This window comes from Camelus dromedarius, chromosome 2, assembly GCF_036321535.1.
Source record: "Camelus dromedarius isolate mCamDro1 chromosome 2, mCamDro1.pat, whole genome shotgun sequence".
Lineage (NCBI taxonomy): Eukaryota > Metazoa > Chordata > Mammalia > Artiodactyla > Camelidae > Camelus > Camelus dromedarius.
The window spans coordinates 111440934-111729291 of record NC_087437.1 but is presented as its reverse complement, the minus strand read 5'-3'; the positions used below and the strand labels follow the sequence as shown (position 1 = coordinate 111729291).

The following is a 288358-nucleotide window of genomic DNA, read 5'->3' as shown; positions in this document are numbered from 1 at the left end:
CACAAAGCTTGTGCTGCACCAAGTGCCAGGAGGACAGAGCCCTCAGGGCTGGGCCACCAGGGCCGTGTGCCGGTCCCCAAGGGGGTGAGCAGAGGCGGGAGTAGGTGGTACCTGAGTCCCACGTTTCTGTGCCTGTGACTTTGATCCGATTACAGCCTTGGCTGTTAATGAAATATCCGCTTTCATTACGGTGAGCTGGGCGTGTGTCTCTGGGGCTGATTTAAGGCAGTAGCTTGGCCTTGCCCAGCAGAACTGTCTGCACTGTCGAAGGCAGTAGCTGCTGGCCGCGTGGCCACCGAGCACTAAACGTGTGCCTAGCGCGACTGCGGAGCTGACTTCTAAATGTTATTAACTGAGTTAAAAGTTTAGCGAACCACGTGTGGCTGGTGGCTCCGTACTGGACAGCACAGTCCTGGATTATCAGCATCACGGCTAGATATTGTCTCATTCACTCTCCAGGGAGCCTAGCGCCGCCCCCGCAGGGAAGGGCCCGCCGATTTGAAACTCCCACAAAGAATGTAATGGCCTTGGATAGTGATTAGCTGGCTTCCTGAATTCTCCCTTATCTGGTTGATGTTATCATGGTTCTTTCTTGCCTTATTTCCAGCTATAGACCAGTATGGCTTCCAGTCGGCAGGGCATTTGGTTGGAGTATTTATTTAGGATTTAATCTCTGAGGCTACCGTCCAGTCATGGGATGGAGTTTGGCCAAATCCGCATTGGTGGTCAGGCTTACAATGGGCTTCTTAAAACCAAGTGACCATGGTTCCGGGTTTGTAATTCTCCTGCCAAAACGGGGCCTGGCCTTTTAAGCCCAAGTGTGGGAGACTTCACAATGGACTTGGCCGAAGAATCCAAGGAAGGTCAGGCCTTGACACTCTCCTTGGAGCCCTGCAGACAGAGGCATTCCTCCTCCAAACTCCCCTCTGAGGCAGAACCGCAGGGGCTGCCTTGTTCTCCCCAATGGCAGCCTGTTCTTATTTTGCCCTTGAGTTCTGTCAGCTGCCCCGAGTGCAGCACGACTGGTGCAGGATTGGCCGGGCTGGATGCTGACCCTCATGAAGAAGAAATAATTGATGGGAAAAGCTTACATTTATGCTGGTTCTTATTAAAGTGTGAGGCACAGTCACTCTCAACACCACTAGGAAGGAGGTACTATTATTATGCCCCTTTTACAGATGAGGAAACTGAGGCACAGACAGGTCAATCTGAGACCAAGCCAGGACGAAAGTCAGACAGCAGCTGGGAGACAAGAGGGCAACACAGCATGAGGGCCCCTGCACCTGGGTTGGGACAGAGTCATGTCTAGTCTGGTTGACGTCTGCGTTCCAGAGTCTGGGTGAGGGCAGGGAGTGGGGTGAAAGCTTCAGAGCAGTGGTGCTTTCCAGGAGGCCCCCACTGGACCGTACGGGCTGCTGAGAGTAGACCAGCCCCAGGGAGAGTGGATGAGAACACTCTCTCAGCTCCCCTGCCTGCCAGGGAGGACTCAGCGTCAGGCCGTGGTTCCCCAGGTGACCTGGCCCAGGAACAGGCGCCTCCCCCCCCCACGAAGAACGGCAGGAGCAGATTGAATGAGGGCCCTTGTGGGCGCCGCCTTCTGAGACTCACCAGATGCCAGGTGTGTGAACGGCTGGCTGCTCCCTGACATCACTTGCTAGTGGGGAGGGGCCCCGATGTTCCGTCCACTCTGGCTCCTGCTGAGGCTGCGGGTGACAGTGTGCCAGCAGTGTGGCCTGACAGGGATGGATATGCCCCCAGGCCCCTCACACTGGATGTCTTAGGTCAGCTTCCCGAGATCCTCGAATGAGTGGGTTATTGAAGCAGGGCTCTCAGGAGAAATACTTATAAGAAAGTTGCTATGGTCTGAATGTTTGCGTCACCCCCACCCCAAATTCATATGTTAACATCTTAACCCCCAAAGGTGATGGTATTTCGGAAGGCTTTTAGGCCACAAAGGTGGCGCCCTCATGAATGGGATTAGTGCCCTTATAAAAGAGGCCCCCTTGTCCCTTCCACCATGTGAAGACACAGCGGAAAGTCTGCATCCAAGAAGAGGGCCCCCACCCGCCCCTGCTGCCACCCTGCGCTCAGACTGCCTGACTCCAGACTGTGAGAAATAAGCTTCTGTTTCTCATGGGCTACTGTTTTTCATAGTCTGTGGTATTTTTGTTAGACAAAAATGGCGAAGGGGCAATTCTCTGCAGAAGAGGGCACCTGTGGGCTGTTCACGGGCCCCTCATAGTCCCCGGGGGCCGCCAGGCCCGACGCACGGAGCTGCGCAGGTCAGCGTCACACACTGTCCACTTGTGGGATCTGCTTACAGGGCCTCCCAAGAACTGCTTGGTCCTTGGATGTGTTCTGCTTCTCCTTGAAGCGGCAGCAGCTGGTCCAGCATTGACCGAGCAGGAGCAGCCCCGCTGGCAAGCTCTGTGTACCCAGAAGGGCTGAATTTTACAGCAGGCAGCTCACATCTTGAAAGTCAGCACTGGCAGCAAGTAACTGAAGTAGGGACATGTGCAAACCTCCCACCGAGAACTGGCCTCTTTTCACAGGACTTCCGGGACCGCACAGCTTGGAAACAGCAGGGTGTCGGTTGCCCAGAGATGCACAAAGCTGAGGAGCAGCAGCCCAGGTGTGCCCCACACTCGGGGTGGAGTTCCCTGCGGCGCCTTCTGCCAGCCACCACGCTCCACCAGCAACCCCTCATCCAAATCTGGTTCGGTCCTTTTCCTCCAGGCTTGGTGCCCATCCAAACACATTCTCAGCAGGACCCTGCAGCTCCTTCCATGAGAAGAACATAGCATTCTTCTCTTGGCCTCAGAAAATACAAATAACTCACTCACTGCATTTGCACAGGCCAAAGAGCGACCCTCGCCTTGGCCAGCCTGTCTTCCAGCACCTTCTTGGGCGACCTGGGAAGGGTGTGCCTGTGTGGGGGGGCTGGGGGGAGACTCAGATAAGGGAAAACCCATTGTGGTGTTCAGCAAGAGCTTTGAGACTGAGGTCAGTGGGGGCATAGCTCTTTTTCCAACTGGAAAAGTGGACATCTTCAGCTGCCATGTTCTCTTTAGCCACAGGAAGTCACCAGATGGACAGTAGTTATGTTCTTGGAGCCAGAGAAGATGCTGCTTGGGAGCTAGAAACTGAGACCACGGGGACAGGCTGCCTGGGAGCTGGGACGGTACCAAAGTGGTTTTTGCTGAGCTCAGGAAATCAGAGGATGAGGATGCTCTTTGTTTAGAACAAAATCCTCACAAAGAAATTAGACAAAGGAGCCATATGTTCATTCTCTCATTCATTAGATTCATCTTCGTCTCTAACGACAGACTGAAAATGAGTCATCCTCACCCAGTCAACTTCTCCCATTCCCCTACATTATGGATGGAGGACTCAGGGACGTGAAGTCCTGAGAAGTTTCAGCCTCTGCCCAGCCCCACCCACCCACCCCCAGCCTGTCCGTATGACACCTATCTCAACCAGTCTCTACCCTCTCACCTTCACAGGTGAGTGTAAGGGAGGCACAGTCTGACACTGGCAGAGGGGTTGAGAGATGGGGTGTCACCCTGCCTCACTGTCACTCCCCCTTCCCTCTGTTGAGTGGAATCCACGAGATTTCTCATCAACTTTATCTGTGGCTGCCATGTTTATATGTTATTTCACTGCTGTTAAAGTACCACACATGAGGTGGGGGAGGGTATAGCTCAGTGGTAGAGTGTGTGCTTAGCACGCTCAAGGTCCTGGGTTCAATCCCCAGTAACTCCATTAAAATAAAAAATAAATAAACCTAATTCCCCCCCAAATTTAAAAAAAAAAAACCACACATGAATGTTTACGGGGGCACTATTCACAATAGCTAATGGTGGAAACAACCAGATGTCTACCAATGGATGAATTAATGCCTGAATGCGGCATGTCAACACAAAGAAATGTGATTCATGGTAAAAAAAAAGAGGAAGTACTGATTCCTGCTACAACAGGAATGAACTTGAAGACATTATGCTAAATGAAAGAAGTCACTCACAAAAGACTGCATCCTGTGTGATTCCACTTACATAAACTAACCAGAATAGGAAAACGCATAGAAACTGAAGGCAGAGGCTGGAGGGAGAGGGGCGTGGGCAGTGACTGCTTAATGGGGAGGGGGTTTTATTTTCTGGTGCTGAAAATGTTTTGGAACTAGACAGAAGTGGTGGTCTCACAAGATTGTGAATATACTAAAAGCCACTGGACTGTGTGCTTTAAATGGTTAATTCTGCTTCATGTGAATTTCAACTCTAGTGTCAATTAAAAATTTGTGTCTCCCCAAAACTCATGTTAAACCCTAATACTCAATGTGATGGTATTTGGAGGCGGGGCCTTTGGGAGGTGGTTAGGTCATGAGGGTGGAGCCTTCATGGATAAAGTTAATACCCTTTTATAAGGATGAGGAGGAGACCCCACAGTGCTCCCAGGCCCCTCTGCCATGTGGGGATGACCAACTATGAACCAGGAATCCAGGCTCTCACCAGATACTGAATTTGCTGGCCCCTTGATCTTGGACTTCCTAGCCTCCAAAACTGTAAGAAATAAATTTCTGTTGTTTTTAAGTCACACAGTCTATGGTATTTTTGTTATAGCAGCTCAAATGAACTAAGACACACTGAATTCACAAAAAACAAACAAAACTGCAGCCCTTCCCCAATCTGGGCAGCAGGGCTGGTTGACAAGAGACAGACTGTTTCCTCTACACCCACCCTCCTCTCTGTTCCTCGGATGGGCCCTTCACCCCCAGGATCTGGGAACTGAAAGAAATGCCTTCTGTCGTAAGTGTTATCTCTCGGGTTCCTAAGGGAACAGCTAGTATTTCCTGATCACCTGGTGACTGTGTTGGCTCCAGCACTGTGCACCATGTAACTTGGCCCCAATACTTCATCTGTCAGCCTTCAGTTTCCTCATTTACATATGCCTGCTTGCACAGTTGATGTGATAAAGCAGAGAGACCTCGTTGAGAGTAGGCGTATGAGATAGATATAACACCATCATTTTTATGCTTTAAGCCCCACTGGGACAAGACAGAAAAAAAAAAATCTTATTGTCCGTCATAATTATAAGCCTCCTGTCCACCAGGGGGAGCCTTTTAAAGGAAACCATCACCAGTTCTTTCACCAGGAATCTGTTTCCTTAACTCCTTTTTCTTCTGCTCCTTCATGGACCCCTCCCTCTAATATGGTAGGACACTTTTTTTTTTTTTTTTTTGGCAATAATTTGAATGGTAACTCCACTTGCTCTTTGCCCACAGGACTGCTGGGGAATCTGGTTGATTGTTTTTACCACTAGAAGCTCTGCAGTTTTAAACTCTAAGCCAGGAGTCAGCCAGCTTTTTCTGTACAGGTCAAGAGAGTAAATATTTTAGGCTTTTCAAAACCATACTATATTTACAAAATCAAGTGGCAGGCCAAATCCAGCCTACTAACTATCTTTGTACAGACCATGAGCTAAGAATGGCTTTTACATTTTTAAATAATTGATTAAAAAAAAAAGAGGAATATGTGACATTCTTATGAATGTGAAACAATTTCAAATTACAGTTTCCATAAATAAAGTTATTGAAACACAGCCATGTTCATTCATTACGAAGTAGTGGCTGCTTCTGAGCTACAGTGGCAGAGGTGAGTAGTTGTGGCAGAGGTTATATGACTTGCAATGCCTAAAATATTTATTATCTTTCCCTTAAAAATTTTTTGCCAACCACTTCTCTAAACAAATTATGTTAGTGATTAAAATCTACCACCAGTGAACACGTAGTGACTGAACTCATACTTGCCATCCTGAATATTAGTATAATTCTTTTGTGGATAGATAAGGATCTCCTGTTTACTCATCTATAAAATGAGAATGACAGCACTATATCACAAAGCCGTCCTGAGCATTCAATGACTTAATACATGAAAGCAGTTAGAACGATGCCTGGTCTTCTAAGTGCTCAATAAATGTGAACTCTGTTAGCCCACAGACATGAATTTAAATAAATCCAGAAAACAAAGACTTCTTCCCTCCTAATTTATTTTGAAATGTGCTGTAAACAGTTTGAAATGTCCCTTTAAGAGCTTTCTGGCTTCCCCAGTATTGAATGACATGACAAATTCTCCTTCATAGAAGGTACAAGTGAAACAGAACCGGAGGGGCATTTTGGATCTCCTTCCCTCTTCAGGAAGTGTGGTAGCATCAAGATGCGTCTAGTTTTCAGTAGAACTGGCTCATGTTTCTTGGGAGTGAAGTGTCCAAACCACTGTTCATCCATATTTCCTGGATGATTTGCTCCCTGCGCTCAATCCGTTCTGCCAGCTCTGCAGCCTCTATAGAACTGTAGACAGGATATGTAGTCCTACAGAATCCTGACCGTTCCCCTGGAAAATCAGAGTCAGAGGAGTCCTCCTCCCCGTCTTCATCCTGGCTGTCCTCCTCGGCCTTGTCACTTCCTGGCACCAGGTGCTCCCTCGCCAGCTGCAGCTCCCGGAAGTCCTTGGTGCAGGACACTCTGAAGACCAAGGCACACAACGTGAGTGCCAGCCCGATGCAGACACTGGACATGAACAGCAGGGCGGCTCTCTCAGGGTGGGCTGTGGGGAAAAGAAAACATATCAGGACCTGGAGGAACTGTCAGTCTTCATAAGGCCAGAGTCCCATAGAAACAGGTATGTGCCCAGGCAGGCGGTTAATGTAGAATGCCAGCCCTGGAGAGCATCTTTGAGACCATCCACACCTAACTGATCATATGCCTCCACTAATTAAAAAAGAAAAGGTTTGGAGCATATATAGTCAATATATGTATATTTATAAGAGGACACATAGCAGAGGAGTAGAGGGACTGAGAGGCAGACCCCCGTATTCAAATACAGATCTGCCACTTACTAGTTGTGTGTAACCTCCCTGTGTCTCAGTTCCCTCATCTGTAAAATGGAGCTAAAAGCCCCTCTCTTTTCATTTCTGTGAAGCTCTCAGAGCACTCAATGACACATAGTAAATGTTCAACAAACTGTTAGCTATTATTAACAGTAGTAAATTTTGAAAAATTAATTTATATGTAAAGTATACATACAAATGTAAGAACTAATACAGTAAATGTTACAAAGCGTAATTTCTTTTAGATTAAAAAATAAATATAGATACAGGGTCTGGTAGTTCTTTCTACATCCAAATCATTGTATAATAATAATAGAAATAGAACTAATGCTAATTTGTACTATGGAATCTGGTCTAAAGCCTTACGTGTGGCTAATTGTTACACTAACCCGATGTGGAAAGGACTACTACTCTTCAGTTGCGTACCCCTTGTGGAGTTAGTACGCCCATTTTGGGAAGTAATGATCCAGCTAATGCCCTCATAATGTAGATCAGGAGTTGACAGATTTTTCCTGTAAAGGATCAGATAATACATATTTCAAGGCTTTGTGGGCCACACAATGTGTGTTGAAGACTATTCAACTGTGCTGTCGTAACATGAAAGCAGCCACAGATGATACAGGTGTGGCAGTGTTCTAATAAAACTTTATTTACAAAATCAGCCAGGGGGCCATACTTTGTGGATCCCTGATATAGAGGCTCAAGCTGAGGCCCAGAAGGGGAGCTACTGTCCAGCTCAGTTGGCCTCTTTAGGTGGCGTCAGGATGGGAACCCAGGTCTGGAGATTCAAGCTGCTAACGTGCATGGAGAACCACTGGCATTTGCTCCAAATTCTCAACACAACCATCCTCCTCCAGGCACACAGCCTCCCGTCTCACTACACTCGAATACTGCAGACTGCTATCTTTGCTGCTGCGTCTGTCCTTCCCCAGAGGTGCAGACTGGAGGTTCAGAACTCGAGGGTTGTTAAGTTTCCCGTCAAGGGATCCAGCCACTGTGATCTGACGGGAGAGATCTAAGTGGGACACGTTATCTTCTTGAAACTTGAAACTTCCCCATTCGGCTTCCTTCACTCACCGCTCAAGTCACTGGCGGAGTCACTGGACTCAAATGTCCTTTGCTGCCATTGGCCCTGCAAGCACAATCTCATCACTCCCTTTAAGACATAGAAGTCTAAGCTCAAAATTGATTTTGGCTGGGGGAAGGGCAGTGAGCTGCGTCTGTAGTGCTGTTAATAACAATGTATTTTTTCCTAATGGTCATGATATTTTGAAGATGTGGTCAAATACAGACACATATCCTTTGTGCTATGTTCATTTCTGGGAGTGGTGGTAGAATGGGGGTTGGGAGACACTGGCATTTGGGGCACAGTCATTAAACCATAATACACAAAATGATGCTAAGACCCGAGGCCCTGATCTGATGGGGTAAATCCTTTCTCCTTCTCCCCTGCACATCAAAGCCTCTGCCAGGAGTGGACTCCTCACTCCCGACCTCACTCTCACCTTCCTTTTCCTTTCCATCCTTCTCCTTTCCTGTCTTGCTGCGTCCTATCCCCACCCACCCAAGCCTCCCAGCCACTGTCCTCTCCAGTCCCTTCTGTTCTCATGCTACTCTGATGTGGGCTTTCAACTCAGCCACAATTCATCCCCTCCTTCTCCTGGGAAAGCATAAGCCTTGAACCCCATCCCAGCATGCTTGGGGCCATCATTTCTTGCAGTGCCTGTAAGGAGTGCTGTGGATGGGGAAACTGAGTCCCACCCTTTTGTAACCTTTTCCAGACATCCCAGTTGAGGGAAAGGTCAGCTCCAGGCAGAAAGAATCCTGTGCTGGTCAAGCTTCTGGGAAACAATGACCACCCACAGTCCTCTCCTCTCCTCGTCCCAGAAGCCATCATTCCCAGCGGTGGTGTCGCAGGCAAACGAGGTGCTCAGGCCAGGACAGAGGAGGGGCCAAGGTCTCGCTCCACCCCCAGACAGGTGGGTAACTGCGGGCTAATTACTGTCCTTCTCTCTCTCCCTCTCTCTCCCTTCCTGTCCCTGTTTCTTCTTAAGGTCTCCAGGCAGACGGAATCAAAAGAATCATAATTCCCAGGATGCAACATGTTCCCTTTGTCAGTCAATGCGTGGCCTTCCTTTATGTTTATTTATTTGATTAATTACTTGAAATTCTGTAATCAGTACCTGCTCTGTGAATAAGCCCCCCCCCCCAAAATGGGAGCTCGGGCTTTGACAATACCTGTGTCTACCCTGTGGGTTCCCCTCTCCCCTGCCCCACCTCCCCCATCAAGGTAACCAACACCTGAATTCCACGGTCATTCCTTCCCTGCTTGCCCTTTTATATAGTTTATTGCATCTCTGTGTATTCCTAAAAACTTTATGAAAAGGGTGTAACACTACAGATACAGTTTGGTGCTTGGCATTTGTTTTGTTTTTTACTTAACGTCATATTGCAGCATGCTGTTCTGTTGTCTTGACCATAGTTTATTCACTCACTCGCCTGCTGGTGGGCATCTGGGTTGCTGTGGGGTTTCTGCTCTTTTGTAGCCGTGCTCATTCCTGTAACTGTAGCTGGTGGACAAGGGCAAGGGTTTCTCTCGGGTCCTGCCCTGGGAGGGATTTGGAAGAGCTGTAAGGTATGTCCATTTGGGGAAATACTGCCAAAGTGGTTTCCAAAGTGGTTGCACCGAGTGACGAATCCTGGGAATCCTCAGCTTCTCCGGCACCAGCTACGGACAGGCTTCTTGTTCATTCCCCACCACATGGGAATCAAATTGCATTTCACTATGGCTTGATTTGTATTTCCCTGATCCCCAGTTATGCGTACATCTCTTCAGATGCTCACCCATTCCCTCTTCTCAAAATGCTGCCTCATGTCGTGGTCCCACTTTTTTAAACTGGGTTTTTTGTGCTTTCCCTCTTACATATAAAGAATATATATATATGTATATATGTAATTGAATCACTATGCTATACACCAGAAACTAACACAACATTGTAAATCAGCTATACTTCAATTAAAAAAAACCCTGCACACTTAAAAAATCAGAAAAAAGAATATATATAGGAACTATATATATTCTTTTTTTATTGACATATAGTCCATTTACAATGTTGTGTCAATTTCTGGTGTGCAGCATAATGTTTCAGTCATACATGTACATACATATATTCCTTTTCATATTCTTTTTCATTATGGGTTACTGTAAGAGATTGAATATAGCTCCCTGGGCTATACAGTAAAAACTTGTTATTTTATATATAGTAGTTACAGAGGAACATGTTTCTATATATTCTTGATAATAATCATTTGACAGCACATATACTGTGAATATCTCCTGGTGACTGGCTTGTATTTTCATGTTCACAAAGGTGTCCTTGGAGCTAGTGAATTTATCTGGAAAACAGGAATGATAAAACTTCTTCCCTGCCTCCAGTTGGTCCCCTCTCTCCTCTCTTCCCTTCTCATCCATCTTTCCCACTGTAGCCATTGTAATCTTTTTTAAAAATGCACAGCAGATCACATTACTGCCCTACTTAAAACCTGTAAATGGTCCCCCTCCTTCTGTAAGAAAAAATCGAATCCTGACCACCGCCAATGATGCTTACTAGGGCCTGGCCTGTTCAAACACCCTCTCCAAGTTCAAATCCCAAGACCCACCCTCTGCTCTCTGCTTTCCTGCCCATCGGCCTCTCTCCAGCCCTCATGGGGCCAGACAGCTTCACACATCTGTGCTTTTGCGCGTGCTGTTCCTTCTGCCTGGAATGTTCTGTCTCCCCTTTTCATCCAGCCCTCTGTGTCCCCAGCCCCAGTCTGGACCAGGTCCCCAGTCATTAGGTCTCATAGCCTCTCGAATATCACTCTGTTGCTGTGTTTGTCCTTTATTGCCCCATAGAAGGCAAGTTCCATGAAAGCTGGGGCCAAACTGCCTTGTTCTTCACCAAATCCCCAGTGTCCGGTGCATAGCAGGGGTGACACAGTCATCTGCTGAGTGCGTGATGGGAGGGGTCCTAGGTCTACAGCACTAGGCTTGGAGCCCTGTGTAGGGGGCTCCATCGTGTTAGCTGCCTTTCTTCCTCTCCCTCTGTTCCTAGGGAGTAAGGGTCTGAATTCTATTTCCAGGAGAGCTTCTCAACCATCAGATCCTCAGTGTCTCTTGGCTCAGGTAAGCCTCCTGCCCAGTGATCACTCTCCAGGCCACGTTTACAACAAGTCTGCTGAGATCCTGCCATCTTAGCAAGCCCATTGGAAACGAGGCTTCCAAGTCACCTGAACCAACTAGTTTGAAGTCGCAGAACCACCAGATGTTGCTTAGATGGAGCCCTGGCAGGGAGCTGGCCCAGCTCCTCCTGTTTCAGCCCCTTTTTGTGTCCAAAGCTGCCACTTGGCTGGAACCCCAAGCTCGGGCCAGCGCTCCCTCCACGGCCCCAGGCTTTACACTAAGGGCAATAATTGGACCACTTTAGGCTTTTGTGACCTCTTTTCCTAGTACAGACTCTAGAAAAATAAAGGCATTAGTCTCCTTATTAAACAGAATCTTCACACTGTACTCCTGTTGGTATGAGTCTCGTTTTAGCCTCGGTTCATTCCAGGCTCAAGTGAATGCTGTGCATTTCATCAGCTGCAGCAAGCCCTCGGGACTCTCCCAGTGGCGGCCCGTGGCCTCTTAGGTGCCTGGACCCTCAGATCTGGAGCCAACACAAGCTCCAGCTCAAACTTATAAGACACCGAGAGGCCAGGGCGAGGGTTCCACCCGTGGGGCCCTGCTACTGTCGGGTGAAAGCACAAAGCGTATGGGGCCTGGTCTGACAGCACTCAGGGATGTGATAATAACTTTCTGTCGTGGAAGCCAAGATTGGAGGCCGTGGGAACACTTCAGAGTCCACACGTATGTGACAAGGTGATGCTGATTTCCAGTCGTCCTCCCTGACAGGGGATCATGTAACTCCAACTTTGGAACGTGTTATTATGTTTCTGTTTTGATGTGGGTTTGTCTGATATCCCGGAGTCCCTTTCATCTGGAACAATGATACCTTCCCAACTCAGGAGACGTGCTGCTTTCGCACCCGTGCACCCTGGGAGTCCACAGAGAGCTCTGCCGGAGGCTGAAGACACACACAGCCCCAGCCCAAGGCAGGGACAGAAACATTAGGCCACGGAGGGCGCGCAGTGACACACCAGCTAGGTGGGATGGCAGACATCAAGTCCCGAGCAAGTCCATCTACAGAAGTCTCCTTCCGCACAAGCTGCAGGGGTGCGATGTCTGAGCAGCTAACAAACTGCCTTCCCCAAGCCTCCAGCACACACACACACACACACACATACACACATGTACGCACGCACGCTCCTTTCCATTTCCCTAATTTCAGAAATCTTCTATGAGCTTCAGACCATGATCTAAATTCAAGAATGAATTCAAGGAGTGGGTCTCTATTATTGACAGGAGGGTACATTCAAAAGCTCCTAAGAAGACATTTCACAGACCACTTAAATGGCCCAAAGAGAAATCATTTATCCAGGACCCTTGGACATTTTCGTGTCTGTTCTGCCAGCCTCTGTGTCTCGCCTTCCTGGGACAAGCCCCTCAGCTCTGTTTCTAGTCTTCTTGTCCCCTATGTGCACTTGGCTGCACTAATGCAGCAAAGCTACCTGCAGCCTGACCTGGGGAAACACGCTTTTGGATTCGCTCAATCTACTGTTTATTTGGCTGATTTTGCCAGAATCTTCCCAGCTCACTTTTGACTACTCTGGCCGAGGCCTCTCCTGTAGAAAGGCCTCCTCCCCTGGGTGGGTGCCCAGGGACCCCAGTCCGGTCTTCAGATCACATCCCTACATGGGGACGAGGATGCGTCTGAGAGTTGGCTGGGGCGATGCTTTCTAGCGACCATGAGGGTGGTGCTCGTGTTGAGATGGCTCAGCCTGGCATCCTGCCCTTCACTGCAGTGGGCTGACCTGCTGGGAGACGAGGAGCAGTGGGCTGGGGACCAAATCCAGAGTGACCACCCACTTCTAGTAGTGACTCCATTTCACTAATACCTGACAGTGTGTTCAGAGCCTCTTTCCTTTGACGTGAAATTCAGGCTTGGTCGTGCCTTGCTGAGATGAATGTGTCTAAACATCCCTCAATAAAACCAAATAACCCATTGAGTCCTTTTATTTCTTTAAAATTGAATACCTATAAATAGCAAATGTGGGGTGACAATCAGCTGCAGGATGGCTCATGACACCAGAGGATTCACCATCCAGTCACTTATTAAGTCCTTAATAAGTGCCAGCTCTGTCCCAGGCACCGGAAAATGACAATGACTAAGATGACAAACATCTGCCCTTGAGACGCTTAATGTCTAGCGGAGACATGGGCACTTAACCAGTAAATCTCTCCAACGACTTCTGGGAGTGATGAACGTGTAGAAGGACAGACAAGGATGGAGCGAAGTTAACTGGGATCACTCCAGCTCGTGAGGTTTCCATCTCTCAAAATTCTGCAGGGTATCCTCTCTTGGAGAAGCTGAGTCTGAACCCTGCCTTGCCACTGGCCACTCGGTATCTTCAAGCAAATAGCTCAGCTCCTCTGAGCCTTGGCTTCCCTGTGTGCAGAATAAGGGATCCCAGTCCCTCTCTCACAGTCATTGCTATAGTCTGAACTGTGTCTCCCCAAACTCATGTGTTGAAGCCTTTACCCACAATGTGACTGTATGTGGAGACAGAACCTATAAGGATGTAATTGAGGTTAAATGGGGACATACAGGTGGGGCCCTGATCCAATAGGATTGGTGTCCTTACAAGAAGAGACACCAAGAACTCTCTTTCTCTCTTGCTCTCCCTGCTGTGTGATGACTCAGGTCTACCAGCCATGAAGAGAGCTCTCACTAGAAACCAAACCCACTGGCACCTTGATCATGGCTTTCCAGCCTAGAAGAAAATTAATTTCTGTTGTTTAAGCCACTCAATCCATGGTATCTTGTTATGGCCGCCTGAGCTGACCAGGGCGGTAGTTGAGGGGAGCTGACGTGGCCCGGAACGGCCGCAGCACAGTAAGCAGCCTCCTCATTGTGCCCTGCGTGCGGTGTTCTCATGGTATCTTTCCCCAAGGGGCTCTCCAGGCACTTGGAAATACAGGGATACTTTCGACAATAAAAATTGTTACATCTCTTAACTTCGACAATTATTGGGAGCAGCAAGAAATGGAAATGGGAGGGTGGTTAGAAAAGAGAAGATTCTCAGAGAAGATTCTCAGCAACCACACCACAGCCACACAAGAGGGATGCTGGCAGAGGACCCCAACACTGTTCCACCTCCTGTGCTGAGATGTTTCCTCAGGCCTTTATTTTCCTCTGAGGAAGGCTCACCCCAAACAGCCCCGCTTCAGCAGGCCTTGAGTAAGGAATGCTGCCATGCATCATATTACCATGTATTTGACAAAAGGCCTCAGAGCTTTTGGCTCCCTGAGCAGAGCCAGGCAGGCATTGCCGAAACTTGCAGAGGCAATATTCCAAAATACAGTCTGTCCAGAGGTGAGCGGAGAGGCTGGTGAGGAGGGATGGCAGGCACCCTGCTCGCTGACGAGCAATCTTGGCTCCCCTACTTAAGGAGGGCCGAGTCTGATTGATCCTCGAGGCTAAGATTATCAAGGGAAACCTTGGCAACCGACAGACGTAACATCGGTGACTCAGAAAGGGGCTCTGCCTTCGCAGGGCATGACCTGTTTTATTCACTAAGTCAGCTTTTGGCTCAATTTTCTTCCAGCCAAGGGTGGAATTCAATAATCTGATGCCCTTCCCAAATTTTAGAGCTGGAAAGTGCATTCCTCTGGTTCCTACTCCGCAAAGCAGAAAATTCCCAGGCAGCCCAGCTCCTACGTCGCGTGACTTTTGCATCTGCTACCTTCCTATGTGGTTCTCTTGTTGGTCGCCCTGTGGGAACTGTGCCTGAATTCAGGGGCCTCTGTGTTCTGGATTGTAGAAGATAGCAGCTGCTGTGTCAAACTCAAAGTCATTTTTCTTTAGCTATCCAAGTGTTATAACTAAACAGATCATTTGTGTGAAGACTTCAGCAAATCCATGAGCATCTAGGAAGGTTCAGTTCACTGACCTACCTCTAATGTAGGCAAATGCCGCCAGGGAGTGGCTGACAATAACTCCATCCTTCCTCAGAACCCTCGGTTCACTTGGGTCAAAGTTTATACCTGTTTCACACACAAAAAAATGCAAGACTGATTAACTCCAGCTGTTCACAGTATGCATTTTGTTCCTAACCCAGGACTGCGACGACAAATAAAAAGTCATAGAAATCCAATAAGTGGGCTTCTAACTAAATTACAGACGACTAAGCCAGGAAGAGCATTTGGTAAGCAGGCTCTGAAAATATCAAGTGATAAAAGAGATTTAGAAATTCTAAAATGTGTTGGTTCCAACTTCAGGTACCACTTACCTTCTCTACTGCAGAAGGGAGCACATTTGTTCTCCCATCCTAAAGGCAACGGCATTCATCATGCCTCTGGGAGATTTAACAGTGTCCTACATAACCGCAGCTGGCCGCAGCTGGTAAGAAGGCCTTGGATTATGCAGGGAGGCTGTGTTGGGCTACATTTTTGGAAATGACAGCAAAATGCAGGGCAGATCTGGTTTCAGTTGCCTGGTTAAGCTGCCATGATGGGGCTCTGTGGACCCCTGGGAATGTCAGAGCTCTCAGGCCTCTGGGCAGAGGGTCGGGGATATTCATAGGATCGAGGCGGGAGCCCTGTTAAAAGGAGCAGTGGGGCTGGGAGATGCAGAGCTGGGGGAGAGCTGGAGGAGCACCATGAGGAGAGTGTAGGATATTAATACTGGTTATCTTTAAGCTTGTTCTAAAGTTTTATTTTGGGGGGGGGATTAGGTTTATTTATTTTAATTTCTTTTTAATGGAGGTACTGGGGATTGAACCCAGGACCTTGTGCGTGCTAAGCATGTGCTCTACCACTGAGCTATACCCGCTCCCCTATCCCTAAGCTTTGAGACTAGGGGAGAGTTGTTTCCTGGTGCTTTCCTCCATGTTCCACATCAAGCACACTTTTCTACTTAGTGGGACGAGACCTCATAAATATAATTAAACTAACACCAGATCAACTCTCAACCCGCAACGCACAATCTCTTAGATAGAATGTCTTGAAGGCCTCTGTAGTTCCTATCAGGAGCCCTAAGGGTCTGAATTCCACTCTAGATTTGATAAGAAAACCAAAACGTTCATCCCCTTATTTACACAAGTCCCATGAAAACCTCAGGAAGATGGTGATATGTATGTGGATGGAGGCCCGCGGGCCCAGCCTGGGTCTGGCCCACTCAGGTACCCAATGGGACTGTGTTTCCATCATATGATCCAGGAACCCCAGATTTATTTCTGAGCAGATCTCTCTTTTTCTTTTAGGAAACAAGAGAGGGAGTGGAAGGAGGATTTATCCTACTTATCATTTAAAACACGAAACAAAATGTTGGCCACCATCTGCAACCATCTGCCACAGCACCACCACCCTCGGCGCTGGCAGCTCCCACACCTCCTGATGTCCCCTTCCATCCCGGCCCGTGTGCACCCACCTGCGCTCACATGGGCTGTTTACCCCTACTTAAAGGAAAATGCTGGGAGTAAGCCATAAAAATTACCATATTCACCATCTTTCTGCTTCAAAGTCGGTTTTAGATTGGCAACGGCTGGATCAATCGCTGAGAGGATGTTCTTGGGGACTAAAAACCAAAAAGAAACACTGTAAATACTTTATACGCTTAATGTATCTTTAAAATGCAATGCAGGTAAGATTAAAAGAAATCAGTTTTCAAATCAGTACATAAATCACTCACTCTGCTTGTCAGATTCACTCATACACAGACACCAGCGGTACCCACGTGATCATCAAATGTTCCAGAAGGGTTAAATTTTAGGCCTCTCTTGCAGTATTAAAAAACCAAAATGAGGGCAAATAAACAAGATATGGTAGATCTATGCAACAGAATAATATTTAGAAATAAAAAGGAATGAAGTACAACCATCCCCCGGGATCCTCAGGGGACTGATTCCAGGACCCCTGGGGATATTAAAATCCATGGATGCTTTAGTCCCTCATATAAAATGACGTATGACTTGCACATAACCTATGCACATCCTCTGGTATGCTTTAAATCATCTCTAGATTACTGATAATACCTAATACAATGTAAATGCTGTGTAAATAGTTGTCAGTGTGCGGCAAATTCAAGTTTTGCTTTTTTGAATTTTCTGGAATTTTTTTTTTTTTTTAATATTTTCAATGCGTGGTGGGTTGAATCCATGGATGCGGGACCCGCAGGCACAGAGGGCGGACTGTGCTAGTACACGCTACAATGTGGATGCCCCTCAAAAACATTACACTGCGGGAAGGAAGCCAGACACAAAAGACCATCTATGGTACGATTCCATTCATATGAAATCTCCAGAAGAGGTAAATTTACAGAGACAGAAAGTAAATGAGTGGTTACCGAGGACAGGGATGGGAATGGGGACTGACTGCAAACCGGCAGGAGGGGACTTTGGGGGATCATGGAAATGCTTTAACACTGGAGTGTGGTGTGCAGCTGTGGGGCTCTCTCAGTGTACCAGAAATCACTGAATTGTTTTTACTGAAAACGGGAGAATTTTAAGGTATGTAAATCACACCGCAATAATGCTGTTAACTTTGAACATGAACTTCTCTGAGATACAGTGAAACCAAATGAGTGCAACCCCCTCAGAACCCACCTCTGACCTCTCCCAGCTGCAGCTCTGCTTTCTGTCCACAGCGCTCTAACTCATTGCTTCTATAATAAGCCTGCAGAGAATTCTAGGGCTCCGTGCTAGAATGAACCTCTCAGTACTATTAAACAAAACAAAACAAAACATCGGAAAGATGAGGAGAGAGGGCGGTGTAACAGACTCTTTTGGAAGGTGGTTAAAGATTCTACTGAACTGACCTTAAGAATAAGCCATCAGGATCTCAAAGACCCCCCCCCCACCATCCCAGGCAAAGCAGACAAGATGGGAGCAGGAGCCAAATGGGGGGAAAAGCGAGAATTCTGAAGACCCAGTGCCCTGCAGCCGGCTGGGAGGAGGGAGAGGAAACCAAATGTTTTTGCTGCAGAAAACTGCTTATTTTTGTTTGTTCTTTAGCTCAGCTGGTATCTGGGAGAAGTGGCAACAGGAAATAGAAGTGAAGCCAATACAAACCCTGCAAGTTCAAGTGTACTGATTTTTGAAACAGAGCTGGTAAGACATCTTCAGCGGCAAGAAAATCTCATTTCCTTTCTCATAGTGCTTCACTGAAGACTTTTGGGGATGTCCCAGGATCAGCAACCAAGAGGACATTCCTAAATTGTGAATTTTCCCCATGCAGGAGGCCCTGGCGCCTTTGTGGTCATCAGCAGCGGGGGTCAATTTCCAGGGCCGCCTGGTGACGGTGGTGGAGGCAGCGGAAGCTGTCCAGGGCCCCCCAGGAATGCCCTCTGGGACCTGCTGATCCTGGGACACCGGCAGTGCCCCAGAGAGCTGAGCTGTGGGGCCCCAAGATGCTTTCTGATGAGACAGCCTCTCCATCACTTCTGCACCCTGAGAAGGACTCCCTTGGTTCCTCAGCGGGAGTAAGTCCTCTCTGCCAGGAGGGGCACTTCCTTCTCACATTCATCTCTTGGCTTGTTCTCAAGATACGGCCCGAGGAGAGCTGGGCTCTTGGCAAGTGCCAGAGGCTTGACAGCGCGAGAAAGAGGAATTGCTCAGAGAGGAAGGGCATTGCAGGATGAACTTGGCAGAATAAAACATTAAATTGCCCGTGTACGGTACAGGCTCGTGTCAGGGAACTTGCCCATTTACTACGTGAAAATGGCTCTGATAGAGGGAGAATCTTTCAGGACCTTTGAAATCACAACAGGTGTCAACACACCTGTCAGATTCTCGTAGCTGCTGTTTCAATGTGATTCAGAATGAAGCCGGGGACTGGGTATGATTTATTACTGCCTCTCAAGACCACCCCTCTCCACCTGAGGTACATTTGTGAGGACACTAGCAAACCATTTTTCGCAGAGTGCCTGCCACATGCCAACCCTGTGCTTTTAAAGGGTGTTTAGAGGGTGCCTCTTGTGTAGTCCTCATAGTGACCCCATGAAGATGCGTATCATTCCCATCCCTGCAGATGGGAAAACTAAGGCTCAGAGATGGACCAGCTACAAAGGTAAAAGGCAAAGCTTCAACTCCTGGTCTCGCTCATGCATGCCCTGGCTCTTTTCTGTGATGCTATACTGTCCGTGGGACGCTCAGCCCCTGGGAACTGGACAGAGGATTATTTTAAAGGATTATAAAGGTGGCAAAGTGGTTCCCAACCAGACAGTCCCTCTCAAGTCTGTTAGGTGAAACTAGAGATGACCAGAGATTCAAATGGGCTTGAATGGCTCACTAAATTTAGGTAGGGCCCCTTCCAGAATTTTTTTTTTTTTTTTTGCTGAATAAATCTATGTCAAGCTTGGATGAGGGCAAACTTTAAGAAAGAAGCCTCAGGGGGAGGGTATAGCTCAGTGGCAGAGTGTTTGCTTAGCAGGCACGAGGTTCTGGGTTCAATCCCTAGTACCTCCACAAAAAAAAAAAAAAAAAATCCAAGAAAGAAGCCTCCACAGGTTGAACTTAGGGCCCAAAATAATTTCCCATATCTGGGACAAAAAAAGATCTCAGCTTTACTATTTCCCTCAATAGGTACCCAGATTGCACGAGCACCTCCGAATCCTGTCACCCCTCCATCCTGACTGTCCCAAACCTGCACCACGTATTCCTCCATCCCCAGGGCTTGCACCTCCTATTCTACCTGTCCCCAAATCCTGGCACACTCAGCCCTCATGTCCCGCTATCCCAGCACCTAGGGAGAAGAGGTACCCAAATCCAGGTACCACCATCCTTCTTGTCTCCAAATCCTGGCACCCATCACTTTTACCCCCAGATTCTGTTACCAGCATCCCTCCTGCTCCCAAATCTTGGCATCCATCTGCCTGCCCATCTCCTGGGAGGAGCTGCGGGCCCCAGGCTGAGATCCACACATTTCCCGTCCCTCTCAGGAACTGTCAGAAGCTGTGCCTCTGTCTTCGTGACCCTCAGGGACCAGTGGCCGTGGCTCCTGGGGAGAAGCCCTCCCTGCAGAGGTGAGGGGGAGAGCTGGCCAAGTTCTCCAGGTCTGCCTCCTCCTATTAGGAGGTAAGTCTAAAATCTATCCTGTCGAAGAAGTATGGCTAATAATGAAACTTGGATAAAAAACTGAGAGAGAAAACTTTATCTAGCCATGCATTAAAGAAGAGTGCTGGAGCGAGGCAGCTCCCTGACCAGTTAATGACCAAGTGCTCTGCGCTCCCAGTGGTTTGACTTCGGCCACATGAAGATACCCTGCCTACAGCTCTAAAAGCAAAAGGCCCACAGCTCGAAACATTCCCTGAGAGCACACAAAGATGCTGAAATTCTCCATCCAGCCTAAAAGCTGTGTGGTAGGGAGAGGTAGGATTAAAAGAAGCTATAAAATAGGGAAGAGTGTTCCTATTAAAATGCGAATTGCTTCTGTCCCCTGAGAAAACCCTCCAATGGCTCCTCCCTGTCCTTATGCACCAGCCAAGCGTTAATCTCCCATCCCACAAGGTCCGTCCAGTCCTGCTCCTGCGCTCACCTCCCAGCCTTCACCTGCCCTTCACCTTGCTGACTCCTACACATCCGGTCTCATTTCCCTCAGGCGGCACCTCCCCTAGGAAGCCCTCCTGGTCTCCCAAGTCACCAGGGCCTGAAATTCACATTCAATCCTACAGCCCATGAGGGCAGGAACCCTAGTGCCCACTGATGCACCCTCCCCCTACCCAAGGGGTGAGGTGTCTCCTGGCTAGGCACCCAGGATTGCCGGGCAGGACAGCAAAGCCTGGATGGACACTGCAGTTAGAAGCAGGGCATTGGAAGAGATTTCTATTTGGGGTGGATCTTCCCTGAACCTTTTGTGTAAGAGCATCCTGACTTGGGTTGGGGGCTGCCTGGGCCCCTCTCTGACAGCCATGTTCATAATCACATCATGTAGTCTCTGATCTAGGTGGATCACAGCGGGGGCTACCTGACCCCGGCTCAGCCAATTAAATATCTTTCTGTTAGAAATTGCGGATTAAGGTTGCCAGACTGCCAGTCTTCATATTGTTAGAACATAAAAATCTGACATAGGAATCACTTAGGCTGTGCAGATAGCGGTATGCCATCCAGCCCAGGCTCAGCGGAAGGCGGTCTGCAGGGGAGGGAGAGAGACAGAGACAGAGACGGAGAGAGACAGAGAGAGAGGACTAGGAAGCAGAGAAGAGAGACGCGAGGGATGGCTGCCACCCCCTTGGAGTTTCTGGCTTCAGCCCCATCCTGAGACCTTGCTTTCCTGCGCTAGCTTCTGAAGATGGTCTTAGGCTGCCTCTGAATTACCTTTTGGCTTAAACCAGCTAAAACTGGTTTTTCACTCGTATCCAAAGAGTCTCAAGTAAGACAGATTCGCTTAGAAATTAATTCCTGACATCCTCTGTTTTTGTATCAACTTCCACATTAACTGAAATAATTTTTTTAAGTATAAAATCTTTAATGCCCATTTGGTGATCTAAAAGATAATGCAGACATTGCAAATCCTCTGTTAATGATTCCGGTTTCACAGTGAAGAGCCATCTGTCAGGGGAGAAATACTTGTAAAATGTCAAACACTTAGAAGGTGATTAGAAGGAGTCTGTTTGGACACTAAGTCACCTCCTAGTGAGAGTCACTCTCTCCCTTTGGAATAACTCCTGGGGGACCACAGCGATGGTCCATGACAAAGGGGCACTGTCCATGGTTCCACATCTTAAACCAAGATGCAAAGTCCCGTCTTTGACCTCAGCCTCCTGTCCTAAGTGGACTCCCTCCCTCTGCAATCCTCCACACTCATCCAGACCCTCCCATGCTGACCAGTGAGCCTGGAGGGGCCCTCTTCTCCAGGCCGGATCTCGAGCAGCTGGCCTGAAGGAGGGAGCCACGGCCAGGCAGACTAGGGTCCTGGAGCATTTTGACTGCTAAGCTCCCCCAGGCCCTCAACACTCTCAGCGCCGTTGCTGCTGATCTTTCTGAAGTCAGTCTGCCCTCCGGCCCTCACAGCCCCTACTTCCTGTCTTCTCTCATCTCCTCAAACCCCTCCCGCTCGCTCCCCGTTCTCAGCGCTGGTGACCTCATCTCACACTTATTTTGAGAATCTTGCAATAGGAACACGAAGCCCTCCCTCCACCCATTCCCAGAGCCTCTTCCCCCTGTTAAGACAAGGGACACACCCTTCCTGCCCTTGTCACCTTCTTTGGACCCCAATCTGTACAATTGGCCAGATGTCTTTAGCATCTTGAATGTCTTCCTACTTCCCCAAGCCTCTCAAATCCACCCAGTTTTTACCACGTCCTCCGGCACCATTCCGGTCTGAGTCACTGCCTGCTGCTGTCTGACTGGTCTCCGCTTCCACCCCACTCCAGCCCATCGTCCACCCTACAGCCGAGTGGTATTTTAAGAGTCTGATCATCATTACCGAGTGACCCCCCGGACTTAAACCCTGCAGTGGCATCTCCTCCCAGGACCCCGCCGGATCCAGTCCTGGCCCTCCTGTATCACCCCACGCTACCTGCCTCCTCACCCACTCCTCTCCTCTCTCCCAATTTGGTTTACACAGGCGTCAGGTTCTTCTTATGATGCCCTTGGCTCTCCCTTTGCTTCTACACTTATTTAAAAAAAAACCAAAAACCAGTCCACATGTCAGGATTACCAACCAGAAATCCACAGCACCCTGAGAGAGTAATTAATACCTGATTTTTTTTAAGGTAGCTTCATAAAATTGGAATCAAATGAACTGGGAATTCCATTTTATTATTTGAAGATACTGGGAGAACAGAGTTGTGCCATCACGTGCCATATTTAATGGTTGTAGGTAAGCATCTGACCTGCTGGCTCGACCCTGGGGGTCTGTAGATGAAACGGCTCTTGGCAGCATAGAGAATTAGTCATGTTAGGGCCTAAACACAGGACTGAAAGCTTAGCTTGCAGCCAAACAATACTCAGTGAACTTGCATCACATAAATTGCACACCCATAAATCTTACAGCCTCCTAAGAACCCAGATTAAAATCCTTCTTCTCAGGGACATGGATTTGATCCCATTTGCTGTTTTTTCCTACCCTCCCTGCTTGCTGCCAATCTGATTGCTAAAAGTGCTTTTAAAACCAGTTTTGACCAGAGGAAATTCTATTGCTTATCTGACATGAATGTCGTAAAGAAGAATAAAGCATTGGAGGAAGGGCTCTTAAATATGGAGGACAACTGGTTTCCGGGGTGGGGTGGGTGCAATGGCTTGTTGCCGGAAAACACCTTCTGTTCATGTGATCACCGCCTTCCCAAGAGGCCAGGTCCTGAAGCAGCTCGTAAAGGGTGTATTTCTCCTCCCCACCCTCTTCCCCGCAGGGCGAACCGAGGGCTTCACTAAACCATCCAATTGTACTAGTGACGGGCGGTGTGTACAAAGCGCAGGGACTTAACTGACACAAGCTTATGGCCCGCGCTTACTGGGAATTCTTCGTTCATGGGGAACAACTGAAATCCCTGATCCCCATCACGAAAGCGGCTCGAGGGGTTACCCGCGCCGGCCGGTGCAGGGCAGGCGCACGCCGAGCCAGCCAGCGTAGCCCGTGGGCAGCCCCGGACGTCTAAGGGCATCACGGACCTGGTACCGCTCAGTCTCGGGCGGCGGAATGCCACTCGCCCCATTACGAAGTAGGGAGGGTGCGTTCTTACCGCACGCGTAGGTGACGGTGAGGTATTTTTTCACTCCCGGCAGACAGGGGCTTCTGAAATGGTGATTGTTGACAAGGATTCTGCACCTCTGTTTCCCGTAGCACCTCCTGGATAAGACTTGCAAAGCCGAGTAAGACAAGCAATCTGAGAGGCAAGAAACACCACGGAGGACTTTGTGTTAGAGTCACATAACGCCACCACGTAGCTGAGGGTGTTTTCTGTAAGTAAGTATGCTGGGCTGGATTTCACACCTCAGATCGTGTCTCTGATTATGCTCTGTCTCATTAAAGCACCCAACTTAAAGCTAAGTTCCACACAGGCAGAGCTGGCTAGAAGGACTTAATCAGCTTACTCTAATACTCTGCTGTCATTGTCTAGAAGTCCTTATATAGTTTTGAACAAGGGGCTCTGTATTTGCATTTTGTACTAGGACACCCCCCCTACCCTGCCAGTTAGGTAACTGGCCCCGCATATAGAACAGATAAAATACATAGAACATTGATGAAGATTCTTATTTCTTTTCTGTCCTTTAGCACTCTTTGAAACATTTTATTGATTGGTTTATTCTGAGAATCCCTCACCCGATAAGCTCCACCAGGACAGAGACTATTTGTATTTTGTTCATCACCTAGTCCCGTAGCTGGTCCACTGTGGAAACTCAGCAATAACTGATGAGTAAAAGGATTCATAAACACGAGGCTGTGTTTTTCAGCATCCTGGCACAACGTCATCACAATCGGTAAATATTAATTGAACACGTACCGAGGATGCGGCTCTGTACTGTCAGGAAAACAAGTCAGAAGAAGCCTGCCTTGCGTTCGCAGGACTAGGGCTGGACAGACAAAACCACACGTGTGACCCGTTGTCTAATAGTGTGAAACAGGGAGTGAGTGGTCCAGACAAGAGGGGCTGGGGTCAGAGGCAGGAGAGATTGCTGGGAACCGGGTTGGTCAAGACAAGCTTTATGGAGGAGTGGGGTTTGGAGGAGTGGGGGAGGAGCGTGCACTACGGAGAGGCAGGCAAGAGAGAGGTATAAACACCACGGCAAGGGGCCCAGAAGCACTGAGCGGGAGTCTAGCAGCTGAGTGTCAGCTGGAGCAGCAGGCGTGGGCAGGGCAGACACAGTGAATAAGCTGGAAACGGAAAATGGAGCAAAACCGAGACATCTCTGAATGCTGAGCTAAAGATTGAATTTTATTATTCTGCCAGCAAATGGGAGCCTAAAATGCCCTGATGCTACTGTCCTTTGGGGACAATATGAGATGCCCTGGGGGAAAAAAGGAACCAAAGGCAAGGAGACCAATTAGGAAGTGATTTTAATAATATACACTGGGAAAAGCTAAGGACTTAAAGAGCAGAAGGAGAAATTTTAGAGAATTTGCAAACTTCAGTTCACTGAGAATGACAGTTAACATTATGCCAGGCTCTGTCCTCAGCCCTTGTATGTTAACTGATTTAATGTTCCAACAACCTTATGAGATAGATTGTTTATTTTATATCATATATAGAATATATATGGAATACTACATACCATTATATAAGTTGTATAATCTATAATGTGATTTAAGACAGAATAGGTTCCTTATATTACATGTGCTTATAGACATATATGTAGAGATACTGTGTGTATATGTGTATATAAAACATCAATTTTGTGGATGAGGATGCAGACCCAGAGAGGTGACATGACCTCATACAGCTAGAGAATTAGAAGACAGCATGGTCTGGACGTGAGCACAGCAGCAAGGCTCCCTAGGCCACAGGTTGAACCCGTTAACCTCTGAGCTCTACCCTCCGAGCTCTACCCTCCTGGCCTCCAGTGGAGGTTGGAGTGGGTGAGGGCCCCATCGAGGATGATTCAGATCTTCAGCCTGGGCACGAAGGGGATGGTGGCGCCGTTGCCAGGGACAGCGGAAATCAGTCAGAGGAGGCAGTTTGGAGGATGAGTCAGTAAATTCATTAAAACAGAACAAAACCAAAAACTAGTCTGCATTTCAGAAGGGAGGGGTCATTAAAGAGCATTTTCAGATCAGGAGATGCCCATGGGAGGTTCGTGCCTGCAGAGCCAGGAAGCCTGTCTCAGGAAAAGCGCAGGGCCCAGCGGCGGGGGCCGCAGCCACAGGACTTCTCTTGCGCTGTCTGCTCACGTCTTACAGATGACAAACTCCTCTAGTTGCTAAAAACAAAACCCTGCGCTCCCTCTACCCCAGAAGCTCTCTCCAGCCTTATCTCTTTCCTTCACTGTCAGGTCTGGAAGGGTCCTCTTGGCCCCCACCTCCACGGCATCTTCCCTACCTATGTCCCAGCCATCCCTCCATGGGCCTCTATCCAACACACACCCTGGCACGGACTCCTTCCCTCAGGTCACAGGGACCTGCTGCTGCCCTAGCCAAGAGGCGGAGCTGGTCCTAATCCTGCCCGTCTCTGGAACACTCTTGTTGGACGGTTCTGCACCCTGACCCTGGCTGCCTGGTACCCGTCTCCCCCATTTGTCTCTGACTGCTTCACCCCGTCCCGCCCAACGTGAGCTCCTTCCGGAGCCTGGGCTCTTGCTCTCCACCTGCACATTCTCTCTGGGCCCACCTCCACCTGGACTGTCAGAGAGCCTTGAACTGGGCTGCTCTTTTCAGCTCCTGTCATGGGTTTTGCCTTTACTATCTTCCAGGAGCCTCTCCGCCCTCATGTCTAGACCTCATTCCTCACATCCTCCACCCGCCCCACCCTGGACACCCAGGCAGCCCAACCAAAGCCTACTCTTCTCCCACATCCAGCTCTCCGTGACGGCCACCACATCCCCTGGGAGCCCAGCCAGCAGCCCCGGCTCCCTCCTTCTCCGAGCATCCTCCCGGTCTGACGCTCATTCCTCCTCAGTCTGAATCATCCCTTCTCAGTCCCCAGCCAGAGCCTCAGCTGCAACCCTGTCACTTTTACAGGATGTCTCCCTCCCTCATTTTCTTCCTCTCCCACTGCTCCTCCCCTTTGCCCTCAGAATGCTCTTTCCAGTCATATCATTCCCCAGCTTAAGATCTGGCTCCCACTCACCTGACCCATAAGATCAAGTTCAGCTCCTAAGAATCATGCACAGAAACCCCGATGTGACTCACTTCCTCTCCCCTGGCTGCCGTTCTTCCGTCCCAGCCCATGTCCCCAGCCTGCAGAGCCCTGCGTGTCCAGAGAGCCATGCTGTGAACCTCCAGGTCTCTGAACCTTTGTGTGTGCCCTCTTGCCTGCTTGCAACACCCCATGGTCCCTTCTCCATCACTCCCACCCCTTGGGCTGCAGCTCGCAGTTTTCTTCTCTTTGTTTCTACGGATCCTTGTATGGCTTGTATCTCACAGCTCCACTTATCTGCTCCTTTTTCTGCCTCCAGACTAGATGGGGACCTCTTGTTCCGGCACCTTATATGAGGCCTAATGCTCAATAAATAGTCAAAGAATTACAGAAGAAAAGAACGAAGGTAAGGTTCCAACCTCCATCCCTTCTGAATCTCCACCCAGGCTCTGGAGACCTGCTTCTGATGCCCTTATCACCAGGTGTTTGAATACTGCCCAGAGGAAGAAAGTCTTGAAATAGATTACTCAGGGAGAGGGGGGAGGGGGTAAATCAGCAGTAGGGTACAGGGGGTGCATGACAACCAGTGTGAGTGGGGTGCGAGAAGGACTCAAATGGGACCAGAAGCAAGAGAAACACCACGGCTTCACCCCCGTGCTCCTGGCAGCATTATTCACAATAGACAAGACGTGGGTGGACAGACACACAAGATGTGGTCTGTACATGCAATGGAATATTATTCAGCATTAAACAGGAAGGAAATTCTGGAATACGTTACAATGTAGATGAATCTTAAGGATATTATGCCTGCTGAAACAAGCCAGTCACAAAAGGACAAATACTATATGATTACCTATATGATTATATGAGGTAGCTACAAGAGTCAAATTCATAGACACAAAAAGTAGAATGGGGGCTGCTGGGGGCAGGAGAGAAAGGGGAATGGGGGTTATTGATTAATGGGTACAGAGTTTCAGTTTTAAAATATGGAAAGAGTTTTGGAGATTGGTGGTACAATGTGACCACACTTCATATCACTGAACGGTACACACAGAAATGATGGTAAATTGTTTAAGTTGTTTCAACCACAATTTTTTTAAAAAATTGTATTTTTAAATACCCTGGCTTAATTGTGAAGCTTAAATGAATTTTTCATAAAGTGCTTAGAACACTGCCTGGCACACAGCAAACATGCAGTAAGTGTTAGCTCTTATTAATAAAGGGGAAGGAGAAAGGATGAGGGAATTAAGAATGTGGTGGAAGAGGAGAGGCTTTGCAGATGAATGAAGAAAATGGGATGGATGGAGGAGGACACTCAAGCGGTATTCAGGGAAAGGGTCAACATCATGCAGATACCAGTTCTTCCCAGATGGATCCAGAGAGACCCAACTTAATTCCAACCCAAATCCCCACCGGTTATTCATGGAATACAAGCTGATTCTAATATTTATACAGAAAAAAAGGCCAAGAAGAGTCAGGACTCTTCTGCGGAAGACAAATGAGGTGAGGGCACGTGCCTCCCCAGATACTAAGACTTGTCATGAGTCTGTAGACGTTAAGACAGTGCAGTGCCCCAGGATACAGATATAACTGATGGACCGAAAGAGAGGACCTAGAGATTGAGCTGGGTGTGTGTGGGACTGTGGTATGGATGAGGGTGGCGTGGCAGAGAGGTGGGCAGTAAAGGGAGGGTGACGTATATGCATTGATGGCACATCTGGTTATCCAGAGGGAAAAAGCAGGATTGCATCGCCATACAAAGATCAATTCCGGATGGACTGAAGATCTCCATGTGAAAAGCAAAACTTTAAGAAAAAAAATAGGATAACAGTTTTCTGATCTTGAGATAAGAAAAGATTTCATAAATAAAATACAAAAGCACTAACTAAAAAAAAAAAAAGAATACTGATACGTTTGATTGTGTTAAAATTAAGAACTACTGTTCATTGAAATACTTCATAAAGAAAGTAAAAGACAAACCACGATGACCAGAGGCAGGGGATTGGGGTGGGGGGGAACGGGATGAAGGCAGTAAAGCTACAAACTTCCAGTTATAAGATAAATAAGTCCCAGGGATGTAATGTACAACATGATAAATATAATTAACTCTGTTGTATGTTATATATGAAAGTTGTTAAAAGAGTAAATCCTAAGAGTTCTCGTCACACACAAAAATTTTTTTCTATTTCTTTCATTTTGTGTCTATATGGGATGATAGCTGTTCACTTATTATGACAATCATTTCATGATGCATGTAAGTCAAACCATTATTCTGTACACCTTAAACTGATACAGCAATGTATATAAATTATACCTCGATAAAGCTGGAAGAAAAAAATTAGAGATGGTAAGAAAAAAAAAAAGACATAAGCCACAAAGGGAAAGATGTTTTCAATCAAAAGATTCAGTGCTTCTACAAACAAATGCAAAATAGATAATCCAATTTTTTTAAATGGCCAAAAATTATAAGCGGGCAGTTCGCAGAAGAGGAAACATCTGACACATGTATGAAAACACTTAATCTTATTAGTAATCAGAAAAATGCATGTTAAGACCACAGTGATGGCACTTTATGCCTTCCAGATGGGCAAAAATGAAGAGCCTGACAGTGCCAGATGCAACTCACTGGAAACTCTTGAACGTGGCTGGTGGTTGTGTCCCTGGCCATACACGGGCATCTTTAAATTTGAACATTTTTATATCCTAAGACTCAGCAGATTGACTCCTAAGAGACCACCATGTGCCTTTCCTGAAACCCTTCAGGATTTACAATTCTTCTGATTTTAGGGAGGTAATCCTACACACGGGGCAGCGGCCCATAGTCAAATACACTGTTATCTCTCCCGTGAAATACACAAGTATGCACGTTAAGTGAGATCAGTGAGGACCAACGAAAACCTCACATTCATCCTGGTTCCATCAGGTTTCTCTGCCACATGAATTTTAAAAAAAATTCTTGTTTTTTTCAGAGTTTTGGACTTTCAGAATTGTGATAAGGGGCTGCAGACCTGTACCTGAGAGGAAGTGTGACACGCATGCTCACAAGGAAACATACACAAGAGTGTTCAGGGCAGCACAGTGCTTACCAGCAAAAACCTGGAAACAGCCCAAATATCCATCGTTATGAGAATGAAAAAAGTATGCAATGTCATTCATCAGCGCAAATGATTGGACCATAGTTACACACACACAGTATGGATGAAACAATGTTAACTGAAAAAGGCTAGTCCCAGAAAATGACATGCAGTTAGACACCATCAGTATCAGACAAAAAAAGAAAGAAACAAAGACTTAAAAAAAAGTATGTAACATACATACTTATGAAATAAAACAGGTGTGACAAAGGGGAAGAAATAAACACAAATCTCAAAATAACTGTTGCCACTTGGCGGGACGGGGGCTGGTGCAGCGGAGTAGAGGCAAGTTATCTGTAGGCTTCTAGTTGTTTGTGGTGTAAAACATGATATTATTGTGCTTTACAACTTGCATAAGTGTTATATATATTGTTTTGTGTATATCAATTGTATTAGATAATTTAAAATTTAAAAATGGACTATTAAAGCCTTTTTCAAGAAGACCTTTCTCTCAGAAATCTTTTAGACAAAGTGGGGACCAGAGACGGTGGAGGCAGAGTCAGGTAATAACAATGCCAAAGGAAATAAAAATAAAACTATTTATTTGTTGGCATATTGAGCCAGAAATGTCTCACAGAGGCACAGAGAAAGCAGTAACATCTGGTAAAAATTTGAACAAAGGGAAAGAGAGAGGAAGTTAGGTGAACAGAACAGCAGTTCCACATCCGTTCTTTCTCCCTTTAGTCTCCTTAAGCTGTCAATTCAAACGATGCTGCTAGAGTCAACTTCTAAAAGTGCAACTCTGGTGACGTTCCTTCCCTGTTCATGCTGAAGCCCCATGAGGTGGGAGAAGCCTGGATCCGAGTCACTGCCTGGAGAGTCACCCAGAAGAACCACCCACACTCCAAGGACAGTGATGTGAGCAAGAAATAAATCTTCACCGGGTTAAGCACTGAGTTGTTTGTGATGACAGCTAGTGCTAAGTACCTTGACTAATGCTTAGCAGGATGGGTAACTTGCCCAAAGCCTCAGTGTCTGGGGGAAGTGTGGGCCCTAGATCCCTGCCTGGTTGACATTAAATATGTGCCCTTAAATATGAGTGTTCTACTTAGGCAAGCCCAGGAAAACATACTGGGGGAATCATGGGCTCAAACTATTTGGTAGGAGACAGATGGTACAAGGGTGGGCTATGGCGATGAAGAAATGAGGGGCTCTGGACCCTGAGAGTCAGCTCAAGAAGGCAGAGGCGTTTCCTAATGGACAGTATAAGTGATTAAGGTATAAGTGAGTGTGAGGAAAAAAGGCAGGTGTCAGGTATGCAAGAATGATTGGCACATGTCAAAGATGCGGCCCAGCTGGAGGAAACCAAGGAGGAGGCAGCTTAGGGGAGGAGAAAGTCAACAACGGGACAAAGCATGTATCCATAAGTCATGGTTTCAGAATGGGCCACGGGAAAACGTACTCTGGATGGATCTGGAAGGGAGGAGGTGCGACCAGTAAGGTTAGTAGAGTAAAAAGATCACCAAGGAGGGCAAGAGCCAGCCCCTCGCTGAGGGGTGAGTGGGAATTCAGCGGGTCTGGAGGTGGCAGGGGCCCTGTGGTTGGCTGCTTATGGACAGAGGCACACGTGGGGGGTGACAATGGGTCAGGAGATGCTCAGGGGGCCCAGCAGAAGGGGAATGAGGATCAAGGATGCTTTCACAGAAATAGATTGGGGGCCAAAACCATAGACTGATGAGTCCCCTAGAAAAAAGGGTCAGAAAAAGAGAAGCAAGAGCCTCTAAGAAAGAGATGAGTTCATGGCCCAGGTAACTTAACAGGCTGCGCATGGAGACCAGGGCTAAACATGTGAGTCAAACAGGGGAGCACAGCATCTGACCCGACCAGCCCTTGATGGGTAGTTCCTCTTCCGAGAGCACTGGTACTCAAACTGTGTTCCAGGGAACCCTGTTTCCTGAGGAGGCACCTCAGGGACGCGTAGCCAGAGCAAGGTGGGAAGCTCACTTCTAGGGGACACTCCACCTTTATCTCTTATATTAACTGGAAATCTGTGAAAAGGTCCAGCTGAAAGGAAGGATCGGTGGCTAAACACTAAAAAGTTGGAAAGGATGTTCTGAAGAAAAAGAATTAAGTATATATATAAATGATATCTTTTTGTCTATATAATGTGTATATATATTCATATATATAATTATATGGAGCATGTATAAATGTACCATGCATATATATATGTATATGTCTGTATAAATATATGTATACATTTTGTTACAAATCTAAATGTATAAATGTTTTATATATATATATATACACACACACACATATCTAAACAGGCAAATGGTGAGAAACAGTACTATAAAAACACTTGATCTGAATTGAATGTATTCATGACAGTTCTGTTTTATTTTGCTAAGTGCAGTTCCTTAATACCTGATCACTGGAGTGCTGGGCATACAGTAGGCACCTAAATAATGTATAAATTAGTGGACTGACATGGACACCACCTAATGCAAACATGCCATATATCTGGCTTTAGAATCTGTGTGTGTGTTGGGGGTGGGGGGCTGACCTGTGAGTTCAAACCTATGCTGAGAAAAGCTGCCTCGAGGGGCCTCAGGAAGCTGTCATCCTTCTGTTGTCCCCAGGTCAGCTCTTCTGGGCAATTCGCTCTGGCTTGGAATAGACCCATCGTTACTCTGACTGCTCCTGAATACACCAGTCCAAAGGATGCATCCTGCTGAACCTAATTTGGCAGGTCCTCATGAATGAAAGGAAAGAGGACGGAGCAAGTCAAGCAGCCAATGAAGATGGAAGGAAATGTTTTAGGTGCCAGAAGCATCAAATACGTCTCTGTGAAGAGTAAAGAGTGTCAGAAAGAGCAGTGGGCATTGTCCGGGTCCCAGCAGACCACCCATGGCTTAAATCAGACACTCTAAAGTGGGCTTGATGAGGAGGCTTTACAGAAGTGTGGATGGGATGTGAATGCCTTGCAGGATGGTGCGGGACCCTGGGGCAAAGAAGGGCAGAGAGATGCTAGCACTCCCAAGCCTGAGTGGCAAGGGCCGTGGTTTCCAGAACCCAGAGGGGGACATCCCCCGGGGAGAGGGCTGCTGCACGGAGCGGATGCCGGCCACGGGCAGTTGTGGTGCTTATGGTGTGCTGTGTTATGTTAGCTGTTTTTTGTGCCTGGATCTCTCATTGGACCGAGAGCCCCCAGAGGGCAAGGGGGCACGCTCTTCTCTGCGGTTTGCCCAGCACCTGGTATCTGTTCAATACATTCAGACTCTTCCATGTAGCATGAGGAATGCCTTTGTCACTGTCTTTCTGTGAGGTTCGTACAAAGCCACTGCAGAAGTCAAAGCCCGCATAAACATGAATGGTTCTCAGCTTGAATGAAACACCTCCTGTGGTTAAGATTCCAGAAGACCCTCTGCCCGTGGCAGCTGTGAGGAGGATGGAGCAGTGGACGTGTCATTCCCCTTGCTAAGCCAGTTTCCTCGGTTGGATCATGAAGATCTGAGGAGATGACTCCTTGGTTGGCATGACTACTGAATAAATGCTACATTTAAAGGGTCCAATGCCAGCACCCAATGTACGTCAGTTACCATTACTGACATCGGGCCACTTACGTTAGATGGGAAAGTGGTACTTCTGAAAAAGGCCTTTGGGACTTAGATAACTGATAGTCTAAATTACATGCCTTCTTTGAATCCTGTTAAGTCAAAACAAGCATATATAGTTTGGTATGAGCAGACCTAAATATTAAAGCTGAACCTGGGAATAGGAAAAGAAATAAAAATAAAAATGGAAGGAGAATCGCCAGGATGGTAGCAGGGCATGTGTTTGGTTGATGGGAAAGAGATGGGGGATTTTTTTCTCTATAGATTTTAAGATACTTCCCAAGCTTTTACGAGTTTACACTGCTTTGAAATGAAAGCGTACACAATGAACTTCTTACAAAGAAAGATAAAATTCATGTCTGGAGAGACGACAGCTTTTGAATATGAGGGTCTCTGAGGCGATTTTTTCAGAAATGTAAATTTTTCTGCAAATGTAATAATAAACTGTTCTTTTGTAGAACTCAACTTGCCCCAGAAACCGTGACGTTTATCTAGAAGTAAAGAGATATTCTTTGAATTTTCTTCCTGTTTTTTTTTTTTTTTTATTGCTTTCAGAGGCACAGAGTTGATTGTGGATATTTTTTTTTTGTCTTCAGGAGTCTCATTATTATTTGGGGTTCTTAGCTAAGCACATTTATCCATTGAAAAAAACCCTAAAAACTCAAGAGATTTGAGAATGAGATGTATGATTTCTGTATAAACTTCCTACACTGGGAAGAAGCAACAGTCTGAATTATGAAGTTACTCTTAGAAGTCTGATAAACTTAATTTTTTCTGTAAACTATTGTTTTTTTCCTGTTTCAAAATAAATACATGTTTGTAGTTAAAAAACTTGAAAATCACAAATAATGCCAAAACCAGGAAATTAAAAATCCCCAGCAAATCTCACTATTAAGGAGGAAACAGTTAATCTTCAAAGAACATCCTTCTAGTCACTTTTCTACGTGTAAATGGGATTATACACATATTACTTTGTAAGCTACTTTTTTCCATTCTTAACATATTTGTAAAAATTTTAATATAAGCATCATTTTAAAGAGCTGCGCAGTTTCTCATGGTGTAGATATACCAGATCTACCGGCAGTATGTTCTTGGTAGACATTCAGATGATTTCTGTTGTTTGTTATTATAAAGAATTCTACGTGGAACATCCTTAGAGCCAGGTATTTGCATACACATGTGGTAGTTTCCAATTCTTGGAAGTCGATCGCTTTGTCAACAGGTATTCAAAATATTAAGGCTTTGGATACACGCTGCCAAACTGTTATGCAGAAAACTTGTACCAACGGGTGCTCCTGCGGAATTGTGTGTAAGTCCTAGAAACTTAATATTTTCTTAGGAGGTGTGCCTGATCATATTCTTTAAGGCTAACAGAGGAAGCGGGGGCCAAAAAGACTCCCATTTATAAGATCACAATCCTCTTGGACCCAGGAGGTCTTGTGACTAGTGTGATTTACAGAGGCAAGCTTTTGCACTCATAGTTACCCTGGGAGTGAAAGAATTTATCTTGGTGAAAGAATCCACAGTGTGTTTTCAGGAAGAGGCCCGAGGTAATTCAGGCCCCACGCGGGTATGACCATTTCCTTGTTGACGCTGAGCTCTGAACCACTGGCAGGATTCTTTGCTTTTCTTTTTTTTTTTTTTTTAAATGGTTATTTCCCTCCCAGACTGATTTTGTTTGCATCCTCTCTTCCTGGCAAACTACCCTCCACCCCAATACATGTGATAACAAGATACTCAACCATTTAATTTGTATTTTTTTGGCGACCGTTTAACACTGAAACTGAAGTTAATCGCTCTTTACAACCTGTGTTTATTTAGATAATTAGGTTGGTTGCTCTTAAGAGAGTCTGCCTTGGCAGTGGGAGCCCCTGGCACCTTGATCTTGAGCTGAAAAGTCCAGGCCTGCCCACACTTGGCCTTGGGGCGGCCTCAGCCCAGCCTTTGAGGTGCATCATGTGGTTTTCTCACTCTCTTATTAAGGAAATAGAACCCCTGGAGCCCACCCAGAAAATGTATCTGCAGCAGGAAATGACGTGCCATGGTGGACGCCCCCCCAAGGGACCTTCCTGAAGGCCGGCTTTCCGAAGTTCACGCCCAGGTCTGTGGCAAGGCTCACTCCCCTCTCGTGCTAGGATGCTGTTTCGCTGGTGCTTATCTGGAATCGATGCCATCCATTATTTTCATACCTTTCTTTCAGTTTCTTTCTCTTCCACTAGATGAGGCGTAAGTTCTGATGGATCTGGTTGCTCCTTGGCAGCCAGAGCGGTCACCAGCCTTGCTGGTCTTCTCTTTGGCTTGACAGCGCTGATGGTCAGCCTTCATATCCCAAGGGCTGTGGTAACAAGGACCACAAACTGGGTGACTTAAAAGACAGAATTTTGTTTCCTTTCAGTTCTGGAGGCTGGACGTCCAACATATGAGGAGGGTTGGCTCCTTCTGAGGCATCTGTCCTTAGCTTGCAAATGGCCGACCTCTCCCTGTGTCCTTGCGGGGTCTTCCCTCCACAGGTGTCTGTGTCCTCCTTCCCTCTTCTTGTAAGGACTGCAGTCATGCTGGGTTAGGGCCCTCCCATACGACCTCAACTTAACTGAGTCACCGCTTTAAAGGCCCCATCTCCCCCAAACATTCTGAGGTACTAGGGGTTAGGACTTCAACAAAGGAATTTTAGGCGGGACACAATTCAGCCCTGAACAGCCCCAAGACCGCCTCTGATGGTCTCCACTTCCTGGAATTCACATCCTGTGTAGCCTCCTCCCTCAACAAATGAGCTGGTCGGTGTGACCCAGAGTCTGGTGGAAGGGAAGGTGTGTGGCTTCCTTTTATTCTTCCACCTCACAGGCCCTGGGAGAGGCCAGCTGCTGTGTCGCGAGGACACTCAAGAGGCCCCGGTGGGGAGAACCAAGGCCTCCCACTGACAACCAGCACCCGCTTGGCCGCCACAGGAGTGAGTCACCTTGGACGTCCAGCCCTCAGATGACCGCAGCCCAAGACGACGTCTGAGCTGCAACTTCACAAGACCCCACGAGACCCCAAGCAAGAACTTCCCAGCTAGGCTACCCCCAGGAGCCCTACGCCACAGAAACTGTGAGGTAATACATGTTCATTTGTGTTTTAAGCCATTAAATTTGGGAGTATTTCATTACATAGCAATAGAAAACAAATACACATTTTGAAATGTGGAAGTGGGTTGTCAGGGTAAAAAAAACCCTAAAAGTATGGAAGTAGCTTTGGGACTGGGCAGTGGGCTTGGGTTGGGAGGACCCTGAGGAGACTGTTGGTGAAAGTCTAACGGCCTTAGAGACAAGCCCAGCACCCGTAACCTCTGTCCCCCGAGGCCAAGCGCATCTTCAGGGCAGAGCTCCCCAGCTTCAATGGTGGACGCACACAGGCACGCTGAGTGTTCCTGCTCCAGGCTTCCCTCGGGCTCTTGACTTTGGCACTGGGCAGTGCCCCCCTCCCTGTACCACACAGATATAATTTCCTGTGTGTGATGACGTGGGAAGGCTGGGAAGCACTGTTCAAGTCCAGGGTGTGGCATGTGACCAGCGCCTGACCATGGCTGTGCCTGCCCTGATGCATTCCAGACGGGGCCAGCTTAGAGCATCACGCATGGTACATGGAGGCTCTGCCCACCCTCCTCCAGGCCCAGACTCGGAGAGGGGGGCCTTGCTGAGGAAGCGTGAACACCCTTATGTCCCTGGGAAAGTCCAATAGGAGCTTGGGTCCCACTAGGGGAGGTGCTGACAGCCAGGCCTCGGGCAGCCCTGAGGATGCTTGTGGGAGCATGATGGTGTCATACCATGACTTGCGAGCCCCAGGCACATGCCCCGACTTCCACAGCAGCGTCTCTCTCACCACCACCACTCAGGCCTTCCTCCTGAACTTATCCTATGAAGTACACAGAAGCAACCAGCCCTTTATAACAAACCCAGACTACGACTACGAGTTCAGAAAAAACACAGGGTGGGGTTAGGACACTTACAGCAGAAAAAGTATGTAAAGGGCTAATGTCTCCACTCTGCTGCAAGCTCATACAAGTTTATGAAAAAAATTAAGACCTCAACAACAATAAAAAAAGGACAAGGGCTAGAGATACAATGTGCATAATCACAAATATAATAACCACAAAAACATGGGGAAATGCTCAAAGTCATTGATAATAAAAAAAAAAGCAACTAAAAATATATAGAAAGACCATTTTAGACCTATTAACTTGGAAACGTGAAGTAAAAATAATACACAATGTTGCCAAGTTTGCAGGGAGACCTGCAGCTCCATGCGGATGTTTACACATATAAATTGGTATGAAAAGGTTTTGGAAAGGCCTCTGGCGGTACAGATGAAGACTGTACACATGCCCTCTTTTGGTATAAAACTTCTGGGAATTTATCCCAAGGAAATAATCCAGAAGGAAGAAAGAGCTATAAGCACAAGTTCATTATACATTGTTTATGATATTTGAAAATCAGGAACAATGAAAACAAACAACCCAATTAAAAAAATGGACAGAAGACCTAAATAGACATTTCTCTAAAGAAGACATACAGACAGCCAACAGGCACATGAAAGGATGCTCAAGATCACTAATTAGCAGAGAGATGCAAATCAAAACTACACTGAGGTACCGCCTCACACCAGTCAGAATGGCCGTCATTCAAAAGTCCACAAACAATAAATACTGCAGCGGGTGTGGAGAAAAGGGCACCCTCCTACACTGTGGGTGGGAATGTAATTTAGTGCAGCCGCTATGGAAAGTAGTACGGAGGTTCCTTAAAAAACTAAAAATAGACTTACCAGATAATCCAGCAATCCCACTCCTGGGTATATGTTGAGAGAAAACTCTAATTTGACAATATACATGCACCCCGATGTTCATAGCAGCACTATTTACAACAGCCAAGACATGGAAGCAGCCTAAATGTCCATGGACGGACGACTAGATAAAGAAGTTGTGGTATATATATAGACAATGGGATACTACTCAGCCAAAAAAAAGGAATGAAATAAGGCCATTTACAGCAACATGGATGGACCTAAGGATTATTATACTAAGTGAAGCAAGTCAGACAGAGTAAGACAAATATCATACAATATCACTCATATGTGAAATCTAAAAAAAATTTATACAAATGAGCTTATTTACAAAACAGAAAGAGACTTAGAGACATAGAAAACAAATTTATGGCTAGCAAAGGGGAAAGAGGGAGGGAGAGAGGGATAAATTAAGAGTTTGGGATTAGCAGATACAAACTACTGTCTATAAAATAGATAAACAACAAAGTCCTAATGTAGAGCACAGGGAACTACATTCAGTATCTTGTGATAACCTATAATGAAAAAGAATATATATATATATGTGTGTGTATGTATAACTGAATCACTATGCTGTATGTCAGCAACTAACACATAACTCAACCAAATTTCAATAAAACTAAAAATTTTTTTTTTTAATTTTAAAAATCAGGAACAATAGAATAATCTAGCCACTAGGGAATGATTAAGTAAATTATACACTGCATCCCTTTAAAGTGAGTAATTGACATTGTTAGGATTTTGTTGGCCTCTTGGAAAACCACGCATGATACGAAGTTAAATTTGAGAACAGAATTCAAATGTATCTGCTTTAGAATTGCCATTATGTAAACACTGTTCTCTGCTCACACACTGGGACTTGGAGGAGCTCTTGAAAAGAAAAGTCTTTTCATTTGATGGGTAACATTTGTGGCTGAATCTTTTTCTTATTTCTAGTCAATATCATTACAGTGCTTGTGCAGATCCACAACAACCGTGATAACAGTCATCTTTTAGGAAGAACTGGAAATGTTCGCTCACAGCTGGTGCCTGAGGGCTGAAGCCACACTTCGCTCCTCTTCCTGACTCTGTACTGAGAGCTTCACCACGTGTCCTCCCAGCGGGGTACCTCTGAGCATGTGGGGTTTCACCAGACTTTAGCTTACACACAAGAGGAAAAGGACAAATATCACCCCTCAAAGGCTCACGGTGGCTTTCAGGAGCCAACTCCCTTGGCTTTTAGGCAATCATCCTATCAAGCTCATGTCAGGCTCCAGGGTTAAAAATAAACAGCCCTTTCTCCTTCTTCAAAGCCTGAGGCCGAGCTGCAGTAATAACTAGGAACACAGAGCAGAGAGCACACACTGGCAGCCCGGGGACCGGATGTAGCCTGTAGGCATGTTTTATTTGGCTCACACAGTGTTTTAAAAGTCAGAAATTTTCACATTAAAAAAAAAAATTGGATTTCCAGCATCTCATGAGAGGCTGGAAGCTGTGACGACACCAGGCCCACATTCCAGGCCAGCAACCATCTGCTCGCAGGGTGCCTCACTTGGGCGGGGCTCTGATCCATTCATGGGGCTCAAATTCACATGGGCACCTACTCTGAGCCAGGCCCTGCTCTGGTTGCAAGAAAGGGACAGACATCACCCCTGCAGTGCTCACCTTCTCCCGGGGAGAGAGACCATATGCACATAAGTACCTATTTCCATGTTATAAAGACAATCACACAGATGGTGGGGGTTCGGGGGGACAGCTCTAGAGGGACGTTAGAGACAAGGTAATGTGCTGGAAGGGTGCCTTGGAAGACCTCTCTGAGATGATGTCTGAGTTGATTCTTGAATGACAAGATGGCGCTGGCCAAGCAAAGATGTGGGGTGAGAACATTCCAAAGGAAGAACTTGTGCAAAGGCCCTGGGGTATAAATGAGTGTGGAGTGCTCTAGAGGTAGTGAAGGAAGGAGAGAGAGAGGCAGGACCACAGCTGGGAGAGTGGATTTATTCTAATTACAGTGGGCAGAGTGGAGGGCTTTAAGTGGGGTGGGGGGGATGTGATCTCATTTGATTTAAATAAAACCCCTCTGACTGCTAAGTGAAGAAGAGACTAAGTAGGGGGGAGGAAACCAGGGGTTTGGGAGGCCAGAGACTAGTCAGCAGGCAGCCCAGATGGTCCAGGTGAGAGAAGCTCAGAGCGGGCTGGGAGCAAATAGGCTGGATTCAAGATGCAAAGTGCAGGGAGAGCCCACAGGACTTGCAGAGGCAGTGGGTGGGAGACGGGATCAAAAGAGGGTGCTTTTTAAAGGGAGTGACGTTGATGTGTGTATACAGGAGGGAAAACTGATGATTGTGGGGGGCAAATATGCCAAGTGCAATTTGGAACCCTCATGTACAGTCTACCTGGGCCAAGGAGGGGACAATTTCTTAGCACGTGGTTAAATCAAGAAAATGTGTCAGCGCAAGCAGCCAATGGTTCACATTTTTGCACACATGCGCAGTTCTACTTAACCTGGGAGGTAAGAACAGAGTCAAGGCTTCTGAGTGAGGCTGGGGGTTGAGATGAACGGGCATTCAAGATGGTAAGATGGATGGGGATTCAAGATGGTGAGATGGATGGGGATTCAAGATGGTAAGATGGATGGGGATTCAAAACGGTGAGATAGATGGGTACTCAAGATAGCGAGATGAACAGGCATTCTCAAGGACCCTTTCATTTTCCCTTGAAGCCCCTTCTCACTGCAGAGCTCAGGGCCAGCAGGTCTCTGGCATTTGGGCAGCAGTTCATAAATGCAGTGAAGAGTGTGATCCTCTCTAAAGAAGGTATTTCACACCAGTGGAGAAAAGGAGGATTAGTCATTAAATAGAGCTGAGACAAAAAGTTGTCATCTGGAATAAAAATTGGATCCATAAAAAAAAAAAAAAGGAGAATGTGATCCTCTGCCTCACAGGTACCCAAGGGGCAGTGGGCAGAAGCTCTCAACTGTGAGGGGTGGGAGGGGAGGGGCAGAGGAACAAGCAGGCTGTTTTTGCCCTACAACTTGGCCAGGGCTCAAGCTTTCAAAACTGAACAGCAAAGCCAAGAGCAGTCTTCCATTCACAGACCTTCCTCGAGTCAACAAGGCTTACTCATGGCATCAGAACAGCTGGCTGACCTGAGGATTCCTCAAACTCTCTACGGAAACCTGTCTTCTAGCCATGGTGTCTGCTAACACTTCCTTTGGCCGATGACTTTCCCCTTTAAACCTAACTCCCATCCATCTTCCCAGGAACCTAAGGCAGCGATTCACAGAACATAAATCATTCAGCCTGCGTACAGATCTGCCTACTTGGTTGACCACCTTCTGCTCAAAAGAACTGCTGAAATAGATGTTACTGACTGCTGTCTCCCAAACACATGTGGCTAAGCTAGACTTAGAAGGCTCAAGAAATGGGGGGCCCACACCGATATTAAGAATTAGAGTTCCTTTTTGTAGAAAGAGGTCAGATTACCTTGTCCACCTAAGCAAACCAGATAATTCACGGAGCCCTAGCAGCGTGTTCAGAAAGGCGGAGATCAGATTTGCTTGTTAGAAGGCTGCCTCCAGCCACCCTGGGGAAAAACCATGCCTAGGACTGGAGGGACTCCTGTGATGGCCAGGCAATGGTCCCTTGACCTAATGGAGTAGCAGGAACAAGAGCGGAGGGGGTGGAGACACTCTGAACACATGGAGATTTATATGAGAGGGAGAATGGAGTTTCCAAACCAACGGGTCACTTGCTGGGGCACGGGGCACGGACAGACAGCAGGAGCCACCCTCACAAGTGCCTCTCTGCCCATGTGGCAGCCAAGCCTGTTAAGACAGAAGCTAATTAAGAGTGACTGGATGCCCAGATAGAAGGACCTTTCCTCCTGAACACTGGATGAGGGACCTGGGGATACACGTGACACAAGTTCCTTGTGAATCATGTTTTGCCTGAGAGTTTGACTGTGTAGATAGGGCACTTTATGTTCTTTTTTGTTTTTTCTTCAGAGCCAAGATATTACTTATACATGAATGTCTTTTTTAAATTAATGTTTAATTTCACATGTGATCCATGAATCAATTGGAGCAATTTAACACATTAAAGAGCTCATTTTAGATTTGATGAATAAAGTGAAACTTTCTTGGGAGGTTTCATTCACAACAGGGTCTGTTCTCTCTGGTTATAGGGTGGGTGAAGATCATGGTTAATCTCTTGTGTCATTCTGGTGAGGCTATTTGCCCAGCGGTTTGGTCAAACATCAGTCTAGATGCTACCGTGTAGGTATTTTTAAGATATGAGTAACATTCAATCAGCAGAGTTTGAGTAAAGCAGATCACCCTCCACAACATGGGTGGACTTCAACCAATCTACGGGAGGCCATAAGAGTAAAGACTGAGGTTTTCCAAAAAAGGAATTTTTTTCCAGGCTGCAACACAAAAATTCTGCCAGGATTTCCAGCCTGCTGTCCTGTGGAATTCACATTCAAGACTGAACATCAACTCTTACCTGAGTTTTCAGACTGCCCGTCTGCCCTGCAGATTTCAAACTTGCCAGCCCCCACAACTGTGTCAGTCAATTCTTTAAAAACCAGTCTCTTTCCATCTATAGATCTCCTCTTGGCTCTGTTTCTCTGGAGAATCCTGACTAATAATAACACAGAGTGACTTTGAAGGCTGGAGTTTCCAGGCATATCCTGGCCATCACCTCTCAGCTCCAAGCTCAGACTCCTAAGAAGGATGACTTGTTGAGCTCTTCTTGACCCTGGACACAGCCTCAGGGCCTTGTACAAGCCCTTCCTTCCACCTGGACACCTTCCCCAGGTGTCTGCAGCCTCATCTCCTCTGCTCTGCATGCTCATCACCCCAGAAAATGGAGCTTCCCTGCAGCACCCACCCAGCTTCCCTCCTTCCCTTCCCCACACGCGGTTCCCTCAGTGCCTATCCACACCTGAAATACAACATGTCAGCTTGTTTGTTTTCTGTTTTCTCATTGCCTCCCCATCTGCTGCTGGAAGGTCAGCTCCATGTAGACTCTGTATTTATCACTGATGACTCTTCCATGCCTAGAACAGGCCCTGCATACAGCAGGCACTCAATGACTCCTTGGTGTAGACTAAATGAACCACAGATGGATTCAGGCAGGTGGGGCAGAAAGAGGCAGGACCCTGGTGGGTGGTTTCCCCCTGCCCTTGACCTTCCCTCTAATCCAGGTGCCAGCCACTGTGTGGCCTCCTTCCCTAGGGAGACAGAGACGTAACCTACTCAGACAGCACCCTAATAACAGTCACATAGAAACACCTACCAAAAGGGGGGAGCCGCTCGGCTTCCGAGGAGCAGACATCCCTCTCCTGGGTCCTCCTGCCGTAGGTCGCAGAGTAGATGTTGAGAAACTTGGATTCGTGGCAGTGCAGTTTCAGCTCGTGGTCTTCACACACGGTTTTGTTTTTTAATTCATCTGAAGCAGAAACAAAAATTGGCGGCACCATCACCTTCTTGCAGAAGGAATCGGTGAGCACCTCCCACATCCCGCCGTGCCCTGTCTGCTGTGGGGCTGCACCCCAAGAAGCAGACAGTCGCTATGGCCCTGCCTGCCTTGGGGTCTCTGACCCTGAAATCTCTTTGCAGGAAGAGGGTGGGCGGCAGCCTGTCGGCAAGTGCAAAGCCCCAGGAGTTAAACTACGGAGCAAACGGAGGAGGAGAGATGCCTGGACGAAGACCTCGCCGGGCTAGGTTCCGGGTCAGGCGTGGCCGTAAAGGAAGTTTCTCTCTCTCTCCACTTGAGGTCACACATTCCTTAACTGAAGGGAGCCTTTTCTCAAATGCTGTCTTGAGACCCATGCAGGTAAAGACCAGGAATTACCTGATAGAAAATTAATTTCAGGAGGGAGTCCGGCTAAGCCTCACCACCCAACTTCACAGTGTTCTAGCATCCCATTTGTGTATTCACAAAGAGAGAGAAAAGTGACAGAAAAGCGTAGTATTTCCTTTCCTTGGACAAGACAAAAACCAAGGCACAGGGTCTGGGAAGAACCCCTTCACGGAGGAGTGTGAGTAGCCGGCCCCAAGTCTGGTGGTGCAGGAGCAACGGGCACCCGGGCTGGCGTGTGCCTTGGGGGAGGCTCATTCCAACCAGCTCACAGTTCCCAGAGAATTTAGGAAAAGTCTGTTTATTTGTTTAATCCACGTACCGCAGTAAAAATTTCCCTTTGTAACATCACACAGAGTTGACATTATAAATGCACCCTGAAGAAAATATAGTTTATTGGTTTTTAAAAAAAGAGTGTATCGAGAAACATTCAATGACTTAAAGTGCTTAACAATGATTTGATTTTTAAAGTAATAACAGTTAACGTTCCAGACACAAAAAGACTACCTAACGTATGATTCTATTTCTATAAAGTATCCAGAAAAGGCCAACCTAGAGAGACAGAACAAAGATCAGTGGTTTCCTGAGGCTGAGGGTTGGGACCATGGAGTGAGGATGGCAAACGGACACAAGGACATTTTTTGAGATGATGAAAATGTTCTATAGCTGGTCTGTCGTGGTGGCCGCACAACTCAGCACGTTTACTGAAAATTACTGAATTGTACACTTAAAACAAGTGCATTTTGTGCTATGTAAATTATACCTCAACAAAAATTTTTTTTTTTTAATTTTTGAAGGGGGAAATAATTAGGTTTGTTTGTTTACTTACTTATTTATTTATTTAATGGAGGTGCTGGGGATTGAACCCAGGACCTCATGTGCGCTAGGCATGCACTCTACCACTGAGCTACACCCTCCCTCCTTAAATTTTTTTTTTAAAATAACGAATAGCTAATGTTTACTGAGCACTTCCTCTGAACTAGGCCTTGTTCTAGAATCTTTACGTGTATCGGTGAGTTTACTCAGAACGGCTCTTCTGTGAACCTCCTCTTCATATCCTTTGCATATTGTGCTTTGGAGTTTTAGACATTGTCTGGAGAAGGGAATCATAAATTCTGGATGCTAACTTCTGAACTTTTGTCTCCTATGTGTTATAAATATCTTTTTCTAGCCTCCCCCTTCTCTTGAACTTGGCAAAAGCAAAGCAGAGCAAAACATAGAGGAGACCACGGTCATGAGTTTGCACCCTCTCCCACCCCAATGTTTATGAGAAAAATCATCAAAACAATGCTAGTCCCACTTGCTCATGCCCTGTCCTAGTTTTTCCTACTTTGAAATGGCACCCAGGGGCACCTCGTTTAGCCAGAGAAGCATTGGAGTCAACAGCAAACAAGAGTGAAATTCCAGGAGCTGCTCCCGGTGTCATGAGCTGCCTGGGATGGAGAGGAAGAGTCCGTCAAGAGGAAGGAGAACTAGTCCGCACCCCCAGTAACCCCGACACCCCCGTCTTTCACGTCTCTCACCCACTCAAGTTTCTGTTCCACTTTTCTTTCCTGGATTGGAGGTACAGGCTGATCCCAAGACCCAAAAACACTTTAAACCAAAGTTTTCCAATTGTCACTTGAGGCCCATTAATAAGCCATGAAGTCAATTTAGTGGATTGTGACCAGCAATTAAAAAGAAAAATAAAGAATAGTTTGGAAAACATCAAAGTACATCCCACAAAGTAAGGATAAACATTGTTCCATAACGTAAAAGCTTTTTTTCAGTTGTGCGTGTGTCGTGTTGGATCTAAATGTAAAATGTTTTTCTTGCTCTGGGTTGCAATCAAACCAATCCGAAAGGCCCTGAAGAAGGAGGGAGTGGTAAACATCAGGGCAACGGGGGCCAGTGGGAACTCTGTACCCTGGCATGGATGATGCGTAAGTCCCAAACTTAAAATATAGAAAAAAATAATTTCCAAGTAGAAATTCCACCTTTCTGTGACTTGTAAGTTCCCATGCCTTTCTGCTCAAAACAGAGAAGCAGCAGTGCGGCCAAACTTTTGAACTGCACGAAGGAAAATGTTTAGGCTCTCAAGATTAACATCAGCTCCGGTGCTGGTAAACCTTGGCAACAATTCTTCAAAACAAGATGATGGGAAGATTCATTAATGAAAAGCGCAGAGCAGACACCGGCTTACAGATGCTCACAAAATCCCCATCCCCTCTAGTATCTGAGCACACCTGAGGAACCATCAGAGGAGGGAAGAGTTAGGAGGTGACTAAGCGAGTGTGTAGGATGCCCTTTACCCACTAACTGGAATCTTCATATCTCAGTTTAAACTTAGAGCCAAGAAAAGTTCTGTTTTCTTTTTCTAAATAAAAAGAACACTGAGTCTGACCTTGACTTTGGAGGGTTTGATTTCGGTGAGTCATATCCGCACTGGCATGAGTTTTTCGGTGCTTTTGATGAGTAAACACTAAATCTCACCAACACCGAAATATTGCCTGACTTTAAAGGTCCGGAGTGAACGAGGGCCTTTGATGCAGAACAGAGGGCAATGGGTAGACACACCAAAAGAGCTCACGCACCCTTCCAAAGAGAAGAATACCAAAAATGTGGAGAATGCCTGCCATCGGCAGAACTTGCCAAAAAGGAGGAGGGAAGACAAAAGCCAAGCCTTATCTCAGTCAGCCGGAAACTTTTTAACAGGAATGGTTTCTTTCTTTCCTTTTCTCTCTCTCTGTCTTACTAGAATTTTTAAAATTAGAAGTTTTTTTTAAGGCATGTCATGAAATGCATTTAGTAGCCACCATCTCTCTGATTCATTAAGATGTATTCAATGAAACGTGGCCTCAGTACCAGCCAAACTCACCCGGAGTAACACAGCACCCCTCAAGTAAGGCTTCCAGCGATCGCTGTCCCCAGATTATGGGCAAATCATCTCCTGGAATGGAAGGGCCTGTGAGTATCACATGACATGCTTGGAGTTCCCTTTGTACGGTGTGGAATCACCTCGTTCCTTGGGAATGTATTAATTCACTGTCGCCTAAAAGTGACATTTCTGGGTTCTAAAAGCAAAGTGACTACTAACATAATTGCTGCTTTTCTTAGAGAATTAGAATCTGTTTTAGATCAGGGTTAGAGGCGGGAGGGTATAGGTCGGTGGTAGAGTGTGTGCCTAGCATGCATGAGGTCCTGGGTTCAACCACCAGCACCTCCATTAAAAAGATCAATAAATAAACCCAATTACATCCCCTACAACAAAAATTAAAAACATAAAAAAGAAGAACTGAGTTAGAGTGCTTAATGGCATCAGATTTAGAAAAGGTGTGGGCCGCTTTCCAGAAACGGGTCACCAACATCCCCATGGGTTTGGATGGGGAGAGTGACAGGAGTCTGGGTGAAGGCAGAACCATGACTCTGCTTAAAGGACGACAGCAACCAATTCTCCCTCCCAATTAGAGGGTGATGTGAGTGACTCATTCCTCCTTAATAACACATAGACACATGCGCACAGCAGCCAGGGCCTTCCAAAGACGGGCAGGGGGAGGATCTGCCTTGATGGGGATATGTTATCAATGATGTTACTTACAGCTGCCAGAGCATGGCAATGGTCACGTGCAGACAGATATTTAGTCCCTTTTATTGTGTTCTTAAATTCTCAACAGACAGTGCACCCTACTATGGCCTACACCCAGGGCAGAACACACCCCCTCACCCCCAACCAATGGTACATCACTGCCTTTCAGTCATTCACATCTTTAGCAAGAATTACTTTAACCTACCTCTTGGAAGAAGAGCTACCAATTACTGAGCTCAACTCTATGCTAGGCCCTGTGCTAAGCATTCTACACACAGCACTGTATTTTCACAGTCTTGCAACGACTCTATGCAGAAGGTACTTTGTCTTCATTTTGCAATTGAGTTAGGGGGCCTCAGAAAGTTTCCCTCCCTTGCCAAAGGTCACACAGCAGCTACACAGGAGACAGAAATATGAACCCAGAGCTGCCTAAATTCAAAGACTCACTGGAACCAAAATTCTCTGAGGGGATGAGATTCAGGAAGGAGGTGATGAACTTTAGGGAGGAGGTGAAATGGGAAAAGAAGGTTCTAGTAAGGATTCCTGGTAAAATATTCTCCAAAAGTAAACATATAAACGAGCCCTGTTTTGTAGCCTTTGCCGATCCCCCTGGTGTAAATACTGCCATCGTGGCAGATTTTGCTGTACACGGGCAAGGCTAGGAAGAGATGGGTACAACTGGCTCCTGTGGTAACAGCTGGCTTCATGCACTCCTGGGTGCATCAGGGGAGCCTCTGGACAATCAGAGTGTTATTATGCAGGGGCTGGACCTGGGACCATGGAGAAGAGCTGCCAGAAATGAGAGGGGCTGCAGAAAAAGAGGAAGGTGTGGGGACCACCTCCTTCCTCCTCTATCTCACAGCAGCAACAGGAGCTGCCTCCCCAGCTGCAGTGCCTCTAGGTCACATGAGGTGCTCTGGTCTGAATGTTTGTGTCCCCCTAAAATGCATATGCTGAAATCCTAATGCCCATGTGGTACTGTTAGGAGGTGGGGCCCTCACGAATGGGATTAGTGCCCTTATAAAAGAGACCCCACAGAGATTCCTCCTCCCTCTGCCCAGCGAGGTTACAGGAAGCAGGACAGCTGTCTGTGAGGAAGCAGCCCCCTTGGCAGATACTGCTGGCACCTTGACCCTGGCCTTCTCAGCCTCCAGAACTGAGAGAAATACATTTCTGTTGATTACAAGCCACCTAATTAATGGCATTTTGTTACAGTAGCTCAAATCGACTAAAATATAAAGGCTCTGCCCCTCTCATTTGTACACACGGGGCAGCCAGAGGGGGTCCCAACCCCATCGAGGACCCACCCTGCAGAAATGCTGCCCTCGAGAGAGACTCCACCTCCTTCCCTGGCTGTCAGGACCCTGCGTCCTGCTCCAGCCTCTGCCTGGTGCTCCTTTTGCTCCCTCCAGCCCCCTGCACCCTCTGGTCACAGGCTTCTGTAAGGAGTGGTCTTCCTGTGCCCTGACCCCACCCCAGGAGTTCAACACCACTTGCCAGGAAAGTCTTGCCTGAAGGTCAAGTCCTCCTCTGAGCTTCTTGCACAGGACCAAGGGCACAGGGGTCTTATTCAGATGTTTTTTGGACAGTTATGATTTTTCTGGAGAAAGGTGATACTTGGCCTAGAATCTAAAGGTTGAGAAGCAACCAGCTATGTGAAGCTTTGAGTAAATGCTAACTGGATGAAAGGACATTGGAAACCACCCAAGACAGAACCACCATCCAGGAATCCTTTGCGAGATGTGAGTTCTCTTCAGAGCCAACACCTGGCCACCCCTGTGCATAGCAGGTGCTTCATAAGTGTTTGCTACGATGAGATTAGCAAACAGACCTAACTGCCCGCTGTACAAACAAGGCTGTGTCCCAGCACTGGCTTATCTGGGGTTCTGCTAATTCACAAAGGCCTTTCACTTCTTCAAGAGGCTGGTCTTGCTTAATTTTTTATTGTGAACGGTTTCCAACACATAGAAAGCATGAGAGAATATCCCAATAAACAGGTGGAAGAGAAAAAGAAGGCAAAGCTAAGGCAGTCAAGGGCGTGGCCAAGGGCGTGGCCAAAGGCAGGGCAGGGTGTGGTCACTTTTAAGAGTCAGCAGTGGAAGGATGCCACTAAGAACATGGGCATCTGGAAGTGATTTTCCTGAGTCTACTGAGGGGGGCAGGACTTAGTGAGAATTCCCAGAGGGGAGGGGAGGGAGTTAGGCTGCTCTGCAAAGTTTGGGCCAGCTTGTGGGAGTCTGAGATTGTGTGAACTTGCAAGTGTGTGTATGTGTGACTATGCGTGTGACTACGTGTGTGACAGTGCGTCTGTGTGTAACAGTGTATACAGGTGTGACAGTGTGCATGTTTGAGTGTCTGTGCGTGTGCACTGAGTGTGTGATAGGTGTATGAGGGTGTACGTCTGAATATGAGTGAGTCTGAGTGTGTCTGAATGCACAACATGGGAGCTGAGCCACCGCGTGGGTCTGAGGTATCTGGGCCCTAGCGAGGAAAGGGTTTGAGACAGAAGCCTGGATGTTTGCCTAAAGGATCCAGGGTTTTCTCCACAGCGGTGTGCCCGAGACCACTGCATGAGCGTGGCTGATGCCTCACCCACCACGGGAACCCAGGCCACCCAGGGTCTTGGGAGATGCTGGGCTGCCGAAGCAGAAACCAACAGAGAACATAATGCAAAACAAAACAAAACAAAAAAAAACCCCCCAAAAAAAACGAGGACCATTACATTGGAGTGGCAGTGCAGAATTTTTAAAATATCATCCTTTATGTTTGGCTAAATGTTGTTGCTGTCTTCTCAATAAGTTTTTCAAGTATTACTTGGAAACTGTGATTACCTACGGCTTGTCTCAGGCTGACCCTCCATGCCTGGAGGTGTGACCTACTCACTGAAGGGCAGCTATTTCTGGCCTGCAGTGGGTTAACTACAAAACCCATATGCGTTAGAAATGGCGAAAGTCAGTGAACAAAAGTGCAAGAATCAGACAGAAGAGGTTGCTCCCGCCAATTCCTCTTCCTCTTTCTTCCTCTTTCTTTCTCCTTGGGAAAGGACGCTGTTTCAGGAGCCCCCAACAAAGACAAAAGTGGGAAGGGGCTGGTCTGTAAAGATCTGGAACCGTGAGCTGGGCTGGGAGCTGTGCCCCCGGCCCCCTTGGAGGAGCAAGTCGCCCTTCAGCTGGCGGGGACCCTCACAACACGCCTTCCTCAAAAGGAGGACGGGGTCCTCACATTGGGGACGAGCAGCTGCAGTCTCCTGCCACCCGGATGCCCCGACATCTTTGGCATCAGTACAACTGAGTTTTACATATTAGGGAGAATTTTTAGAAATTCAGGGATTTGCAAGAACATACACAGGTAAGCGTGCACACACACAGAAAAACACACGAACTAAAAGGCCAAATGGGATGAGCCCCAACATTCCTATTAACAAGAGCTGCAAAGTTAAACGAATGCCAACTAGCAGAGAATTTTGGTCCAAGGTGTGAATGAAACGGGGCGCCCACACCACACCCTCCCCCGTTGTCCCCCTCGGAAGTTACTTACTAGGTTGGCATTTAAAGGAGACCAGGAGGTATTTACTGCTTCCTGGACAAAGGTCAGGTCCAAAAACACGGCTATTGACCAAGAGGTGGCAGGCCCGCTGGTTCTGGCATTCGTCCAGCACCTTCTAAAATGAGGGGGTAGAAAAGGGACAGGCTTGAAAACCACACGCAGTGTCTGCGAGACCCCGCACCTGGGCTGCTCCGCGCCCTGAGGAGGGAGGGGCACCTGCCCGCCTGGCGGGGGGCTCACACAGAAAACCTCTGAGCGGGACGAGCTGCGTCTCAGACAGAAGCGCACACACGTGGCTGGTGGGGTTGGTGCCCCACCTCTCCCAAAGGGACACGTCTGCTCCAACAGCGCCAGGCTGTCAGAAAAGCAGCCTCCCGTGCGCCTCGCCTGGCACTCCTGCTGATGGTTCTGGCAAACTGATTTGGAGGCTGCTGGGGACGGAGGCAAGATCAGGGCACCGCAGAGTGTGGACTGGAAGCGATGTGGGGGCCCCCTCCTGGGAGGGTACCCTGGCTGTAAAGCTGAGAGGGCGCTCTGGGGATGCGGACCTTCACTGCAGCTCCTCAGCCTTAGAGACGGCCCCACGCCGGCCGCAGGGACACTCAGCTTTCCGGGGACGCCTCGGAAGCCCAGACCCAAACCCAGGTCAACAAGGGAAAACTAAAAATGCTGTTTCCCACCCTCGCCAACCTCAAGGGCGCGGCGCCCACTTGACTTAGAAGCTTTCCCTGCGTCTCCCCTGACTTTCTCCAGGCCGACCTCCCCTGCTCTGCGGAAGCGTGTGGAGCCTCAACGCGGGGTCGCAGACAGGCCCAGCGTCCCAGTGCTGCCCTCCCAGCTCCCAATCGGACCAGGCCCTGCCCGTGACAAACACAGAGTTTCTTCACTTGGTTCTGGTAGAAAGGACATCAAAAACAGTACACATGTTCCCAAGAATCTACTGATGACTGTTGGACTGAATTTAGCACAGAGTCACCAACCTGTCTGAGTCGCCAAGTTCTCACAGCAGCTCAGGGAATATCTCTGTAAAGGACGCTGGTCCTACCTGGACTCACGTGTCACCTCAAGGGCCCCACAGATGTGTATGAAACCAGGGTCAGTGTCCGGGGAAACCCTGAGCATCCCTAGATGACGGTGCACATCCTTGTGGCTGAGGGTGAGCCCTGGGATGGCTCCTTGGGTTACAACCACAGAATGGGACCCGAGGCAGGGCGGCTTCCAAACAGGATGACAGCTGAAAAATGCACACAGGCCACTTCCCGCGGCCGTTTAGTCACAGGCTAGATCAGGGGAGGTCCTCCTGTGCGATGTCAACCTGTTCTCGCCCACGTGACGCAACAGCTCTCTGAGGAGGCACCTTGCCTCAGCTCCCAAACGCGCTTAAAAGACACAAAGTAAAAGATCCTTTGATCTCTGGATGAAAGGGCAGCACACAGAGAGGTTTCTGGCAAACAAAGCCTCCGAACAACATCAGAATTGTGTTCACAAACGCTGACTTGTCTGCCTGGTGACGGGAACATCCTCGTCCCGGGGGCTGCCTGGCAGAGGCAGGCGCCCTATTGAAGGACGAGGTTGGTGCCCAGACTTTGGAACTGCAGGGTGCCAGGAGCTCGTACTTGCACAAAGTAGGTGGAAGTGTGAACTTCCGCCCTGGCGGCTCTTGCCAACGTTCTTTTTATGCACCGAGGAGGGCAGCAGACAGCCTAGGCGCCAGGGACGGGTGGGCAGGACTGCTGGGGTGAGGAAGTGGGCATTTTGGGGATACAGGGAAGGATTGGGCACATAAGGAAAGTCACTGCTCGCCTCCAGAAGACATGTTGTCTCTCCTCAGGGTGTAGGAACCAGGGGATTCATTCAAGCACATCCCTTTTGGCTCCTCAGTTATCTTTACCAATCAGATGACTACCGAGATGCTACAGTGCTTGGAAGGGAAGCAAGACGTACTACACAAATAGAAAACTCCTTCCATTACCACATTACGTTTGCTTCTCCGCCGCGGGTCTCAGGGAGCGCTGCATAGCGTTAAAGCGAAGTCCATTTCTCCTCAGTCCTCCGAGGGGTTTACCTTCACCCACACTTCCCACAACTGACAATATCAAGCTGACATCCAGTTGCTACCTGCTCTAACCACCCTGACTTCAGCGGATTCATATGGAAATTTGTAGGCATTAAAAAAAATCGAAAGCCAAGTGACTCCGTAATCTGGGCCAATGACTTATCAATGTTGAGGGGCTGGGGACAGCAGAGTAGAGTTTGCTTGGATAACTAAAAGCCACAGTAGTCTAACATCATCACTTTTGTATTAGTTTTGACCTCCTCATAGACAAAATATTTCCCTATCACCAACCGAAAAAAAGAATGAGTCAACCCCCCACCTCTAATTCCTGGTACCATCCAGAAGGCAGAGACTGCCCAAAGTTTCCCAAATGAGATTACCTACAAGTGGAGAAGCAAAGCATAAATAAACAAAACAAAAAAACCCAAAAAAGATAATTATCGATGTTTGGCTTCCCTGAGTGCATTGTCTAAGAATTTGATGTGACCTCCGATGTCTGCCTTGTGGTTTCCACTAAAGCATCCGCAGCCTTGTCTCACTCCTGGGGTGCTGACGAGAGATACAGGCTTGGAGGCTGACGCCCCACATGGCTGTACTCTGCTTTCCTGCAGGGAGCACTATGGCTATGAAAAAATTCACCTGGCACGTGTATTAAGGGAGCTCTCCGATAAGTAGGAATTCTATTTAGACCTGTTTGGTAAGGAATCCTTTTGAGAAGCAAAGAATAGCTCACCTGCAAAATTGGTGATTCGTAGAAAGTGGGATTTTCATGGACTAGGTTTGCTTTGAGTGAACTATATAATCACAAATATATACACAGAGAGAGACAGAGACAGAGAGGGAGAGAGAAAATCATTTTGTCATCTTGAAACAGCTACAGAAGGCAATACCTGCAGCGTGGTGGGCGCCACACAGGTTAAGCTGTCTTCCCGCTGGGAGGCAGGCGGCTGTGTGCTACACGTTTGGTAATCTTGCCCATAAAATGCCGACTGGACACTTATCGTAGAATGCCGAGGGCACTGAAGCTTCAGGTGGTCCCCGTCGCAGGCATAGGCCGTGTGGTTTTGCAGGAGCTTGGTTAGGTAACCTGGAAAATATTCAGCCGGGTTACAAGAGGCCCAGGAACGCTCTGTTCCTTCAGGGGTTTCAGAGCAGGAGGACCTCGGCTCCCCCCGGGGAAGGGGCTGGTCAGTGAGGAAGGTGTGGATCGGAGCTTCCTCTGCTGCTCCCCGGAGAGGACACTAGGCAGGCCCGGAGCTGGGGCAGAGGGAGCAGGTGCCAGTTTTCACGTCTGGGCTGGAAACCTCAGTCTGGGATGGCCCGCTGCAAGGCTCCGAGAGATCTTTCCTTCCAGGAAGTGCTAAGGGACTGGTCAGGGGCCAAGAAGTCCCAAAGTGTCTCTATAAAGCAGGAAAAAATTGCGAGTGGGTGTCCCTGGGGCATGTGGATGCCTGTCCTGAGGGAGATGGAGTTCTCTCATCTCCTACTAGCTAGACTAGGCCTCCCTGGAGAAAGGGGGTGATATTTTATCTTAGGAAACCACTCCTGGCCCTGCCCTCAGTCCTGCAGGCACCTTGCACAGAATGAAAGGAGGGGAAGGGGTGGATGGCAGGGCTCTGTTATGGGTCGAACAGTGTCTCCCCCAAATTCACATTCACTTGGAACCTCGGGATGGGGTCATCGCAGATGTAATTAGCTAAGACGAAGTCACACTGGAGTAAGACAGGCCCTTAATCCTTGATGACAGGAGTCTTGATAAGAAGAGACGCAGAGGGAGACTGCCTCTTAAAGACCAGAGCGATGTCCCGACAAGCCAGGAAACCAAGGACTGCCAGGAGCCACCAAATGCTGGAAGAGGCAAGGAAAGATTCTTCCTTAGAACCTTCCGAGACAGCATGGCCCTGGTGACACCTTGATCTCTAACTTCTGGCCTCCAGAACCGTGAGAGAGGACATTACTGTTGTTTTCGGTCACCCGAGCTGGTGGGCATTTGTTCCAGCAGCCCCCGCAAACTCACACAGGCCCCCGATCCCTGCAGCTCCAGCGGGCGGGGGGAGCTGAGCGGGCCCTGAGTTCTGATGTGCTACGCAGATGGCCTGGCAGGCGCCGGTGGCCCGGACCGTGGCTCAGAAAGGAAGAAGGAAGGTTCATCTGAAATGTAGATTCCTTTCCTCCTTCTCACACCTCACGAGGTCAAGTGCAAGGCGGCTGGGAGGGGAGCCAGGGACTTTCTGGTGAGGTGTGTGGGAGACGGGCTTGGCAGCCCTCGGCCTCCGAGCGGGAGGAGTGGGTGTGGAGGAAGGCCGTGTCACGGCTCCCCAGTTCCCACACAGATGGGCTGTGCTCGAGCTATTCCTGCTTAGGTTTCAAAATCCTCTGGACAGCAATGCTCCGCCAAAGGCACCCCGTCCAGCTCCCTGGGCGTCCCTGACGGTCAGAGAAAAGGCACTGAGATGCTTTGCTGTAGGTGGGCAGCCGTGCCCATCCACACTTGCCCATCTGAAGATGGAGACTGGGCACCCACCCAGCACACTTCATCCAGACCTTAGGTCTCTCGCTGCAACTTGTTTTTTTTTTTTTTTTCTTGCCCTTAAAAACCATCATAAGAATGGCCAAGAAATCAGCTACCCTGATTTAACTTCACTTCGAGAAGCAGAATCTAACTGGAGCAGCAAAACTGCCCTCAGGCAGCAGGCAAGTGAGTCAGGGTCCTGCTTGTTGGAATGTCGTCATTCATACGGTGAACCCCACCAAGCACTGAGAAAGGTCAGGCAGAGACCCTCTGGGGGCCCAGGTCAGCATCCTCCTGCAGGACACACAGGTAGGTCCTGATAAAGCCACTATTTGTGAGAGTTGCAGCCTCCTTTGTGGGATTTCAGCATCCTGTTATGAGCCAAACCAGGGAACTCAGGGTGGCCCTGATGCTGCTCCCCAGCCGGTACCCATGTGGAAACTCCTCTGGCTGGTACCCCCTTTCTTGAGTCTTTTCATCTTTGTCATTAAAACTTTCTTGTCCATCACCCCATCACTCACCAGGACCATAAAGGATGATCAGCTGACTGAGATGTTAAATTAATTATAGGACCGTGACTTCAGCTTCATGTTTATGGTTCGTCCACAAGACCATGTGTTACTCTGGCTAAATGAAGGTAATGATAAGGCCCTGGGGCTGGTAGAGCCACAAGATGGAAGGGGGCTGGGTCCCGGATTCATGGAGGGAATTGCTGCCTGTTCCACAGACTATTACAAGAATGAGAAACTTCCTCTGTGTTCGGGCCATCACCTTTCTTTCCTCCATCTGTCATGTGGTCTGTCCTCCATCCCCAGTAAACGAACTTGAGCTCTGTGGGACCATTTACATCAGAACACAACACAAGTACAGTGCAGTGGCCCGAGCCCTGCTGTGTACCATATTCGTCTTGTAAGAGTGATCTTTGGGAGGCAGAAACTCACTGCACAGAATTGACAGACTCGAGGTCTTTCGAGCCCTTCTGTACTTTGAGGCAAGAGCGGGGAGCCTCCCTCCCAGGATACCAGCCTTAACACTGCACAAGGACAAAGAAGGTACTGTAGCAGTAAAACCTGCTCCAGACTCAGTCCACTTCTTTCTTTGAAAACCTATGCCTAGGTCCAACAACGGAATATTATTCAGCACTAAAACGAAGTGAGCTATGAAGCCGCAACAGACATAGAAAACATGTAAACACATAGTATTACTAAGTGAAAGAAGCCAGCATGAAAAGCTTCCATACTGCATGATCCCAACTATATGATGTTCTGGAAAAGGCAAAACCATGGAGACATGGTAAAAACATTCGTGGTTGCCGGAGGTTTGGGGGAGAGAGGGACGAAGAGGTGGAGCACAGAGGAACTATGTGATACTCCAGTGGGGGATGCGTGTCATTACTCATTTGTCAACACCCGTAGAATGTACCAGACAAAGGACGAATCCCAGTGGAAACTATGGACTCTGTGAGAATCAGGCGTCAAAGCAGGTTCACTGTGGTGTTGACAGTGGGGGAGGCTGTGCATGTGTGGGGACAGGGGTATACGGGAAATTTCGGAACTTTCTCTCAATTTTGCAAAGAAAGTCTATTTAAAAAAGAAAAAGTTTAAAGACCACCCATGCCTTCCCAGGATAGCACTACTTTGGGGAGGACAGGGGTTAGTGACAGGGGAGGGGTTTGAGGGGGAGTTCACGCGGACTGGCAAAGTTCTGCTTCTTAACCTGAAGGGTGGATACATGTTTTATTTTGTGAAAGTTCACCCAGCTACACACTTAGGATCTATGCACTTTGGTGTTGGTAGATACTTTAAAATGTTTGTTTAAAAAAACCTTTACCTGTAGGGGGCGGGAAGGGATAAATTGGGAATTTGAAATTTGCACCTCTTGGGGAGTGATGGGAATGTGAGCTATCTTGATTCTGGTGGTGGTTTCATGGGTGCACACATCTATCAAAAGTCATCAAATCGTACATATGAAATATGCGTAGTTTACTGTACCAGGATTACACCACAACAAAAGTGTTTTTAAAAAACCAACCTTTATCTGCAGTTATGTGACCAAAACTTTATACTAATAAAGAAAGTCTAGACACTATGGAGTCTGTGGCTGATTTATGGGGGAAGGGGAGTCACGGATCACTCTCTTCTGCAGCCGACCCCATCCACACCAGACCCTTCTCTACATTGACAGCAGGAAACGCTCATGAGGATGGGCTCTGTCAGCCCTCACAGGTGCCTTCCTGTACCCCATTCTGATCGGTCGCAAGCTGCTAAGAGGTCAGGAAGGACAATCAGAACTTCCCGCTGCTTTCAGCACCACGGAGACCATCAAGGACCATTTAGAGAGGCATTTGGGGCGGTGAGCAGGAAACAGAAGCTTCTTTAGAAAAGGTTGAAAAATGAGTGGAAGTTAAGGAAATTGAAGATGGTTCACGTGACAGACAGAATAATGCTCCACTCCTAAAATGTCCACAGGTACCAAGCCACAGAACCTGTGAATATGTGGCTTTACATTGTAAATGGGACTTTGCAGTTATGATTAAGATCTTGAGATGGCGAGATGATCCTGGATGATCTGGGAGGGACAAACATAAAGACAAAGGTCCTTATAAGAGGGAGGCGAGAATGTCAAAGTCAGAAAAAGGAGATGTGGCAACAGAACCAGAGGCTGGCATGGTGCAGCCATGAGCCAAAAACGTAGCTGGTTTCTAGAAACTGGAAAAGGCAAGGAAACAGACTGTGCCCTGAAGCCTCCAGAAGGAATGCAGCCCTGCCAACACCTTGATTTTAGACTTCTGACCTCCAGAACTGTACGAGAATAAGCCTGTGCTGTTTCAAGCCACTAAGTGTGGGGTAATTTGTTACAGCAGCCGTAAGAAACCAGCAGTTTACACAGATGGCCCTTGCAACCACTTGGTGAAGATGAGGAGAGAAATAAGGCTATGGTCATAAGAACTGATGCCCAGGGAGAGATTTTTAAATAATTATGACTGGGTTGGGTTTGGGAAAGGTCTATGCATGTATGTATGTGTGTGTGTGTATAAATACATACGCAAATGTCCTGGGTCATATGTACATTATATTTCTTCCTGTGAGTTAAGGTCAAACAAAATTGAAAGTAGGTATTAGCAAGAAACAGCTTGATTTGATGGACTGTGGGCTCCAAGCTAAACAAAGAGAAGGAAACGAGCACGGACAGGCCCGGGGGAACAGAGGTCCTGCTGAGGTCCAGAGGTCAGAGCGGGGCCAGTCACACCAGCCAGCTGGAGAGAACTCTGCAGACCCAGAGCTTGTGCCCAAAAGCTGTCTGAAAAGATTTCAAAGTGGAGCAGTTGCAGGTGATGAATGTCCGTGGACGTGGCCATGGAAGACGGTATACGAGGTGGGTGGAGGAGGTTATTGGAAGTGAGATGCCAGGAGCTGGAAAGATGCGCTCTGGATCCTGCATCTCCCAGGATGCAGGTAGGAGCTGGAGGAAGCAAAAGCCTGCTGCCAAGGTTAATCTTGAACAAGGGGCAGATGACACATGACCTGCTCCCAGTCTAAAGCCCCTTCCAGTGTGCTGTCCGGCTTCCCCAATGAACACATGCCCTCTTTCCAATGTGTTGGGTAGAGTCAACACATTACTTGGTGTCTTCGTCCATACTGACTGCTGTGACAAAACAGCACGGAGAGTGTGGCTGACAAAAAACAGAAAGCCATTTCTCACAGGTCTGGGGGCTGGAAGTCTAAGGTCAAGGCACCAGCATGGCCACATTGTGGTGGGAACCCTCTTCCTGGTTCAGCGCTGGCCCCTTCTCACTGCATCCTCACATGGTAGAAGGGACAGAGGAACTCTGTAGGGTCCCTTTTGTAAGAGATTAATGGGATTCATGAATCTCATTCATGAAGGCTCCACCCTCATGACTTGAGCATCTCCCAAAGGCCCCACCTCTTAGTTAGAGTTTTAATACATAAATTTGGGGGAAGGGGGTAGACACAAACATTCGGGCCGGAACACTCAGCTTCCCCACACCTTAGTTTCTTGGCTGGTTCAAATGAGATCCTTTCTAAAGACACAGCTTTTTGTTAACAGTTCTCTCTGTAGCAAATGCCCCACCACGCTGGGTCGGTCAGAAATATTTACTGTGTTAATATTCTCAGCCAGCGTTTTCACAACTGAACTGTGTATTTGTGGGCAAATATTTACCACCCTGAAAGAAGGCAGAAGTGTACACTCTGTTAAGAAATCACTCCTCAGAGTCTGGTATGGCCTGGAAATGCTCCGTTGATCCTTGTTTAAACCAGGGGAGAGGGAAGGATGGGAGGGTGTCGACTTTTCGTCAGTTCCACATGACCCAGAGGCCTTGGAGCAGCTTCTGTTTAACTTAAGAAGCTTTCTGGACTGGTGAACCCTCCATCGTGTATCAGCAGAAACTCCTACAGCCCGGGCCACAGAAAGGCTTGGTTTGGGCCAGTCTTAGAGTAGTTTAGATAAAGGCTTTTAAGTTTCCTTTTTTTAAAAGGTAGGTGAATAGTTCATGGCATGTGAACCCCTAAGAGTGGCAGAAGTTCTTCTCTGTCTTCAGAAAGACACGGGGAAATCATTCCTGGGATCATCACCCCACCAGCATTCACAAGGAAAACCCATTTATACACAAACAATCCGGGGATCACTGAATGACGAGAATGATGGATTTTCAAAAAATGGGGGAGGGAGGAAGGCAAGGTGTTCCATGGGAGGAATGGGTGTTACGCAGGGAAAAAGGATGTTCTATGCAAAATAAGCTTGGAACGTTTGGGCTAAACCCAGGCAAACACAACTCCCGCCCTTCAGTTCTTCATAGAGACACAGATGTGCCACCGTGCCCTGGGGCGAGGGGAGGGACGCAGTGGACAGAATCTCACACACGTATCTGACCAGCCCCCCAGCACCCCCTTTTTTGCATGAAGCATCTGAGGGCGATTGTTAAGCACATTATTCTGAAGGGAACATGCACTGGGTTCCGTCAAACACAGTCAGTGCTAAGAGCCGCAACTAACTTGGACGATTTCTGAAGGCATTTCAGAATCCCTGACGGCTGGAGAATCCTCATCCCAAGGTGGGTGATGGAGAGGGAAGAAGTGGGAAGCAGTGCATCAAAGGCTCCGAGATCAGAGTTCAACTTGGAATTTTTTTAACATTTTTTTTATTGCATTATAGTCATTTTACAATGTTGTGTCAAATTCCAGCGTAGAGCACAATTTTTCAGTTATACATGAACATCCATATATTCATTGTCACATTTTCTTTTCGCTGTGAGCCACCACAAGATCTTGTATATATTTCCCTGTGCTATACAGTATAATCTTGTTATTAAGGTGTGTGACTGTGACCATCACCTCTCAGAACTAGTGTCCTCATGTTTTCCTGTGAGGGTCAAATACTAGTGTGGGCATATAGCATCTTCCATCCACCATAAACCACTGCACAACACTAAGCTATTGCTTTTATATTGTTAAATGAATAGATCTTAATAAATAATAAATAAATTATTAATAACAAATAAATTAATTAGGAGAATAAATACGTTAAATCTTGAAGAACATGAATTTACTCAGAGCTCTCATTGATGCAATGCAATCACACTCCGAGTCAGCCTCCTTTGCTCTGAGCATCAGTCATCAGAGAGTCTGCTCAGAGACAAGCTCACGGCCCAGCAGCCACACTCACGGTCCAGAGAAGCCATTGCTGAGCTTGGAGGGAAAGGAAATTTTGCCTTCCCTCCCTCCCTCCCCTCCTTTCTTCCCTTCTTTCCTTCTCTCTCTCTTTCCTTCTTTTAAATAAATGAGGTCTTAAAAGTTACTAATATTTAAAAGAGGCCAAATAGGCTGCAAATTCTTCTTTCTCTGAAGCCAGACACTCTCCACTAAACTCCAAGTTTCCCAAGGGCTGATGTTGCTTGAGTCACTCCAAGCGCAGGATACAAGCGCACCAGCCACTGGCCCCACATCCGTGCGCTCAAGTCCCCTAATCACCAGCGGCCAATTTCACAGCCTTACTTCTGGGAACAGAATGGAATTCAACTGTATTGTCCTTACCCCCAAACCCCGTTTTTTTTTTTTTTTTCCAAATAAAGCAGCACCGCCTCTCGGTTCATACTTTCGATAAGAGACTACACCCTTTTATTCACAAATACTCAAAGATGTTTCTACATGTTTCAAGTTCTTTACCAGAAAAGGGCATTTCTGTCTTTTGTGTTTGTCAGTGTGTTTAGAAAACTGGCTAACGCACGAGGAAGTGCAGCCCACGTGGCTTTAGGGCAGTGAGTCAGGGATTCTCAGGACGCAGGAAAGGCCCCCACAGTGGATAAAGGGCTCATGACTGGGCCCCACGCTCCCAAGAGCGTTAAGATCAAAAAGTGAATTTAGACTTTAAGTCCCTTCTCTAGTCTCCAGTTTGGCACACAAAAAAATGGAATCTGGAGGTTAATTCTGAGGAGAACCAGAACCCTCAGACTGTTTCTTCCATGTCTGCGGGAAATCATGGGGACAGGGACGAGCAACGTGGTTGTGCTGCTCTTAAGGGATGAGCTCAGACTCTGGTCCCCAAACAAGCCAGAGGAGGACAGAGGCAAACTGAGAGACTAAACGGGGCAGAGACAACACATTTCTTGCTAAGAACACGGGAGGAGCAAGCTTTCCCGGCTTCCTTACAATATGGGGACCAGTGGAAAGTGCTGGCCGATGGAAAGAGGGCAGAAGTGATGTTTGGCCACCTGCAGGTCTGGCCCTCGAGACCCCCGTGTTACTCTCTATGCCCTTTCTCTCTTCATCTGCTGTCACACATGGAAGACAGAAGGACAAGGACAGACTCCGAGGTCCTAGAAAATGGGGGAAGCATGATATGGAAGGACCCTGGGTCCCTGAATGACGACACACAGCACAGCCTCCCACCTCGTCCAAGCCCACTGGACCAGGGCACGAACAAGAAGTAATGTTCTATCCCCATTATTCCTCCGAGGTCTGGGAGTTGCTGGTTTCAGCAGCTGGCCTCCCCCGACTAACACTCCAGCATTCTGTCAACTGGTACTTGTGTTAAGTCAGAAGCCAGTAGGTCTTTGAGGAGATCCAAAAAGTTTCACCAAACACATCTCACTGGTTTGCGGTGGGTGTTGACACCGTTCCACGTGACCTTCAGTTCTCCCTGGGGGACTCATTTCTTTGACCTTGCTACTGAAAGGCTACAACTGAAGGGAGTTAAATTACTAAGAAGACAAAAGGGATAAGAAGTCTCATTAATTAGCCTATGAGTCCCCATTCTTCATTATGCCACTGACTTTTAAAAACTGCATTAGCACAAGTGGAAAGCAGAGATGAAGTGGGCTTTTATGGAATGCTCACAGGCAGGCAAGTTTCCACGTGCTGGTGTGTGTGGGAGAGGGGACGGGGCTGTGGGCAGACTGGTGTGATGCTCCAAAGAGTTCTGCGCTGGGTAAGACGTCCCAAGCACAGAGAGGGGGCCACAGGCTATGATGGAGGGAATTTGGGCTTTGAAACCCCTCAGCTCAGATGCTTATTCGGGCATGTTAAACATAACTGCTTTAGATTACAGTTTTCTCACTTACACCAACTTTACAGGGTTGGTGTCCAGGTGATAAGAAATAGCGTTGGTAGGGCATCTTACACAGCAGGTGGGCTCATCGATTTCATCCCTAGGACAGTATGGGAGAACCAGGAGGAAAAGAGATTGGGAGTCCAAGTTCTATGGAAAAGGGAGCCCCCAAACAGGCAAGGACAAGCAGCCCCAAATCCACTGCTTCCCAGCTGAGCCTTGCTTTGGATTTAAGACTAAGACATCTGGAAAAAAAGAATATGATGCTTGCCTTCACATTCTATGAAACTACCCCAAGGACCGGCTCATCTTCACGATGGGGACTATACCATTAATCATTTGTCCCCAAGTTTGAGGGTACCATGGAAGCGTTTTTTACAGAAATGAGCACAACACCTCCCGAGAAGAACCAGCGGAGTGCTAATCTGGATCAGTTTCCTGGCTTCTGATACGTTACTTCTAAATCTACAAATTTCTGATCCCTGGGGGCCTGTGCCATCTGGTCCCTGGCGTGGAGTGCCATGTCTTCCTCCTGTAGGACCTGTGAGTGTAATCGATCCTTCAATTTCACATGCCTCTCTGAGTGTAATTTCCATGGCTCTGTTGGAGTGACATTTAAAGAGCCCACAGGGAGGAATTACTGCCCTATTCACAACACAGTATTGTAAGGCGTATATGTGTGTATGTATACCATACACAGATGAATATCTATATACAAATATAGACAGAAAGAGAAAGATATGAATCAACTGATTAAAAATTATTATTGATTTATTTACAGAGGAGGTACTGGGGATTGAACCTAGGACCTCGTGTATGCTAAGCATGCACTCTATCACTTGAGCTATACCCTCCCCCCTAAAAATTACTATAAATGCACTACGTTGGACCTGAATTACAATCATGTGATTACACTCACTATTTTGGACGGTCTAGTAGAAGTTCCTTTGTGTCTTTTCAACCAAAGATTTCACATCCTCTAAAAATGAACACCTTATTCGGTAACCAGGTACCCACCCCAGAAAGTTATTCAGCGAACACCATCTGGATTAGGTTAGTTTAAAAGTAACTGGATCAATCCCCACTTGCCCAAAGCATTTACACGGAATAATTTTTCTTTTCTTTGGGGTGCAGAGTAACCCCCAAACTGCAGAGCACACTTGGCGATGAAGGCGGGCTCGAGGGGCATGTGGTAACTTAATGCAACTTCTTACCAGCACTTAAAACTCAGATATGAAATCTACACTTGATCTTTTCTACTTGGAATTGGCCAAATTAGTGGCTCTATCCCCATGGACAACAAAAGGCCTTCAGAAACACTCAGGGAAGCCGCCCAACCAGAGGGTCCAACACAGCCCAACAGATGGATGCGGGGGCGGACACGTGCTGTCTCCGCGACCAGCCCCTGCAAGAGCCTTTCAACGCCAGGCTGTTTCATTTCACTTCGGCCCGCTCTCAGGATGTGTAGGATGATCAAGGTAGCTGTGATACGCTCAGGGTAGAAGTAAAGACTTCAGGGCATGCATTTTGAGCTTATTCAGTTAATTGGAAAATTATAGTGTGATTTCACTGCTCATAATAATAAAACATTTTCTTTTAACTTTAAAGATGATGGCTGGCCGGCAGCATTATAAACCTAAAAAAAAAAAAAAAAACCTATTTGGAAGGTTAAAAAAATTGGATTTAGGGGCGGGAGAGATTTGCTGGAGTTTTGACCGAACATGCTTTGTTCCCTAAGCAGTGAACAAAACCAGGGCAGGGAAGTTCCTAAAACTTGCAACAGATATAAACCTCATATCCAGAAGGCTGTGCTTAGGGAACACGGTGACCGACTGTATCTATTACAGCCTCCTCGCTGGTTTAACAGAGGATTTGGGCAGGTCATTTTGCGTCTCCCTTCTTTGGTTTCACCTTAGAATTAGGGGAAGTAACAGCATTTCTTCCTTTGTATTTCACAGAAACGGGAGGCTGGCAAACGTAAAGAAATACGGGCACCTGCACGGTAATCAGGCTGGCCTGGCCTCAGTCTTTACATTCAACCTTAATTGAGCCCCTGGCACACTCACCCCCGCGGCCTGGTGTAAACCTTCTCCAGTGGGCTGAGCATCACTCAATGGCCCCGGGGACCCACATTCTCTTCCTTCTCCTCTGAGGTCTGTATTTACTCTGCTGTATCCTTCCTTTGCCAACACCTGTTACTTCTGACGGCCCTCATCTTACACCTGCTATTCTGAGTCTGCTGCTTTCTTTAATATACATCCATTTGGGTGACAGTTGAGTGATTACATCCCCTTATGTCTACTCTCATCACCACCATGCTGGAGTCTCTTTCTACCGGTTGGCTCCTGGCCATCTATCTTCTGGATGGTGAAGTGGAGGAAAATTTGACCCTGGCTCATTGGTTGATACAGCTAATCCTCATGATTCACAGACTCCGTGTTTGCAAACCCACCTACTCACTAACAGTTATTTGTAACCCCAAAGTCAATTCTCCTGGGTCTTTCCCACCCATTCCCAGGAAAATTGGAGTCACCCAACGTGCATGGTTTCTGCTGAAGTGGAACCAGTCGACACTCTGCCTTCTGGTTTCAACCCTCATACCGTGAACAAGTGTCCTTTTCATGGTCTGTCAAGTGCCCTGTGGTTCACATTTTCATGGTGATCCCCAAGCTTGGGGGTGCAGCACTGTCTCGTGTTCCTAAGCACAAGAAGGGATGGGCCTTATGGAGAAAATATGTGTGTTAGAGAGGTTTCATCCAGGCATGAATCAGTGTTGTTGGCCACGAGTTCTATGTAATGAATCAACAGTACATATTAAATAAGGGGTCTCAAAGCAGAAACATGCATAAAACAAGGTTGTATATTCCCCTAGGAGCAATGGCTCAGTATTTGCTAACTCAGTGCCGTACAGCAGGGACTTTGTAGAACATACCACCTGGAATCATGAGGATCCAGTGTACTTACGAATTAGGGATAGAGTGGGATTTATCCAGCCACATGAGTGAGAGCTTTTATATAGAATTCAAACAAGCAGAACTGCTTTCAGGGACTGCCTTCAGATCAAGTCTCCATGTGAAAGAACTCTGTCTTTGATTTTTAAAAAATAGATGATTATTCATTCCTCCTCTTTTTATAAAATTTTTTGAGCCTTACTAAAAGCCTTGCCATCTTTAGCTCATGAGTATCCTCATGGCAGCTCTCTGGGACGTCAGGGAAGTATTCTACTTTCAATGGCACAAAAGACCCCACGACCCACTAGTGATGGGACCGGGGCGAGTCCTGGCTCCGACTCTGGGCCTAAGTTCCAACTCCAATTTCAAGGCTCCTCACTACGCCTAAGCCCAGGACACCGAATAAAAGAGGACCTGCTTGCGACTTCTCTCTCTACACTTTGTCACAACAGTATGCTTAGAGTGATTTTAAATCCTATGGCAGAGGAAGCACGGGAGGTGTCTGGTGGGTAGGGGACAATGACAAGAAACACCTGACGCATCTGAGGGGGAGGCCTGGAGGGCTTCCGGGTGGGAAGGGACGCCTGAAGAATGAGCAGGGGGCAACCAGGTGCAACTGAGGCTCGTGCAGCAGGGGCAGAGGTGCAAAGGCTCAAAGGGAGCTTCTGGACATTTGGCACAGCTGGGGTAGCGGGTGTGAAGTCAGGAGCAAAGGCTGGAGAAGGTAGCCGTGTCTTCCTATGGAGTTTGAATTTAACCTTAAGTCAGATGGGAGCGACTGGAGGCTTGAAAACAGCCATGCGATGCTGGTCAGATTTGCGATTCCAAGAAATCCTGAATCTGGCTGCCTGTGTTGGCTGGACGGGAGGGACCCATGAAAAAGTTAGGGTGGTCACAGTCCTGCAGAGGGCCAAGGAAGAAGGCCTGAGCAAAGCGGCAGCGGGGGGATGGAGAGGCAGGGATGGAGGTCAGAGGCGACGTCATGGGTGCACTTCCTGTGCTGTTGCGCACAGCCACCCCCGTGCTCAGGAGGGTCTGGCTCTCGCTTTAATGTTCTGCTGTGACCACCTTGAAATTCTTAGCAATTTAATCTTTGAACTTGTGTCTTATAAACAAAGCCCAGTGCGACAGTGGGGCAGGTGCGTGGGCAGAGGAGACACCCACAATGTGAGTCCCTGCGGTTCCTGGCCACCACTTTGCCATGTTGCGTTTGAGATGCCCTGAGCGTAGGATTCTGGCGGGAGTGCAAACCTCAGCAAAACTCAAAGTGAGCATCGGGAAAGCACGCTACATCTCCAACTGGGTAAGCAGAGATGCTGACGGCACCGGGACCACACTCTCCGTCAGACCAGGAATGAGCTTTGAATGAGGAAAGATGGCAAGGGCATCATAAGAAATAGGAACAACCTAGAAACCCATCATATCTTTCCTTACTCGTGTTACATCCCTGCAGTAACCAGATACTTATGCTGAAAATGATGAAACAGAAGGAAAGGGAAAGATAGACAAAGCTTCTTTTCCTTCCTTACACATCAGTAAGCCAAGGTAGAGCATGGCAGCAGTATATATGCAAAATTATGTGTCATTTCTGTCATTCCACACACCCGTTCAGTGCTCTTACATTTGCATATTTAAAACCAGCATAGCATAACAAATGATAAATACTGGAGAGGGTGTGGAGAAAAGGGAACCCTCCTACACTGTGGGTGGGAATGTAATTTGGTGCAGTCATTATGGAAAACAGTATGGAGTTCCCTTAAAAAGCTAAAAATAGACTTACCATATGATCCAGCAATCCCTGGGCATATATCCAGAGGAAACTCTAATTTGAAAAGATACATGCACCCCAATATTCATAGCAGCATCATTTATAATAGCCAAGACATGGAAGCAACCTTAATGTCCATCAACAGATGACTGGATAAAGAAGATGCGGTATGTATTACAATGGAATACTACTCAGCCATAAAAAAGAATGAAATAATGCCATTTTCAGCAACATGGATTGGACCTAGAGATCATCATACTAAGTAAACTAAGCCAGAAAGAGAAAGACAAATACCATATGATATCATTTATATGTGGAATCTAAAAACATGACATAAATGAACTTATTTATAAAACAGAAGCAGACTCATAGACATTGAAAACAAACGTATGGTTCCTGGGGGGGTAAGCAGAAGGAGGGATAAACTGGGAGTTTGGGATTTGCAGATACTAACTTCTATATAAAACAGATAAACAACAAGGTTCTACTGTATAGCACAGGGAACTATATTCAGTATCTTGTAGTGACCTCTAATGAAAAAGAATATGGAAAGGAATATATATATATTTGTGAGTATAACTGAGTCACCATGCTGCACACCAGAAACTAACACAACATTATAAATCGACTATACTTCAGTGAAAAAAAACTGGCACAGCTTAATATGAAGATGAACAGTAAAATCTATGCTAATAATTTAAAGTGTTGCTTTTTAAAATTTAGAACAACACTGAAGAGCAAATAAAAAACACAATGACAAGAACTTGGTATTTTAATGCCTTTAACAGCTCCTTCCGCCCCTGATTTCGGAACAAGGGGCCCCCATTTTCATTTTTCACCAGGCCCTGCCAAGGACAGCGGGTCCAGTTAGAAACGACAGGAATTTAGCCCAAGCATCAGTGGGGATGGGTGATGGGAACGAGGGGCACAGGGACAGGGAGGCTCAGTGATCCCTCCTGGGGTTTTAAACTGGTGGTGCCGTCCTTGTGGGAAATGTGGCATCAAAAACGGGGTTTGTGATTCTGTTCCGAGTGCCTGTGGGGCGTCCCAACAGTGTCCAGCGTCAGGAGAGGGGCTTTGGAGGAGGGAAGCCGGCAAGTCATCAGCACATAGGTGGTGGCTGAAACCTGAGGGCACGGCCAGGGGGAGAAGAACTGTGGACAGGGACGCCGGAGAATGCACACCTTTAAGGGACAGGACAGCAAAGAAGGCCCCTTAGAGGGGGTAGAGAGGGAGGGAGGACAGGAGGAAGGACTAGGCACAGGGTGGCTGTGAAGGAGAGGCAAGAAATAAGATGACAGCCAGAGGTCAGTATTACAGGGTTGAGCAAAGTGGGGTGTTATCAGCTCAAGGGACCTTGAGCAAACTGCCTGACCTCTGAGCCTCAGACAGGCACCCACAAAATGAAGAAAATAAGAGCAACACATACCTCAGGGGATTATTGTCAAGATTAAATGAGTGTGCTGCTCAGAACTCTGTTGCATTAACTTCCTGTGGCTTCTGTAACAAGGTACCACAAACTGGATGGCTTAGAAGGGTAGAAATGTGTTGCCTCACAGTCCTGGAGGCCAGAAGTCCAAAATCGAGGTGTCAGTAGGACCAGGCTCCCTCTGCAGGACCCAGGGAAGGCTGTGTCCCAGGCCTCCCCCAGCTTCTGGGAGCGCCTCGGGTTGTGAAGGCATAACTGTAAGCTTCACATGGCTTTCTCCCTGTGCGTGCATGTTCAAGTTTCCCCTTTTTATACAGACACCAGTCATATCAGATCAGGGGCCACTGTAATGACCTCATCTTCTTAACATGATCACTTCTGTGAAGACTCTATCTCCAAAGAAAGTCACAGGAACCAGGTAAAGACTCCAATGTACCTTTTTTGGGGGGACACCCAGAGTCAGCTGTGTATAAACATTCACCTTTGTTATCATTACCTCCATTAGTTGCTGTTTGGTTCAAAGGTATGAGGAAGAAATCGAGGGACAACTTGAGTTTGGGGAACCTAAGTTTGTTGTGGTCACAATCTCCACAACAAAGTGACATTTCTGCAACAGCCCAGATGAAGGTAAATATATGAAGTAAGGAGAGGAAACAAAGAAGAGGGAATGACACATTCTGATAATGAGCCAAAGACAACCATGAGCAGAAATACCGACAGCCATGCAAGAAAGAAGCCACTGGGGGGCCCTCAGGAGGCCTGGTACATCAGATGGACAGAAATGAACAGCATCCCCTGTTCAGCCTTAGCCAATATGCTGTTCCCTACATGCTCACAGAAGGAATAGCAAGTTTTGCTAATTGATCAAAACAAATAATAGGTTTCATCAGTGGAGTAAGAAGGCCTTCTGAGCCAGAAGCAAAATGGATGCCTTCCACCAACTGAAGCTCTAACGCTCTTTGAAGTGGTAAGAACCACAGCTGATCTGGAGATAAGCTACAGTTAATAAACAGGCTGTTACCAGGAGTGTCAAACTGGTCATCATCTTAGCAGGAAGTATGTCTGAGGCTAACCTGAAAACCATCATTCCCCAAGGAAAAGACAGGGAGCTGTGAGGTGCACCAAAGCTTAGAAGAGAGTTGCTCTGTTTTAGAGGATTGAAAAGCCATGGATCAGAATCTCTCTTCCCTGCCTCTCTCCCAAATCCAAAGCCCTTTCCAGAACAAATGCTCTCCTGCCATTTCATCCGACACCAGGAGCAAACATTGGCAGTGCCTTCCCTGGGCCAGCCCCCCTCGCCAAAGCTCCACATTCCAGAACCGTTTTTTCTTTCCCTTCTTTTGCTTTAAGAGTTGCGTCCCCTGAGTTCAAGGCCTTGACAACTTTGCTAGATAAACTGCTGACTACACTGATGACTCAGTCTGTGCAAGGATGGCTGATGATGGCATCTGTCATCTAAAAGTCACCTTCACCAAACATCAAAGTTCACCTCAGTAACGGGGTGATGGACTTCCCATTCCTCTCCATGCAAAGCTCCAAGAAGAACACAGCTTCACTACTATGATGTCCTGCACAAATGCATAAGGATAAAACCATGAAAAAACGTCAGACAAATCCAAACTAAGGGACATTCTATAAAACGGCCACCTCGTACTCTTCAAAAATGCCAGTGTCATGAAAGATACAGACCGGGGAGCCGTTCTTGGTTGGAAGGAGACTAAAGAGATGTGACAACTGAAACTGCATGAGCTGGGATTTTCTTTTGCTCTTAAAGCACATTATTGGGACAACTGGTGAAATCTGGATGAGGTCTGTAGATTAGAAAACAGTATTGTAGCAGGTTAATTTCCTGATTTTGATCATTGTTTTTGGTTATGTAAGAGAGTGTCCTTGCTCTTAAGAAAGATACAGAATATAAAATAGATAAACAACAAAGTCCTACTGTACAGCACAGGGAACTATATTCAATATCTTGTAATAACCTATAGTGAAAAGGAATACACACACACACACACACACACACACACACACACACACATATATAACTGAATCACTATGCTGTACACCAGAAACTAACACAACATTGTAAATTGGCTATACTTCAATTAAAATATTTAAAAAGAAAAAAAAACTCATGAAAGTGCTTGAGAGTAAGGGATGGACATCTTACCCGTAACTTAGAAAAGAACAAGGCAAATGTGATACAGTGGTAACATTTGGGAAGCTGGATGATGGGTATCAAGGCAGTCTTTGTATTAGTGTTACAAATTTTCTGTGTCCAGAAAAATAATAGAAAATATTTAATATTTAATAAATATACAGACAGATAAAAAAAATGCTCAGTGCTTTCCAGCAGGTCTCAACCTTGAGTGTGCATCAAAATCACCTCTGGAGATTTAAAAATATCAATGCCCAGGCCCCCGCCCAGAGATTCCGATTCAAGTAGCCTGGGCTAGAGCTCCAGCCATGGTACGTTTGAAAGCACCCCAAGGTGATTCTAGCATGGGCCCAGAGGAATGATAAACAGCCAGTTCAGCCCATAGTACTGTCAGGTGAGGGGAGAGTTCTGGGCTGGGGTCTTTCTGAGCCTGGGACATCGGCTTCTTTTGAGAACCGATCCTGAGGGCAGCAGAGTGGCTCCAAACAGGAGCAGAGTCCTGGGTCCAACCATGGTCTTGGTCTAATGATCTGGAAGACAGCCTGGCAAGCCCCTCACTGGCGCCCAGCCCGGGTTCTCTCTGCTGTGGGGTGAGGTTAACCAAAAGCGGCCTCCGGGTGAAGTGGGCTTTCCGGGAGGAGGATGCGTGGTCCTTGCATCCCCGGAGCCCAATGCCCCGCAGTGGGTTTGCACAGGACGACAGTCTGAAATCCTCGTGATGTCAGGTGGCAGAAAGGGATTAAGGCTTGACCAATTTCTGGTTCTGTTGGAAGGTTCTGTCACAGTTTGGTGATACCCAGCAGCCCTCTCCCTTCCCAAGGACCAAAGTCTAGATGGGTTCTTGGGAAAGGGGCTGGAGGAGGCAGGAGGACATCAGTCCTCTTCCAAGCGGCAAGGAAGCAAGCTGGGGGGGTAGGAGGGGCAAGCTCCCTGCGGTGGGGGTAAAATGGGGCAGCTGCTACTGGCCTCTTCATGAAGCAGGCCTGATGAGGGCTCTGTGGGAGGAAGGTGCCCCCACCAAGAGCTGAGGCCTGAGGCTCCGTCCTGATTTGAGACCTCAACTCTGCTCTGGTCTAGACTTCTAAAGACTTCTATGCCCTGCTCAACTTCTAAAACCGTGCTGCTCCGAATGTGGCCCCAGGCCACATGTGGCTACTGAGCCCCTGAGATGCGGCCAGTTTGAACTGAGATGTGCTGTAAGTGTGAAATACACACTAGGTGGGGAGGGTACAGCTCAGTGGTAGAATGCATGCCTAGCATGCATGGGGTAGGTCCTAAGTTCCATCCCCAGTACCGCCATTAAAAATAAATGAATAAATGAATAAATAAATAAGTAAACCTAATTACCTCCTGCCCCCCTAAAAATTAAAATAAAATACACACTTGATTTCCAAGTCTTATAAGAAAAAAGAACATAAACTAGCTCAATAATTTTAAAAACACTGATTAATGTGGAGACGTTAATACTTTGGGAATATTGGATTAAATAAAATTTTCTATGGGAATCCATTTCACCTCTTTTACTTTTTCTAATGCAGCTACTGGAATATTTAATATAGCTTCTGTGGATTACATCATAATTCCATTGGACAGCCTTGTTCTAAAGTCTGCATATTGTCCTTTTGTGACTTAATTCCCTGGTGATAATTTTATTAAAATCCAATCAAGGAAGGATTTAGCATGCAAAGACATCAGCCCTGGGCCCCGAATGCCCTGCCGTGAGAAATGCTTAACCCTCTCCCCTGTGGTTCTCAGGCTTCTGTGATTCCAGCAAACTCACTCTTCCCCTACAGCCCAGGGAAGTGCAGATACGGTCAGGTAATGTCCCTTCCTTGAAGCTTGCTGGAGTAATAATCATAATAACGATATTAATTCACAGCCTAACACTTGGCACTGCAATTTTAACCCAATTGGTGAAACAATCACAAATGTCTGATATTCTTAAAATAAAACTCTAAGTAAGTCAGACTGCGTATACTCCACCTAATAATGTACTTTGCCATGGGAAGAGAATACGTAAGTGGGTAATGAGGATAAATGGTGCAGAGTAGACGCTCATCAAAGATGCTACGGCAGCAGCAAGTCACATTCCAGAAGGTTCCAGAAGCGTCCATGAAGTCTGTAGTCTGGATTTCACTTGCACGTCACTGTGTGACTGCCTCCTAAGGATGAAAGGCCTCTCATGTGTGTGTGTGTGACAGTAGGAAATAACTAAGCCATTCCCTTTGGTCAGGCCTTCCTCACAACAACCTGGGACCATGGAGAGTCAAGATGGGTTTATCTGTGTTCTGTTTCCAGAGACCGATCTTGACCATGGTCTGATTTTATTTTGGACCCCAGCCTGGTGCAATCTATGTTGTAACGAGGTCTCCATGTTAAGTTTCCCATTATTTTAAAAAAAACAACACCTTAAATTCAGTGACTGTCCAGGACTTTAAGGGAGTTTTCTAGAAACCAGGAAGAAGGAAATAGAGGTTATTTTGCCGAGGACCAGTGGTGTTGGATGTAGGGCCCAAAAGACTGGTTTGGGCAGAAAGTCACTCCCATAATGTGGACTGGTGCTTGGCAACACTGTGAGAAATTTCCCCGGCCCAGAAGCTTACACTCTACTCACAGTTTAGCTGAACCCAAGGGCTAAACACGGTGCTTCGGTTCTTGTTTGTAAAACACAGTATATAATCTTTATTAACACAGAGGCATAGAGTATAAGTGTGTACTCTGCATTAAACTACATAGGTGATGAGAAAAATCTCTGTTCATGGTTTAATATCCTGGGAAGAAAACACCTAGGAAAGAGCATCTTCATAAAAAGTTTTTTCTGCTTATTTTTATAACGTCTATACCCAGAAGTAAATGCCAAATGCATGAAGCATTTGGGAAAATCAATAATGTCTCTAGGCTACATTTTCAAAAGTATATTAAAAAAAGATCTTGCAAGAAGATGCTCTATACATATATATATACACACATAGAGAGATGGTCAAATAATCAAATATACTATATACATATGTGTGCATAAATATATATCAATAGTAGAAAAATGTTTTTACTTTTATTGCAGGAAGTCATATTCATTTTAAAGACATACTGTACTTTGCTTAGGGACATGATGCCTTTTCATTAAAAAAAGGTGTCAAGGAAAGATGCTCTGATTTCTTCCTGTGAACAGATTCTGAAAACTCAAGTTACTCTCATACCAAAATGGGCAGAAATGAGAAAAAGCAGCCAAGCCCCCTTCATTGGGCAGCATTCTTACATCACCCACTTTAAAATTAAATCTGAAACAGAGTTCTGACAGGCCTGCTATTTTCTTCAGTGCCAAGAGCCACACAATAGACCTTTTTTTTTTTTTTTTTTTTTTTTGGACAAAGCTCTTAAAATGCTTGGAGATTCAGATGTACTGAGTCACGAAACTGTACAAATACTGCACACCCATTCCTGCTGGTGCCCCTGCTTGCTCTTTTGGAAACAATACTATATTTTCTCCGTGTTTGGCAGAAGGAAAGAAATATTTTAATTAGAGTTGCAACCTGTTTGAAAGAAGGGTGACCCAAGAAGGCAAGCTCTGACAGTGGGGGGCTGTCCTCCGGGCTGGTGGCCTCTGAGCAGTGCTGGTGGTTATCATTTCAGAAGAATCCATTTGATTCGCCTTCTGCTAAGTGTGGGCCTACAATGCTGCCCAGTCCCATGACCATAGACGCTTCAAATGTGACCTGATAAGGTTATAACATTCGGCAAAGAGGGGTGAGTGAAGTTGCACCAAAACTGCGGACACGATTCATCCATGTAATTAGCACTCTTAGAACCATCTTGCAAGGGGCGGGTATAGCTCAGGGGTAGAGCGCGTGCTTAGCAAGCACGACGTCCTGGGTTCAATCCTCAGTACCTCTGTTAAAAAAAAAAAGTTAAAAAAAAGAACCATCTCTGCGCAGGTCTCTTTAGAGAGTGTATAACATGCAGCACAGAGAGGTGGACACGACATTGCACAGAAGTACTGCAGGTATATGTGCTGTCTGTGGGTGCAGAGGTCTGGAGGGGGTGCAGCTAGAGAGGGCACCGGAGAAACAGAAGCAGAAACTGAGGAGGCGGAAAGTAGGGGGAGACAGTGGGAGGAGCCAAAGGAAAGCAGATCTATGCACGGTTTTCAACACTTTCGCTCTCTCCCCTTTAAAAATTCAAATCAAATTGCTCCCCCCACCCCTTCAGCCAAAAGGACTGTTTGGCTGAAGTCGTGAAATAATTGAGAGGTGTTGCAAATGCATCTTCGCACTGCAAGCGAACAACCGACTTCAAGTCTGAACACCTCTCCATCCAGAGGGATATTTTAGGTTGACTTTAATGATGGCAAGTATTTGAGCTTGAAATGAGGAGGACAAAAGGGCCAAAGACATAGGCAAGTTCCAAAGAGGAAGGTACAGGCAGGGGGAGCCTGAATAAAACCCTCCTGGATGAGAAAGTGTGGAGATGTACAACAGCGCCTGGGTTGCCATGCCCTTGGCTTTGAGGAACTGAAGACTTCTTCGTGGCTGCAGAAGGCAAGCTAGCCTTGAAACGCACCAAAGAACCATCTCTGGGTTTTCTGGACACAACTTTCGTTTTTAAAAAATTTCCCACCTTCTTCAGATTCCAAACATGTAGAAAATAAAGTGAGGACACATCAGCCGGTCTAGCCCAGTATTCCTCGACCTCAGATGAGGATTGAGGACCAATCATTCCCTGCTGCAGGGGCTGTCCTGTGCATTGAAAGATGTCCAATAGCATCCTGGGCTTCTACTCACTAGGTGCCAATAGCGCCCCTAGTTGTGACAAAACAAATTGCCTCCAGACATTGCCAAATACTCCTGGGGGGACAAAATCTCCCTGGGTTGAGAATCATTGTTTTTTTTAATTGAAGTATAGTTGATTTACAATATTCTGTTAGTTTCAGGTGTGCAGCACAGTGACTCAGTATAGCTGCAGATTGTATTCCATTGTAAGTTATTATAAGATAACAGGTATAATTCCCAGTGCTGTACAGTAAATCTTTATTGCTTATTCATTTCATATCATAGTTTGCATCTGTCATCCCCACATCTCTAATTTATCCCTCCCCCCTCCCCCCTTCCCTTCGGTAACCACTAGTTTATTTTCAGTGTCTGTGAGTCTGTTTCTGCTTGCATTTACATTCGTGTTACTTTTTAGATTTCACGTCAGTGATATCACATAGTATTTGTCTTTGTCTGACTTATTTCACTAAGTGTGATACTGAGAATCATTGGTTTAGACTAAACTGTAGAACAAGCTAAATTTTCAATAGGTGAAGACAGCCACTTTAAGGACCAGATGGCATTTTTGGTGACGGTTGACAACCCCAAATAACCTGCCTTGAACAGCCAGAGATAAACATAAATGTCTGAGAGAGAGGTAGACCTTTTCCCTCAAAGTGCTGGTTTATGGCTTTAGGGAACCACAACACTATTCACAGATAATCCTGGGGGGAAAAATCCTAGGACACTTTTCTTACAAAAAAAAAAAAAAAGGTAAATTAGAAGAGAAAGACCATCCACTTAAACACTGGGGTTTGAAGAGGCAGAGCAGGGAAGACAAGAAAGAAACTCTGCTCTGCGGATTTCTGCACAGCCTGCAGGACTGATTCCACCGGGCCTTCGACACCCCTTTTCATCCCGAGGCTGTGGACGGGGCTGAGTCTTTGCATCTGGTCTGACCTGCCCACAAAGCTTCTGGCATTGTTAGTTTGCACCTCACAGAATAGAAGAAGGTGTTGAAAAGTGACTGTCCCTTAATTTCACCATCAAATGAACAAAAAAGAGGTGTGTAAACCTGAACTTGGGTCAGTGTACATTTTTTTAATGGGAAAGGGACTATAAAATTGTGTGCACGCCTTAAAGCATATCCCTCAAAAGCTGTACAAATTGGCCTTTGAGATAAGATCGTGCATTCTCATTTCCACCTGTCTCCCGTCGAACAAGCAGAGAGGAGAAAGGGCTCGGTGACCCCCGTCTCTCTCGTGCCAGAGTACAGTTCGATGATTTATGATTTCTAAGCCTGAGAATTTTGGGAGCTGCTGAACATGAAAAGAGTGGAAAATCTTCTAAGTCAAGAGAAAGAAAGGAAGGACGTGGTAGCAGAACGCTCTTCTCGGACTCTGAAACACTACTCTGAAAGCTGTCACGAGTAGGCATCGCCCGGGCCCTCGCAGACAAAAAGGGTTATTTTATCCAGATTATTCCCCCACATTGCAAGGGAAAAGGGACTCATTTGTAATCATCAAAGGAATGCTGACAGACTTGAAACGGGATTACATTCTATTATCCTCATCCGAATTAAAGATTTGTTTTGGAGATCATTCTTAGGTTTCTTCCTCTCTGCTCCTCCCACCCCAAATGAGGTGATTTGTATTCACGGGACATCCGAGGCAGGCATGAAATCAGACAGTTTGCAAACATACATTTCAGATTCAGTGGCTTGAGTTCTGAATTTTAATGTTGCCTGGTTCTCTGTGCATGGAGAACTTGGCTCCTGGGTCAAAACTATCCCCAAGCATCACTTCATTCTCTAACTTGTTAACACAGGAGAAATTCAACTTCAGGAGCTTGAGTGAGCAAGGAATACAGGTGTCCAGAAATACAGGTGTGGAAATGTAAAATCTATGCATGAGTGGTATTGTCTAGTAGGTCTATGGAAATTCTACCAAACCCTCAACTCCAAGCTCTGTGGTTTGGGTACCATTTGGAGAATATGACCTGCCAAGTCTAGTCTTCATCCCCCAAAGTGCTTTGTTACATATGTGACCATGAACCTACTGAGAAGGAAGCCTCCCCAGGACAGAACGGAGTCTTTAGAGTAGGCCTGGGTGATAACTAGCACAGCATCTGATACGTGAAAGACTTGAGAACACTTCCTGTTCTGTCATACAGACCTCCCACAGTGTGGCCACAGTGGAGCTGATGCCCATCTGGGGAAGTACCTCGGCTGAAAGTCATAAATCAGTGGAAGAGTTCAACTGGGTCAAAAACTACCTCTTGACTTTAGTTGCCAAAAGGACAAGATACCTTAGGGAACATCTCTGTCAAGTCAAGGAGATGGGACTCTCTAAGCAGGAAGACAGCAAGGAACGTAGGTAAAGTACGTTAGAAGTTGTACCATTTTTTTTCTTTATCTCTTAATCCTTCCTTCTAGACACAGTGTCCTTCGGGGTCCTTTGGCAGGTCTTTCAGTCAGGCTTTATTAGTGGTAAACATGCCCTTATTTTACACTCACACATGAAGATAGTTTAGCTGGGTATATAGCTCTGCAGTGACAGGTTTTTGGGTTTTTTTTTTGTTTTCTTCCAGAATCTGGGAAATGTTTTACTGGCTTCTAGCTCTTGTTGATATGGCAAAGTCCTTACAGATGAAATTATTTTTTCCTCTCTGATTGTTTTAAGACTATCACTTTGCTTTAGTATTTTATAGTTTTAATATGATAGGTATAAATTTATTTTTATTTATCTTGCTTGGGATGCTTGAATGTGAATCTTTCATCGACTCTTGAAATTTGATCCTAAGTTATTATCACTTTGAGTATTGCCTCCTCCTCATTTTTCCTATTCTATCTTTCTGGAATGCTGATCTAATATATGTTGAACCGTCATTTGATCCTCCATGTCTTATAAACTTTGTTCCATGTCTTTATATCTTTTGCCACATTCTGGATGACTTCTCCAGCTTTATTTTCCAGTTCACTATTTCTCTCTTCACCTCTATCTAATCTATCCATCAAGCTTCTAACTTCGATGAATGTATTTTTCATGTTAGTAGATATACTTGGTTCTTTTAAGAATATGTCTGGTCTTTCTTGACAGCCTTTCATTCCTTCCTCATGTTTTAGATTCCCTCTTTTATTTATTTAAAAACTCTGTTGTTTTTGCTGCTGACTGTTGTTCATATAACGTAACTTTGGACTGTGTGTTCATAATCAGCAGAATTTTATCTATTGGAATCCTGTGGGGCCTGTGTTGATGTTTCTATGCAAGGAGTATTAGTGTATTTTTCCCAGGTACCCTGGGAACCTGGGACAACTTTTTTAGTTTCTCAGCTTGGGTTTCCTGGTAAAGGACATGTGAATTCAAAACCCGGACTCTTGAAAAGGCAGACCTGTGGTTACATGTTCTTAAGGGAGATAATTTTTTTTCCCTCCAACCCCAAACCCAGGCTGAGATGTTTCTTTGTCATCTTTCTTTTCTCCTCCATCTTTTTATGAATGTTTAGCCCTTTCAGGTCCCAGCCTTATGCAGAGAGCTTTATTCCAATTCCTCACTTGACATTGGTCTAATGCGTAGTCTCTTGCCCTCGATCACCTATTAAATCTGGTTGTAAAGACCATCAAAGGCCCCCGTGTAGTCATAGGGTCAGTGCCAGCTAACTTCTTTGGTTCTCTGATGTCCCCCTTCATTTTTGTTCCCTACAAGGCTATTCCTTGCATTTAGTCACTCACTCGTGCATTTAAACGATGTTTATTATATTTCATTCAGCAGCTCTAGGTATTTTGTTAGGGAAATAATTTCAGAACACCAGTTTCACCATATTTCCAGAAATGGATTATAGATCCTACACTGTAATCAGTTATTTGGGGCTAAATGGTGCTATCGTGAGACACGATGTGGAATGGACAATACCTGTATGTCCTGGGAAAGATTTGGGTCTGGTAGATTAAGAGCTAAAACTTACAGGAGGGGCACTGCTTTAAAGTACTTGTAATTTATGTGTTTTGGTATTAGAGATGCTGTCTGTGTTCAACTCCCCAATAGTTACTTAACCTCTCTTGCCTCAGTTTTTTCCACTTATTGTAATGCCATCCCCTTTGCAGTGATGTGAGGATTCAATGAGTTAATGAACATGACATTCTTAGAACACTGTCTGGCACAGAGTGCTTTATGTGCTTGATCCACCACAGCATTTTTAACTCACTAATTTCTCTCACTTGTGCTGAGGGAACCAAGTAGAGAAGTTACCCCTATGCTGGGTCAGAGTTTTAACTGAGAGGGTGCACACACAGGGGCCGGCCAAAGGGTAGCAGAATTAGGAAAGAAGCTTAGAGAAAACAGATCAGAATCTCTTGGTTAGCCTCCCTCCCATCTGAGAGTCTCCTTCCAGTACTAAAATCTCAGTGACCCTAGGACTGATGTTATTGAGGGAAGCTAGTCCCTGCCAGAAAGATACAAACACACCAGCCTCATTCAGATAGTGGCCGAGTATCACAAAAGTTCAGAGTGCCTCACCCCTGGCTCCCAGAACCATTACTTAGCTTGAATGACAAAAGGATGGATTTTTGCAGTAAGACAGTTACTAGATTCACATCCTGCCCCTAATTTTTACTAGCAGTTGTGGAACTGGGGTGGTGGGCAAGGTGGGAATAGGGCTGGATAATAGGGGAGCAGTTGTCTCTCAGTGTATGGTACCCCCAAACTGGTGCTTTTTCAAGAATTTTTAAGGTGCTGACAGGATGGCTGAAAAAATCAGTAACTTTCAAATTTTTAAAATCATGAACCCCAGCAGTAAAAACTTTTTAAGAATGCATCTCCTAAATATATGTACATTTAGAAATTACATACTCTTCTACTATCAACTTATATGTTAATTATAAGCAAGACATAACTCCTTTTTTTTTTTAAGATAGAAAAGAAACAAATAGAAAAGAACAGAAGTTCTAACATTTTCCTCCTGTATCGACTGGTCGCCTTGTGCGTGAACCCACTCTGCATGGACCATGATGAGAAGACGCTGAAGGAAGGAGTGAGAAAAGGTCAGTCTTCTCAGAGGGCAGGCGAAACCACCGTGGTCAACCCATGAACTATCTAGAAAGGTTAAGCCAATTGTGGCACCTTTTTTTCCTGGCCTTGCTCCCCACTCAGCACCTATAAGCCGAGTCCCTCAGGCTGGCCCCACCCCTGGGCTCACCCTAGGGTCTGCCTCTGCTCTGCTTCCTAGCTGGGGAGGGGGGAGGCGGGGCTTGGGTTAGTTAGCTAACCCCTCTGAGGATGGGTACTCATCTGTAAAGTGAGATTAATACTTAGCTCAAAGGGTTGCCATGAGGATGAAATCAGATAACACTCTGCTCAATTAATTTTTACTCCTTTCCTTACTATTCCTTCCTTGAAACGGCTGCTAGGCTGCCCTTTCCAATAGAGCACCTGGGAGACCAAAGCCATCAATAACGGACCACTCGCTTGCTCAGACTCCTCTTCTCTGCCTCAGAAAGAGCCGGCAGAACACTTTTCAAATGCAGTTACTTTCCATGGAAACAGACCAGCCGTTTGAGACACTAGCTCTTCATCCCTCTTCTTCTGTGACAGCTGGACAACTCCTTCGGACATTCGCTTTGTTTTTCTTTGGTTACAAGCTGGCTGTAAATGCCACAAAAGTTTTGAAAGTGAAGACAATCCTGAGGAAAAGGGTGATGTGACGAAGGCATAGATAAAATGCAGAGCTGTGTGTGCACATAGGCACACATGCATGTATGTGTAAGTGTGTGTGCGCACCTGTGTGTTGGAACGCAGTGGCAACCTGAGAGCTGGGAAGATACATCCTGGAGTCTCCCTGGCGGTGAGAGGGTGGAGGGAGATCCAGTCCGCCCGTGTGCCCTCGGATGAACTGACACACAGGCAGGAGGCAGCCCTGCCCTCTGAACACCAGAGCAGTGGTTCTCAACTCTGGCTGCGCGCTAGAATTGCCTGGGGAGCTTTGAAAAAGAGCCCAATGTCCCGGTCTCCCAGATCAATTAAATCAGAAGCCCTGGGGTTGCTGCTAGAGCATCCAGACATTTGTTGAGACTCTAAAGATTCTAGTGTGAAGCCAGGGTTGAGACCCACCACTGCTCTGAGCAGAACAGGAAGGTTCAAATCCTCCTAAAGGGGCACCTCCATCAGGACCTTGTTCCCACCCCGAGCCCCCAAGAACAACTGAATGACTATTTTTCTTTTATTTTAAATTTTTTTGTTTTTAAATTTAAGGGTGGGTAATTAGGTTTATTTACTTACTTTTGATGGAGATACTGGGGATTGAACCCAGGACCTCACGCATGCTAAGCATGCGCTCTATCACTGAACTATACCCTCCCCCTCGAATGACCATTTTTCTACATTCAGAAATTCTTGGCCAATGAAATAAGGAGCCAGAGTCAGGCTTATTTGCTGGTCTGTGAATGATCTGATAACAAGCACCACTTCTTGTTTGCTTGGGCTGCTGATGGAGGGGGGAAGACATCAGCCCGGAGACCCCCTCCCATCATGTGGTGCCATTTCTCTGAGGTCTGGGGACACTTTGGTACAAGGAAGGCCTTAAAAGCTGCCTCTCTCCCCATGTTTCTCATTTCCTTTCTCTTCTGCTTCCCACATTCACCACTACATGCCCTAGGGTAAAACCAAACGTGTAAACATATGGTCATGACTACTTTGTCAAAAGTCAGGAGTTTTCTAGGAATCTGAGTGAGGCCTTGATGAATTTTCCATCCTTTCCTTCCCTCCCTCCCCCCCATCAGCCCATCAATCACTTTGAACTTCTTTGAGAAGAAAGAAAAAACACACACAAGAGTGAGAAAGGAAAGAGAGGAGAGAGACAGCAGAGAGTAAAACCATAAAAAAAAAAAAAAAGAACAAGACCTGAGGGACATGGGAAATTCAGTTCAGAGACACACTGAAACATCACTCTCAAGCGGGACCAAGTGTAGAGGATCCTTAGCTTTTTATGGCTGGAACCCAAAATGGGACCCCTCCCGCTCCTCTGCCCTCACCCCCTCCTTGTTCTTTGAACAAAGATGATGCTGACATTATACTTCTATTAAAAAAAAAATCAATGATCAGTTTGGACCTCTCAGGCCAAATCCTCAATCTGGGAATGCAGTCAAAAGAACAGAAGACTATCCCAAAGAGGAAGATGGATGAAAGCCAGGCACATTTGCACACGGGATTAAGGATCAGAGGCACTAATTTTGCATGAACTGTTCTTGCCTTCCTGGGATGCGTTTTTAATGCAGTGATGATAGCCTTTCAGTGGCCGCTGGCAGCATCTCAATATCTTCAGGGATGAGAGGGAAGGGGGTGCCTGGGGAGCCTGTTTCCTAGTGGGCTGGGAGGTGATTAGCACAAGTCACGAGCCGTGGGGGGAGGAGGCCCTGATGCAGGCTCTGGCTTATTAAGAGTGAGATCCGATGCTGGAATCTCCGGGGGCAAAAAAAATCAATGACCCAGGAAAACTACACCAGCTGACAGCCTCAGGAAAAAACTCAAGGAAGAGGTGCAAAGAAGAGAAAGGCTGAAGTAACTTTCCAAAACCCTGCACTGCTAATCTCCTCGGAGCCCCCAGTCTGTACAGACAGTGGCTGGGACCCCTTTCATTCCAGCACTTTCTTTCACCTGGATGCACCATCCTTCCTCCATTCCCTTCTTCATGAAGGTTAAAGGGGTCCCAAGTTCCCTCCATCCTCCCTCTGTTTTGGTTTTTGATGTTTTCTTGTTTAGAAAAACAAGCAACTAAGGGCATTGTCAAATGCTGCTCTCCTGAGCTCAGCTACTGTAAGGCTCTTCGGGGGAGGGTACACTGTCTCTTTACAAGCACTACATTCTGCATATCCCTCCAAGTTCATAAAAAGGAACAAGACTGCCTGTCCCCAGGAAAGCAGGCATCAGGCTTTGAGGCCAGGATGGGGTGATGGGTGTGTGTGTGAAGGATGGAGGGGGAAAGATGTTGGAGTCACATGATCAGGATCCACTGCTTCAACTAAAACATTCAGCTCATCTGAACCCTCAGACTCATCTTTGGAGCTTAGGAATTTCCCTCGATGCTATATGTCACATGTTTAGGGGATCCCTAAAGGTTCATCAAGTTTCAAGTCAAATTCATCAACTTTGGAAGACTTCCTCTTTCTCCCTGAGCCTTTTCTAATATTTCCCCAATGCCCCACAAGATAGATTTTAGATCTCAGTGTGAGTGTCTGTGGTTTAAGAGGAGGTTATTTTTCTTTTCTTCTCCCCAAAAGGCTCCCTGACACTTTCTCCCTGGTTTTCAGATCTCACACTGAGCAAGGCTGACCAGAGGCAACACAGAGTCTCCCTGTGGATGGACCTGGCAAAATCACTACCGACCGACCACTGGCTCAGGGAGTTTTAAACCCCGGAATTCAGGTTCCCACCGAGAAGAGAAGAAAATCCCTCTTGACATTTATGTCATTTAAAAGAGTGTATCTGTTATAATGGAGAAGACTCTGAAAAAAAAACTATATAGGTGTATGTATATGTATAACTGATTCACTTTGCTGTACACCCGAACCTAACATTGTAAGTCAGCTATGCTTCAATAAAAAACAAAATTTTTTTTAAAAAGTAAATAAATAAAGAACACGTATGAAAACATCCATTTCCCAGGGTAGAGCGGCCCAGTTTGATAAATCAAGTTCACCCTCTGTAACTGCTGCTACATACAGACAATTCCAAACTTGGGTGGTAACCTATAGACTGCTTCAAGGATTGCAACCGCTGCACTAAAGAAACAAACTCTTAAGTGTCTATAATCTGTGAAAACAATCTAATGGTTACACCGCAATTTACCTAAAGCAATATTTGTTCAGTTACAATGATGTCACAAAAGAAGGGCTTGTCAGCTTTCAGTTCTTTCCTTAACAATATTCAGACCCAGACTGTGGCTGAATTCAGAACTGTTTTCCATAGCTTAAATCAGCAAAGACAAAACTTTTCTAGCAGCCAAGAAAGTTCTATTGCAGAAAAAAAAAGTCGATAGCACTTGAAATTCAGCATTTTCCTAGCACATTTACCACAGCGCTCTGACCCTGTGGTGCACGATTTTAAGGACCACAGTTTCCTTGCCAAATAGGCATATCTTGGCTTCCTTTGCTAGGTAGAAACGCTGCCTTGATATTAAATATTCAAAGCAAAGAACCTCTGACCCAAGGGCTTTCAGCTAACAATGACATTCTCTGTAAGTAAACTAGAAACCCAACTCAGCTTCTGATTTGCCAGTGTTCCCTGCCATGTACTAGTCTACTGCACAAACAGGGCTGAGGAGTGACTCCCGTTTACCGTGATTATATTGCAAAAGACCCTCAGGCAGGGATACGGGAAGCCTGGACTTGGCAGAAGATGCTGGAGAAGCGGGGGGTGCGGGGAAAGAGTAGGGTTCAGAGCTGCTTCCTGGGCTGGGCAGGGGCGAGGAAAGGGTGAAAGGCCTCCAGCCTCGCCAGAGGGAGACCCGGGTCTGATATAATGGCAGAGACGTTGTTACTCTCAGCAAGCGCAACCAGTAACAGAAGAATGCAGCTCCTGTAGCCCTCATCAACCTAGAAACTTCTCTCTCTTTGCGGCGCCACGCCTACAACCCCAGAACTATCTGAGATCAGCAGCGGGAGCCTTGGTCCCAGTCCCCTAAAAAAAAAAAAAGCCTCAACGTTTACTGGATGGGGGAAGTCATCAATTTTTAAGGCGGTTGGGTCTGGAGGGGGCAGATGCTGGTAACTTTGGGCGGTGAAGTCCTACCCCTGAGTCTCCGCTCTGCTCCATAAGCTTCTTCTCATTTCTCATTGCATCTCGACCAGACCTCCCATCCACTTGGGCTTCCCTCTGCTGTCGGCGCAGACTTCAGGTCAAGTGTCCCTCTGGGTTGGTCTCCTTACATGGGCACCCTAGAGGCTGGCTGGGGCACACCCGGACTAGGCGGATAGCAAACCAAGTGCAACTCCTTGGACCACAACACGTGTACCAACAGCGCTGAGCGCCGCACAGAGCTCAGCTTAAGGTGCTTCAAGCGGACACGCAACCGTGGGAGCAGGGTTCCTGACACTGCGAATTGACGAGGTCAACTCACGGGGAGAGAAACTCCAAATACCCTACCCACTCTTCCTTCTAGAAGGACTTCCCTGCCACCAGTCCACACGCACCTACTTCTCTGTTAAAGGCTCACGCCAGGCAAGAAAACTGGCTCTGAGCGCGACCCAAGTTTAATCCAGTCCGACTGTGCCCTCTCGGGTGCCTGCCCCCAACCGAGGGCTCACCTGGGCGCACCGCGGTACCGGGGGCGCACAGCGAGGGAGGTCGCTTCTTACCCGAGAAGTCCGTGAGCGCTGCGATCTCCCTGGAGCAGACCAGGACAGTGCAGTAGAAGAGGCGCAGGAGCTGCCCAGGAGGCTCTACCTGCCTGCGGAGGCCGGGATGCTGTGCCGGCTGGGGCACGGGCAGCGGGGGCGCCTGTCCTGGCAGGAGCATGGTGCGCAGCCCGACCGAGCTCGGGCGCGGGCCCGGGACGCGCAGGGGGTCGCTGGGCGGCGGGCGGCGTCACATGGCGGGGCGGGGCGGTAGCCAGCGGCTCCACGGCCCCCTGCCACCTCCTGGCCCAGGCTGCCAGAGCCTCCTCCCCGGCGTGGGCCAGCACCGGCTCCCCAGCAAAGAGGAGGGGGCGGGGAACTGGGGCGGGGCGAGGAGCCCCGGGAAGGATCCGCGTAGTTTCCCCGAGAGGAAATCTCCGCTGCGGCCGCGCGGGAGGAAACGAGGTGGGGGCGAAGGGAAAGTGTAGCCTCTCGCGCCCAGAGACTGCGGAGGCCGACCCCTGGCGCGCTGCCGGCCACGGAGGGCGCCCCCAACAGCGCGCCGAGGGCAGCGCAACCTGAGCGTCTTCCACGCCCGGGTCCCCGCCCCCGAGTCGGCTGGGCACCCCTGGCCCGGCCCGCGCTGGCCCCGTGCCAGCCTCGCCCTGGCCGCCGGAGGAACGCGGCCGGTGCCCGTGACGCACTTTGGAGCCAGCGCCGCTGGTTGAGCCCGGGAGCTCCGGGGTGGGGCCGAGGCCGGGGTGGGGGCCGCAGGAAGGTGGGTCCTGGAGGCGTGGGACTGCATCATTGACCCACCGCGCTCCACTTGCAGAATCATGGAGCACGCACAGTTATCCCCATTTCACAGGAGAGGAGACTGAGACCCAGAGCATCGCCCAACGCCGAAGCTAACTGAGCCAGGACCTGAACGGCTGCGGGGGCCGGGGAGGAGAAGGGGACGTTCTGCTCAAAACGGGTCAGATGGCTCCAGAGCCGATTTCTCTTCGCTGCGACTACTTTTCTTCTGGATACTGGTTGTCCATGGCGCTCAAAGGATCTGACACTGGACCCGCACAAACAGCCTCCGAACGCTAATAATTAGGCTTTGTTTTAAAATGGGCCACAGCATCTTTCTGAACCTCTCGATTACGCGCGCTATGACCCACGTTTGGACGCCCAGCCCATGGGCGAGGAGCGGACTGCACGGCCCGGGCTCGGGGAAACTGGGACATGGGCGTGGGGGCTCCCTGGCTGTGCGCCGAGGGGTGCGGTACCTGGGGTCCAGCGACCCAGACCCGGCGGACTGCGCGCGGCGGCCGGGCCAGGCGGCGCCGGCGGGCGGGAGGAGGGCCGGCCGGGCGCTCGGCACAAAGTGTTCCCGAACACCGCGGGAGGGCCTGCCAAGTTCGCGGCGGGCCTGACGCGGAAACGTAGATGATGAGGCCCAAGGGCGGGACCGGGCGCACTGGGTCCGCGGGCTGTGAACCGCACGACAAACGCCGCAGAGTGCCGTGGGGAGGCCTGGAGCCCGAAAAACCTAGACTCGCTGTGGGACCCTCTTAGACGTGGGTCGCCAGGATCCCGGAGGGCTGGACGTCATGCGTCCCACACGGTGCTCCAGCAGGGGCAGGGTCAGGGGAATTGCGATTCGGGCCACTTCCTCCCTCTCTTGGGGTTGGAGGAGGGGGCCCGGGTGGCAAATGCAAGGATCAGTATTTGTTAGTGGGACCCAATCTGACAGGCACAATGATTTCTAAACTCTTACTAAAATATTCAACCTTCTCAATAACCCTTGGACATAAGTATTCTTACGCATTTTCTAGGTTGAGGAAACTGAGGCAGGGAGGGTGGGTAAGGATGCCTAGCACTTAGGAGCCATTCAGTAAGTAACTCAAAATGCAGTTCCCTCATGTAGTTCCATTCTATTCATCCATCTACTTTAGATGTGAATTAGGTACCTATGTGTCCAATCCTCTGCTGGGAGCTGGGGACAGTGGCACAGGAAGGGAACCATGCTCCCTCAGGGCTGGGGGCTGCCACCACTGTCCCGTAGGAATGTGCTGCCTTCCAGATAACCGTGTGGGCACTGTTACTAACTGTGACAGCACCACCAGGCCTCCCTATCTGTAGTCATCAGGCTTACTGTGACGATTTGATGAGTTGGTACAGGTGACATGGGTAGATCTGAGTCTGGAACTAGTTAGTAGGTGCTCAGTCAATATTAGTCATTGTTACAGCAAGAAAGACGGACACTGAGCAGGTAATGCCACGTAAAGGACAAGGGGCCGTGGGAGAGACCAGATGGAGGGAAGGAGGTGTTAGGCATCTTTTTAAGAGAAGATGGGTGGTAGAGTGTGTTCTTAGCACGAGGTCCTGGGTTCAATCCCAGTATCTCCATTTAAAAAAAAAAAGAATATAAAGTTGGGGGGAAAAAGACAAGATAGGTGACAAAGATCATAAGAGTTGGCCAAACAAAAGCTAGGTGTTTGGGGAGGATGAGCATCTTAGGAAAAGGGACCAGCCTACATGAAATCCAAAAGAAGCATGGCTCCTAGAGAAGCCTGGAGGAGATGGAGCAAAGAGAAAGGGGGCAGGGCAAGGGGACGTTGAGAGGTCAGCTGCCAGAGCTCAGGGACCCAGACACCTTAGTGAGCACTTTCATCTTTATCCTTAGCCCTTGTGAGCATTTCCATGTTAAGCCAGCAGAGGGTTGTAAACAGACAAGTAACGCAGTCAGCAGTATGCTGGTAAAAGATGACTGGCTGCTCAGGGCATCTGGACTGGGGCGGTCAACAGTGGGTCTGGGGGTTATACACCCAAAAGAATTGAAAGTGGGGATTCAAAGAGATATTTGTGCACTCATGTTCACAGGGGCATTATTCACAGTAGTCAAAAGATGGAAGCAACCCAAATGTCCATTGACGGATGAATGGATAAACAAAATGTGGACTATTATCCAGTCTTAAAAAGGAGTGAACTTCTGATACATGGTACAACATGGATGAACCTTAAAAACATTATGCTAGGTGGAATAAGCCAGAGACAGATGATAAATACTGTATAATTCCACTTACATGAAATAGCTAAAATAGACAAATTTATAGATAGGGCTTCTGTTTAGGGTGATGAAAAAGTTCTGGAAATAGATGGTGATGATGGCTGCATAACCCTGTGGATGTAATAACACCACTGAATTATGCACTTCAAATGGCAATTTTTATATTATTTACCATGACTTCAAAAAAAATGTAATATGCCAAAAACCACTGGACTCTATGCTTCAAATGGGTGAGTTGTGTGGTATGTGAACTATATCTCTATAAAGCCTTTTTTTTTTTTTAAGATCAAGCAATGACAACAAATTGGGTCCAGGGAGATGGTCAGGAGGGGAGGGTAGCCTGGAGGCTATGACTGTGCATTGGGCTGGGCTTTACAGGACCAGAGAGAAGGGGAATGTGGCCAAATTGGAACAATGTCTGGGAAGGCGGGAGAGCGTGGTGTGACTGGCTGAGTGAGGAGCCTGGAGGACAAGCCCCTGCTTGCTGTCTGCTTTGCCCCTCAGCTGCTCCCTGTTAAATCAGATCTTAGTCCTAATCTGATCTCTTCAAGAATTTTGGAATCTTGCAAGAAAAATGTAAAAATTCCATTTATTTTCCTCTCTGGTCCTCATACTTTCAAGTCTTTTTGTGCCCCCAACAAATGGAAGCCAATTACTCCCCACTTCCATTTCCATCTCTGAAAATATGATACAATCAAATACTTAAACTCTGGGGTTCTAACCGGGACCAGCTATATAATTCACAGGCCCAACACAAAGCGAAAATGCGTGGCTCCTTGTTCAAAAATGATTAAGAATTTTAAGATAGTGACTGCAGGACATTGAACCAAGCATGCGCTTTTTGAGCACAGGGCCCTGAGCAACTGCAGAGGCCACACGCCCATGAAGCTGGCAAGGCACTACCAGTACCTCCATGTCTCAGGTGCGGAAACCAACAACCCAACTCACACAGATCGTCTGCGGCAGGATTTGAAGCCCTCTTAAACTGCAAAGGCACAGCGATTAGGGGATGAATGCCAAGAATGAGTCAAATTAAAGTGTTCTTCCTTTCTTTATGATGGCAGCATTGGCAATCTGGGCCCTTCCTGCACACGAGTTTGAGACGTATCTCTGTACCTGGAACACGCATCCTTCGTGTGAGAGGCATCCTTGTAGCACATTGTAAATTACATACCTAAGTTTCTGCCTTTTGTTTTTCTCTACTTTTGAAGCAACTTTGTTCCTTCTTTCCAGCTCCAAATTACATCCCTGTTTTTCTTCTTCCTGGCCACTTCCCTTCCCACATAGCCAAACCTGCTGTGGACGATGTTTGTGTGCTGTGCATTTAAACCCAGCCCCAACCCTGTCCTCTCACCTGGGCCATCCAGGTAAGGCTCTGGGGCTTTCAACAAAGATGGGCTGCAGCTGCTCCAAGAAGACATAAGTCACCATTTGTCAGCTGCAAAGAAACCAATCTTTCAACTCAGGACAGTGAGGCAGAATGGTGTCCAGAGCTAAAAAGGCTTATTTTTAGAAAGCAACAAATGGTGGTTTGTTTATAGAGGTGGCACCAAAGAGCCACATCAATAGCAAAGAGTCTGCTTACTGAGGACGGTGAAAGCTGGGAAGGGGAGGGCACTAGAAAGGCCATGTGGGGAATGTTTGGCCCAGAAGCAGATGGAAGGAGGTCTTTAAGAATATGGGCTCAAAACTGGTGTCTGTATAGCAGACCAGCCAAGGTCAAAGGCATCAAGTGCAAGAGTCTGTATCCTGCTCCCGACAGACAGCCACCCACAGAGGTGTTTACCTCCCTGCCTCTCCTTTTTCTCGAGTCTGCAAAGTGAAAATGCTGCAGGCTGAAGTCCACTTTGACTCTAAAGCTCATAACCTATTTACATGAGATGTAGGATTTCAGGATATTGAGTTCAGCCTATACTGGTTCCTTGACATTCTTTAATGTTTTCTTAAATACGTGTTTTAATTAATTAATTTTTTTGCTCTCAGTTTGTTTCCCTGTTATTCATATTTTTCTCTTTATGAAAGAAGAATGCAGCATGAGAAAATTTGGGGGTGGGGTGGGGGTTCTTGGAGCATTGTGAATGATTGAATTCTGCTCCGTGGGAGTTCTCAGTGTGAAAATTTCCAAGTATCCAAAGCAATAAACTCAGTTTCTGAAGGAGGGCAGACACCATTTTCCCTTCTAAGGTTGGAGAGTGCTGGGTTCCCACAGAAGCCCCGAGGCTGCTCTCTGCTGCCGCCTTCAATAAATGCTGCAGGGAACCCAGCCACCTGGGCCCTACCTGAGAGCAGGCTAGTTTGTTTCAGAGACCCCGGTCCCCGTCTCCACCCCCTGGCCTTCTCCTCCCTTCCCTCTCAGGACAGGCACTCTTCCTACCTGGTCCTCTGCCATCAGAAAGGGAAGTATGCTGATGGAAGGGAGCTCCGTAGTAGGTTGGAAAGAAGCACATCCAGCTCTGCACGGACCGGGCTTGCCCTGCAGGCAGACACAGCGGGGGGCAGTGGGTCCTTGTACGGGCTCCACGTTCAGAGCTCACAGGTTCGACTCCCAGCTCTGCCACTACTGGTATCTGTGTTGTGGATGGTGGTACAGCTTAGAGCAAATGTAGCTGAAAGGCTACTCATAGCAGAAGCCCCTGCAGGGTAAGAAACATAACCATTTTGTAGACTTAGTGTATTGTTGTTGCTTGAGCATAAGACAGTGTTTGGTTTCCATTCAAACCCCTAGGAATGTCTTTGTGATCAAATACCATTTGCCTTGTTAGGCAACAATGGAAATAATTTCCAGCTTGCTTACCTGGATGATAGTGGCCCTTGTCCCAGGTGGGCTTTTCCACCAGAATTAAAAAAAAAAAATTTTTTTTTAAGTGAAGGTACTGGGGATTCAGCCCAGGACCTCGTGCATGCTAAGCATACATTCTACCACTGAGCTATATACCCTTCCCACCTCCACTAGAATTTTTCTTTCTGTGAACTGGCTGAGACACTCTCCCCTGCCCTGCTTTCTGAATATCCCCTTGTCTCCCCACCTCCAGCCCACTCTGTTGGCCTCCTCAGGCCTGGCTCGCCTCCTCACCTTCTTCCCCTGCCCAGAAGCATCCCTGTCCCCAGCCCTCTGTGACATGCCCGAGCTCTTGGAATCTTGCTTCCTTCCAAAATGCCAGCCGAATCTGACATCAGCTCTTCCAATCCTCAAAGTCCTGACACTATATAATCTTTCTTTTCCTACATAATTTTTTACTGTGGTAAAATACGCATAACATAAAATGTAGCATCTTAACCATTTTTAAGTACATAGACCACATTGGTCCCTCTAGTAACTTTGTCTCTTGGAGAAGGAAGGAAAAAGAAGGATGGTCACATATGAGCCCAGTCTGCTTCCCTTTGGTCAACAGAAGTAAAAATCTTTTAGCAGAAGTCTCAGAAGGGTGAGGGAGAGTCTGGGAGGCCAAGGACTGTGGTGCTGCGGAAAGAGGTGACTGCAGGTTCAGAAGGTACAGTTCCTGCAACCCAGCAAGGGAATGTACTAGGAACTGACAAGGGCGCCCTCTGTAGGTGAGAATCTTAACTTACACCTTAGAAATGGTAACGGTGGCCCATGAATTTCCTAAATAATTTTTTTATCGTAAAACACACATAATATAAAATTTACCATTTTAACCAATTAAAGTGTACAGTTCAGCGACATTGAGTACATTCACGTTGTTGTGCAATTATTGCTCCCATCCATCTCCAGAACGTTTTCCTCTTCAAAAATGGAAACTCTGTACCCATTAAACTATAACTCCCCATTCTTTTGTCTCCTGGCAACCACCAGTCTATTTTCTGTCTCTATAAATCTAGCTACCGTAGATCCCTCATATAAATGGGCTCATACAGTATTTGTCCTTTTGTACTGGTTTCTTTCACTGAGCATAACGTCTTCAAGTTTCATCCATGTTGTCAGAATTTCCTTCCTTTTTAAGGCTGAATAATATTCCATTGTATGGATACACCACATTTGGTTTATCCATTTATCTTTTGATGGACACTTGGGTTTCATCCACCTCTTGGTGCTTGTGAATAACGAACATGGCTGAAGAAAAAAAAGTTTTTTTTTAATTTAAATGATCATTCCCAAGGGGAAGTTTCAGGCTACTAAGAAGAAAACAAATCAAAGTCCATTGACAGGAATTCAGAATCAATGAAAGTAAGTTCCAATTAAGGGTATAGAGCAGAAGTTTCCAAACTTTCTAAGTTCTTGGCACCCTTAGTGTCTCAATGATATTTCACAGGACTATTAAGCCAAAAAACCAAACCAAAACAAAACAAAACTGAACTGTTACAAATTTATTAAATAGCTAGATCCAAACAACAAGTATTTATGTTCTAACAATTAGGTAGCTATTTGGGGGAAAAAGTATATATTATTTAAAGGAAAAATATTTTTTATTTTACTCTTAAATAACTGATTTATTAAGGAGGTGTGTGCACCCGTTAGGCATGTCACTGTCTATCCGATCTTGAAATCTGATTGGACACCGTCACCCTCACTTTCTGTTTCATGTATATTTTTCTTGGTCCTTGCTTTTATCACAGTAACCACTGAAATCCCAGTTTTATGGAACTGTGACAGCTCTGACAGAAAAGTAGCTCAATCTAATGTTGAAATTGAACTACCCTGAGTTAGTAGTTTGCAACAGAAGTCAGGAGTTGCTGTATTTCCTTCAACTTATAAAAATATTCCAATCTGTGAGTTTCTTGCAGCGCTCTGGGCAGTTTGGAGCCAAGTTTGGCAGCTGCAAATCTAGATAATTCAAATACTATGGAGACCTTACTTTGTCAACAAGAATTGCATAAACTGTGTCCGGCTCACTCTCCAACTGACTTCATTTTTACCACTCTAGCCCTCCCTCCCTCGCAGACACGCTGGCCCTTTTGCTGTTTCCTGACCGCTCTGATTACATTGCTACCTCAGTGCCTTTGCATTTGCTGTAGCTTCTCCCTGGATGCTCTTCCCCCATGGATTGCCACAGCTCTCCTCCATCACTCGTTCGGGGATGTCTGCCAGTCCCTGTGTATGCTAGTCACCACCACCCCCACCATTTTCTCATCTCCAGAGCTCTCAAGTTGGCCTACCTGCCATTCTATTGGTCTTCCTGCACTTCCAGGGGTGATTTGTCCCAAACAAACCTCTTTGAAATGAGTGATCTCCAATGACTTCAATAGCAACAAAGTCAGATTGCGGCGTTGATGTAATTAAAATGTTAATGGGCACCAAAAAAAGTAAATGGAACTAATAAAGACCAAAGAAAGGAAAGGAAATAATACAAATGCACAGAACTGTCACAATTTAAACTAGCAAGCCAGGAGTACTCTGAGAAGGACATCACATGAGGAGAAGATGGCAGCATGGTGGCCGTGGCACTCGGCTGCTAAGACCCCTAAATCCAAATGGCTCCTGGGCAGGTGAAGAAATGCTGCTCCCACCTGAGGGAGGAACTGCAAAGTCTTGTTGCCAAGAGCCCTGAACACCAGGCTGGGAGGGGTTTGTGGACATGCTTTGCAATCTATCAAACCATGCTTTTCCCATTGATCTTAGGTGCCATCTTTTTTCCCTCATTATTCTCCTCATTAAACTTAGTTTTAAGGGATCTCAAAATTCTGTCCCAGATTTTTGGTCAAGTTGTTTCTATTAAAAAGTGCTAACTCACAGACATAGAAAACAAACTCTGGTTACCACAGGGAATAGGGCTGGGTGGGATGGATAAATTAGGAGTTTGGGATTTAAAGATACACACTACTATATATATAAAACAGATAAACAGCAAGGCTCTACTGTATAACACAGGGAACTATATTCAATATCTTGTAATAACCTATAATAGAAAAGAATCTGAAAAAGTATATATGAATATGCATAACTGAATCACTTTGCTGTACACCTGAAACTAACACAACATTGTAAATCAACTCTACTTCAATCAAAAAAAGCAGCAACTGTTGGCAAGAATTTGGAGCAACCGGAACTCTTATACGCTGCTGGTGGGGGTGTGCAATGGTACAAGCATTTTGGAAAAGTTTGACAGTTTCTTAAAAAGGTAAAAATACACTTACCATGTAACCCAATATTTCCATTTTTGAATATTTATCTAATAGAAATAAAAAAATATATCCACACAATAAAAAAGTGCTGATTTTAGAAACTAAAACTTAAAACTGCCACCCACCCACCCACCCACACACACACACAAATGGCTCACAAAACTTTCCTTTCCTTCTGAAGGTTTTCATGATACATTGGTATCATTAACCAGTCTTTTACTATTAAACCTAAATGGCCAATTGAGACAAACAGTTCTGAGGTCATTCTTTCACCACTGATTAATATGATCTTGACATTTTTTAATGAGAGGTGGCAGGTAGTGGGGATAATATTAATTTAGCCTCCCAAGCTTTCTGGGCAGACCTTGCCCACTGCAGCAGCCTCCTTGGCCACTGCTTTGATGATACCCACAGCAACTGTCACAAACAGCAAAATGACCCAGAGGATGATCATCAGAGAAGCTCTCAACATACATGGGCTTATAGGAACTATATCAACCATGGCAGCATCACCAGATTTCAAGAACTTGGGGTCACCTTCTAGCTTCTTCCCAGAACAGCAATCAATGTCCTCCAGCTCAGCAAATTTGCAAGCAATGTGAGCTGGGTGACCATCTCACACAGGTGTGTAGCCAGTGCTGATTTGGCCTGGATAGTTCAGAATAGTCAGGAAGTCAGCTTCTTCCACTGGTGGATCATTTTTGCCATCACCAGCCATGTTGCTGTGGTGAACATCTTTGACAGACACCTTCTTAACATTGAAGCACACGTAGTCCCAAGGAAGAGCTTTACTTGAAGCTTCATGGAGCATTTCAACAAACTTGACTTCATTGTAATGTTGACTGGAGCCAAGGTGACCACCATGCTGGGTTTAAGAATACCAGTCCCCTTGGGGACAGTACCAATTCCATCAATGTTGTAAATGTCCTGGAGGGACAGACAAAAGGGCTTGTCAGCTGGATGAGTTGGTGGCAGGATGCCATCCAGGGCTTCAGGCACTGTGGTTCCACTGGCATTGCCATCTTTATGAATGACTTTCCATGGCTCCAGCATGTTGTCACCATTCCAACCAGAACTGGCACAAATGCTCTTGTGTCAGGGTTATGGCCAATTTTCTTAATGTAGGTGCTGACTTCCTTAATCATTTCTTTATATCTCTTTCTAGCTGTAGGAATCCCTTTTGTTAACCTGAAAAATTAGTTGTTTCACACCCAGCGTGTAAGCCAGAAGGGCATGCTCATAGGTCTGCTTGTTCTTGGAGACACTTGCTTCAAATTCGCCAACATCATCAGCAACAAGCTGGACAGCACAGTCTGGCTGAGCTGTGCCTGTGATTGTGGTTTTGACAAAGTCTCTGGGTCCTGGAGCATCAACCATGGTCACATGTGTTGGTCTTGAATTTCCACAGGGAGTTATCAATGGTGATACCTCCTATCAGTGGTGATACTGCACTCACGTTCATCTTTCAGTTCATCCAAGACCCAGGCATCCTTGAAAGGAGCACTTTCCCATCTCAGCAGCCTCCTTCTCAGATTTTTCAGTGCTTCTTTTGTCAGTCCTACCACCCTTGTGGATCATATGGCCGTCAGTGGTAGACTTGCCTGAATCTACATGTCAAGTGATGACAGTGTTGATGTGAATCTTTTTCTTTCCCATTCTGGCTTAGATTCAGTGGGGGTTTTCACAGCACCTATGTTCTGGTGGAAAATTCACTGTTGTCTTTACCACATACCAAGATCCTATGTATGCATGGGTCTTTGTTTCCTTTTGAATAAACTTTTAGTTTTGGAATAATTCTAGATTTACAGAAAAGTTGAAGAGAGAAGGATTCTGTACACCTTCACCCAGTTTCATCTCATGTCCATTTTTTCATGCTTCTATGGTACATTGGTTAAAACTAAGAAACCAGCTTTTGCACATTGCTATTAACTAAACTCCAGACTTTATTTGTATTTCGTCAACTTTCCCCCTAGAGTTCTTTTCCCATCCCAGGATCCAGTCCAGGGTATCACAGTGCATTCTGTTGTCATGTCTCCCCAGTCTCATCTGATCTTTGACAGTTTCCCAGTTTTTCCTTGTTTTTTTTTTTCATGATCTTGACAGTTTTTAAAAGTAGCAGTGATATATTTTTTAGACTGTCCCTCAGTTTAGATTTGTCTGACGTCTTTCTGGGGTTATGGATTTTGGGGAAGGATGCTATCAATGTGAATGCTATAAACTTTCTCATCACATCACATCAAGGGTCCATGATAGCAACACAATTTGTCACTGATGATGTTAACCGTGATCCCTTGGTTAAGGCAGTGTTGCCATGTTTCTCCACTATAAAGTTACCATTTTTCTTTTTCCATGCTTGAATCTTTGGAAGTTGGTCACTAAGCCTGCACTAGAGGAGGGAGGAGGAACTGTTGTGAACTAAGCTCCATTTCTTGGAGCAGGGAGTATCTACATATTACTTGGATTATTTGTATAGGAAAAATTTGTAAGGACTCTCACTTTGTAAGGAAGATCTTCTCCCCCATTTAATATTTTTTGTAACAGCACAGACTTTGTATATTTATTTTATACCTGAAATTATGATCCAATTATTTGGATTTTTGTCACTCAGATTGTTAATTATCATGTCACACAAATTGTTCCATTGGGAACTACTTCAGGTTGGTTCCTATGTCCCTTTCACATACCACCCCCCCCCCTTTTTTTTAAAGGGTTCTTGTTTTCTAGTACTACAAGGTACTCCAGGCTCATTTTATATGTGCCCGGTCACAGCCTTATATTTAGCCATTTCTCCAAGGATCACTGGTCCCTTTTATTTGATAATGGTATTAGAACTCAAGATCTGGGCACTGGGTGTGCTCATTGTTAACCGGGGTGTTGCTGCTTCTAGACCCTGTCAATGAACAGAGCTAGGAAATGTATGCATGTGTATAAACTCAGGTAGAATACATATCTATACTTATTTCTGTATCCATCCACTTCTGTTAAGCTAAACATAAGATCATAATGTCTCCAACTCTTATCCAGTCCCACAGGGTTCATTCTGGACTTACCTTCTTGCTTACAAGTAACTTATCTCTTTAACAGTGAAAAAGCTAGTGGCACCCCCATCATCCTCCATTCACTTACTTATTCGTTCAATTCCAGGATACATGAAAGTAATTTCAGAATTGTTAACTTATATCTCAATGACATAGGTCTGTTTTTGAGTCTGTATTCTGTTCTGCTGGGCTATTTGTCTATTCTTTTGCATTCTAATTTGCCATTCTAATTTGAGTATTATAACTTTTTGACTTAGCCACTCATAGTCCTTTATTTTTCCATACAAATTTATCATGATTTTTTGAGTTTCTTAATTTTCACTGAAATGGCGTAGTTTTATAGTCTGAACTTCTTTTACAATTTTTTCCTTAAAGGTGCCGTGCAGTCTTTTCTAGCTCAGTTCTGAAATAATTTACAGGGTTTTTTTTCCTTTGTGAATGGTGTCTTTTTTTCTATTACATTTTTAAATTAATTATTGCTAGTGTAGAGGTAATGGTACTGATTTTGGTAACTTGATCTTATATCTGACAACCTTGCTAAACTCTTATTAAGCTCGTATTTCTGGTGAATTTTCTAAGTAGATGAGCATTGTATCTCTTATAATTCTTTCATATCTTATTTCTTTGTCTTACCTTATCTCATTAGCCAGGACCTCTAGTAATAGATAGAAGTGTAAATAGTGTACATCCATCTCTACCTTCCTATTGTACCAGACATAATTCAAATGCATCTGAAATCTTTCCATTATGCATACTAGTTGCTGCAGGTTTTTGGTACATATAGTCTTTATTAAAGAATGAAAGTGCCTTCTATTCCTAGTTTTGTGTGAATTTAAAAAATCATAAATAGGTATTTTTTCAAATGCCTTTTCCCATCTATTGAGATAATTGATTTTCTCCTTGAATCCATTAATATAAAAATGATATAAAAGCATCCTTGTATTTCTTGTTTTTTTTGAAGTGCAGTGTTGGATTAGGTGAGCTAATACTTTATTTACACTCATCTATGTCTGTAGCGAAATAAGCCCATCATTTTCTTACTGTGTATTATCCACAGTTAGTTTTGTATCTGAGGTTTTATTAGTTTCATAAAAGAAGTTGGGGTGCTTTCTTTCTTTTCTGTTTTATGAAGCAAACTGAATAAAATAGGAAGTATCTGTTTCTTAAAAGATTGCAAGAACTTACCTGAAAAATCATCTGCACCTCAGGGTAAAGTTTGATTATCATATTGTTTTAAGAATTATTGATCAATTAAAATTTCCTAGGTTTTTTTTTTTTTTTTTTGGTCAGCCTTGGGATTTTTACCTTTTCCCAGAAATGTATTCATTTCTTTTAGCTTTGAAAGTTTTGTGAATTGTTGTTTCTAATATTCTTTATTATTTAAAAATCTAAGTTTGTGTGTTGATTTCTCCCTTTACTCCTGTATTTTGCTGTTTTGCAGCTTTTCTTTTTTCTTCCTCATTAAGCTTGCAACAGGTTTGATGATTTAATCTGAAAACAAAAAACAGTCAACTTTTGATCTGTGAATACTTTTTAGTGTTTTTTTATTCTCTTTGTAATTGATTTCTCTCCTTACCTTTGCTTGTTTTTACTTCTTATTTTTTGGGTTGGTTCTATTGTACTTTTTCCAGTTTTTTGATTTGAATATATATTAGTTCATTTGTTATCAACTTTTCTTCATTAATGTGCTTAAAACTATACATTTTCCTCTAAGACTTGTGTCTCACAGGTTAAACAACATAAAGTGTTCATTTTATTGTATTTCAAGTCTTTCATAATTTCCCTAATGTTTTCTGAGGATTACTTAGAAGGTTTTTTTTTTTCCCTTTCCAAGGCTTATGGGATTTTTAAAAGCCTATCTTCTTATTATCAAGGTCAAATTTTATTGCCTGATGGTCAGAGAACACGGTCTGTATGATGTTGATTTTTTTAGACTTTACTGGGGCCTCCTTTGTGGCCTAGAAGGTAGTCAGTTTTTATGATTGTTCCATGTTATTTTAAAAGAACATACATTTTGCTTGTGGGTATAAAATTTTCATACCATCTATTAATTTGAATACATTGTTATCCACATTTTTAATATTTTCTCTTATTTCTGTTCAATGATTAAGATGTTAGACCAGTTTTCACAATAGCTTTGAAATTTATCATTGATATTTTAATTTCTAAATTGGGTATGGATTTTGCTACATCCTGCTGTGCAAAGAATAGGGCTATGAACTCAATAACCTAGTATTTTTTTAATTGACTAAAAAAAATTTTAGGGGAGGAGGAGGTAATTAGACTTTTGATTTTTTAATTTATTTTTTTAATGGAGGTACTGGGGATTGAACCCAGGTCCCCGTGCATACTAAGCACACACTGTACCACTGAACTATATCCTCTCCCTTAATAACCTAGAATTTTTGAGTAGTCTGATCTGAGACCCTGGTCAACATAATACATATTTATTGAGGATATGGCTCTTGTGGGAATTGTCCCAGCAGGATCTGTGCATAATTTCCTGAATGGATTTGAAAGTATATTTTTAAACATGGAGGCATGCCCCTAATTATAAAACGTAACCTATGGGATAATGGCCAGAATTCAGAGGCAGCTTCCTGCACAATGTTCAGAAGTTCTTCTTCTCCTGGTCCATGACCTGCCTGTCCGTAACCCCACTCCCCAGTGCCCATTCAATGCCGTAGTGACTAAAATGCAACTACTAAACATTCACTTGCAGAGTTGTGATCTCCAAATGTCCTCTTTTAAAGTGTAAAAATATTCATGGACTGGCTGTAAATTGGTATTATTCTCCAACACCTTGTGGTAAATTTACCAAATTTCTCTACTTTCTGATGGCTAGCTAAAAACACTTTTGTAAGGAAAGAGGTTAAGGGGAAAGGGTGGGAAAGAAGGGAGACATAGCATGGGGAGGAAGGCAGCAAAAGGCATTTTCCAGGGAGATGATTTCCGGGAAAGCTGCAACTGTTGGGGTTTTGGAAGATGGGGGCAGCAAGAAGGTATATGTTTGTGGGGAGGTGGATGAGCAGACAGTGGACCTGGGGATATTTATGAAGTCAAACATCATCTATGTTATGATTTTTATCAGCTGGCCTCATACATATGGCTAGCTTCTTCCCTATTAGACAAGAGGCACATTTTCTACTCTTCTTCTGTGTTGCCTCAGAGAAATAAAAAAGGCAAATTTGATGTTTCTGTTTTCTTCTCTGCTTTATTATCATTTCAATAAGAATCTCACAACGACCTAACCTGGATCATACTAATGTGATATATCTATTGCTCAAATAATTCATTTGATAGTTATTATATGGCCTTGTAGCATCTCATATCTTCTTGGGTTCTTGGTTAAGTTCTTTATTGTGACTGAACTTAACAGGTGTGTCATAGTCTCAGTGATACTGTAAGTCTCTTGAGGGTAAGTCCACTGGGTAATATTTTTTTGAATCTGTGATGGCTGGTTATATAATGCAATGCACATAGCAAACATTGCTGTAGGTTTATTTATCTTTTTAGCCTATGGACACTGTGTCCTTCACTAGAGTTCATAGTGACTGCCTTTGAAGGAATGCTTCAGTCTTACTGATAACCAAGCAGATAACATTCTTGATCTCAGATAAAAGTCGTACTAAAACATTCATCACCAGAGATTAAAACTTGTATCAGAATAGAGAAAGAAATTCCATATCTCTCCTCTTTATCGTGTAATTGCATTAATTAGCTTTTAACTAGATGAAATAATGCAGGGTAACCTGTCAGGACGACTTCATCTTGTGTACAGTAATGCATACTTCTCAGATCCTGAGAGTCCATGATAAACATGCTCTAATATGAACTTGACATGATTGAGCCTCTCTTTTTTACCCCTTTCCAGAAGTTGAATTTAACCCTGTTAGATTGAAATGGGAATAAATAAACACACTTACTTAAAGGTGTGAATGAGAAATATGGCCACTGGAGATGAATTGATTGGCTATTAAAGGCCGGACTCTTGCGTTGGTTAATTCACCACAGTTCAGGGGCCAGTTCACAAGGTTGTAGACTCGAAAACTTGCATTCTGAGGCTTTTTGACAGCATTCCTGGTCAACCTGCCCTTTAGGATGGATTAACATTAACCAAGCCCAAGACCCAGGTCTTTGTATCCAATTATATCAACATTTATTTATTCAACACGTATTTATTGAGCCCTACAAGGTGACAAGCCCTGTTCTAGGCACTGAGAATGGAGCACTGAACTTTGTTTTGTGCCATTATAGAGTGCACATTTTAATGAAGGAGTTTGACAAACAAATGAATATCTAATATCACCAGTAGGTGATAAAGGCAATAAAGGAAAATAGAGGAGGGTAAGAAGATAGTGAGAGATAGACAGGAAGAGCCCACATGAAATGAGAATATGAGCCATGTGAGGTCTGGGCAGTTTCAGAGGGAGGGAACAGCAAGTGCAAAGGCCCTAAAGTGGATACCAGCTTAGAATGTCCCAGGAACAGTAATGCCTACCTTCAATAGACCAGAATGTTTTGGGGGCAAATAAAGTCCTTTCTCTCCGTGCAGGTCTTTTACCTAGAAAGCCATGTCACTATCCAGAGGCTAACTGGTGAGCTTGGTATCTGAACAAGTGGGGTTAAAGACCCAGTATCAAGGATCCCCTGCATTGGGCTGACTTGGTCTGAAGCATCGATCTGTACTTCTGCTTCACACCTCATCTCCTATGTCTCTGGCTAAAGATGGGATAGGCACTGGCAACTTCTGTTCCTTTGTTTTTAAATCAGGCTTAAGATACACTGATGAGTGGCTCCACCACTTAACAGCTGAGTAATACTGGCAAGTTCTCCCATTCTCTCTGTCTTTGCAAAGAGACATGATAATTTGCCCAAGGACACACAGGCAGAAACTGAATAGAGTTTTTGACTGTTTCCTACCTCTCCCTGCGGTCTCTCAGGTCAGGTCCACTCTGGTTGAAAACAAACTTGGTGGTTGCAATTAACCACAGAAAAGAAAATAATCTGTGTGAACAATTAGAATTCAATCTGCCTTTACTAACACGAGTATTGCCCTTTACAGCCTGAATTTTGAGCACACCCTTGTCTCTTAATACTGTTCCATCAGTTCACAACTGCTCAGGGTGCTCCCCCTGGCCTGCCCACAACTAGTCTTTTCCACAGGCATAGCAGGCTTGCCAGACCAGGGGCTCAGGGTCAACACCATGGGCTTTTCCTATTAGAGACTCTAAATCCCCAGTAAGCCATAAAAGGCCATGTCCTCACGTGCTCACCACAGATCTCCTAACAGAACACAGAGCAGTATTTCCTCAGACTAGAAGACAAGCTGATAGAAATTCCAGGAATCACCAAATTACTCATCTAATGACCTGATTCATGATTTATTTGACATATAACCAAGTATTGATGAAATTTTATTTAAAAATGCACCAGCCTATTTTCACTTATTTATTTATACCTCCATTTTATTTCAGAACACTTAATGCGGCTCTCAACAACTTAAAAAAACACAGTATTTTTTTTTTCCTTTCAAAGCAGTATTTCGTACATTGCATCATTTTACCCGCTCAGAACAGCTGGCTTTGCTGTCTCAATTTTAATGACGGGGACTTAGATGTGAAGGCCGCTGAGCTGTCCACGAGGAGTTTTCACAGACGTTACTTCACTCGATCACCCCCTCCCGCCCTGCACGGCCGAAAGGGCATGCGTCCTCCCTTGAGTCTGGGGAACTGGAGGTCAGTCGGGTGCCACATCCCATCAGACAAGCCAGTCTGGTTCAGGATATGAAAGAAGCTAGGGGTCAGGGTTAGGGGCACCCTTTGGAGCAAGGACCTCCCCACAGAAGCCCCCCTGGCATCTAGCCAGGGGCATCCACCCTCCCGGCAGATCCGCAGGACCACGAATAGGCAAAGCATCGAATCCCGCTGCAAGTCAATCAAGTTCAAGAGGCACCATTAGGGCGCCCTCAGGTCAAGAACTGATCTGACTGCGCAACTACCAAGCGTCTGGGCTCCTGCCCTCCGGGAGTGGCGGTTCTGGGGGTTCTTCGCCAAGAACCCTCGAGGCCCGATGGGCCTCTCCCAGCTGAAAACAGAGCTGACAGCCACGGTAGCAGAAAACCGGCTCACTGAACAGCCCCGAGCTGACTCACATTTGGGACTCGATAAATACTTGTTGTGTGCATGAGCAGTACACTTATTTACTTTCTTGAAATTTCAATAAAGAGGTAAGTGTCGGTCGCCTCCGGCCGCGAGCGAGCCAGCTGCGACCGCAGCATCAAGGCGGAACCGGGGACTCCGAGTTCCCGCATCTTCACTACCTGCTTCGCGACGGACCGCCCTTCCCACAGGCCCCGCCCCTTCCGCCGACCTCCCTCACGAGTCCCCGCCTCTTCCGCCAGCCCCGCCCCTTTCAGCCCACGTGTGGGTCCGAGACGTGCGTACGCTGTCTCTGCGTGTCCTCCAGCCAAGTCTCCAGTGAGTGGATCTCGGCGCGCCCCCTCCCTCTCGGCCATGGGGGTCCCCAAGAGGAAGGCCCCAGGCGGCCAGGACGGCGCGACTCCCCGCGCGGGCGCAGCCAAACGGGCCCGCACCGAAGAGCTTACTGGCGTCCGCTTCAAGGCTCAGCTGAGGGACCCGCAGGGCGCGGGGCCAGGTGAGTGCGGGGGCCCGGGGCAGCGAACGCTTGCGGGCGAGGCGGCCTCTCGGCCTCTATCTGAATGGCTTCCGTGTGCAGACACAGCCGCTTCTTTCTGCAGCTTTTCTTACTGAGCGTCAGAGCCTAGCCTCCCGATTTGCTGTCGGGAAACCGAGGCCCGGGTGCTTGGGAGTCCAGGGCCCCGACTTGCTGGATTGTGACAGCTCTATGCGAACACACACCTCCTTTGCCCGCGCAGCAACCCTCAGCAAGCTCTAAAACCTCTTTATTGCAATTTCAAGAGAATAAATAAGGGTACTACACATGCACACAACAAATATTTATCGAGTCCCAACTGTGAGTCAGCTCGGGGCTGCTGAGTGAGCCGGTTTGCTGCTACCGAGGCTGTCAGCTCTGTTTTCACTAGCTTTAATCCTCCTTCCAGTAGTCACCCTGACCTGGTAACATGTAATAAGCTACCACACGAAGCCACCACGGGACTTGTCAGTTGACCAAGATTAGTTGACTGATACGGAGAAGATTTTATAATTTCACTTTTTGAAAAGTGTGACCATCCTTCACAACTCCTTGTAACCCATTAAAAAGTATAAAGGTTATGAAGACAAAACACAATTGAATATACCAGTATGTGGAAACACTAGCACTGTGTCAAAGTTAAAAAAAAAACAATGAATGTTTACTCTCAAGTGAAAAGTTAAGTTAATGGTCAGAATATCCTCAATTTCTAGGTTGTCTTCCACAGATTTTGTTTTTATTTCTGTTAATTCTTAAATTTTTAATTAATTAATTAATATTAAATGGAAGCACAGCCACAATGTGTCAATTTTTGGTGTACAACAGATTTTGTTTTTAAACATTTGATACCTGCAACTGTCTGCAACTGCCAGCTAGTGCTGGGAAGATAGTATCTGCATTAGCACAGAACTATACATTTCATTCATTCATTCATTCATTCGTTTATTATTTACAAGGGGCTGTTATTTGCTAGAGTAGGGATAAAATGGTAAGAATCAGATACAGGCCTGCCATTGTGAGCTTATGAATAGTCAGTTGAGAAGGCAGATGTAAATCAGTAAAGTTGCACACAAACTGTTTTCAGCACAAATCCTCTGAAAGATAGGAATAGGAATCTTTCTGGTAGAAGAAAGAGTATATTTAATTATTTGAAAGGTTGTATCCATAGGCATATTCATGGTTTTGCCCAGAGAGTTCCATTTCTTTTGGGCCCTGCATTTGAACAGGTTTCAGAAGAAAACCAGGGCTGATGGGTAGTGGGCGCAGGTGAAGGAGCTGGGAGATGAGGTGGAGCTGAAGTTAGTGGGTCAAAGTGGGAATCCCTTTAGGAGGCTCTGTTGGATTTGTGTTTGAATCTGGTCTCTATCTTGGATTCTCTCTCCATTTTGTTTCGTTCTCATAACTCTGTGTGGTAGACTCACCTGACTGAAGATCGGGGAAGTGGAATTGGTAAGTGTTAGGGGGTTTCGTTTTCATCTAGATATTTGGGAAGGTTTTTTTTCTGTTGTGTTTTGTTTGTCCAGCTTTATTGAGATATTATTGACATATAATATATGTAAGTTTAAGATGTACAGTGTGATGACGTGATACATATAGATAGTATGAAACAATTACAATAAGGTTAGTTAACGCTGCCATCCCCTTATATAACTACCACTTTTTTTTGTGGTGATAATGTTTAAGATCTACTCTCTTAATAACTTTCAAGTATATGATACAGTATTGTAACTGTAGTCACCATGCTGTACATTAGATCCTCAGAACTTACACATCTTAGAGCTGTATGTTTACACCCTTTGACCAACATCTCCCTATATCACCGCCCCCCCCCCCCCCAGCCCCAGGCAACCTCCACTCCACTCTCTGTTTCAATGAGTTCGGAGTTTTTAGATTCTACATGTGAGTGAGAACGTGCAGTATTTGTCTTTCCCTGTCGCACTTTTTTCACTTAATGCCCTCAAGATCCACATATGTTGTCGCAAGAAGCAAGGTTTCCTTCTTTTTTAAGGCTGAATATTTTATTGTGTAGATTTCTGAATATAGATATAGATATACCACATTTTCTTTATCAGTTCTCTGATTATACCCCCTTTGTGGTAGGGGTGGGGGGCAGGTAAGCAGGGTTAGATTGATAAAGACCCAGAGGGTGCTCGGGGGTGGATCAGCGTCAGCACCGGGGAGGACCCCTGTATCAAGAACGGTTCTGCTCTGGGCCAGTTCCTTTTAAAATTGTTGCCCATGACTTAACTGGTGACAGAGAAGAAGCCGTGTCCTAACCCTCGGTCTCCCCGTCTTCACACTGCTGCTCTTTTCTCCAGCTCAGAAAGTGGCAAGTCCCATCACCTGGACGTTCCTGCCAGGACTGTCACTCTGTGACAGTAGCAGCTGGGTTTTTTTTTTTTTTTTTTAAAGAGACTGTCTTTGTTAACATGTGATCATAACTCTTCTTTCAGCCTTGGAAGCATTTGTTTCTGCTGCCAAGAAGCTACCACGAGAAGACGTGTACGACGTCGTGGAGGGGTACATAAAGATTTCTGTTGAGTGTGCGGAGATCTTCCAGCTCCTGAGTGGGGACAAGCGCCCTGAAAGTGAAGTATGTTACTCCTTACCTGGCCTGACAGAGAGAAGAACATGCCAATGCCACTGTTGTGTTAGGTTGATGAAGAGAAATGTGATACACATTTCTAAGACGTTACCCCCTTCCTACAGAAAGTGATGCCTTGTCCCTGTGCTGTAGGAATACATTCATTTTGACATCATGACCTTTGAAAGCATTTTAGTGAGAAGTCCTAACTTCTTATTGGTGAATAATACTGGATGGAATGATTATAGATTCTTAATCTAAACGCACTTGTTTCACTGCGGTTTGCTCTGACAAAAGGGAAAAAGGTAAAAACTGTCACACAGTTTTTATGTCAACCAATGCAGACTTATATTGAGTTGACATATATATTACTGTTTTCTGGTTCCAAAGAGGTTCAGAATTTGGGACATTTATGAACCTGTTGAAGTCTCAGGATTATTGCTGTAAGGCTGTAGACCTGCGCATGCCCCAAAGTAGTGAGGCCCAAGCATTCATATAAATTTCTCTTTTCATTTCACTTTGTTTAATTGTCAAGCAAGCTGTTCTCTGTTTAGCTAAACTGTGGGCACAGGACTAAGCTGTCAGCTTCCTGCGTTTGGCTCAGAATGTGGGTAGGCCCAGGCCTGCCAGTGGAAGGTTTGACACCTGCGAGTGACTGCGGCTAAGACAAGAGGATGACGTATGTAGAGGAGGGAAAGAAATGAGATGACTCGTCAGCCTTTCCATTCTCTTTACAGATGCTTTCAATATTTCAAGTTTTCGAGGCCATATTGTTGCGGACAGCCGGTGATCTTTCCCATTTTCACGTTGTGGGAACCAACATTGTGAAAAAGCTAATGAACAATCACATGAAGCTCATCTGTGAGTCCCTGTATGCCTCGGGTTACAAGTAAGTTGCCTGCCTTTACGTGGCAGGACTGGCCTTGGGCTTGGTCTGCGCTCAGCTCCCCACGAGCGCACTTGCCCTTTCCTCCACCTGCAGATAGAGCGGAGCCAGTTCCAAGGCCTTGACTGTGGCTCTAACCCCCCCTTCCTCTGTTGACCGGCCCGTCACTGTCACTGACTCCTCTCCTCCCACGTGTCCCTCTGCTCCCATCTGCTGCTCTCCTCACTGTCTTGGGAACACTCCAGACTTCCTTTATGCCGCCTGTCCTTTTGCCCCAAGGGCTCTTCTCCTTCAGGGCTTTGCAGAGGTGTCATCTCAAGGAGGCCTCCTCTGACCACCCCATCCATCTACAGTTTTATGTGTGATGTGACAGTCCATGTCAGTCTGTTGACTCTGTCTCCCTCCTCTTGAGTGCAAGGTGCATGTGGGTGGGGGCCTTGACCATCTTATAAAATGCTGTCTTCCCAGCTTCTAAATAGTGTCTAGTACGTAGTAGGTGCTCAGCAACCACAGATTCTGAGTACTTGCAGGATGGAAAGGCAGCCCAGAGCTTGCTTTTGGAGATGCCCACCACGCGGAAGTCTTCTTCTGTGCCGTATAAAGGCAGGGGTGATGGGGGTCTCCCAGCTATGTGAGGACTTCCTGGAGACGGAAATTGCCATCTTCTTTGTGTCTTGTGTCTTGTGTTCTTGGATCCTCCTCAGACTCAGTTTTTTAGCTTTCGTTGAAGATCTTGTTAGGATATTTTAAAGAAAGCGTGTCTTCATGTCTCCTCCATTCTGTTTTCTGCTTTGGGGATAGCAGAGCACACAGCCAGGTGTGCAGTTGGCTCGTGGTGAGGTGGCTGTGTGCTCCTGCTGTCCTGACGTGCCTGATTTCCCTGTTGTCCCTGAACAGGATGGCCCGAGCCTGCCTGAACCTGATGGCCGCCATGGTGACCCAGGGTCCGGAGGCTGCCAGAGACGTCTGCAGCCATTTTGATTTGAATAAAAAGACCTTGTACACCCTGGTGACCAAGAGGGATTCAAAGGTGAGAGGCCAAGTGTCTTGTACCCCTTGAGTGTTTCCGTTGCCTTTGTGTGTCCTCTTCCCTCTGGCCTCGGTCCTCATGTGGATGGAAGGGAGGCTTCCCCGTGGAGAGTCCGGGGCCTTGGCAGCCTCTGGGGTCCATGAGGAAGGGAGGCCTCTCTCGTGGCCGGTGGTGGGGCCCGGCTGCCTACAGAGCCTGAGTGACAGGGTCACCCGAGGACGGCTCTCTCGGGGCTCAGCATCGCCGGGCCTTCCTGGCCCGTGAGGACGGCTGAGCTTGTGAGATGGCCTCCAGGTGCCTCGTGGTGTGAACCTCGTAGTGTCCTGGCCGCCTGCGCGGGTTCCATCCACTCTGCAGAAATCTGCTGCAAGGCTCAGCCAGTGACATCACCAAAGAGGACACTTACTGGCTTTTTAATATATTTCTTGCGCCTTCCAATTATAAGTCTTCTAATGAGTAGGGGCTGCTTTGTGCCAAAGAGAATGGAAGTGTGAATGGCTGGTTTTCAGAAGAACTGTCGGAAAAAGAAAAGTTTCCTGGTGGCTCCAGAAGTTTCACTTGGGTTTGGTTCTTGAGGAAGAAGCACAAGCTTCAGGACTCCTGAGCTGGTGGAGGGGTGGCCTCCCGCCCGCGTGCTGGCTGCAGGCTGTCCAGGCCTCTTTCCACGGGCCGGGCCGGGCCGGCCCTCCCTGCCGTCGCCCCGGTGCTATGGCAGCCCTGGCCTCATCCTCCACACCCTCCTCCTGAGCAGAAGGACCAGGCCGCCCGATGGCCGCCTGTCCGCCCAGGCAGAGAGCCATGTTGGAGTGGTGGACTTCTGCAGCCACGTGACCTTGCTCTCTGACTCTTCCTGGGAGTTGAGAGCTTCTGCGTGGCAGGGAGGGTATAGCTCAGTGGTAGAGCTTAGCATACACAAAGTCCTGGATTCAATCCCTGGTCCTGCCTCTAAAAATAAATAAACAAGTAAACCTAATTACATCCTCCCCCGAAAAAATTAATTAATTAAAAAAAAAGTTTCTATGTTGCCGGGTTGTAGACTAAGTTAATCATCCAGGTAACAGCAGGTAATCTTACAGCCCAGTGTTGAGAGTTTTCCTGGAATTACGAATAAGGTTTTCTCTGAGGAGGACATTTCCAGGTCCTAGTGTTTCATGGATACCGTTCTTTATTAATGTGTCAAAGGTTCCGTTCAATGAGTAACGGCTCCTGGCATTTAAATGCGTTATCTAACGAAAAGAATGTGCGTGCTGTTTGCACACTAGGGCCAGTATCTTGGCTCTTTGGTCTCACCTGGCTGTCAGCCTAGCAGTAATGACCTATCAGAATCCCTTCTCCTTCCCCCTGTCTCACCCCCAACCGGCCCCCAGCCAGTAAGTAAAACATCCGGCAGTAGATAGGCCACCCGCCAGGGCACAGCCAAGGCACAGCGTGGGAAAGCCCGGCCTGGACCCCGGCCCGGCCCCGGCTGCCGCTTCCTCTCATTATTTTACATCTTTCTTGATCTGTCAAACAGGGGTCATGGTCAAAATGAAAGCGCTTTTATTTTCTTTCATTCATCGTTTGTATCAAGTATCTTAAATACTCTGTAGACTGTAGGAAATGGTTTCTAGATGTTATAAAACAATTTTTTTTGCATATAGGAAATGTGAGGGACCTTGAGAAATAGCAGCACAATGAATCCCCACGTACCTGACATCCAGCTTCACAGGCTGTCAGCTCTCCCACATTTTGGTTTGTTGTGGGGCAGCCAGCCTAGCACAGCATATCCCACATGTGTATCGTATTTCACTGTGAATGTTTCCATGTGCATCTCTGATAGTGCCATCATTGTACCTAACACCTTGAATAGTTTCTCAGTACCACCTAGTGCCCAGCTCAGGCTCTGCTTTTCCCCGACTGTCTCAAAAATGTCTTTATACCTCCTGGTTCACATCAAGATCCAAATATGGGCCCCACATTGCCTTTGATTGATACCCTTCTTAAATCTCTTCTTATCTTTGAGTCTTCTGCCGCTCCCTCACCTTTTTTTTTTTATTAATGCCATTTAGTTATCCAAGAAGCTGGGAGATATGGTTTTTTTTTTTTTATGAGTGTGTTTTTCACATTTTGAAAGGAGTTATTAAAGCCTCATGAAGAAAGAGGATTATGGATATTTTTTCATCCAAAGAAAGCATTGTTAAAAGTCTTGTGTCCAAGAGCAGTTTTACCAAATATGTTTTGGTCTATTTTAGACAGTGTTTTGCAGAACAAGCCATAGAGATCAGGACACTTTCTTCCTGGGATAATAACCCTGTGTCGTAACAGGGTAGGAATGAGGAGTAGGCGTGCAGCCTTCTTGCCTTTGATGGAGTTGCTGCAGCCGGGGGCGGAGGGTCGAGGGTAGTGAGGGACTGTGGTCAGGTGGCTGAGGCCTGGCGGTGGCTGCGTGAAGGAGGAGCAAAGGCTGTGTCTTGGGGGTTTTGTTCTCTACAATGTCAGGAGCCAGAAATTCGGGCTTCTCTGGGATACAAGATGGATGCTAGGAGGGGAGAACTAAATTCCACTTCAATTCAAAATTTGTTGCTAGAGGCAGTTTTAAGAGGATCTGATCCAACCCTGCTGTGTGCACACAGGATAGAAAGACCCGGAATGGCAGGTCGGGACCAGCATCCCAGGGGCCTGACCCCCAGTACTTCAATGAAACCAAAAAAAAACCAAAACTGTGGAGCCTTTCCAACTCACTGGGAAAGGATAAAACGTAATTTAATTTTACTAGGCAAGTTTTAGCATTTTGCCAGAATTCTTTTGCAGTACAGAGACCAAGGTAACAAGCTAACTGTGCTTGAATTAGGTGGCACATTTATCTGAAAGATGAGGTGTCTGGATAGTCTGGGAGCAGTGGTTACTCGAAGCTTCCTGAGGACAGGGACAATGTAGTAGTCATCTTTTGCATCCTCTCTATCTGGGGTTATGGCGTCTTGAGTGTAATTGCTGTTTTATTAACATTAAGTTGGTGCATGACGGCACCAGAGCACTGCTGAAAGTGCAGCTCATTTTCAAGACTTGAGCGATCGTTGTCCCTAAACTCCATAGTGTGAAGAGGACCACAGGCTGGTCCCCAGACAAGAGGATAGTGTGCAGCTCTTAGCGTATCTGGAGTAAAGCAGCGTCAGTCTCACAAGGTCTTGCTGAAGGGCCCGTGGTTTGGCTGGAAGGAGACTCAGAAAGTACAATGAATGTGCAAGGCCCCACCAGGTGTTACAGAGCATGGGTCAGGTGTTCGTTCTCTTCTCCAGAAGAAACATACTCAAAACAAGACAGAACTAAAGACTCATGTAGATGCCTAAATGGTGCCAAGTGTGGTCCTTGCACCCTGAGAAGTGGTGGAGTGAAGATGCCGTGGGAGCCCTGAGAGGAAGGAGCTACTCTCTAGGCAGACATGTGGTCCAGAGTGAAGCAGTGTGTTTGTACAGTGACTTCTTACGTCCCAATCCCAGTGCTTACTCACTTAGTAGTTGTGTAACCTTAAGCCTAGAGTTTTCTAAACCTCGGTTTCCTCATCTGTAAAATGGGTATGGTGGGCATCTGTACCTCAGGTTGCTGTAAGGAGTAGCCGAGATAACAAATGTGCAGCATTTGACAGTGTCTGGCACGTGGTAAGTGCTCAATGAATGCTTTTAATGTCATCGTCACTCCTGCCACCATCTCTGCTGCTCCTCCTGAGTGGAGTGGGACTCTCTGGAAGACAGAGTCTCCTTCATCTTTTCAGGCATTCAGGGCAATAGTTCTCCGTAGTATCAACTTATTTCTTGTCAGAAAATTAAAGTGTCTTCGGAATGACTGTGACATAGGAAGTTTTCGGTTTAAGCAGTGGAAGATCGAAGTGTATGTGCTGGTTCTGGTCCAGCTGACAAGAGACCTGCATGACCAAATGCCATGGGTTCTTTGGGTGGAAAACAGGAATGTTGAAGACACAGGTTTGTCTTAAAGTTACTGGGAGGGGAAACTGATCAGGTGGCCCAGGTGGCTTCCCCTGAAGTGTTGGCTGCTGGTCATGGCCTTTGGGCCCTGGTTGAGGATGCCCGCTGTCCTGGGTCACGGCTGATGCCTGTGGGACAGCGCAGACTGCAGCCCTGGGAGGGCTATGCCAGCTTTGTCACATGACAGCGTCTGTGCGTTGGTGTCAGGTGTAGATTTAGAATATCTAACAAAGACCAGACATCACGTCATTGGTGTTTCATCAAAAGCAGCACTAGACTTTCCATTATCTCTGGATTTTATAAAAGACAGATACATTGTTTCATTAAGTGAGAGTACATGGTATCTAGACAGGTATTAGGCACTTTACAGAAGTGGTCTGTGAGCTAAAAATGTGTATTACTACAGTTGGTAGAGGGGACACCTCTACTTATGTATTTAGAAAGAGCTTGAAAGAGAAGGAGAAATAGAGCAGGAGACTGAGGGGGAAGGAGCAAAGGAGAAACCCCTTTGTTTCTGTAAAGAGCTGAGAGTGGTGTTAGACTTAGACCCTCCAGTGGCACAAGCCCGGGAGGCCTCTGTGACGTTGGGATGGGACGGGTGTGCCTTCCCCCATGGTCCTGCTTCCTCGGGTTGTGTTTGGATACATCTGTGACACGTGTCTCCTTCGTCCCCCAGGGAGTGCCCGACGTCCGGCTGGCCTACATTCAGTTTGCCCTTTCCTTTTTGATCGCCGGCGATGACAGCACAGTTGGGCAAGTGCTGGAGTTGAAAGGTAGGTGTGCCTCTTTGTCTCGGGGTGAAGCCAGCTCATGGTTTTGAAAAACCTACTGCAAAGCATTTTGCAGGTTAAAAGAAGCCTGCAGCCTTGGTGGCTGCAGAGTGCGCCAGGACCAGGGGTGCGTGTGCGGCGGGCCGTGGTCAGTGTGGTCTTGATACCGCCGCTCAGCGTGGACGCAGGTGTCCCTGCTCTGCTCTCTGCGGTGCTGAGCCGCATCCTCACCGAGGAGAAACCCAAACCTCAGGGACTCATGCAAACACAGGAGGCTTTGTGTCTCCAGAACATACATGGATTCCTAGCCTGGCTACCTGGCTTTCCTTAGTAGTTGTGTTTTTAAAAAATAAAGTTTAACAACTTTGATGGCTTTGCCCAGTGTTACGAGAATGTCAGTAGTAGAGCTTCAAAGGTTTCCAACTGGACCGCCTCCTGGTGCCTGTCTCACTAGGGCAAGCTGGGCATGGCGTGGTTTAATCTGTTGGGGCCGCTTGCATTTTAGCAAGAAATTCAGGATGACAGTAAGTGGCAGCGCATAGACGGTGCTTAGCATGTGCAGTCATTCACTGAGGTCCCCCAGGGTCATACCCTGTCTGCAGGTGGGGAGGGGCTGGTGTCCTGGCTGTGCTCTGGGCCTCATGGGAGGAGGAACAACGTGGTGCTGCGATTCGGTCTCCAGCCTCCCCTTGCCTCCCCCAGCGTGGGAGACCCAAGCCCCCTCCACAGCCAGCTGCCAAGACCCTTTATGAGCAGGTGCGGGTGGCAGTTCCCCACATGTTGTCGGTCCTGATCCGCACAGGTTGCCCTGTTGCTGTCGGGGCGATGCTGCCTTTGCAGGTGCAGCTGACAGGTCTTCCCTGATGGTTGCCTGGTCGGGGTGCCCTCTGCTGCCAGGGCTGGGTCTTTCTGCAGAATCCCCTTGGGTCTTCTCAGCATCTGGCCTTTTATTCAAGGAGAGTGGTTTGGGGTTTTCCGTCCACCCTGCTGCAGGGCAGGGATGCACTTCAGTCAGTGTTCCTGCCAGGCAGTTTGGCCAAAGGCATCTAAACATGTACAGTGTCTGATCCAGCCACTCCGCGCCTAGTCATTTATCCTAAGGAAATAATTAAGGATGTGAATAGAGGTTTTGTTAGGGGATATTTTTTCATATTAGCTGAAAATTGGACTCCTAACTACCCACCAGCAAGGGATTGATTAAGTAAATTGAGTGCTGGTCATAAGGAGCGATGCAGTTCTTAAAAATGATGTAGAAATGTACTTACTGATATCAGATTTTTAAAGGATGTATGATTGGGTGTAAACTCACTTATAAAACTGTAAAGTATGACCCCATTTTACTAAAAGTTAAATTTAGCAGAATATGGATCTATCAGAAGGTTGATGGTCAGCCGGTAACCCAGATAGTAACAGTGTTAACCTCCAGGTAGTGGAGGAATGGTTTATTTTAAGTTTCTTTCTTTCTTTCTTTTTTTTCTTTGATATTTTCTCATTTTTCTTTTTCTTTCTTTCTTTTCTTTTTTTTTTTTTAAGAATAATGAACTTGCTTTTATAGAAATTACGTGTGCCTGTTAAGCACGTGTGGAGCAAGAGAAATTGTAATTGCTATGACGCTGTTGACCAGTGTCACCAGCACATTAGTAGTGACGCAGTGCCAAGCCATGGTGACCGACTCCCCCGGGGTTGGGAGGTGAAAGCTAAGCAAACAAATCAGCCCAGATTCTCCTGCCGATCAATAAAGTGAAAACCATCCTTTTAAATACATCTCTGAGCAGGTCTAAGCAGAGAGAGAAACATGAGAAAACTGTAACCATACCATACATTCTCTTTCACACCGTGAATGTTATATTAATTTTACTTAAGTTAGTGTGAAAACAGGAAAGTAAAACAGAACTAAATCACTGTTGAACTTTAATAATAGTTCAGTCATTGTTTTGCCTTTAAATATTGACTTCCTGTGTCACAGAAAACATTTTTCCTACTGTGAACTTGTATAATTAAAAAGAAAAAAACTTAAAAAAAAAGCAAGTAAATGGCATTGTTTGCTGTACTGTTGTACTGTTTAAAAAGTGATGTTCTCTTGTCTGTTCTCATATTTGAAGTAATGTTGAGTTTAATGCTTTGAAACTTTTACTTTCAGAATTTATTCCTTGCATTTTTAGTTCAGGCATAAAGGAGGACAGGATCTCTACCATCAATATTTTGTTATCCACACTGAAAACAAAGGTACGTGTGTGGTGATGAAGGCTCCTCTCATTTGTTTGCTCTGACGTTTTGCAGGACTGTAGAGCCATGGGTTATGCAGGTTGCTTGGGAAGCCGGTCTGGCAGTGTGTGTCAGAGGTCTTAAAAATGTTAGTACACCCAGGTGGAGGGTGGGAGGTTGCCTCAGAATCCCCAGGGAACGTACTTGAAATACATAAACCCTCTCAGAGGTTCGGAGTTTGAGGGGTAAGTTTGGGTGGAGCTGAGAATTTGTGCCGTAATTCTGAGTCCATAGTCAGGGATGCAGTGTGGACTTTGTATAAGGATTCTGTCATAGCCAGAGTTTGGAAGGCACCTAACTGTACACACCCAGGGAATAATGGTTAAATAAGTTATGGTCACTCATAGGCTGAAGGATATCCAGCCACCGAATGAGGCTCTAAAGGAATTTTAATGATGTGGAGACAGCTCATGCTGTAAGTAAAAATAGGCACAAAACTATATGAAAGTATAATCCCAAAGAGACCAAAAAAAACCCACCCCAGCAAAAACTTAATACTACACACACATGTGTATTTTATGTGTGGTTAGGGGACAGGGAGGCTGAAAGGAAATATACCAAAAGGTGAACTGTGGGTGTTTTAGGATGGTGGTAATATTGGTGAGTTTTATTTTCCTTTTTATGTTTTATTTTGTTTTTGGCTAAGTATTTTGCCATAGAGCTATGTTATTTTTATAATGGCCAAAAAAATAAACACTATTTGAAAAATCAAATTCCTTGCAATTCATTTTTTTTTCCTGTTATTTTCAGGTAGTTCACAATAAAAACATCACAAAAACCCAGAAGGTGCGTTTCTTTTCCGGGCAAGTGCTGAACCACATAGCATCTCTCTACAGCTGGAACGGGATTGTCGACGTGAGCCTGGAAAGTATCGAGGTACGGTCGCCTCTGGTTTCACTTGGCCTCGCTGTTAGTGTGTGGTACCCACAGCTGGGAGACTGAAGAATCTGAACATACACCTGCCTTTAAAAAAGTCTCCGCATTTGATCTGTTTCTTTTTGGCTTGTGGTTACATTAATTCTCTGCCTAGATGCAATATGATTTTCAAATTTTGTTTTTTTACAGTAAGATTTTTTTTTCTATCTCTGAGGTTTCATGATAGTAAATTTTTTTCTTTTTTCTAAATGAGAACACTGTTATTCCCTTTGGCTGAGTGATGTCTTAATTTTCCCTGCCAGCGTGCCCAGTAGACTGACAGGGGTGATCCTGTCTCCCTCCTCCTCCTCGCTTTCCTCTTCTCCTCCTCACTTTCCTCTCCTCCTCCTTCCATTCTTTTCACATCCAGCCGTTGGCATTTCAAGGCCTGTTGCTTTTGTTTCAGGATCCTAGGGAACCTCAATTTCCTCACCTACTGACATGTGTAGTTTGTTTTGTAACAAGTGCTAAATTGTGACAGTTGCTCTCACATTGACCCAAAGCCAGTGTACCTTTTAATTCTCCTTGTTTTGATTTTCCTCGGGTGTTTCTCAACATGGACTTGGCCGGAGTTGTGAAGGCTCAGACTTCTTGCTGATTTCATAGTAATTCACCTCTCAAGAGCTCACTATTTTACTCCCTTTTATCTTCATGCCTTGCCCACGTCCTCTTGTTTTGAACACATTTTGTTCGTTCTATAACCAGGAGGCCTCAGGGGCTTAATAAAAACACTCCCAAAGGTGGAATTTTATTCAAAAGAGCAAGAGAAATTAAGTCATTCATAAGCTTGTTTAAAAATACAGGTTTAAACCTGTTTAAAAATACAGGTTTAAACCTGCCCCTCTTAGGAGTATTTTTTTAATCTTTATTTTTTAATGATTCTATTTAATAGGTGATGACATTCAGATTCAGGGGGTTAAGTGATGCTCTCATTCCTGGTTACGTTGTGATGCCCAGACCCCATCCTGAAGCTCTGCAGGAGCCCCTTTAGAGTTGCCTCATTAGAACGAAAGATACTTGTGTCATCTGGGAAATCCCGAGGGATTTAGAGCTCCGTGTGAGACATGACTCTCATCCCATCACTCAGAAAATTATAAGGGTTTTAAGAGCTCTGTGCCAGGAACTGGGGACAACAACCAAATATTTATTTTTTAATTATGTCACAGTATCACAATGCAAAAGCAAGAAAAAGCTTAGAAAAACATTTTCTATTTAACGCATATGCTGTGGCCACTAATACTGATCTGCTCTGTACTTCCTAGCGCAGTGATGACTTAGCTGCCTGATCCAGTTTGCTCATATGTAAAATGGGTGTAATCGTGTCTGCGCTGCCAGACTCACAGGGCTGCCGTAAGACTTAAATGAGAACCCTTATTGTGAAGTGCTGGGAAACAAGAAATGACATAAAATCTCAAGTTACCTGTAGTTTCTTGTTGTTCCAGCAACTCCCTCTTTATTCAACTTTAAAAAGAAAAAAATTTTAATTAAGTTTGTTTGAACTAAAAAAGAAATAAACAAATAATCAAAAAACCCCAGTTGACTCATTCCCCTGCCCCTCTGACCCCCACCTCTGACAACCACCAATCTTCTCTCTGTATCTCTGAGCTTTTTTAAAAAAATTATTATTTTATTTATTTATTTGTTTCAGATTCCACATATAAGGGAGTGTTTTTTAAGTTTGATTGGTGTTTCTCTTTTGGCAGGTGGTGGGGAGTTGTTTGGTTTTGAATTAGAGCAAGTGTTTAAAATGTTGTCTGAGTTGCCATTAGGTGTGTGATTTTGTCTAGTTTTTACTCTGGATCTGTTGCTAAGGCTTATGAACTTGGGGTTTTCATTGAATTTTTTTTTTAACCCTCATAGACTTCTGCTGAAGACGCAGGGAAAGCCATGGTGCGGGAGCTCGTGCATAACTTCCTGACAGACCTCTGCTGTTCACTCAAGCACGGGATTAACTTCTATGACGCGTCTCTCGGTACCTTCGGCAGGTAAGTCCTGAGTGTGTGTTCCTTCTAGGGGAAATCTGTCAGATGATGGATTTGAAGTGGGTTAGAACTAGAATTTTAGACAGTAAGTCTAGTGAACCTTTGGGGACCCAGAGGACTGCTGTTCACTTTGTGCCCTCAGGGCAGAGTCTCAGGGTAGCAGCTGACTTAGACACACAGTATGTGGTGTGTCACCCAGGGAGGTGCTGTGTGTGTTCACCTGGGGACAGTGGCGTCCACTGGATCTGCGAATAAGTCTGTTATGTCCACCTTCCCAGAGACGGTGGGCCCCACCATGGGCCTCACCGCAGTCCTGAGGTGGGAACCACTGTTACCCCAGTTTTGCAGATGAGGGAACTGGGCACAGAGTAGTCAGGTCACTCTCCCTGTAGGTGGCAGAGCTCAGACTGGAACCTAAGAAATCTGGTTCCAAGTCCATGTTCATGATAGCTAGTCAGTCCTCCCTGTCCCCAGGGATGGCTGCTGAAGAATTAGAATTTCAAAGTTTTGTTTTTACATTTTGTTTCATACTTTACCATTATGGTAACATTTCGTCAGTAAGGAAACATTAAGTCTACAGCTAATGGTTTAGATTCTGTTCTTCCAGGCTTTCTCTTTAGAGCCATAGATCTATAATACATACCGTGTCATTATCTTTTAAACCAAAAAGGCCTCCAGTTGGATATATTGTTCATCAGCCTGCTTTTTTCCATTTGACAATAAGAAATATTGGACTTATTTCCTGGTCATTGTAAATGACCCTTAGTTTTAACCCCTTGACATTTTAAGGACAGAGATGGTTTGATTTCAGCCAGTCAGGAACCGGCTGATTCCTTCATCGTGGGGTTAATGTGGTGGGAACTTTTCTCTTTGCTTTTGTGGCTTTGAACTTGGTTCTGTGACTGTTGTGAATTAACTTGCCTCATCACTTCTTTTTCTTGTAACTTTGTTTTGGTCATAGTGTAGCTTTTCTCCCAGTAAGAGTAAGCTCATTTTCTTGCTAAAATGAATCCGCAGGCTTTGACGGTCTAGTGTACTGTAACACCATGCTTCAAACACATTTTTCCTGTTAAATAAACCCATATTGAATCAACTTGTGGGTGTGGGTCGTTGGAAATAAGCTGTGGTTTATGTAAAATTTTTCAGCCATGGGCAAAAAACAAATGTTTGTGCTGATGGGGGACGGAGGGCATTTTGTTTGTGGAGTGTTAATGGAAAGCTTTGAGAGGATTGAAATGCGTGGTTTCCCAGCGGTTGTAAAGCTCCTTCCTTTCCTTCAGGTTTCTAGGTAAATGTCGCCTTCCCTGGCAGCCCTCTTTGGAGATAGTCCTTCCACTGTCACTGTCCTTTGGCCTGGCCCTTGCTTCTGTGACAGGGACTTACCACCGCCTTGCGTATTTGTTCGTCCTTTCGTTCATTACCCAATAGGCAGGAGTCGGTGAGAACAAAGGCTGGTCTGTTTTGAATCCGCAGTGCATAGGACAGTGCTTGGCACATAGTAGGTGTTGAAAGTGAGGCATTAGTGTGTGGGCAAGGGTTGGCAAACCTTTTCCGTTTGGGGCCAGATGGTAAGTATTTTAGTCATGGTGAGCCATGTGGTCCCTGCTGTGACCACCCAACTGGGCCACTGTAGGACCAAAGCAGCCGTGACATAAGTGAGTGATGTAACTGGTTCCAGAGAAGCTGTATTGACAGAGGCGGCTGGTGGCCAGAGCTTGCAGCCCGCCGTTTGGAGGTTCAGAGAGCAGTTTTTGGAGTGGCTGTGAGACCTTAGCAGGTTACTCCTCTCTGGCAGTGTCGCCTGTCTGTAAAGTGGAAGTACGGTTACTGCCCACCCTAGAGAGAGGTAGTGTGTGCTCGCTGCCTCGAGCAGCGTCTGGCATGTGCTGCAAACTCTGTGGGTATAAATGCTGTTCATTTTATTAAATCATTTATTAAAATCGTGTGTGTGTATGTGATATTTTGGGCACTCTTTGCAGATTCAACATTCCATTTATTTGAAAGCAACAGGTATGTTTTGCTTATGAAATTTTCCTATTAAGAATTTTAAGCTTATTATAGAATAGCTTTCCGATCAAAATTGTGCTTTTTCTAATTCAGTTGTTGAAAACGTTTCTTATCTGTAAAGTGTCATACTGCATTTATATGAGACTACAAAACAGTGATTATCCTAGAAACCAGCAACATGACACGCCAGTGAGGCACGTTCTGAGGCTTTTCTGGATGTTACGATTTTCCAGGGACCAGCAGACAGGAAAAGGGACCTTTTCTTAAAAGGTAGCTGCGGGTAGAACCCAGAGTCCTGGGGGTTTGACCACGTAGATCCTCGGCTAGGTGCTCACTTTCTTTAAGTTGTAGTATCTGCAGGTTTTCCTGTTGTTATCATCTTATGTCTTTGAAAACTGCTCACTTTGGGACAAATTTTGACTATTTACATACAGTAGATCCCGCGTGCCTCCCTCCCATATTAGCTTCCTTCAGTGTCTAAGTGAAGGTGTAGAAATTTGAAATAAGCTAGAAACAGAGGAGGCAGAAGACCTGTGGAAAAACTGTGTGCCTTCTGGCTGAGTTCTAGAAATAATTTTGAGGCGCTCTGGACCGTGGCAATTCATCAGTACTTCATGGGAAAGAAAAACAATGTAATCTTTTCAAAAGCAAAATACATTTCTCTATTTTTTTATACTTAACGCGCACATCTTTACATACTTGCTTTTTCATGTGTGGTTGGAGGAACGAGGTCAGGAAAATCACAAAAAGAAATTTTAAAATTCACGCTCGCCTTGACTTGTAGCAGACTGAAGGTGGCTGGGGAGAAGGGAGGCTGGATTTATTCCTCTTCTTTAAAAGTCAGGTGGAACTCGAGGTGGGGAAAGAGAGATGGGGAACAGGACAAAGTAGAGACTTTTCTAGCCACTCCGAGGTAGAGGAGTGAAGTTGAGGCTTTGGGGTGGAGAGCGAGAACCCCACAGACCACGAGAACATCCCACTTTCGTGCCACGAGGGAAATTCACCGGAAATGAAACTTGCCCATCGCTGTGTTACAGCCGTGTTCACTGAGGCCAGTTCCTCAGGATGGAGCTGCCTGGCACCCTGAGCTCTCCGTGGGCCGTGAAAGCTCTCTACTCACCCTTTCTCTGCTCTCTCTCTGACAGAGGAGGGAACCTGACCCTCCTGCACTTCCTGTTGGGTTTGAAAACCGCCGCAGATGATGAGCTGGTGGCTGAGCTGGTGGTCAGCATCCTGAAGGTGTGCCCTGACCTCCTGAACAAGTATTTCAAGGAAGTGACATTTTCCTTTCTCCCAAGAGTGAAGTCTACTTGGTTAAATAATATCAAACTGCTAAACAAGGTGAAGCCCATGGGTGTTTTGAAGTCTCCTAGATGGGGTCGTGGGCGGGGTGTGTGGAGTTGGGGGTACAAGCTGGTGTGGGGGGTGACGTTCTGATAAACTCTGCAGGACGAAGACCTGGCTTCAGCCGTTCTTCAGGGGATGTGTTAGATGACACCTTTATCCTCCGAGAGCGACTTGCTTTTCACTGAGCTGAATTTCGAGGTTTATGCTTTTGAGTCTGTTGAGCCAATTTCATCGTCTTCATCCAGACTTTGCTTGGAGTGAGATCTGGATGGGTTCCAGCAGTGAGGCTGGAATTAGTGAAACATCTGAACTGTAGGATGGTTTTTAAAGATTGCTATTTCAGGTACTTGCAACAGCCTGAAATAAGCTGTGAATCATTTCACAGTCTGTTTGACTGTGGTCTGTTTGTTTAAGTGGTTGTGAATTCATTTCCTTCTGATCACAGATGTCAGCCTCCCCTCATCTACCAGCTACACAAATTCTTTGGCAATACTGCCTCGATCAGTTCACACCTCTCTCTCTCTGCTCCTCTCTCTCGCCCGTTGGAGGGCTGGATGTGAGTCCTTCCACCTCTGCCTTCCAGCCTTCAGGCCCCAGGGAAATCTCTCACTCTCACTGAGGTCTAGTTTTGTCATCTGTAAACACTGTTTATTTTGAAATAAAGTTTCCCTACCCCAGAGCGTTGTCATGAAGTGTTAAAAGATGACATAATTTGTCAGGTGCCTGTCAGGGGCAGCAGCTGATGAGGGAGTAATCCGTTTGTCAGTTGTAGCGGTGACTCATTTGCCAGCAGAGGTTTTAAGAGGCTCCCGAGACCTCAGGCCAAGCTCTGCTTTGCAAGTCCTTGGGAATGCCAATCCTGTGACCTGACTTGATTTTAACAAGTGGGTTTTGGGGTTGATCTTCTGGATCCTGTTCCTTGTGGCGAGCCTTGGTCCTTTATTACTATCATTGTTTCTTCGGAGCAGCTCACTGTTGGGTGCCTACAGTTAGACTCGGGTCTGAAAGTTCACTTCCAGTGCCAACTCATTGTCTGTTCCCCTCTCCGTAGATCTATGATGCCCAGCCGGACATTTCCCGGGCATTTCAGACCAAAGAGTTCATCCCCTTGCCTCGGCTTTTGACGATGGTGATGGTGACCACCGCGCCCGTCGTGTGCAATAAGATCATGTTCACCCAGGCATTGAATGTGAGTGGGTACCCTGCTTCCAGACTCCCTCCCGCCCACCCACTGGCCGTGCTAGGGGGTGGTTCTGAAAATACCAGCCTGGATGTAATGGATCGTGTTTAGTGAGCCTCTGAGACTTTCCACATGTCCATTCATCTAAGAAAGGGGTCCGGGGGCCCGAGGCACATTCCTGCTGTGGGATGGGGGGTTAAGGGGTGTCTGCACAGCTCCAGCACGGAGCAGGACCGCTGGATCCCTGCACCTCGGCTCTGGGCCTTTCCGAGGGTAGGAGGGAGTCAGAGGAAATGTGTCCAGCTCCAGCCCAGTGTCATGTGTTAAAGTCTCATTAGAATTTCTGGACAGGATGGGACTGAAATTTACCTAGCAAATCCTTTCTTTTGTGGTTTAAATGAATAGTGTTAAGTTTTCTGGGGAACATTTACTTTGAAGACCAGCTGTGTTAGGAGTTTGAGGAAGGATGTGTTTGTGGAAAAAATGGATACCTGCATTCCATATCACTGTTTATTATAAAGGTCCCCAGGTCCCATCAGAAGGCCACTGTGAGGGACTCATGCATTTTTCACCATAGCATCCTGGCCTTAGGTGAACGGCTGTGAGGTGGGTCCTGGCCCTGCCAGCCCCTCCTAAACCCAGGTTGCCTCACTACCTACCTGGGGGAGGCCAGGTGTGCAGAGGGATGCAGGGCCTGGGGTTTCCATGGGGTGGGTGGAGACCCCATCCTGTGTTATGTGAACACAGCAGGACCAGGGTCTGCCGTGGTGGGTTGACCTTGTAGGCCCTGGTGGCGATGGGGCCGTTTCTGCAAAGTGGTGCACACTCCTCGGATTGTGCGGTGGGATGGAGCATTTTTTGATACCTGTCCAGGGTTTGTGCTGAGAGCAGCTGGTGAGGGGGTGCAGGGTCAAGAGAAGGAGGCCTGGGTGGGACCAGGCAGGAAGGCCTTTTGTTCTGTTGCCAAACCCTAATAACCAAAGTTAGGTCCCAGGTGGCTGGCCCAGCTGTTTTGTGAGAGACACCAAATATTTTATCTCAAGGGACCTGCAAGGAAGTGGAATTGAGAGGAGGTTGTCTGGTGCTGCCTCCTCCTGGGAGGAAGATAACTCCCCTGGCTGCATTCAGGGTCCCCTTCGAGCTGACGCCGGGCAGTCTGGGCTAGAGAGGCTGTCTCGCCCCCTTGCACACTCCTGTTCCACGGGAGAGGGGTTGTGCCCCTAGGATGTGCTCCGTCCTCTGGGTAGAGGACACAGCCTTCTGTCCTGCGGATGCTACCATCCTGTGCAGGCCCGTGTGTGGCCATCAGAGGGGAAGCCGCAGCTCTGCCTTCCCGTCGGCGGCCCTTTCTGTGCTGACAGTGTGTTCATATGAGTGACACCAGTGACAGGTGTGTCTGGGGGTGGAGTTACGAGTGTGTGGGGTTTTTTTCTAATGACATTTTTCTTTTATTCTTTATGGTATTATCTGCAAAATTTTAATAGCATACATTTTAGAATCGGAAAGAAAAGAGTGAAGTTATTTTAGAAACAGGAAACAAGAAACTGTTTGGAGACAGGGTCTCAGGCTGTTGGGTGAGCCTTGTGCTCTAAGCCGGTGGGTGTATGTGTGAACACCTGTTTGGGTCCTGCCTTTGAAGTGGTGATGGGTTGGGAGTCATTCCTGGTTTAGGACATTTAGCATAGTGCTTCTTTAGTGTACAGTGAACATGTGAAATGAGCCCCCAGCTAACTGGACGGCTGGGGGGATGGGTGTTATTAAACTAAAAGTACATCAGAAAACCTTATTGTTTCTACCTGGCTTTGAAGGTCCAGTATCCCAGCCGGTGCTCCCAGGACTTCCCTGCCCTAGGGAATCACCTGGAGCTGATGGTGTCGGTCTGGTTGGACCCTGAGATTGAACGTGTCTCCAAATGCCCAGGAGATGCCCTCACTGCTGCTGGCCCAGGACACACTGCAACCAGCTGGGCCCAGCCTTCCCCCCTTTTGGTAGCAGCACGGGTTCTTGAACCTTATTCAGACTCTGCAGTGAGTTCAGACCTTGAAGGCCCGCCTGGCTGTCGTTCTGAATCCAGGTAGAGAGTCTGGATGTGGGAGGCCTGTGATGGGGCTGCGCTCCGAGCCTGGAGGCAGCTGTTCCTGCTCCGGTTCCTGGAGCCTCTGCCTGTCACCCTCCACCTGGTGTGAAGTGCTTCTCACAGGCTGGTCGGCTTCTGGTGGGCTCTGAATTGTTGCTGCTGCGTCGGGATAATCCGTGTGAGCTGAGCGGTTGTCAGAGGAGACTTCCCAAAACAAGCAGTGAAACAAAACTTAAGGCTGACTACTAGACTCCTGCTTTATTTAGTAACCGCCTTCAGGGTGACTGCTGAGGTCAAATCTGTAGGTCAAGGGGACAGGGTCCCCGGGCCATGTCTGCACAGTGCACAGTCCGCTGGGCTCCTGTGGCCTTCCCTGTGTGCGACCCGGGGAGGGCCAGGGCCCTGGCGACCTGTGTCCACCAGCGCGGCCGCAAGACATTGGTGGATTTAACTCTTTTTCTTCCAGTTGGACAGCAAGGCAGTGAAACACACAGCTTTATCCCTCATTTCCGTCATTTTGAAGAGAGCATTGAAAACTATTGACCACTGTTTGAATAAAGAGGCCTGGGAGTCGGGAGTGTACACAGCCGCGATGATGGAGGACTTCGTGCAGCTCTTCAGAGAAGCCCTGAGCAAGGTGGGCACGGAAGCCGGGCTTCCAGGGCTTTCCTTCCAGGGGTCCCAGCACACCAGGTGGGAAAGGTGTGCTTGGGGGCACAGAGGGTGGGTGCAAAGTGAGGTGAAGGGGTTGGGGTGCTCCTGGGACCCCGTCTCATCAGGAGCTGTTGTGCCCCTTGCTTCCCCCTACAGCTGCACACACGCGGGGCTGGGGCCGCGGTGATGGGGTGGCCTGCTCCCTCCTCCCCGGGCTCAGTCTGGTGAGCAGGAGAGGCTGGTTGTCTGCAGACTGGCTGGCTCCCCTGAAAGAGCCGAGGGCTTGCTGGCCAGGGTCCCTGTAGCCTGTCATAAGGATGAGTTTATTGGTTCCCAGTGTCTTGCTCAGGTAAACAAATGTTAAGGCATTTGTTTTAATAATCAATCCTTGTATTTTCACCAAATCTTACTGTGGTTAGTTCTAGGATTACACCCCAAACCGAGCTCCCAGAGGACCTGGGCCTCTCTCACGCCCCCACTGGCCCGCCCTTCTCCCTGTTCTGTGCTCCTCGTTCGTAGGTTCAGTCCATTTGTTTCTCTTCCTTTTAACGTGACTGATTTTCTGTTTGTTTTCCCTTTTAGATTTTACCAGACCTAAACACCATCGTCTGGGTCTGGCAGTCATTTAGAAAGCAGGAAACGAAACAGGACGACGAGAAAGGAAAGAAAAGGGACAGTGGGACCCCTGCCACCTGCGTAGCTCCCCAGAGCGGTGAGGGCTCTGCACGGCCTCTGCGGTTTGCAGACGGGGCTGACCCAGGCCGCCTGGGACGACTCTTGTCCGGAGGGGCCTGTCTAGAGGGACTTTTGAGGGCCTCACCGGCTGTGGTTGAATTTTGTGTCCTTTTTTGCTTGGCATGGCATTGTGATAGAATTTTAACATCTGTTAGGAGTGTGCCCAAGCTTTATGCAAGCACTGTGTCTCTCTAGAAACTTGTATGATGGGTGCCATGTGCTCTGGCCTTTCAAGGAGGGTGGAGGTGGGAGGGAGGGCTCTCTGGTTCTGCAGAGAGAGGTACAGATCGAGGTGGGGTACGCGGTCTCCTCTGGTAACAAGGTGTATTGGCTCCGACCTTGTCATTGGCAAGGCACTGGGCTTTCTATCTTGTGTCTCTGTCCTACTTAATTTTTACAGCAGTCCTATGGGGGTAGGCACTGCTGTGTGTCCCCATTGTTCAGATGAGGACACTAAAGCATAGAGAGACAGAGTAGCTTTAACCTGTCCAAGGTCACAGCAGTGAAATGGGGAGTTAAACCCAGCCTGTTTGAACAGTCTTGACTTTTTCACCACGTCAACTCCTTAACTGTAGTCCCGTGGAGATCGGCCTGCAGCCCCAGTGTCCGGCACGCAGCTGACTCTGGTGGGTCATGGGTGGCTCAGCTGCCACTGATTGCTGATTGTGGCAAAGAAAACGCATGTTTCCTAATTCCGGCAGTTTTATTTTGGTTCAGATGATGCCGAAACCATCCTTCTGAAAGCTGTCCTGCTCCAGGTCATCTGCCTCTACCAGAAGGTGGTCCCGCATGTGGTCATGCAGTATAACTTTGACTTCAGCAAGCTCCTGAAAGGTGCAACTCCAGGGTTTGGTGGGCGCCCCTCTGCCGTTCCCGACAGTGGGGGTGAGGGAAACGCGGGGAAACCAGAGCAGAGTCCCTGGAGCCAAGGACTGGGAAGGCAGACGGGCAGTTTGTCTGACGTGTGTGACCCGCTAGCAGACTGATGTTCTTAAGTTGCTGCGTCCAGCGCAGTTCAGGACCATATCTGAGGACGGGCGACGCAAGACTTAAGAAACAAAGAGACAAAGTGAAGAGCCAAGATGGGACCAGGGGACTCAAGATCTCATGGATCAAGTGTCCCGAAAGCCTGGTCGACATCATATTTATTAGGAGGGTACAGCTCAGAAAAAAATGCGATCAAAGAGGTGGGGCTTTAGAAATTCCACGCCATAAGCACTAAGTTCTGCTTGCTGGTTAACTGATTAATTTCAGGCTCATCCCTTCCAGGAACAATCACCCTCCTCGGGGTATGCGAAATTTCTGTCTATTCCTGTTACTGCCTCCGGTACATCTTGAGATAGATACTTCCCTCCGGTTAAACAGCATGCTTTCATGCCAGAACAAAGTTCTGTTAATGGATGATCTGGCTTTCCAGGACCTTCCATTGTTTTACCCTAAGGAAATATCTGCCCTCCTTCATGCCCTTATGGTCAATCTCAGGATTTCTCCTTACATATTTTCTTTAGCATAATACATGTTATAGGTCATCTACTGCGTAAAACGTTAAAACAAAGCAAGCATGTGCATTTTGAGCAAGTAAGTGTGAATGTAATATTTTAGGCTCATGGAAATTTAGGTGTGTCTTATTTTCTAGTTGCTTGTTTTCCAGCAGCTTGTTTCCCAGCATTAAGTAGCCTGTCTTCCTTAAGGAAGTAATCTGATGATCACTGAACAGCATGAGGAGAGAAGGGAGAAGCCAGCCAGCTGAGTTGCCTGCCATAGGGGATCAACAAATAAGATTTTGTGACATAAATGCTAAAGCCTCTTTTTAAAGGAGGAGGGTGCAGAGGGGTGCAGAGTGAGAGGCTCTTGGAAGGATGTCGTGTTCACACAGAGGCTCTTCTGACGTAGTTGCTCATATTTCACCCAGTGAGTCAAGTGCAAACCACATCTTGTAAAAGTAACATTATGCTTGTCTGGCCATGTTTCCTTGATGGAAAAATTTGTCTAATAAAATTGACTTTATAATTGGGCCTACGGAGGAAGACTTGCAGAAATATCATTCTTGGGACTTATGTAAGCCATTGAAATAATCCTATTCAAAAGATATAATTAACTTTTTGATTGTTTGGAGGCAAAAAGTTCTCTTGCTCTGAGAATATGAAATCTACTAGAATGTGGCCATTTAATATTTAGTTCTGTGTCCTTCCCAAGCAAAGGAGAAGCCTGGAAATCAGGCCAGAGGCTAAGGACCCAGTCTTGGGCTTGGGTGGCCACAGCCGCCCACCAAGTGCCTGCAGTCTGGGAACAAGGTCTGCACCCCCTCCCGGGGACAACAGTAATGAGGGGCGGTACCTGGAGGGCAGCATGTGGTGAGGGGTCAGGGTGGGCCGAGTGCAGGCCAGGCTTCCTTGGGCAAGTGCAATCCCAGCTCTCTGTTGAAGGATTTGGACAGATCTTGGGAGGGGAGGATGTGTCGGGTAAGATGGGTGGGCAGAAGAGCGGGCACAGCTCGTGACCAGGGACCACAGGTCAAGGGTGGACTGAACTCCGTGTCCTTCCTGCCTATTTCCACAGACAGTTTCTTGTTCAGACCTTGTGGCAGGGGCAGCAGTAGCTGGGCTGCCTCCTCGTAACTTCTTATCTGTTTTCCTCTTTCTTGCCCCCAGGGGTCATCTCAGAGGAGGGCCTTCGAGAGGAGGTGCCTCCAATCCTGCAGCACCACATTCTGAAGGTGGCCCTGGAACTGCCTGCCAGCAAGTTTCTGTGGCTAAAGGCACAGGTAGGAGGCCGAGATGCCGCCTTCTGTCATTAACCACCCTGCTGGCTTGTCAGCTTCTGGGCCCGGGAGTTCCTAACTGGATTAGAACCCTGACAGTTATGAAGGAAGACATTAACAGTTCTCCTTTTAGAGAGGAGCCTTTAGAGCAGAGGCCAGGTCCTGATTTATGAGCCAGGAATCTCTTTGCTTTTGCAAAGTATGGTACTTAACTGTCCCTACTGAAAATACATTATTGCTGGTTATTGGGGGTTTTAATTTTTTTTTAATCTTGATTATTTTAAGTTATTCTTATCCTTTTTCAACCTTTTTGAAAATAAACAAACTACATTCCTTTTTCTTTGTCCTCATCCTTGGAGAATTTAAGACAGAGAGGGGAATAGACATCAACCCAGGAGAGGGTCAAGGCTGGTGGAAAAATTAGTTAAAGTTGCTGGCATCGTTTTCTATGTTTCTGATAATGTCTTCTAGGACTTTCTGGAGAACATAATGCTTAATCATAAAGGGAACTCATGATGAGACAAGTATTTACCTGTGTATTTAAACACAGGATGCCACATTACTTCTGTCCAAAGAGGGAAAATGACCAGGCAAAACCATGTTGTCTAAGCGTGTTTCTCCGTAGCTCAGATGGCTTATTTTCATGACTTGAAGCATATGTGAGATCTTGTATGAAACCAGCAGTGTGGAGATGTACGTTGGCACTTTTGCAGGTGGTGTTTCCAGAAACATACAAGCATGCTGTGGCACTGGGATCTGTGTGCCACGTGAGTCCTCCCTCTAAGGTTCACCTACATCGTAGTTGCAGATAATTCTCATCAAGAACTTAACTGCGCACCAGGTTTAACACAAGTGTGCTAAGTGCCATCTCATTTACCAACACGTAAGGGTGAGACAGCTGGAGGGGAGAGTGGTTAGAAGGCGTCTGCAGGGTCCCAGCCACAAGTGGAGGGTCCAGGATTGGACCCAGGCTGTGTTACCCAGGGCCCTGCTCTCACCCTTTACATATCCCGTGAGGTCGCTCCCAGGATCCCAGAGAGATGACGAGTCTGAGGTGTTTGGTGTGTCACTCCAGCTGAACTGAGCCATTGGGACCTTGATGATTTGGTTGGAGAATGAACAGAGGCCTCTTACTTTGAAAGAACTGCTGTTAAAATATTAATTGATACCCCTTGTCTCACCTTCTGCTTATAAGATGGGTCTGCTGGCTTTGTGAACGCCAGCCCTTCACATGTTGGGGTCAGGGCTTTGGGGAGACACAGACACAGCGGGGTCTGGGCTGGGAATCTGGAGCTTCACACATTCTAAGCCCAGAAGCCTTTGTTAAGAGGCTTAATTACGTATAAGGGACTGATTATATCAGCAGCGGCCTCCTGCTGAAATGTGGCGAGTGCTGTGTTTGACGGAGTCAGGCCACCCTGGGGTGGTCTGTTTCCCCACAGCCACCAGCCTGGCCCCGTCTGCACCAGGACTCCTGCGGCTTGAGTCCCACCTCAGCTGTTGAACAGCCTGTTGCCTCCTTGTGCCTCAGCGTCCACACGTGTGAAATGGGGTAACAGCGCCCCCCTCAGGCTGGTTGGGAAGATAGAGAAAATGTGTGAGAAGCACCTGAGGAGGCCTGTGCTTCCTGCTGGTACTCTGTTATCACTCCAGCTGCTGTCGGGGTGCTGGGTGGGCTCCCTAACTTCTGGGGTTCCTCAGTAAAATCCTGGCAGCCTTGCTGAGTTGTGGTTAAAATGAGATGAGACAGGAGGCTGGGAAGGATACCGGGCCTGCAGGACCTGTTTGCTCACCAAACAACGGCCTCTGTTACATTTATAATAAATATCCTATCATTCAAACTCCAGGAAGGCCCAGATGCAGAAATTATTGGAGGAAAACGATCCGTGTTTTACTTACTGATGAAAATGTTTGTGACCAGTAGCCATTCACAACTCAAGTCATCGACCAAACTCCTGATCGTGAAGGTGAGCACTTTCTTCCAGTTCCTTGTTCTGAGAAGCGTTTGGCACAGTCTTCCTTATAGTGGGTGCTTAGTCAGTCACCAGTTGTTGAATTCAGGGATGGATTAGGACTGTTACAATTTAAAAATAGAAGGTTTTATGGTAATTATTACTTTTTCTGTCTTAACCTGGCTGTGTTCCCAGAGGCAGCCTGGTGAAATGGGAAAAGCATGCCCGTTGAAGTCCTGTCCCTAAGTTTGAGTCCTGGTTCTGCCACTTCTGGGTGGCACTGAACAAGTTGCTTGGCCTCTCTGAGTTTAGTTTTCTCGTGGTCAGTGGGAACAATAAAGCCGCAGGATTACAGAGGAGATTACACGTGATCAAGTAGTAGGCCACGCCTGGCGCATTCGGGGCTCAGTAAGCAGATTTCGGCCCTCGGGGAGCTGTTCTGATAGGCGGCGCCCCTTCCCTCGGCCCCAGACTCAGCCTTCTCCAGGCGTCGGCCTCTTGACCTTGCCCATCACCCACCGCACGGGTGCCACTGAAGTCAGCAGGAGGGAACGAGGACCTTGACTGTTGGCTTCGCTTCCTTCTTGCTCTTGAACTCGTTCCAGGGCTGCGTCAGTTCTTGCTGCAGCAGCAGGAAATCCAGTTCCTTGGTCTGCTGTGCAGCAGGCACCTTGGGGATGCTGCAGAAATCACATTCACCGGTTTTAAGGTGCAGACATTTTACCTCTCTTTGAGGTGCTGATAATCTTGCTACCCTTTAGCCTCACCTGACCTGTGTGGAGGATGTGAACGTCTCGGTCTTGACCTCTCTGAGTTGCCGTTTCCTTACAGGTTGTGGGTGTGAACTTGACCCCAGCCGGGCTTCGTGGTCACGTGCTACATGGGGGTGGAGTGGCACGGTCGGCTTCCCCTCGGTGCGCTCGGTGCGGGGCTCATGCCATGGGGCTGCTTGGACCCCGAGTTCTGTCATCAGGCCATTTGGGGGTGTCACTTAACCACCCCTGCCAGTGCAGGTCCAGCCTCGTAACAAGTCCTGTTCCTCTAGAGATGGCGGTGCTTCTTGCCCGAGGCTGGAGTCCTGAGGGGCCACGTTGAGATGGTGCAACGTGACCTGTTCCCTGTCTCAGACACTTTCACACTGGCCGGGGATTGAGTAGCTATGAGGAGTGAGTCATGCACATTTACCTGGGTCTTTGTGGAAATCAGACTTCTAAGCAGCAGCTGGATTCTTTCCCTTTTTATTATTTAGGGAAGTGGAAGGAAAGGGATCAGCGGCTGCAGAACAAGGGATTCTGTTCTCCTTGATCGAGCCCCGAGTGACCGCTTTTCCTTGTGTTCTCGGCCATGGCAGTGTGGTTTTGAAGCCGAGCTTTAAAATTGGTTGGAACTTCGCGCCCCTCTGAGCCCCTGGGGTCTCTGCGTTGTGCTGCGGCTCCCCCAGAAGGCAGGTTCCACACTCACTTTTCACCGGTGTCTGCCTCCCGACAGATCCTGCGGGACACGGGGGTGTTTGAACACACCTGGAAGGAGCTGGAGCTGTGGCTGGAGCACTTAGATGACACCGCAGAGGAGAGAAAAGAAGCCGTGATTCAATTTTTGGAACGTGTAAGCGCGTATTTCCCTATAAAGGAGCACGTTCAGGACAGCGTACTAAGTGATCCGCAGTATAACTAAGGCATTTTTCATGCACCGGAGCCAAAAGGCCTCTCTTTCTGGCTCACTTCCTAATTTTTGCTGAGATGTCAGAACCTACTTAGTTTTAGAATCTGTAAAATGGGAATATATTACTGTGTGCTGTTTAATTCCCTTTTGGGAATTTGTCTTTGCAGGCAGGAATAGTGATATGCTAAAAGTGGAATTAAAAGCAGTGGTTTAAATGAAAAAGGTATTTTTATAAATTCTACGACAAAACGTTAAAAAAAAAAGACTTTGCAGAAGAAGTATTGTACTTATGCAGGCCTGTTAAGATTTTAGCTCTTCCCTTTATTTTACCAGTGACATTGTAGGGCATTTTTCATTTCACGTGCAACTATCCAAGTATTTCCCACTTGGCTCTTTAATGCTCAGGTTCTCCTGACGCTGGTGGCGAATCCCTATTCATACACAGACAAGGCTTCCGACTTTGTGCAGGAAGCCAGCACCCTGCAGGCCACCATGACGAAGCAGGACGCCGATGATGTCAGCATTCCCGTCTCCCACATTGACGGTGGGTGCCACTCCCTGCCCCTCCTTGGCTTCTGAAGAGCCAGCCAAGGTGGCATATTAGAGACAAAACAAGAATCACGCTGAAGCCTTGTGCAGAGTGCAGACATCCCATTTCTTTGTGTCAGAGATCAGCTTCCCCTGGAAACGAAAACCTTATTTGTTTATGTAACAGGAAGTGTGTGCTGGGCTTGTTGGCTGGGTTTTTATTTGTCTAGTGTTTGACCTTGCTCTGGGTGCTGGTCTAAGCCCTACAAATCTTAACTCATGTGACCTCATAAACAACCCTAAGTGGGGGGTATGTCCTCATTTTATATGTCAACAAGGCAGCTGAGGCACAGAGAGGTTAAGCAATCTGCTCAACCTCACACAGCTAGTATGTAGTGAAGTCAGGATTTGACTCCAGACGCTCTGGTCCTAGTCTGCACATTAACCCTTATGCTCTTCTGCTTCTCAGATTTTGGCTCATTCCCTTGAATATCCAGGTTAAAGTTCCTGGGCTTCTCAGTGTCATCTGAGGAAACTTCAGCCTGTTATCACCTGAACTGGATAAACCTGCATTTTGTTTGGCAAAGAATATGATTTTATAGGCCATGCTCTTATCTGTTTAGAATCAAACATTACATTAAGCATTTTCCCCCAAGGGAAGTTTAGCTTTTATTTTTTCCTCTTTGGACAAGTATTCTCTTGCTCATCCTTTCCTGGGGTTCCTTCTTGCTCATCCTTCTCTGGGGGTCCTTCTTGCTCATGGGGGTCCCTGGGCAGCTTTTTCCTTGGCTGGATCCCCCCTTTCTGTCTCAGATGTTCTCGACATGGTGGACGTCCTGGTGGAGGGCAGCGAAGGCTTGGACGAGGAAATTGGATTCTCACTGAGTGAAGACATGATCCTGCTCACGTTCCCGTTCAGTGCTGTGGTCCCTGCAGCCCTGGAGGCCAGGAATAAGTTGCTCCTGGGGACAGAAAATGAAGCAGGTACCTGTGTTCAGTCAGGATGTGCTGGGTGCATCAGGCCAGCAGGGTCTCTGTGGGGTAGGAGGTGGGATTCCAGGGGCTCTGGAAATAATTGCTGGAAAACCAAGGTATCAAGGGTTCAGACTCACCCAAGTGATGGCTACACAGCTGGTGGAACTAAGTGTTTAGGGGTAGGAATCTAGAGGCAGGCCAGGCTGTTGGGAAGTGGGTCATTTGACAGATGAGTCTGAAATACTGTGTTTGCGTGGCTGCACAGATACCTGCTGTAACACTGATGTTTTCTCTTCAGTATTTATTCTTGATGTCTTAATGCTAAGGTATGAGTCCTTCATCCTTACTGGGTATCCAAGCAACGCAGACCCAAGGAAGCACTCACAGATCACAGTGGTGTAATTAGTCAGGATTGCTCAGGCTTTGCTGCAGTAACAGATAAGCCCCAAAACATTGGGGGTTTAATAAGTAAAGGTCTCTTTCTTGATCTTGTCGGAGTTCCGGACAGGTTAGGTTGCTCTCCTGGGTGGCTGTCCTCCAGAAGGTAGCTCAGAGATCCAGGCTGCTCGTGTCTTGTAGCTGTGCCATCTCAACATATGGCTCGAGGGTCACTGTGGAAGGGTTGATAGTGGACAGTCAAGCAGGGTGTTCTGTCCGGGCCTGGGAGTTGCTAAACCAGTCCTGTGGTCCCAGCGTGACTGCTTGTGTTCCAAGGAAGAGGAAATAGATTGGTTGGCACTAAGCAGGTTGCAGTCCTGGGTGGCTTTGGCCTCACCTCTTCTATACCTGGGTCTCTACTTATGGGCCTCAGCATCTGAAGTCTGACTGTGTGCTGTATGTTTAATAAAATGAAGCCTGGTATGGTCTACAGTGGTCAGACCTGCCTTTCGGTGTGGTTATGTGATCCCTTGTGGAGTTAGTTGTTGGGGGTTTTTCTGGGTCTGGAATGTATGTGGGAGTTGTTACTGATGGATCACAGAAGGGCGGTCCCAGCAAGCATCTCCCCGCCATGCCTCCCTCCCCTGCAGGAGACAGCATCGTGGCGTATCTGACGGGGGTGCTGACGGATCTCCTCCACACCCAGAGAGACCCGCTGGCTCTGTGTCTTCTGCTTCAGTCTTACGACAGATTGGAGCCTCCAGTCCCACCTTGCTGCCGCCAGCTGTCCTGGTTCAGCCGATATTACAGCCGCTGGATCCCAGAGCCGGCCCGAGAGGCCTTGGTGAGCTGGGGCAGCCACCGCTTCTGGGAAAACCAGGCCTTTCTTTCCCTGGAAAACCCAGAGGTCTCTCCCTGCGGGCTGCAGCGGTGTGTGGAAACCTCCCCGATTCAGTGCCCTCACGTGAACACACACTAGGAAAATGTGTGTCACTGAAAATGTTGGGACTTGAATAAAATGCCGCAGGGTCACATATTTTTCAGCATCAGTAGGAGGTTTCTGTGAACTAGGCCTCTGTGTGTCGCCCGTCCCTGTTTCAGTGCACTGGGCCCCTTTGCCCTCTCTGCTGATCTGTTTTTCCTCTTCTCGGCCTCTGCTGTCTCCCCCAGCCGCTGCAGACGTCTGGCAGCCCTGCCCCGCCAGGCCCCCCGGACCCCTCCTTTGCCGCCCTGCTGCAGGCGGCCTACATGGGTGAGGAATCGGGCCCGCTCCAGCTCCTGGACGAGGTGGTTCAGGCGCAGCTGCAGGCCGCCCTCCTGCGCCTCCCAATGCACCAGGCCCTGCGCTCGGCCAAACACCTACTGCTCTACGTCGGGAGCACCGTGGAGAACTTCGGCCAGGTCAGCGCTGCCCCCGCTCCCCTGCGGCCCCCACGTGCTCCCCTGTCCCTGCCTACAGAGAACATGGCCTCTTGCAAGCGGCGGTGTTGATGGAGTCCAGGGACCCCATTGTCACCCCATTTGTTCCACATGTGGGGAGGGCGGTGGCCTGCTGCGTGGGTCCCCGGGCAGGCCTGCAGTGTAGGGGCTTGGCCACTCTGCTGGTCCAGCGCCCTTCCTTCCTGAAGCAGAAGCAGGCTGTGCACCTGCTTTCTCCAGGCCTTAGGTGCAGACCCGGCGGACCTCAGACTGGGAGTCAGGTGCGGCCGAACTCTGTCACTGGGGCAGCCGAGTCAGGATGGGGCCCTTCCCCTCTCTCCTGCAAGTTTTAATTCAGAAGTTCATTGCTGAGTCTTCTGTCCCTGGTGTGGTTTACAGAATTTTAGTTTAGGTCTTCAGGTGGGCCTTTTTCCCTTTTCCTCATTTTGGTCAAAATACACCTGTGTGTTTCATCAAGAGGACATGTCTTATTAAGAAATGACTTTGAGGTTGTTGGCATTTATGGGGAGTGGCCACTTCAGCCTATCTCCCTCCTTGATTCTCGTTTCTGGCACCTTCTGGCCCCGAGGAACCTGCTATCACTGTTCTGGTGACTGTCAGCTCTTCCGTCTCGTCCTCACAGCTGGGCAAAAGCACAGGGCCTCCCCTGCTGCAGTTCCTCCTGGATCTCCTCAGGCGCCTGGTTGTCCACTGTGAGCAGCTGGACGCCCAGAACCAGCAGAAGTGCCAGGCGGCCCAGGCCGAGTCCGACCTCTTTTTGGACATGGAGTCCATGGCCTTGCTGGAGTTGGCCAATGACAAGGTAGGGCCACCCTTCTTCTCCAGGTCTCCTTCCTGGTGGCCTTTTCCTGCAAGGTCACAGACACAGGCTTTCCCTCCATCCTGGTTAAAAACAAATGCATGTTCGTTGCAGGAAAATAGGGAGATGCAGAGAACTCTAGAGGAGACACTGAAAACCACCTGTGACTCCCCACCCCGAGATAAGCACGGTTGCCTTTGGGCATCCGTATTTGCAGGCACTTCTCTCCGCTCACACTTGCCCTCCTGCGAGCACTTCTCCCTCCCACTGTGTACTGTGAGCATCTCGAGAACTCGGCCTGCGTGTTTTCCTTTTAAAGAGTTGCAGCCTGAGTGGAGTAAAGGCCGGGCAGTGGATGGGGCCCTCGGTTGTAAACACACACAGTGAGTGCACTGCGCGGAGAGGCGTGAGCCCTCCTCTCTGCTGTTAGTCTTGTGAGGCAGGCTCTTCAGTTGGGGCCAGGCCGAACCTTTCCCACCACTTGCCATCTGACCTGTTGTACTGGGTCCAGGAGGCAGGCATGCCCCGCATTTCACAGTGCAGTGCACGCCTCCCTCCTTTGATCTCCATGGGGGCTCCGGGGGTGTTGCTGGGGCAGGACCACCTTAACGTCGTCTGTCAGCGTGCTCCTAATGTGCGCTTTTCTGTTTTTATTTGACGAAGCTCAATTGGAAAGTGTGATATGCTTCTCTTTCCTTCCCTCGAGAGTAAACGAGGAAAGGATGGTTATTCCCATCCCTGGAGCTGGGGTGACCTCGTGGGCTAGGTGTCATGTTCAGTGAGGCTGCATCAAGTCGTTCTGATCCAGCAAGGGCTCTCAGCCCTTTTCTGCTCAGTGGTTTAAACTAGTCTCAGGGTCAGAGCTAGTTCCTGGGGAGGGTCACTCGGTGGGGGTCACTCGGTGGGGGTCGCTCGCAGCCCAGTCTTCTTCTGAAAGTGGATGCAGGATGAGCTTCAGTTCTGGATAGTGGGCATTCATAGCAGTTTAACTCCTACCCGTCTTCCCCAGCCACGGGGTCTCCTAAGCCGAGGCCGCCCTGTCCAAGTTGCCAGGTGATACCCACAACCCTCCACCAGATCTATTTAGGCTGGTAGGCCTGCTGGGGAGAAACCAGGAGATGACTGATCTTAATCCCATGTTGGTGTTTCTGCATGGCTGGAGCCTTGAATGAGTGATGGTGGAGAGCAGTTTTGCTGCACAGCAAATTCATTTGGGCTCCATTTATCAGATACCTGCTGGTCTGGGTGGGGCACTGACCAAGTCACAGTTCAGCCCTTGTGGTCATCCAGGGGAGGAGGTGCATTACAGTTGGGTAACGGCTCTGACTGGGCTCGGGTGCCTCGTGCACCCCTAAGAGAGGCATGGAAACATGGGCTTGAGGATGCACCGGCTTAGGAAAGTTGTCTTCTGCTCTTCGTCCTGCCGCTGCCTGCTCTTAGCTGGCTGGGGCCGTGGGTGAAGTCCGGGCTTTGTCACTGTGTTTCAGACTCTGGAGGAGGTGCTCGGGGCCATCCTCAGACATCCCACACTGGAGGGCTGGTACCTGGCCCTGGAGCGGCAGGCCCTCCCTCCGCACACCCTCAGCCCCATCCTCGTGAAGCTCCTGGCAGCCCATCTCAGCAGAGGAGTCCTTCAGCTGCTGGTGGCCAGTGCCCCAATCCTCCAGGGCATTGGTCAGCTGGGCCTCCTGGCCAGGTACTCGGAAGCCATCACCCAGAGCGTCCTCAGAGAGCTGCGAAACCGGAGGGCGGGCTCAGCCTCAATGACGCCAAAGACCCTTCCTCAGCTTGAAGCCCTGCAGGGGCTGCATCCGTACATGGAGGGTGCCCAGCTCCGGGAGGTCACCCTGGCCCTGCTGAGCCTGCCGGTGGCCCACCTGGTGGCCCAGCGACCTGCCAAGTCCCCCAAGGAGAGACGGCTGAGCACTCTTGGGAGGGCGCTGGTCCAGCTGTTGACCAGCAGCCCCCGGGATCAGCTGCAGAGCAGCGAGCTCCTCTGGGCCTCCGAGTACGTGAGGGGCCTAGGGGCCCTGCTTCCCACGCTGGCCGTGGACGAGCTGGACGCCGTGCTCCTCCACGCACTGCAGAGAGAGCCCATGCTGGCCTCTGTGGTTGGAGTCGACCTGCTGGACTACTGCCTGGCCCGGCGGACGCAGGCGGCCCTGGGCACGGCGGCCCTGCTCCTGCAGCGGAGCTGCACCCACCTGCTGCGGTTTGAGCGCTGGTGCGGGCAGCCCGGTGTGGGGCGCTGCCTGCGGGAGGCCCCGGATGACCTCCTCCCCGTCGTCAACGTGTACCTCCAGTGCCGGGCTCGGGGACCCTTCACGCGCCCCGCAGGAGGTATGGGAAGGGATGGCCGGGCGGGCAGCCGGGGGACGTGAGAGCACGGGTCCAGTCTTAAGCCCGGGAACCTCACGTTCCTCACCGTGCTTTTGTTCTGTTTCCCCTCTGGTGTCTGACTCGGCTCTGGAGGTGGGGAAGGATGGGGAAATTTCAACATCCTTCCCCAGACCCCAGACTCCTGACCCTCTGGCCTGAGGTGTTGCCCCGTGCTGCTGTCTACTTGGAGTTACCCACAGGGAGCTGGGGTGGGTGGGGGGCAGGAGATGAGGGGGCAGTAGCTGCAGCCACTGGGGGCCAAGGAGGGAGCCGCCCGGGGCTGGGTCTCGTCAGGTTGAGGAGTCATTGGGTGACGGTCCTTTGAAGCGGTGGTGAGGTGGTGCTGAGCCAAGGCAGCCTGGGCCATGCTCTCTTCTCTCCCTACCAGTCAGGTTTCAGATCGGAGGCACTTTGTGATCACCTTGAACTTGAATTGTCTTGTGTATGAATGAGTTCTCACTCACTGCTTTGTCTCTGTGCGGCCTAGCTTTGCATGGATGACAGATGTTAAATTTTAAAAAATAAGAGCCCCCACAGAAGCAAGCCTTCCAGTGGGTTGTTCTCGGTGCCCCCTCCTGTTCCCAAGTGAGCTCAGGACTAGAAGGCTCACCGTCTGGTCATGACCTTGAGCTAGGGGCCCACTGGGTCGAACCGTCCCTGTCAGGGTTGAGTGACGAGAGGTATCAGTGGCGTGCTGGTGAATGTTCTAAGACCTGGCTCTTAGGGGAGAAAGATTTGTAGCATTTACCAATTTCCATGGTGTTATTACGCCTGTCATGGCCAATTTCAAGCTACTAGTGTGACATCACCCACGTGACAAGACCCCTGAAATCCAGCCACCAGCTCACATGAGCGGGTTCTAGCGCTCCGCAGTGATGGACTTCCCCTCCTGTTTGTCTCCGCCCCAGTGTCCTCTGCTGTCATTCCTGTCTTGAGGAAGGCCCTGTGGCGGCAGCTGCAGACCAGGCTGCTGAGTGCTGATGGGCCCCCAGAGTCTGGGCTGCATCAGGAGATCCTGGCCCAGCTGGTCCCATTTGCAAGAGCCAAGGACCTCCGTGTTCTCATGGACCATTTGCCCAGCTTGCTTCGGGCTCCAGGCAGTCACAAGAGGTATGAAGGCTTCGATGGTCTGGCTTTCCCATCTCAGAGTCACTTCCCCCTGTCGTGTTTATAAAGCAGTGAAAATTGCAGTGTTGCTGTTGCCTTAGTTGGTGAGAACAGTTCTGTAAGAACTCTTCCAGCATCCTGGCTAGAGTGAGTTCATCTCCGCAGGTGGATGGCTCCAATTCCCTTAGAGCCGTGATTCTCAACCAGGGGTGATTTTGCCCACTCCAGGGGACAGTTGGCAATGTCTGAAATTTTTTGTCATGATTTGGACGTAGGGGGAGGGTGTTGCTTCTGGCTTCTAGAGGGTAGAGGCCAGGGTGCGTCTAAATATCCTGTAATGCGGAGGACAGCCCTTGTCCCCCTCAAGAAAGAATCATTTGGCTCCAAATGTCAGTAGGGCCGAGGTTGTGATTGCCTGATTTAGACCAAGTTGTATCCTTTTTCTGGTGTGCTGATCGTGTTTCCCCTAGTCGTAAAAATTCTGGTACATCTTTGATGTTTGAGGAAAAGGCAGAGGAGGCCTGTGATTTCTGTGCTTGGGTAGCGTCGGTACCAGGACTCAGGGCACCTGTCTTATGTGGCCCATTGCAATGCTGGGTTATATTTCAAGCTAGAGGGGTTGAGGCCATGCCTGCCTCTAACTGTGACTGCTGTCTTCTGCTACAGTTGGATGGTGGCCGACTCCATCTCAGCCGTCCTGGAAGAGTCAGCAGAAGAGCTGTGTGCCTGGAAAAAGACTCTGCTGGAGGCCTGTGTGCAGTGGCTGGTCGAGGCCTTCGGTGGCGGCCAGCAAGACGACGGCACCCAGGACCAAGAGAAGCAGATGCTGCTGAGATTAAACGAGCTATTGGTAGGTGTCTCTTATCAGAGGCCCTAGTTGGATTTTTAAGGGGAAGAGTGTGCTAGAAAAACCGAGGTTTACAGGTACATTCCAAGCCAGGTGGCATGACTTGGACCTGGCGGCCAGTGGGAGGGGCTGTGTCCAGGAGGCGGAGCCGCAGGTGGAGGGCGAACTCTGAACTGACAGGCCATCGTTACCAGGGACAGATGTAGGAATTTGTCAGGACGCCTTTTGTTGCCTCTCCTGAGATGGTTGTAGAGTTTTGGTTTTGTTCAGACTGTTAATGAGGTGAATTATATTAATCGATCTTTGAATGTCAAACCACCCTTGCTTTCCCTGGTTAAACCTATGTGGTCTTGATATATTATCATCTTTATATATTGTTGGATTTGATATGCTGATGTTTTATTAAGAATTTTTGTGTCTGTGTGCATGAGGGATATGAGTTTATAATTTTATATTCTTGAAATGTCCTAGTCTGGCTTTAGGACCAGGTTATACTGGCCTCAGAATAAGTTAAGAAGAGTTTCACTGGGTGTAAAATTCCAGGTTAACAGTGGTGGTTTTCTTTCGGGACCTTAAAGACATTGCTTTACTGTCTCCTGGGGCACATTGTTTCTGATAGAAATCTCTCGTTCTTACCTGTTTCTCTGTACATCACGTCTTTTTTCTCTGGCTGCTTCCAGGGCTGTTTTTCTTTACATTGCTTAGAACAGTTGGACTGTGATGTGCCTCAGGGTGGCTTTCTTAAGGTTTCCCGTGCTTTGGGTTCAGTGAGCTTCCTGGCTCTGTGAGTTTAGTGTTTTCATAGAATTCGGAAATTATTAGCTGTTTTTGGCCTTTATTCCCTTTTATTGATGCATCCTTTTTTTTTTATGTACAAAATACTCATGTGTTTATGAATTAATGACCAAGTTAAATATGCAACTGCATATAAAAAGGGGCGTGTGTGTGTGTGTTTCTCTCCCCCATCTGCTCGCTCTCCTCTGGAGCAGCTGGGTGACGCTGGTGCAGGGGTGGGTGCCCTTGCTGGGTGACCCGCTCCTTCCTTCTCCCCTTTATGCCTGACGCATCCTTTTTTTTTTAATGTTGTATTTTTTCATGGAAATAACGAACCTCTTGAAGGCTAGAGTGCGAGTTTTTCCTCAATGCACGGTGTAAAATTGTGTTAAGAGTCATAGAGTCTGTGACTTGTATGTAAAGAAACACTGAACCCAAGACTTAAAAGGGAATCCTGAGGAAAAGGACCCCAGGTACAAGTTAATAAACGTGCGACAAATACATTTGGGTTCTAGGTCAGTTGTAGTGCCCACGTAGTTGTGTTTAGAGACTTTATAACCAGTATTTCAGACTGAATTTGTTGTGTTACAGGTTTGTGAATTTCAGGCCTGTAGGCACCCAACGCGCCAGGACCAGGGAAAAGGAGGGACAGCCCCGAGATGTGGGGAAGCCGCGCTGTGGACGAGCGGTGCCGGGCCCGGCCGGCGGGCTTGAGGGCTGGGGCGAAGGCTGTGCTGTGCTAGGCATTTGTGTTCTCAGGGCCTGCCTCCCTCCTTACCCCACTTTTCTTTTTTCTTTCTCTCTCTCTCTCTCGCTTCTTTTCCCTCCTTTTTAACAGTCAGTTTTTAGAGCAGGTTTGGGTTCATGGCAGAATTGAGCAGAAAGTCCCAAGCTCACATAGGCCCCCGGCCCCCATCCGTGCATAGCCTCCCCACTGCCAGCATCCCAGCAGCCCTTTTCTTCAACTAAGGTGTAATTTTCATCTTGTGAAGTGCAGGGTCTTGAGTGTATAGTTTCGTGTTGATGAATACCCCTGTGCCCACACCCCTGTCCAGGAAGATTTTCATCATCCCAGGAAGTTCTCTCATGCTTTTTCCTTGTCACCCCTTCCCTCCAGAGCAGCCCCTCTTCTGATGTAACGTATCCTGTGTTTGGAGATTCTCTCCTCATCAGAGGCTGTGGACCTCTGTCGGCCCTGTTGGTGGTGCGGTGGTCTTGCCCTGGGTAGACATGCTCTTGTGAATTTAAACAGTCATGTGTGGCTGCACATGTGTGTGTTGTAAATCAGTCAGTGTTGCTCAAAATGGTGGGCAACAAAGAAAGTTACAGGACAATTTGGAACTTCTCTTTTGGTCATTTGAGGATCGTAGGTGTGCTAACAAAATGACAGAGCTATTAGTGGAAATAAAACAATTTAAAAAATCAAAGAAACCACCACGTGTTTTTGTGAATTGCTTAGGTAACTGTATTCCATGTTTACTGAGGGACATTAATTTAAATTGTATGTTTTAAGCTAATTGGGATATTCCACATACACTTCTCATTTTATTCATAGAATTCACTTAATGAAGTTGATCCTGGGGCTTGGCAGAAATTTGTGAAGACCGGACTCAAGTAAGTGGAATTTATTTTCTTGGTGTGATTCAGGCAGGCGGTGAATGCCTTCGCTGGTGCAGAGCCGGCGGGGTAGCTTGTTACTAGTGTAAAGGACGTGGTGAGCAGGTGCCACTGCTGTGTTAGAGACACTGATACTGGGGAGGTTAAATGATACCTGCCCATTGATACGTGTGTGCTTTTAACAATGATGAGGGGGCAGCCTTTAAAAAATGAAATATTTTTTAAAAGCAGAATTGTGCAGAAAATCGTATCAGCACCCAGATTTAATACATGCTGACAGTTTTCTGTTTGTCGAAATCAATTCTCTTCCCTCTTTTCGCCCAAAAGCGTCACCTTTCTGAGCCTGAGCTTTGTCATGGCCCTGTGTGTTCTCATACTTTGGGTGCTTGTTAGTATGTCTCTAAGCAATAAATAACATTGTTTAGTGTGTTTGACGTTGTATACAGATGTGCTACTTTGTGGTCTTTGCTTTGCATTCAAATGTTTTTGAGTTACCCGTGTTGATACTGGAGATCTAAGTCACTCCTTTATGCTGTCTGATGACTGTACCAGAGTTGGTTTAGCCAGCCCCCTGCTGATGGACCGCCCCTCCCATTTCTCCCGCCCTCCTCCCGCCCTTCCACTCCTGCCATGAATGGTGCAGGTCTCTCCGGGCCCACATGCCAGGTTTTCAGTTTACTCTCCAAGGTGTTGTAGCTCACGTGACACAGTGTGGAAGATCATTTGTTAATTCATGCTCACTAGCAGTTGATATAGTCAGACCTTTTGGCAATCAGATAGTCATGAAACATTTCATTGTGCCTCTGATATTCGTTTCTCTGATTATTCATCCATTTGAGACAGAAAAATACTCAAGAAGACGAATAACTGAAGGCGGGTCAGAGGTTAATGGCAACCAAGTATTACCATCGTGAAATGATGGCATTTCTTTCAGTCTCTGGTTAATGCGTGTTTCTAGAATGTCTGCTCTCTGCTAAGTGATTCTTAACATCGTTCGCATGTGATTAAAAACTTGTTTCCTAGAGCAGGATGCTTTCATTTCTTCAGTGGGTTCTGAAGGGAGTTAAGATGAGAAAGCTTTTGAACCATTTGATGGGAGTGGCTTTTTTTTTTCCAAATTTTTTTTGTTTGTTTATTTTGGTTTTTCTGTTGTGTTCTGGGGCAGTGGTAATTAAGTTTATTTATTTATTTTAGCGGAGGTACTGGGGATTGAACCAGGACCTCGTGCGTGCTAAGCGTGCACTCTACCACTGAGCTGTACCCTCCCTGCTTGATGGGAGCTTTGAGTAGCTGAAAGGAAGGAGGGAGGGAGGCTGGCCAGCAGGGTGGGCTGGGGGCAGTGAGCGTTGTCTTTATTTAGACTTGGCTGTTATGCTGCCCCCTGGCACTTCAGAGGGCTGGAAAGTTGGTGTGGCATTTGCACTGTCGAGAACAGAAGCGGGCTGCATGCAGCCCTTGCTGTGCGAAGCGCCCCCTGTGCTGGGGGTGGCTGATGGGGGGGTGGCGGCGGGTGAGGTGCAGTGTTGGGTGGAGTCGGGATGCGGGGTGGATAAGTGTGCACTGTAAAACCCTCGCCTGGGTGGCATGTTGGAAGTCTTCCTCAATAAAACGCTGAGAAAAAGGTTTTTTATCTTTTATGATAAGCCGTTTCCCCCTTGGGTTCTTGCCTCCCAGATACCGGTATCAGGACCACGCATTTTTAAAGGCCCTCTGTGCTGCCATAGAGATCCTATACCTTCCAGAAAACTCCATGTGCTCAAAGCTCACCCAGCTTCCGGTGGTCCACACGATGCTTACCCAGCACTCGCTGTTCCTGCCGACCCTGCTGGAGTCCGGTGAAGAGGGAAACCCAGACAGCCACGTGAAAGGTGAGCCCTTACCCCACCTCCCATCTCAGATCTAGATTTTGTTTCCTGGTTTCATTGAGCTTGCTGTGCACCTAAGCTTAGCACCCACATGTTTTCAGAGCTAAGGAAGCATTGCACAAACGGTATTCAAATATTTCACTTTTGTCAAATCAAAGCTCAGATTTAAGTGTTTCCTCTAACTTAGGGTCAAACAGCAAGTGCGGACCTCTCTTCAGAGCCTGTCCTGGCTCACAGACGTCATATTTAATGTCCTCTTGCCAAATTATGGGCAAGTCTTAAAACTGGAAGTTAGGAGAAAGTAGGAGCGGGGTCTGACCTGAGAGAAATTGTTCAGTTACATGAAACGTCTTAACGGGGTGGGTGAAACTTATCAAGGGTGAAGTGTTCGGAGGTCCCTGTGGATGGTTCACTGCCGGGGACTCTTTTAAAGCCCAGGCCTCAGCTACATCCCTAGTTAGTTCAATAAGCTTGTGCTTAGGGGTGGGGGAAGGCCACGGAGACATCAGAGGTCTGAAGGGTCCCGCCTTCTGAAGCCATGCTCTGTTAGAAACAAAATTAACACCCTGCACTGTTGGAAATCACTGCGGAGCTGGTCTGTAACAAACTGCTGAACTGGAGAGAGCCATGACCCACATTCCTGGTCCGGGCAGTAGAAGTAAGAAGGCCTCACCGTTTCAGGCGGGAGGAGATGCTAGATTTTAGCAACACAATCGTGGGGGGAAATGCTTTGGTTTTAAACTCTTTGTTGGTTTAAAATTTGGGAGGGGGCTGGAAGAGGCTGACCGCAGTTTTGACAAAGACCTAGGAAGAGAGACGACTGTGAAGACATGTTTATTTTTAAAAAGGAAAAAGTAGGGAAGGGATTAAGACCAGTATTAGTCCAGTCCCAAGACCAGTATCATTCAGAGAGGGTATTTCAAGCATTTACGTTCCCTGAAATGCTTCCTCCTTTATTCTGAACGTGCACACCCCCCGCACTGTTGTGCATTTCAGTGTGCTTTTCTTCCAGAAGCCCTGGTGGACCTGATGTCGGTGGTGGTGAGGATGTGCCCCTCTGTTTGCAAGAACAGCCACTTTGCAGTGCTCCTCGGGGCCTACGGCGCCACGCTCAGCATCCTGGGTGAGGGTGTGGGGACCGGGTGGTGGGAGCTGGTGGTGTGGAGACTGGGCGGTGGGACCGGGGACGGTGTGGGGACCGGGTGGAGGGACCACAAATGTGTATAAGGAATAGGATGCTGCCACCAAGAGGTTTTCTAAACTGACTCCCAACTGACTTCTAGACCAGAAGATTTTACTTCTCCTCCGGGCGTATGAGCAGAACAACCTCAGCCTCATTGACTTCAGGTGAGTGTTGGGCCTGGCGGTGTGAGCGGCAGAATTGGCCTGTGGCTCACACTCCGCACAGCGAGCGCCACACCCGGGATTGTCTCTCAGGGAAGGGTGTGCGGGGCGGACCCCTCAGCTCACACTCCAGCTCTGGCATGGGCTGCTCTGGCCTCCCACCTGAGGGTGCTCTCTGGTGGTCCGGGGCCACGCCACTGAAGGACAGGTGTGTGTCTGTTGTCAGTATGCCCCCAGACTTACTCCTGGTTCAGGTGTCATTTAGTGGGTTTTTCTGAAAACCTTTCCTTCAAGCTTTGCTTTAGGTGGGAATGACTTGTGTGGGGACATGGGAGAAGGGTGAGGAGTGCTGACCGGGTGTTAACCCACTCTTCCCCATCTGTGTGTGTGTGTGCAGTGTCTGTCCCTGGATTTGTCTCTTTCCTGTCTGTGTGTCTTTCTCTCTGTGTTCATCTTGTCTGCCTTTCTCTGTCTCTGCTGGGTTTCCAGGGCTGCTTGCTGGCCTCTGTGGCGAGCGCAGCCCTGGGCTCCACGGGCGGGCGATTCCTCTCTCCAGGGCCCTGCCCCAGCTCTGCAAGGGCCGGGGCTAAGCTGTCTGTAGACAGCATCTGAGAATCTCTTTGCTGCCCTGGTTTCTTTTCTCCTTACCCTTTGGGACCAGCACCCTAGCATTATGAGGCGCTTTGTGTGCTAAGACAGGAAGTAGCTTTCTGGGCCAAGGAAAATAGTTCAAGAGAACTCTTCTGGGAAGAGAAAAAAAATTTCCCTTGTAGAATATTTGGGGAAAAAAAAAGATTAAAGATGTATTAACTAGAACCCACTCCCCACCCCCCAAAACAATAGCAAAAGCAATTAAAAGAAGTCATTTTCTACCTCTTAAGAGTGCCCAGGTCATGCATGAACATTCTCCTTCCCTTCCCCTCATGGCCTCACCCTTTGGCTGCCTTGGAGCTGGTGCCACGGCCGCTGTGCCCTTTCTGGAATAAACAGCCCTGTGTGCACACGAGAGAGCAGAGGACACAGAAGCAGTTTCCCTCACGGCAAAGAGTGCACCGTCCTCCCCATCCACCTCGGCAGCAGAACGCCCTCTTGGGGTAGACAAAAGTCCCACGAGGTGGCCCCTTGCGCACAAGGGTGAGGTTGGGCCCAGCTCCCGGGAGAAGAGGGTGTGAGCAGAGGACGGGCAGCTCACGGCACCCCATGCTGCTCAGGAACAGACTCAGGGTGGATGTCGCAGCCGCACTGTTAGGCGGGGGCACAGGCCTGAGTCAGAGGCTGTGCGGGGACCACTGGGCGCTCAGGACTGTGCCAGCAGGGTGGGCTTGTCCCGCTCCCTGCCTGTTCGAAGCCAAGGCCACCAGACCCCCTAAAGAAGGGTCTTCGCTTTCTAACTTGAGTGTCGGCTGTTGACTGTTATGGAAATGAGTCTATTTAAAAGAATTCCGTTTAGAAGTAGTTAACTCAATAGATGCTTGCTGAGTACCTGCTGTTTACAAGGCCCAGTGCCCGGCACTGGTGGGAATACCAGGAGGAGTAAAACATGGTCTCGCTGTCTGTTAGGGGATCAGACTGTCCTAAACGTGACTCTTTAAATTGGCTTCTGATTCACACACATGCTGTCACCCAGCTGTTCCAGGGCACACGGGAGCATGCTGTCCCCTTGGGAGTCAGGGAAGACTCCAAGACTAGGTTGACACGGGAAGGGCAGGGAGGGACTTGACTGAGATGAGGCTGGTGGAGGAGCCTGGGGGCACTGGGTGGAGGGAGTGGCATCTTGACAGGTGGGAGGTGGGGAAGTCAGAACATCCCCGGGAATGGTGAGCAGGTCAGCTTGTCCGAATCATGGGTATGTCCTGTCTTCCCTAGAAAAGGTGGTGGGAAGGCCAGACAGGTTGGTTGGGAAGAATTTTGAGTACCAGCCTGAAATGTTCCTGTTTCCATCCAGGGGACGCCAGAGAGCTGATAGACATCTGGGGGCAGAGAAGTGGCCCTCAGCACAGCTGGGCTTTCTGGGAGCACCTCCAGTGGTGGGGAGGTCGATGAGCGGAGAGCAGGGACAGGGGTAGGGAGGAGGAGGGAGGCCTGTGTCATTTCCCAGGAGGAAGGCAAGATGGCCTCTCCAGGCAGCTGCCTTGGGGGCTGGTGGTGTGAAAGGCAGTGGTGTATACGTGGGGGACTCTGGAGGTGGAGACAGCTCAAGGCCGTGCAGGCAGACCTGATCTGCTCGTGGCCACATGTTGAATGGGGAGAGGTTTGTATCAGTAAAGCATCATCGAGCTGCCAGGGTTCTGGCACAGTGGTCCAGCACAGACTCAGGAACTAGATGCCCCAGATTTGAATTCCTGCTCTGCCGCTTACCAGCTGGGCAGCTGACCAGCTGAGCTATACCTTCCAGATCCTTTCTGTGCCTCTTTTCCTGTTTTGCAAAAAGGGGATGATAATAGCACCTACTTTATGAGATTGTTGTGCAGATTAAGTGAATTATTACATCTAAAAGGCTTAGTGTCCGTACATCATAAACTCTTCTTAAGCGTTGGCTCTGTCATCATCCTCTGCGCCATCACCGCACCCTCATCGTTGTCAGCCTCTCCATCACCCCTCCTTCCCCCTAAATGGCGGATTAAATGACAGAACACATGAACTGCCCTTGGTACCTGTCACGTGCTAACTGCTCAGCAAAGCTGCTGACAGTGGTCATGCCGTCGTCTCCATCATGACCTCTGCTCCTGGCGGGGCCTGTGACCAGCCTGCTCTCCCCTCCGGCTCTAGGGTGCTGCTCTGGGGCCCAGCCGCTGTGGAGCATCACAAGACGTGCCGGAGCCTGGGCAAGTCGCTGTGGCAGCAGCCGAGCGTCGGGGACATCCTCCGCCTGCTGGACCGGGACCGCGTGATGAAGACTATCCTGCACTTCCCCCAGACCCGGAGGCTGCTGCCCCGTGAGGTGCGGGGGCTCGGGGCGAGGCCATGAGGGAGCCATCACGTCCCGTGGGTGCTATTCTGCCCGCCCCTCCGAGGGCTCCGATTACACCCTCCGCGTCAGCCGCTGTGAAATCCAAGCACTGTTTTTCTTGTACTTTGGTAACTTAGAAGTAAAATTCCAACCATATGCAGAGGTGCAGAGACAGGACCCCACCACCCAACCTCAGCAGTTGTCAGCACTGGCCACGCTTGTTTCATTTATAACTTCTTCCCCCAAAAGCAAATCCCAAAGACATCATTTAATGTACAAGCGCTGTTTTTTACAACATTCACGTATTACGTTTCTGAGGTTGAGCTGCACGTTCTGTTTGTTTTGGGCTATTTCAGGATGCACAGGAACTGATATTTAAAGACAAGAGCACAGCCGATCTCGATGGCCTTTATGACCCCTGCTTTCTCCTTCATCTCTTCAGTGAATTGACCCGGCCAGGTAATTGCAGCCTTGGGGGTGGGGGTTACTATTACCATAATTACCACATTAGGACCTTGATCGTGAAAATAATTCTTGAAGGAACGCAGCTGCCTTCTCACTTTTCCATTCCAGTGATTTTCAGCAAAGTGATAATTCATGTTTTGAACGTACAGTAATTTTTTTTAAGGGCATGTATAATTTTAAAATCCAGAGCATCCCTATGTCTTCGATGTTTTCCTAACCCTTAATGCCAAGAGCTGTTTCTGAATTTTTGCTGGATAGTGGTCATCTACCAGCAGAAATGAGAGATTTTGTCCTTGAGAATCAGTGAGAGCCTGCCGAGGTTGGCTTTTTCTTGGTTTAAGTATATTTTTGAAATTGCATTTTGTGTCTACTAGCCTGAGGGTGGAAGTCCTTGCGGGTGAACAGATGGAGGAGAGACAGAAAGAAGAAAAAGCATTGTGTGTACCAACTGGTGAAGACCAGGGTCTGACTCCCATGCTGGTGGGATCTGTTGGTTTGGGGCATTTTGTCATCATTGGTGGGTAGTGATGTCTCAGTGTGGTTTGAATTTGCATTTTCCTCAGGGCTAATGATGTTGAAGATCTTTGGTAAAAATGTCAGTTTGTGTCTTTTGCCCATTTATCCTAATGGACTTGTTTCTTTGTTTTGTTCTTACTGTTGAGTTTTGAGGGTTCTTTATATATGGTAGATAGTAGTCCGTTGATACGTAGTTTGCAGGTGTTTTCTCCCAGTGTGTGGCTTATTTTTTTACCCTCTTAACAGACTTTTTCTAAGAGCAAAAGTTTTTGATTTTGATGAAGCTGAGTTTATCAGTTTTTCCTTTTATGGGTCGCATTTATGGTGTCAAGTCTTAAGAAATCTTTGCCTATCCCTCGATCCCAAAGATTTTCTCCTATCTTTATTTCTGAAAGTTTTATAGTTGTAGGTTTTACATTTACATCTGTGATCTGTTTTGAATTAATTTTTGTACAAGGTGTGACCTTTAGGCCCAGTTTCATTTCTCGGCCTGTGGATGTTCTGTTCCAGCCCCATTTGTCTATCTGCCATCTCCTCATCCTTCCTCCCAGTTACAGCCGGGCGGGGCAGAGTCCCAGCTCCCTGCGCTGACACCTCCTCCTGGGAGGGCAGGAGCAGCCCATCACTGCTCCTCATGTGGCCTCCACGGGCACCAAGCCAGGAGCCCTGTCCTTCCTCTGTACTAGGTGCCCAGTGGGGACCAGCAGAGCTGTCACTACAGGCAGGGTGCGGTGAGAGAGGCCAAGGCCTGTACTCTGCCTGTCTGCTCGTTGAATGGCCAGCGTGATGCCGGAGGAGCTCCCCGACTCCTTCCTCCCGGACGTAATGGCCGCGTGGGTTAGGCACTCCGGGAGACTGCGCCACTGATCTCCTGTTTTCTCCCTCTTTAGACGTGAAGTTGTCTTTTTATACTCAAATGCTCCTCCTTTGAACAGATTTGCTGATCCTCCACCACTGCCCTTTAGTTCCCAACAGGAAGACGAGAGGGCTGTGTTCCCAGAGGCTGCCCATCAGTAGCCCCTCCACAAACGCTGGGTCCTATGGCTGAGCTAGATTTTCTTTGCAGGAGAGCAGGGGCATTTCATTTCGGGCAGATGTCAGAGGATGGTAACGGCAAGCGGATCGGATCTCTTAATAGCCTGGCGACTGTTAGCAGCGACTAAGTGAGGCACATCTCTAAGCTCTCTGACCCCTCCATGCCTTGGCGGTGCTGGCGAAGTCTGTTTCTCATCAAACATGAAAATAGATTTCCCACAGCCTAAAAATATGCAACTTCAGTCAGTTACAACAAATCATTTAGTCTGTTGATCTATCTCTCAGTAGAGCTTTTAGGAGACAGAAGGCCAAGGTTTGGAAAACTCTTAATAGAAAAATAGAATCAAGGCAGTGTTTTTCTGAGTCTTGAATATTGCCCTTTTGGGCGGCGGTAGCGAGAGGGCAGGCAGGCTCTGGAAGGCCTTTTGTGAGGAGAGGTAAGTGGTAAATGCTCTTGCAAGTTAGGGAAATCTCTAAATACAGCCTGCTTTACGTTTTACTGGTCTAATATAGATCAGAGTTCATCATCTGATAAAAAGAAGCCCACCAGCTCACCAAGAGAGGAAGACCCGAGCAGGAAAATGAGACGTTGAACAGACCAGAGATCTGTGAACAGCTGAATGTCCAGTGTAGACCAGGTTTACTGTAGTTGAATTAAGCCACAAATCTTTTTTTATATTATTATTTTTTAAAGTTACTCCATTTACTTTTGCCCTGGTGCATGAGTAAGCATGAACAATGTCTAAAATAAACTTTTATCAAAGTGTGATAAGTAGGAACCCACACAAGTCGTATACGTGTGGCTCGAGTTTTGGCCAAACCTCCAGCAGATAAAGGAACGGAACCTAATAACAGTTCTTCAGGCCCCTCCCTGGTCAGTACTCCTTCCTTCCCAGTGGGAGCCAGTGTCGTGTATTTGAACTTTATGTAAATGGCATTAAACACTATATATTTTTTGTATCAGTTCCATTTATCCACATTATATTTATGAGATTCATCCTTGCTGTGTGTAGCAGAAGTTCTCTGTGGCATGTTTTTACTTCCTGCAGTGGCACCTGGGTCCAAGTGTTGCTAAACATTTTGCAGTCCTAAATTGAGTGTGTGATTAGTTTTTATGTGTAGAGGCCAGGCTTCGGAGAAGCTAGTCTTACTGCTCCATTTCAGCCCTTTGCTGAAAATGGGAACCTGTTTTCTTAACCCCACTGCTACCCTTCTTTGAGTCCTTGGCTGAGAGGCAGGGCCAGCCAAGGCTGGTAGCAATGGCAGTGACAGATGCTTTTCCCACAGCAGATTCTTGCCCTCAAGAGACCCGGGCTGAGAGCTTGAGCTCCTAATTCACATATGCCACGGAACAGGGAGGCCTGTGTGCGGCTCTCCGAGCCTCGTCACCAGGCCACTGGACACAGGCTCTGAGGGCCCCTCCTTGTGACGAGCCTTCTGGCCAGGCCGCCCCTTGGGAGGTTGTGTGAGAGGAGGCGTGAGGGAGAGCTCTTCATCCTCCCACGGGATCTGCACTAAAGCCCATAAAGCATGGGGTGCTTTTCATTTTAATCCTTGTAGTTGTCCTGGTTAAGCCATTTTGATCTGAAGATCTGTTATCACAAGGCCACACTGCTGTTTATGAGGCTCTTGAGACAAAGAGAATGGCATTTATAACTATTTTTAAATAGCACAATATATTTTCAATGCCTGGAGGCAGTTCTTTTCCATACGTGTTACAAAGCCAAGCCTTCCGGAGAATAACAGAAATGAGCACAAAACATGAAACTGCCTTTTCCCCATGGACATGTGGAAAACCCTTTTCTCTTAGAGAATGTCAGTGATTACTAAAAATATCCCTACCAGCTGAGTACTAGCTATTTTTAGTGAATGTGATATTAAATGTTCAGAGTTCTCTTTCTCGAATATATTCTATTTGTATGTTTTTTGTTATGTAAGTATGTAGGTGTATCTTAAACACATTTCATCTTTTCCAAAACAATACAATTTTATGCCACAGTTTGATGCTTTGTAAAGTGTTCAGGTTTTTTCCTGCCCTTATCAAAGTAGTCACTTGTTAGAAATGAGAAAATTCAGTCCATAAGCTGTTAGAGCCCAGGAGTCTTCTGATTGTTCTTTTTCCATCCTTTTACTTTTTTTTCCTTCCAGTTTTATTGAACTATAGTTGGCGTACAATTAAGGTGTGCAGCATAATGATTTGACTTACATACAGCATGACATGTTCACCACAGTAAGTTTAGTGAGCATCCATTATCTCATATAAATAGAAAGTAAAAGAAAGAAAAATTTTTTTTTTCTTTGTGAAGAACTCTTCGGATTTACTTTCTTAACAACTTTAACATAGAACATAAAGCAGGGTTGATTAAATTATGTTGTACGTTACATCCTTAATATTTATTTATCTTATAACTAGAAGATTATACCTTTTGACTGCCTTCATCCAATTCGCCCTCCTTCTACCCCTTGCCTCTGGTAACCACAAATCTGGTTTCTTTTTCTGTGGGTTTGTTTGTTTGTCATTTTTAAAGTATAATGGACCTAAAACACTTTGTTAGGTCCTGGTACACAAAATAGTGATTCAGTATTTCTGTATATTTCAAAATGATCACCACTTTATCCTTTTACTTAAAGTTTGCATTTGATATTAAAAGTGGTTTCTTGTAGACAGGATATGCTTGGGTTTTGCTTTTTTATCCAGTCTGACCATCTCTGCCTTTTAGTCAGAATGTGTACACCATTTACATTTAATGTGATAATTGATCTGATTCCACCTTATTGTCTTTATTGGCTTTTAGCTATAATTTGTGTGTGTGCTTGTGAGTGTGTGCATTGGTTGCTTTGGGGTTTATAGTATACATCTTCAATTTATTGTGGCTTACTTTCAAGTGAGTTTATACCACCTGATGGATAATAGAAGCACCTTACAGTAGTATCGCTCTATCTCTCCCCTCCTGGCTTTGTGCTGTAATTACCATACGTTTTCCGTCTACATGCTATAAAAAGTCCATAATATGTGGTCACTTTTGCTTCAGATTGCCAGTTACCTCTTGAAGGGATTTAAATATTTTATTTTCACTCCATAGTTATCATTCCTTGTTTTCTTCATTCCTTCGTGTAGATCCAGATTTCCATCTTCTATAATTTTCCTTCTCCCCAAAATACATCGTTTAAGAATTCTTGTAGTTCAAAGCTGCTGGTGATAAATTCTTTCAGGTTTTTTATATCTGTAAAATCCTTTTTTCTCTCTGTGTTTCAGTTTGGATAGTTTCTGTGGCTGTCTTTAGGTTCATTGATCTTTTTTTCTGCAATGTCTAATCTGCTGATAATTCCATTCAGTGCCTTTTTCGTCTTAGACATCTTAACTTTCATCTCTAGAAGCTTGATTTGAGTTTTCATATCTTCCATGTCTCTGCTTAACATGCCCAGTCTTTCCTCTGAAAATGTAGAATTCAGTGATAATAACTGTTTAAATGTCTTTCTGTACTAATTCTGTTACCTGTATTATATCTGGGTCATTTTCAAATGGTCAATTTTTTTCTTTATAATGGGCCATATTCCTGCTTTTTTGAATGCCTGGTAATTTTTATTGGAAGCAAGACATCGTGAATTTTACTTTGTTTGGTGCTGGTTATTTTTATATCCCTGTGAGTGCTTGTAAGCTTTTTTTTTTTTTAATTTATTTATTTTTATTATTATTATTATTATTTTCGTGAGCTTTGTTCTAGGGCACACTCAGGTTACTTGGACATGGTTTCATCCTTTCCAGTGTTAAACGTCTAAGCTTGGTTAGGTGGGACCAAAGCAACATTGAATCTGGGACGAACTTTGCCCCACAACTGAGGTGAAATCCTCTGAGCACTCTGCCCTAGCCCGTGAGGATTCCGCCCTGGCTGGTGGGAACAGGAGCTATTTCTGGGCATGTGTGAGCCCAGGGTTGTCTCCGCCCATCCCTTTGGGTGCTTCTTTCCCAGCCTTGGGTGGCTTCCTCTTGCGCCCTTGCTGACTGGCACTCACTCAGCTGAAGACTGACACTCTCTCAGTGGCACGCTCTTCTCCAGGACTCTGCCTTGTCACTTCTGCCCCCTCGACCTCCCAGGTTCCCACCTCATCCACTCAGAGTTCCCCAGTCTCTGCCTCGTTTGCCTCCCAGTGCAACTCTCCAGCTGGGATGCTCAGAAGGTCGCCTTGTTTCCCATCTCGCAGGGACCGCTGTCCTTTGTTGCTTCGTGTCCAGTGTCTTGAAAGTCCTGGGTTCATTCCTTCAGTCATTTTTTCGTTGCTTGAGGTAGACAGCTGAATCTGGTTCCTATCACTCTCTCCTGGCTGGAAGTAGAAATCCTGGTTATTCTTTGATATGGTGTAAAAATTGAAAGACAGAGGAGGGGAGCTGTATGTAAGCGGCCCGCCCCCACCAGTCTGCCCTGGGTGGGATGCTGGCAGAGCTCCGAGGACCCTGCTGCTTCTGAGGGAGGGCAAACAGAGCTCGCCCAGCGGGTAGGTCCCGGTCCCCTGGCGTGCCTCAGCCTCTCAGACCTCATCACCCCCAAGCAGAGCTGCAGGCATGGCCACAGGTCTCCGCTTCATGGTTTCTAGTGACTTCTACACTTTGGGACAACCACCTATTTGGAGACCATTATGCGATTATGTAGCTTTTTGGACTAAGAAGTAGCTGATTATTATCACTTTTCTTCTTGATTTACTCTTAGTTTGTTTTTGTTTTTAAATGCAAGCATTATTCTTTTAAAAGTCTAACTTTGGGGAGAGAAGAGGAAAAAAGAGTTTGACTTTTAAAAAATATCATCAGTGGTATATGACTTTTTCGGGATAGTCATTTCAGTTGGTTTATGTTTGGTTCCTAATTTAACTGGGTCACCAGTCCCTCATTCTAGGTGATTATCATGGCCAAATACTGCATAGTCATTTTTAAACTAAGTGACCTAGGTCTGTTCTGAGGTTTTTCTTGACAGTATTTATATTGTAAAAAGGCCTGCGTTTTTACTAAAGAGGATTTCAAGTGTCCTGAATTTCAGGTGTGGTCAGGTGGGTCCCCTCATGGATCTGACCTTCTCTCTTGGTCACATCCTCTCCTGGAGTGATATGAGTTTCTCAAGGCCTCACAGGTGATGAATGGATATTAGTCAGCAGGCTCTCTGGCTGCAGCTTTTGCTCAAGCTCAGTGAGCTGCTCTTCTGTATGATTTTTGTCGTTTGTTTGAAGAAAGAACTAGGGTTGCAGAGTGGATATAAGTTAATCCTTCGTCAAATTGATGGGCCAGCTCAGGCTGGTTTGCACTGGCTCAGTTTCCCAGCATCACTGCCTTATGTATTTTCCTTGGCGGCATTTGTAGTTAGGAGCTCAGAGGCAGCAGGCTGGATGAGGTAGATACCGTGAGCTGGCTTTCCTGCTGGCACCCAGTGGGACCTCACCTCTGTTCTCTGGCTCATTGAGTATTTGTGAGACGTAATGAAAGAATCCTGGTTGGGATTTACAAGCATCTTAAAAGCTGGAGGCATGGTGATGATTGCCATGGAAGGGGAGATAGTCTTTTATCCGGTGTCAGAAGAAGTGAAGGGGAGCAGGAGAGAGACTTGCATTTCTTGTATCTGGCACACACACGTAGCCAACAGTGGTAAAATGCAAAAGGAAATCGAATTCTCCGTGTTGCACAAGCATTGCGGAATCGTGTGTGTGTGTGTGTGTGTGTGTGTGTGTGTGTGTATTTAATGCTTTATTTTATTTCTCGTAGAATTTGTGGTGGATTGTCGAAAATTTGTGGATTCCAATGCTCTGGGCCTCACCGTCATGGCCCTCAGCAGCTATGACCCCCAGATGCGAGCCGCGGCCTACTCCGTCCTGGCGGCCTACTACTCGCAGCTGGAGGGGGCGCGGTTCCGGGAGCAGTCCCAGGTGAGCAGGTGGAAGGACCCCTCAGGAACACAGAGGCGTGTTGCCAGGAGACCTGAGATAAAGAACAAAAGTCTGTCCCCTCCTGGGGGATGATGCTAGAGGTGGAGAGAGGTCTCCCCTTATAAACGCTCTTCTTGCATTGTGGGTGGGCAGAGCAGTTCTCATTTCTGTCGACTGTTTCCCTGGTCTGAAATCAGAGGTTATAACAGCTGTCATGCAGGACATATGAGGCCTCAGAAGCCATGCCCTGAGCTGTGGGGAACAGGAGTCACCTTTGGTGGTCCCCCAGGTGTGAGGAGGATGCCTACAAAGCTGTGGTTTAGGCTGCTTAAGACCAGGCTGGTCACAGCTGTTCTGAAAATTCTCTTTTTTCCCCTTTTTTCGTGGTTTTAAGGTACTGTATCTCTTGGATGTTGTCCGGAATGGGATCCGAACTCAGAACATGAGACTCACCTTTATCCTGGCTCTCTTCATTGCCAAAGCAGCCCTGCAGATTTTGAAACCAGGTACCACTGATTGAAATCTGTCATAAAACTTTTTTTTGTTTTGTTTTAGTTAATGGTGAAAAGTCATAGAGTGTTGGTACTCTTAGAGACCACATTCTTTGAGCCTAACGTGGTCATTTTCAGATGAGGAGACAGCCTCCCATCCGAGGCCCCCAAGGTCAAATAGCTTGTCCAAAGCCCCACAATTAGTCTGAAGTCAAGTTGCCATTAGAATTCAGGTCTGATTTTTATCTGTTCCTATATCATTTTTATTATGTGGTTTTTTTCCTTTACTTTAGAAATTATGGGAGGAAAGAAGGTAGTTAAGCATTTGTAGACTCTAAAGAAAATCCCAGCAGAGGTCACAGTGAATGGTCTCGGCCTCCTGTCCAGTCCGTGCCACCTGGGCGAGCCGTGTCCCACCTGAGACCTCATGTCGGGGTCAGGGCGCAGGGCAGCAGTGGTATTGGGGGGGCTCTGAGGCTGCAGGCGGTCTGCACAGATGGGAGGCAGTGATCCGAGGGTGGGACGAGGGGGAGGAGGTGTCGGCCCCGTTGCACTCTAGAGCCAAGTGTTCCAGGGCATGTCTGAGCCCTGTCTTCTCTGTGGTGGTTCCCTCAGTGAGAGGCCAATGGGTTGGGTGTTAGCTGTGCTGTCTTATGTGAGGCCAAGCCTGGCTGATTGGAGCTTAGGCAGGAGGCTGATGACTGGGCGAGGGGAGCGATGTCTCCGAAGGACCTGACGTCCAGGAGTGGTTTCTGAACCACGAGGGAAGCCTGTATGCGTGCAGAACTAAGGTGTCCTACTGCATTTTAATTCTTGAGAACTAATACCCTGGACAAGGATTAGAAAGCCCCCAAGGACAGGGATTTTTGATGTTTGATGTCCAGCCCCTCACTTGCCGGCTCCAGCCGACCGCGGGGTGTCCTGCTGGCACCTCTGTGAGTGACTGTCTGCCTGTGTCCACAGAGGAGCACATGTACCTGAAGGTCAACAAGTTCCTGCTGTCCCATGAGTACCTGAACATGAGCAAAGTCCCGGGCTTCTACCAGTTCTTCTACAGCTCTGACTTTGAGGTACTGCTCCCGCAAAGTCTCCCCAGTCACTTTCCCGGCGCCCCCGTCCAGGCTGTGGGCTGCGCAGCATGGGTGGGACAGGAGGCCAGGCGGGTGGGGGCGATCGCAAGCCTGCGTGCAGAGGCACTGTCCAGCCCACGCGGTGACTCTTAGGTGGCTTCTCAGACGTCGCAGGGCCCTGTGTGTCATGGTATCTTCGTTCTATTCTTTTGGCGAATCACTGGATCGAATATTAAATGTGCTTTTAGAGGACACCCCCCTGAATTAGCACAATTCAGTGTTTGAACTTGACCTGGTCCTTTATTCCTGACCTGAAGAAGCCAAATCAGAGAAGAGGTGGAGGACTTTTAATAGCACGTCCAGAAACAGGGGGTTGGGGCTGCGGTGCCGCCGTCTGTGCCACCACCCGAAAATCGTGGTGTTTGAAGGGTTTCCAGAGACAAGGGCCTTCACTTACTCAACTAGTGTCTTGTTTGCTTGGGTTACAGCAAAAAGCGGAACAGGAGTGGGTGTTCGGGATTCTGCGCCAGGGGCTGCGGGACAAGCACTGCTACGAGCTCTGCGCGCGGCGGGGCGTCCTGCACGTCCTGCTGGCCTTCTTCCACAGCCCACTGTGCAGCGGCCAGGCCCAGGTAGGCGGCGTCAGGGGGCCTGAGGCTCCGCCCTTCCTCCGGGTCTGTTTGCAGGTCAGGTCCGATGGATTCTAACTCCAGCCTGACCCACTAGTTTGACAAGAACTTCCTGTGCCCTCGCCCGAGGGCGGGGCCTGCGAAGAGGGAGGAGCTGCTGAGTAATCACGAGGCTTTGAGAGTTCTGGAGACACGTGGCCCCCAAAAACAAGTGAGGTGCTTGGAGACACTCAAGCCACCAGGACGTCACGTGGTGCACAGAAGCCATAAGTCATCCAAACTGGGAAACTAGGGCCAGGGGTCGAGGCTGCCCGCCTCGCAGCAGCTGACGGGGGGTGGGGGGGCATCGGCAGTAAGCCCCGCCCCCTGCGGCGGGAGCGCGTGCGGAGCATGTACACGCAGGGGCCGCTGGGGGAGTGACTGGGGAGCCTGTGGCATTTTGATTAATTCCTAGTGCGGTCAGCTTTTGTTTCTGATATTATGTACAATGTGGGTAAACAGCAGTGACTCAGGACTCAGAGACACATTTGAATAAACTGAATTTAAATAGGGTAGATTCTTATTTTTTATGGTTTGTGAGCATTTTAGAGCACCTAGTTAGCAGTTCTGGGGACAGTCCCGTCTTTCTGTCCTCCTTCCCAGGTGGTAGAATTGAGGTGATGAAATGAGCCTTCAGCAGCTCATGGCTGGGCTAGAAATGGGTCCGCATTCTCTCCCCACTCAGGCTGCTGCGGATGCAGGCCGTGTGGTTTCCACACTGAGTCTTTGCTGGTGATGGATCAGCAGACGTAGCGTCCGCCCGGGCCAGTGACTGCTGTGGCGGTCTGTGTCCTCTAGCTGTCGCTGGTGGGGAGAGGGGTGCTCCCGCACGGCCACCACTCTTACAGACTTAGCAGATGTCACATGCAGCCACCACCTATCATTGTAACATACCATGCTGTGGTTTAAAGTATTCTTTTGGTCAAATGAGTCAAGTTTCCCCACTGAAGAGTGACTTTTTTGTTTTGGGTTTTCAGAATTGGATTTTGGAAATACTGCAGAATGCTGCCCGGGACGCCAAATCTGCCTACGAGATCCTGCGGGACTACAGCCTCTTGACATGGATCTTACACATCTTCGAGAGCAAGTGAGCACCTTGTGTGTGAGAGACCTTGTGTGTGAGAGGTGTGTGTCAGTCAGAAGGCGGGGACGGAGACAGTGGCATCTCCCTCTGGCTCTGGTGTCAACTGGAAATATCCAGTAGCATCCATGTTCTCCGACACAGCGTCCTCTACCTACCTGTCACCAACCTCCTGGTGATGCCAATGTGGCATTTCTCCACTTTAAATCTGTCTTCTGAGCATCTTGTCTGCCGTGGAGTGACAGGCGCCAGCTACTGCCTGCGTTTGGTGGAGGCTCTGCCCGCCGACCAATCTGTCCCAGCTGCGCAGCCCAGAGGCCTCCCCTGGAGTGGTGTCCTCCATCTGAGGTGTCAGGACAGCTGCCCTGCCTGAGGTAGAAACCAGGAGCCCTCAGTGTCAGGAGCACTCGTTTGGCGATGTGGGTAACAGCCCTCCACTCCCGCCCAGGGTCAAGGTGCTTGGGGAGGGGCCAGTGCCCGAGTGTGTCCAGAACCTGGTGGGCATTTGTCCTGTTATCTGGGGGGACTAACCACTAGGGTTCAGTTTCTCACTGTTCTGGAGGCCGAAAGTCTGAGATCAGGGGCCAGCATGGCCGGGTTTGGGGAGTGCTCTCTCCATGGCTGCCAGACTGCTGACAGACTGCTGACAGACTGCTGATTGCCTGATGTTCCCTCACAGGGCGGGTTAGAGGGAACGGGGAGCTCTGGTCTCTCCCTCTCCTTACAGGACACCAGTCACATCATGGGCTCCAGCCTCGTGACCACATCTAAACCTAATGGCCTCCCAAAGGCCCCCCTCCAAATACAGTCACATTAGGGGTTAAGGGCTTTGACACCCGAGTCTGGGGAGGGGTGGGACACATGGTTCAGTCCGTAGCCTGGTCTCTATGATTCCTGATAATCTCCTGAGTTTGAGGCTGTGTGAAAAGATGAAGACCTTGTCTCAGCAGACAACCCTTGGCTCAAACAGCTGTCCGCGATAAGCCCAGGGATATCCAGGCTCTTCTGTGCATTTTTTAAATGAATTTTTAAAATATTCTCCAAAAGAAAGTAACACCTTACATCTAGAATGGATATATGGACATCAACTTCTAGACTGTCTGAGATTTATGAAAGTCACCGTTGGCTGATCGCCTGTTCCCGGCTGTGACCTTTACGATTTAGAGTTGAGCTGTCCTCGTGGGCAGGATGGCTCTTACGGTGCTGTGGTGGCTCCAGAATATCTCTGTCAGGACCTCAGTGGTCGTCTGGTTAGAAAGGAGGGTTGGGGCCTTGCCCTGGGATGGAGCTGTGTTTCTGTGGCAGGCACCTGCTCTTACTCAGACGCTGTGCCTGTGTGGGGGCTGCGGTGGCGGGTTGAACCGCTCGGGTGGCCGCCCCGTTGTGGTCTCTTTGTGGTTCCCACCCCCGCTCCCCTGGCAGATGTCAGTGGGAGGAGAGGCCGTGACAGAGGGTGGACTTTGCCACACTTGGTTTCAGGTTTCTGGAGACTCCGCTGCTGTCCAATGTCATCTCCCTGCTGCACACGCTGTGGGTGACCAACCTGGGGGACAGAGGAGCGGAGGTGGGGGAACAGCCTCCTCGCAGCCTTGGTTCCCAGGAGCCCCCGAAGCTGCTTGCCCTGCACTTGGTCAATGAGTTCCTCTACGTTCTCCTCGTGCTCTTGAAGCAGCTGAGGTGAGCCCCTCCCCGGCGGGTGGGACCCCAGGGAGGTCACCCCCAGGCATCCCCTTGGTCACGACTCCACAGGTGGGCTCTGGGCTGGGATTGCCATCATTGTGGTGACATCAGAAAACCTGTTTCAGCTCTTCCTCTCTCCACTTCGACTTTACGAGGTGCCTTTGAAGACCATGAGAACTTACACACTCAAAACACCTAAAATGTGTCGTGAGATCATTATTAGCAGACAAACCATCTATCTGGAGATCAGGATTCAGGCGCTCAAAACGATATTTTGTAGAAAGAACATATTTTCCATGATCTTAACCCAGGGAAGTTAAGCTTTTCCCAGACTTGCCTCTACCTTCATTAGCCAGCATGGGCTCCCTTATCCATGAATTTCCTTGAAAATTTCAGTATTTTCATCTGATCCCTTAGAATTACACTCTTGGTTTCCTCAGGGGCGCTCAGTTCCTCTCAGACCCTGCTGTGTTAGAGCGAATACACTGTGCACTGGTGTTTCTGCTTTGGGAACGGGTATGCTGATGGGAACCAGAATGACAGCAAATGGATTGTTATCTCAGAATGAAAACTTTCTTGACAAAGAGCAGGCGTTTGGTTTTCTGTTCTTAATTCAATTGTTGAAGCAGTGCTGGACCACCCTTGTTTCTTATTTTGGGTTGTCCAGGACACCATGGTCTCTGAGAACTGATTGTTATTCAGAATAATAATGATTGTAATTTAAAAATTGTGTGGAGCAGATGGTTTTGAACTTTCAGTTCCTTAGAGCTCAGAGGGCTGTGTGTCCTCCGGGGCCCACCGTCAGGTTTGGCCATGGAGGTGCTGTCCTGGGGCTTTTCTGAGCCTTTTCACTGGGAGCTCCTGAGACGGAAAGGCAGTCCTGGAGTTGTTCTGCGAGGCGGCAGTGCCCTGACCGCCAGGCTCCTCCGGGCCCTCCCAGTTAGCCGTGGTTTCCTGAGAGCTTTCTGTGCCTCCGGGGTGGAGGCCAGACTCTGGTCCCCTTCTTGCCTTCCCTGGAGCGGCTCGCTTTTTCCTGCTCTGTGTGCTGGGGTCCACGCTCTTGTCTGTTGAGGACGAACTGTTTGCCCTCTAGGTCTGTGGCTGGTCTGTTGTCCAGCTGCCTTGGTTATGGGCTGCGGGGTGAGGAGCTGGCTCTTGCTCAGCAGGTGACCTTGGCTCCCAACAGGCCCACCTTGGCCTCTACCCAGCTGACTAGCTTCTTTGAGACACTCGACTCCGTGCTGAGGTACCGGGCCACCGTCCTGCAGGCCTTCAAGGACCTGAACCGCTTCACCGTGAACGAGGCCGTGCTGTCCACCAGGGATGTCCTCGTTCTCCTGCACAAGTGGAGCCTCATTGGGAGGGACGTCCGGCTCCAGGAGGACCTGAGAGCAGCTGCGGAGAAACACCAAGTCAGGGAGCTGCTAAGTGAGTGTCGGACCCATGATCTGTCTTGTGCTCCCCAGAAAGGGCTGGCTTCCACCCAGAGCCGCCAGCATCTGTCCTCTGAGCAGTGTTTCCAAAGCTGATGAGGCTTGGAGACAGGGCCTGTCTGTCCTCATAGCCCTGGTCGGGGAGGAGATGGGGACCTGGCTTTGAGTTCCAGCTCTGCTGCTCACAGGTGCTCGGCACAGCTCTAAGCATGGGGCACGCCTCACCATCTGGATCTGTGTGGGGATGGGGGACACTGGTCTCACTGCCTTTCTTTTCTCTGTGTGTAACAGAAATGCTCAAAGATAAGAACAAGCCTGTCATGCCAGCCAGAGCCAAAGGCCCTCGGGGCCGGAAGAGGAGGCCTGGGGAGGCAGAGGAGATGGCCGACCCTGAGCTGCAGGCGTCCACCCTGGAGACGTGCAAGGGCCTCCTGAGGTCCATATTGACCCACTGGGGGCCGGTGTTCCCCGGGCCGGAGCCCGCTCAGGAGCCCACGGACCAGGCCACCCCTGAGAGCGAGGCCCCAGGCGCCGTACACACTGTCACCTCCCTGGTGGCCAGCTGGGCGCTGCACTCGGTGGCCGAGAGCCCACTCAGCGGGGCAGGGGCTGCCGGCCTCCTGGGCTGGCTGAAGAGTCACGTTGTGCCACAGCCGCTGGTTGTGGCCGACCTTCTTCAGGACGACGCCGTGAGGAGCAGCTTATTTCGCCTGTATGGCCGGCCCTGCGACGCCGAGGGGCTGGCGGGGCCCGAGCAGGCCGTGGCCTGCCTGCTCAACACGGTCATGCTGCGGCTGCTGGCGGCCCGGGGTCCCGCGGGGAGCGCCGTCCCGCCGGCAGTCGAGGCCCTCCACCTCTCCTCTCTGAGTGCGGAGGATGGAGCCACACAGGGTAACGCGGGGTCCTGGGCTGGGGGCTGAAGAGATGGGAGAGTGGGCTTGGGGGTGAGGAGCACCTGTTCCTTAGAGCCTGTCAGGTATTGTTGGTTAAGTATTTGGGCCCCTTATCACCACGTGAAGAATTACGTTTCTCATCGTGACCAGATGTGTGCCTGGTGTGTGTGCGGGCACGCAGGTCCCACAGTTTACATGCTTGGCGTCTAGCAGGTGCTTAGTAAAGGGGTTTGACTACACAGATGAAGAAACAGCAAAGGCCACAGGAGGGCGAGATTAAGCCCAGAGTTAAGCAAAGGCAGAATTAATTTGTTTTATCTGCGCGTTCACCGCACGTTGCATTTAAGGGCTTGGCTGAGCCTGGGGCCCCGTGCATGTGGGCGGGTGACTTGTGGGCTGGTAGATTGCGTCCTAATGGTCCTGTTGTCCCTTCCTCAGCCACTGCCACATTCCTGGTGTCTCTGTACATTAAGGATGTCTGGCTCGGGGCCCAGCGGCCAGACACCCTCTTGACCCACATCCAGATGGTCCTCGACGCCGCAGAGGATGCGCAGGCTGGTGACGAGGAGGCCGTCGTCAGGCTCTGCAAGGACATCTCAGCCCAGTGCCCCGCTGTGGATGCCCAGCCGGCCGGTGCCTCCAGCTCTGGCTTCTGGGACTCGGGTTGAGCCGAAGGTTCCCGTGGAAGGCCTGCAAGATGACCGTGTTGTATATTGACTCGGTGTCCTGACAGGAAGTTGACTTTACTTAATTGACAAATAACAAGCTCAGGGGACTGTGTGTGCAAGGTGATCAGAGTCACAGGGGGCTTGGGGCCTTCGGGCCACGAGCAGGGAAGACCCTTCTTAGGGTTTCATTGTTCCTCAAAGAAATACCTCAAATTGAGGTAGCACTTCTGAGCACTTAAGGGATTCGTGGATGTTAGCTGAAATGTCCAAAAATAAATCAAGCTCAAGAGCATGAAGAGAGATGTTGAAGTTTCCTTTCTGTAGGAAATCATGACAACAACTTGTGTGGCTTTTTGAATAAATAATCCCTGCCAGTGTTGTGTTGATTTTTTATTAAATAAAAAGATGTCAAAGTAAATCCTTAAAGTATCAAACTGACTTGACTTCTGCTTTGGGAAGATAACCTGCATTTTTTTAAATTGTGTTTCAAAGAAGGGATTGTACTTTTTATAACTTGTTAATAAATGTCTGTTTTTGTTAGGTTTCTGTGTTTTGCTTAATTGATGTTAATAAGCTACTTTTATTCCACAGAGACTTGCATTTTAGAGGTCAGATTTGACTTTTAAGATTCCTTTGTTAATTGATGTTGTAGCTGACACATGCTGAATGAGGAATGTCATGGGTTTCCCAGATAAAATTCGGTCCTGTTCATTTAAAGCTCTGCGTGTACCCACATCCCTCCTGCACACCTGGGCTCCTGGGAGTCTGCTGGGCCCTTGTCCCATGTCAGCACGCAGCATCCCTGTCTGTCACCTGAGAGACGGCCGTTTATTTGCCCGGATGATACATACAGCACTGAGAATGGCTTGGTTTCAGCTTAAACACTTACCTTTCTGTTTACCTCCAGTGGTGTTTAGACTTTCTTCTGGTTTTTTTAATGACTTGGAAGATTTTTACCAAGAGTAATGCTGACCTGCACATGTCCCCTTACCACAGATAGGGCTCATTGACTAGAAAGCAAGGACCTGTTACCTGCCCTTTTCCCTCCCCCACAAACCCCCACAGTGATGTTCGTAGAATATTCTGAAGCCAGAATCCTTGGTTTCGATTCAAGTTGGAAAGGCCATGTATTCCCCTCTCCCGCTTCCACATCCCTGGGGCCCATCAATCTCCCTCCCCTCGTCTTCCCTTCCCACCACTGCCCCCAAGTCTGGCCCTCACCTCGGGGGACTTTTCTTTAGTCACCTGGGATGGGGGGGTGTTTATGGGTATGTGGCATGGTGCTGGCTCCTGGCCAGGGGCAGACTGTCAGGCACTAAAGAGCTAGGGTTTTGGGGGGTCTCACATCAGAGGTCACATGAAGTCACACCCAATATGGCACCCTCCTGCCACTTGGGCTTAGGCCCTGTCTGCCGGGCCAGGCTGCTTCCTCTGGGGAGACGCCTCCTTGGGCTCTGTCAGAAGTCTCGGGGAGGTCAGGTGTGATTCAGGTCCCTTGACCACAGTCAGTGACCCTGGCCAGGCACACACTGTTCCATTTTGGTAACAGTGACTATCAGTGGCAGATGGATGGGAAATTGGCAAGCCCTCGCTGGGCGTCCTGAAAAGAGACAGATCAGCCAAGCCAACTCAGGGCCGATATTACAGAAGTAACAGTTGAAACTGAAAAGTGGCATAAAAAGATTAGTGAGTGAAGACTTTCAAATTTTTAATTCATACATACTTTATTTCCAAATATTTCTCCCCTTCCCAAAGCAAGCATAAGCAGTAAGAAGGAGCTCAAGTAGGGTAAATAAAATGAGCAGTCTGGACTATTTCCCTCTGCTAGGTGGGTGATTGCCGGCCTTGGATAAAAGCAAACATGTGCCCACTTGTACTGTCATCTTGCCTAGGTGCACGTCCTGCCACTGTGAACGGGCTTTCAGAGGCACGTGTGTGTCCGGGTTGGCTGGAGTCCCCCGGTTCCCTCAGCAGCGGCTCCGGTCGGTTCTAAGGTCAGGAGGTTGTGTCTGCAGGGGAGGCTCGCTGGGCTCATTCCCGATGTCAGCGGATGCCGTGCGAGTCCGCGTCGAGGGCCAGTTCCCAGAGGAGAGCGGTGGGGGCCTGGGGGGTGGTGGGGGGCGAGGTGGAGGGGCTCTCCAGCTGCGGCTGCTGCTGGGCAGGGCTGGCTGCTCGGCGGCCTGATTCCTCACCCACGCTGGGTGGAGGCTGCGGGGTCCCCTGGGGGGCCCTGTGGCACAGGCAGTGCCTCCAGACGCAGAGCGGGAGGTTGAGACTGAGACTCCAGCGGCACATGGGGTGGCGCTGCGTGCTGTTCCTGTGGACAGAGCAGATGGGGGGCAGGCATCCAAGCTGCCTGAGAGCAGTCCTTCCCGGGGGCTTTCCTGCTGCACCCTCCTGCCTGTCCAGGTCCCATAGGGGAGGCTTCTGGGCAAGAAGTCCTCTGTCAGGGGAGCAGTCCCCGGGGAGGGTCAGCCCGGCTCATCCAGGTCGCCCAGGTCGCCATGGTGGAGAAATGGAAGAGAAGAGGAAGTGCTTGATGGAGACCCTGACCTTGGGGCTTCCCCTCTGACCTCTGGTCACAGCTGGGGGGGTGAGGGGGAGGGGCAGGTTGACCTTCCCTTCGTCCACGTGTTTGAGTGTAGTTCATCTCATATCCGTGCCTCAAGCCTACTTGTATCTTAGCCAGAAATCCATCCTCCCTGGACAGAGCCTCCTGCACTCGAGATGCTGGGGGCAGTGGGCACGTCCCGCCTGCCCTCACTTTCATCAATGAAATGGGACTATAATTGCCTCGTGGGTATCATTAGGATGAGATGAAGCGATGTACTGATAGCTGTCTAAGCTAGAGACCTAGTTTAAACATGGTTATCAGTGAATGAAGAAGGCCAGGAAGGGAGCATGAGGGAGCAGAGCCCTCCTTTCTGATGATTCAGATGATGGTAGCATGATTTTTTCTTTTTAAGTGTGGACAGAACCTTGGGAAGCAACTTGGCATCTTCATTCCTAAATCTAACTAAGCACCCTTTAGGCTGCCCTGAGCATTCCTCATCTGTTAGAAAGTTCCTGGAGAGCATTTTCTTTAGTGAGCCATGTGGCCAGTCAGGGCAAACAGTGTCAGCATTTCGCCCTGTTGTAAAATTTTTTGTAGCCCAGAAGATGCTCAAGACCCCTGTGTGCCCACAGAACCGGGGAACTTTCCACTTGCAAACTGTTGTAGCACAGGGCTTGCTCTAATTCACCTCAGAAGAGCAGAAAAGAATGGTAATTTCATTAGTTAGTCCCTCAGGGATCTCTTAGGGGTAAATATCGGCTTAGATTCGATGTGAGTTCTAAATACTGAAAGAAAAGAATGGATTTCTTCATTGCTGGAAAGCCAGTCCCTGCCTCCCACGTGTGACCCAGAGAAACCAGATATAGAAATGACCTGTTGTGTGTAGACCTGGTGGATGAGACACTGTGGGCAGGGTGAGTGGGGGAGGGGGTAGAGGAAACAGAGGCCCCTCGAGGTGGGTCTGTCCACAGGTGCTCACAGGAACGGGCAGTGGGACCCTCTCGGGCACAGGGGCTGCCATCTCTGGATCTTTCAGGGGCTTGGAGGCTCCTCATCCCTTCCTGTCCCAGAACAGCTCTGCTCACCTCTCCCTGCTACCAGCCTCCTAGGCTGACATGGTTTCCACTCCCCAAGACTTCTTGGTCCACAATGGCTTCCAGTCCTGTCTTCCTCCTGGTCCCCCAGGGCCTCCAGGTGCCAGCTTTCCTGCCAGGCCTCACGTGCCCAGGGGCATTGGCCAGCCCTGGACCAGCCATCTCCTGGTTAGCTGCCCACCCCGGTCCCATCAGCTGCGGCCGGGAGAGAGATGGTATAGGGACCCTAGTAAGCACTGTCACCGGGGCAGCGGTAGCTGCATTGGGCAGATGAAGCTACCTGGGAGAACCAGACAACTGTCTAGTAAGGAGAATTAACAAGTCCTGAGCTCGGCTCGAATCACTACTCGGAACTCATAGATTTTACCCCCAATTTAATTTACCCACTGAGGCACACAGTAGGCATTCAATGACAGACAGTGGCCATAGATGCCTCAGTGAGGGTCCCATTTTCCTGGTGAGCTGGTTGGCAAGACCTAACTAACACAGAGAGTCACCTTGGCTTCACTGTCTGCAACAGCTTAACTGAGATCTGTTTTATACACAACGAAATTCTTCCTTTTAAAATGTAAAATTCAGTCATCTTTAGTATATTACCCTGAGTTGTGTGACCACCACAATCTGTTTCAGAATATTTACACCATTCCCCCCAAAATCCCTGTACCCGTCGGCAGTCACTCCCCTTCCTCTGCCTCCCCCAGCCCTAGGCGACCGCTAGCTGTTCTCTGTCTCTACAGGTTTGCCTCTTCTAGGCACTTCACATCCCCGGAATCGCACGACGGTGGCCTTCAGTGTCTGGCTTCTCTCACGTAGCCCGATGCCTCCAAGGTTCATCCGTGTTGCAGCATGAACCGGCTTCATTCCTTTCTGTGGCCAAATAACATTCCACCCTGAGGACAGATGGTCACTCCCTACTTGGCCGGGTAAGTCACCACCGCCCCCGCGCCACCCTTACTCACCTGGTCTGCGAGGGGCCTGACCAGGACATGTAGAGCAGGATGAGGAAGAGAAACAGCACGAAAGCAGCCAGGCTCACCCAGAAGGCGATGACGATCGAGTCTGCGGGAGGGGGACACGCGTCTCCACGTCAGTGAGGGAGATACGGGCCCCCACGTGCTGTGGGAACAGGGCCCTGAGTGTAAGCGTTCCTGGCTGTGACCAGGGAGAAGATGTTTCCATTACCCTTGAGAAGGAACAGGGCAGCAGGGACCTGGCTTTTTCCCTGAGCCACTGGCCACCGGGTCAGCTTAGGGTGGACACTGAGTGGAAAAGAGTAACTGAGATTAGGTGGCATCTCATGGATTTGTTTTATCGGCTGCTCCTGCTGCTCAGAGGATGACTTCCGCTCCCGTCTCTCTCCCTGGGAGGGAGAAGAAAGATCTGTGGGAAACCTCGTGTGGCAGACTGGCCTCCCCTTCCCAGTGAGGGCTGCGGCCCCTACCAGGAGCCTTTCATGACCAGCCCATTGGGGACAGCTTCAGAGACCCCAAGATGAGAGACTTAGAGAAAGGATGTGTGCAGACAATGGTGCCAGCTGGCTCCACGGAGGGCCAGGCCCTTCCCTCTGCAGAGTAGTTAACCGTGGCCCGCCCTGGCCAGCCTGCTCGGGGACGTGGGGAGAGCTGGCCCCTTTCTTGGCGGTGGACAAGGGGCCAGGGGAAACCAGAAAAGACGCTTAGACCTTTCCAGGCCCTGGGTCGAACCTCGCAGGTCAGGAGTGCCTTTTCTCTGGGGCTCCGGTTCAGGAACATTCGGCAAGTTGCTAGGGAACTGCAGCCACCTGACAGTTTTTCTTGGTGGTTGTCTATGGCTGTGGGCACCAAGTACCAGCTCATAATTAGTGTCTGCAAGCATCTCATCCCAGACCCACATGCCCCAGGATGAGATGCCCCCAACCGGGATGTGCTAGGTGCCTACATGTGGGACCAAAGGAGGCTACTAAAGGATGCTAATCAGCAGGTAGGTATTAAGCACCTTTGTGAGCCAGGTCCTGCTGGAGGCTGTTAAGGATTCAGAGCGGGCCAACCTGGCACCCCAGAAACCACTGACACCTTTCCTCTGCCCCTCCTCCCGCAGCGTCCTCCTCGAAACCCCTGTTGTACCAGCAGCGCTAGCCCTGCCCTGCTTTCTGTTCAAAGAGATGTTTTTGTGTTGTATTTAAAGGAAAAGATGTTTATAAATGAGTGGACAAGGGAACAACTGAATGAATGGATGAATCAGTGGAAGATAGAGATTTGTGAGTCATTTGTGGGGTAAACAATGGTATTTGAGTAAAGGGTGTTACCTCCGCCCTCCATGACCCAAGACAGGTAAAGAGAGAAACTGAGACCTTGTAAGAGTTGATCTTAGACCCTAACAGTTAGCGTCCAAGACAGGTAATAAGGAAAAGATGCAGTATTTGCGAAAAGAATCACGAGCTCCTGCCACCTTGTAATCCATCAGCAACTTGGCACTCACACTGCAGAGAGGATGGGACAGCAGAGACCCCCAGGTTGGCTCTCACATTCTCTCCATTTTGTTTCTGAGCTGAGAAGCTGCTGGTGGTGCCCTAGAGCATCGAACTGTTGAAGGGGACATACAGGCTCCTGGGACAGAGGAAATGAGGTTGTTGCTGTCTGTCCTAAGCATAAGGATTTTCAGAAGAAGCCTCTGACTTTCTTAGTCTTTCCTGCCTGCTCACTGTGCATTATTCTCCAATACCTGCTTCAGCTCAACTCCATCCCAAAGAATCATAACTCATTGTATAACCACCAAAGTATGACAGTGTGTATGTTTTCAGAAAATTTGGTTTGCGATTTCACTGGGTAAGGATGTTTCCAATTTCGGCAGACACTGACGCTCTTTTTCCTTCCTAAAAATGAAGCAGGATTTGAGGTCTTTGGCACCTAGGTAAGTTCGTCAGAGCCTTTCAGGAAGCAGCTTCAAAAACTGAGCGGTTGTGATACCCGCTCCCTGTCCCAGGCCCACACTGTCTGTCCCAGCCTTTGGCCATTATCTCCCCAGATACTGAGCTGGAAGTGAGATGACACCTCTCCCTGAGCACGGAGTCTTCAGAGAAGCAAACTTTGAATTTCATCAGACCAAAGAGATCATCAGTAGCCACTAGCTGTTTCCTGTAGTACGTTCTCCTTCATCATGTTGAAAAAGGCATCCAAGAAAATAGTTTTTTTCCTTTTCCTCCTGAAGGTTCAGCCTAAGTGCTTGGAGAGAACATTTTGTTCCAAGGGCAAGAGCTGTCATTCTCCAGTGTTGGAAGTGTTTAAACATCTATGGGCTTGTTTTTACAACCAGGAGCACCAGGCTGGCTTGACAATGAAACTGGTCCAGCCACGGAATACTCCGCTTCCCGCGTGTCGTCTCCCCACCCCTTATTCCTTTCTCCCCCTTCCTCTTCCCTTCCCTCTTCTCCCGAGTCCTAGTAGAAGATTCACCCCAAGAATTTCCCCTTCTTGGGGAATAATAATGGGGTTAAGGACCCTAGGCTCTGGAGGTGGATGGCTCTGAGTTCAAATTCTGACTTTTCCATTTCCTAGCTATGTGAGCTCAGGCAGTCTGGGATTTTTACATCTTTAAATCTGTTCTCCTCATCTGTTAAATGGAGATAACAGAATGTGTTATATGGGCTGTTAGGCAAGTTAAATAAAATAATATGTCTATGCAATGCACGTGGCACGAGTCCTTGTTTAATGGTTGTGAACAATATGTAAGTAGAACTAAAATTATTTCTGTTAAGAGGCTTTGTGGCCCGTGATATCATGACATCCTTCAAGCTCACTACAGTGTAGGCTATGAGTAAAGGTAACTGTGGCGTAGACTGCTGGTCTAATGTCTGCTTTCAGGTGCTTCTGTACTGACAGAAGCCTTCCTAAAGGAGGGCACATGGCTGCCTGGGGTAAAGACTACAATTCCCAGCCACCCTTTCTGCTAGGTATGATCATGTGACAAGGTTCTGGCCAATGAGATGTGAGTGGAGCAGTTACAGGACAGCTTCTAAGAGTCCGTCCTGCAGAGACTGCTGGATTTCTAATTCCTATGTCCCCTCTTACTCCCTTACTTCCTTTCGGTGCCCAGAACATGGATGTGATGGCTAGAGCAAGGCTCGGAACATGGTGATGAGGACACATCCACAAGCCGGTTCCCGAAGATTTCATGGAGTTGACCCACCACCCTACCCTGCAAACTTTTACATGAGAGAGAAACCAACTTTTAGTTTATCTGGTACTCTGTTCATTGTAACCAATTTTCTCTATTTTTAAGAAATGACTTTTTAAATGATCATACCAAAGCTGACAAGTCCAAGGAGGAGGGAAATAGCTTAGTGGTAGAGCACTTGCTTAGCATGTAGAAGTCCTGGGTTCAATCCCCAGTACCTCCATTAAAAAAAAAAAAAAGGCAAATCCAAATGAATGCTAACCTTCAAAATAATTGTCCTCTATCATAGCATCATCTAAATTTTCCTAAAATACATATGTTGATCAAACATTTATAAACATTTATAAATTATTCTTTTGAAATTACCTTCAAGGACACACACACACACACACACACACATCCCAATTTTGCTGCTTTATGAGAGCATAATTTATTTTTGACACCCAGGTGGTATCAATCAGCTTCTTTTCATTCACATGATTGGTTTCTGGGTCATTTTTAACTATTTCCCAGCAGCAAATCCACCCTCAAAAGAAATACATAATTTATTACTGTGGACATTTCATAGAACATGTCAGGCCACACAAGCCAGTTCCAAAGGAAGAGATCCAAGCAGTTTTTGAGCAATGACAGACTCATTCAAGTGTAGCACCTCTTCAAGGGGCTACCTTGGTGGAAATTTATTCCAAGGTAAAACATTCTCGTACCTTTGTTTAAAAATCACTTTCACTGCTTAGATCACACCCACGGCACTGACCATTTGGTGAAGACTTAGACATCATAATTAAAGTTGTAACCTGAGCTTGATCGCTCTGAACAAGAGAGAAGACTTAAATACATAGGTCCTTTGTCCAGTCTTTACACTGAAGTCTCTGTATTCAGAAGAGGTTGGTTCATGGGGTGTTTTTATTCTTTCTCTCCCAGCTGTCGGGGCAGCAGATGAGCAGACTGCCTCATTACTGAAGCTGCCAGAGGCAGTGTGTCAGCAGAAGTCAGTATGGGCTCTGACAGATTCCTCCCCATCCATAATTAAAGGAAAAAAAACATATTGACCTGAGAGGTAAATAATACAGCAGCAACACCAGGCATGGCCGGAGGGAAATCAGTCCATCTTGCTGCGCCCAGCAGTGGGGGCACTAGTGTGGTATCCAGGTACCCGTCATATTAAAATCATGTGTATTGCCGCTGTAAGATTGGAACATAGGACTGTTTTTCTCCTAAGCTTAGCCTCTGAAAAGGGAACAGCTGGAAGGTCAAACATAATTAGTCTGTTTAGCCAGGACCTCAGGAAACAGATTTGCATTTTCGACCTTCTGGATGGCAGTGGGGAGATTCTTAACCTTTTCTGTGAAACAGTAGCCACATCTGAAAATCACAGGGGTCACAATCCTTGTGAAGCCCCTGTAACAAAATCACACCAGATTCCAAGCCACCCATGGGAAAGGGCAACCCACAGCCTTCAACTCAGCACCGAACGCTCATAAAAATATATCTAAATCCCTAGATGTTTCCAATTATCTGCCCAACCGTCATGGAATAAATTCCATTGTATGGGCATGAATACAAAAATCTTAAAAATCCCTCCTGCTTGTTAGGTTAGCACATGAGCCTGGGTATTTTTACTTCTATTTTTGTCTCCTTCTTTACTCAGCACAGGAGTTGAAGCCCGCCTGGCCTTCCCTATGTCAACCAGCTGCTTCAGGTGACCTTCTAGTGAGATGATCTGAGAGAGCTTTGCCTCTTTATCTCACCCGAAAGCATTCCGAGCATCCTTCTGTCTTTGATGTGCACCTCTGCAGAGACCTGGGATGTGATGCTTTCTGATTTGTTTGACGGGTTGGACACCCAACCCAGAGGAACTGGCAAAGAGAGAAAGTCGCATTTGTCAGCGAAGAAGGTCACCTTCCTGTGGCTGACCTCTGTCCACCCTCACCTGCACTCATGCTTACCTTTCCCTACCTTCAAAGCCAAGTGACAGAGCATCCAAGACTGCCCGATGCTGCCTTTTGTTGATTAGTCAGAGAAAACCAAAGGGACACAGTGATAACAGTAGCCCAGAGTGAGGATGAGGGAGGTTTCTGTTTTTGCAGATTTTTTAGCCTTTTTCTTTTTTAGTGAACTTATTTGAACTCAAATACTGAGGACAAAAGTAGGCAAGACATCTTTACTTAACACACAGCAGTGGAAGAAGTTCTTCTCTCCCCAGGTCATTACTTATAAGAGCAAAATCCTAGAAACATCCTATATATTCAGAGACACAAATTTCTAGACCACTGTGCAGCTTATTTACAAGGTTTTTGTGAAAGAATATTTAACAACATGGGAAAACAAGATATTGTGAGGTCGATAAGAGCAGAGTACAAAATAGCACATAGAGCCAGGTCCTATCTGAAATATATTTAGGAGACAGGATGTCATAGTAAACTCTCTGTGTCTGCTTCAGCTGATGTCCAAGACAAAGGTGCTGCTATGGACTGAATGTCTGGGCCCTTCCCGCTCCAATTCTCATGTGGAAGCCCTAATCCCCAGTGTGATGGTATTTGGAGGTGGGGCCGTTGAGAGGTGATTAGGTTTAGAAGAGGTCATGAGGGTGGAGCCCCTTGTTGGGAATAGCGCCCTTATACTAAGAGAAAGAGATACACATACACACTTTCTCTCTCCGTTTGCACAAAGGGAAGGCTGTGTGAGCGCACAAAGGGAAGGCTGTGTGAGCACACAATGAGAAGGGGGCCACCTACAAGCCGGGAAGCAAGCCCTCACCAGACAGTGAGTCTGTGGCCACCTTGATCTTGGACTTCCAGCCCCCCAAAACTGTGAGAAATAATTGCTTGTTGTTTAAGCCATCCAGCCTGTGCTATCTTGTTATGGCAGCCTGAGTAGACTGAGGCGGATGTTGACTACTTAAAATCTGATTTAGTGATGCTTAACTCTAAAGAATTTTCTTTAGGGACAGTAGACAATATTCAGAGTCCACCACACCCCTCACCTTGCAGGAGAGGGCAGTTGGCGCCCTGCCCTTGAGTCAGTGGGGCTGCCCCAGGGCCTTGCCTATGTGTCTGATGCACACGTCCCAGCCTGCGGACCCGTGAGAAGTACATTTCAGCTGTTTACAATCCATCCAGTCTATGGCATTTTGTTGTAGCAGTCTGAATAGACTGACAGGCTGCTGGAACAAAATACCACGTCTGGATAATTTAAACAACAGACTTTTATTCTCTCACAGTTGTGGAATTCTGGATGCTCGAAGTCCAAGATCAGTGTCAGCAGGGTCGGTTTCTTCTGAGGCCTCCTTCCTCAGCCTGCAGATGGCGCCTTCTCGCTAGGTCCTCACGTGGTCGTCCCTCGGGGTGTGTGTCTGTGTGTGTGTGTGTTCTAAGCTCCCCTTACAAGGACACCGGTCATTTTGGGTTAAGGCCCATCCCAATGACCTCATTTTAACTTAATTACCTCTAGAAAGGCCTTGTCTCCATATGCAGTCACATTCTGGAGTACTGGGGGTTAGGACTTCGACAAAGGACTGGAGGCAGGAGGACATGATTCAGCCCGTGACACCAAGGAAGAACAAAGTGGGATGGGGTTCAGACCTCCCTGGAGGAGATGTGGTCTGGCCAATGGATGGCAGAAAAGTTGGCTGGTTTAGTCAGGTCTGAGCTGGCCTGGAGCTCCTGCACAAACCACACACAAACCATGCATACTCCAGAGCCCCAGCCTTGAGGGGAAGGGATGGAGACGTGAGGGGGGAGCTGGCTGGTGGGGGCTCTAGGAGGCGCAGCCCCTCTGTGTGTGACCCGGTCCTCAACAGGCTACAGCTGGCCCAGGGGCTTTGGTTTCTGTGTTGAGATGGCCACAGAGAGATTACCACTATGCCGAGGCTGCACGATCTTAGAGGGACCAGATTCTGCGCCAGGGCCCAGGGCTGGTTCCACCAGACGTACCCACACCCTCACTGCTGACCTCTCCCCCTCCCCGCCCACCACCCTCTTGCAGAAGATGCCTCTCCAGAACCCTTTCCTGAGAAGGCCTAACATGTGCTCACTTTAAAGGAATTCTGTCATTGGTCACAGAGCACATTTTGAAAGATTCATTCAGAGCCAAGAGGCAATAAATTAATAACTGATGGAAATATTCATCATAAAAATTAATGCATGCAGTAGCTGCCCACTTCACATGTACTTACTCATTCATTCATTCCACAAAGACCTATGGTGTGCCTACTGTGTGCTAGCCACTGGTCGGGAGCTGAGGAGAGAGAGAGAGATGGCTGAAGTTTCCTGCCCTGCTGGGTCTGGCATCGTGGTGAGAATCTGCCCCCAATCTGCCAAGTGTGCTGGGAAGAGTCCTGAGGCGTCGGAGCTGGAATGTAGGTCCCGGCTCTGTAAGTATCTCACGGGGTGACATTAAGCAGGTCACTCGGCCCCTCTGTGCCCTTGTTCCCCTACGTACTTCCACCTTCGCATCTGTAACACCAGGGCACAGGGGAGGGATCTGTTCAACTGCATGCTTCCAGCCCCAGCCTGTGGCCGTCTCCTGCCCAGATCTCACCACTTCCCTACCCACCCTCACATTTCTATGTTCACCAGAGTGAGACCCTTAGCAAGCAAACTGGACCTTGTCTCTTCCCTGCTTAACAATTTGAAACGACCCCCCACAGCTTCCTGGGGTCCTCAGAAGCACAGCCTCTGTCACTTTTCCCAAAACACCCTTCCGGACGCACGTCCTTTATGCACAGGAGTGTAACTGTTCTCTACCCTGCGCCCGCCCTCCGTGTAGCAGGCAAATTCAACCTTTTGGACTCAGCTTTCCCGAGTCTTCCCTGGGAAGCCTTCCTTCACCTCTTACTTCTCTCTAAGGATGTCCTTCCCTGTGCTCTGTTGGCAAATTTTGCAAATCTCCAGCCTAATGTCATGAGCTGAGTAACTGTTTATTCACGATCAGTGTGTCCCACCCGATGGGACCTTGAGGATAAACAGTGACCTGCTCGATTGCTTCCTCAAGCCAGTGTCATCTACAAAAAGGGCCTATTAGACAAAAAGACACTTCAGGGACATCACCAGATGCAGCCCATCAGCATGGAGCGGACAACAGTTCTCACACACATTTGGGGAAAATTGGAGAATTGGGTATTAGATGATACTAGGAAATAATTACTGAAATCTTTAGATGTACTGTTATGTTCTAACTTTTAATAGTTTCCTAAGTTTGGTAGAGGAATGTTATGATGTCTGTAACCTACTTGGATTATCGATTATCTATGATCACAAAATGGGTAATAATAGTAATAAAATAGCTATTGCAAAAAAATTGAGGACATGGATTTAGTCTTTTTGCTTTTGTACCGCCAGCTCCCAGTGCAGAGTCTGGCCTGTAATGGATAGTCACAGAATTTTGATTGTTTAATTATTCATGAGTAACATCCAGAAGGTGGGAAAATGTGTGGAGTGTTTCTGGTCTACTGTGGAAGTGGGTCTCATGCAACAGAATGAAAACAAAATTGACAGTGCCTAATTTCAGAAGGACTAACAAGAGGGAAGGGGAAACTTAGACCTATTGGGAAAGGAAGGGGCAGGGAAATGAGCAAAAGGCCTGTGGTTGAGCCTGGAGTCTCTCCTATGCAGGGACGCCGTGAAAAGTTACACATGTTGTGCACTGCCTGAATGGGTTGTGATTAGCTGTGTGCCCAGAGAAGGAGCTTTTTCCTAATTTTCTCTGCCTGATGGGATAGCGCAGCCCTATTACTATGTCTGTGGGGCTTGTGGAAGAAGAGGAGAATCAAGATGACCATTTGATGTTCCTGGGTGCCCTGGTATGCATCTGTGGGACAGTCCTTGGCAAACCTAGAAGGTTGGTTACCCTAAGGGGAGTGCAACAAGGGGAAGAAAAGGTTGTGGAGCTGGAAATGAAGATGGAGAGAGACAGAAAGCAGGGGGAAGAAGGAAGTAAACTTGTAGGTTGATGTTTTCTAAAGTTGCAAGAACATGGAGTTATTATCACCAGCTGACGACAGAACTTCCAGCAAGCTCAGCATCCTGTCCTCCCTCCATTGGAGAGGATGGCCACTTGCCCACCCACTGGGCCCAGCCTGATACAATTACAGACAGGCCCAGGGAAGAGGGAGGGGACTCAAGTAAGTTCTCAGTTTGCTCACAGCAGCTCCGGGAAGGAGTTATTGCAAATACTACACAGAGTAGGAGACTAATTGTAAATGGGTGTATAGGTGTGTGTACGTGCAAAAACAGACTTACCATATGACCCAGCAATTCCACTCCTGGGCATATATCCAGAGAAAAAAATAATTTGAAAAGATACATGCACCCAATGTTTACAGCAACACTATTTACAATACCCAAGACATGGAAGCAACCTGAATGTCCATCGACTGACGACTGGATAAAGAAGATGTGATACACACACACACACACACAGGAATACTACTTGGCCATGAAAAAGAATGAAATAATGCCATTTGCAGCAACATGGATGGACTTGGAGATCATCATACCAAATGAAGTCAGTCAGACAGAAAGACAAATATTAGGTGATATCATTTATATGTGGAATCTAAAAAATAGTACAAATGAACTTATTTACAAAACAGAAACAGACACAGACATAGAAAGAGGGGGAGGGATAAACTAGGAGTATAGGATTAACGGACATGCACTACTGTATATGAAACAAATAAACAACAAGGATTTTCTGTATGGCCCAGAGAGCTGTATTCGATGTCTTATAATAAGCTATTATGGAAAAGAATCAGAAAAAAGAATACATATATATGTATAACCGAATCACTTTGCTGTACAATCGGAACTAATACAATATTATAAAGCAACCATAGTTTAATTTAAAAAAAAAAAGACTGCCTTGAATTTTTAACCCTTCTCCCATTGGAACACATCTCATTCCCTCCTCCTGAATTTGGCCCGGCCGTCCCAATTTATTTGCCCAAAGTCACAGGGCTAGTAAGTGGCTGAGCTCAGATGCGAATTACAGCCGACAGCCTCGGGAGTCCACATCCACAGCCTCTACACAGCCGCTGCCCCGGAGCCAGTCTCCCAGAATGAAACAGGCAAATGCCTATTCAAGGCGTAAACACCCTGGTGGGGGGGGGGGGGATTTTTGTCTAGCACCAAACATCTTTTCCAGAGACAAGAGAAATTAAATTCGGATAAGACACGAGGCCTGTGATGTGTGAGGGACAGATGGAAATAAAGGCACCCTCTCCCGTGGGTGTCGAAGATGCCTGACACCGGGGGCTGGATGTAACGTGGTATCTGAGAGCTCCTGTAATACAGTTAGAATCAACTTCCTAACACACAAAGATACTTTTGAGACACTTAAGATGGATTTCTTGATAAAGTTTAATTTATTGGAGTGGGGGGAGTTCCAAGAAGCTAGTTGAGTTTTTTAAAATTATAGATGTCACGTTTTCCATTGTCTGTATGAAAATATGGGGGAGAGCCACTTTGTGTGTCCCCTGAGATGTGTAACTTGGATAACTTCTATCAAAGCACCACTGGATGTTTACTCTTCATAGGAGGGACCCAGTGAGTGGCCCCTCCCTGTGGGTGTCAAAAGCCCCCAACATCTAGGTTGTCTGGAGGGCCAGTGACTGGCATCTGAAGCAAGCTTCCTCTCTAAAAGGGTCTTTACTGGGTTTGAGAATTTGGGGAGGAGTTTCTTATTGAACCCGATTTCTGGGCTCACCGGGTATAAACTTCCAACTCTGGTTCATGTGTGCAAGAAAGATCATCTGCAACCTCACACACAGTTTAGAGAACACAAGACATTTTTCCCAGAAATGGAAGTTGTTTAGTGGGTAAGGGTGGTGGGGGCAGAAGATTGAGATTGTTGGTCCTAAGATTCTAAAGTTGCAAAGGGACCCCCCCACCCAAAGCCTCAGGGAGGAGTTTTGAAACCCAGGTTATGGTCAGGCGGCATGTCACACAAAAGGAGGGAAGTGTCTCAAGCTGAGCCAGGATTTTATTTAATCAAGTTAATTTTTTAAAAGTCTTTCCTGACTGCAGACCTACATGTTGTTGTCCAGATCAAGACATATCCTGAAGTTCTGGACTTGTGATAATATATACATGAGAGTGGGCTTTTATTTCAAACCTGCCACTTTATGCCTGTTCCTATATGTCTTCCTTACTGTGAGCTGTATGTGCAAAAATCTGCATTTTAATTTCATGATCATATACCTTGTATCAGAAAACACACGAAAACTATTGTCCCGTCCAAAAGCTCTGCTGCAGTGCTGGGACAGTAAGTCCTCAGCAAACAAGGATGGGCACCTCAAGTTCTGGAAGTTGTCAATGAAACTGGAAACAGAAATACTTCCTAATCAGACGTTCTAAAAGACTTTCACGAAGGGTCCTGCCAGGGATCTGCCTCCTTTTATTAAATACTAACATCTGAGTGAACTTCAGTTCTGAGCTGGGGTGTAATAGACTATCTTTCTTTTCATACGAGAAGCATCTCATTCCTTCTAAAAACTGCGTTTATTCTTTGACGGACACATTGCATGACCGTAGTGAAATGCCAAAGCATCCCAGACTTTGGGACAGGCAGAGAGGATGCGCTCCTGGGACTGAAACTTTGTTTCTGTTTTATTTTGTTTTGTTTTTCATGCTCATTTCCTCAGCTTACTTGTTATCTTGCCTGAGTAGCTGGAAAAATGCGAGAAGATTGCTCACGAAGTACCAAGTTACTCAAGAGATAAAGACTGAGCAGGGAAGATGAGGGAAAGGATGTTAACTCGTGCGATTGTCCGTCCCGAGACCGTGAAGAAGATTAAACATCGGTGGGTACTTAAATAGGAGTTAGTGAGTCATACATCTGAGGAGTGGACATAATGACTCTCTCTCTCTCACATGTGCACAGAGTCAATAGAAAACTCAAAATCTACAATTTGAAGAAACTTACTCAGCTCACTGGAACCCTAGAAAAATCAAACTCTATTAAGAAATCTATCTTACCGGTCTATTCTGCTCCCATAGCGTATTTTTTACTTTCTCAGGGGGTTTGTTCCAAACTTATTACTGAGGATAACAGGTGTCACCCTCCTTTCACCTGTAGCCATGAATCCGGGGGCACGTCCCGGCTTCCCCATGATGCCTGCCGGAGTTCACAAGTGAATGGAGGGAAGTTGTTTGGGCCAAACCCCAGCCTCTGCCTGGCTGGCTTCCCCAGTTCAAGGACTCACGTTTGTTGGCTTTCAGCTTCTTCTCATCCACAGGAATGAGGTCCAAGTAGTCCATGTAGTATTCGTAGCTGTAGTACGCGGCGGAGGCGTTGGTCCTGTTGGCCATGCCTGCGGCGCTGGGAGGAGGCACCTCGGAGCCGCCCCAAGCTCTACCAGGAGATCGCCCAGCAGATTTCTGTAAAAATCATCCAAGTGTGTCTGTGGGTCTCCAGGCTCAAGGCCTGCCCACTTATCGGAGCTGTTGGGCTAGGAGAAAGGTCAGGGGGGTGTGCCTGACATCTTCAGTGTGCAAGCAGAGTGTTCCATACCGCCCGGCTTGACGGGACTCCAAGACAAACAGATCCGCGAGGTGGGAGCCTGAGGTCCCAGCGCAGGTCCAGGTTGGCCCTCAGCTTTCAGATAGGAAAACAGATCCCCCTGGGCCTCGTGAAAGACAAGATGTGAACTAGGGGTAGAAAGGACAATCACTTTTGGCCTTAAATACTTAATAACTTAGGAAAACCAAATCAAACGACCGGCAGCGCCCTTGACTTATATTAAAGCAGTTCTTGCTGCTATTAAGCAACCAGTACAGCTCACTGGCTTAGATTCATTATTCGAGGGCAGAAATTGAGTGATGTCGGCCCTGAACTTACAACCCCTCTCATGCAATACACATCACCAATTAATTAAACCAAAAGAACTCCCTGTTCCAATTGAGCACACCTCCCAGCTTTTATAGGATCCCCCAAGAACCAACAAGCCAGCAGCCTCTGTTCAGACTGGAGAGGCTGTTTTGCGGGCCAAGATCCCACATGGATTGCACTCTGGGGAAATAGGGCCCCAGGGTTCACCAGCCCTTGGCTGACGACAAGGACTCCAAGTCTTCTAAGAGCACAGATGCAATCAAGAGAAACATTTCAAATATTTCGAATGAGTAGGACTAAATGTGAGAGGAGCCCTAGAATTTAGCCTTTGAGAATTAGTTATGAAATATACCAATTTTCTAGAGTTCTTGATTCAGGTCTACACTACCAGAGTACAGCTGGGCACTGATAGTGTAGACGGCGAACCCAGATAACTTCAGGCCCTCTGCTGGTTTTGATCCAGTGCCCCCAAGCCTGCTGAGCCTGAGGCATTTCTTGGGGACCCCTCCCTCTGAACTGAACCAAGGTGGTTCAGTTGATTGGAAAGGGAGAAATGAGCTCCAGGGTTTCCAAAGTTGGGGTGGGGTAGCAGGGGGAAGATCCACTTGAAAAGACACTCTGTACGCCATGCACATAGCTGTGCACCTCCGATGTTGCTGTAGACACAGCTGTGCACATGCCACCCAGGAGTACTTGGTTAAGGGACAGTGCAGGGGGGCGGGTATAGCTCAGTGGTAGAACAGTGCTTACCATGCATAAAGTCCTGGGTTCCATCCCCAGTACCTCCATCAAAAAAAAAAAAAAAATAGGACATGGAGTGTAAGGGACATGGGGATGGATTCTGGAGCCAGACTGCCTCCTTCAAATCCTGTCTCTTCCTCTTCACAGCAGTGTGGCCATGAACAAGTGACTTAGCCTCTCTCAGTGGGTTTTTCTCAGCTGTGAGATGGGCATGACCACAGCATGTGTCTGCTGGGGAGCTGGGGAGGACAAATGGGGACAGCCAGGTACAGTACTGACAGCAGCCCTGACCGTAGGAGGTGCCCATAAATATGAGCTGTTATTGTCACCTGCCAGCAAATGCGCCTTTCCTTCCATCTCATCATCTTCTTTTCTCATTTCTCACCCTCCAACAAGCCCATCTTCTCGTCCACCTCTACTTTCACCCCATCTGTCTTAATCCATTCCATCCCTTTCTGTGCATAATGTCAACCTAGGATACATATGAATTCCTTCTATTTCTTGCCTTAACTGTTCATGTTCTCCAGCCCTCTGTTTGCCCTTATTGAAGAACCTCTAGTAAAAATCTCCCAATCTTCAGCTACCATCGTCATCCACCAGCATGCACCCACGTGCATGCACACACACAATATTTTCCAGAAAGTTGACTGGCTTATTCAGTCTTACCCATCCAATTAGTGACTGAGTCCAGATTGGAATCAAGTCTCCCAACTCCCAGTCTAATGAGTTCCCCTTGGCACCAGGCAGTCTTCAAAAATGTGGCTCATAAAAAGCAGCTGGCAAGGAACATTGCGTTCGTAAGACACAGACATGGTTACAAGGAGGGAGAAGGGACAGGGACTCTTCAACTGGGACTTGAAGGTCAAATGCATTGACCTAGACTAGACTATTAGCAGCAGAGACATGTGACCAAAGAGGGGTTCAGTTTCAAGGCTGAATGAGATCTGGTTGATAAGAAGATAGATACAGGATCTCTGACTTTTCAGGATGTGTCGAAGTAGAAACAATTATGCTACTAGCTCTCCCTTAATTGGGGTTGTATATATTTTTATACTTTTAAGCAAGTATCTGACCAAGTCACTACAATTTCTTCCTAAACTTAGAAGGTTGGAAGGTTGGAGTAATGGGGATTGGCAAAATTGGCAGGTGGAGGACAGCTGACTCAAGCGGGAAAATGGGCCCCCTCCGCCAATATCTAAATCTTCCTATTCGGCTCCTTCATGTTTAAATTCCCCATGGCCCAAGACAACTTCTCTGATCCTGCCAGGCCCCAGTGACTTACCCTCCCCTCAACTCCAATCACGCAGATTTATCACCACTACCACCCTTTAAAGAAATATTTTAAAATTGTGGTGTAACTTACAATAAATTAAACACATATGTCTTAACAGATATAGCTTGATGAATCACACATATGCGTATACACACATGTAACCATCATCCAGATCAAAATATAGAGCATTTCAGTGCCCGAGCAGGCTTCCTCAGGTCCTTCCTGGTGGAGTCCTGTCCCCCATCCCCCCATAAACATCAAAGAAACCACTTTTCTGACCTCTGTCATCACAGATTAGTTTTGCATAGTTTTAAGCCTCACTTAGATCTAATCATGCAATACAATATATACTCTTTTGTATCTTTCTTCTCTTATTCAACATGTTGCTTTTTTTTCCCTGTATGCTATTCCATTGTATGAATATTCTGTGGTTGATTGATTTATCCATTCTCCTGTTGATGAATACTTGGGTTCTTTCCAGTTTTTCACTATTATGAACATTCTTTTTCACATATATGGTGGACATAACTACTAATTTGTATATTGGTTATATATGAAGAGTAGGTTGATGAGCATAGCTTTGCTAGGTACTGCTAAACAGTTTTCAAAAATGTCAATACCAATAGATATATATGGTGTATTGGAAAAATGCCTGTAATTCTTCTCCTGGTACACCCAGTAACTTTGCATTCTCTTCACATCAAAAATTGAAGCCAATTTCTCCATGTTTTTGATTTGATGACTTGTTTTGTCTTTGACGACTTGTTTTGTCTTTGACTAATAGGTAGAACTGCTAAGTTGTGTAAGTTTCAGGCCAAGGACTTAAGAGGCCATCCGTGTGCCCACTGTCCCAGGCCCCTGCCCAGTCACTGTGTGAACAAGCACCGGCTAGCCTGCTGGGTGATCGGAGACATGCCACCCAGTCAACAGCCAGCTAACCCCTGGGAGTGGAGCGCCCTAGCTGACCAGCCGCTGACCATAGACCCGTGGGTGAGCACAGCCAAAATCCAAAGAGCACCAGCTGAGCCTGAATTAAATGGCTCATCTATAGAATCGTGAGATTTTGAGCTATTTGAATGGTTGTTCTTGTTTGTTTTTGATTTTTTTTTTTTACATTTTCAAATTGAAGTATAGTTGATTTACTATGTTGTGTTGTTTCAGCTGTACAGCAAAGTGATTCAGTTATACATGTATGTATGCCTGTTCTTTTTCAGATTCTTTACCTTTGTAGGTTATTACAAGATATTGAATATGGTTCCCTGTGCTGTACAATAGGTCTTTGTTGTTTATCTCATTTATGCATAGTAGTGTGTATCTGCTAATCCCAAACTCCCAATTTATCCCTGCTTGCTCTTTCCCGTTCGGTAACCATAAGTGTGTTTTCTATGTCTGTGATATATAACCTTTTTAAAATTGAGGAATTATAGACAAATTTACTTTTTCTTCTTTTCTTTCCTTCCTTCTGTATTAAAGTTCTCAAGATACAGAGCCAATAGGAGGAGATATATATATGTATATACATACATACACACACGAATTCTCAGCTTTCATAATTGTATAAGCCAATTTCTTATAATCAATTTCATTGCAAATATACATACTATAATATATGTGTATATATGTGTGCTTGTATAAATATATGTACATATCTCAGTGTGTGCAAGCAGTTCAAGTCTGAGGGCTTGAGAACGAGGCAGAGAAAGACTGATATTCAGTCAGGTAGAGACAGAATTCAATTTTTTATTCTATTCAGGCTCTCAAAGGATTGAAGGGTGCCCACCAAGTTGGGGAGGGTCATCTGCTTTACTGAGTCCACTGATTCAAATGCTAATGTCTTCTGGAAACCCTCACAGACACTCCCAGAAATAGTGTTAATGAGATATCAGGGCATCTGGTGATGCAGTTAAGTTGACACCTTCACCCCTCCCTTCTTCTCTCCCCTCCCTCCCTCCCTTTCTTCCTTGATACATTTTCCAATTGAACATAATTTTAATTTCATTAGTTTGGAATTTTCACTTCTAACAAACTACTGATTGTTAAAATGAATTTTCTGCTCTGGTAATAATCTTAACTTTTAAGTACCCACAAAAGTGCCCTGGTAGAAAAACTGATTAAAAAATTATTTTCCCCCTTGACATAAGTAAGAACTAATACTTCCATCAAGGTCAACTCTCTGAGATAATAATGACATGTCTATCTTAACAAATACCTCGAAGACCTTGACGTTTGGCATTGGTTTTTGTCTCACTTTAATTTATAACCTAAAACTTGAAGGTGACGTTGTTTTTCCTTCAGTGTTTTCTTTATAGGAAATGCGCACAGTCATTAGGCTATCACTGTGACCAGAGATGGAGTACGGGGGGTGGGGGGGGGGAAGGAGACAGGAAGGGAAGAGAGGCGGGAACAAAGGTTTACTGAGCAATGGCCTGAGATGTCCACTGTGCTCAGTGCTTTCTGTGAATCTCACAGTACTCTGCTCAGGTGTCAGGAGCCCCGTTTTCCAGGCGGAGAGCTGGGATCCAGTCAGGTGGGGCAGCCTCCGTGCTCCGCCCAGTACACCTGGGATGTGCAAACTGGGATGTATTTGTCCTATGGCTACCATAACAAATTACCACAGATTTGGTGGCTTAAAACAACACAGATGTATTATTTTACAGTCCTAGAAGTCAGAAATCCAAAATGAGTTACGGGGTGAAAATCAAGGTGTTGCCAGGATGGTTTCCTTCTGGTGGCCCTGGGGGACAACCTGTTTCCTGGCCTTTTCCAGCTTCTGGAGGCTGTCTTCATTCCTTGGCTCCTGTTCCCACCACACTTTTTTTCCCCCCTCTCAATTCCTTTGTCATATCTCCTTCTTCTGTAGTCAAATCTCTCTTCTTATTTCTTATAAAGATATTTATGATGGCATTGTGTCCACCCAGATAATCTAGGGTAATCTCACCATCTCAAAATCCTTAATTTGACATCCTTAAGGGACATCTGCAAAGTTGCTTTTGCCATAGGAAGTAATACTCACAGGTTCCCAGGATTAGGATGTGGATATTTGGAGGGAGCTATTATTCAGCCTACCACGTGGGGCAATGTCATGTTGTGGGTATACAAATCCTCAAAGTAAACACAGCAATTCTCTCTGGGGTATCCATTTTTGGCAAAGATTTTTGGTAAAAAGTTACATTTAAAAAATGTATTTATTTTTGTTATTTTTCTGGGGGGGAGGTAATTAGGTTTATTTATTTATGTTTAGAAGAGGTAGGTACTGGGGATTGAACCCAGGATCTCATGTAGGCTTAGCATGTGCTCTACTACTTGAGCTATACTCACACCCCCCAAAAGTTACATTTTAATGTTGAAACAAGCATCGGTATATAACAGAGTATATGCAAAATTTGCATGATTCTTTTAAAATAAATTTTTATCATAGACAATTTCAAACGTTTGCCAAAGCAGCAAGAATAGTACTATAAAACTTCCTGTAACCATCATTCAACTTCAGAGGGTTGAGGTGGAGGTGGGAGTGGGGGTGGGGGTGGGGAGATTGTCCCCTTCCCTTAGCCCTCCAGCCATGGCAGCTGCAACCCGACCCCCCCAGTGAGCCAAGCTGTGTCAGTGTCAGCGGTGAGAGCCCCTCCCCGCCACACACACACCAGAAGACCAGTAGTCACCTCTTCCCACTGTCTCGCCTTGGCGACCTACGGACAGAACTGCCGATGTGTATTCCTTCATCTTACGCTGACCTTGGCAAAGCTGCCAGAGATATTTTCAACAAACAATTTGTTCTGGGGTTGGTGAAATTGGATATGAAAAAAAAGTCAAGCAGTGGCATGGAATTCTCAACATCTGGTTCATCCAATACAGACACTGGTAAAGTTACTGGGATCTTGGAGACCAAAAATAAATGGTAGGAGTATGGCCTGACTTTCACAGAAAAGTGGAAGACTGATAACACTCAGGGAACGAAAACCACCATCAGAGACCAGATCTGCAAGGTTTGGAACCGACACTTGATACCACCTTTTCACCAAACGCGGGAAAGAAACACGATGACATCAAGTCGTCTTACAAGAGGGAGTACATAAACCTTGGTTGTGATGTTGACTTTGGCTTTGCTGGACCTGCCATCTATGGTTCAGCTGTCTTTGGTTATAAAGGCTGGCTTGCTGGGTACCAGATGACCTTGGGCAGTGCCAAATAAAAGCCGACAAGGAATCACTTTGCAGTGGGCTACAGGAGTGGGCATTTCCAGCTACACAGTAATGTCAATGGTGGGACAGGATTTGGAGGATCAGTTTATCAGAAAGTATGTCAAGATCTTGACACTTCAATAAACCCTGCTTGGACATCAGGGACCAACTGCTCTGGCTTTGGCATTGCAGCTGAGTATGAGTTGGTTCCCACTGATTTCATTTCCGCAAAAGTCAACAACTCTAGTTTAATTGGAGTGGGCTTTGCTCAGACTCTGAGGTCTGGTGTGAAGCTGACACTGTGCTGGCAAGACAGAAGAGCCTACAAACCTGAGCTCGCCCTGGAGCTGGATCCAGCTGAAATCCAGCTGAAATAAAACCTCTGGGAATGGCTATCAGAAGATTTGGCCTTAATATATTCCAGTGTGACCAGCAGGCTTCCCCCATCACACCCAAGAAGGTGATCAAAACAAAAGATGATCTAGATAAGAGCTGTATTTTAAATATTTATTTTATTTTTTATTATATATTTTGTATTGACGTGTAGTCGAAGCACAATGTTAGTTTCAGGTGTATAGCAAAGCAATTCAGTTATATATAGTATTTTAAATATTTAGATTGTTACTTGTTAGCTGGTTTCTAGTTGAATCGGTTACCTAGTTACTAACACTACAGCCATGCAGTCACTGTACGTTGTTTAAATGTATTTAACTGTTAAATGGGCTACCCACCAATACTGAAATAGAACTTTATGAAAAATGAAAAAAAAATCACTCAACTTCAACAACCCTCAAGTTGTGAGTAATTTAATTTCATCCATACATCCATCCACTCTCCCCATTCTGGACGACTGTGAAGCAAATTCTGAATATGTCATTTCATCTGTATAAATATTTCAGTACCTATCTCTGAAGGAGGATTTTTTCAAAAGTAAAACCATAATACTATTATCTCACCTAAACATTAATAATAGTTAATTGCATCAACTATCTAGTCAATGTTAAAAACTGCCCAGTTTGTCTCATAATTTCTTTTATAATGAATTTGTTCAAAGCGGGAGCAAGTAAGTTAAGTGTGTTGGCAATTGGTTGAAATGACTCTGAAGTCCTGCTAAATTTATAGGTTTCCTCCCCTTCCTACTCTTTTTTTCTTCAATTTGGGATTTATTTATGCAGGAAATGAGTTATTCACCCTGAAGAGTCTGCCAATTGGATCCCATGTGGTGTTAGTCATGTTTCCCATTCCCTGCATTTCCAGGAAAGTGAAGTTAGATTTAGAGGCTGGATCAGATTTGTATTCTTTTTGGGGGGGGGAGGGGGCAAGAATACCTCATAGGTGGTGTGGTGTCTTATCCTTAAGGGACACGTAATGTCTGGTTAGGGTTAGAGTCTCTTTTTGTGTGATGTTATCAGCCAGGGATGATCATGGCTGAGATCCTTTAATGTGTTAAGCAGGGTAAAATGGTGATTTCTTTATTCCATCATTCCTTCTTCATTTATAAACTACCATCCTTCTAAAAAAAAAAGGAAAAAAAATCTTTCTTCAAGAACTATTTGGTTACCTGTGGTACTGTTCATAATAAGGTGGGATAAATGTTTGATTTTCTTTCTTTCTTTCTTTCTTTCTTTCTTTCTTTCTTTCTTTCTTTCTTTCTCTCTTTCTCTCTTTCTCTCTTTCTCTCTTTCTCTTTCTCTCTCTCTCTCTCTCTCTCTCTTTCTTTCTTTCTTTCTTTCTTTCCTTCCTTCCTTCCTTCCTTCCTTCCTTCCTTCCTTCCTTCCTTCCTTCTCTCTCTCTTCCTTCCTTCCTTCCTTCTTTTCTTCCTTCCTTCCTTTTCCTTTTTGCCAGTTTTCAAAATAAGAGTTGGGTTTTCTGGCATCTTCCAACAGTGGACATTGAGGGTTTTTTTGTTTTTGTTTTTGTTTTTAATCATCATGGGCTCATGCAATTAAACCTATTTGTGTGCTCCAATCCATTGGATTATCACCACTATCTTTACTGATGCCCAGATTACCTCATATTTGGACAGTGAGAGCCTCTTCATGTTGGTTACAGTAGTAGTTGCTTTGTTTTGGTTTTTATAACTTACTTGCTTTCTAGAATGACAAGATGTTTCAGGATCGTTTTGTGCATTTCTTACCGCTGATTCTGGATTCAGCCATTTCTCCAAGTACTACTGATTTCTTTAAGTAGGAAATATTTAGCTATCATAATCCGGGTGCTAATGATGCTTATTATTGCTGGGTTGGTTACAATGTTCAGGCCTATTCAATGTAGAGAGCTAGTAAATATTTATTTTTTTGAGATAAAAAACATCATAAGTTCATACTGATACTTTAAAATTCAAAATCACCTCCTTAGAAGTTTTACTTAACCTTATCTTTCTAACCTGTATCTCTTTTTTCCAAAACTTAAAATCCTATTGCCAATAATAATAATGTAATTACTCAATATATAATCCACACACAGACTCAGAATAATAATATTAATTTCAACAACAAGAACATGATTACTGAAAATCATTTAAGATCTTTTGGCGGGGAGCCAGGGTTTTTGTTTTTTTTTTTTTCCTGGTGCTGAGAATATCTCCTAGAAGATATGTATTGTCAATTTCATGTTTTAAAGTCACTTGAAATAGTTCTTCTCTAAGAAGTTTTGCCATCACTAAATATGTTAAATATTTCAGTGTTTAGAGATTGCTTTTTAAATTTTTGTAATTAATATAATATGATTTTATAATTATGTAATATTTATATGATTCCAAAGTCAAACCTACAAAATAAAGTATTAGAGCTGTAGCTTCTAATCTTCTCTCTTCCTGTCACTCTCCACCCAAGTAAGCACTTACAAGACATTTTTGGTTTATCTTTCAATTTAAAAAATATGAGTAAATGTGTGTATATACTTAGTCTTTCCCTTTCCCTCTTTTTAGATGTGCAATAGCAAATCACATCTTTTTTCACACCTTGCTTTTTTCACTTAGTTTATTCTGGGGACCTCTCTGGGGCATGTAGAGATATTTCTGTTTCTTTTTTACAGATACACAGTGCCGCCTCTGTGTGGATATATTACAGCCCATCCATCCAGTTCCCAGCTGGCGGCTGTTTGGGTTGTTTTCAGTCTTTGCTATTGCAGACAGTGATGCCTTGAGTTCATGTTTTTAATCTTATTTTTGGAGTTGGTTCCTGAAAGTGAGACTTCTGTGCCAAAGGATACATACGTATGTAATTGTGTTACAGACTGCCCAGTTCCTTTCTATAGAGGTTATAATGTCTTGTATTCCTATTAGCAGTGGAGGAAACTACCTGTTTTCCCCAACAATAGTCTAGGCAACAGATTACATGGTTAAACTTCTGGATTTTATCAAATTGATAGGTGAGCTACTGGTTTTCAGTGTAGTTTAAAAATAACACTGGTAGAGAATCTTTTCACTTATTAAATATCTACTTTTCTTGAACTGTGACCTTGTATCTCACATTTCTTGTTGCAGCACATTTCTGCATAAGAAAGGATATGTTTAAGATTTTTGAAGTTTAGTTATGTCTGTAAATGTCAACTGCACATGGATCATGATTCAAGTGGATACATAATTCTAGTCTGAAAACTATTTGCCCTCTGAATTTTGAGATTTCCAGCTTCCGAAGTTGAGTGGCTGATGAGAAATCTAACATCACTCTGATTCTTGGAGTTTTTTTCTCTGAAACTTCGGGATCTTTTCTGAAGGTTGGAATTCTGGTCTTTACCATGCTAAGTCTTGCTATGAGATTATTTCATTCTTTGTGCTGGGCAAGTGGTACATCCTTTCCATATGAAGAGTCACCACTTTCGGCTTTGAGAAATACATTGTATTATTCCTTTGATGATTTGGTCTCCTTTATTTGGTCTTTCCTGTCTGTTTGAACCACCTGTCAGATGTTGCACCTCCTGGACTGACTGCTTCTGTCCCTTATAGTTCTTCCTAATTTTTATGTTTCTTAGTTATTTTATTCTCCTTTTATGTGAATTTTCTTAAATGTTATCTTCCAATCCTTCTGCCATGGATGCAAGATTGCCTCAAATCTCTTTAAAGATACATAACTTATATCTTTGATATTTAAGATCTCTCTAGTATTATTCCAGATTCAGGAGTCACAATTTTCACTTTTGGATCAGTCTGTGTTGAGTTTAGGTGTTTGGTACAGGTGTTAAAAACTATTATTCCCTAATCAAGACCTTCCTCTGGTTATACACAAAAAAGATGGAAAGAACTAGGAAGAAACAAAGGCATGCTTGGAAAGGAAATGAAGGGCTGACTTTAGAATTTTATACTGGAAATACATTCTTCCCTTACGTCATATTGCAATTCTCTAGAGTTAGCCTCTTGAGGGACCATATTTTGAAAACTACAAGGCATTATCAAATATACGGTGTTATAGTTCAACAATTCGGTGTAGTGGTGTGACCACTGTCCTCAGGGTCGAGAGACTGAGGCTCTGGATCAGAATCTGCGTATTAGTCAGGATTCTTGCTGGTAAGTGACAGAAACCCAATTCTAACTAGCTAAACACCAGCAGCGTTTGATGGGGACATGCTGTGAGGGGCACCCACAGAACTGGAGGGACCGCAGAGGGGGCAGGGATGCTGCTGTTACTCCACCTCACCTCTGGTTCTGAGGATCAGTGTCCTGCCAGGCTAGTCCCCATGGCTGGGGACATGACTGATGACAGTTCTGTGGTCATGATTCAAGAGGGAAGGGTGAGCAGAGGACTCTCCCTCCAAGCTTTTTAAAAAAAATTATTTTATTTTATGGGAGGGAGGTCATTAGGTCTATTCATTTATTTATTATTCGTTTTTTTTTTTAATGGAGGTACTGGGTATTGAACCCACGACCTCTGCATGCTAAGCATGTGCTCTACCACTTGAGCTATACCCTCTCCCCATTGGCCTTGAAGCTTTGACATGAAAAGTTCCAAGGATGGACCTGGATAGGCTCTCATTCTGATACCTGCTCAGCTAGAGCCAATCTCTGTGGCCAGGCAGATGGTGGCTAAGACAGACCCAAGCCCACCTCTGGGATGGGGTGGCAGTGGGGAAAGTCCTTCAGGATGGGAAGCCCCACCACAGCCACATTGTTGGAGTAGGGGAGGGGGGACAGTTTTCCCAAGAAGAGGGGATGGTGCTGGACATCGAACAGCCCAGACATCCACCAGTCTCTTCCACTAACTGGATCCTTGATTTCTGAACCAAACCAGATCTCAGCTTTTCTATTTGTAGAGTAAGACGGGCAGGTGAAGCATCTCTGTGATTCTTTACCAGCACAAACACATGATTCTGCTGAAAAAAAATCACAAGTTCTTCTCCTATTCTTTTTAAACTTGCATGAGAATTAAATATCTCTGTTCAAGACCAGAAAATCGTGATTCCACACACTAACTAAGAGGGGGAAACAGCTATTTAAAGAGCATCCTGCCTCTGAGGATTTTTAAGAAGGTGAAGCATATTCCTGTAGTTATTGTCTCACCCCTGGACCACAGATATAAATATCAACCACACTATTCCCACACTGTGTTTTATCCCCCTGGAAAGGCTCTGGTTGTAGCAGAAGGTCTTTGGGGGCTGAGTGTGTGGCATGGCTTTCTCTTGGTACCAGCTGGTTGGGGAGGGCAGTGCAAGTGCTCTTTGGCTCCCAGACATCACTCTACCATTAAGAGTTGGACCAAAAGCTCTTCAAATGCAGCTGCAGCCAGCTCTCTAAATACTAAAGGAGTCAGCTGACTGACTCCAAGCACCTGTAATCACACCTCATTGTTATTCTGTGTGTACATGTAAGGAAGTGTGTGCAATTAACATCCAGTTCATGATTGTCATCAGAAGCTATTAATTTCTGATCTTCCCCAATCGCCAGAGCATTTTTTTAAAAAAGACTATATATTTTTTCCAGACCAAGTGTCAAGGTCTCATTCACTTCTTCTCCCATTTTTCCTGTCCCTTCTTTCCCCTAGTTTTATTTTCTTACTTTGTCTCTCTTTTTCTAGTGCTAGCTATAGATATTAAATGAGATTAGCATCTGTTTGTTAATTACTCCAAGGCTTTTGAACCCAGCCAGATATGCGAGTTGAATTAGGTAGTCTGAGTAACTGGTATGTTGGGCAAGATGGGCTGAAAGACAGAATCAAAACAGAACCTTATTTTGAATTTTGCTCCCTACTGTGCCCTTAGAGCTCATTCAGTGGGGACAGCCTTTGTGTGCCCCTCGGGGAGAACAAGGACACTCTGTGTGTGGGGTCCCTTTCCTTTGCCCCTCCAGGTCCACTCTCCACCCCGATGTGTATGGATCCTATCCACATGCTTCGTGCCCTCTGCATTCCAGTTGAATTTGAGCAATGGGGAGCTCCAGCAGGAAACTGGAGGGAGGGATGAGAACAAGGTCAAGGAATTTCAACTCCAGTGTCCTTCCCTGTGAGGTCACCTCACCTGGCTGCATCCCTTGATGGAAGGGTGATCCTCTGCTGGTGCTCTGCTCTTCACAACTCTCTCTCCCTCCCAGTTCTAGTAACCTCTCTCTCCCTGTGCGTTAGGGAGGGGTGGTGTCAGCTCTGTGCTATTAACCTGGGTGCCTGTAACCTCTTGAGGCTCCCCTGTGTGCAGTCTTCACCTTCGTTATTTGACACTTTGTAAGGAAACCCTCCCCCTATTATTGGAATTTGAGTGCACCCCCTTAGGGAGTAGACAAATTGGCAGGCACTTAAGTTGTGAACAGAATTTCAATGATAAAATGACAGTATTCAGCCCAAGATATTAATCAACACTGCAATCTTCACTCCAGGATAAGAATCATCCTCCTTCCCCAGGGAGGATGTGGAGGTGGGCGCCTGCCTCTAATGGGGGCAGGACATGTGGCTGGCTCTGCTCTCTTTAACACCCCCAGCCCCCATTCCCACTCCCTGCTGATGCCATTCCTAGACTGAAATGGGGACAAAGGAGAGAGGACAGTTTCACTTGAACTGGTTCTGTCATAACCTGGTTTTGAACTCTCCTGGCATGGTTAGAACCAACTCTCTCTCCTGGCCCCTCAGAAACTTCCTGCACTCCTACCCCCAGCTGCACACCCATGACCAAGAAGGTCTCCCCTCTGACTGGTGGTCCCCTCTGCCCTGGTTTTCCAGGGTCCTTTTCACACTTGGATGCTGCCTGATAGAGAATCTTCATCCTTCTGGCCTATCTTTTTGGGCAGAACTTAAGATTCTAGGTGATCTTCCCGCCATCAAAGTTCATATCTGGTTGACAATCTACCTGGCTCAGCTTTGTTGTGCCCCCTAGTTAGCTCAACAGCTTGATTCTCCTGCTGGTCACTGTGTCTGCCATCACCTGGGGACACATGGGCTCTGGAAATGGTTCCTTGAAGTCTCCTTTCAGCCAGATTGAAGCAAGGGAGCAGATACACTTCACCTTCTCTATTGGGAGGTGGACTGAAACTCACAACCCAGCCAGTCTCCAAAGAAAACCTTACGAAGTCATCCCTGACACCACTTTCTCCAGTCTCTAATATTCCTTAAATATGGGAGGAGGTTTAAGGGCAGGAGGGAATTCATTCTCCAATATCTGCTCTGCAGATTCCTCCAGGGGCAGCAGGTAGGGTAGGGGTGGGGGAAACAATTGTTCTCATACACACTTTGGTAAGTCATCCTTACCACATCTTGGAGTCTCAGTCAAAACCTCAACTGGAACAGAACTGTAACAGTGTGTTCTGTATGCTTTTCATTGCTAGTAAAAAGAAACACAACAAAACCGTTCAAACTGGCTTCCACAATAAAAAGAATTTGTGAATTCACATATGTGAAAAAAGTCCAGAGATCAGATGCTCCATTTCTCTGTAGTTCTCAGTTTTGCCCTTCTCCAGGGCAGCCCTTCTCCATGTTTATGAGGTGGCTGCCTGAAGCAGCCGGGGTATGTGCGTCCTTGTTCATATCCAGGGAACAAAGAGGATATCTCTTCTTTCAACTACTGAAAAAAACTCTTGAGATTTACTCTGACTGGATAAAATTCAACAGTTTACGTAAAGGTCTTATCCTGAGTCAATTCCCAGTGCCAGGGGAGCACCATGTGATGACTGGCTTAAGCCTGGGGTAGGAGCCATGGCTCCACCAATCACTATGGAAGAGAGGTGGGTTATCCCCATTGGGTTAAACCACTGGGGACCCATTCCTGGAACTGGTGGTGATGGTAGCGGAGGTGATGGAGGTTAGACTCAACCTGATCCATATCTCCTAGTTGTATAACTAACAGGATGGGTGGGAAGGGTTGTTTACGAAGCATCTACAACCACCCAGTCCAAAGTCATCTTGCTCAAGCATCTCTTTTTGTCCACATAAAATATGACTTTTTAGGTATCTAAACAGTTTATATTCATAATACAAACGTATCTGTGACTATAGGAGGAGTTCATTTTGCATTGGGGATGAGGATTTTTTAGGGCCCCATGAAAATGTCTTAATTTTGAAATCAGAAATACAGTGAGCTTTTAGGCAAAAGTAAATATTTTAATATATAACATTTGTATATTTGTCTTAATAGCAATGCCACTGTAAAACAGAATTATTATTATTGTTGTTGTTTTTAATGGAGGAACGGGCCTACTAAGGCAAAACTGCTCAGGACCGCTGAAAGTCATCAGGCAGCCTTGCTTTGCATTCCTTCCTCACTAGAATATCCCAGCACAGAGTTTAAATGTTACCAGTAGGAACCCAAAGTCTGAGGCAAAGACCTGGATTCAAGGTTTCTACCCAGTTACTTGTACCAGAGATGTTGTGCTTGAAAACAAAAGTCTGGGGAGGTCAGGTTTGCTTCCACAAAAGAAACAGAAAGAGGCAAGGAAATTCTATGGGAGAAATAAAAACTAAAATATTTGAAGCATTGTCTCCTAGTTGGAGGCTAATTAACATGGGCCCAGCGTGCTAGAGATAAAGTATCTCCATGCATATTATATCACTTGATCCCCGTTTAACAACCCCAGGTGTATTGAATAATTAAACTCAGGGAAGGCAAGTAGCCTTTCCACAGGTTCCTACAGGTTATACCTCTTGGAGGGGTAGGTCAACCCAAGGCTTTTGAGTCCAAAGCTTTTGCTTTCTGCTAGTGAGTGGCCAGAGGCAGGAAAACTGGAAGTAAATTTTTTGTAAATAGTTTATCTGAGCAAGCAAAGTGGGCACTGACTTAGGGCACACCCAAAGGGTCCTAACAGCAAGGGACTCCTTTATTCCCAGATACCTTCCCAAGTATCTTCCCTGGGGATACCTTTCTTCCTAGATACGCTGCCAGGTTGTCTGTGAGGCAGCTGGTCCCTTCTTTACCAGCCTTTCCCGCCTCAATCTGTGGTGCTTTAAAGTCGGAAGTGGCTTTCTGGGGCAGCTGAGGAAAGCTGTCCTTACTGCCCAGAAGGGATGCTTGCTCCGTGTAAGGGCTGAATGGCTCCCAGATCCAGGCAGGGGAGGCTCTTACAAGCTTTCCGGCCACACCGCCGCTGCCTACTCCCGCTTCTCCAGCTTTTCCTTGCGGTGCTAGCCTGAGTGACCTGGGGCCTTTCCCAGAGTCTTGTTCTAGCAAAGGAACGTGTGACAGGGTGGTTCCCCAACAACCCCTGATTTCTCCAGCTCGAGGAAATCAGGCGGACGAACTAGAGCAGTGGCAACCAGAAGTGACCCCGCCCGTACCGACAGCATCTGCAGCACCCAGGAGCTTGCTAAGCAAATTCTTGAGCCCGCCCCGACCTACTGAACCAGAATCTAAAGGTGCGACCCAAAAACCTATGTTTTAATCAGCTCCCAAGTGACTCGGGCACCTTAAATTTGAGGGGTTGTAGCATCTCGAGGAGGGACGAAAGCAGGAGTGTGCCCCAACTCCTGTCTCTGGGTGGTGTGTGGCCGGCGTATTCGCTTTAGTAACCACTGTGAAGGTCTCGGTAAGGAGCTGGTGACTTAGTTTGCGGCGCGTAATTTTCTCAAACACGCTTTCCTCCTATACAAGCGACAACTCTCCTCGCCAAATAGCCCGTCAGGCGAACCTCCAGCAGCCTCCATTTCCGTGGGATTAGAAAGCCTGACGCAGGCGCAGTGACTCCCGGCTCAGGCCCAGTTCCACGGCGAGCATGCGCGCTACCAGGCGGCCCGCGATCAGTCTTCCCTCAGGCCCCGCCCCTCAGGTTTTAGCCCCTTCTCGGCCTCCGCCGCCGCGCCCTGCCGCGCGCATGCGCAAGGTTTTTTGTTTTTTGTTTTTTTCTTTTTTCCCGCGGCTCTCCGCGGCGCGGGCAATTTGTAGGTAATGGCGGGTGCTTGGTTTCCGGGTTGTTGCAAAGGATGCTCCTCTGCTAGCTGTGCATGTGGCGACAAAGGCAAGTGGAGCGACTCCTCGCTGTTAGGCAAGCGGCTCTCCGAAGACTCGGGCCGCCACCAGCTGCTGCAGAAGTGGGCGAGCATGTGGAGCTCCGTGAGCGGGGACGCGTCGGTGGCCTGCACGGAAAGGACGCAGCGCGAGGAGGCTGCGGAGCCGGCCGAGGAGGAGGACAGGCCGCTGGTGTTTCTGTGCTCCCGCTGCCGGCGGCCTCTGGGCGATTCTCTGAGCTGGGTGACGAGCCAGGAGGACACCAACTGCATCCTGCTGCGCTGTGAGTTCCGGCCGCGGAAGCCCTAAGCCTTGGGGCCGCCTTCTTTCCAGGTGTGCCGCACCTGGGCGGCCCAGGAGGAGGCGGAGGTGGCTTTCGGGCTGCCCAGGGTCTTTAAAAGCAGAAAAACCAGAGAGGGTGAACTGTCCCAGATAAAGGGATGGAGGGTCACCGCTGCATCTTGGGCTCACGAGTCACAGGTCCTTCTCTGGGGTCCCCCATCCCAGAAAAGCAGCAGAGGAATCAGCATCGTCCTGAGCATTAGTTAGGGAACAAAGACCAATTAGGCTGAAGCATTTGGGGTGTAGCGTCTTACTCCTCATAGATATTAGCAGGCTGTTACTCGTTAAATAATATTGTTAACAGTTTATTTAGGAAATTAAGCTCAGCTACCTGCTTCCTGCAGGGGATGTCAGTGTTGATTACTCAGACCTTATTATCAACGGACGCCTTTACAGTCTGACGTGTTAAAACCATAGAGTTGACCGAACACAGTGCTATAAAAATTGTTTTTTTTAGAAAGTAGGAAACTTTCAGTGAAAGCTTTCAGTAAAATAATCCCATCAAAATTTGGAGAGGAAGGAGGTTGTTGTAAAAGAGTTAAGGTCGGAGTTCTAGCTTCTAATACTGGCTCCACCAGTTATCTGTAGGTTTTTCCCAGCGTTCTTTTGCTTTGTTGTTTTCCTAGTATTTATTTAGGGGAATTTTTTTCAGCGTTGCCACCATTAGAACAGCATGTATGTATTTCGGTTGGGATTTTTGATACAGTAGGAGAAGTTCTTTATTTTGGTGGGTGAGTTTATGTTACGACTTTTTAAGAAATAATACGTTTGGTGTTAAGTCTTCAGTTTTACCATACTTACATCTTTATCACATGGGCCCTTTCCTTTGTTTTGTTTTATCTATTAAAATAGGATTCTTTTATCCAGTTGTTCTATACTAGTAGTTTTTAAAATTTAAGTATTTTATATATTTTATGTATGTATGTGTGTATATATATATATTTTTTGTCAGCTTTAGAGAAATCAATTTAACACACCCCTTCATCTTTCCTCCCTCCCAAAGAAAGGTAAAGAAATGAACTTTTAGATTAATTTCTATTCCCGCGACCCCAATTTGAGTTAGTTTAATTATTTTTACTTTGTCAAGATTTATAACATTTCTGTAGCCATAGCATGATCATTTGGCTTAATGTTTCTATGAACTGATTTCTCAACTCCAGGACTTTTATTAATAGGAAAGCTTATTAATAGCTGTCTCATTCCTGAGTTGTTTATTTGATTAATCGTCATCAGTGGTCTCCTCATCCCCAAGAAAACTTCAAGTTGGAGTGCTTGAAAATGTCATTATATTGTCTTTGTACATGAATGTCAGCTTGGCTGCATGTTCAGTTCTGGGGTCATGCGTGTTGCTTTTTCCAGGCACGAGGGAGCAGCTAGTGCAAAGGCCTTGAGGCTAGTGTGGCCGGATAGTAGAATAAAGATAAGATTTAAGGAGAAAGGAAAGGGCCAGAAAATTCAGGACCTTGTAGGCTGTTCTGTAGAATCTATTCTAGTGAATGAGGTGTTTAAGCAGGAGGGTGAAATGACCCAGTTTTTTCTTTGGAGGACGCACTGAAGAGGAGAATAAGCGTGGAAGTGGGGAGAGGTCAGTCAGGAGCTAGTGCAGTCGTCCGGGCAGGGGAGGTGGGGGTGGTGTGGGGGTGGAGTGAGGGTTGTCAGGTAGTATTGATAGGGCTGATGAGTGGAGTGGATGTAGGGGAGCAGGGCCAGGGGATGAGGAATCAAGGATGACACCGGGTAGATGGAGGTGGATTTACCCAGTTAAGGTGGACTCTAGGAAGAGGTGACATCAAGAGTCTGGTCTGGCCGTTTTAGGTCTGATGTACCTTCTTCATGTCCCTCCACCCCCTCCTCTAATGTATCCTGGACTTGGGTCCCCCGGGGATGTTTCCTGCTTTTCTAGGGTTCATCTGTGACCCCTGTCCAAGCTGTGGTCTAAAAGATTTGGGGCTGGGTTCCTGAGGACCCTCTCAATTACTTCTAGAAAAATGAGCTCTGTGTTTGAGATCTAGAGATGTGTATGCAGGCTTTTATCGTCTTCCTTGGTTTTGATCCCAATTTTACTGTCTGGTGAATATTCTTGGTAGTCTGTGGTTTGAGGTTCTGGTTGTTCCAAGTTTTATTGTCAATTGAATTTCATCCCCTAATTTTATTCATTTGGTTAAGTTCATGGGATGGGAAGGAAATAACTTCTGTTCTGCTATCTTTTTCCAGAAGACCTGTACATTTAGTTTTAAACCACCCCTGTGTGTATGTGACTTTGGACCCTTATTTTTTTTGGCCTTCTGAGTTCTAAAATGAAAATTGAATTAGAAGTTCTCTAGGGGAGGGTATAGCTCAAGTGGTAGAGTGTGTGCTTAGCATCCATGAAGTCCTGGCTTCAATCCCCAGTACCTCCATTTAAAAGATAATTAAATAAATAAACCTAATCACCTCCCCCATCCCCCCCCAAAAGGCTTGTAACAATACCAAAAGTAAATAAATAAAATCTGTGTAGAATAGAAGTTCTCTAAATGTTTTCATATGTATCACAACAAACCGCATTAGTAAGTAGTTACTTTCTTCTTTCTAGCTGTTTCCTGTAACGTTTCTGTGGATAAGGAACAGATACTGTCCAAACGTCAAAATGAAAATGGTTGGTGAGTAAGGCTATCGGTGTGAATATATATGTTAGAGAAAATGTTTTTGAAATAAAAATCTTTAAAAAGATCATTAGCAGTAGGATTTGGGATAAAACTTTTTCATAGTGATCAGTATAAAATCAGTCGTTCTGATATATCAGTTTTTGAGTGGTGGTGGTCTACTTATAGATGAGATGGAAGGGTTTCTAAATTTCTCAAGGCACATTCTGATACTCCCTTTTTGGATCTTTGGGTTTGGTGCTGAAGAAAATTGAAAATAAAAATAGAAGAAGAAAATACCTGCATCATGAAATCTCAGAGCCAAAAGATGGTTTAGACAAATGCTCCCCACCTTCTTCATGTCATGACAATCAAAGAAAATGCTAATGTGCATTCCCACATGCACACAGACATAGGGCCTTCTGAGGTCAACAGACAAGGCTGCGGAAGGAACAGCGCGGGGCTCCAGCAATCGCAGGGCCTGTGCTGCCACCCTGAGGCGTGAAGTGTCAGTATCTGGCTCTGCCTCCCACCCATCTGCCGCAAGTGGCGTCCTCAGCGAATGGAATGGGAAGCTCTGCCTTACAGAATTGCTGCCCATTGTACGTGAATAAGTGGTACACAAGCAATTAAACAGAAATTAATAATCATAAGTATACTTTAAGTGTATTTTAAAATATTGGGTTTTCATTTTTAATAATGCTAGAGAGTCCTATTCAAATAAAGTGTATTTTAATTAAAATTACTTTACCTAAGGAGAATTAAATTCATGATAGGACAGGTACTACGTGGATGTAATAGCAGTTGTACTGCTGGCGTGCAGGTGATTTGGAAAACCCAGTGCTAGGTCATTTCTCATTTTGTAGCTGAAGAAAGTGAGGCCTGGGGAGGTTAGAACTCACTAAGGATACAGGACTAATCAGTTAAAAGCTAGGATGATGCTTTGTTATCTCTCTTTGCTTCCTGCAAAGTTTTCTCTGCTTCCCGACTCTAGTCACCTTGATGTCACCTTTACCATTTTTGCCCTATTTCTGATAGCTGTGCTATCATGTACTTAATATTTTTCATTAAATTGACACAATTTTTAAAAAAAGGAATCTTTATATTACTGTCATAAGGGTATCACTTGCTGTAACCAGAAAGTAACTGTGAAGATAATTACAGTGAAAACAAATGTTATTAAATTCTAGCTGAGATACTATTCCCTGGCTGGTTCTGAGCCTGAGGTCTGTTCTCTTACTGTTAAAAGATTTGCAACTGTGAGATACAAGCTAAAGACATTCTAGCACCAGACTGAGACTTTTCTTCTTTTAACAATTAGGATTGATAAAGAATTGAAAAGGGAATTGACTTTCAGTCTTTGGACCAGTGTTACTTAGTCCTGTTTACTTGTATCCCCTGAACACGTCCTTTATGCCGTGTTCCATTGTCTTGAATTTCACTAGCGTCACAGGTCACTTCGGGAAATACCTTATTGCTTTAGGATGCTCATGAATTTTTTCATAGAGCTATCCTACTGAATAGCTGCCTGAGCCATTCTGCAGAAGGTCGACAGGAGTACTTGTGGGTTTTGGAATTACATTGTAAAGGTAGCAGTGCTCTCTTTCCTCTATTCACCCTGATTCTGTCATTTGCTAATTTTCCTACAAGCTAATTCATTCCTTGTCTAAAATCACCTTATGATTTCTGGCACTGCTTTCTCCATAAATGACAAGGGTGAATGCTGGCCAAATATTTGCCAGCTGTGAAAGCAGAAAGATGCTGTGATAACAGAGACTGCCATCTCTTCATTGCTTCTCAAGAAGTGAATGGGTTTGCCTGCACTCTTTAGTGGCATCAGTTTGACTTTGATAATTCAGAATAAAAGTCTTATGCATTGATCAGTCTATTTTGTGTTTTAGTTTTATCTAAGAATCCTTTCTTGTCTGATGACACCCACGTTAGATATCATTTCACAATCTTGGTAATTGTGTATAGTGGCCTGGTCTCAATTACTAGTTTTGATATGTAGCAAATTTTCCTTTCACTGTTGGTAGTATAGGTAGGATTCCTCTGTGGGGCTTATTAAAATGCTTTTCTATTTCTTATATAAAAACATAATTGACCTAAACATCCGTCAACAGATGACTGGATAAAGAAATTGTGGTATGGTTTTACAATGGAATACTACTCAGCCATAAAAAAGAATAACACAACGCCATTTGCAGCAACATGGATGGACCTGGAGATCATCATTCTAAGTAAAGCAAGCCAGAAAGAGAAAGAAAAATACCATATGATATCACATATATCTGCAATCCCTCCCATCCCCCCCAAAAGACACAAATGAACTTATTTATAAAATAGAAACAGACTCACAGGCATAAAAAACAGACTTATGGTTACCAGGGGAGAAAGGAGATGGGAAGGGATAAATTAGGAGTTCGAGATTTGCAGATACTAACTACTATGTATATAATAGATAAACAACAAGTTTATACTGTATAGCACAGGGAACTATATTCAATATCTTGTAGTAACCTATAATGAAAAAGAATATGAAAAGGAATGTATGTATGTGTATGTATGACTGAAACATTATGCTGTACACTAGAAATTGATGCAACATTGTAAACTGACTATACTTCAAGAAAAAAAATAACAGAAGCTTATAAAAGCCCATATAAAGGCTTAATATATGATTCTGATATATTATCTAATTATACCATCAATGAGAGCTTATAATATCAGGCAGTGATCCATTTTGTTTTTTGTTCTTTTTTCTGTATGTTGCCACAGCAATTAAGACTGTCTCTTAGTATCTAGGCAAACAGTAATGCAATCTATAATATGCTGTTTGAGTCTTGGTTAGCTCCAATTTGCTTGATAGCAGAAATAGCTATTTAGTTATTAAAAGTGTCTCACATACCCAAAGGAATTATAATACTTTTGGAATAACAGCTACCTTTTGTGATATATATTGCACTATCATGATCATTACTAGATTTGAATCTCCAGTTATCAATTTGCTATGTCTTAGAACTGTAACTTTTGTATGGGTATTTCTATTTGGGTCAATTAGACAAGGCATTTGGGAGACAGAAGATTCTAAGTGCTAAAGAAGACCTGAATTGACATGAGGAAATATTTTCAATTTTGCAGAACCTGAGTTGAGAAATATTGGGAATGAAGGAACAGTGTTGTGGAGAAATAATGATGGATCAAGTGAAATATTTGTGAATTATCTCTGTGGAACATATTTGTAGTTGATAGAGAAGTATTGGTATCTGGGGGGAGGGCATAGCTCAGTAGTAGAGTGTGTGCTTAGCACGCATGAGGTCCTGGGTTCAATCCCCAGTACCTCCATTCATCAATCAATCAGTCAATCAATCAATCCCTAATTACCTCCTCCTGCAAAATGTAAAATAAAATAAAGGAAAAACTTAAAAAAAATTAGTATCAAAGAATAATTTTTAAAAAGTCATCTCTAACAAATACGTAATGAGCACATGTCAAGGTGTTTTTAACTCCTTAGTGAGGGAACCAGGATATAGCAAAGTTGGTTTAGAGGAGGATACTCTATAGGACACATGTAGTTAATGTCCTACAGGACAGTAAAACCTCAGCCTTTGGGGTTATCTTTTTTTTTTTAATGGAAAACATTTGCATCTGTACCAGGCTAAAATGATTTGTAACTTATCAGTTTTCTTTCTATAAGTCATCATCTAACTTTAGAGAGTCTGGGCAGCAATCAATAGTAGGTAGTAACCAAACAATGTTACCTCCACGGTAGCAAACTATGGCTCGTGGGCCAGGCACCAGTTTTTTGTGTTTTTTTTGTAAATATATTTTTACTGGAACACAGACTGTCCATTCAGGTCCATTCAGTTGTGTATTACCTGTGGTGGCTTCTGTGATGCACTGGTGGAGGCAGGTAGTTACGACAGACACCAGCTAGCCTGTGAGCCTAAAATATTTGTTCTCTGGACCATTACAGAGAAAATTTGCTTACCCTGGCCCCAGAGTGTTAATGATCATTGGTGCACAATATAACATTAAAAGGGCATGTAGAATCTTTTTGTCTTATTTCCAGATTGTAGATAATTTTTCTTAATACCAGATTGAGGTGCTTACATTCTAGAAAAACACCGCCTTAGTGTACTCCCTTCTTGCCACTTTTGTATATGCCCCTTGTCGCTAGTGCTTAAGGCAGTGTGGCCTGGAGGTGACTCTGCATTTCCAATGTAAGCATCTTACTGTCACTTTTTCCTTCTTTATATATGTGACTTAGGAGGGTCAGGATAATATACTTCAGCAACTTAACCGTTTAGGTGTTTCTGGATCTGAACAGTGGAATCTTGTTGACCAGTTGCTGCTTTGCTGACGCTGTGGCGTTTCTGTGCTGCAGCATTCTGGAGCCTTTGTACTGCGCGGGGTGTTCGCTCAGCCTTGGCTACGTTTACAGATGCACACCCGAGGATCTAGACTACAAGAGGGACTTGTTTTGCCTCAGTGTTGAAGCCATTGAAAGGTAAGTTTGCTATATAAGTGAATAGCTCATAACTGAACTCTCAAAGTTCTTTGCAGAGAAACTGGTATGAAAACATTGGAATTAAATCAACACTGGTTACAATTTTTAAGTAGTAATTTCTGACAAAGCCAGTGATTTTTTTTGTTTGTTTGCACCTGATTTATTTGGTATTGGAAAAGTCTGTCATTCTAAATTGTAGGAGAAAACACTGAGAACATTTTTCAGAGTAAAAATTTGTTCAGTTTTTTTGTAATAGGTATTTATTTTAATAGGATTTTTAAAAAGCAGCTGTGTGTATCAGTATATTTTGCCCATTTTATTTTTTTCTCTACTTTTTAGCCTCCTAGAATATCATGAAGAAATAGGAATTTCAAAAATAGGTCAGGAGAGAAGTCCCTTTGGTGTTCTGGAAAAGTAGACATACACAGTCCAACTATTTCCTTGAAAGTAGTGAAGGATTGTGTGCTTTTTATTTTCTTGAGAGATGCAAGGAAGTACCTTCACTTCTCAAGATTTCTGAAAAGTGTTAGGAGACAAGGTGAATCAGGGGCTGATGACAGATGTCTTAATGGCTATCTAATTATTAGCCTTTTTAAATGGGGAACAAAATTAATCAATTGATCCCAATGTATTTTCACTTATCCTGGAGAAGATATAACCCTTAAGACTTTTAAGATATCTAAGAAATCAGAAAGAAGAACAATTTAAGAAGAAAAGAAAGTGTCCACACTTGCATTTCTCGAGGTATTTTTGTCACTCCTGTTGAATTTCTTAGTTTTTTTCTTTAAAAAATTTAAAACAGTATTTTTATTATATTATAATTTCTCATTTAATTATTCTTTGATAACTGCAGTTTTGCCACCTTCTTTGAAAGTAGATAGGTTTAGATCAAAATTATAAAATCTTCAAACTTTTTACCGTCCTTACACAAAAGAATAATACAGCAAGTACTGCTCATTATTGTAAAGCATGTAGGCTTGCCTGGAGAGAGGTCACATCTGTCTTGTTTTTTTAATATTTAAATGGAAGACCCAGGCCCAAACAAATCTTGTTTCCTTTAATCTCCATGAGAACTTTACCCGGATTTGTGAAAATGAAGTGAGTGAGAGTACAAGTATGAAAGACACGGACTCTCAGTCCAGCAGGGTTGGTACAAAACTTCGAAAAGTGATGCAGGTGTGTGTAAAAGAAAACGTGTGGGAGGTTCTCCCACAGGGGGTCATAGTATTGAAGCAGTTTTTTCCTGAACAGTTGAATTTAAGGTAGTTACCTCTTGGGGCAGAATTTTAATGTCAAGGAACCTGGTTTGTGGTAGAAGTGCATGCTGTCTGTAATGTTTATTTGCAACTTTATAAATTACTCATTGCCATTTCATTTTTTCCCCTCATCTCATTTTTTTTCAGAATAGGATGTTAATTGCCTTCCGTAATTTTGCTTCCCATGCCATTTTTCAGAAATAGGGTTTACAAGAGAAGATCGTTCTTATTTGACAAAAGAAGTGACACACTGGAATTGTCACATGTGATGAAAGACTACTAAAGAAATGCAAATGAATCAAGTTTTCTTTTGAGAAATACTAGCACTTTCCTCCTTGCTGTTTAGATTTATTTGGTTACCGAAGCTGGGCCTATTTTCCTCCCGTTGCCAGGCCAGTTTTTCTGCTCGTGTGGCATTTTCTAAATCACAGCATCTCATCATCCCAGAGAGGGAAGCCAAACATAACTTACAAGTGTTGCAGTTGCCCAAATCTGGGAAATCAGGAGTTGATGCCACAAATTATTTACTGAAAGTCAAATTTGAAAATGCACATGTTCCTGAAAAGTTACATAAAGCAAAACAGCAGTGGCTTCTTAAGGATCTTTTTAAACTGTAAAATAGAATTTTGAACTGTAAGTGTTAATGTTTTGCCTCCCGTGGAGGGGGCGCCTGTATGATTGGGGGAGGGGGAAATAGCTCGGTGGTAGAGCTCATGCTTAGCATGCACGAGGTCCTGGGTTTAACCCCAGTACCTCCGTTTACAAAACACACACACACACACACACACACAGCCTTGTATGTTTTGCCGCCCAGCTTACTAAAGAGCAAGTTTATTCCCAATAATGAAATACTTACGATACTGGGAACTATGTGGGGCTGTCTGGACAAAGCTGTTACAGAGAAAAGCATGCTTTCCTGTGGTATAACTTTCTATGTAGGTTGCTATGAACAAAAGTAGTTGTTTCATGTGTTTACTTGATACTAACATATAGTTTAATACATTTTGAGTTTTAATATTACATAAATTTTATATTTACTCCCATTTCATCTTTTAACTTTGTGTTGTACTATACTTTAGTTATGTTTTAGGGTCCTCTGAAAAGCAAATTGTGTCAGAAGATAAAGAGCTTTTTAATCTTGAAAGCAGAGTTGAAATAGAAAAATCTCTAAAGCAGGTAATTTTGTTCTGCACTTTTTGTATCTTTGTATGAACAACTTCCAGTCAGTGAACAAGAGCTTCTCCACAAATAATGCTTATAATGTCTTCTGTTTTGATCTTAGCACTTTCCTGGTGAGAGTGCTTATTTTGTTTTATTATTAATTGTTTATTTCAGTTGGTAAGGTTGATTTTTTGGGAGCCAGATTACAAATTATGCTAAAGCTTTATAAAAAAAATAATAGTAAAGAAGACATTTCATGCTAAAATCAAAGTAATATATATTCTGAAACTATTAAAATGGAAATATGTTTTAATGAAATCAATATTTCCTTTGATTCAACTCACATGGTAAAAATAACCTTGTTATTGATTGTTAACATCTCATTGCCAGATAAGCAAGAGAGTGATGAATGTATAAAAAAGCTGTAGATTAGAGGTTGAGAACTACTGTTAATAGATGTATGTCTTATATAAATAGAATTCCATTAAATAAACACTGAATATCTCTGTGTAATCCATAACATTCAGAAATTATATTAATGGTATATATTTTAATCATATTTAACCAAGTATAATTTTAATCATATGTATTTTTTTTTTTTTGTATTCTTTTTTCAATCCAATAGATGGAGGATGTTTTGAAAGCATTACAAACAAAGCTGTGGGAGGCTGAATCAAAATTGTCCTTTACCAGTTGCAAAAGCTGAAATCGGTTCCAAGTCCCCCTTCTGGAGTCTTCCACTGGTGGACAGTTGTTTCACACGTAGCGTTTCTTGTTATAATTTACTTCACTTCGAATGGAAAGAATTCTGAATGGGCATGTACATTGTATTCTCTTGTACTGGTCAAATGAGAAGAATCGTAAATTACTTTCCCGGCTGTACCTGATGGTAGAAGGAGGATTGTTTCCCAAATTCCAGTTTTAAAGTCGTGATACTTGCTGGAAGTGGCATTTAGGGGTTTTTGTCTGGATAACAAACTGCTGTGATTTTCTAGACTGTTTTCTCTGTACCAAATTCATTATTCTTTATTTCCTATTTCTTTAAACTTTATTTCATCTTTAATACTTTGAACAATATTTAATATTGAGTGGTAAGAAAATCTTAGAGGTTTTTCTACCCACTATGTGGTTGACTCTTCTCTGAAACGAATGCGTACAGCTCTGTGGAGAAACTGATCAGCTGAGTCACTTGTCAGGACTGTTTGAAACCTTGCACAGGAGCAGAACAGCATGTATTCTAGTAGTCGCAGAATTCCACTTACCCTGTTAATTTGCTACTGTATGCCCCCCAAATCTGGCAGAATATTTACCAAAGTGGTAGTCATTTCTGAGGGTGGGATTCTGGGGATATTTTCAGCTTTCCAGTTTTCTATAATGTAGGACTTAGAGTAAGCGCATGTTATTTTTATAATCAGGGAGAAAATAAAGATTAAAGCAAAATGTTTTACAGTTGATTTTTACAAAACTGAATTATTTAACTGAGCTCAAAAATCCTGGTGCCCTGAGTTCCGCACATTCCAGGACGTGGCTGAGTGGCGGGCCTGCTCAGGCCTACAGAGTAACCCCAGGGTTCCCCAGCCCCCCTCTGTTTTTGAGTACAGAAGAGGCCACATAACACTAGTACTCAGCGCGTGTGAGTAACTCAGCTTCTGCTCTTCCCTGATGATTTCTGAGAATACTTAAAGTTACCATAGCAAAAGGTCCTGAGTCAGATTGACTTGATCACTGACAGTTACTGAGTTCTTTTCGATAGGTCATCAGCAGCCTCTAATAATCTGAAATTAGCAAGCCCTCCAGGTCTCTCGACACCTACTGGCAACAGGACAGTCATCCTGCCTCAGCAGGCTCGATGAAGTCCCAAGGGTCTGTCCTTTTAGTGCTTCAGTGGCACTTGTGTCAAAGTTCATTTAGAGCAGATGGGAGAGCATTTTAACAATAAGATCCAGCTAACTTTGGTTGCACAGGTAACAGAATCCTCCAACGATCACTTTCAGGGCCATTCCAAAGAGGCAGGCAGTCTGGCTCCCCAGTTCCTTTTACCCTGTTCATTCTGGGCCAGGATTTCTAGCTAATCCAAACATTTTGAAAACTACTCATTTCACCAGTGAAAAATAATTTCCACAGTGCTAACCAAGCTTCTGTTGTGGATTGAGAGATAAACAGCCCAAGTGCCTCTGTGGCTCCTCTAAGTGCGGGCCTTTGATTAGCCTTTTCTGGCAAACTCACCACCCTGGAATTTTATTTCCAGGTAGGGTCAGATGAAGTTAACTAACCATCCCTGGAGTGTGGGTGGAAAGCTCACACACGCTTGTATCACATGGTCTTTGCTGAAACATCTGGAAGTAGATAAATGCCAGGAAGCAGTCGTGTCTCATAAGGCACAGCCCGCATCTTTGGCCTCTGCCTGTGATGTCACTGAAGGGGTGGCCTTGCCATCGCCGAGGGAGAGGCAGCTCTGAGGCTCCCACACTGCTCACCCCGAGGGGCCCACGTGGGACCGCTTTGTCCTCCCTGTGCGCTGCTGTGGCACTTAGAGGACAGAGGCCTTTCCCACACTGTGGGCCAGCCTCCCCTGGGGCCACCTGTTTCCCTGAAGCCTGGTGGCTTGGCTTTTCTGGCTTTGCATGGGAGCTCATTGGAATGCTGTGGGTTTTTTGTTGTTTTTTCCTACTTGCCCTGTATGTCCACATACTAAAACCTCTTCCTTGGGAAGTGGGTTCTTGCTCCCATATTCCTTATAAATGCCACATGCTGTTGTTTCTGGTTACCAAGCTCTGGCAAAGCACTGCCCATGAACAGAAATGAGGGTCCTGAAGCAAGAAACGGGCATTCCAGCCCATATTGCACAGGACCCAAAAAAGGCTTCAGAAAGGATCTACCCAGAATTTGTTTCTTCAGCCATCGTTGAAAAGGGGACTCCCTAGTCCTTTAGGGAGCAGTGGGAGACTGGTGTCAGGACCTGTTACGTGGTATTTACAGACTGTTGTAAATGCATGTGTGTAGAACACTGTACATGGTTTTCATCCCAGAATGTGGGTTCTGTCATGCTCAGCTAGCTCTCCTGTTACGTTCAAACATTTCCAAGCTGAAGAGCCTGCTGTGGGCAGGCTTGTGTAGCGTCAGTGCCTGGATGGAGTGTGTCCTGCCTGGGTGATTCTGGTCATGCTTGGGGCATTTAAAATGAGCAAAACCAGGAGAGTGCCTCCTTGCAGGACTGGGTCTAGGTGTTCAGTAAGAACTTCTTGAAAGAAGGAACCATGATGAGCAAGGTGATGTGTTTTTGAGGGAAATCTCAGGGGTAGCAGGGATCCTGGGCCAGAGTCCCCGCTTCAACTGCTTTATTAGCCAGGTGACCTTGGGCAGTCATTCAATCATTTTGAGCCTCTGTTTTTTAAAGTGTCACAAAAATGAATGACGAAGGGTAGTCTTGCTTAAAATGAGTCGATCTAATTCAGTCTTCTAGCCAGTCTCCCTGTAAGAGTGTATTGTATGGACATAAAAGAAAAACATCTGAAACACCATATTTAAAAAAAAAATAGTAACACTAGATTTAGTTCTCCAATTACAAATACACAGACATTGTAGAAAACTTGAAAAGTAGAACAATAGCACAAAGAACAAAATAAAATCCACAAACAATCTCACAACCAGAGTAATGATCACTTTTTCGGAGTATATCCTTGTAGTCATATGCAAATTTACCGTTTTTACTTAAAATATTTCATAAACATTTCTGCATCATTAGACATTCTTTTATAACCGGATTTTATTCACTGCCTAGGACAAAATATCTTTTTTAAAACCTGTGTTGGGATCCTAAGGTATGAAATTCACACTTTTTAGTGGCTTAACAACTGAGTTTGGACAAATAAGAGAGAAGGCATGAAAGAACTCTTAAAGCAGCCCCCTCTGGCTCCAGGGCCTGCAGAAACTGAGTCAATTGTTCAGTTTTCAGGAATTTGTGAGCTGACTCTTAAATCTTTGGAAGCTTCAAATTGTCGGTGATTAGGAGTATTTACACCAGAGCAATCAGCAAGTGCTAAAAAATCAGGATTTCTTCTCCCCAGAGAGCTGGTTTCCCAGCATATTACTGTCTATTTTGAATTCCCCTGCTTACTGTTAACTGACTTCTCTATTCAACACCCAAAAGACTAGATCCTGATACCCTTTCATTTAATAAATCTGAAATGAAACACTGTATCTTAAGACCTTGGTGATTACAGTCACCATCTTCACCTCTTCTGGGGGAAAAGCAAAACATTTGCGAACAAATGACTTAAGATTTTATATAAAAGTTGCTGAAAGATTTGGCCCCGTCCCTGATGAGCCAAATAACTCAGAGACAGGGTCTTGGAGCTTAGAAGAAAAGAGGCAGCTTTATTACTTTGCCGGGCAAAGGAGACTCACAGCAGGGTGGTGCCTTCAGAACTGTGCACCCACCTTGGGGACGGAGCAGGGTGATTATACAGCCAGGGCTCAAACAATAAACAACAGAATCATTTTCTGGTCATAAGACTTAGAGTGGCGTCATGATGCCTCCAGGCGACCCATTCCATAGAGGCTGGGGTTGTCACTTTTTCAATCTTTATCTCATAAGAGCCCAAGGCATGGTCTTCTTGGTATTTAGCCTGTTTTGTAAGGTTACAGTTCTGTGACTTTCTCCCTGGAGAACAACTCAGAAACCAAGCATGATTATTACTTTTGATTACTGGAATAAAGCAGAAACAGTAAAATTAATAGCTTTATTTTAACAACGGACCTGGAGCTGTGAACAGCAACTGGTTGGTCAGTCAGGCCAGTTGACAGTTTTAAGGGCAAGCTCAAGAATAAGCAATCCATTAGCCTAAAAGTGTCATTTTATTAATTCTTCTTTATAAATAGTCTATGTTACACACACCTTTTTTGTCCTTCCTGAATACAGTAAATAACTGAGCAGTTGCTTGCCTGTGAACAAACAGAAAGTTTGTTTGCAATCACTTGTGAACTGAGAGAAGATAATTTACTCTTGAATCTAACCCAGACATGTTTTGGGTGCTAAGTGTTAATTTTGTTTAATGAGAGCTGAGTTCCATCTGCGGGGTGTTTTGTTATCCGAGCTGCCGGTCACGATGGTCCGAGTGCAGTCCAGGCCAACCTATATAATTGTAGTCTCCTCAGAATGTTTACACTCATCTAAAATTTTGAGATAATAAACAGAGGCAGCGTGAGGTGAAGGGGGCTAAGGAAGTGATGTGCTGGGGTCCAGCGTTTTATTGGCCCAAATGTGATTTCCAGTAGAACTGGCCCCACTTCATTCAAGTCGGTCTCGACCATTGCTAGCTTGACAAAATTAAATTAACTATCACTTTTCTTCCCCCGTAAACGATTACCACCATGGTTTTTAGATCCTCTCTAATTTTAAGGCAGAGAAATGGACAAGGTAATCTCTCAAGGGCCCCTTCAACCTATGTAAGCTGAAAGGAAAACAAATAATTCAAAGGAGGAAAATGAGAATCCAGGCACCGACTTCGAAGAGTTGAGGAAATGGAATAATTTAGTTCTCTTCTTAACATTGTCACCTTTATGTTTCTCCTGGGAGCTGTAGGCTTGTAATTTTGAAGGTTTCTTGAGAATCATAGAAGTTTTGAAAAAGTAGGATGTATGTTTGATTGAATAACATTTTCCAAAGCAAATACAAGGGTGTGTAACCATTTTGAAGAGAAATCTTAAGAATTCTTTAAAGGGTTTTCCCTGAAGGGGACAGACAGCAGCTTGTGGCTGGGGGTGACCGCTCTATTCTTACCGTTTAATGATCATTAGTGTGTACCCAGCACTGTGCTTGGAGCTCCGCCAGTTCTCACAAAACCCTCTTCCGCAGAAACCCTTCTTCCCATTCTATGGATGCCCAAGTCTGGCTCTGCCAGCGAGTGGACCCAGGGCTTTTCTCCTGTGCGTTGCTGCCTCCTCTCCACGCCAAGTGCAGTCGCGGTGCCTCCTTGCGTCTTGACAGTAAAACACATGCAAGGGAGCTGGATCCGTCGCTGTAGTATTAGCAATCTTAGTGCCTAGCAGGGTTTAGAAGTCATGAACTTCTCCCTCTTTTTCTTCTGTAATTGAAGCTGATTGAGCCCCCTTGACGAGAGTTCCCTCCTCTTCCTTCATCCCTACTTTGGTTCTCTGGCTGCGGTGTCTCCCGGCCTCTCCCCTCCTCTGCCCAGAGTCGCTGGCTGGCCCGTTTCAAGCTCTCACCTCTCCGTGTATCCTGGATCTCCCTGGCAACCACCTCCCTTACGTGCCATTTATTTTGCTTTACTGCAATTATCACGTTGAACATCGTAGTTTATGTTTGTGTGTTTAAATTCTGTCTCACTGCTGGAGTGTCACCTCCACGAGAGCAGCGATTATATGTCTTGTGGTTGTGCTGAAAGGAATGCAGCCACGTGGCAAATGCTCATTTAATGTTTGGTGGAATGAATGGGATTGTTGCTTCACATACCTGTTTTTTTTTGACGTCTTCAGCCTCTGTCCACTTTCCGCATTCTTGAATCTCACCCTACAAGCATGCTCAGGTCTCTTCCTGGTGACAGACATCCTTCCTGCAGCCCATACCTCCCTGAACTGCTGTCCTGCTTGTAACCGTAGCCCCTCTCCCCGCCCTGGTCTCCCACTCTGGGCATTGCTGAATCTGCTCTCTCCAGGGCCACTGAGGACTTCCTACAGAGTGCTTCTGTCTGTCTGAAATCCCTAAAATTTCCAACAACTTAAGATTGTCCTCCCCTTTAAAATTCTCCTCTCAGTTGTCCATATGTCTCAGCGAGGCGTGATAAAATGTGCAGGGGCAAGATGCTATGAGGCGTGGGATTTGCTGTAAAATGCTTCAGTGAAGTAGCCGCACAGTGAGAGGCATTGCCTGGGCATCACCTGGTCACTGATCGTCGCTGAATGGGTGTCGGGCTTCATTATATCTTTGTTAGTGTGTGTGTGAAAGTTTTCTTGTCAGACCAACAAGCAAGTGCACTCATACTCCATCTTTAATGGCATCTGCCCTGCCCTCCTCCTCCCTCGCTGCCCTTTCTGGCTGCGCTCCTTTCTCCTGCTTCCCCTGAGCTCTGCCCTTGCCCTTGTGTCTCTCTCCAGGCTCTCTTGGATACTTCCCGCCCTGCCATGACTTCAGGGACCATCCCTGGGTCTCTGACTCCCACAGCCCTGAACTGTCTCCCCGCCCCGGTTCTGATTCCCCAATGACCTGACCACACCCCCATCCCCTGCAGCCCCCATCACTGGCCCCATGTCCTCCAGGTGTGCAGAGTGTGTTCACTCTAATGGAAACTGATGGTTTTGTTCTCAAGGCCCTACACAGCCCTGTCCCCTTCCTGTGCCCCCTGAGTTCTTAGTGACATCGTCCCCCTTCTTGTGGCCTGGATGCAAAACCTAGAATCACATGAGCTCTTCACCATTCCTAGCCCTACTTCTGATCAATCGTCAGGTCCCCTCTCTTCTTTCCCAAAGCCTCTTACTCCCCACCCTGTCCATTTCTCTCTTGTCACTTGTTCTTTTCAGGCTTCGTTATCTCCTGAGTTATTGCTTAATTTGTCTTCATGCTTTAATCCCCCAATTCCGCAAACTCACCATTGTCAAATGAATCTTGACTCATTCAGCATTACTCCATAGCACACAGAATACAGTTCTCTTAATCTGAGTTTCCAAGTCTCCTGATCTGGCCCCAGATGGCTTCCCAGCTGTATCTCCCACTTTTCCTATTTGGCACTTGGAGCTTCTGCAACCAGAACACTCTGACTCACAATTCTTACTTGTCCTTCAAGGTCCTGCTTGAACGTCACTTCCTCCAGGAAGTCCTTGCTGATTTCTGAGTCAAAAGTAACTTCTCCCACCTTATCATTCCTAAATTACTCCAGGATGTTCTTCTTGCCTCATTTGATTTCATATTATAGTTTTTGTGGGAACCTTTCCTGCAAGACTGATTTTTTTCCCCAGAGACCTAAGATGTGAGACCTTGTATGTTGGAGGTAATTAATACTTGTTAAATAAAGAGAATTTTCATCCCCTGTCTGCTTTGTACAGTTATGACAGTAAATGGAAAAATGTGAAAAACATCTGAGAAAAATTTTTATACCAAAGCATTCTGAATTGCTTTTAATGTTTCAGAATTGACATATAAGACTAAAAATAAACTACCCTAAAATGCAGTGGTGATGTGGGGTTAGAATTCAACGTTAACCAATGTAAATAGGAATCCGAGGGAAAATTACCAAATTGAACTCATTTACATGTGTAATTACCCACCTGTGATCATTCTACTGCCTTATCTATTCCATCTTTCTCCTCCCACACCAAGTTAAAAATACTTTGTATCATTTTTCCCCCTAACCAAATACAATGAATTCTTGGAATTGGGGGTGGGGTGTAGATGCAACTTTGCTACTTGAAGCAAGATGCAGAATTACAAGGGGCCTCAGGGTGTGGGGGAGAAGCCTAGTAGATAAACACACAAGCCACCTTCAAATATGCAAGAGGAGATTTGGAAATAAAAGAACGTTGGAAACATCCTGCTGCTTTCAACGACCAGAAAGCCAAAGAAAACCATGACTCTTATTAACATGGAAATCCACAAAGCACAGGCCTATGGCAACTCTGACAAGAAGTTCCTTGATAAGGTAAGAAGGTGTCAGGGGCTTTGCCTTCTCAAGACATTCTTTCCTGGGGAGGAAAGGCTGTCTTAGAGCTTGGGGAGAGAGGCCCTTTAGCTTGAAGAAGCGAAAGAAATGTGGTTTTTTGGGTTCCCTAGTGTTTGGGTACGGGAAGGCATTGTAACCCCAGGGGATGCTCTCCAGGGTGCCTGTGGCCCCCGGAGTTAGAGGGGTCTGATGGAGCAGCCTTGGCTCATCCAAAGGCCGGCGCCTTCCTGTGAGCCCCTGGCCTCTCAAAGCGCGGGCATCTTCCCCCAGGCCCTGCCAGGCCTATGTGAATCAGAGCCGGAATCCACCAAGACCCCCAGTGGCCGCCACCCACGTTCACATCTGAGACGCGCTGTTTTCGAGGACAGAGAATAAACGCCCCTTTCGTAGGCTCATCTGTTTGCTCACGATTATTAATGACTCTGAACACTGTAGTCATTTTTTCAGCGCCTCACTTGACACCTGTAAAGTAGGTTAGTATTACTCTGGCTTTGAGTTCGACTTTTTTTTCCTTAATCAGACCACAAGGGGCCGCAATGCACCACGTAAACGTTCGTCGCGTCCAGCGTGGTCACCGCCGCAGCGGCGAGAGGAGCGGCAGGAGCCCCTTCCCGTCGGCTGCCCCGTCTCCACCCGGAGTTTATCCCTCTCCGCTCTCGTAACCGGGCTCCTTAATCAACCTGACGGTCAAGACCTCTCCCCGCCAGCCCCCGCCAGTGCCAGGGGCTTGGGTTAGTCAGCATTCATTCCGAAACCGTCTACACCTACCCTCCCACAGGCTTTCCCCCCAAGAGATTTGCATTTTACACTGAGAAGTTAATTATGTTTTCTCTTTCAGTCATTTTTTCTGTTTCCACGACTCAGGGTCATTACTAAGCATCCCCACCCCCACACCCCCAGGACCTTCTGAGTCCTAAATGCTGCTAAATGCTTCCAGCTCCGGTTGGACTTGTCAAGAGGGTGGTGTCAGGCTTCCAGAGAAGTTCGTTTCTGATCACCTGGCTCCAAAGTCTGACTCATGGGACTTCCTGGGAATCCTCGCTGTCTCAACGCTGTCTATTCCTTTGGAAACGTTAAGGAACACTTATTTCTTTGTAGGATGAGGCATCAAAAGCATTTTATTTAGATGAAAACAGTTTCCAAAACCTTAAATTCAGATAATTTCACTTTAAGTCAGACTTCCATTGACTGGAACGGAAGGTTTTATATATGTATATATGTGCATTAAATTATTTTGCTCAACAGAAAGTCGGGGCAAAGAAGCAGTGCAGTGAGGTGGGACCAGACTGGGAAGCCTGGAGCCTCAGGATCTAGGTCCTGCCTTGCCTCTAACTAGCAGAGCAGTTGGCGTCCTCGACTTCCCATCCCCCAGCCTCAGCTTCCTCATCTATACAAAGAGGAAGCTGGGCTAGAATGATCTGGAAGTTTCCTCCTCTGATTCATCTAGTAAAAGCAATCAGAAGTTTTGTTGTGTTAGTGGAACACTTATTTTTTTAACCTTTTTAAATTTATGTATTTATTTTACAATATCATATTTTTAAATTGAAGTATAGTTGATGTACAGTGTATGTTACAAGTATACAATATAGTGATTCACAAATTTTAAAGTTTATACTCCATTTATAGTTATTATAAAATATTGCCCATGTTCCCCATGGTGTACAATACATCCTTGCATCTTATTTTATACCTGATAGTTTCTGTCTCCTAATCTTCCACCTCCATCTTGCCCCTCCTCCTTCCCTCTCCCCACTGGTAACCACTAGTTCCTTCTCTACGTCTGTGAGTCTGTTTCTTTTCTGTTATATTCACTAGTTTGTTGTATTTTTTTTTTAGATTCCACATGTAAGTGGTATCTTATAGTATTTGTCTTTCTCTGTCTGACTTATTTTACTTAGCATAATGTCCTCCACATCCATCCATGCTGTACACCAGAAACTAATACAACATTTTAAATTTTAGTAGAAACTTGCTGAGATGGAGACCTTGATCAACAGCTGATAGAGGATGGTACCAACCATCTGTCATCTGGTGGATGTGGACAATATTCTGCCCTTGAGAGAGCCAAGACCATGAGAGAGACTTCGAATGGAAGCACCGCCCATGTTTGCTGCTGCTGCTTAATTAACAGTCGGAGGTGGCTGGCAGGAGGCACATCTTGAAAATATTCTTGAATCGGTTCGCGGAATCCTGAATAGAATTAACACATGGGCACGTGAACACTTAACAGCATCTCTGGTCACCAATGTTTGCTCGAGAATCATAGTTATTAAAATACATTAGTGATTTCTTTTGTCACTACTTGAGTTGCTTTCAATGAGGAAAAAAAGTCCTGCTGTAATCATTTCACTTTCGCTTGTCCTCCTGTTCTCTCCCTCCCATCCCTGTGTCCCCTTAGCAAAGCCAGAAGCAACCAGAACTTAAATTAGTCAGGGTTGGATGTCAGCCACAGAGTAGGGCGAGTGAAATCCCGTAATGTCAGCTCACCGGGCAGAGTTTCCAAGGCAACCGCTGTTGTCTGTGTCTTCACTCTGAAGGGAAACCTGGGAGGATCCAGTCCTGACGTGGCTCTGAAGAGAACCAGCCTGGGGGCAAAACGACCTGTGCATGAGGAGACTTCGGTTCCAGTCCTGTTTTTGTTTTATCTCTGTAAGGATGGGTCTTATTCACATTTATTTTCTCTCACTCTGAAATGAGGATTTGATCTGAACTCTTTTGGGGCGGGCAGTTAAAAGCATATTTAAAATATGCACAGACTACTGGTCTGAGAATCACTGCATGATCTTCCAATGATGAAGAAGAAACAGAGCCAGATTCGTACATGAAAACAGAATGATTTTTGCCCTTAAATGAGGGAAGGATTAGCAGGGGCCAAGAAGCAAGAAAAAAAAGGCAAAGAGCAGTCCCCAATCAGAACAGCCCCCATCTTCAGGTTTTTCTCATTGTTGGTGAGATTATAAGATTTGTTCTCCAAACCCAGGCACATTAGAGGGTGCAAGGGGGAGATTTAATAATTAAGGGTCAGGCCAGGATGACAGAGGGAAACCTTCCCAGGCAGCCAGTGCCTGCATCACCCTCCCCTTTGTGCTGCATGGTAATGAGTCTTTGGAACAAAGGTCTCCCTGTTAATGGGCTTTGAGACCCGCAAGGCTCAAGTGATGAAGATTACAAGTTGTCTGATAAGATTTAGTCAGGTGGGAGCAGAAAAGAAAAATGGAGAAACATAGGAGGGTTTGACAGAGAATCAAACAGAAATGAATGAAAAAGACTTGGAGGTCTTGGTTGTCTCTGAGTAAGCACAATTTGGGGTGGCCCCAGTCAGCAGATTGGGGACTTTGTCCAGTAAAGAGTATAGTAATTATGGGAAAACTGGACAGCTACCTGTCAAAGACTGAAATTAGAACATTCTCTAACACCATATACAAAAATACACTCAAAATGGATTAAAGACAAATGTAAGACCAGATACTATAAAACTCCTAGAGGAAAACACAGGCAGAGCACTCTTGGACATAAATCACAGCAATGTTTTCTTTTGAACCAGCTCCTGGAGTAGTGGAAATAAAAGCAGAAATAAACAAATGGGATCTAATTATATTTAAAAGCTTTTGCACAGGTAAGGATACCATCAACAAAACAAAAAGACATCCTACAGAATGGGAGAAAATATTTGTAAATAATGCGACCAACAAGGGACTAATTTCTAAAATATACAAACAGCTCATATACCTTGATATCAAACAAAAACAAAAACAAAAACTAAGCAACCCAATAAAAAAAAATGGGCAGAAGACCTAAACAAGCAATACTCCAATGAAGACATACAGATGGCCAACAAGCACATTAAAAAATGCTCAACATTACTAATTTTTAGAGAAATACAAATCAAAACTACAATGAGGTATCACCTCCCACCAGTCAGAATTGCCATCATTAAAAAGTCTACAAACGATAAATGCTGGAGAGGCTGTGGAGAAAAAGGAACCCTCCTACACTGTCGGGGGAAATGTAAATTGGTGCAGCCACTATGGAGAACAGTATGAAGGTTCCTTAAAAAGCTAAGAATAGACTTACCATGTGATCCAGCAATCCCACCCCTGGGCATATACCTGGAGAAAACTATAATTCAAAAAGACTCCAACGTTCATAGCAGCACTATTTAAAATAGCCAAGACGTGGAAGAAACAACCTCAATGTCCATCAACAGATGACTAGATAAAGAAGATGTGATATGTATATACAATGGAATACTACTCAGCCATAAAAAGAATGAAATAAAGCCATTTGCAGCAACATGGATGGACTTGGAGATCGTCATTCTAAATGAAGTAAACCCAAAAGAGAAAGAAAAATTCCATATGATATCGCTTATATGTGGAGTCTAAAAAAAAGACACAAATAAACTACTTATGAGTTATAACTTAGATGACTGATTTCTTGAATATATGTAAGCACATTTGCCTGTCCTTTATGAGTGGACTACTTACTGCATTCTGTTGATTTGTATTTTGTAGTTGGCTTTATTCCTTGGATAACTATGTAAGTTTAAAAAGATAAAGCTCTAAACTGTTCCTGGAAACAACTAACAGTACATATATGTACATTTTAAAAAGTAATTAATTTAAAAAAAGCATATAGTAATTATGGTTTACCTCTGAGAAGTTTTTTTTGGGGAAAAAAATTCCCAACACAATAAACATGAAAACAGGGTTTATGGCTTATGATTAATCCTGTTTCCAGTGAAGAAATTCACTCAAAGTGGACATCAGTAAGCCTACAAAATATGTTTACTGTTCTCCTCAAAGGAATAAACTGAGTTTACCATACATTGTGAGTTAATGATAAGATAAACTGGGGAGGTTCCAGTCCTTTAAGGTGTTAAATCTCCTTACCTCGGGTATAAACACATGTTTGTTCTTTAAGCAGTTTCCTGATGGAATCATCTTGAAAGTTTAAAAAGTATGTCTTAGCTCGGGTGGTTATAACAAAATACCAGAGGCCGAGTGGCTTGTAAACAACAGACATTCATCTCTCACCGCTCCTGGGGCGGGAAGTCCACGGTCAGGGTGGCCCCAGGACCGGGTTCTGGTGAGGCTCCTCTTCCAGGCTGCAGGCGGCTGTTTTCTGGTCGTTTCCTCATGTGGTGGAGAGAGGGTGAGAGAGCTCTCTGAGGTCTCTGTTATAAGGGCACTAATCTCACTTTTCAGGGCTCCACCCTTATGATCAAACAGACCTCACCTCCTAACACCATCACACTGGGAGTCAAGATATCAATGTGAATTTTGAGGGGGATACAAACATTCAGTTCATTGAAAGGCAGTCAAGAAATGTACTTTTATTGTAGAAAAATTAGAAAATATCAGTAACTGAAATGACAATAAAACCATCAGTAATCTAAACACTATTAATAATTCAGTATATATCCCTCGACACTATTTCCTATGCATTTTATTTATACATATAATTATGAAAATGATAGCTATAATTATTATTTTTAAAATATTTTATTTATTTATATTTATTTATTATTTTATATATATCTTTTGGCAGGGGAATAGGTAACTAGGTTTATTTATTTTTAATGGAGGTACCGGGGAGTGAACCCAGGACCTCGTGCCTGCTAAGCATGTGCTCTATCACTTGAGCTGTACCCTCCCCTGCCTATAATAATAATAATAATTATTATTATTATATTGTGAAGTTTTCCATGTTAATAGATATACTTTTACAACCTTGTTTTAATGACTGTATTAGAGTTCACAGTATTGAATAGTTCATTTAACCAAACTCCTGACATTAGGTATGAGGTTGCTTCCAGACTTTTTGTATTATAAACAACGTGGGCCCAAACATCTTCTAGTGGAATCTTTGTGCACATGTAGTGGATGAATCTGGAGTGCATGACACAGTGGTCGGTCTGAGATCTGAGCTCTGTTAGCTCTGGGCTCTGTTTATGATTCACTTGTGGAATAAACACACAACAAGAACAAAAGAGGGGACATGGGTTCTGGTTCCCACCCAGACACATCACCTTGATCGTGTCACCTAACCTCTCCAGGTCGTAGTTTTCTTACGTGTAACATTATAAAAATTAGAGATAATGAATGAACCTGCCCCTTGAACTGGACTCCTGTGAGGATCAGACAGGGTCAAGGAGTGAAGAATCACTGAAAGTTATAAAGCAGTTTACTTTATAGTGATTTATTCTCTTCTTTTCAAAATGCTATTTTAAAATTTTAAGTCAACTAAAACTGTTTCCAATTTTTGACATCCTCCAGGAAAACTGATTTTTATGATTTTTATGACTTTTATGAGCCAATTTGGAAGTTGTGGTGTGTGAATGGGCACTTCCTGGGGGAAGCGGCTAGGAGTGTTTCAGGCTGATCAGACAGGCTGGTCACCTCCAGGGTTGCTGCAAACCAAAGGCAGAGGGAGCAGGGCTTGCAGAGGCGGATCCCTCGCTGTGTGATCCTGAGGGGGCGGGGAGTTCGCTCCTCTGCCCCCCTCACCCTCCCTCCTGCTCCCATCAGTCAGGGGGCTGCTCTGAAGCTGGAGAGTGATTCGGGCCTGATCCTGTCCAGCCCGACAGAGACAGAGCCCAGCCTGCTGTCAGAGATAACAACGGCTGTTAGAAGGGAAGTCTGGGGAAAATATTTTTAAAAAGAATCCTGGGAATTCCAGCTCCAGTTGGGTGAGAGCCCCCAGGGGGCAAGTAGGGTGCATGAATGGAAATTTGCAGCCTGAATTAACCCCAAAGGGACAAGCCTACAGCTGGAAACTGCATGCCTCCCACGTACCTGTCACTCATCCGTAAGATGGAAAGGCAAAGGGGGCAATTCTATTCACCAAATATGAAGGGGTTTAGAGGCTTCCTTCCCTCTGACCCTTGTCCTCAGGGTGACCAGCCCTGCCGTTGGGGCACCATTCACAGGGTGTCCTGTGAGATACTGTAGTCCCCTCGTGCTGGGGAGGCCCCAGGGGCCGCTTTGCCTCTCTCCTCCTCCAGTCTTGGGAGGTGCAGGCTCGTGGGAGATAACTCCTTGTGTACTCACCGAATGAATGAGTGAGGAGTGGAGGACGTGGCGAAGGGAGGCTGAGGACCTCCCACCCACCTATGGGAGGTCTTGGCACCACCTGCCTGCCAATGATGCAGCCTGTAGGTAACTGCACAGTAATTCGCAGGTCCCTAAAGAAAATAACTTATTCCCATCCTCATGGGAAGAGGTCTCGGGTTAGAAGGGGAGGACAACTTAAGTAAAGGAGAAAGTGAAGGCTATTTTTGGCTCTATGCTGGGGCCGACGGACAGGAGTCCCCACATTTTACTAGAGCAGTGATGGACAAGTGGTAGGTTTTTAAAAGACCTTCCTTTAGTTTGCTGTAAATCTCTCTGTTGCAAGTATTTGAAGTTCTCCTGGCTGTTTTAAGTATGATCTATAAAGCGGACCAATTAAACACACCAGCACATTTCCTCAATTCTTTTAAACTCTACTGACGACAATATGGAAGAAGGGAAGCCCTATTAGTAAAACGGATTTTTATTTTATTTGCTATTTATAAAGAAAGGCCTAAAGTACAGATAAACATAAGAGGCAGCATTCTATGATAGACCATAAATGGCGAAAACCTGAATGCTTCCATGTCATTAATTCCTTGTCCACATAGACACAGTCTCCCGCCTTCAGGAAATAGAGTCTGGAGAAAGACATTTGTTTGGAGTAAATAGCTAACTTTTGGGGTTGCCTTCAGATCTCCAGTTTCTATTTTTGTTTGATGACTTCATTTTTTCAATTGCTGTCAAATGATAAAAGTAGAGACAGATGGTATATGGGTTTATTCTCTTAAATGTTATGTTCAAGAGATGTGCAGAAGCTCCATTTGGGGGCTGAGAGGTTCAAGGTTATGTCTCTGTTTCAAGCTTCCCAGACCCCGGCATGAGGTGCTTAAGGAGAATCATTTCTTAAAAGAAGTGATAGTGATGTAAGGATTGGGGGTTAGACAACTTGAAGAGAGGGGTGTGGGAGGAAAGGGGGGGGGTTAGAAAGAGAGAACAGGAATGGAAACTTGTAGCCTGAATTAAGCCCAAAGAGATAATCCTACAGCTGGATGACAGCTGGAGAGACTGAGACCCTAGGAGTGGAACTGGTACATCTCAGAGCCACAAAAATGATCCTGGAACATTGTTTCCACAAGGCTGTTTTCAAGCAGGTGAGAGAAAGACTCACTGATACTTTGCTGCCTCTTCAGAGACAGCCTTGGAGGAAATTTGCTGAAAACTTCGCCTTCCCCTTCTTCGCCACCCCCAGGACTCACAATTCTATGGGTTTTCTCCACTGAGAAAGAGGGAGGCAGGCTGTCCAAGGGTTGTAACTGGAGCAGCCGCACCAAGGACTCTGGGTGGTTAGAGAGAAATTAGATTTCACATCCGTCCCATCAATCTACGGGCAGGGAGGCTACTTCCGGAAGCTCTGAGGGTTCCTCTGGGGCTCAGCCAGGGGAGCGAGTACTGGAGAGGCAAGGCAGGTGGCTGCCCGGGCCTTGGGGAGTGGCCTGCATGTGAGCTCTGTGGGGAGCTCCCAGGAGTCCCCAGGGGATGGGGGAGACTGGGGTCCTGCAGCAGGTGGGCAGGGCTTCGGGCTCAGGGTCCCCACAGTCTAGATGCTCAGAGCAGGGGGACCTGTTCGGAATCCTAGCCGGTCAATGTGGGAGATGGTCAACATGCTGGTCACACACGTGTCTCTACGAAGATAACTGGCCACCTTCGGGGGTCTGCTACGGGAGAGGGAGGCTTGGCTGGTACAGAACACCAACTGCGTTGTTAAAAAGATTTTTTTTAACCAGTGTGCATTTTATAATTAGAAAAAAATCCAGTATAGATTTTCATTTGGGGGAAAAAAAATTGGGGCAGGAATCAAGGCTCAGTTAGGTTCAGTGTGGGGGGCTGGCTGGTGGGCTCCATGCTGTCGGTTGGCTCACAGGCTGGGCCTAATGCCAGGGAAAGAGTGTCAAGTCTGAAGTGAGTGGATGGGGCTTTTGTTTCTGCCCTGCTCCCTTCTGTCAGGAAGCAGCCATTTTCTGAGCCTCAGTGTTCATCCCTGTGAAATGGGGTGGATGAAAGGCTTAAATGACACCTCACAGAATGGTTGAGGGGCTTGCCTGAAAATGCCCCATAAATATTTAAGTTCTCACCAGCCAGTTGGTGTGTTTTTCCCCCCACCTTCGCCTCTAAATGTCCACAAGACATTCTTTTTCTTCTCTAAACAGTCAGTTATGGCTGATGTGTGAGAGAAACACAAACGTGGTCAATGAGCGCCTGCTCAGCATTTTTATTGCGTATACGGTGTGTCTTTCCTCATGTGCAGCCCGGTTTCCAGGTGCGGGAGATGAGGTGATGGAGCAGGGGACCTGCAGGGCTCTGTACGCTGCCTCTCTCCTCAGGCCTGTGAAATGCCAGAGAACTGCTCCCCCAGCGCTCTGTGAGGCTGCGGTAAGAGGCCAGGGTCCCCCCAGTCCAAACTTCAGGCTTCCGTGTTGAAATACAAGATGGCGAGGCCCTACCAACCCTCACTCTGTCTGCCAGCAAACCCCGGAGTCCTGCTCAGCCTGGGAAGTTTAATGACAACGAGGCAAGTGATCTCAGATTTATTTTGGGGGCTTTCCAAAGCCAGAGGGAAAAAGTAATTTTATTTTTATAAAGAAGAAAAAAACTACCCAGAAACCCTTTGCCAGCCAAGGCCTTTCTTCATCTTTTTTTTTTTTCCCCTAGCTCCTTGAGTCCTATAGCTTCCTAAAGCAAGTTTACTGTCTTGAACAAAGAGTGGTTTATATCCTTTTGCTACAAGACAAATGGGAGAGGGGGAGGAAGTAAGTAGGAGAGACTCAGGGCTCAGACCTTTCTTTCTGGAGGAGATGAAGTTCTGCTGGGGAGGTAGCTGCCGCCATCCATAGGTTAAAAAAACATCACACATATGGGAAGAGTTAAAGAGGACTTGTGAAGTCAATGGGGCCAAAACTGTCTTCTTGTTACTGAGTGAACCAAAGAGCTCCCCTGAGAGCCTGGGGTGCAATCTCTGACCCCATTAGGTCTGAATGAAGAAGAAGAGTAAAAAGATGAATGAATTTCTGACACTGATTTTATTTCCCTTTGGCTCCAATTGTTTGAACTTGTTATGTATTTGTCTGTGTTCTGGTCGATAAGTGGAACCTAAGTCCATGTGTTCAATTCGACTTAACAAGCTTTTATTGAGCACCTACGATACGATATGCCTGACCCCTAGCTGAGTACTGTCGGGGGACAGAAGAGATGGCAAGGTCAATGACACTCAAGGACAATGTGGAGAATGGGAGGAGCATGAATCTGAATCCTAGTTCCAGCATCTGCGACCGTGGCTTTGAATCTCAGTTCCCCTGTCTGTAAGATGGGGAGAAATCAGCTAGGGGAGATATTAAACTGCACGAGGTAACACATGTGAATGTCAGAGTTAGAGTTCTTTGAGTTGCAAGGAACAAAATTAACTTAAGACAAATTTAACCAAGAAAGGGAGCTGTGTGTTAGAAGGGAGTTGGGGTCTCTCCTGGAATTCACTGAAAAGTTAAGCACAGGGGCCACAGGGAGGGCTGGGAGCGGGGCTGTTCTGGGTCTCAGCATGGGGAATGTCCTCCCCACAAAGTCTCTTCTGCTCCAGTGCTGCCCCCTGTCCCATGCCTCTCTTAGCTCTGCCCCTTGTCATGAGGAGTCTGAGTGAATTAGCTGAATCAGCTCTGCCTGAGGGGCAGGGCCCCAGTGTAGAAGCTCGGGGAGGATGGGAATGGATGCCTGTATCTGTTGATGAGGTCCGCCATAACGTGCCACAGACTGGGGGCTTAAACAGCAGGCATTTATTTCTTCCCAGTTCTGGACTCTGGAAATCTGAGATCAAGGCGCCGACGGGCGTGGTTTCTTCTGCGGCCTGTCTCCTTGGCCTGCATAAGGTCCTCATCTGGTCTTCGCTCTGTGTGGGTCCGTGTCCTCATCTCCTCTTCTCATGAGGACACCAGTCCTATTGGTTTAGGGCCCATCCTAATGGACTTATTTTAACTTAATCACCTCTTTGAAGATCCTTTATCCAAATATGGTCATATTTTGAGGTGCTGGGGTTCAGAACTTCAAGTATGAACTTTTTGTGGTACACAGTTCAGCCCATAAAATTACCCTCCAACAAAGAGGGTTGTTGGGGGCTGGGAAGACATGCCCACAGTGTCTGCTCTAGTAACAACCCGAGATCAGGGCTGGGAACATAGGAGATGCTTTTCAAATGTGGGTCCTCTCCCCTTCTCCCTGCAAAACACCATGCCTCTGTCATCCAGGGACTTACCCTTCTCCAGGGGAGATGGTGCCCAGGGCCGTGAAACAAATCTCCAGCCCTGGGAAGGACAGGGACTTGGGACTCAGGAGTTTCGGGTTCTGGTCTGGGTTGTGCCTCTGCTCAGCAAGTGGGTAAGAGATGCTGCCTTTCAAGTCTGTTTCTCATGTGTAAAATGGGGAGGGTGGATAGAGGTGAGTGGGCTCAATAACCCAAGGAGTCAATGACTCCAAATCTGGCATTGGCTAAAGGCAGAGCGCCAAAGGGAAGGGCAAGTAATTGGTGTTGGCTCGAGTCACTGGGAAAGGTTTTGTGCTTGCTTAGAATGGAGTGTTTCCCATAGTCTTTGCTTGGGCTGCAGCCAATCATCCTCCAAGACTGACTTTTTTTTTAGTCAAAAGCAACTCATCTCTTTTTCTTCTGGCCAAGGGGGAAAAAAAAACCTCCCCAAACAAACAAAAAAACCCCAAACAAAGAACCTTCTGCCCTTTGGAATCCGAGTAGCACATGTTTTGGGGGGAACCTCAGAGAAAGATGCTTTCTGCTCGTTTCTCTCAGTCAACTCCCCGTCTGCCTGGCTCCAACTGTGGCCAAAGCTGCTGGCATCTCTGCACAGCCCAATATGTGCCCTGGAAATTCTGAAGGCTGGTCACAGAAAAGGCTCTGGAAAGGGTCAGCCAGGACCCTGGTGACAAAGTGAAGGAGTTAGGACAAAGGTCATACAAACAGAAGGAAGATTTTCTCAACGCCGTGTTCTGGAGTGTTCCCACAAGGAGCCTGCCCTTGACTGACTGCTTGCTTGAATGACTAGGGGATTTTACTTTACGCAGACACCCTGGTTGGGTTTTGGGAGCTCCTACCTCACCCTCTCCTTCTTGCCTGAATCCTGCAGTAACTGATGATCAGAAAAAAGGGGCAGGAGGATGAGCCACAGGGGCATAGTCACACTCCCAACAGAAGCACATGGAGTCAGACACAGGCCTGCAGAAATGACAGTAAGAAGGAACAGACCAAGTGCTGTGTGATGAGCCAGGGAGGGAGCCGGGGACTGAGTGATGCTGCCTGGTGACTCTTTCCAACAAATGGTAGAAGAGTCACTGAGGGTCTTTCCAGAGAAACCCTGAGTGTTATGCCAATAAATATTCTCCAACAGGAAAGGAAATAGAAGAATAAGGAAGAATAGCTTCTCCTTCACACTGCTCTCTCCCCAAGACACTCAGGGGTGAGAAGTCTGATCTGACAGAGAGGGGGTCCACACTGCAGGACACCAGCAGCTTCAACACTGAAGATCAGCCGGGAGCCCTCCTTGTCTTTGGAAGGCCTTTGGCTTGACGGCCACCAGGAATTCCTCCCCGGGCTCCTCTGCCCCAAGCTGTGGCCCCGTCTTGTGTTGCAGGATCTTCTGCGCCTAGAAGGGACTTCTCCTGCACAATTCCCCTGGTCTAGCTGTTCACCCCTCCTCTGGACGTCCGAGGACCACTGAGTGCCTCTGCTGCCATCCACTTCGCATTTCTCCGTTTAGCATCTCAGAAGAGCCCACAGGAACTTGGCCGTTTCTCTCTCCTTTGTCTGTGTAGGTGGAAGGGAACAATTTAGGTATTTCCTTTCCCATTGTGATGAAAGATGCCACCTCCCGTTAGAAGGCAGAAGTGACTACAATCAGTTTGGGTGTTTGGTCGAATTCATCTACAGTAGTACTCCGCCACAATGTGCTAAGTGGTTCTCTAAGCATGTCGCAGGGTAACGAAATCAGTGGAATGAGCCTTCACTGTGAGGTCAACGATCGGTTAACCAGCTAAGATTTTACTCTTTAAGAACGGTGTGAATTACGGAGCTAATGTGATTCTTTTTCTGAATGGAATCCAGATTTCAACTCGATTTATTCAATAGCGGAGTTCCTTCGCCACTAATTTCAATTGCCGACTAAATTATTTACTGGGTATGTATGTCGATCTGGTTTTGGACTCTGCTTTATGTCAGTTGATCTATTTGTCTGTTGCTGTGCCCATAGCACACTTGGAAAGTTATGATAACCTTATGGTATGTTTAGCCATTTCCTAGAGCAAATCCTTCCATGGTTGAGCCTTTTCCAAAATTTCTTGGCTTCATGTGTAGATTGTTATCTTCCGTTGATTTAAAAAAAATCAGCTTTATTGAGGTATAATTTACATATAATAACATTAGTGGAAAATAGTGTACAATTTAATGAGTTTTGACAAATGAATACAGTCATGTGACCACCATACCATGATGATACAGAACATTTCCATCACCCTAAAAAATCCCCTTGTTCCCTTTGGCAGTCAATCTTCTTCTCACCCCTGACCCCTGGCAGCCGTTCTTTTCTCTTTTGTCACACAGGTTTCTCTTTTCTAGAGTTTTATATGCAGGGAAGCAGACAATTCGTAGTCTTCAGTGTCTGACTTTTTTCACTTAGCGTGATGCTTTTTGAGATCATCCACGTTGTTCTGGGAATCAGGAGTGTGTTCCTTTTTATTGCTGGTGGTGGTCCCCCTGCAGGGATATCCTGCAATTTGTTTGTCCAATCACCTGGTGATGGGCATTTGGGTTGTTTCCAATTTTTTGACTACTATGAATAAAACTTCAAAAGAACATTTGCTTACAAATCTTTGAGTGGACACATGCTGATGTTTCTTGTGGGTAAATACTTAAGAGTGGGATGGCTGGGTCATTCATATGGTAAGTTTATATTTACTTTTATAAGAAAAGTTTAGGTGTTCTGGTTTCTCTGCACCTTCATCAACACTTGCTATTGTCAGCTTTTCAGTTTAGCTATTTGGAAGAGCCTGCGGCAACTTCGCCATTTAGATGCAGTGGTACCTCATGGGCAATTTAATTTGCATTTGCCTAGGGACTAATGGTGAACACCTGTTCATATGCTTGTTTGTCACCTATTTACTTTTTAGTGAAGTGTGTCTGTTTAAGCTTTTTGATTTTTTTTAAATAAGGTTGTTTGTTTTCTTACTGCTGAGTTTTGGGAGTTCTTGATACATTCTAGATACAAGTCCGTTTTGTCAGATATGTGATTTTCGAATAGGTAGCTTATCTTTTTATTCTCTTCACAGTGTTTTCACAGAGAAAAGGTTTTTAATTGTGATGAAGTCCAATTAAACAATCTTATCTTCCTTAATGTCCCATCTGTCCTTTGCCTCTCCCAGAGCATAAAGATTTTCTGTTTTCTTCTGAAAAGATTAAGCATTTATGTTTTTTACTTAGGTTTATGATCTATTTGAGTATTTTGTGTAGAAGGTGTGGAGTTTATGCTGTATTTCTTTTCTTTTCCCCTATGGATGTCCCATTGCTTCAGCACCATTTGTTGAAAAGGTCATCCTTCTTCCATTGGATCATTTCTACACCTTTGAGAAGCATCCATTGGTCATATTTGTGTGGGTCTGTTTCTAGGTTTGCTGTTTTGTTCCACCAAAACCCTACTGTCCTGGGGAGATGGAAGAACAAACGAGAGAGCTCACTCATTTGTTAGGACCCAGCTCACACCTTTATTGGAAGAATTCTTTTAAAGTATTTCCAGGTAGAACTCTTTCCTCACCTTGAATCTTTGCTGTCCATCCCACCTATCACTTGAGGGCAGGGATGGTGACATTCCTTTCTGTAAGCCCAGCACAGGGCCTGTCACAGAGTGGGTGATCAATAATACTTGCTGAATAAAATGAGTAATCATGGACCAGCTGAATATGGTCTCTTTTCAAGAAGACAAGAAGTTATAGTTTGAGGCAGGCTTTTTGCTCACTGAATAACTTTCACAAATGAAGAGCAGATGGAGACAGTTTCCTGTGCTGCAGTGGTGAGAAACATTTTTTTTTTAAGCAGAGTTCTAATTCAGGTGAAGAAATATGTTTATGTCCTATGACACTTTCTCCCCAATCAAAATGAAATGGCTGAATCCTCTGTAACCTGGAAAAGGAGCATAAAGTCTACCAGATGTACCAATGGAAGTCCAGGCGGAAGCCAGAGAGGTGCAAAATGTGGACTGAGAATGGAAGTCATTGACCTTAGGCATCGAACTGGAAGGTTGGGTGTGGTGTCTGCTGCCTTTCAGCTCTGTATCAGGTGTGGTTGACGTTCAAACCTTACCTGGGTCTGCAGACAGCAGAGCAGACTGGACCAGTGCAGATCTTCTTCCAAGGCTTTGGTTCAGAGTTTTGGCCAAGAAACTGTTAGCAATCATGGAGGAGAATAGGGAGAGCGTCTGTCTGTTCAGGGCTGCATTTCTCAGTGTCTGGGTGAGTGCCTGGCACATAATAGATGCTTACTAAACTTTTGTGTAATGAATGGTGTGTTCTATTTATATCACATTCCTGCATGATGATAATCATAATGATAGTTGTACATTATATCCAGACAATCCCTAACTGTTTATAAAGTGCTCTCTCTTGAAGTTGGCAGAATTTAGTTATTCAGGAAACAATTACTATATATGTCGTCTGGATACCAGGCACATGCTAAGTACTATGGATACAATGGTATACAAAATACAGTCTCTACTCTCAAAGAGCTCACATTCTGTAATAAACCATAATGGAAAAGAATATGAAAAATAATATGTATAACTGAGTTACTTTGCCATACACCAGAAACTAATACAACATTGTGCATCAACTATATATACTTCAATAAATTTTTTTTAATGAAATGGTTATATTAAATCCTGCGGAAAAAGTTTGTTTTTATACCTAAGATTATCCATTCTGTTCAATAAAAGAATGAGAATGAAGAAGCTGGCACTGCTTGTCAACTTCTAAAACCATATTCAGGTAGATTTGAGAAGTGGCAGCCTGTGGAAGCTTTTATCATCCTTCCTCTTGAAGCGGCTCCTGGTGGGAAACCAGTCAGTCTCAGGCTATTCCTTGCTGCTGTGAAGAGTTATTTTTAGTAAGGAATCAATTGTTAAGAGATCAACAGAGCAAAGTTGCTTTGAGCCTTCAGTGAGACATGGGCATAATAAGGCAGTCATTCAAAATGGTGCTCTTGATAATAAAAATTTTCCCTGTGATGTCTCTGAGCTCTTCAGGGTTGACATGTGTCCTCTTAGGTATCTCAGGGGTGGAAGGGATGTCAGAGACCCAGCCTGAGAACCCCTAGTCCTTCTCTGATGCTCAGTTTCTCACATCCTTGCTTCAGACTGTCAGGTCTTAGCAGACAAGTGACAAGACTGGGGAAGTTAGCTGTGAGTCTCTCTAGATATTCAAAGTCTCTCTGTCTTTTCCTTCTCAAAAAGGGAAACACTCAGGATGTAATGTATCATCTTAGCACCCCATCTTCACTGATGGAGACGTGTTAGTGAGTGACCATTTTCAAGCTGCCACTTTGGCGTCACATCTATGAAAGTTGGCCACTTACCTTCTTGAATGTTTCTGATTGTTGATTAGACATTTTGCTTATTCAGATAAAGCAGTTCTCCACTGGAAGTTTGCTTGGATTTTAATTGTGTTTTCTTTGGTTGGTGAAGAATCTGAAGCTCTACTTTCATAATAAGCTCACCAAACGACTTTACTTGAATCTAACAGTGAACAGTCAGAGCTGTGAAATTGTGTACGAGAGTTATGAACGGGTAAGTATGCTCTCTAGTGACTCTGAAAAACTATAAATATAAAATCACTATGGCCTTTCTAAAAACACTGAAAACCAAATACAACCTTGACATTCAAATGTGACTTTGGGGGTAAGACCACATTTCAGCAACTCAAGAGGCCTCATTTTGAGCTCCTTTCTTTAAAGAGAAATATCTAAATATTTAACCAGCATCTGTCAAGTCTTCCAGAAGTGAGCCATGAACAAGCCTTCCTGTGTTATGGGGATTGTAGTGGCTGCTAAGAACATAACTCACAAATAAATGAATCTAAGGAGGGAGTGGGTAAATGGACTGCTGTAATAGTTCACTGAGGAGTGAGCTCTGGGCAAATTTTCTTGAGTGAGTAATTAAAAAAGAAAACAAAAGACAAATCAACCAATGCTCAAAAATAGCAATAAAATTGACTTAAACGTTTTGGACACGGATGCTTGTGGCAGTTCGTGTGTGTACAAAGATGCATATGTAGAGATATGATCAGAGGGCCAACTTTTATTGTGTACTGAGTCTTATTTAATTCTGACAACAATGTCATGGGCCACTATTCTGCCCATCTTACAGATGGAGAAACTGAGGCTGGCTATATCCCTTGATTTGGCCCAGGGTCACATAACTGGTCAATTCAGGAAACAGACCAGACCCTCCCAGCACGACAACACTGATGTTTGTGAATGTTCCCCTGTGTATATGGGCCAGTGAGTTTCACATGATTTCCAACAACTAAGACCCAACTCTAACATCGAAGATTCTTCTTTCTTTTGTTAGAGCTTCTTTTGTTTCCATAGTACTGCTATAGGGAAGAACAAGTCTGACTCCGTGTTAGACCTGTTCCTTTAGCTCTAACCCTGTGCTCTGTCTCCTGTGCTTAGTCATGCTGGTTCTGCACTTTTTGTAAAAGAATGTTGCCTATAGCCTGAAATATACAGGCTAGTTTATTCTCAAGGCTGTGACCTTTAAGGGACTAATACTTTCTCATTCATATAAAGACAAAAAGTTGCAGAATGAAAAATAACATTTGTCTTATTGGAGAGTTACAGGAACGTCCTGACCTGACCTAGGTGGACGGCTGCAAGAGCAAGTGATCCTGACCCCAAGACGTGTGCAACAGCCAGCCACAGCCCTGCCCCTTTTTAGTATAAAAGGAGCCTGAATTCTGACTTGGGGAAGATGGTTCTCTAGGACATTAGTCCCCCATCTTCTCAGTCTGCTAGCTTTTCAAATAAAGTCGTGATTCCTTGCTCCAGCACTGCATCTCCCTATTTATTAACCTCTCACGCAGAGAGCAGAACAAATGTGGACTTGGTGGCAGTACCAAGAAGATCCAGAAGTCTGTGGTTCAGGAAGTGTGATCAGGAATAACCAGGGAGCTCCTTGCAGTCAAATTGCACTGTCCTTTTCTTTTAAACCACTAAAAATGTCCTCTTTAGGAAATGCTCTGGGTAGGTTATTAATGTGCCAATCCCACAGGACTTTTCTTCCATGGAGGGCTAGATAGAGTAAGGTTCCTTTATTTAAGAAACAGTGAACACCAAACCTGAGGGCCAAACACAGCTGAGCCCTCCTCCCACTCTGTGGCCAGAATACCATCAGATTCTCCCAGGGCTCACACGTACCCGGCCCCTTCACCAGGGACACTTCCACGGTCAGAGTCTTGTCATAACAAAGAGGGCAGCCCAGGAAAGGGTGATGATGGGGGTTCTTTTCCTTCTTCAGCTTTCTTCTCACCATTTCTGGGTGAAAATGATTGGACTTGTATTTTCTGTCAAAACTTATCACTATCAGCTAGGCTCCAAAGATTTTTTTTCAAAGATGGGTTGGAAGATTGTTTCTGGGGACTGAAAATTGCATAGATGGCTTCAACTTTAAGTTCAGGTGAAATAACTTTCCCCCATGCCTGTCCTCCCCACCAGAAAACGATTTCCCAATAATTATAATGCTTGATATTTGTGCTGGGAATTAACGTCTCCTGGTCATCCTGAAAGCAAGAGTAGAGAAGAGATAACTTGGCGTTGAAAAAAAAAGCTTGACTTCTTTTAAAAAACCCCTCCCCTGTCCCTACTAAAAGGGTTACATTTGTGTGTTCAGAAGAAAGTAAAAATTACTTATAGCTATTGCACAGCTATAAACACCACTAATATTTTGCTGAGATTTCCTTCCAGTGCACATATATGATTTTTTTAAACAACTGAAATTAAAAAGTCAATTTTATGTCAACAGAGGAATCTGCATCTCTCATAAAGAGCTAAGAAATGTTCCCCCAACCCACCCTCCTCTACCCCCAGGAAACTAATCCTCACAGTGTGAGGTTGGAAAGATTATTTAGACATTTTGGGAAAAAGCAAACTGTACCTTGACCTTGAGGACTTCTGATATCCTTCAGCCTCTATCCACAGCCTCCAAACTCCCCCCTCCCTCTTCTTGATGGCAACAACAGGCAGAGGCAAGAATACTTTTGACTTAATAGAAGTCACTGGAGGTGGTGCACTCATTAAAATGCAGGTTTGCCTCTTGGTGGATGTTGAGCCAAGACACAACCAAGCCAAAGATGGGGAGAAGGAAGGATGTATTACTTGCAGCAAGTAAGGAGAACACTGGGGATCTTTCCCAAAGCAGTGTCTCCCCGAACAGCAAAATTGGGGAAGTTTTATTCTAAAGGTACAAGCATATTCATGATTGAAGTCATGAGGGTCAGAAAAGGTCCACATCATCATCCCTTAGGTTCCAGTTGATCTGGTGGTTGAGCCCTTCAGGCTAATCTTTATCACTGACACAGAACTGGGAGTCTTTACAACTGACATACTATCTTTGCTATTGTTACTTCTCTTGCCCGATAACGTCATTTGTTTCTGCATTCTTTTGTTCCCTTAAGATCATTAATTACTGAGATCTGTCCAAGGACAAACACTGTGGCCAGACTTAGATCACAAAATGGCTTAGGCCAGAAATGGCTTCTCTTCTGTCAAGAAAATCATACTTGGTTCTCTTTCTCTGGGGTCCCCCTACCCTTCCTGGTTACAGAGGAGCTTGGAACCTGAGGATCTCTGAGGAAGTGGGGGGTGACATGGGCCAGGAAAACAAGGGTGTAGTAGTGAGGATGATGTTGGGGTTGACTGAGGAAGGGGCACGGGGATAACTGAGAGGGAGTGGCGATTATGAAGTGTTGCAGAGAAAATCGCAGGCCAGAAGTGTGAAAGCCTCCACTGCCAAACCTAGATTTAACCCCTGAGCTAACTGCAGTTTTGACCTTCCCCAGGAATGTAATCCTCACAGGCCAGTCTGGAATTTTCTGGTCAGTACCAATGAGGTAATCTGCCATGAGGGCCTTCCCCATCCCCCAAAGGAAGCAGAGGTAGTCTGCCTGATAGACCCTGGCCCCATCTACCCCCCAAAGAAGGTGACCTGGCCTGAAAATGATCCTTTTTTTTTTCCTTTTGCTGACAGAAGTCCTTGCCCCACCTTCCTTCTGCCTATAAAAACCTATTTTTGTACAACCCCTGGGAGTATTCTATTTACTGGTTGAGATTTTGCCCAATTCATGAACCATTGAATAAAGCCAGTTGGATCTTCCAATTTACTTGGTTGAATTTCATTTTTTAAAGGGGAAAAGCCAGCATGGCAGAGACCAGGGTTTCATCTGTCTGAGAAACCTCCAGCTTGCTCATAGCAAGACAGACTCATAGGACAAGCTACAATTAAAGTAGGTGGAGAAGGGGAGGGAGGGTATAGCTCAGTGGTAGAGCGTGTACTTAGCATGCACCAGGTCCTGGGTTCAATCCTCAGCACCTCCATTTAAATAAATAAACAAACAAACAAACCTAATTGTCCACCGCCCCCCGAAAAGAGTAAGCAGAAGTAACATAAATTACTTCTAGACTGAAGTACAAAAGAGTGATATACGAGCCTCCAGCTGCCTCTTCCCCTGCTGCAGGGACCGAGGAGTCCTTACATTATAAATGGTGTGTGGACTTTCGGTAGGAGAGTGTATTAGGTCACTGAGATTTGGGGGTATTTGTTACTACAGCAGAACCTATCCCTTCTTGACTAATTTAGCCTGCACATTCCCACGATGGAGGCTGAAAGTGACAGAGCTTTGTGACTTTTGTTTTGCGCATGGCTAGGTGTGGGCAAGGCGCCCACTGGCGCAGGTGAGCTCCTACACTGGAGCTTCAGAAAATGGCTTTTCTAGCTCAGGAAAAGTGATGAGTGAGGAGACACTGCTTTTTTCCCTTTAAATTTTTTTTAAATTAAGATATAATTGACATATAGCATTAGTTTCATGTATATAAGGTAATGATTTGATATAAGTATATAGTGCGAAATGATCACCACAGTAAGTCAGGTTAACACCCATCACCTCACATAGTCACACTTTTTTCTTGTGACAAGAACTTTTAAGATCTACTCTCAGCAACTTTCAGATATACAATACAGTATTATTAACTATGGTCACCATGTTGTACATTACTTCCCTATGACTTAGTTATTTCAAAACTGGAGGTTTGTGCCTTTCTCTTTTTCTTTTGGAAAATACTGTCATATGTGGATACGGTATTTGGAGCTATGGTAGCCTCTTTGTGACCATGAGGGGAGGCATCACTAACATTCTAAGGATGGAAGAGTAGAAATATGAACAGCATCTGGGTCCTTAACACCACAGAGCCAATGAACCACCCTAGGGCCTCCCTGCCTCTTTGCTTTTGATTGAATCAGTTAAGAACTTTCTTATCATTTTAACCAGTTTTCGTTGGTCCTTCCCCTACTTGCAGTCAAAGTATCCTAGCTGTGTCTTTAATGTTAAGTAGTAAGTTAATATTAAAATCATTAACATTATCATTTTTCTAATTATTAGTAATATAGTTTTCCAGTTTTGCTATTTGTGAAATGCTACACTTAGAAAACACATTTAAGGACAGGGCTAATTCCCCAAAGGTTCTTGCTTAATGAAAAGATTCATTAGGTAGCATTTCAAATAGCAGTAACCTGTGTGCACTTCAGTGACAAATTATAAAGTGAAAGCATTCGGAGCCATCTGTAAATTGATTATAAACCCAAGTGAAGTTTTATGATAATAAAATTATTAGGGCTTAGCCTATTGTAAGTGTTCAGTAGAAGGCAGTCTTTGGTACTATTATGCTTACAGCAATGAGTTGTATTTTGGGGGGTGAAAATTAAATTGATTGCTTGATTTAATTTTAATGGAGGCACTGGGGATTGAACCCAGGACCTTGTGCATGCTAAGCGTGCTCTCAATCCACTGAGCTATACCCTCCCCCCTTGAGCTATACTTTTTTGAACAAAGATCCCATTAGGCAGCAGAATAGGAATGCTGAAACTGTAAAGCTATACACACACACACACACACACACACACACACAGAGCAACCCGACAACCTCAGTGGCTTGCAGCAATATCAAGGTTTCTTTCTCACTGATGCTACAGGCTCATTTCAGGTCAGCTGGGGCTCTACTCACATCATCTGCAGCTCAGAGGCTGATGGAGCAGCCTCTTGTCTGGAACATCACTGGTCTCGTGCAGGGGGAGAAGAGAAGCCGTGAACCATATGCTGACCTTTAAGTGACCCGAAAGCAACACACATAACTTCTGCCCACATTTCATTGGCCAAAGCAAATTGATAGTGGGGGGAGGGACAGCACAGGAGGAAGACAGAATTTGGTGAACAGTAATACAATCTACCAGAGGCACTGAATGGGGGTGTTTGAGACTTTAAAGTCAGCCCAGCATCCCTAAGAAGGACAATATCCTTCTTCTTGGACCGTTACCTGCATTCCTGGCATCTTACCTCTCCACTAGCTGTCCCCCAATATCTATTCTCTTTTCTCTCACAGAAATAGAGTGCTCAATTTTTAGCTGGACTCACGGCTCTCAGACTAAGTCCTGCCTTTCCCAGTCTCCTCTGCTGTTAGATGTGGCTGTGCATCTAACTCTTGGTCAATGGAAAGTGAACCAAAGTGACACTGGTCCAGATCATCCTCTTCAAAGGAAGGGCAGTCCCCCCTCCTCTGCCTTTCCCCACTACCAGGTAGCTGGAATTTAGAACTGGGGTGGTCCATCAGTGGACAAGAGTGGCACTCTAGGAATGACAGATCAAGGTACTAGGAATTTGTACCCCCTCGAGATCTATGCCATTGAGCCACATACCAGCCTGGGCTTTTCCACAGGAGAGAAATCGATTTTGATTTATTTTTTGCCACTGTTACTTGAGTTTTTGTTCAGCAAACTTACCCATTTCCTACTCAATACACTCCTTTATTATTATTATTATTATTATTATTATTATTATTATTATTACTATTACTATTACTATTATTATTATTTTATTTATTTATTTATTTTTTGGTAAAACTCAGCTGGCATTAAACAATAGCATGGAAAAAAGCAAGATTATATTTAGCAGAAAAAGAAAAAAGATGCCCAACTGGAGATAATCCCCTGATGTTACTTGGAGGGGTGCTCCTAAAGCAGTGCACCTGCTCCAAAAAGAGGGAGAAATGCCTACAGCTATTAGACATGACAGCTTCTTGGAGTAAAGATGGATTTCCTTAGCCTCACCTTTCCTCACTTTGTCTTGCAGAAATTCTTACTGTAGAAACACTTGTCCTAAATGGTGGACTGAAGAAGAAGAAATATGGACAGACAGGTCTCCAATTTGTACCTGAACCCTGTATCTCAACAAAGGAGTCATAAGGCTGTTCACCTGCCTTTACCTCTGTAGAGGCCAATAGTCCAATTGACAGGTCACCTAGGCTTCTAGCTTCTTGGTTGATGTTTCCTTTTGTGCTGGCATAATTTCTCCTATGTGTTAGTGTTATTCCCAGCAGAGATTTCAAATAGTTTTCATCTCATGTATCAACTCATATATCGGTCATGACTGCATGGCCACCATGTTGAGGAGGATTCTGCATCGCACGTCTGAGGTCGGATTCCCTAAAGCAGAACTTGAGGCAGGGGTTCTGATGCTCTGGGTCTGTTGAGGGAGGACTCCTTGGAGGAGGGAGTGAAGGAAGTCATACAGGGCAAGGGGAGGAGCTACAGAAGAATGCGGTCTCAGTGCAGCCTAGCTTCAGCCTTGTCCCACTGGGACCCTGCAGCATGAACCACATCTCAGAGTTGGTCCCACTTTGAGGCAAGAGCCCCATTCTTTTATACCCCTAATTAGTAACTTATTGGTTATAAGCTGTTTTCACTGAGAGCAGTTCTCTGGAGATGATGGCAGCTGTGAACCTCTAGCAGCTGACATTCATAGCTGGGAGATGGATAGGTGTACTTACTGATAAAGGGGATCTGGGTGGGACACCAACAGCATCTATTACTCTGCAATCATGCTCAGGAAACAAGTGTTGTGATCAATTAGCAATGTCTTCCATGGGCCTGGGCCTCGTCTCCGTAGAGATTCCTGCTGTGAGAAGATGAAGGGCTGAAATAGGGTCTGTTCTATGTCAACCTCTCTACTAAGGAGTTTGGTTAGGAAAGGTGTGAAAATTATAGAAAGAGATTTGTGTTATGGCTCAACCATTGTCTTGTAAATTGAAAGCTGGCATAACCTATTTCCCGAGGACTCAGAAGCAGAACCGGATGCTAAGATCCTTTAGCTGCAAGCAACAGAATTCACCCCTGGGTAACGTCAGTATGTTGGGACTATGGGAAGGAAATCGGGAAAGCTTATAGAATCAAAGATGGATCACAAGGCTGAACAGGAGTTAGGGCCACTCCAGGATCCCAGCAGCAGAACCATGTAGAACACTTCCTAGGGTGAGTCCATAGCAGTCAGCTCCAACCATCTTCAGTCTCTATATTTCTATTTCTCTCACTCTTTTTCAATCAGCTTGTAATTTTAGAGTAATTTCAGATTTACTGAAAAGTGGTGAAAATATTAGAAAGAATTCCCACACCCAGTTTCCCTAGGGTTAACACTGCTATGGTGCATTTATTAAAACTAGTCACTGATACTGACACCCTACTGCTAAACCAAATTCCATCACTTATTCAGATTCCCTTAGCTTTTACCCAATGTCCCTTTCTGTCCCAGGATGCCATCTGGGGAGCCATATTGCATTTAGTAGTCATGACTCCTTAGGCTCCTCTAAACAGTGCGTTCTAGACTTCCGTGTTTTTGACCTTGACAGTTTTGAAGAGTGCTGGTCAGGTATTTTGCAGATATCCTACACTTTGTATCTCTTTAATTTTGGCCCAGTTTGAGTCCAACATCTCCTTCCTTGCATCAAATTGCCATCATCATGAAGTGGGAGGAAAGGGGGCAGGGCACAATCCTTGGAGGATGGACACAGCAATTGAGGAAAGGACAGGACACACTGGTTAGAACCAAGATGGCAGAAGATCTGACTTCCAGTAGACCTTGAGCCTCATGGCACACCCACAGGCGCCATGACAGTTTCTAGACTGACTACAAAAGGTCAAAAAGTAGGCGGGGGGAGCATTTCTTGGAAATCTTCGACCCCTTCCCCAAAGTAGTTGAAATAATCCTCCCACTCTTTCAGATATGTAATTACTGAGCCCATAATACCTAACAACTCCACGCCTCGTGGTCGCTCTCTCTCTCTCTCACCTTCTGAGACAGCCTGCACTCTGTCTATGGAGTGTGTATCTGATTTTACTTTAAACTAAACACCCCCACATCTCTTGGTCTGTCTCCCTCTCACCTTCTGAGATGGCCCACATTCTGCCTATGACGTGTGTATGTCCTAAGCTGTTTTCCCTTCTGAGTGAGACAGACTGCATGCTGTCTATGGAGTGTGTGTCTCTCTAAATAAACTTGCTTGCACTTTACCATGCCTTGCTCTTGAACTCTTTCCTCTGCAAGGCAAGGACCTACTCTCCCACAACAGTCAGGGGCAAGGTGGAGGCAGAGCAGGGCTGTGAGGGATCATTATGAACCCCAGCCATGCCAGTTTATTCTTACAACCCCAGAGATCAAACCAGGGGCCCCTCCTTGCAAGATTAGATGACCTGAGTTACAACTCCCAGCAAGATAATTACATGTGTCCCAAATAGTAAAATAAGAAGTAGCACAGAACTGATGGCCAAGGTCAAGCAATTATAGAGAAGAAACCCAAGTGATTCTGACCAGAACCAAATATGTGACTGCTACACAATTTATTCTCTATGCCTAAGCTTTAAAAAAAAAAAAAAAGCCAGTAAGCCTGGAAGTCCTTCTCCGTTGCTAGTCATTTTGATTACAGTATCACTGCATGCAGCCATTTTTTTTTCCATCAACAAAATAGCAAATCCTCAAACAATAGTTTCCTACAAGATGCAATTAACTTGTTATTTCTTTTGTTTCTCTTCCCTACCCCTACCCTGAAGATTATAGCACAATTGATGTGCAAGACCCTTGGTTAAAGACAACTGCTGAGGAAAATTCAGAAATGCAATTCGTCTCTAAATAGGTCACTTGCAAAGCAAAGAATTGGAGTGCTCACTGAACTGAGCTGAGCTCGTTGGATTCATTGACTCATGCCTTTATTTAGAAAACAAAGAATTCATCTAAGAAAGCAATTAAATTCTGGCCTATTGGTCTTTTGTAAACTGGACTATTATCTGTTTGTATAAAATGTAAAGGTTAAGGGAGTGTAGGCAATTGCCCCTTTGTGGTTACATTTTGTTTTCAAATAGGAGCAATCTTGCTGTGTATGTCAAAGCTGAATAAGATAAAACGATGATTTCCAGGTTCCTGATGATTCTTCTGACCTCTGCTCACCGTCTAATAAATACCCTGTAGAGAAGGAAGGAAGAAAGGCAAATTTTTAAGGCCACTTTTTTTTGGTAATGGCTTTCTTTGAGATATAATTCACATACCATACAATTTACACATTTAAGTATATAATTTAATGATTTTGACTACATTCACAGAGTTGTGAATCCATCACCATAATTGATTTGAAAACATTCTTGTCACTTGTTCAAAAAGAAACCCCAGCCAGAGGCAACCACCAATCTACTTTCTGTCTTTATGGATTTGCTTATTCTGTACACGTCACATAAAGAAAATTGTATAATATGTGATCTTTTGTGATTGGCTTATTTCATGTAGCATGTTTTCAATTTTAATCTATCTTGTAGCATCTTTTATCCGTTCATCTATTGATGGACATTTGGGTTATTTCCTCTTTTTGGCTATTATGAGTAGGCTGCTAGGAACATTTGTGTATATGTTTCTGAGTGAACATATGTTTTTATTTCCCTTGGCTATATACCTATGGGTTGAATTGTCAGGCCATAGGTTAAACTGGATCTTTTAAATAAATATGTCAACTCTGGAATCAGATTCTTTCGCCTCTCCAGGATTTGTCATTGTTGTTTGTTTAGTGATTTTCCGAATTAATTCTGTAAAGTCTGTATTCTTTGTCATGGGTGGCCATGAAGTCTCTGCTCATTTAGCTTAGGGATATCCTAATGATTGGACAGAGGGTGCTTAAGTGTTCAAAACCAATAAGTCTAAATCTTTGTGAGGAGCTCTGTGTGTGTTGAGGGTACATCTTCAACACTCAGATACATAGTTTACAACTCTGCCTTAGCCTTTATTTCCTGCCTGCACAGAGCATCAAGGTCAGTCAGAGTTGAGAGCTTACGACCTTTTCAGTTCTTGCTTGAACATGACACAGCTTTGATCATGCCCACAGACCTATGCACATGTGTGGCTTTCTAGATTCCCAGAAATATACCAGAGCTTTGCAAATCCCCCTCTGAATAAGTCATTCCCCAGCTTTTTCTTTGAAGCTTGCTGATTGGCTTATTGTTTCCCCCAACTGTTATGCACTGTCTCAGACAGCCATGATGTTAAACAACTGTCTCTGATTGTTTTCAACAAATGTCTTGTGGCAAAGCCTGTTTGTACTTGGAGAGCTCTGAGTTATGTCAAATAAAGATAATGTTGTTAATAAGTTCTTCCAGAGAACCACCAGACTGGTCAAATAATGATAGTTCTTGGAAATGGGGCTCTGAAGGGGCTGTAACCCTGTTTTGCTCTCCCCAGTGGCTTCCAGGCTGTTGGTTTTCACTGTGATTGTGGGCTATTGATTTTTCAAGAGTATAACAGATCTGAGAGTAGGTGGATGAGACCACAGCAAGTTCAAATGCTGTAGAGTTCTCTGTTCTTACCAAGATTCAGCCATTTTTCTTTAATAAGTGTACCCTGGATTGCTGCTAGCCTTTGGCTAATTTCTACATGTCTGAAAATTTTGAATCTGACAATTTTTGCCAGTGTTTTTATGGAGGAGTGATGTTTCAGAGATTCTTAGTCCATCATTTTTGCTGACATCCCACATAATGCATTTTTTAAAAACTTTTTTTATTGAGTTATAGTCATTTTACAATGTTGTGTCAAATTCCAGCCACACAATGCATTTTTATGGTGATGGCACCACAAAGTCCTGGAACCTCCTTACAATCTAAGATTTCTCATCATGGTCTAAATTCCAATATTCTCTCTTGTTATCTTTTTGTTTACATAGAGTTACAAATAATGGGAAAATTGGACATCAGATAACTTACACTAAATTATGTCTTTCCACTTTTGATTCAGATACCTAGGTTAGTCTAATCATGAAAAAAAAGTCATCACATGCCAGAGAAAAAGGTGACTAATGGTTAATCAGAATAAGCCAGGAGGCGCCTTCTAATCCTCTATAGGACAAAAGACAAAGAAGAGAGGCAACAGTTTGCTTCATGCCCCAACAAAAAGAAGACACTTAAATTCAGCCAGCCTCTGCCTTCCCTCTAGAGCTAAGGTGGTATGTCCTGCCCTACCTGGACCTCCTGTGAGTCCTGGACTGTTCCCTAGTAAACATTAACACATGGCTTAACTCCCCACTCACCTCACACCTCTATCCCTTGCCTCTTGGCCTATTAGGGACCAATTTTCTGGGAAATTAGCTCTGTTGGGAAGCCACCATTTTTCCTGTTTAATGACAGCTAGCAGAAAAGCTTTTAACAACCAGGCCAGAGCCAGAAATGTCTCCCAAATGTTGCCCCTCAATGCTGCCCCTGTAAGTTTGGGTGGAAAAGCGATTCAGCCCAGACAAGGTGAGCAGAGGCGGCGGATGCCCTCTGGGGCAGGGCAGGAGAGACAGTGAGCAGGCCTGGGCAGCAGACTGCTGACTGGCCCTGGCTGTGACCCTGATTTGCAATGTCTCTTTCAGAAGCTTTCAAATCACATTAGGCTCTGGCTGTCACTGACTTGATGCGCAATGTCAGAATTGCCAAGAGCTCTTCCGCCTGGCCTCATTAGGCAGCCCAAGCCCCTCGGGAGGCGAGCTTTGCAGCCTCTAGTCATTGCTTGGCCTGCTTCCCTCCTCTAAACTGCCCCACCTGCCTCTACCAGCTGCCTTTCCTCTCACAGAGTCCCAGGTATTCCCCCTCATCATCCCCGACTTAGCCACCAGACACAGGCCCGGGGTATGCTCTGGCGTGGCTAGATTTTGTCCATCCTGTGGTCTCAACCCTGGCTTCACATTAGAATCATCTGGGGAAATTTAAAAAATACCAAGACCTGAATCCTACTCTGGGCCAGTTAAGTCCCAGGAGAGGCCTGTGATTTTTCAGATGAGGAGACTGAGGCCACAAATAGGTAAGTGACTTCTCAATTTTGCACAGCGAGTGAGCGGACTGCTCCAGGATCCTGACTCCCAGCTCAGTGCTCCCTGGACTAATACTGCAGTGGTCTCTACTATCTTTCTGAATCCAAACCTAGATTTCTCAAACTGTCAAGACTTTCATTCCTAGATATGGTAATGGGAGTATGTGTGTTTCTTTTCAGGATTTTAAAAAGCTTGATAAAAATTATGTCTTAGTCTTTGATTAGAACACATGGACTACTGCTTAGTAAGTATAAATTGTTTGAAAGACAAAAAGCTTTTAAAACTCAAGAGCTCATAGAAGAAAATTAATAAAGAGGTCACTGGTCAATCATTTGTTTAAAAAAAAAAAAAGGGGTGTGTAGTGTGGCACAAAACCTCCCTGACTAGACCCTTGCAACTTTGTCTAAATCCAGCTCTCTTACTCTCCAAGGTTCTGGCTGGTGGATCTGGCATGGTCAGAAATGCAAATGGATTGAATGTAATGCACTGTCCAAGTAGAGCCTCACCAATGGCCAAGAGTGGGGCTCTGAGTGAATGACCAGGGGGACGTGGTGGAGCTCTAGTGTCTTATCCCAGGGTAGAGGCTTTCAGGCTTTCAAGGTGGACCTGATTGCTATGCTCATCAGAGGAGAAAAGTGGAAGGGTGCAGGGTCAAGGGCCCGGGCACCCCAGAAAGTGTGAAAGTGCAGACTTTAAGGAAGTGACCCCTCCCTCTGGTGAGCTCTGGCCAGTGAGTGTCAGATGCTCATCAGAGAGGTCACTGCTGTCTCCTAGAGGACAAGAGAAAAAGAAATGAAAGAGAATAGGAGTGTTTTTTGTCTCTACTCCCTTTGGTAGGCTGAATGATGACCCCCAAAGATGCCCACGTCCTAATCTCCAGACTCTGTTCATTGTTCAACCTCTCCAGGTGGGTCCAATGTAATCACAAGGATCCCTATAAGAAGGAGTCAGGAGGGTCAGAGTCAGAGAGATGTGACCATGGATGCAGAGGCCAGAGTGACGTGGCCACAGGCCAACAAATGCAGGTAGCCTCTTGAAGCTGGAAAAAGCAAGGAACTGGATCCTCCCCTGGAGATTCTAGAGAGAACTGGTCCTGCCCACACCTTGGCTTTGGCCCAGTGAGACTGATTTTGGACTTCTGACCTTAAGAACATTAGAAGACTTCTTAGAATAGTCATGATAGTGATATAGCTATTTTTTTTTTCAGTTCAAACATTAATACTTGAATACAGTCCTCACTTGAAAGATAGAAAAGGGCATATAGTGCAAAGAGACACTCTCCTCTCCCATCTCCCAGCCACCGGTTTCTTCTCTCTAGAAGGAACTACAGTTAGCCACTTTCTTCTGGATACTTTTGGAGTAGTTCCGTGCAAACACGAGCATATATCTACATAAACATCTACTTTGTGCAAACAGTCGCATATTACACACCATATTGTGCATTTTCTTTTTTCCCTTCATGTTATCATGGAGCTAATTCTGTATAGGAGTGTACAGTGCTGAGTCTTATTTTTAATGGCAGCATGATTTCCTTTGCATGTAGGTATCGTCATTTTTACAACCAGTCATTTAGTGGTGGATATTTGAGTTGTTTCCAATCGCTTTCCAGTTCAAGCAGTACTGCTGTGAATCCCCTAGCAGTACTGCATTTTGTGTACGTGTAAGATACCCACTGGATAAAATCCTAGAAGAGGGGTGGCTCCGTCAAAGAGCAGGTGCACTTTTTCATTTGGCTAGATATCACCAAGGTGCCCATGTCAGAGATCGTACCAATTCGCACTCTCAGCAGCAGTGTTTGAAGGTGTCTGTTCCCCAGCCCCCAGCAAAGCAGTGTGTCATCTTGACTTGATCTTTTTAAACAGCTTGACAGGTGAAAACTTGGAGAGCTTGATCAGCTCTGAAAATGGAGTCTGGAGAAGTACTGGGTCTTAGGATGAGTCATCAGTGACCAAGCCTGGAAGGCTTCCTGCCCCGTGTCCCCAGCAGCTGCACCTCTACCTAGGTCAGGGCACGTCTGAACCGAGACCAGCACCCTCTCTTCCCCACACGGCCCTTGGTGCTCCTGGACGTGCTGGTGTGAGAGTCTGACTTCTCCAGCTCTTTCTTGAACAGCATCCTTTATGGCTGGATAACGGGGCTTTGCAGCTGAGAAAGCAAAGTCTGGGGCATCCAGGGACATGACATGCTGCATGTTCCTGCTGCCCCGGGAAGTCAAAGGATGAAAGCATGACTGCCTTTTCAGGGCACATTAAAGTCACGCCTTCTGACTGCTCTCCATTTGACACTTGTCAGGCCTCTCCGAGTAATCTGAATAACAACTTTATATAAGGGGAAGTCAACCAGCCACTCAAAAAAAAAACACCACACAGGTCGCTTTGATGTTAGCCTTTCCTCCCCAACTTGACCTGCCTCTGTCCTGTCTCCCTCCAGAAGGCTGATTTCACCAGTAGCTTAAGTAGCCTATAGTCACCCTCTAGTTAAAAGTTTTAGGTTTTCTCTCTTCCAAAAGCTTCTTATTTACCAAATTGTGCCCCACAGGTATCTATGATGCTAAAATCAGAGTATGGCGGTGAGGGGGGTGTGTGTGGAGTGCAGCCCAGGGAGTCTCTTTGTGGGTACTGAGATAGAGGACTGGGAGAGGAGAAAGTGGGGTTTCTGGTCTTATCAGATATTTAGTCTCCAAAAAACTTAGAGTGACTCTCTCAATGCAGCTGGGGATTAAATCATATAGTTTGGACTATGCTCTTTGTACATAGCATTCTGGTCATCTTTCTTTTCCTTTTATTTTTTTCCCCCTGTTGCAGCTTGCATTATTATGAAGTCCATCGGGAGAAATGTCTGGCCAAACGGTCAGCCACAGGAACAGGAAGCTCGTTAATTTTCTAATGCCCCGTCCAAAATAGATCCTCCCTGAAGACTTCCATCCAGGTTGCCTGCCTAGGATTGCCCTCAGAGCACAGCTCAGAGTCGGTAGAAAGAGGGCTGAGTTTGCCTATCTCCTGGGAACCCTGCAAGCAGGATCACAGGGAGGTGGCAGCCATCTCCAGCAACAGGCTCTGTCATTAGGAGATGGTGCCTGAGATGTCAGTTAAAGTATACAGTTGGCAGGGAGTGCAGATAATTCCGATCAAAACTGAGAGAAGACAGAAGTGTAATTTGGTGGAGCATTTGCAGTTTCTTCCTCCACCGTTTCTCCAGTTGAAAATCTTGCCCATTGCTTGACTTGTGTGGGCTGTTGACCAGCTGGACAAAGAAAGAGCGTGCATGTGAATTTGAAAGTCTTCTTAAAGAGATAGTAGTTGATCTACTTTTAACGCCTCTATTAAAAATGAGCGGGTCATACTGTTTGTCTTCTCCCCAGAGACCATGAAGCTGCTCTGACTTATCAGGAAACATCTCTGCTCCCCACACTTTGTTCCAAGTGCACAACAAAATTCGTTTTCTTTCTTTTAAAAGTTTTTTTATTGCACTATAGTCAGTTACAATGTGTCAATATCTGGTATACAGCATAATGTTTCAGTCATACATAGATAAACCTGTATTTGTTTTCATATTCTTTTTTTTTTGAGGTACAGTGAGTTTACAATGTTGTGCCAATTTCTGGTGTACAGCACAATTCTTCAGTCATACATGAATATACATGTATTCATTTTCATATTCTTTTTCACCATGAGCTACTACAAGATATTGAATATACTTCCCTGTGCTACACAGTATAAACTTATCTATTTTATATATACCTGTCAGTATCTGCAAATTTCGAACTCCCAGTTTATCCCTTCCCACCCACTTCCCCCCTGGCAACCACAAGTCTGTGTTCTATGTCTGTATTCTGCACAACAAAATTAATTTTCAAGGAATCTTTGTGCTTATGACATCATAATGTTCACCGTGTGGATGTGGGGATGGGGCACAAGGTCCATTAAAATACATCAATTCTATCCAACGGCCAATGTCAACCCGGAGCCCTTCTTGATGCTGTATCAAAGACGCAGAAGGACATGGTGAGGAAATACATAAAATAAATTCAAAAGGCTAATGAAGAAGAGTTCATCCTTTCTAAGCATCCAAGTGTGTGAATCAAAACACCACCAAGATTCTGCTTTCTTGTCTCCTAATTGCTCTTGTCTTCAAGTTGCTGAAGTTATTTATTTTATTTTATTATTATCTTGTATTGAAGTACTGTCAGTTGTTGAAGCTATTTAAAAATAATTTTGAATATTGTTGAGGTGTAAGATAATTACAATAGTATTATTAATAGTAATAATAACAATAAACACCAGAGTGTTTACTATGAGCTAGAGCTAAAAAATCCCATTTTTACAAGTAATAACTCATTCATTCCCACCACAATCCTATGAGGTGGATAATATTTTTATCGCCATGGTGAGCTTGAAGACACTGAGCATGGAAGGGTCATGTGACCTACCCAAGGTCACACAGCTAGGGAGTGGATGCCAGAGCCCCTGGTAGATCTGTTGGAAACACCCAGCTTTCAGTCTTAAAGTCTGAGACTTTGCGGAGAACCCATTTGGGGAAGTGTTTCTCAAGACTGGAGCGGCAGTGGGAAAAGAGTTGGATTAGTAGTTAAACAGCATCATTTCCCATTCTCTGGCCCTGGGCACGTTATGCAACGTCTCTGAGTTTTGATTTCTTTACCGGAACACTGCGGATGACGTTACTCCAAAGGGAAGGGAGAAGATGGGCTATACTAATTTGCTCATGGGAAAATCCTTTCCTAGGGTCCTGGGCAAGATGCTAAAACAAAGACTCAGCCCCCTGCTCTTCTGGGACTCTGTGTTAATTAAGCAAAGGAGTCTGTGTGTTTGAGGAATAACGATCTCAAAGGGCCCATTTAACCTGTCAAAATCACAAGACTAAATAAACTTTGGCAAATTGTCCCTAAAATGCTTTAACATACGCTAAGCTTTTTGCAGGAGCAGTTCTCATCCGTCTCTAGGAACCCATCCAAGGTTTAACACACTTTGATGTTATTTTTTTCAGAGTTTATGATTATCTGGAGGATTCCATTAAAGGCAAGTAACTCTTAAAGCCACACTGTATCAAATGAATTTTCCTTTAGATGAGCTGCCTTACATAAATAAAATGGCTCCTTCGAGACGGAGCACCACAGCGAGTACTTTGCTTGCAAAGTAAGCACCTGCGTTTTTGCCTAAGGAGAGAATCGGACTAGCAGTGTGCCATTTCCAACTATTTCAAACCAGGGCAGTTTGCCCACTGTTTGGCTCTGCCTCCTCATTGGCAGGGAGGGACGAGAAGTTCAAGCTCAGGGTTCAGCCTCTACAGAACGAACACGATGTAGTTGTTCTTCACTTGCTACCTACGACCAACAGCATTTAGAGTAAGACTGAAATCCACAGTTACGCTGAGTTGTTAAAAAGGATCTACAAAGTCAAAGCTCATGGAAATTGGTGGTTGCTTGACTTTGGGGGGGTCACAGAACTTTTGAGGACTTAATAAAACAAGAACTCTCCAGGAAAAATGCATATCCACATGTTCATTGAAAAGTTTGTGTACAGTTTCAGGAGCTTTCAGATTAAGAATCTCTGATGGAGAGAGAGGAAGAGGGGGTGGGGAGAAATACATTAAAACCTTGACTTTTTTTTTTTTTTTTTTTTTTTTTTGCCTGAGCCTTAAATTTAGTCCTGGACTTTAAGGTGCATGCAAGACTGGTTATAGAGTTTGCAGGACCCAGTGCCAAATGAAAATGTGGGGGCCACTTGCAAAAAAATTATTGGGAATTTTGAGACAGTAAGAGCAGAGCAGTAAACTAGGCATGGGGTCCTTCTGCGTGGGGCACACGCTTGTGTACTGGCTCTTGGCACATGAGGCCAGAGTGGGCTCTTCTGGTCTGTTTTTGAAATAACAGCCTTGAAAAATGAAATATCCTGCATTGAGAAATGTTTGGTGAATTTGATATTATAATTTTAAACTTCAACATGATCTTTGTATTTATGATGGATAAATTTTTAAAAAATTAAACAAAAAAATCCAGCAAAAGCCAGTCTCTTTCCCTGCTTATGCCAGTGCAGGACTGTTAGCAAAAGATGCAGCACCTCCCTCCGTAGAAGGCAGCTGTGGGCAGATCAGCTGAAAACATATTATCTGGCTGGTGGCTCTACCAGACCAGCTGCACTGGGGTATCTGAGAGGCGTCACCTTTAAAGTCTGATGCTTATGAAATGTGACCATTTAACAGGTTTATATTTATCAGAGTACCACATACACATGGTATAAAAAAACCTGAACATTTCCCAATGACTTATATGAAAAAAACAGCTGTCTCTTTAATGTACTACCCTCTCCCTTCCCTTTTTCCAGGATTTTCAACTCTGGAGCTGTTTCTTGGGTTATTGACCAACATTTTTCTAGTTAAGATGCTTATCTGCAATTTTTGGGTTTATCGGTTTTCATCATTATCTGCTGACTTCTAGAAATGGACATTTGTTATATTTTGAACATTCCTCGTATTCTGGTCATTTCCTGCATTCCCAAGATAGAAGCCATAAAAATTGCATTCTCAGCCTCCCTTCCAGCTGGGGTGTAGGAATGTAATTTAGACTTCATCAGTCAGTTGCACCTGTTCGAGTTTTGATTCCGAAGCTAGCCCATGATGAAAGGGGCAGGTAGGGGGAGGAGCCTTCTGGCACCCGGGGTGGTGCAGGGTCTGGCTTTGGTGAGCCTCTGATGCACAGTGCAGGGTGTCAGTGGTGTGATGTGTTGGCTGTGGTGTGGGTTTCGGGCACTGGAGACAGTGAGGCACCCACCAGTGCAGCCTATAGTGAGTTAGGCATTGTTGCTGCAGATTCTGGAATGCCACCCGATTTGACAATTTCATTTCCTGCTTTAATGGGCCAGAGTGGAGTCTGCTGTTTGTAACTAGGAGCCTTGGCTACACACTGGGTAGATGAAACTGTGGCTCCCTCAGCCCTGCTCCCCATATCCCATTATGGCCCCTTCATCTGTTTTGGTTAAATTAGTCTTCAGTATTTTGCCTGATAAGGACCCTACCAATGTTGCTGATCGCTGAGCCAAGTTGCAGATTGTGTGTAATAGGATATTAAAAGGGGACACCCCCCTTTTTTTTCTCTCAATTTAGGCTGAATCTCCACGATGAGAGATGCTACTGATTCCCATATTCCAAACTGAGGCATGAGGCTGCCTGAGCAGGACTTGCAATGGAGTCTTCAATAACTGGATTCTGCTCTTAGCTGACCATCCAGTTCCAGCCAATAAAGAAAGGCTGTGGAAAACTAGGAAACTGCAGGTTAGATGAATTTTTCTGGAGAGAGCTGTCAGAGTGCTAAGGATCCTGGTACCAACACACATGGGAGGGAGGCGTGAAATACTTTTCCCTCCCCTTCAGCCTAAAGAAAGGAGCTTCAATGGGTCTCCTCAGAGCCTGATGCAAATCTCCAAGAGCTTGAGGGGACTTAGTAGGTGGAGTCTGAATCACTCCTGAAAACTCTAGAACGGGAGACCCTGTGGCTCTGGTGGTGAGGACAAGAGAGGTAGCGGCACTGGGGATGCCCTGCCCTCCCAGAGTTTGTCAGAGCAAAGGCTGAGGTTCCATATCCCCTGGGCCAGATGGCCCACATGAGAGAGGTCATCTTATATCCAAGAGGCCAGCCTAGGGGGCATGGTGACCCCAAGAGGGAGGTAGACCACTGGATTCCCAGGAGCCGAAGAGGAAACAGTAGGTGGCCAGCAGGGGAAAGGCATTTGCCTCTGCCAAGAGAATTACAGATGAGAAATCCCCAAGAATTGTTGCAGTGAAGGTATCTCCAAAACCCTCACAAAAGTATCCCTCAAAATAAGGCATCATTTTAAAATATGCACCCAACTCAGAAACAGCCATTTCATGACAGCATTCATCAAATAAGGCCTTTCTTGTCTCCTTTACCTCTCTTTTCTTCCCTCTGCTCCCACCCTGAAGGGGCCAGGACATTTGCTTAGCAAGCTGAGGGTAGAGAGAAGAAACAGAAGACTGAGCTGCCCACCCTCTGCAGCAGGCAACCTGCCATAGACCTGCGTAGTCAGAGGGCATTAGGTAGGTCTAGAGATTTTAATGACTGGAACAAGACATTTTTGTAATTTCCAATGACCAGGGAGCTTTTAAATTATCTAATAAAGACCACCATAGACATTTACAAATCAGAGAACTTGCTCTAGATTTCATTCAAATAGTGGGACAAAAACTACCTTTGCAGAGTGGATTTAACTAGGGAGTGGGGAAAGAAGAATAAAATGGGGTTTGTTTTTTTGAGATGCAGATAGTATATTTGAGATGCAGTTCCAGAAACCGGGAGTGGTGGCGCTGGGGGAATGAGACAGAGAGGAAAGACAAAACCACGTAAAGTTGTATTAGTAAAGTCATGGAGGTAGGCAAGGGCAGCTCAGTCCCGCCAGACCTTCTGAGGAGTATACAGACTGCCTCCCAGAATTGGCCATCCAGTGTATGGAAGTCTGTGCCATTTTCTATCCATGCCAGTTCTCCTTTGCTGAAAGCTATACTTCAGAGTTGTTGTTTTAAATTATGTCTAAGTTTTTACAACTCTTTCAGTGTCAGAATTACACACATATGTATTTCTTTTCTTGTACAATCATTTTTCCAGAGTTAATGATTGCTTCATTTATTCATTTGCTTCCTATGCCATGAACCCCTCCAACTGCCCCATCAGCACTTTAATTTACAAATGTGCAAACATGTCCTGTAATTTATTTGTTTCATTCCCTCTTCCTTCTGACCTCCTTCCAACCAGCAGGATGGTGGTTATTGTCCTTCCCTTTGCGCGTGCCTCTCTCTTAACTGAATTCATGAATCCTGTGGATTGGATTCATCCCCTTCTGGTTCTTAGTTTGCCCTTTGGTTTAGTAGGAAAAAAAAACTCCCAGTATCTTCAAAATATATGCTACAAGGTAAAATTTCCAGTGCTTGCATTTGTCAAATGCTTTTATTCCACCTTCATATTTGATTGATATTTTAGTTGGGTACAGATTGCTAGATTGAAAAACATTTTATGTAGAATTTTAAGGGTATCTTGTTTTCTAGGGGATGTTATTGAGAAGTAAGGTGCCATTCTAAGTTCATTCCTTAAAATGTAGTCTGATTCCCCCCCTAGTCCCTAAAAACGTTAATATCTTTCTTTCTCTCTGGAGTCTGGAATTTCATGATGACATGTACCACTTAGTGAGCCCTTTCAATTTGGAAACTAATTTCCTTAAGTTTTGAGGAAAATATCCTGCACCATCTTTTATTTCTTATTAAGCCTTTTTTTTTTTTAAAGAGCAGCTTAAGTTTCACAGCAAAATTGAGGCAAAATTGAGGTAAAGGTACAGAGATTTCCCATATACACCCTGCCCCTACACATGCCCCACCCCCGCCATTATCAGCATGCCCCGGAGTGGTACATTTGTCGCAACTGCTGAGCTTACACCTGACACATCCTAATCACCTGAAGTTTAGAGCTTGCATGATGGCTCACTCTTGGTATTGTACATTCTGTGGGTCGGACAAATGTATAATGACAGTTATTCATTCTCAGGGTATCATAGAGATGAATTTCACTGCTCTAAAAGTTCTGTGCTTCATCTATTCACCCTTCCCCTTTCCAATTCCTGGCAACCACGGATCTTTTGACTGTCTCCGTAGTTTTGCCTTTTCCAGAATGCCATATAGTTTGAATTGTATAGCATGGAGCCTTTTCAGATTGGCTGCTTTTACTTTTAAAACTTTCTATTACGTAAAAAGTTCTTCCAAGAAAACAGAATGGAAGTTCCTCAGAAAATTAAAGTATGTATGTTCCAGAAATTTAACTGCTAGCTATATACTCAAAAGAATTGAAAGCAGGGTCTTGAAGAGATATTTGTCTATCCATGTTCTTATCAGTCTTGTTCACAACTGCCAAGAGGTGGAAGCCACCCAAGATCCACTGATGGATGAGTGGGTAAGTGAATGATGGTGTATATATACAACGGAATATTATTCAGCCTTAAAGAGGAAGAAAATGCTGACACTTGCCACAGCCTGGATGAGCCTGGAGAACATCATGCTAAGTGAAATTAGCTAGTCTCAAGAAGACAGGTACTGTATGATTGTGAAAGTAGAATTGTGATTGTCAGGGGCTGGGGTGAGAGGAGAATGAGGAGTTGTTTAATGGAGACAGGAAACAATCTTACAAATATTTCAGTTTTGCAAAATGAAAAGAGTTCTGCAGCTGGATGGTGGTGATGGTTGTACAACAATGTGACTTAATGCCACTGAACTGTATACTTAGAAAAGGTTAAGATGGTAAATTTTGTATTATGTGCATTTCCACAATTAAAAAAAAAAATCCCAAGAGCTCTTTTCTGTTCTCTGGATGTTTTACATAATGTCTTGAGCTTATTTCATAAATTCAAAATCTTCTCTAGGACTCAGTGTCTTTATTCCTAGTTTGTTGCTTTTGGTATTGTCTTTAATGTTGAGGGCTTTCCTCAAACATCAGGCAATACTCAGCCTTTTCTTCATATTTGAGTGAGGTAGTAAAGAGCTGAGTGGAAATCCTCTGTGTTGGGAAGGGCTTTTTGATGGGTAGGTTTTCCCTGTCGAGTCAGGGAACAGTGAGGTAGCCTTTTCAATTGGGGACCTCAAAGTGTCCATATCTGGAGGTCTTTTATTCTGTGACTCTTTCTTCCAAATCTCCAGAGGAAAGTTTAGTTGCCTTCTAGGGTTCTGAGGATGAGAAGCATACAAAGATTCCATAATTTTGTAAATAGATATTTACTTGGTTCCCATATTTTCAACCTCATTCCTCCATTTCCCTCCTGTTTGCTTAGTTCCTTGTATTGAGAGCCTCTTTAGTTCAATTTCTCTAGGGAACAGATTTCCTGTCTCAGGTCTGGGAGATGGAGGCGGGAAAAATAGAGATTCAACTGTCCTGTGTACACTATTAACCTGTCCTCTTTCAGCCTGGAGACGTACTCTAACATCCTGTGCACCGGTGTCTCCGTTTCCTGGGCTTTTCCATGGTTCTGGGGGTGGAGACTGGCTCACTCCTGTTTTCCCATCTGGGGCTTCTCTAGCTCTACTAGTCACGTACTGCTTCTCCATCTACTTTGTAATCTATCTCGGCTCTTGTGCCATTCTTTTCCTCCTCGTGGGTTTACAATTTAAAATTTCCCTCTACTGTCATTTTCATAGAGTTCTGGGAGGAAGAAGAGAAAGACATGCAAGGTCAATCTGTTTAACTAGGAGCCACAAGTATTGACTTAAATAACCCACCCACCTTAGAGAAATGTCACTCTTGCTTCTGATTCATCAGCTTGGGTTCATCACACCCTATTTCACAGTAACTGGCCACCTTTATTCAAATATTGGGCCAAACTTACAAAACAAGCCGTTCATTCAAGTGTCCAACAAATCACATGGCATTTGCCATGACAGAGCCTGCCTCGTTAGTTGTCTACCCTAAAGAAATTTTGTCTTGTTTAGATTAGGTTTCCTTCTCTTTATCCTCAGACCAAAACTTCTGTATGTAGTGTTTTCTAGGATATGATTAGCTACTTATACATATTTTTTTTGCTTAAGATGTTAATATGTCAACATCAAAGTGTGTATATGTATATTGGAGGCAGCCTTTTGTGGCAGAAGCCATTAGTTTCCTACCCAACATCTGTCCTCTACGTCTTTACCAACAGAACTTCAGTTTTGTTTAGGACAGTAATGTGCCCGTATTTAAAATTCGTCTTTACAGAAGAGAGACTTCTGACCAATGAGATAAAAGGTGGGTGGGGCTTCTGGGGAAGCTGTTTTAAACAGAGCTCACTCAGCTGGCATGAAGCTCTTGACCTTTGCCCTTCTCCTGATTCTTGCCTAGACCACAGACAGGGCGCTGGGTCTGGAGCTGCCATTTCACAGCCACTAGTGACCAACATGAGGATCAAAGCCACACAAGAAAGATGGCTGATGGCAGGACAGAAGGAGGTCGTACCTCTGATGGCATTGTGGGGGCCACCATGTTAGAGCTGGCTGGCTGGCTTACTTTGAATTCCTTGTTTTGTGAAAAAACCAAAACCTTTAATATAATTAAACCATTATTTGGTCACATTTTCAGTTACTTGCAACTGAATGCAGCCCACACTGACAGATTTCCTCTGTGTCTTTTCTTATGAGCCTATGCTCAGTTGTATGTTCAGAAGAGGCTGCAGTCTCTGATGACATGGCAGATGCTGCTGGTGCCCTGAATGTCGCTTCTCCCATGCTCACCATTTCTCTGCATACCAGCCCAATTTCCATCAGCCAGCACCTGTGACTCTGCCCAGGGCTACCTCCAGCCCCTGGGGACTGCTCTGTTTACACATGGGTCAAGCTGGAAGGATGTTCCAGGGAATTAATGTTCCCCTCCTCCTTGCATCTGAGAGCATCTTTCACTGGAGGCCTGATGAGGTTGGCATATCAATACCCCAGCTCCCTTGCCTGGGATTCTGCCGGCAAAATTGTGCTCCACTAGCCCATAGTAGTCACTGGCTTAATAGCACATAGTTAAATGGCTTCCTTCCTTTCTTATCTTATGTCACCACTCTCCTACCAGAGTTTTCTGGGATCAACTCCTAAATAAGCTACCTGCACTAGAATCTCAGTCTCAGATCTGCTCCTGGGGGAACCCAAACCAAAATAATGGGATTTTACCCAGGGTTGCTTTGAGGTCATGAAAGTTATCAAGCCCATATGTATTCGTGTGCCCTTTCCCTGTGCCCAGCCAGTCTTTGCAGTGCAATCTCAGACAATGGTTCCTGCTAACCTGGCACTGTGCGCCACCTGGCTGTCAATCTTTTTTGGCAATTTTTTTTTGGCAATTTTTTTCCTTCTCCATGACTTTCTGTGATCCAGATATCTTGTGTGGCAGGTTGGGAAAGAGGCATCAGTGTAAGTCCACGTTATTGTGGACAGCAGAAAGGACTAGCCATAAAACACAAAAGTAAGGCGAGGACACCAAGCCCAGCTCTGTAGTTTACAGCTGAACAAAGATGCCCACGATCTCTGGTGAGCTACGTCTGGTTTACCCTAGGGAGCTGACTTCTTCCTTCTCTCATTGTCCTTCTTACTGAAGGTCATCTCAGGAGATAGTGAGTGTTCCAAGTAGCCTGTGCAATAACGTGTGTTTGTAGTATTTTTCTGAATAATATTTGAGGAACGTGGTGAGATCCCATGTCCCTCATTTTCAAAGAAAAAGCTCTGATTGAAAGTATTTTGTCTCATTCATAGACATGGGTTCAGAAATTAGTGAGTCCCAGAGCCTTGGCATCAGGTGCAATCAAACCCAAACCTGGTCTAGAATATTCCACACTCTATGAAGACACATTTGTCCCCTTGGACCCGGGGTCAGTGAATGACCGCCCTTGAGCCAAATTGGGCCTATTTTTGTCAATAAAATCTTTTTGGATAAAGCCATACGCGTTTATTTACGTAATGGTCATGGCTGCAGTAATTCAGGGATTTAAGTGACTGGTTGTGACAGAGACCATGTGGCCTGGGAAGCTTAAATTTATATACTGCCTGGACCTTTACAGAAAAAGCATGCCTACCCCTGCTTTAGGCAACCTCGAAGTATCCCACCCAAGTCTGCCCCTTCAAGAAATACCCTCCCCACTCCCCATCCCACCACAAGGGCCAGTCCTTCCCACTTCAGTTCCTGGGATGGCGCTTCTGAACCTTTAATATGCATATGCATCCATTGGCAATTGGTTATTGGACATACAGGTTCTGACTCAGTACCTCTGGGATGGGGCCCATGACTGTATTTCTAACAAGCTCCCAGTCATCCTGTTGCTGCTGGTCTGGGGACCACCCTTGGAAGAGCAAGATTCTAGAAGACTGGATTTTTCTTACCAGGACAAGCAACTTCTTAGCCCTGTTTCTCACAGTTTGGCATCATCAGGCAATACCAGCCCCTCCCTGACCCTCTGCCTTCTCTTACACACACACACACACACACACACACACACACACACACACACACACACACACACACCTTAAAACAGGAATGTGCCATCACTGCCTCCCCTTCTCCGTGAGTTCTGGTCTTCAGTCTGAGCCACGATTTTAAGAGTTAAAGAGCTGTGAAGCCGACAGCAGGAGAGACGCCAGGACTTTAATTAGTCTCTCTTTTTATATTTAGTTTCCTATTAGATAATGCTCGACACCTGTTCACTAGACAGATCTGTTTTTAATCTCTTCGCTTTCACTTTCTTGGATATGCGGCTGCACAGACATGTTGCACCGCATGAGTAATGCAACGAAAGCCAAACAAAATAGCCGTTTCTTTGGAATCAGAAGCACGACAAGGGACTAAAAACAACCGAGGCCAGGTTTGGGCCAACCACGAGGTGCTGGTGGAGGAAACAGCTCTGCGGCTGGCGTTCACCCCCTAGAATTCCACTGCGGTTTGTTTTCTCTCCCTTGACTCAAAGCTCCAGGGAGTCTGCAACGTGTTTCCCACCCTCAGGAAGAAATGGGAGGAGATTACAGGGAAAGTCTCCTCGGCTGGGCTGGAATCAGAGAGCGGGCAGACGGTTTTTCCAGAAATGATCTAAATATTTCTAACTTTGATTTGATTATTTCATTTGTGTGAAGTCGCCCCAAATATGCAGTTTCAGCCTTAGGGTTCCTGAGACCTTTTCCCAGATGCTGCAATCGGACCAGAAATATGAAATCTATTTAAAACCTTTCTCCTTGGTTCCCTAGGGTTTGTTATCTGTTTGGCTGTGGCTGGAACTGACTGACAGATGTGGAGATTCAAATCATGCAACACCTAGAGATGGGCAGCCAATGTCTAAATGTCAACCACACGGAGGTGGGGAGGAAACAGGTAACAGAAACCTCAGAGTTACAGCAATGCGGATAGATTTGATAGCGTGACATAAGGAACCACCACAGGGCAACATCTTTTTTGAATTAATGAGGACAGATATTGTGAAGAGAGGGCTTGGCTTGGAAACTGTCTTCTTTCTGAAAGCTATCCTGAGCCCAAACTTCCCCAAAATGTCACACGGCGAAGAGAAGCTAATCCTGGGTATTAATGGGAAACTATAGCAGGTCTTTTTTTTTTTTTTTTAAGATTGTCACGTTAGCATAGATCCTTTAATTAGGACTTTCCTGTCCTAAATCTCCTGAAACATTTTGTAGCTTGTTCTTTCACTCACAAAATGAAAAGGAGGCATTGAGTGACTGAGACAGAGTTTGTAATATTTGATTTAAAAAAAGTTTTTCAGCGTTAGGTTTTAGGTAGAGGTGAGGCCACACCCAGATGCCCTTGGGTTGGTCATGCTTGAGGGAGTAGAGCTGTGCAGTTGAAATGGGCCCACCGACCGAGCTGCAGATGGTGAGCCCGCACCTTGGGGTCTGAATGGGGATTAGTTACTAATAGGGAGACTGAGCATGTCTGCTGTCGGCGTGGCAACCACTAGAGGAGAAAGGGTTGGATGCTGAAATGGCTCCAGATAAGGGCATTGGCTGATGCCAAGTGTCCTCAGTGCCCAGTCCTTCAGTCCCAGCCATCTTCCCACAGCAGCCTCGTCCCAGGACTTCACCAGCACCCCTCCCACTGGCTCTCTCGAACCCTGGACCTTCTCTGCAGAGTCCCTGAGCCTTCCGCCCGGACTCTACACTGCGATTTGAGACCCCTGCTTCGAGCTTTCCTCTCCCCCTTCACCTGGGCTACCAGCTTTGGCTTCCTGAGACACACACCCTCACGGGAACTCTGCAGGGGTCAGGGCGTCAACAATCAGGGGATGAGAGAAGCAGGGGATTCATCTAGAACCAGGCTATCCCCCAGCTACTCCTGACTGAGCTATTTCCAGCAGCACAGTGAGAAGGGATTGGAACTTAACCTCAGAACCACTCGGTACGTTCTGCTCAGTTTGTGGGACTAGTGTTTGCCACACAGTAAACCTGTATGTGTTCATTCCAGAGGGTGGGCTCAATTATTCTCAATGAGTCTTTTTTTTTAAATCCTCCTGCCCTGGATTTAAGATGTTATAAAAACTGGTCTCTGCCCTGGGAAGTGGGGATGGCCAGCTGTTTCTGTCTGTGCACTCCCCACCCCCAAACACACCATTTGTACCATGGACTTAAGGCCTGGATGGTATATTAGTCAGGGTTCTCCAGAGAAACAGAACCAATAGGACATATATGTTTGTTTGTTTGTTTATTATAAGGAATTGGCCCACGTGACTATGGAGGCTGAGAAGTCCTGAGGTCTGTAGTCAGCAAGCTGGAGACCCAGGGGAGAAGATGGTGTGGTTCTGGTCTGAGTCTGGGTCAGAAGGCAGGAGAAGGGTGATGCCCCAGCTTGAAGTCAGGCAGAGTGAAGTCTCCCTTACTTGACCTTTTGTGCTGTTTAGGCCTTCAGTGAGTTGGATGCACCTGATGTGTCCACCCCACTGGGGAAGGTCATCTCCTGGACTCAGTCCACTGATTCAAATGCTGATCTCAGCCAGAAGCACCCTCACAGGCACACCCAGAATAATATTTGACCAAATATGTGGGCAGCCTGTGGTCCAGGCACGTTGTCATATCTAATGCAACATGACAGATAAACTAGAATTTTAAAGCATCCTCTTCTTTCTTTCATTCCTTCAGGCATCTCTGGAGCATGAAGTCCATATTTAAAATTAAATAAATACACCCAGAATATCCTCTGTGTGTGAAGAGGAACCTCCGTGAGAGTTTTGACAGAAAAGTTCCAGAGAGGACCCGAATTGGTCTGATTCGGGTCAACCACTCATCCCTAAAAAACTCCCACCCCTGAAAAATGTCCACAGGGAAGGGACTGGCCAGCCTGGGTCACCAGCCAGTCCCTGTGACGAGGGAGGCAGCATTCCTACATCAGGGCACAGAATCTGCAGGGATGCACAGGCCTGTGAATTCAGGAGGTTGGTGAACTTGATCTGAGAACTTGCAGTTTTAAGTGTCTACTAACTGAAATTGTGCATTTCCTTTAATATCAAGCATAGGCCAGTAGTATTAATAGTGCCTGCAACTTTGAAACCAGTAGGCACACAGATCTATTTTTTATCACGTAACAGTTAAGGCAGACACCTCAACATATCGCGTGTTCTCACCACCTCTCCAAAAGGGTTGTAATTATTAGTCCTGCCCCAGACCTTGGAGCTCATGCATTAATAAAGAAGCCTGGATATAACTGTATCACGGATTATAATCTTTTTGATAACTGTCTTTCAATATAATGGGTTCCCTTTGTAGCCTTATGTATCTTATTTTGTGAATATCAAAATTTTTTTCTGAGAAAGTGTCCATAGGCCTCACCAGACAGCCAAAGGGGTCCCTGCCAGGGACTGGCTGAGTCACATGGGGTGGAGGAAAAGGCAGTTCCTGTGCAGAAGACTCAAGCACACACAAAATAGGAGCAGATGTCTCTGCTCCTGCAGGCGGGAGGCAAGCACTTTTGCATTGATCTGTGCCCATCCGTCCTTACAGAGAACCTGTAACTGAGCAGGACCCTGTGGCTCTTTCCCAAGACAGAACCTCCCCACCCCCGCCAACAGACCTGGTGTCCTCTGCCTGACTCTGCAGGTTGCCAGCCTCCTGAATAGAGCAAACTTTCCTTTCCTACCAACGCTTGTCTCTTGGTTTTTGAGTGGCGAGCAGCCAAAACTGAGTCCCATAGCAAACCCACTGTGTACCCACCTCTGGACAAAGTGCAGATCTCAATGATTGTTGAGTGAATGTGCCCTGCTTCCCTGAAACTCTGGGTGTGGGCAGGTGAATCGCGTGCTTTCAGTGTAGAGGGTTTATCCTTCCACATTACGTGCCGCTGAAGTCTTTTGATCACCCTGTGGAGAAGCAACAACAGCGCACAGGCAGGGCTGAGAGGGGCTCCGATGGGTCCCCCCTTCCCGCCACTGTGGGAAGCAGAAGGCTGCAGAGTTTACATGACCCAGGATTGCAGTTAGTCCTTCTTGATCATCTCAGATGGACAAGCGCCTTTTGATTTTTTTTTTTTCCTGAAAGTTTTCCTAGATTCCTTTTTTCTGGCACCACAGAAAGACTTACTAAGACAATTCCCCCCCCCCCCCCATTTCCTGCACAGGTACAGGGATGTGCCTGAAAAGGCACACGTGTGACTCCTCCAGCATCTGTAGAGTTTAAAAATACTCTGTCCACGTCACTGTGTGACTGAGATCCCCTGTGGCCACAGCCTTATTGTTTCAGAACAGTGGTTCCCAACTGGGGCAATGATACCTCCCAGGGGACGTTTGACAATGTCTGAAGACATTTTTGGATGTCACAACTGGCGTCTAGTGGATAGAGGCGAGGAATTTTGCTAAACATCTCCCAGCGCACAGGGCGGCCCCGCAACAGTGAGTTCTCAGGCCCTGAATGGCAGTAGAGCCGACCATTTCAGCATCATCACCGAGTTTTTCTTGCCATTTGCAGAGGCACATACCAAAGTGTCAGAAAAATAAAATAAAATCAAGGAAGTGACAAATCTGCTATCTCGAAAAAAAAAAAGGAATAGTTTGCAGGTTACAGTTGAAAGCAGCAACCCTCTTAAATAAAACACATTTCTTGGAGAGAGAATGGCTTTCAGGGCAAAAAGGAAAACGGAAGGGAGACGGTTTCTTTCTTTCTATAGATTTTTTCTCTTGAAGTTATTTATCCAGTTCCAGAGCTCCATATAGTTTCATCTTGATTGGATCTATATCTATCTATCATCTATCTATCTTTATCTACCTTTATTGTTATGATTTGATTATCTACCTATCCTCTACCATTCTATCTATCATGTCAAGAATAAATTGCTTGAACTTTGGTGAAATGGAATGAGATCATTTCCCTTTGGGCCAAAATACATGAGTTCCTATTTATGTTGCTGCCGCAGGATCTGGTTATGAATAGCTGATTCTAATCTGCAGAGGCTGGAAGAACCAGCTAACATAGACCTTTGCTCGTGAACTCTTCAGGATTTGAGAGACCTTTCTCCTTACTATTAAGGATGTGACAGCTCCGAGCCCGAGGCCCCGCCCTCTCCCACCCTCTCCCACTCTCTCCCACCCTCTCCCTCGCTGTGCTGATCACCCCTGGTGGTGGCTCCCAGGGCAGAGGAGGGATCCTTTCAGCTCATGTTAAAATAAAACAAAACAAAGTCAACATCCGAGACAGATTCTGGGCATAGAACTTTGCCATCTTCCCTCATTTTTCATCGTGTGGCCCCTCTTCTTTTCGCACGGGCCCACGGGCAGCCTTTGATGTTGACTGAATCTGACTTAATCAGGTAGACGAGAGATGGGGGCGGGGCCCACCTAGAAGCCGACGCAGTCATCTGCCTCGCGGGCCCTCGCAGCCCTGGATTCTGGAGTGGGAAAGGCCTCCAGCTATTACTCCCTTCTGAGGGGCTGCCCTGACAGTCAGTTTTTCAGTTTGGAGGTTTCAACTTGCGTGTTTGGGCTAAAGGAGAAATGAGGAGTTAGGAGGCACCTGAGCTGTGAGGGAGGGGAGATGGGAGAGTGAAGGGGTAACATTTCCACCATACTCCTCACTCCCTACTCATGGATAATATGATGCCCCTTAGAGGGTGGGGCTAGGGCAAGAGGCTGAGAAAGGTGAATCCGTGAGGGACAATGTGAGACTGTAGCACATCTAGGTGACAGAGCTGGACAGAGAGACTAGAGGGGCTAGCCTCTGTCCTTCCCCCACAGCTCCACTGTAGCTTCAAAGCCCTGGGAGTTCAGGGCTCCCCAGCAGAAATGGCCAAGCTCTGGACTGGGGAAGGGGGACAGACATGAAGAAGGAGACCAGAGGAAGATCTGAGTGGAATTGTTCCCGAGTAGAGGAGAGACACCCCCAGGGAGAGCACAGGGCAGGGTTGGGGTGAGGGCTGCCACCCTGCAGTCAGGTGGCCGGTTTGGTGTAAGGATCACTATGACAGCATGTGCATCTCAGACTGATGACCAGTGCTGGGGACATGCAGGGGCGGGATGGCTCATCCTGTCCTGGGGCTGACCCATAGGACTGAGGAACTCACAAGACTAGTGACTGGGAGATGGGGTCTGGGAACAGAAGTCAACAAAGCCCAGAAAGCAAAATCCAAACTAGGTTCAATTAGCACCACTGTCTTAGTCTGTTCAGGCTGCTAAAACAAAATACCATAGACTGGGTGGCTTATAAACAGCACAGATTTATTTCTCACAGTTTTGCAAGCTGCAAAGTCCAAGATCAAGGTGCTGGTAGATTTGGTGTCTGGGGAGAACTTCCTGGTTCATAGACGGCAGAGTTCTCACTATGTTCTCACGTGGTGGAAGCATTGTGGAGCTTCTGCGGTCTTTTAGTAAGTTTTTTAATTGAGTAGCTACTTATTTTTATTTTTTACCTTTTTTAAAAATTGAAGTTAATCAGTTTACAATGTTGCATCAGTTTCTGGTGTACAGCATACTGTTTCAGTCATCCATATACATACATATATTCATTTTCATTATAAGTTACTATAAGATATTGAGTATAGTTTCCTGTACTGTACAATACAAGTTTGTTTATCTATTTTATGTATAGTAGTTAATGTCTGCAATCTCAAACTCCCGATTTATCCCTTTCCACCCGGTAACCATAAGTTTGTTTTCTATGTCTGTGAGTCTGTTTCTGTTTTGTAATTAAGTTCATTTGTGTGTGTGTGTGTGTTTTTAAGATTCCACATATAAGTGATATCATATGGTATTTTTCCTTCTCTTTCTGGCTGACTTCACTTAGAATGACGATCCATGTTGCTGTAATTGGCATTATTTTTTTTATGGCTGAGTTGTATTCCATTGTATAAATATATGGGGTCTTTTATTATAAAGGCACTAATCTCATCATAAGTATTTCACTCTCAAAGCCCTAATCACCTCTCAAAGGCCCCACTTTTTAATACCATCACGCAGAGGGTTGGGGGTTCACAATGAATGGACGTTCAGTCCATAGAAATCATGGTTGATGGTATCACTTCCCTCTGATCGGTCTCTGGCCCCCAAACATTTGCGATCCCCTGAAGTTGAGGGAGAAAGAGCATGGCTAAAAGGTGGCATACATTTTATTTTGAAAACTGAAGCTGGATGTGGGGCTATGAGAACAGCAAATTTCTGCGCCTTTGGAGAGAAAAAGCAGTGTAGGGTACCAGCAATTGATTGTGAACTTCAGAATATAAACTTGCTTCACTCATTTACTTGTTTACCAGGCATTTATCTGTTATGCACCTATTACGTGTTGAGTCTGGGGGTACAGACGTGAACACAACCTAGTTCCTACCTTCAAAGGGCTCAAAGCCCTGTGGGCTAAACAGACACCTATAGCTGAACTCAGATTATAAATCCAACATGTAAGATGCCTTGTTTCTTCTTTCTACACTTCTGTTTTATGTTCAGAGAAACCTGTGTGCCTTGGAGGACCGGGGCACACACGGGGAATGTATTTATGACACATACGACTCAATTTTGCCAGTTTAATAAGACTTGCAGTAGCAGAAGGACCTCAAAACGGCCACGAGCAGGAGGAGGTGGAATTAATGGATGCAAAATTTCTAGGTCAAGCTGAACCTCCATAGGTCTAAAGATTATTGGAGACTATTTTTGTGGCTTCTCTGCCTATTTATCACCCCCATGCAGTGAGGTCAAAGCCAGCAAACGGTCACACTCCACCTACTTCTCAGCCCCCTTTGTCATATCTGACGGTTGGTTTGCTTTACAAAGAGCTGCAGGTATGGGCCCTCTTCTGAGAGGGTGTGTGCCAGCACCATGGAAGCTGAGGACCTAGGATGGTTAAAGTCACGAAGGGACTTACTTTGGGTGCCTTGTTTGGTAATTTTTTTTTTAACTCAGAGGCTATGGGCTTCTATCAACCCCAGTAAATGTCTGCAAAATTTGTGGATAGATGGGTATATAAATTTGAGGGGTGAGAAGGTCTGTGTATTTCCCCAGAGTTTCAGGGGTGTCTCTCACCAATGCTTATCATGAGCTCTCAGAGCAGAAGCAAAGGTTTGGAACCATCAGGTCTTTGGGCATCTTCCAATTCTCTTTTTTTAAAATTGGGATATAGTTAATTTACAGTATTGTATTAGTTTCTGGTGCACAGCAAAGTAATTCATATATTTATTCTTTTTTGATTCTTTTTCATTATAGGTTATTACAAGATATTGAATCTAGTTCCCTGTGCTATATGGTAGGTCCTTGCTGTTTATCTATTTTATATATAGTGGTGTGTATCTGTTAATCCCGAAGTCCTGATTTATCCCTCTTCCCTCCTTTTCCTTTTGGTAACTATAAGTTTGTTTAATATGTCTGTGAGTCTGTTTCTGTCTTGTAAATAAGTTCTTTTGTGCCCTTTTTTTAAGATTCCACATATAAGTGATATGATATTTTACTGTCTTTCTCTGACTTACTTCACTTAGTATGATCATCTCTAGGTCCACCTATGTTGCTGCAAATGGTATTATTTCATTCTTTTTAATGTAAATAACCTTATTTATGTCTCTAGAACATATATTATCGGGGAACATAGTAGGTGCTCAATAAATGTGGGGGATTCAATGCAGAAACTAAGCACAGTGGTTCTGAAAAGATGTAGGAATCAAGAGGCAAATTTCCCCCACTCTTCTGGTCCCAGGATGACAACTGGCTTCATGCAGGTGGACCCCAAACTCAAGACCACCTGGTAAAACCTCCCATTTTCTTCAGACCTTAGTGCTGAGTCACCTACCAAGAGCCACTGCCCCAGCCCTTGAATCAGCTTCAAAACTTGACACTGGCAGAAGGCAAACTTTCCAAGTTCAGGCCCCAGGAAAATAAAAATAAGTAAATAAGACTGCAACACCAGATGGCCTGAAAGGACAGGGCTGGCGTGGAGGATTAACTGGCTGGCAATAAAAGCTGTCGTTACAGAGTGTCATCGTTGGCGGGTTATTTATCAGCTCTCCCCTTTAGATACCAAATGTCAAATGTGTTAATGTTCAGAAACCAAGCCTTCCCCTCCCAGCTGCTCGGGTGTCAGGCTGCCAGCTGCACTGTCTCCTTTGCAGGACCTGCCAGGAGTTTCGCATTCGTATGTCACGTTAGGCCTACCATATTGCACTTAAGAAAGGCCAGATGAGGCCAACTCAGCCTAATAATCAGCCTGTCAATCATTCTGCTACATTGTGCATGGAATTGCTTTTCCCCAAACCTTTGTTCTCGGTTAGAATGGGCTGCTCCTCAGATCCACGCAGCAGACAGGAACGCATGGTTTATTTCACTCACCGTCGCTGGAATCGGAGGTGTATCTTCCAATTCCGTGCTCAGGGAGGCTTAGGGAATTGCAAAATTCCTGTTATGAGACATGTTTTGCCCATGTGGATAGCACTTTATTTAAAGTCTGCCCTTAGGCAATCTCTGTGTCCCTTGCTCTCTCTGTCTTTCATTCTTTCCCTGTTTCACATACACACATATCCTAAGTGAGTTTTATACACATCATTCTTTTCATTATTTATTTTATCTGCAACTAAAGCATAGATTAACCTCAAGTAACCAAATACCATATTACGTAATCTAACAACAAATGTGACCCTAATAACCGAGTTTGGATATCATTCCCATTGTTAAGCAAACATTGAGCTAACAAGTGTCCACTGAGCACCCCTCTCTTTAAACAGCACCAGCACCACTGGGGAGACCAAAAGAAAGTAAGTTCTGAAGGAGCCCACGGGCACCCGGGAGATGCAAGCAAACACGCCCGCCTTATGACCTTGCTATCTTGTATTTTGCTTCTTATTCAAGACAAAATTATTTGGGACAGTATAGACATGTGTTGAGAGAAAGGATCTCTGCAAATTACCTCGGTCTTGACAATTGTTGCCCATTTTTTTGGGGTGGAATTGCTGTCTGAGGCCACAGGGTGTTGGAAGTTAAAAAGGACTATGCTGGTGTTGTCTTTTTTTTTTTTTTTAACATTTTTTATTGATTTATAATCATTTTACAATGTTGTGTCAAATTCCAGTGTTCAGCACAATTTTGCAGTCATTCATGGACATATACACACTCATTGTCACATTTTTTTCTCTGTGAGTTATCATAACATTTTGTGTATATTTCCCTGTGCTATACAGTGTAATCTTGTTTATCTATTCTACAATTTTGAAATCCCAGTCTATCCCTTCCCACCCTCCACCCCGCTGGCAACCATAAGTCTGTATTCTCTGTCTATGAGTCTATTTCTGTCCTGTATTTATGCTTTGTTTTTGTTTGTTTGTTTGTTTGTTTTTGTTTTTTAGATTCCACATATGAGCGATCTCATATGGTATTTTTCTTTCTTTTTCTAGCTTCCTTCACTTAGAATGACATTCTCCAGGAGCATCCATATTGCTGCAAATGACATTATGTTGTTGGTTTTTATGGCTGAGTAGTATTCCATTGTATAAATATACCACATCTTCTTTATCCAGTCACCTGTTGATGGACATTTAGGCTGTTTCCATGTTTTGGCTATTGTAAATAGTGCTGCTATGAACATTGGGGTGCAGGTGTCATCCTGAAGTAGGGTTCCTTCTGGATACAAGCCCAGGAGTGGAATTCCTGGGTCATATGGTAAGTCTATTCCTAGTCTTTTGAGGAATCTCCACACTGTTTTCCATAGTGGTTGCACCAAACTGCATTTCCACCGTATGCTGGTGTTGTCTTGAAGCCACACTGTGGGGTCTCCATGGCATCTGAGCTGAGATGGGGAGACCCAGCTGCCCAGAGCTTACCTTGAACAGCACCCCATGCAGGTGCTGTGGAAGGTAAGAATGAGAAGGAGCTCAAGGAGATGTACCTGCCTTCATGCACGATTCACCAGAGAGGCAAACATAAGCAGGTGAGAATTTCCCCCAGAGTGTGAGATGAGGTGTCCAAGAATACTATGGGGCAGTGTACCATTGCTAAGCAGCAGGGGTAGCCCAGGGCCCAGGAGACGCAGGGAGATTCAAGGTGGTGTGAAACTTTAGGAGGGTTTTGATGGACAGGAAGAACTAGGCAGAAAGAGAGAGGTAGCAGGCCTTCCTAGGAGGGGGACTCACAGGAGCAAAGTGGCGGTATCGTTGGGGTTAAGGGAGACCCAGTTAAGAACTCTTGTCTTCTCTTCCTTGACTTCGACACTAACTGAGAAGTAGGTAAAGGAATAAGGCAGATAAGAGGCAAAAACAAAAACAAAAACAAACAAACAAAAAATCTCTATTGCTTTTATTACTGTGAAGTACAATATTGGAGGATGTGGGTTGTACTGACACATAAAGGGGCTGGGTACCTAGCACACTCACAGGCAGCCAGGGACCCCCAGAGTCTGAAAACCTGGGCTTGGTTCTGCCAAGTGCGCAACTTGGCCCCCAAGATAAAGAGGGAGGAGAAAGGTGCTGGGCTCCGAGGCTCTGTTGCTTTTCCCAAACCCACTAGTGAGAGAAATCTCTCTTCCACCAGAGGAGCTTCCCCCTAATGGAACCAGTTGCAAAGGAGATGGGAGCCCCTTGAATAATTGGGTCCAGGGAAAGGTGACTAAACCCTCCTGAGACGGCCAAGTGATGGGGGTCGAATAAAGAGTCTTTTGATGTCAAGCAAAGGATGATGGAGTTTACTTTGATAAATTGGAAACATTGTAAATTTCAGAAACTGATTTAAGCCCCCTTGCGGGGAGATTCATCTCTTATTGAAATGTGGGATGGATTTCCTGCGAGGAGGGACTGTAGGAAAAAGGCTGGCGGGAGCTTGTCCGGAGTTAATGCAGGAAGGGTCTGAACAAGTGGGTCCATTGGGGGTGGCCCAGGAGCTCCATGAGGTGGCAGAAAGGCTGGGATCTGGTGGCTGGTTGTGAAGGATGAGGGATGGAGCAGCCAACAGGAGCCAAGCTTTTGTGCCCAGATGACTGAGACATGGCATGACATGAACAGAAACAAAGGCATCCAAAGAGAGAGCCCAACCTGAAGTGGTGGTGGGGATCCACCAGTATCTATGCAAATGGAGTTGAAAACAGAAGTGGGGCATCCCAATGCTCCTATGGGACTGGGATACAGGGAAAGGGATGCCGTGTAAGTTTGATGGGGAGGCAGCTACCAGAAGGGGATGGGAAGGTGTCAGATGCCGGGGAAGTCAGGTTGGATGAGGACAGATTGGAAACCAATGTGCAGTAGTTGGGGTGTCACTGGTGACCTTTCACAGTCAATGCAAGAACAGAGATTGAGAAAAGACTTCAAATGTTCTATTTCCTAAAGACGAACCCATGTAACCTGGATCTGACTTTTTCTTTTCAACCTGGTGGCAGAATTAGGAATAAGTAAGAAGGCAGCGTTTGGACATTTTATTTGTCATTTCCTTTTACCCTTTCAAGACAGAAATGAAATCCCAGTTTTTAAGCTGATGTCTTTGAAAATGTCCTCCCTCATGGCCTCATCCCTGGAGGAGTTTAAACAAGCAAGTCATGTCTGGAGGGTAGTACCAGAGGGATAGCATCTCTTGACCCAGGGTGATGAGCTGGTGGAATCCCAGACATTCCCATGTGACAGTTACAATGCTGGGGGCTTCCTCAAGTGGCTGTTTTGACACAGCCGTTTTGATGGAAGTAGGGAAGACGGTGAGACTCAGGAGTGGGTATAGACAGAAAGGGGATTCAGAGATTGAGATGGCAATGCCTGATACTCATAGAACTTGGACATTTAAAAAATTCAAATAAGTCGTTCCTTTAAGCATAACCCTTTAAGGATGTCGTATTAGTCAGGGTTCTCCAGAGAAACAGAACTTCTAGGGTGGCTATGGATATACATTAGAGGAGGCTTATTACTGGAATTGGTGCACATGGTTATGGAGGCAGAGAAGACCCACAATATGCCGTCTACAAACTGGAGACCCAGAAAGGTGGGTGGTGGAACTTCAGTCCAAGTCTGAAGACCTGAGAAGCAGGAGTAACAGAGTCCAAGGGCAGGGGGTGATGGATGTCGCAGCTCAAGGGAAGGGAGTGAATTCACCCCTCCCGTGCCCTTCTGTTCTATTCAGACCCTCAACGCATTAGATGATGTCCACCCACGTTGGTGAAAGTGAACTTCTTTATTCAGTCTACTGATCCAAATGTTCTAGAAACACCCTCTTAGACACATGCAGAAGTAATGTCTTACCAGATATCTGAGCATCCGTTAGCCCAGTCAAGTTGACACAAAATTAGTCAAGTTGACATATTAAATTAATTATGACAAAATTAGAACCATTCTGTGTATGTCGTCAAGTACAAAACATGTTTTACAGAGTTCATGAGGAATTGCTTTCAGGTCCCATGCCATACTCTTTCCAGTAACTTGAACAATGGTCAATTTTCCTCTATTAAAGGTAGATTTGGGGTTTGGAAAACAACAAAGAGTAAGTCGGAGCCAAGTCTCTGTAGACGGATTTTGAAACTTGAAGCCAAGTGAATCTCGTAAGGTGAGTGACGGACCTGGGAAATGCTATTTTGGATCGAAAATGAGGTGTGCTAACAGCTGGGACAGGATTTCTTTCCAACACTCCTTAACTGGCCCAAGAAAGCAGTTTCTAAGGAGAAAAACCCAAAAGTGACCTCACCGATGCAGTCAGGACACTCACTCCCAAAGTGGTCATACTGAAAGGGACGTCTCCCTGAGGATTAGAAGACCTGAACGGTTATGAAAAGTCATTCTTATGCGTTTATGTTCATAAATCACATTATATTATTGCCATTGTCTATGAGAAAAGACAGGCACAAAACTCATTAGGGTTCGGGGAGATTATCATGACGTTTCCAGTTTACAGCTGTTGGAAAGAGAAATCGCATTTTTACTACTTAATTTTCTTGGTGCCGTATTACTAAAACATACTCCATAGCAATGGTTGTCTGGGTGCTTTATGTAATCTGAATGTGATGGACCCTTCGTGGCGGTGAATTTAACAGCTATAGTTTTAATATCAGAAGTCCATGACACGTACGGATTTATAATTTTGCTGAAGGAGGATTTTGGTTTAACGATGAACAATTTTCTGTATATCTGTGTGTGGGTGGGTGAAGGGTATAGCACATGAGATCACTTGTTCTTGAATCCTTGTTTTCACATGATATCGTCTTTTGTGCTGATAAACTCTATTTTCCTTGGAAAATCTCATCCCCAAGAGAAATGGAGGTGGTTGTGCTATTTCACCATTTGGGAATCTAGGGACATTTTGGAAGATGTTTTTCAGGAAGGTTGAGGACTTTCTTTCTTGCACATACATGCATCTCTGTACACTTCTCTCTCTTCCAAAAACATAGTACAAGAGATGTCTTCCCTTCCCTAGAACAGAATAACACAATTGGATGGAATCTTGGAGACCATTTACTTCATTTTAGAGGCAGGAAACCAGGTCTCTGAGAAGTCACGTGACCCATCCAGCCCCACGTTGTGGATTTCTGCCCTAGTGGGAATCCAGGTCTGTGATTCCCAAGCTCCTTCCATTGTACCGTGTTCTCCAGTGAATCTATTCCCTGCCAAGGCTCTCTGCTTTATAGCAGCATCTGCAGATATCTAAGTGCCAGTTCTGCTTGTGATAAGCCCACCTAAGGCTCACCCAGGTTGCAGGCATCAGTGCAGTGAGCAGCCCCGAATGATAAAATGGAAATTCTCTGCAGAACTCAGAACCGAGAAGGAAGCAGTGCCTGCTTTCAACACATTTTCTTTTTAGAGAGCTGTGTGCAGTTGGCTTCATTTAAAGGTTGGCCCTTTTGTGGTCTGTTTATAGGTCCTCTCTTAGAAACTTGAAATGGGGACTTGAAATACTCCTGAATCAGTATTTCCTACCAGATAAGAATTGAAATGCAGACCCTGGGGAGGTGAATGCATGAGGTGTCTGATACCACTCTGCCTCCTGAGCCGCGGCAGACATGGTCAGTGGATTACAGCCTGCTGCTCCTTTCTGTGAGCTCAAGGGTGACCTTGGAATCCTTCTCAACAGGCAGGCATGACCAATCAATCAGAACTGAAGCACCAGACAAAAACCAGCTGCCAGTCCTATATAGCCACGTGCTCCAACAGAGCTGGTCACACGAGACACCAATATATACTGTATAACAATAATGGTGGTGATGAGAATGACAACTAACACTTATTGAGTCCTGACTATGAACCAGACTCTTGCTAAATATTTTACTGGTAATATCTCATTTCTTTTCAAGGCAACCTTGTAAATATATACGAATATCCTCATTCTACAGAGAAGGAACTCGAGGCAGGGAGAGGTTAAGTAATATGCTTAAAATCTTGAAACTGTCAGTAGAAGACCTCGCAGATCATCTATTTTCTGAGGTTGCACTCTTTAATCACTCTGTTTACCTTTGCAGCCTCTAGACACTGACAATGGGGATGAGAAACAAGCACTTGTCCCATATCCAGACCTGCCCAGAAATCTACCAGGACCTTGATTTCCATCATTTCAGTTTTCATGCCTCCTCTTTGCTGGGCCTCCTCCGGACCGCCATCTGTCATTTAAAGACCAGATGTCTCTTGGCCCCTTGGCCCTGGGACATGGGACTCCCATTATCCTGGCTACTCTTTCATTAGAAGACATGCCAGAGGCAGCAGGCAGCCTGGTTTCACTGGCTCAAAGGTCAGTGTTGTGCTGACTTCACCTCCAAGACCCACACTAGTAAGCAGTGTCAGTGGCTGGTATAGATCCCCTGGCTCTCAGAGCCTCGGGTCTCTTTGTCTTTATCACTGGCTAGTGCTCTTGCTCAAGACAAGTTAGAGTCAGACCTCTTTTCCCCATCATCTGTTGGGAAGAATTGATGGACCTCAATTCACTCTTCGGAAGAGTTGTTGACCCCTGCTTTAAGATCCAACATCCAGAATGACAAAAATGTGTTACATCAGCAGGTCAGAGGAAGGAGTTCATTGGATTGGCTTGCAGAAAGAAGGTTCTTAAGAATGAAAATCTGACAATCCCATGTGTTGACAAAAGATACAGAACCAGGAATCACCCCTACCTTGTGGTTGGTAGCATGATTGGTAAACCACTTCGGAGGGCCTTTTGTGACATCCAGGAAAGTGGACAACATGCATACCCCCGATCCACCAATTCTACTCTTTGGTATTTTTCCTGGAGAAACATGTTGCATGTGTACAAGAATATTTACTGTAGCATTTGTGTGATAGTGAAAAATTAGAAAAAATCGAATACGTTGACAAGGTCATGGAGAAGAGGACTATAAGCCAGAGACTCTGCAGAGGTTTGTAGGGGAAAGGGTAAAAGAAGGTCAGCTGTGCCTGGAGGGCAGGGTGTGAAGTGGAGGGGAGCACTGGGAAATTAACAGGGCATGATGGGGTCTGGCAGCAGAGGCCTTGGGAGCTGGCATCTGCCTTGCTCTGTAAAGGAAGGGGGTTTGACCTCAGTAGAAATAGAGTTTGACCTCGGATGTACGTCTAAAATTGACCCAGAGAAGGCCACCCCATATTTCCCTGTAGGTTCCCCTGCCTGGGAGCAAAAGCTGGCCGAGGTGAGTCTAGTAGGTAAATTTCCTTGAGGAGGGGACATGACTGGTTAATTTCACAATTATATTTTGCTAACTTTGTTGAATGTAGAAATTTCCAAATTTCTTTACCTTCTAAGCCAGTTCTAGATTTCTCTGAAATACATCCTCATTCAATGGCTATTAGTTTTGTCAGTTCTGTTGTTGACTCTCTTATGTACAGTATTTGACTTTTGTTCTCTGATGAAAGAGTGGTCAGCAAGCCTAGGCCAAGGACTCACTTTGGAAATCAGGAGATCTGATTTCATTCCTAACTCCATCAATAGGACTCTGTGTATCTAGTTTGACAGGACTGACCACGACCCCCACCCCATGCTCCTTCTTGGGTTTATTTATCCTCTACCCCTTGGTAAGTCATAGTCTGAATTTGAGAAAGTCATTGTTACAGACTGAATGTTAGTGTATTCCCCAAAATTCATGCGTTGAAACCCTACTCTCCACTGTGATGGTATGAGGAAGTGAGACCTTTAGACGGTAATTAGGATTAGATGAGGTCAGGGGAGTAGCGCCCCCATGAATGGGATTGGTGCCCTTATAAGAATCACAAGGGGGCTTGCTTTCTCTCTCTGCTCTCCACCATGTAGGCATACAAGAAGCACACTGCAGCCCTGCAGAAGGTCCTCACCAGAACGTGACCATGCTGGCACCCTAATCTCAGATTTCCAGCCTCCAGAACTGTGAGAAATAAGTTTCCATAGTTAATAAGCCACCCAGTGTGTGGTGCTTTGTTATAGCAGCTCAAACCAACGGAAAGTCATTTAACTCAATAGTGTGCTATTCCTCACTTATGAACTGGAAAGCCTTAAACCTGCATTTCTTTTTCTAGAAAATTGGTGATCTCAATGGGCAGAGCACTAAAAACACGGAGTAAAACAGAAGAAAAGTTAACACATTAGTGACCTGGCAGTAAAGTGAGAGAAATCCTTCAAGCTATGAATCTAGTGTTTCAGCTGACAGTTACCCGAGGACCATCTGCAGGCTCTTGGTGGAGTAGAGTGTTGACGTGTGCACTCATGTGTATGTGCATGAGAGAGGGTACAGGAGAGAATCTGGGGTCTACATATGGTTTAAGGGTGAATCAGAGACCACTAAACCTGAGACTTCCCCTAAAGAAAGCCAAGACCTCCAGAAGCAGGCAAGCGGGAAGAAAGCCTGTCTCACCCAAGTAAAATGTGGGGATTCTTAACTATGTTGGCTTTGACTCTGAATACAGAGGAAAAGAGTCTCAAGAATTCCTAACGTCAAGCCTTCTCTCATGTGAATTTTAAACTGGAATTCATTCTATGTGTGGTCACCAGGATCTATATTACAGATTCTGAAGTCAGCAAGGAGAAATAGAAAATCTGTGTTTTGTATGTTTAAAGAAATAATGGAGGGTATTGAAAGTTAAAAGAAGGGACAAGACACATTGCAAAGGACCAGAAGGATTAATAAAATTCTAGACATAAAAACATAGTCATTGAGATTAAGAACTCGAATGGTTGGGTTAAACATCAGATTAGGCAGCTGAAGATAGATACTGAGAAATTATTGAGAATGCAGCAGAGAGAAACAGAGGATGAAAATAAGACAGATAAATTAAGAGACATGGAAGGCAGACTGAAAGGTCTAACATGGATTTAATCAAAAGGAGAGATAAGAGAGAAGGATGAAGATGCAGTATTTGAAGAGACAATGGCTTCTAATTTTCTCCAAACAATGACACATGAATGATCGGATTCTGGAAGCTCAATGCATCCCATGCCGAGGAAAGAAAATGTACCTTGTAGGAGGTAGAACACGCAGACAAAGATTTTGACTACTGAGAAAAGACAGATTACCTGTAAAGGAATGACAATTAGATTGATAGCTGACTTCTCAAAATCAGCAATAGAAGCAAGACAACATTAAGATAACATCTTCAAAATACTTAACGAAACCACTGTCAACCTAGAATTACAGAGCTGATTTAATACAATCTACAAGGCAAATATTTATTCATAACTTTAAAGAATATAATTCAGAAAGAAAAGAAATGAACCCAGAAGGAAAATCTGAAATACAGTACAAAATAGAGAAAAACAAAAATGTAAACATTTGGATAATCCCAAGGAAACAATGACTATATAAAAGAACAAAAGTAATAAACTTCTTAAAACATGTCTTGACTTTTTGTCCCTCTGCATTCCCATATAAATTTTAGAATAGTTTGTTAATTTCTCAGAAAAAAACTTGCTGGAATTTTTACTGGATCAATTTGGAGATAATCAACATCTTTACAATGTTATATATTCTGTGCATAAACATGATCTATCCCTTCACTTACTAATAATTATTAATTAGTAACTTATTAACAGCAATGTTTTATAGCTTGTGTGTAAATTTTTTTCTAGATTTATTCCCACTATTTTGATTTTTTGATGTTATTGTAAATGATGTTTTAGAAATTTCATTTTATAATTGCCCACTCTTTTGGTATAGAAATACAATTAATTTTTCTAAGGTGGTTTTGATTCAGTAACCTTGCTAAAATTACTTAATAGTCTGATTGCAAGTCCTTTGGCACTTTCTGCACACAATTGTGTTGTAATCATGCTGTGTGGCAATAATGACAAGTTTAATTTCTTCCTTTCCAATTCCTACATTTTTTTTCTTGCTTTTTTTCAATGACTAAGAGCTCTAGTACAGTATAAAGAGACATGATGAAAGTAGATGTTCTTGCTTTATGCTTTATCTCAGGTGGGTAGCTTTTAATAATTCACCATCAGTATCATATTTGATGTAAGATTTTTTTAATAAAAGATATTCTTATCAGATTAAGAAAGCTCTATGCTTAGCTAAAATTTTGATCATGAATGGATATGAAATTTATCAGATGCTTTTCTGTATCTATCAAATGGTCATGTAATTTATCTTATTTATTCTATTAATGTTGTAACTTTATGAACTGATTTTTTAAATTTTAAGCTAGCAGCATTGTTTATCTGGAATAAACACAACTTGATCATGAACAATTTATCCTATTTATCATTGGATCTGACTTGCTAATATTTTGTTTGGGATTTTTGCATCTGTTTTCTTTTTTTTCCCCTCCCAAGCCAGGAAACAGATTTGCTGTGGAAATTACCTGATATTTTAGTTAACAAAATTTTTTTTCTTGTGACGAGAACTTTTAAGATCTACTCTCTTAGCAACTTTCAAATAGGCAATACAGTATTATTAACTCTAGTCACCATGCTGTACATTACATTCCCATGACTTATTTGTTTTATATTTGGAAGTTTGTAGCTTTTAACTTCCTTCACTCATTTCACTGAATCCTCACTCCCTGCTTCTGGCAACTCCCAGCCTGTCCTCTGTATCTATGAACTGTTTTTTGTTTTTGTTTTTAGATATCATAGATAGGAGAGATTACATAGTATTTATCTTTCTCTGTTTGACTTATTTCATTAGAGTAATGCCCTCAAGATCCATCCATGTTGTCACAAATTACAAGATTTCATTTTTTATGGTTGAATAATATTCCATCACATCTATCTATATATGATATAGATATAGCTATAGACCACATTTTCTTTATCCACTCATCCATTGATGGACATTTTGGTTGTTCTGTTGCTTTGTTACTGTAAATAATGCTGCAATAAACATGGGGGTGTGGATATCTTTTCAAATTAGCATTTTTGTTTTCATTGGATAAATACCCAGAAGTGGAATTGCTGGATCATATGATAGTTCTATTTTTAATTTTTTGAGGAACCTCCATACTGTTTTCCAGGAATTGGCTGCACCAATTTACATTACTACCAAATGTGCACAAGTGTTCTCTGTTCTTTACATCCTTGCTTGTTATTTCTTATCTTTTTGATAATAAACATTCTAAGAGGTGTGAGGTGAAATCTCATTGTGATGATTAGTGATGTGGAGCATCCTTTCATGTACCTGTTGACCATCTGTGTGCCTTTTTTAGAAAGAGGTCTATTCAGATTCTGTGCCTACTTTTTAATTGGATTGTTTTCTTGCTATTGAGTTGCATAAGTTCTTTATATATTGTGAATATTTATTTTCTCCCATTCAGTAGATTGCCTTTTCATTTTGTTGATGATTTCCTTTGCTGTACAAAAGCTTTTTAGTTTGATGTAGTCTCACTAGTTTATTTTTGCTTTTGTTGCCTTTTTTTTTAATGTCAAATCCAAAAAAAATCATTGTCACAACTGATGTCAAGGAGTTTACCACCTGTGTTTTCTTCTACGAGTTTTATAGTTTCAGGTCTTACATTCATCTTTAATCCATTTTGAGTTAATTTTCCCGTGTGGTATAAGATAGTGGTCCAGTTTCATTCTTTTGTGTGTGGCTGTCAAATTTTCCCAACACCATTTATTGAAGAGACTGTCTTTTTTCCCATTGTACATTCTTGGCTCCTTTGTCATAAATTAATTGACCTTTTATCGTGAAAAATATTTCTCTTTATCTTTAGTAATGCTTCTTGATTGAAAATCTACCTTGTTTGATAGCTAATCCAGCCTTCTTTTAGTTAGTGTTTGCATAGTGTATATTTTTCACCCTTTTACTTTCAACATTCTTATATTTAAGGCACCTTGTAAGCAGTATATAAATATATATAGCTATATATATATATCCAGTACGGCAGTCTTTGCTATTTTTAAATAACATCTTTATTCAGATATAATTCACATATCATAAAATGCACCATTTGAAAATGTAAAATTCAGTGTTTTTTTAGTATAGCCACAGAATTTTGCAACCATCACAACTATCTAATTTTAGAGCATTTCTATTAATCCCCAAAGAAACCCATTAACAGTACATTAACAGTCACTCTTCGTTACCTCCACCTTACACCACGGCGAGCAATGATCTACGTTCTGTCTCTATAGGTTTGCCTATTCTGAACATTTCACTGGATCATACAAGATGTAGTATTTTGTGACTGGATTCTTTCACTTAACATAATGTTTTCAAGGTTCATCATCAATACTTCATTATTTTTATTGCCAAATTATATTCCAGAGCATGAATATACCACACTTTGTTTATTCATTTATCCATTGATGGGCATTTGGGTTATTTCTACTTTTGGGCTCTTATGAAAAATACTGCTAGGAACATTCAAGTCAAGTCTTTGTATAAACATATGTTTTCATTCTTTTGGGTATATATGTAGGAGTGGAAATACTGGGTCATATGGCAACTCTGTTTAACATTTTGAGGAACTGCCAAATAGTTTTCCAAAATTACTGCACCATTTTACAATCTCACCAACAATGCATGAGATTCCAAATTCTCCACATCCCATACTTGTTATGATCTGTCTTGATTCTAGCCTTATTAGTGAGTGTGAGGTGGTATTTTATTGTGTTTTTGATTTACATTTCCCTACTGGCTAATGATATGGAACAACTTTTCATGTGCTGGTTGGCCACTGATACATCTTCTTTTCAGAAATGTCTATTCAAATCTTTTACTCATTTTTAAATTGGAATATTTGTCTTTTTATAGTTATAAGAGTTATTTATAAATTCTGGATACAAGTTCCTTATAAGGTGTATAATTTGCAAATATTTTCTCCTTCTATCAGTTGTCTTTTTCTTGATGATGTTCTTTGAAGAACAAAAGGTTTTAAGTTCGATGAAGTCCAATTTATCTGTTTTTTTCTTTTGTTGTCTGTCCTTTTTGGTGTCATATGTAAGAAAGTAACTCAAAGTTATGAAGATTTACCCATGTGTTTTCTTCTAAATGTTTTCTAATTATCAATCCTACATTTAGATCTGTGATCTATTTTTATTTATTTGAGCATAAAAGTGAGAATTTATTTCTGGACTCTCAATTTTATTCCATTGATTTATTTGTCTGTCTTATTCCAGTGCACACCATTTTGTCATAAGTTTTGAAACTGGAAAGTGTAAGTTCTCCAACTTTGGTCTTTTTCAAAATTGCTTTGGCTAATCTGGCTCCTTTGCATTTCCATATAAATTTTAGGGTCATCTCATCAATTTCTGTAAAAATAAAAAGGCACCTGGGATTTTGATAGGTTTGGACTGAACCTGTAGATGAGTTCGGTGGAGTAGTGCCCTTCTCACAGTGTGTAGTCTCCTGACCCAAGAACATGGGTTGTCTTTGCATATTTTTAGGATTTCTTTTCTTTCAACAATGTTTTATCATTTTTAAGGTACAAATCTTTTACTTGCTTTATTACATTTATTTCCAAGTATTGTATTCTTTTTGATACTACTGTAAATAAAATTGTTTCTTAACATCATTTTCACGTTATTTATTGTTAGTCTATAAGAATACAGTTGATTTTTGTAAATTGATCTTGTGTCCTACAACCTTGCTGAACTCATTTATTAGTTTGAATAGTTTTTTTTGGAGTCCTTAAATTTTTTTAATACATAAAATTTTTTCATTTACAAGAACATGTCATTTGTCAATAGAAATGATTTATTTTTCTTTTCCAATCTGGATGGATTTTATTTCATTTTCTTGCCTGATCACCCTAACTAAAACCCCCAGTACATTATTGAGGGGAAGTGGCAAGAATGGACAGCCTTTTCTTGATCCTGATCTTAGGAGAAAACATTCAGTCATTCACCATAGAGTATGATGCTAGATGTGGATTTTTCCTAGATGCACTTTATCAGGTCAAAGAAGTTCCTTCCTATTCTTAATTTATTGAATATTTTACCATGAAAGGATGTTGGATTTTGTCAGATGCTTTTTCTGTGTCTATTGAGATGATCAAATGATTCCTCTCCCTTTATTTTAGGAATAGTGTACATAACATTTATTGAATTTTGGATGTTAAATCAACCCTGCATTCCTGGGATGAATGCCCCTCAGTCATGGTAAAATATCCTTTTATATGCTGTTGAATTTGGATTACTAAGATTTTATTGAGAATGTTTGCATCTGTATTCCTTCTGGGACTCACCCTATGCATATGTTGTTAAGTTTGGTGCTGTCTTACAGGTCTCTGAAGCTCTGTTAATTTTTCTTGCATCCTTTTTCCTTTTTGTTCTTTATGTTACTTCAATAGACATACCTCCAAGTTTACTAACTCTTATAGCAACTCAAAGCTGCTGCTGAACCCCTCTAGTGAATTTCTCTCTTCATTTATTCTACTTTTCTACTCTGGATTTTCTACCTGGTTGTTTTAAATAATTTCTATTTCTTTATATTCCCTGTTTGGTGAGGTAGTGATCTCATACTTTTCATTAATCCTCTAGATATGATTTATTTTAGTTCTTTGAACATATTTACAGCAGCTGATTTGTAGTCTTTGTGTAGTAAGATCAACATCTGGGCTTATTCAAGAGTAGGTTTTATCGACTGTTTCTTTTCCTGTGTACAGACCATATTTACTTGTTTCTTTGCATGTTTTGTCTTTTTTATTGTTGTTGTTGAATATTGGACATTTAAAATAATATAATATGGCAACTCTGGAAATCAGATTCTTCACTGTCCCTCAAGTTTTGTTGTTGTTTATTGTTGTTGTTTCTGTTTGTTCGTTTAGTGAGGTTCCTAGACTTATTCTGTAAATATATATTATTTGTTGTGGATGGCCACTGAAGTGTCTGCTTGGTTAGCTTAATGCTCATCTAATTATTAGACAAAGATTTCCTTAAATTCCTTGATCCAATAAGTATCCCGCCCTTTGCCAAGGAGCTCTGTGTATGTGTTGGGATATACTGTCAATGTTCCAGTAATACACAGTTCTGCTGCTCTCTTCATTTCCTGCTTGCACAGAGCCTCAAGGTCAACGGGAGGTAAGACGTTAGGGCTGTCTTAGGTATTTCCTAGGCATGCATACAGCCTTGTTCATGAGCATGACCTTCAAGATCCATGGAATATGTTAGAGTTTTTCAAAGCCCCCTATGGACATCTCTTTCCCTACATTTTCCTTTTGTGTTTCTGGCCAGCCTCTTGTTTGGCTCAAGTAGTCTTGCTAACTGAGGCAGCCATGACGTTAATTAATTGCCTCTGACTGCTTTAGACAAAGACCCACTGAGCAAGCTCTGAGAAGGCTTATGAATGGGGTTTTCCAGGGAGTTGTCAGAAAGGTCAGATAGTAACAATTCTCCTGGAATGGGTTTTGGGGAGGAGCTTCAAACATACTCTGCCCCTTCTAGTGGCTGCAAAGTGGCTGTTTTTCACAATTACTGTGGTTGTGAGGCTGGTGGTTTTTTAAGGCCGCCACGTAGCTGTAGAGAGGAGGAAGATGGGAATAGGGTAGATTAAAATGCCACAAAGATCACTGTC

The 288358-nt window shown here is 45.7% G+C and overlaps 4 protein-coding genes and 2 pseudogenes across 7 annotated transcripts; 3 read left to right on the top strand and 3 right to left on the bottom strand.

The window, feature by feature from the left end:
* Window positions 1-6028: 6028 nt before the first annotated feature.
* Window positions 6029-87258, bottom strand: EVA1C (eva-1 homolog C). Of its 4 annotated transcripts, none has more exons than XM_031458820.2 (9): window positions 86741-87258; window positions 54157-54353; window positions 51202-51325; window positions 46957-47028; window positions 43536-43688; window positions 23700-23843; window positions 16518-16598; window positions 14978-15067; window positions 6029-6599 (listed from the first exon to the last, which is right to left on the bottom strand). In XM_031458820.2, exons 1-9 carry the CDS (start codon window positions 86898-86900, stop codon window positions 6223-6225), a joined length of 1398 nt encoding a protein of 465 aa, XP_031314680.1. In that variant the 5' UTR covers window positions 86901-87258; the 3' UTR covers window positions 6029-6222. The 4 variants fall into 4 exon arrangements, with proteins under 4 accessions (XP_031314680.1, XP_031314689.1, XP_031314699.1 ...); XM_031458829.2 differs by having other exon boundaries at window positions 16527-16598; XM_031458839.2 differs by lacking the exon at window positions 46957-47028 and having other exon boundaries at window positions 86741-87257.
* Window positions 87259-96474: 9216 nt separating this feature from the next.
* Window positions 96475-97514, bottom strand: LOC105098874 (elongation factor 1-alpha 1-like; annotated as a pseudogene).
* A 7810-nt stretch (window positions 97515-105324) lies between these two features.
* On the top strand, window positions 105325-167787 carry URB1 (URB1 ribosome biogenesis homolog). The gene is made up of 39 exons (XM_031458802.2): window positions 105325-105553; window positions 108025-108164; window positions 108893-109044; window positions 109939-110071; window positions 114707-114803; window positions 116941-117026; window positions 117816-117941; window positions 119841-119965; window positions 123115-123310; window positions 124368-124505; window positions 127040-127210; window positions 127810-127939; window positions 128680-128796; window positions 130614-130726; window positions 132571-132690; window positions 134164-134280; window positions 134743-134881; window positions 135679-135849; window positions 136869-137062; window positions 137389-137619; window positions 138281-138460; window positions 139945-140797; window positions 141745-141946; window positions 142610-142793; window positions 145120-145178; window positions 146856-147049; window positions 148059-148169; window positions 148330-148393; window positions 151160-151331; window positions 151697-151799; window positions 159103-159263; window positions 159658-159769; window positions 160718-160824; window positions 161313-161456; window positions 162470-162579; window positions 164053-164250; window positions 165440-165681; window positions 165978-166577; window positions 167018-167787. Exons 1-39 carry the CDS (start codon window positions 105412-105414, stop codon window positions 167245-167247), a joined length of 6864 nt encoding a protein of 2287 aa, XP_031314662.2. The 5' UTR covers window positions 105325-105411; the 3' UTR covers window positions 167248-167787.
* A 1187-nt stretch (window positions 167788-168974) lies between these two features.
* Window positions 168975-184517, bottom strand: MRAP (melanocortin 2 receptor accessory protein). The gene is given in 4 exon segments (XM_010991631.3): window positions 168975-169460; window positions 169462-169564; window positions 171855-171954; window positions 184253-184517. Coding segments are annotated over 4 exon segments (555 nt in total). The 5' UTR covers window positions 184359-184517; the 3' UTR covers window positions 168975-169214.
* A 6079-nt stretch (window positions 184518-190596) lies between these two features.
* Window positions 190597-191447, top strand: LOC105098875 (voltage-dependent anion-selective channel protein 2-like; annotated as a pseudogene).
* A 9868-nt stretch (window positions 191448-201315) lies between these two features.
* Window positions 201316-212757, top strand: MIS18A (MIS18 kinetochore protein A). The gene is made up of 5 exons (XM_010991632.3): window positions 201316-201706; window positions 204338-204404; window positions 208774-208896; window positions 211232-211328; window positions 211939-212757. Exons 1-5 carry the CDS (start codon window positions 201364-201366, stop codon window positions 212017-212019), a joined length of 711 nt encoding a protein of 236 aa, XP_010989934.1. The 5' UTR covers window positions 201316-201363; the 3' UTR covers window positions 212020-212757.
* Window positions 212758-288358: the final 75601 nt, after the last annotated feature.

Excerpts from the sequence above, each read along its gene's own strand:
- MIS18A (XM_010991632.3), top strand. The coding sequence starts at position 201,364 with ATGGCGGGTGCTTGGTTTCCGGGTTGTTGCAAAGGATGCTCCTCTGCT. Across the intron at positions 201,707-204,337 it reads CAACTGCATCCTGCTGCGCT|CTGTTTCCTGTAACGTTTCT; the intron begins GTGAGTTCCGGC and ends TCTTCTTTCTAG. Across the intron at positions 211,329-211,938 it reads TAGAAAAATCTCTAAAGCAG|ATGGAGGATGTTTTGAAAGC; the intron begins GTAATTTTGTTC and ends TCAATCCAATAG.
- EVA1C (XM_031458820.2), bottom strand. The coding sequence starts at position 86,900 with ATGCTCCTGCCAGGACAGGCGCCCCCGCTGCCCGTGCCCCAGCCGGCA. Across the intron at positions 51,326-54,156 it reads TGGCGCCCACCACGCTGCAG|AAGGTGCTGGACGAATGCCA; the intron begins GTATTGCCTTCT and ends CCCTCATTTTAG. Across the intron at positions 43,689-46,956 it reads GGGGTGCTGTGTTACTCCGG|ATGAATTAAAAAACAAAACC; the intron begins GTGAGTTTGGCT and ends TTTCTGCTTCAG.
- URB1 (XM_031458802.2), top strand. The coding sequence starts at position 105,412 with ATGGGGGTCCCCAAGAGGAAGGCCCCAGGCGGCCAGGACGGCGCGACT. Across the intron at positions 132,691-134,163 it reads CCAAACTCCTGATCGTGAAG|ATCCTGCGGGACACGGGGGT; the intron begins GTGAGCACTTTC and ends GCCTCCCGACAG. Across the intron at positions 141,947-142,609 it reads GCTCCAGGCAGTCACAAGAG|TTGGATGGTGGCCGACTCCA; the intron begins GTATGAAGGCTT and ends CTTCTGCTACAG.